Genomic DNA, 232808 nt, shown 5'->3' with positions numbered 1-232808 from the left:
CTGTGATCTTCTTCCCACAAATCCACATCCCTAGTCTAACCATGGGAAAAATATCAGACAAATTCCAACAGAAGGACATCCTATATCTCCCAAATTCCTCAAAAATGCCACTGTCATAAATAAAAAATCAAATCTGAGAAATAGCACAGCCAAGAAGAACCAAGTTTCCTTGACATAGCAATTAAGTGTAATATAGTATCCTGGTAGAATCTTGGAAAGAAAAGGACATTATGTAAAAACTAAGGAAATTTGAATACACTATATACTTTAGTCAATAATAATGTATCAATACTAGTTTATTAATTGTAATAAACATACCATACTTACATAAGATGTTAATGATAGGGAGAATTGTTTGCAGGGAACATTTGGGAACTCTGTACTATCTGCTTACTTTTCGAATAAATGTAAACTGCTCTAAAAATTAAAATCTATAAAAAATACTATTTATAACGGCATCAGAAATAGAAATAATTAGGGTTAAATTTGACAAAACGTGTGAAAGACCTATACACTGATAACTACAATATACTATTTATTAACATTTCATAATTTTGAAATTAAAAAAAATCTTTAAAAATAAGAAATGGAGAGATACACTGAGAAAAACAAAACAATGTTTCATGTTTATTTCAGGCAGTTTTCAAGTAATCAAATTTTATCTAAGACATAAGAATTGTTTTTCAAGTATCAAAAAGAATTGTTTTTCAAAAAAAAAAAAAGAATTGTTTTTCAAGTATCGAAATGAAAGGGTGGGAGGTAAAGAGAATATTGATCTACATATAATTACTTTGTGGATTTATTCAATAAAAGTCTCTAAAAAGTTATTAAAAATAGAAACAACAGATTGTGATTATTTTATTTTCCCAAGATACTGGTATTAATACTTTTTTGGGACCTACCAAAAAAAGTAATGCCAATGGAGTGTTTGTCAAAAATATTTACTGGTAATATTTTAATGCTATGACTGCCAGAGGTGACATGTGCAATGTAATAGTTGAGGCAAACAATAGACTATCAGAAAAGCTTGACAGGAAAAGATGAAAAATGAAATATCCATTCAGACTTTGAAAAGCTCTGATATCTTTTTGGAACCTAAGAGGTCAGACAAATGTGTGAAACTTTGCACTTGGTCAGGAAAGACCTGAGTTTTCACCTCTGGCTAATCTTGAGGTTCCTCATAAGCAGAGAGTGAAGGCTAAGGCAGAGTAGTAAACTTTGCAGCTTAGTGTTGAACTGTGTGCCAATAAACACTGTCTCCTTAGGAAAGACTGTAAATACATTGGTTCCAGGCATTGAAGAGCATCTCTGTGCAATCACTAGTTGACCACTAGGCTAACAAAGCAGAGAGGTTAGCATGGACATGCAACAAAGTATAGCATTTTATACTTTGATTTTATAGCATTCATTCAGGAACCTCATTAACAACTAAAATAAGTAGCAGCATCCAAAGCTGGGGACAGATCCAGTTTTCAGAGTTGCCACACTATGCTATTTAAAATGTCCAGTTTTGGGGGCTCTTGGGTGGCTCAGTCAGTTAACATGTTCAAAAAATGTTCAAAAAGCCTAAGGATATGTCTAAAAAACTAAAGGAAAGTATAAGAATGATGTCTCACCACGTAGTAAATAAAAAAAGATGGAAATTATAAGAAGGAACAAAATAGAAAGTCTAGAGCTGAAGGTACAATAACAGAAATTAAAATTTTACTAGTGGTTCAGTGTTAGATAGGAGCTGGCAGAAAAAGAATCCATGAACTTGCAGATAAGTCACTTGAGATTATCCAGTCTAAGAAACAGAAAGGAAAAAATAAACAGAAAGAAAATTAAACAGAGCCTAAGAAACCTGCGAGACATCATCAAGCATAGTGACGTGTGCATAGTGGGAGTTCCAGAAAAAGAGGAATATAAAACTGTTCAGAAAGAATATTTAAAGAAAGAATGACCAAATTTGCTTAAAAACATAAATACAAGAAAATCAATGAACTACAATTAAGAGAAACTCAAATAAGGCTGGTCAGAGTATAATGAATTATTTCAATTGATTATTCAAAGTTATACACGAAATAGCCCCTTTCCTAGATATAATTGCACAGAGTCTTGAAATTATAAATGAATCACATGGTAACCACAAACCCAAACAAAACCTATAATAGAGAAAGGAAGTCAAACATAATACTAGAGAAACTCATCACAAAGAAAGAGAGCAAGAGAAAAAGGAACAGAGAAGAAATTAAAAGAAAAACAACCAGAAGATAATGAACAAAATGGCAATGAGTACATAACTATCAATAATGACTTTAAAGTTAAATGGCCTAAATGCTCCAATCAAGACATAGATTGCCTGAATGGATTTAAAAAACAAGACCGGGGATGCCTGGATGGCTCAGCGGTTGGGCGTCTGCCTTAGGCTCAGGGCGTGATCCCAGGATCCAGGATTGAGTCCCACATCAGGCTCCTTGTGGGAAGCCTGCTTCTCCCTCTGCCTGTGTCTCTGCCTCTCTCCCTGTGTCTCTCATGAATAAATAAATAAAATCTTAAAAAAAAACAAGACCCATCTAAATGCTGCTTATAAGAGCTCTCACCTCTAGCCATCCAAGATGCTAAAAGAAAGAAGGATAAAGGGAAGAAGGTGGCCCCAACCCTGCTGTTGTAAAGAAGCAGGAGGCCAAGAAGGTGGTCAATCCCGTTTGTGAAAAGACCCAAGAATTTTGGCATTGGACAAGCCATCCAACCCAAACGGGAACTCACCCACCTTGTCAAATGGCCCCACTACATCCAGCTGCAAAATAAAAGGGCTATTTTCTATAAATGTCTAAAAGTGCTTCCCAAAATTAGCCAGTTCACCCGGGCCTTGGACTGCCAAACAGCTACTCAACTGCTTAAGCTGGCCTAAAAATACAGACCAGAGACAAAGCAAGAGAAGATGCAGATTGATGGTCTGGGCTGAGAAGAAGGGAATGTCCCCACTAAGAGGCCAACTCTCCTTCAAGCTGGGGTTAATACTGTCATCACCTTAGTAGATGAGAAGGCTCAGCTGGTAATGATTGCACATGATGTGGATCCATTGAGCTGGTTGCCCTGCGTTGTAGGATGGGGGTTCCTTACTCATTATCAAGGAGAAGGCAAGGCTTGATCCACAGGAAGACCTTCACCATTGTGCCTTCACACAGCTTGACTTGGAAGACAAAGGAGCTCTGGCTAAACTGGTGGAATCTATCAAGACCATTTACAATGACAGATATGAAGAGATCTGCTGTCACTCAGGAAGCAACACTCTGGATTCAAATCAGTGGATCACATTGCCAAGTCGGAAAAGGTAAAGGCTAAAGAACTGGCCACCATACTGAACTAAGTATATGCTGTTAAATTTTCTGTATATAAAAGTAATAAAAAATTCTCTTTCAGCCAATGTCAGATGCATACATACATATGTACATACATACTGCCTACAAGAGACTCTCCTCAGACCTAATGATACATGCAGACTGAAAGTGAAAGGATGAAAAAAAAAAACATTACCATGCAATGGAAGCAAAGAAATATCCAGGGTAGCAATACTTATATCAGACAAAATAGATTTCAAAGCAAAGACTGTAACAATAGACAAACAAGGACATTACATAATGATATAGGAATCAATCTAATAAGAAGAGATAGCAATTGGAAATATCTACATTGGGTGCACCCAACATCTTTGTTTAGATGTATTTAGAACCTAAATACACAAAGCAAGTATTAACAAAAATAAAAAGAGAAATTGATGGTAATACAATAATTGTAGGATTTTAATACCCCACTTACATCAATAGATAGATCATTCAGGCAGTAAATCAATAAGAAAACAATGTCTGAATGACATATTTGACTGGATGGGTATAAGAGACCAGATGGACATATATACAACATTCCATCCAAAATCAACAGAATCAGCACATTCTTTTTAAGTGCACATGAACATTTTCTAGAATAAGTTACATGTTAGGCCACAAAACAAGTCTCAATAAATTTAAGGGGACTTCAGTCATACCATGCATCTTTTCCAACACAGCTATATGAAACTAGAAATCACAAGAAAAAAAAAGGAGAAAACACAAACAAACATGTAGAGGCCAAACAACATTATACCAAGTAACCAATAGGTCAATGAAGAAAAAAAAAATTAAGAAATAAAAAAATACATGGAGACAAATGAAAATGAAACCACAATGTCCAAAATCTTTGGGATGCAGTGAAAGTAGTTCTAAGAGGGAAATATACAGTGATACAGGTCTATCTCAACAAACAAGAAAAAGCTCAAAGAAGAAATCTAATATTACACTAAAAAGAAAAAGAGAATGAAAAACAAAGCCCAGGGTGATGAGAAGGAAGGAAGTAAAGATCAGAGCAGAAATAAATGACATAGAGGTGAAGACGGAAGGAGATGGAGATGGAGATGGAGAAGGAGAAGGAAAAAAGAAAGAAAAGGAAAGAAGAAAGAAAGAAAGAAAGAAAGAAAGAAAGAAAGAAAGAAAGAAAGAAAGAAAGAAAGAAAGAAAGAAAGAAAAAAGAAAAAAGAAAAGAAAGAAGGAAGGAAGGAAGGAAGGAAAGAAAGAAAGAAAGAAAGAAAGAAAGAAAGAAAGAAAGAAACCAAGAACTATTCCTTAGAAAAAATAAACAAAATTGATAAACCCTTAGCCTTAACTGGACTCATGAAATAAAAAGGAAGGATCCAAATAACCAGAAATGAGCAAGGAAAAGTCACAACTGACACTACAGGAATACAAAGGATTATGAGATTGCTATGAAAAATTATACACCAAGAAATTGGACAGCCTAGAAGAAATGGATAGATTCCTGGAAACACAAAATCTTCCAAAACTGAATCAGGAATAAATAGAATATCAAAACAGACCAATTACCAGGAACAAAACTGAGTCAATAATCAATTATTGGCATGCCTAGCTGGCTCAGTCAGAAAAGTAGGCTTCTCCACAATCTCAGAGTTGTGAGTTTAAGCCCCATGTTGGGTGTAGAGATTAATTAAATAAATAAATCTAAAAGCAATCAATTAACTACCAATAAAATAAAATCCAGGACCAGATGGATTCACAGGCAAATTCTACCAAACATGTCAATGAGAGTTAATACTTATTCTCTTCAAACTATTCCGAAAAATAGAAGAAGGAAATCATCCAAATATATTCTACAAGGCCAGCAATCCTTCATACCAAAACCAGATGAAGACACTACACAAAAAAGAAAACTATAGACCAATATCCCTGATGGACAGAGATGCAAAAGTCCTTAACAAAATATTAGCAAACTGCATTCAACAACACATTTAAAGAATCATTCGCCATGATCAACTGGGAATTATACCAGGGATGTAAGAACAGTTCAATATTCACAAATAAGTCAACATGATACAGCACAACAACAAAACAAAGGATAAAAATCAAATTATTAAAAAAAATCAAATTATTATCTCAATAGATGCAGAAAAGACATGATAAAATTCAGGGTTAATTCATTATAAAAATTCTCAACAGAGTGAATTTAGAAGGAATATACCTCAACAAAATAAAGGCCATATATGAAAAATCCACAGTTAACATCATACTTAAAGGTGAAAAACACAGCTTTCCCTCTGAGATCAGGAACAAGACAAACATATCTATTCTCACCACTTTTATTCATCATAGTATTGGCAGTCTTAGCCACAGCAATCAGACAAGAAAGAGTCATATATATTGGTGAGGAAAAAGTTGTAATGTTACTATTTGCAGATGAGATGATACTATACATTTAAAAAACTAATCACAAAAATTTTTTTTAAAAATTAAAAAGAATAATCACTCCACCAAAAAAAAAAGAAGTAACAAATGAATTCAGTAAAGCTCCAGGATACAAAATTAATACCCAGAAATTAGTAGTGTTCCCAAACACTAATTTGAAGTAATGGGGAAATTAAGAAAACAATGCTATTTACAATTGCACCAAAAGAATAAAATACCTAGGAATAAACTTAACCAAGGGGGTGAAAGACCTATACTCTGAAAACTATAAAATATTGATAAAAAAATTAAAGATGACACAAACAAATGGAAAGATATTCCACGTTCATGGATTGGAAGAATTGTTAAAATGCCCACACTACCCAGAGCAATCTACAGTTTCAACGCAATCCTTATTGAAATATCAACAGCATTTTTCACAGAACTAGAACAAATAATATTAAAATTTGCATGGGATCACAAAAGACCCTGAATAGTCAAAGCAATCATGAGAAAGAAGAACAAAGCTGGAGGTATCACAATTCCATATTTCAAGATATACTACAAAGCTATAATATTCAAAATAGTACAGTATTAATACAAGAAAATAGATACATAGATCAATAGAACTGAACAGATCCCAGAAATAAACCCATATTTAATGGTCAATTAATCTATGAAAAAGGAGGGATCCCTGGGTGGCGCAGCGGTTTGGCGCCTGCCTTTGGCCCAAGGGCGCGATCCTGGAGACCCGGGATCGAATCCCACATCAGGCTCCCGGTGCATGGAGCCTGCTTCTCCTTCTGCCTGTGTCTCTGCCTCTCTCTCTCTCTCTGTGACTATCATAAATAAATAAAAATTTAAAAAAATTTTAAAAAATCTATGAAAAAGGAGGCAAGACTATACAATGGGGAAAAGGCAGTCTCTTCAATAAATTGTGCAGGGAAAACTGGACAGCTACAAACAAAAAAATAAAACTGGATGACTTTCTCACACCAAAATACACAGAATACCCCCCCCAAAAAAAAAACCCTCAAAATAAATTAAAGACCTAACTGTGAGACCTGAAATCATAAAATTCCTAGAAAACAGTTTAGGCAGTAATTTCTTTGACATCAGCTGTAGAGACAGTTTTCTAGACATATGTCCTAAGGCAAGGGAAACAAAAGCAAAATTAAACTATTGGAACTACCTCAAAATAAAAAATTTTTGTACACTGAAGAAAACTATCAACAAAACAAAAAAGCAACCTAGTGAACTGGGAGAATGCATTTGCAAATGGCATATTCAAAAAGAGGTTAATATCCTAAATATATAAAGACTAAGCAACAAAAGTCAAATAATCCAATTAAAGTTAGGCAGAGGACCTGAATAGCCATTTTCCCAGAGAAGACACACAGATGGCCAACAGACATATGAAAAGATGCTCAACATCACTCATCATCAGGAAAATGCAAATTAAAACCACAAGAGGAATAAATACCTGCATGACTCAGTCAGTAAAGCATCTGCCTTTGGCTCAGGGCATGATCAAACCCTGCACTGGGCTCCCTCTCCTCCCTGCTCATGTTCTCTCACTCTCTCTCTCTCTCTCCCTCTCTCTCTCTCTCTCTCACTATCATTGTGGACAAAGATTGTCTCTCTCTCTCAAATAAATAAAATCTTTTTTAAAAACCCACAATGAGTGACCAGCTCCGGCCTCGGCTCCCCCTCCCAGAGCCCCCTCCCCGGAATGGAGCCCACTTGAGCCCAGCCACCCGGCCAGAACATCAGCCCCGGGGGGCAAACCAGCCCAGCCTACCTTCCACCAGCCCAGCCCTGCCAGACCCCCCCAAAGCATGAATCTCTTCTGATTCCTGGGAGACCTCTCCCACCTCCTAGCCATCATCTTGCTACTGCTTAAAATCTGGAAGTCCCGCTCTTGTGCCGGGATTTCAGGGAAGAGCCAGGTCCTGTTTGCTGTGGTGTTCACTGCCCGGTACCTGGACCTCCTCACCAACTACATCTCACTGTACAACACGTACATGAAGGTGGTCTACATTGCCTGTTCCTTCACCACAGTCTGGATGATTTACAGCAAGTTCAAAGCCACTTATGATGGGAACCATGACACATTCCGAGTGGAGTTCCTCGTTGTTCCCACGGCCATCCTGGCATTCCTGGTCAACCATGACTTTACCCTCTAGAGATCCTCTGGACCTTCTCCATCTACCTGGAGTCGGTAGCCATCCTGCCACAGCTGTTCACGGTGAGCAAGACGGGGAAGGCAGAGACCATCACCAGCCACTACCTGTTTGCTCTGGGCGTCTACCGCACGCTTTATCTCTGCAACTGGATCTGGAGCTACCACTTCGAGGGCTTCTTCGACCTCATTGCCATCGTAGCAGGCCTAGTCCAGACTGTCCTCTACTGCGATTTCTTCTACCTCTACATCACCAAAGTCCTGAAGGGGAAGAAGCTGAGTTTGCCGGCATAGCCCTGGGCTCGGCCATCCCTCTCCTCAGCAGCCCGAGAGACGCAGAGGAAGACAGCGAAAGACAAGAGCCTTCCCTTCCTGTCCAGGGGTGACTTTTTAAAGACCCAACCTCTCCGCACTCCCCAGCCCCCCTCCTGCCAGGCTTCAGGGGGGTGGTGGAGGACCCAAGTCTTGGGGAGCTCAGGACCTGGGGTGTTTGTAGTTTTTTGCCTTTTAGAAAAGAAAAATCTTTCCACTGTTTAGTTTTCAATTCTGATGACTCTGTTCTCTTCTACTCTCTGGCCCCCAATTTTTATAAACTGTTTTTGAGTGTCCCATGGGGCAGGGTCACATATCTTTGCCCTCCTCCAAGCGGCTCACCCAGATCCTACCCTCCAGCCTCCCAGCCTCGCCAGTTGCCAAACACTAAATCTGCAGACACTCACCTGTCTGACCTCCCACCATAGCCATGAACACAGCCTCCCCCACCAAACCCCCCTCAAAGTTCAGGAATGGGGAGACTGCAGATGGAGAGCTCTGTAGTTACTGCGGGAGCTGAATCCAGGGCTCCAGAGCTGGCCCCGCCACTGTGGTTGTTCTTCCAGGGGGCCTCACGGGGTAAACAACCCCCACTGAGCATCATGGTGGCCCTCACAGGATAAACAGGATAAACATTACTCACTGAGCCCTGCACCAGGCAGGGGGCTGAGCAGCTCCCACAAGTGCTAACACCTGAAAATGAGCACAACAGGCCCCTCCGCCAGAAGACCAGCTAGACAGACAAGTTCCAGGGGAAGTCAAGGGACTTTTATATATATATATATTTATTAATTAATTCAGAGAGAGCAAAAGAGAGGCAGAGACACAGGCAGAGAAAGAAGCAGGCTCCATGCAGGGAGCCTGAAGCGGGACTCAAACCGGGGTCTCCAGAATCACACCCCCGGGCTGAAGGTGGCGCTAACCGCTGCGCCACCCGGGCTGCCCGGAATCAAGGGACTTAAAGTATACAGAATCAGAAGATACTCCCCGGTGTTTTGTTTGTTTGTTTGTTTGTTTTTTGCTTTTTGTTTGCTTCCCCCACCCTTTTCCCCGCTTTCTTTCCTTTTCTTTATCTTTTTCTTCTTTTTTCTTCCTTTTCTCTTTTTTCTTTTTCTCTTTTCTTTCCTTCTTTCTCTCCTCTCTTTTTCTCCTTTTCCCAATACAACTTGTTTTTGGCCACTCTGCACTGAGCAAAATGACTAGAAGGAAAACCTCACCTCAAAAGAAAGAATCAGAAACAGTCCTCTCTCCCACAGAATTACAAAATTTGGATTACAATTCAATGTCAGAAAGCCAATTCAGAAGCACTATTTTTTTTTTCAGAAGCACTATTATAAAGCTACTGGTGGCTCTACAAAAAAGCATAAAGGACTCAAGAGACTTCATGACTGCAGAATTTAGATCTAATCAGGCAGAAATTAAAAATCAATTAAATGAGATGCAATCTAAACTAGAAGTCCTAACGAGGAGGGTTAACGAGGTGGAAGAACCAGGGAGTGACATAGAAGACAAGTTGATGGCAAAGAGGGAAACTGAGGAAAAAAGAGACAAACAAAAGACCATGAGATTAGAATAAGGGAAATAAATGACAGCCTGAGGAAGAAAAACCTACATTTAATTGGGGTTCCCAAGGGCGCCAAAAGGGACAGAGGGCCAGAATATGTATTTGAACAAATCATAGCTGAAAATTTTCCTAATCTGGGAAGGGAAACAGGCATTCAGATCCAGGAAATAGAGAGATCCCCCCTAAAATTAATAAAAAACGTTGAACACCTCAACATTTAATAGTTAAACTTGCAAATTCCAAAGATAAAGAGAAGATCCTTAAAGCAGCAAGAGACAAGAAATCCCTGACTTTTAAGGGGGAGTATTAGGGTAACAGCAGACCTCTCCACAGAGACCTGGCAGGCCAGAAAGGGCTGGCAGGATATATCCAGGGTCCTAAATGAGAAAAACATGCAACCAAGAATACTTTATCCACCAAGGCTCTCATTCAAAATGGAAGGAGAGATGAAGACCTTCCAAGACAGGCAGGAACTGAAAGAATATGTGACGTCCAAACCAGCTCTGCAAGAAATTTTAAGGGGGACTCTTAAAATTCCCCTTTAAGAAGAAGTCCAGTGGAACAATCCACAAAAACAAGGACTGAATAGTTATCATGATGACACTAAGCTCATATCTTTCAATAGTAACTCTGAACGTGAATGGGCTTAATGACCCCATCAAAAGGCACAGGGTGTCAGACTGGATAAAAAAGCAGGACCCACCTATTTGCTGTCTACAAGAGACTCATTTTAGACAGAAGGACACCTACAGCCTAAAAATAAAAGGTTGGAAAACCATTTACCATTCAAATGGTCCTCAAAAGAAAGCAGGGGAGGCCATATCAGATAAACAAAAATTTACCCTGAAGACTGTAGTGAGAGATGAAGAGGGACACTATATCATACTTAAAGGATCTATCCAACAAGAGGACTTACCAATCTTCAATATATATGCCCCAAATGTGGGAGCTGCCAAATATATCAATCAATTAATAACCAAAGTTAAGACATACTTAGATAATAATACACTTATACTTGGTGACTTCAATCTAGCACTTTCTACACTCGATAGGTATTCTAAGCACAACATCTCCAAAGAAACGAGAGCTTTAAATGATACACTGGACCAGATGGATTTCACAGATATCTACAGAACTTTACATCCAAACTCAACTGAATACACATTCTTCTCAAGTGCACATGGAACTTTCTCCAGAATAGACCACATACTGGGTCACAAATCAGGTCTGAACTGATACCAAAAGATTGGTATCATCCCCTGCGTATTCTCATACCATAATGCCTTGAAATTAGAACTAAATCACAACAAGAAGTTTGGAAGGATTTCAAACACGTGGCGGTTAAGGAACATCCTGCTAAAAGATGAAGGGGTCAACCAGGAAATTAAGGAAGAATTAAAAAGATTCATGGAAACTAATGAGAATGAAGATACAACCATTCAAAATCTTTGGGATGCAGCAAAAGCAGTTCTGAGGGGGAAATACATCGGAATACAAGCATCCCTCCGAAAACTGGAAAGAACTCAAATACAAAAGCTAACCTTACACCTAAAGGAGCTAGAGAAAAAACAGCAAATAGATCCTACACCCAGCAGAAGAAGAGAGTTAATAAAGATTCGAGCAGAACTCAATGAAATCGAGACCAGAAGAACTGTGGAACAGATCAACAAAACCAGGAGTTGGTTCTTTGAAAGAATTAATAAGATAGATAAACCATTAGCCAGCCTTATTAAAAAGAAGAGAGAGAAGACTCAAATTAATAAAATCATGAATGAGAAAGGAGAGATCACTACCAACACCAAGGAAATACAAACGATTTTAAAAACATATTATGAACAGCTATACGCCAATAAATTAGGCAATCTAGAAGAAATGGACACATTTCTGGAAAGCCACAAACTACCAAAACTAGAACTGGAAGAAATAGAAAACCTGAACAGGCCAATAACCAGGGAGGAAATTGAAGCAGTCATCAAAAACCTCCTAAGACACAAAAGTCCAGGGCCAGATGGCTTCCCAGGGGAATTCTATCAAACGTTTAAAGAAGAAACCATACCTATTCTACTAAAGCTGTTTGGAAAGATAGAAAGAGATGGAGTACTTCCAAATTTGTTCTATGAGGCCAGCGTCACCTTAATTCCCAAACCAGACAAAGACCTCACCAAAAAGGAGAATTATAGACCAATATCCCTGATGAACATGGATGCAAAAATTCTCAACAAGATACTAGCCAGTAGGATCTAACAGTACATTAAGAAAATTATTCACCATGACCAAGTAGGATTTCATCCCAGGAAACAAGGCAGGTTCAACACTCGTAAAACAATCAGTGTGATTCATCATATCAGCAAGAGAAAAACCAAGAACCATATGATCCTCTCATTAGATGCAGAGAAAGCATTTGACAAAATACAGCATCCATTCCTGATCAAAACTCGTCAGAGTGTAGGGATAGAGGGAACATTCCTCAACATCCTAAAAGCCATCTATGAAAAGCCCACAGCAAATATCATTCTCAATGGGGAAGCACTGGGAGCCTTTCCCCTAAGATCAGGAACAAGACAGGGAGGTCCACTCTCACCACTGCTATTCAACATAGTACTGGAAGTCCTAGCCTCAGCAATCAGACAACAAAAAGACATTAAAGGCATTCGAATTGGCAAAGAAGTCAAACTCTCCCTCTTTGCCGATGGCATGATACTCGACATAGAAAACCCAAAAGACTCCACCCCAAGATTGCTAGAACTCATACAGCAATTTGGCAGTGTGGCAGGATACAAAATCAATGCCCAGAAGTCAGTGGCATTTCTATACACTAACTATGAGACTGAAGAAAGAGAAAATAAGGAGTCAATCCCATTCACAATTGCACCCAAAAGCATAAGATACCTAGGAATAAACCTAACCAAAGAGGTCAAGGATCTATACCCTAAAAACTATAGAACACTTCTGAAAGAAATTGAGGAAGACACAAAGAGATGGAAAAATATTCCCTGCTCATGGATTGGAAGAATTAATACTGTGAAATGTCAATGTTACCAGGGCAATTTACACGTTTATGCAATACCTATCAAAATACCATGGACTTTCTTCAGAGAGTTAGAACAAATTATTTTAAGATTTGTGTGGAATCAGAAAAGACCCCGAATAGCCAGGGGAATTTTAAAAAAGAAAACCATAGCTGGGGGCATCACAATGCCAGATTTCAGGTTGTACTACAAAGCTGTGGTCATCAAGACAGCTGGTACTGGCACAAAAACAGACACATAGATCAATGGAACAGAATAGAGAATCCAGAAGTGGACCCTCAACTTTATGGTCAACTAATATTCGACAAAGGAGGAAAGACTATCCATTGGAAGAAAGACAGTCTCTTCAATAAATGGTGCTGGGAAAATTGGACATCCACATGCAGAAGAATGAAACTAGACCACTCTCTTGCACCATACACAAAGATAAACTCAAAATGGATGAAAGATCTAAATGTGAGACAAGATTCCATCAAAATCCTAGAGAAGAACACAGGCAACACCCTTTTTGAACTCGGCCACTGTAACTTCTTGCAAGATACATCCACGAATGCAAAATAAACAAAAGCAAAAATGAACTATTGGGACTTCCTCAAGATAAGAAGCTTTTGCACAGCAAAGGATACAGTCAACAAAACGAAAAGACAACCTACAGAATGGGAGAAGATATTTGCAAATGATGTATCAGATAAAGGGCTAGTTTCCAAGATCCATAAAGAACTTATTAAACTCAACAGCAAACAAACAATTCAATCATGAAATGGGCAAAAGACATGAACAGAAATCTCACAGAGGAAGACATAGACATGACCAACACGCACACAAGAAAATGCTCCGCATCACTTGCCATCAGGGAAATACAAATCAAAACCACAATGAGATACCACCTCACACTAGTGAGAATGGGGAAAATTAACAAGGCAGGAAACCACAAATGGAGAGGATGCGGAGAAAAGGGAAGCCTCTTACACTGTTGGTGGGAATGTGAACTGGTGCAGCCACTCTGGAAAACTATTTGGAGGTTCCTCAAAGAGTTAAAAATAGACCTGCCCTACGACCCAGCAATTGCACTGTTGGGGATTTACCCCAAAGATACAGATGCAGTGAAACACTGGGACACCTGCACCCCGATGTTTCTAGCAGCAATGTCCACAATAGCCAAACTGTGGAAGGAGCCTCGGTGTCCAACGAAAGATGAATGGATAAAGAAGATGTGGTTTATGTATACAATGGAATATTACTCAGCCATTAGAAATGACAAATAGTCACCATTTGCTTCAACGTGGATGGAACTGGAGGGTATTATGCTGAGTGAAATGAGTTAATCGGAGAAGGACAAACATATGTTCTCATTCATTTGGGGAATATAAATAATAGTGAAAGAGAGTAGAAGGGAAGGGAGAAGAAATGGGTAGGAAATATCAAAAAGGGAGACAGAACATAAAGACTCTTAACTCTGGGAAATGAACTAGGGGTAGTAGAAGGGGAGAAGGGTGGGGGTGGGGGTGAATGGGTGACAGGCACTGAGGGGGGCACTTGATGGGATGAGCACTGGGTGTTATTCTGTATGTTGGCAAATTGAACACCAATAAAAAATAAATTTATTATTAAAAAAAACCATCCAGTAATTTTGTTACTGGTTATATATCCAAAGAAAACAAAAACACTAATTTGAGAAGATAAATGCCTCCCTATGTTTATTGCAAAATTGTTTACAATAGACAAGATATAAAAGCAATCCAAATGTTCATCAATAAATGAATGAACAGGGATGCCTGGGTGGCTCAGCAGTTGAACATCTGCTTTTGAGTCAGGTCACAATCCCAGAGTTCCAGGATTGAGTCCCACATCGGGCTCCTTGTATGGAGCCTGCTTCTCACTCTGCCTATGTCTCTGCCTCTCTCTGTGTGTCTCTCATGAATAAATAAATAAAATATTAAAAAAATAAATGAACAAGGAAATTGTGGTATGTTATGTAAAATGGAATATTACTCAGCCATCATAAGAATGAAATTTTGCCATTTGCAACAAATAGGTAGATGAAGAGGGTATAATGCTTAGTGAAATAAGTCAGAGAAAGACAATACTATGATTTCCCTCACACGTGGAATTTAAGAAACAAAGCAAGAGACAAAAAAACAGACTCTTAAATACAAGAACGAGCTGGTGGTTGCCAGAAAAGAGGTGGGTGGGGTGATGAGTGAAATAGGTAAAAGGGAGGGGATCCCTGGGTGGCTCAGCGGTTCAGCACCTGCCTTTGGCCCAGGGCGTGACCCTGGAGTCCTGGGATCGAGTCCCGCATCAGGCTCCGGGCATGGAGCCTGCTTCTCCCTCTGCCTCTCTCTCTCTCTCTCTATCATGAATAAATAAATAACATTTAGAAGAAAAAAAAAAAAAGAAATAGGTAAAAGGGATTAAGAGTACAGTTATTGTGATGAGCATTGTAATGTATAAAATCGCTGAATCACTGTATTGTACATCTGAAACTAATATACACTGTATGTTATTTATACTTCAGTTAAAAATTATAGAAGAGAACACAGGCAGTAATTTTGCTGACTTCAGTCACAGAAACATTTTTCTAGATATTTCTCCTAAGGCAAGGGAAACAACAGCAAAAATAAAAAATTGGGACTACATCAAAATAAAAAGCTTTAATACAGTGAAAGAAACCATCAGCAAAACAAAAAGGCAACCTATTGAATGGAAGAATATATTTGCAAATGATATATTTGATAAGGGGTTAATATCCAAAATATATAAAGAATTTATACAACTCAATACTAAGAAACTCCCAAACAATCCAATTTGAAAAATAGGTAGACGATCTGATAGACATTTTTCCAAAGACATATAGATAGCCAAAAGACACATCAGTAGCCATCAGGGAAATGCAAATCAAAACCACAATGAGATAACACCTCACACTGTCAGAATGGCTAAAATAAAAACAAGAAATAACAAATGTTGGCAAAGATGTGGAGAAAAAGGAACCCTTGTGCACTGTTGGTGGGAATGTAAATTGGTACAGCCACTGTGGAGACAATATGGAGATCCCTCAAAAAATTAAGTAGAGAAATACCCTATGATCCAATAATTTCTCTACTGGGTATTTCCTCAAAGAAAATGAAAACACTAATTTGGAAAGACATATACACCCCTATGTTTATTGCAGAATTATTTCCAATAGCCAAGATATAGAAACAACTTAAGTGTCCATCAGTACATGAATGGATAAAAAAGATTGCTATACATGTACAATGGAATATTACACATCCATAAAAAATGAGAGCTTGCCATTTAGGACAGCATGGATAGACATAGAGAGTATTATGCTAAGCAAAATAAATCAGACTGAGAAGACAAATACCATATAATTTCAGTCATATTTGGAATATAAAAAGCACAAAACAAATGACTAAACAAACAAACAGTAGAATTAGTCTTATGAATACAGAGAACAAACTAATGGTTGCCAGAGAGAAGGTGGTTGGGCAAAGTGGATGAAGTGAAGAGGAGTGGGAAATGGAAGTTCCCAGTTATGGAATGAATGAGTCACAGGAATAAAGAGCACATCATAGGGAGTATGCACAGTGACATTTTAATAGTATTGTGTAAGAGGTGGTAGCTGTACTTGTGGTGAGCACAGCAGAATGTATAGAGAAGTTGAATCACTGTGTTGTACATTGTCAACTATATTCAAAGTTAAAAAATTTTTAAATAAAATTGTCCAAAACTGAAAAAAAAAGAATCTTGAAAATAGTGAGAGAAGCAAATCATGTACACATGATCCTCACTAATATCAATGGCTGACTTCTCATCAGGGGCCATAGAAACCAGAAGGCAGTGGGATGACATATTCTTAGGAGTAAGATTTTTTTTAAGATTTTTTATTTATTCATTTATGATAGAGAGAGTGTGAGAGAGAGGCAGAGACACAGGCAGAGGAATAAGCAGGCTCCATGCCGGGAGCCCGACGCGGGACTCGATCCCGGGACTCCAGGATCGCGCCCTGGGCCAAAGGCTGGCGCCAAACCGCTGAGCCACCCAGGGATCCCCAGGAGTAAGATTTTTAAAAATTGTCCACTGCCAAACAGTTTTCCAATGTAGTTATTTAATTTTACATTCTCTCACCATCGGTTTATTAGAGTTGTCATTTCTTCATGATCTTGCCATCCTGGCATATAGTCAGTCCTTTTCGTTTTGCCAGCCATTTCACTGCACATATAATGGTATATCCTGTTGTGATTTTAATTTGTATTTTCTTAATGATTAATGATGTTAAGCATCTTTTTATGTGCTTGTTTGATCCATAGATCTCCTTTCGTGAAATGTCTTCACATATTTTGTTTAATTTGTCGTTAGTTTTCTTATTATTTAGTTTTGAGTGTTCTTTATGTATACTGTATACAAGTCAGCTATCAGATGTGTGATTTGTAATATATTCTTCCCATCTCTTTTTTTTAATTGAGATATAACTCACATATAACATTATATTAGTTTCAGGTATACAATATAATGATTCAATATTTCTATATATTGCAAAATGATCACCCTCAATAAGTCTATTATCTGTCACCATACATAGTTACATCCCCAATAGTTACAACAAGATGAAGTCAACCAAAGACTTCCTGCCATTTCCCCCAACTTCAATCAGTAACATCCCACCACACAGCCAACCACTGAGCCCCAAATACTCCCCAAATTCACCTTGAAGTCTGGCTGCAATCTTGTTCACAAATCCCTCTGACTCCAGACATCATGGGCTGATCTGAGCTCATCCACATCATCACACCCTTCCTTTCTTGTGCCTTTTGTTCATCATACACTTCTATTCCATTTTCTCTGAAACTTTGTGTGTTGGTTCTTTCTATGCTCACTTCCCCTTTCCACTTCCCTCCATTCTTTTACTTCTGTACTGTTGTTGCTGGTATCACAGCTTCCATGAGATTTGATCTTCAAAAGTCACCAAGGATTTCCCATCAGCAAAACCCAATTTTTAAATTCTTTTAAATTCAGTTCCTATGTTCATCCTCAGACAAAACCTTTGTTGTCAGTTTAGTAATCTCTTTCCAGACTCCTTAAAATGCACTTAAAAACATGTGCACATAAAAATGCACAGTACATTTTATGGCTTTTCTTAAAAACCTCACTGAGTTTAAGCTGTTTCTACTGCTTTGTAATTTGCTTTTTCACTTAGAAAAGTATATCCTAGAGATTTCTCCATGTCACACATTCAGCTTATCTTTTTTATTCACTGCATAGTATTCCATGGTATGTATTGATAGTGTAGTTTGACAATATTATTCCATATTACTCTTCTACTGATGGACATTTAGATTGTTTAATTTTTTCTAATATTTTAAACAATAATGCAATAAACATAATTAGTTATGTCATCTTATGTACGGGGGAAAATGTTGCTGTATTGAATAATTGAATAATTACTAAGTTAAAAGCTATAGAAATTTTTAACGGATAGATATAGTCAAATTCCCCTTCAAAATGCTGTGACAATTTACATTTCTCCCAAGAGCATAAAAGAGTACACATTTCCTTGCATGCATTTTAATACTAAACATGATGAATACTTTTATTGTTGCCAAACTGTTCAAATCTTTTGTGTGTTTTTCCATTGAGTTATCTTTTTTCAATAATTTTATAAGTATGTGCACATTCTATATTTTTATATACTATCAGTAATATATATGTTGTAAATATTTTCTTCTGATCTCTTACTTCTTTCACTTGTTTACTTGTCTTTCACTTGGTTGTTCAGAAGTTTTTAGTTTACATATAATTAAATGTGCCAGTCTTTTCCTTTATAGTTTCTGGGTTCTGTGATTTGCTTAAAGCCTTTCCAGCCCCAACACCATAAAAAAAATATTTTTGTAATACTTTCATAGTTGAGTTTGGTGTTAGCTCATTTTTAAGGTGTTAGCTTATTAATCTATCTTTTTCTTAAAAGATTATTTATTTATTTACTCATAAGAGACACAGAGAGAAAGAGGCAGAGATAGGCAGAGGAAGAAGCAGACTCCCTGTGGGGAGCCTGATGTGGGACTCGATCCCAGGACCCCAGGATCACCCCTGAGCCAGAGGCAGATGCTCAACCACTGAGCCACCTAGGTGCACCTTATTAATCTATCTTAAATTTGTTATTATGGGTATGATATGAAGTATAAATGTAGCTTATTTTTAAAATCCAAATGGAGAACTATGGAAGAATATGCTGGATGCTCAAACCATTTCTTCTTCTTCCTGGGCATACATTTTTTTTAAAGATTTTATTTTTTACTCATGAGAGACAGAGGCAGAGGGAGAAGCAGGCTCCATGCAGGGAGCCCCACGTGGGACTCGATCTCAGGACCCCGGGATCAGGCCCCAGGCCGAAGGCAGACACTCAACCGCTGAGCCACCCAGGCATCCCCTTCCTGAACATACATTAATCTACCTTTCTTTTTTCTTTCTTTCTTTCTTTCTTTCTTTCTTTCTTTCTTTCTTTCTTTCTTTCTTTCTTCTTTTCTTTTCTTTTCTTTTCTTTTCTTTTCTTTTCTTTTCTTTTCTTTTCTTTTCTTTTTTGTAATCTACCTTTCTAAGCCTTTGCAGTTAAGTGTGGCCATGTGACTCAGCTCTAGGGAACAAATGTGGACAGAGATTGTGGACTCCATTTAGGCCTGGCCTATGCAAACTTCCCACACACATCCTTGACCTTCTTCCCCCTCCTGGCTGAGGCAGCCAAGTATGCACCCTTGGAAACTATGTTTTGAAGTTAGAAGTATCCTAAAATGGGAAAAGTCTTAATCCCTGAATCACTGCTTGGAGGAAGGCCACCACCTATCAGGATCACCTATTGTAGACCTTAAGGGAGAAATAGTCTTTTATGTTGTTAAATGACTAAAGATACAGCAGCAAATATCACCTTTGCTAATCTTAGAGCCAATTTTTCCAGTACTATTTACTGAAAAATGTGTTCCTTCACTATTGAATTGAGATGCTTTTACCTTTATTGTAGAACAATATTGCAGTTAAGAACACAGCCATGCCATTGTTTTGTGCACATGGGCCTTGTACCTAATCTAAGTTTTCCCATAAGTAAAATGGGGTCAGTGAGAGTATGGTTGTGGGCGACCACGGACTAGCTGGAGTAACTGAACCAAACCAGGCCCCGACTTGCGTCCCTCATTCACTCAAAAGGCTCGGGAGCCTAAAGGGTGAATAGTTAGTAGACGCTTGAGAAAGAGCTTGAGGAATGGTTCTCAGGGCTCATTTGTATGTGATCGCCCACATAACACAATAGATACAACTTATTCTGACCTGGTCGTAAATGTAAATAAGGGTCTGTGCTGTCCTTGTTGGTCTGTTTACCATACCTAATATTCCTTTGAAGTATGCACATCTGGAGCAACAAGCTTATCTATTTACCAAGGTCTTCTGGCACCCATGAGTCTGTCTTGCATGCTGAGAAAGGGGAACTTTGGAGGGTTTCACAAACCTGCTAAAAATAAACACCTTCTTAGCTTTGTTTTGCTTATGCTATAAAATGTTGTAAAACCTTGAATAAAGCTGGCACTGCTTGGACATCATCCACTGTGTCCCTCCTGTCCCCATCTCTTTACTTTTCTTTTATTTTCCTCATCCCCTTATCCTCGAGACCCTGATCGTATTGCTGCAGCGCACGCAACATATGGTATGTAGTGAGCTCTCAATAAATGCTAGTTGTTTTTGATGTTATGTTATATGCTAAATCCTATTAAGCATGTGTCTGCTCTATCCCATGATATATTTGGCTATTGTTTGACGTATGGTGCCCTACGTCTTTCCTTGGGATTAAACTTTCATTTTGCTGGACTTAGTACTACTCCTTGACCTGGACAGTGTCTCTGCCACAGGCCCCAAGGCTTACAAGGCCCCACTGGCCTTCCTCCAGCCAAGCCCCTTGGCTGGTGAAGAGTGAGTGAAGTGTGTAAAGAGTCCATAAGGACTACCCAGACCTCATGCCCATACCCTCAAGATCATGTTCTGAGTACCTAGGAATTCAGAATTTCCTGTCCACATGGCCTCAAGCCCACTTCTAGGACCTGTGCAGTCCTCTTCTTTGGACCTTACCTCCTGTGTGTAGATCACACTTCTAGCTAGACCTGCAGCCTTGCAAGGGGGAGGCTGCGTTAGGCAGGGTAAGATGGAACTTGGACTTGCAGGTTAGGGTTCTACATGTATGATGTGGTTTCCCTCGCAGAAAAAGATGGAGCTAGTGGTAGGAAGAAAGAGAGGGAAATGTCACAATTTGGAAATCTTCATCTGTACTCCTATCTAAACTCTGCAAAGGTTAAGGAAGCACTTGGCTGGATTATATCCTTTGGAATTTTTTTTTCCAGTGAGCAACTGTGGGAAGAAAATTTATGAGTCCTCACATTAAACGAAGCTTATTCCTGTCATTCCACTGGACTGCTAATTTAGCTGGGGCTAGATATTCATCTATCTATATTTTTTTAAAATCAAACTTTGAAAATATTGCTCTAATATTTTTCAGCATGTAATTTCATTGATGAAAGGTACAATGCAAACTGATTCTTACCCTTCCCCACTCACCCACTCCCCAGAAGGTTTGTTTTGTTTTGTTTTGATTTTCTCTTTATCCTTCATATTCTGAAATTTCACCTTGATATATCCAGGTATGCATCTTTTTTTATATACCTTGCTTTTCACTTGTGGACATTTTAGATCTGCAGATTCTTGCCTTTCTTTAGTACCAGAAAATTTTAAATTTACTCTGGATATTGCCATTCTCATTTTCATAAATGTCAACTATAAGATTTTGACCTCCCAGATTGATTCAATTTTTCTCTCTCCCTGTTGCCAATGAGGGACATGAAGAACAAGGCATGTGCTTGGCTAATGTATACCACAAATCTTTCTATATCTTTGCAACTAAATTGATATGTGTACAGGTTAGCTATAGCTTCATAACAAATAACTACAAACTTCAAGGGCATTCAACAAAGGCATTCCTCGTGCAACTGCAGGTTGATTGGGAGCTGTGCCCTTGACTGGGGCAGTTCAGTTCTGCAGGTTAGTCATCTTCCTGAGGCTAGAGGGCTAGCCCTGGTTTATCTTCCTGGGGATGCTAGAAGCACAAGAGTATATAGGCCTAATGATGTATTCACGGAAAGTTGCTTCACTTCTGCTAACATCCCACTGGTCAAAGCAAGACACTTACACCCTGGCACTGTGTGAGGGCACTGCAAAGTTACATGGCTGAATGTGTGGGTGTAGGGAAGGGTGAAGAATCAGGCCTTAGCACCATCATAGTCTGGGTGCGTTATTACCCTCCCAGAGTACTCAGGTGGCCAGCTCTGGTACCACAAGTTGAAAAAGCCTGACAGAAATGTTCTCCAGTGCACACTTGCAACTTTGTATCTACAAAGGCCCTGATATGTGACTTGAGCTAACAAAAGACCTTTTGTAACAAGAGGGCTACAATTCCATATAAATACAATTTTGTCTTGTAAATTTGCTCATGTAAACCGCATGGAAAAGATAGTGTTGGGGGACCTGGGTGGCTCAGTCAGCTGGGTGTCTGCCTTCAGCTCAGGTCATGGTCCTGGAGTCCTGAGATGAAGCCCTACATAGGGTTCCTTGCTCAGTGACGAGTCTGCTTCTCTATCTGCCTTTCTCCTCCAGCTTGTGCTTACTTTCTCTCTCTCACTCTGTCTCTCCCAAATAAATAAATAAATAAATAAATAAATAAATAAATAAATAAATAAATAAATAAATAAATTTTTTTAAAAGGTAGTCTTGGGACACCTGGGTGGCTCAGTCAGCTGGGTGTCTGCCTTCAGCTTGGGTCATGATCTAGGTCCAGGGATTGAGCCCCGCATTGGGCTCCCTGCTCAGTGGGGAGCCTGCTTCTCCTTCACTCTGTGCACACACTCACTCTATCTCTCTCTCTCTCAGATAAATAAGTAAAATCTTAAAAAAATAAAAATAAAAATAGTCTTATATTCATGGGAGCACAGTAAAATTCTTCTTGGGCTGACTGTAACTTGAATAGCCAGGTATTAATCATTGCCCACAGCCTAATTATACTGGAAATAACCTGATAAACCTCTTTTTTTTTCTGTTTAAAGATTTTATTTATTTATTCATGAGAGACACACACAGAGAGAGGCAGAGACACAAGCAGAGGGAGAAGCAGGCTCCCCGTGGGAAACTCGATCTCTACACTCTGGGATCACAACCTAAGCCAAAGGCAGACACTCAACCACTGAGCTCCCTAGGCATCCCTGATAAACCTCTTCAACTCATGATTGCCATGTCCATAGTAATATAGAGAGAAAAGGGATCCAGAATTCTCACACCAGAGGGTTGGGAGAAGCAGTCCTTTCGGAAGGCAGTGCCAAGAGACTTGCTTTGATACTATCTCTCTTTTTTTTTTTTTTTTTGATACTATCTCTCATAGCAAGCATGATGCTTTTATGTAAAAGAGTATATGTTACATATCAATACAAAATAGCAAACACTTTAACAAAATTTGCACAAAATTGAGGAAGTTTCAATTATGCATGCAAATGGATTTTGCTATTATTACTCTCCTCTGGAATTGTTTTTGTTGACATAGGTGGTGATTTGGGAGAGCTAAACCATCTTCTAAGCACTCCTTAAGACCCCCACCATCAGCAAGCATAGAACACTGGGCAGTGTTTCCTTTCTGCATAGTATTAAAAGTGACTGAGTTACTGAGATACTCATACTGACTCTCTTATGTACAACAAAAGACATAAGTTTCATTATTTTAGGCCCACAATGATTAATTATCAGCTTGATTTGGAATCAAGTTTAAAATGGGATATATAATAATATATTATTACAAAAAATACATGATTTGGCAGGGTGCCTGGCTGGAGCATTAGACTCTTGATCTCGGGGTCATGAGTTCGAGTCCCACATTAGGATAGATATTACATAGAAAAATAAAATCTTTAAAAAATTATATAATTTGGATTGTTTGAATAAAATCCAAAATAGACTAAAATGAAGCAGTTTAATTAAACAATTGATTGATAATACCTTCAACAAGCACTTAAATCTTATAAAAGGTCATTGAGCTGTCTCTTGGAATGGCTTCCTTCTTTTTTTTAATTTTTATTTATTTATGATAGTCACAGAGAGAGAGAGGCACAGAGGCAGAGGGAGAAGCAGGCTCCATGCACCGGGAGCCCGATGTGGGACTCGATCCCGGGTCTCCAGGATCGCGCGCTGGGCCAAAGGCAGGCGCCAAATCGCTGCGCTACCCAGGGATCCCAATGGCTTCCTTCTTTATCACACTTAAGATCTGTAGGTATGTTGAGGGCCCCAACTATAAGCTTCTGCCAAAGGTCGTCAATACGTTTTGTATCTACAGAAACTTTCTGCTATGGCATTTTATCTTAATTATTGTCAAAGTAAGGTAAGTAAGGACAAATACATCTTTAGTTCAAGTTCTATTCCTCCTTCTGGTGTCAGAGATTAATTCTGAAGAACAGTGTCAGTACAGTTATTGTTGATATTATTTTTCATGCTTTTTATCCAGAACTGACTTTGGATTTATAGGAAGGTTGCAAAAACAGCACAGAGAGTTTTCATATATCCCTCACTCATCTCCCTCTAATGTATAACCACAGAAAATGATCAAAACCAGAATCAACAGTAGTACAATGTTAATTTAGTACAATGTTACTACAACTATAGTAAACTACAGTTCTTTTTTTCTAGGATTTTATTTATTTATTCATGAGAGACACAGAGAGAGAGGCAGAGACATAGGCAGAGGGCGAAGCAGGCTCCCTACAGGGAGCCGGATGCGAGACTCCATCCTGGACCCCGGGATCATGCCCTTTGCCATAGGCAGATACTCAACCACTGAGCCATCCAGATGCTCCTAAACTACAGTTCTTATTCAAATTTCACCAATTTGTGGTGCCTGGCTGGCTTGGTCTATAGGGCATGTGGCTCTTGATCTCAGGGTCAGGAGCTTGAGCCCCACATTGGGGGTAGAATTACTTACATAAATAAACAACATTTTTTTCCACAAATTTTTTTCAGTAATACCTTTTTTTTTCTTCTAAAATCATATCTGGGATCTCACAGAACATTACGTTGTCACTCATGATTTATCCATACTTCCTTCTAGTCAATAATAGTTCCTCAGTGTTCCCTTGTCTTTCATGATCTTGACAGTTTGAAGAAAAATAATTATTTTTTTGGACATCCCTCAACTTGGATTTGCAACCAGCTTCTTTCACTTCACATGGTTTTTTTTTTTTAAGACTTTATTTATTTATTCATGAGAGACATAGAGAGAGAGAGGCAGAGACACAGGCAGAGAGAGAAGCAGACTCCATGCGGGAAGCCCGATGCAGGACTCCATCTGGGGACTCTAGGATCATGCCCTGGGCCAAAGGCAGGCACTAAACCTAATTGCTGAGCCACCCAGGGATCCCCACACTTCACATGTTTTAAATGCTTATCCACGTTACAGCGTAAATCAATATTTTGTTCCTTTTTATGACTAAATAATATTCTATTCCATGGATATATATGATGTGTGTAAACCACATTTTGTTTATCCATTCATCAGTTCATAGACATTTGGGTTGTTTCCATTTTGTGGCTATTATTAAGAGTGGTGCTATGAGCATCCATGTACAAGTTTTTATGTGGGTGTATGTTTTCATTTCTTTTGGATAATACCTAGGAATGGAATTGCTGGGTCATATAGCAACTATATGTTTAACTTTTTGAATACTGCTAAATTGTTTTCTAAAGCTACCACACCATTTTACATTCCCACCAGCAATATATGAGGATTCTAATTTTTTCAGGAACACTTGCTTTTATCTGTCTTTTTCATTATGGGTATCATGTCCCATAGTTTTTAAGAGTTCTGTATATTGTAAAATATTTGGCCTCTTGTTTATGTATATTTTCTGAATATTTTCTCCCCAGTTGTCAATTGTTTTTTGACTTGATTCATGGAGTTTTTGTCAAACAAATTTATTAGAAATTTTATCTTCACCTTAGTGATTTAAGATGTCACCTTTGTCACACACTGTTTCCATATATATTTGGGTCTGATTCTAACTTTTATTGTATTCCAGTGGCCCACTTGCCTATTCTTGCACCAATACCATACTGGTTTGATTATAATGACTTTTATTTATTTATTAATACCTAGTAAAGTTAGTCCCAAACCATTTTTCTTTTTCAGTGTTTTCTTGGCCATTGCTACATGTTTGTTTTTCTATATGAACTTTAGTATCAACTTGTCTGACTGTATAAAACGGTTTGCTGATAGTTTTCTTGGAACTGCATTAACTTTACAAATTAACATAGGGAGAACTTAACATCTTTGGGATGTTCAGTCACTCTATCCGGGAACAGGGAATGTCTTTCTATTTGTTCAAACCTATTTTATTGTCCTTAAGTAGTGCTTTAAGATTTTCCTCATATAGGGACACCTGGGTGGCTCAGCGGTTGAGCATCTGCTTAGGGCATGATCCCAGAGTCCCAGGATCGAGTCCCACATCAGGCTCCCTGCGTGGAGCCTGCTTCTTCCTCTGCCTGTGTCTCTGCCTCTCTCTGTGTGTCTCTCATGAATAAATTAATAAAATTGTAAAAAAAAAAGTTTTCCTCATATAGTGTTTATACATCTGTTGTTAAAATTAATTGTAACTACTTAATCCTGTTTGTTTTTATAGTAAAGAGGGTTGTCTCTAACATTGTTTTCTGTTTATTGTTTGTGGATATAAAGGCTATTGATTTTTATATGTTAATGTCATATACTTCACTGAATTATTTTATTGTGTAAATTAAATTTATCATTGATTTTTTTCTGGGTTTCCAGGTATAGTATCATATCATCTGCAAATATAAATAGTTTTACTTCTTCTTTATCCATTCCAATGCCTCTAATTGATTTCTCTTGTCTAATTGCATTGGCTAATACCTCTAGTACAATGTTGGATAATAGTGGATAGTGTGCATTCATGTCTTATTTCCAGTCCTAAAAGCATTGCTGGTGGCATTCAATCATTAAATAAGGAATTAGCTTTAGGAGCATGAGTGTGTGTGTGTGTGTGTGTGTGTGTTAAAGGGATACATGCCCCCTAATGTTTTTATAGCAGCATTACTATAATAGCCAAATGCAAATAGCCCAAGTGTCTATCAATTGATGAATGGCTAAAGAAAATATGGTATATATTAAAACGGCATTTTAGTATTACTCAGCCATCAAAATGGAATGAAATATTGCATTTTCAATGACATGAATGGAGCTAGAGAGTTTTTGCTGAAAGAAATAGATCAGAGAAAGACAAATGCCATATGATTTTACTCATATGTGGAATTTAAGACACAAAACAAATGAGCAAAGGGGAAAAAAGAGAGAGGCAAGATAAATAAACTCTTTTAAAAATTATTTTATTTATTTATTCATGAAAGACAGACAGACAGAGAGAGAGAGAGAGAGAGAGAGGCAGAGACACAGGCAGAGGGAGAAGCAGACTCCGTGAAGGAAGCCCGATGTGGAACTGCATCCCGAAACTCCGGGATCATGCCCTAAGTCAAAGGCAGACTCTCAACCACTGAGCCACCCAGGCATCCCCCAAGAAGTAAATTCTTTAAGTATAGAGAATGAACTGATGGTTGCCAGAAAGGAGATGGGTGGGAGGATGGGTTAAATGGATGATGGGGATTAAGGAGAGCACTTGTGATGTGCACTGGAGATTGTATGGAAATGTTGAATCACTATATTATACATCTGAAATTAATATCACACTGTATGTTAACTAACTGGAATTTACATAAAAACTTTTTTAAAAAGTATTCTTTAATTCCTATATTTCTGAGTGTTTTCATGATAAATGGGTATTGATTCATTCAAAGGCTTTCTCAGCTTCTATACAGACATAATATGATCTTTTCCTTTGATTTATTATTATGGTATGAATTAACTAATTTCCAAATATTAAACCAGGTTTGCATTTCTGGAATAAATCCCACTTGGTTTTGATGTTTTATTTTCTTAATGTGGCATTGTATTCTTTTTGCTAATATTTTATTTAAAAATTTTATATCAATGAACATTATGTTGGTCAATAGTTTTCTTTCTGTGCAGTGTATCTAGTTTAGATATCAGTATTATGTTTGCTTCATAAAAGAGATTAGAGGGGCACCTGGGTGGCTCAGTCAGTTCAGTGACTGCCTTTGGCTCAGGTCATTATCCCAGAGTCCTGGAATAAAGCCCTGCATGCAGCTCCCTGCTCAGGTGGGAATCTGCTTCTCTTTCTGCTCCTCACCTCATTTGTGCCTCTCTCTCTAGCTCTCTTTCTCTCTCTCAAATAAATAGAATCTTAAAAAAAAAAAAGAAATTAGAAAGTTTTCCTTCCTTTTAAGTGTCCTATATTAATGTTTTGGTAGAATTTTTCTGTGAAATTGTCTGGGTCTGGTGCTTTTCTGTGGGGGGTAGTTACTTAATAATTTTCTGTATCTTCTATGGAAATTGATCTTTAAAATTTTTCTAATTCTAATGAGTTCAATTTTGCCAATATGAATTTCCCTGGGAAATTACCAATGTCTCTACTATATATATATTTTTTAAGATTTTATTTATTCATAGCGAGAGAGAGAGAGGCAGAGTCACAGGCTCCATGCAGGGAGCCCGACCTGGGACTCCATCCTGGGTCTCCAGGATCACACCCCAGGCTGCAGGTGGTACTAAACTGCTGTGCCACCGGGGCTGCCCTACTATTTGTTTATAAGTCATGTATGATTTCAAGTTTTTTCTTGTCTCAATGGTTATTTCCTCTTATTGAGATTCATTTAAAGTGCATTTTAAAAGAAACCAAATATGGGGTGCCTGGGTGGCTCAGTCAGTTAAGTGACTCTTGATTTTGGCTCTTTTCATGATTTCAGGGTCATGGGACCAAGCTCACATTGAGCTCTGTGCTCAGCACAGAGTCTGCTTCAGTTCTGCTTCTCCCTCTGCCCCTCCCCCTACTTGAGCTCCCCCTCTCTGAAATAAATAAGTAAATAAAATATTTTTATAAATAAATAAACAAATAAACCCCAATATGATGGGCAAAGGAACGAAAGACTTTTTCCTTTTTGGTGCACTTCTATATTACATTTCTCCCCAGTAGAAATATTCATGTAGTACTTATATAATTTTTAAAATATTTTATTTATTTATTTCAAAGAAAGAGAAGCATGAGGGAAGGGCAAGGAAGAGCAGAGGGAGAGGGAGAGAGAGGGAGAAAGCAAACTCATACTGATCATGGAACCCGATGAGGGGCTTGATCCCAGGACCCTGAGACTATGACCTGAACCAAAATAAAGTCAGCCACTCAACCAAATAAGCCACTTTTATAATTATTTATTACCCTATTTTTATATAATTTTAATATTTATAAATTTAAATTTAAATATATAATTTATTAATTTTATAAATTTATAAAGTTTTATAAATTTTAATATTTATAAATTTTGACCATTAAATAAGATATTAGTTTTAGGAGCATGAGTGTGTGTGTGTGTGTGTGTGTGTGTGTTTGTGTGTTAAAGGGATACATGCCCCTAAATAAAATAAATTTAAATATAATTTATTTATAAAATTTTACCCTATATAATTTTAATATTACCCTATTACTTACATAATTTTTAAAAAGCAATATGAACAGAAGAATAAAGTCCAAAGGACACAGACACATGCATACACTGAGGGGTGGCCTCTAACTAATAAGAGGTCTATGGCTCATTAGCCCCCTTTGATATAAATTAACATGTCAAGATACAATTTGAATCAGTTGATTCTTTTAAAAATTACATTGTATCTGAAACATATTCTGGAGATGATTGCATTATTAGTTAGATGAGCAAATTTTTAAGGGGCACCCATCCCTCCAACAAAAAGGAAAGCCTCTCTGTCAGCTTAAATATAGACTCCTCCTGCAGCTTTAGCATGGTCCCCCAGTTATACCAGGTGCTTAAAAGTTGATGACTGAGGGTCATCAATCCCTCAATCAGTTAAGCATCTGACTCTTGATTTCAACTCCGGTCTTGATCTCAGGTTCGTGAGTTCAAGCTCTGTATTGGACTTCATGCTAGCTGTGGAGCCTACTTTAAAAAAAAAGTTGATGATTGATTATTACTGTGGCATAATTATACCACCTTATGTTTTCATGATGCTTTTCAGGTGTTCAAAGCACTTCTACATATTTTCTTATTTGACCCTCACAATACCAAATTAGGTAGACTTGGTAGGGTATCTTCATTTTACAGGTGAAGGAAAAAATCTCAAAGAGCTTAAGTGGCTTTACCAAGGCCATCTGGCTGACATGGGGTGGGTTAGAACTGTCACTAAGTCCACTTCTCTTCCCTTTTATGCTATGGTGCTATTGCAGCTTGATTTCTTCTAGGACGTGTTTAAAAAAAATCACAATGTTTGCTAAATGATAATGTCAATAGCAGAGATGTTATATAGGCAAAACAATTTAGAAATTGCACTTTTAAATGCTCACTCAGCCTTAAGAGGTAATTATGTAATGACTTAGGAAACCCAGCCACTTTAGAAAACTTACTATAATGGCAAAATTATCTGTGATGCTAAGCAAAAGAATCAAGTATACTTTATTGCTTAGCATTTCTATTTAGCTGCAAGTAGAGTTTTGAGACATTCCACCCCCATCCATTCAACAAATATTTATTGAGTGCCAAGTACATGCCAATCACTTTTTTCACCACTGAGGATACAGCAGTGGACAAAGTCTGTGTTTTTAGAGCTCACACTCTAGTGGAGGGAGACAGATAACAAACAAAAATAAATATACACTATGGAAAATGCTATGGAGGAAGAAATGGCTCTCTTGCTCTCTCTTGCTCACTCAAACAAAATCTTTTTTTAAAAAAAGAAATACTGAATGTTTTATTTATTCATTTATTTTTACCTTCATATCTTCACCACATAGACCCTGTCTTTTGTCTTTATTTTTATAATAAATTGAATTTTTCCCTAAAGGACTAAAGCTACATAGCATGGGACTCTTGGAAACTTTAGTTAATAGGGAAAACAATCAGGAGAGATGCACTATTAGCCGGGCATTTGATGAGATGAACTGCCCTTTGTGTTTCAGAAATCATACTTCTTGCTTAGAATGTTTCTTTATCTTCTTCCTTTATGCAAAGGAAATATCCAGGATGCTTAATGTTTTGTGTTACTGTTATCCTCACAGTCTAATGACCTCCAAACCCAATACTCAGTGACTTAAAACAGCAGCCATATCATTACCTTACAATTCTATGGGTTGACCTAACTCAACGGGGCAATTCTGCTGGCCCTCTTGGTGTTTCCCAGCCAGGTGCATCACATGGTAGGGGAGGTTATTGTCATGTGGAAGTTTGCCAGTGATGCAGGAATGGCTGAGTCTTCCTCCTTCCCCCAAGTAGTGTTGGGCTTCTCCTCTCTATTTGGGTTAGAAAAATATGGCAGCTTGGGCTTCCTCACAGCATGGCAGCTAAGTTCTAGAAGGTAATGGAAGCTGCGTTTCCTTCTAAAGGCTGGGCCCAGAATTGGCACAGCATCATCTCCACTTCATTCTATTAACAGAATCATAGCCAGTCCAGAGTCAATGAGGGAGAGGACTGCACAAGTACATGAGTAGCAGAGAATTGCAGTGCACTGAGATCCATCTTTGGAGACCAGTTATAGCCTTTTCTCATCCTGCATCATTGTAGGTGTGTTTACTTTTGTTTAGAACCAAATAGAAAGTCTACAACACATGCTGATAAAAAATATTATGCAAACACAGAGAAAGGAATGAACAACACTTTCTGACAGGGAAAAGAAATGTCTTTGAAGGAAAGGAGATTTCAAGCCAAATTTTGAATGATGGATTGTCTCCCTGGGCAGCTCAAGTAGGGTAGATGAGGCAGAGAAAATAGCGTGTATGAGCTTGCTGAAGCATAAAGGAGCCAGTAATATTTGGGGAACAGAGGACTTAGGAACATGTGAAGGGGAGGGGGAGATGGTGGGAAAAAATAAAGAAGAAAGCTAGGGTTTGATCAAGGCAGGATATTCCAGGGGCTTAGAGAGTACTTCCACTAGCTGAGAGAAAAGCCAGAACCCCCTTTGGGTAAAGTTAATTCCTCAATACACACCATCTACCTGTATTTTGGAATACACATTGAGAGTGTAGGCTTTTGTTTGCCTGGGCTGGCCTGGCCCAGGTGGTTGCCATGACACTAATTTATAAATATCCTCATTCTCCTCTCCTGAGTACAGGGGATTGTGCTCCCTTAATCCCTTTGAAGATAGGCATAGCCTTAAGACTTGCTTAGTTGAAGACATGTAAGTAGAAGTGCTGAGCATGCAGAAGATTTAGAAGTCTATGAAAGAGTGTGCTCTCTTCAGCAGCAGATATATGAAAATTGGAACAATACAGAAAAAATTAACATGGCTCCTGCACAAAAATGTCATGCAAGTTTGTAAAGCATTCTATATTTTTAAGAACTTATAAAACTCAACATCCAAAAAACAAATAATCCAATTTAAAAATGGACAGAATATACAAACTGATATTTCTCCAAAGAAGACGTCCAGATGGCCAATAAACACAAGAGAAGATGCTCAACATTACTTACCATCAAGGAAATGCAAATCAAAACTACAATGAGATACCATCTCACATCTGCCAGAACGGCTAAAATCAAGAACACAAGAAACAACAGGTCAAGGAACACTTGTGCATTGTTGGTGGGAATGCAAACTGGTACAGCCACTGTGGAAAACATTATGGAGATTCCTCAAGAAGTTAAGAATAGAGCTACCTTACAATCCAGTAATCACACTACTGTGTATTTACCTAAAGAATACAAGAACACGAATTCAAAGGGATACATGTACACCTATGTTTAGAGCAACATTATTTGCAGTAGCTAAGGAATGGAAGCAGCCCAAGTGTCCATCCATTAATGAATGGATAAAGAAGATGTGGTGTGTATATATACATGTGTATATACTATTCAGCCATAAAAAAGAATAAAATCTTGCCATTTGCCATGACATGGATGGAGCCAGAGTGTATTATGCTAAGCAAAATAAGTCAGAGAAAGACAAGTACCATGTGATTTCACTCATGTGGAGTTTAACAAGAAAGAGAAAATGTAAGAGAGCAGGTGAAAGCAAGAAACAGACTCTTAATAGAACAATCTGATGGCTACCAGACGGGAAGAGGCTGGGGAGATAGGTTAAATAGGTAGTAGAGATTAAGAAGTGGACTTGAAATGATGAACACAGGGTGCTGTCTGCCATTGTTGAATCACCACATTGTTTTTGTTTTTGTTTTTTTAGTTTAATGTATTTTAATAGCAAACTTACAGGAACAGCACAGAAGACAGACAACATTAAAAACATGTACTTGCATGTAGGACAACTCAGAAAAGTATAGTGAATGGATGGAATCTACTGTATGATAAAAATGCTACAAACACCATTTAGTTGCCATCAATAAGAAATTTACTTGTTTAAAAAAAATTCAAATGCTGGTATTGTCCAGAAAAATTTAACAGGTTTATTTATAATTGTTATAAAGTTGAACTGCTGAAACGTGTTCACTGAAACATTTGGACTTGCATTAATGCTTTATATCCCTGCATTTATATTAAAAATTTACACACAAATGAAAATGGAAAAACTGCCAATACCTGATTTCTGTCCCCTATTTTTCCACTTGCAATCATATACTAGGTATATGACCCCATGGAAAAAAAAAATATCTAACGTTCAGAGAATTACCAATAACAGGAAGAAGAGAAAAAAAATTTTTTTAAAGAATGAAATGTTTTCCATCATAGTGGATTCTTAAGCACGTTCTCCACGTATGCAGCGTGCTAGCTGGATGTCTTTTGGCATAATTGTGACACGTTTGGCATGGATAGCACACAGGTTGGTGTCTTCAAAGAGGCCCACCGGATAGGCCTCACTTGCCTCCTGCAAAGCACCAATAGCTGCACTCTGGAAGCGCAGATCTGTTTTGAAGTCCTGAGCAGTTTCTCGCACCAGACGCTGGAAAGAAAGTGTGCGGATCAGAAGTTCAGTGGACTTCTGATAACGTCTAATTTCTTTTTTTTTTTTTAATTTATTTATGATAGTCACAGAGAGAGAGAGAGAGAGGCAGAGACACAGGCAGAGGGAGAAGCAGGCTCCATGCACCGGGAGCCCGACGTGGGATTCGATCCCGAGTCTCCAGGATCGCGCCCTGGGCGAAAGGCAGGCGCTAAACCGCTGCGCCACCCAGGGATCCCAACGTCTAATTTCACGGAGCGCCACAGTAGCAGGCCTGTAGCGATGAGGTTTCCTCACCCCTCCAGTAGAGGGCGCACTCCTGCGAGCGGCTTTTGTAGCCAGTTGCTTCCTCGGTGCTTCACCACCGGTCGACTTGCGGGCAGTCTGCGTTGTCCGAGCCGGGGTGCGGAGACCTCCTTACTTACCCCCTCTCCTTCGGCTGGAGCTCGGCGAGCTAGAGGCGGCGCTGGCGTTGGCGAGCGACCGCGGGGCGGCGGGGGCGAACACCCAATCACCACACTGTACTCCTGAAACTGATATAACACTGTATGTTAACTAAGTGGAATTAAAATTAAATTATTTTTAATTTAAAAAAGAAGTCAATAAGAGATTCATCACATATTCTTTCCCCACCTGAGGCACCAAAGAACATGGACTGAGATGGAGGCTCCATGAGCCTGGGCCCATGAGTAGTCATGAAGAGCTTGTGCTCTGCCCTAGTCCTCAATGAACTTGCAGTGTGAATTACATGGGGATTGTTACTGCATATATCTTAGTCTATGTTGGCATTATACTGTAGGTGGTCTTAAACAAGTTATTTGGTTTCCCTGTGTCTTAGTTTCTTTCTTTTTAAAAAATATTTTATTTATGATATATATATATAGAGAGAGAGAGGGGCAGACACACAGGCAGAGGGAGAAGCAGGCTCCATGCACCGGGAGCCCGACGCGGGACTTGATCCCAGGACTCCAGGATCACGCCCTGGGCCAAAGGCAGGTGCTAAACCGCTGAGCCACCCAGGGATCCCCTTACTTTCTTTGCCTATAGAAAAGGAATAATAGTACATCCCTCTTAGGGTTATGCTGAGAATAAGTGAGTTACACATTATACTACTTTGCTAGGGCTTCCGTAACAAAGTACCACAGACAAACTCAGCAGACATTTTTTTTCCACAGTTCTGGAAGCTGAAAGCCAAAATCCAAGTGTGAGCAGGATTGGTTTCCTCATGGCCTTTTTCCTTGGCTTTTGTACATGGCTGTCTTCTCTGTTCCTTCATCCGATCTTCCCTTTGTGCACATCTGTGTCCTAATCTCTTCTTCTAGGACACCAGCCACATCGGACTAGGGTCCACCCTAGTGACCTCATTTTAATTATCTCTTTAAAGACCTTCTCTCCAAATACAGTTACATTCTGATGTACTGAAGAAGAGGACTTCAACATGTGAACTGGGGGTATGGGATACATTTCAGCCCATAACAGACATGAAAAGCATTTATAGAAGAATAGTATGTGATACATAGTAAATAGTCAATGAATTTAGCTATTATATTACTACCATTATCTTTTAAATATACTGATAAGGGATGCCTGGGTGGCTCAGTTGGTTGGGTGTCTGCCTCCAGCTCAGGTCATGATCTCAGGGTCCTGGGATGGATCTCCATGTCCCTGCTTGGTGGGGAGTCTGCTTCCCCCACTCTCTCCTTTGCCTCCCCCCCACACTCATGCTCTTTCTCTCTCAAATACATAAAATCTTTAAAAATAATAAATAAATAAATACACTGGTAAGAAAATATATTCAAGATACAGTATTACCTAAAGAAATAACATATTGTATATTATCCCTATTTATTTAATTAATTAATAAGCAATAATATTGTGCACTTGAAGAAAACAATCTAAACAATATACCATCTGAAAAGGCTGTACACTGTACAATTCCAAGTATATGACATTCTGGAAAAGGCAAAACTATGGAGACATTAAAAAGATCAGTAGTTGTCAAAGATTGTGGGAAGGAAGGAATAGATGGAGTACAAAGGATTTTTAGGATTTTAGAGCAGTAAAACCTGTATGAACCTGTATGATGCTATAATGGTGGATACATGTCATTAAACATTTGTCAAAAACCATAAAATGTGCAACACCAAGAACCTTAATGTAAACAATGGAGTTTGGGTGATAATGACACATCAATGTGGATTCACTAATTTGTAGACTATATTTTGCACACTACATTTGCAGTGTAACAAGCATATCACTCTGGTGGAAGTTGCTGACAGTGGGAGGGGTTTTGTTTACTGAGGGGCAGGGAGGAATATGGGAAATCTTGGTACTTTTTGCTCAATTTTGCTATGAATCTAAAGTTGTTTAAAAATAAAATTTTAAAAATTTAAAATACACAAAAAAGCCAAAATGTAATTATTTGGGGTGGGGAGGGATTAAGGGACAAATTATGAGGATTTTTCCATTACATATTTTTGTGATTGAGTTTCTTAATTTTTTTTGTGTTGTAAATGTATAATCAGAAACAAATATATAAGAAAACAAAAGTAAAGGATGGCCGACCCCCCATGGGATGAATAATAAAAAAACAAGGATGGCAGAATCCACACTCCATATTTCTGTCTCATGAGGCCTAATACACAGCTGATGCTCAATAGAAGTTGACATGATCTTCAAGTGCTTGTTAATGGTCTCAGCCAGCATACCACCTCCAAGAGATGCCCAGGGCCCAAGGCTCCATCCCCTCCAAACCAACCATTGCCCATTTGCCAACGACCCCTGATTGGGACTAATTACTTTAAAGGACATAATGGGGACTTGCAGGTCTTTGTTCCGGAGAGAGGAGAGAGGTATTCAGATATCTACCGGAATGGTCCTCAAAGGGGGGCCAGCAGGCCTGGAACTGGCAGGGCAGGAACCTCTGTCGGGGCCCTGAGAGACCACTGGGCATGATGAGGATTTTGAGCCAATACAGGAGACAGCAAGCCTATTGGGGCTTTTCTCTTGTTAATTGTATTCTTTCTGAAATGTGATAGCAGCTTGGACTTGGACTTGGGGTCTGGTTTCTAATTCCAGTTTTATTACTCACTGCTTCTGTGACTTGGAAAAACCATTCAGGCTTTTTCAATATCATTTCCTAAGGGGTCCCTGGCATAATGTGCATACTCTGCTGATTAAGGGATAGAGGTCTGTCTGCAAGAAACGAACAGCACTAGGGTGAATTTGAGGGATTTCCAGGTAGGAACTGAGAGGTATAAAAAGCAGAAGAAAGGCAGGACAAAGCAAGGCTTCCATGCAATAGACAGGACCTCTGGGGCCTTTTGTTCTGTTTTCCAATATCCATAAATGTGGAATCTAATATAAAATACAAATTTTAAAATATTCCCAAGGAGAATAAGAGAATCTCTCAAGGGGATAAAAATAGACTCCTGAGGTGTCAAGTAAAGAAGAAGCTGGAAAAGCCCTAGTGGTCCTGGAGGTGTCAGGGCAGAGGTCTGTTACACTGGGACAGGACTGAATGGCTGAGGGCTTGGTTTTTTTTTTTGTTTTGTTTTGTTTTTGTTTTTTTTTATTCATGACAGACAGAGAGAGGCAGAGACACAGGCAGAGAGAGAAGCAGACTCCATGAAGGGAGCCCGACGTGGGACTCGATCCCGGGTCTCCAGGATCATGCTCTGGGCCGGTGGCGCCAAGCTGCTGGGCCACCCAGGCTGCCCGAGGGCTTGGGTTTTGATGACCGTTCAGAGGTGGGAGATGAGGCCTAGGTGTAGGAAAATTTCTTAAATAGAAGTTATCTCTGGTAGTTATAGTGATTCTTAGAAAAGCAGCTGTGGCCAACAGTAAAGAAAACTTTTAGCCACCTCTGAGTGATCCAGGCAGCTGCTGACTTCCATAGCATTTCCCCAAGCCAACTGTAGCTTTGACTGATTAATCCAGGAATGGATGTAAATCTCATGTCCACCTCCTCATTTTAACACCTTCTTCTACTAATCACTCAAGTGTTCAAATCTATATCTAGAGTCATGCATACCAGCATTATTTGGGATGGCAAGACATGGTAAATACAAAACATTCATTAGTAGAAAGCTGGTCAAGTATGTGATAGTGGGCAGGTATTGACTTAATGCCACATGGCCCAGGTACACCCTTTATTGCCTTCTCTTCAATAATGGAACTGGGCCCGTAAATAGCTTTTCTTTGCCAACATAAAATGTTAGGCTCCATTAACAGAGAGTGCTGGAAGGACATTGAAAGAAAAAGAGCTTTTCTCTTCCTAGGTCTCAGGTAGATTATCACCAGACTCAGGCAGAGTGTGCTTTTTCTCCAGTGCCAAACTCCAAGTGGTGTTTTCTCTACTATATGCTAGGCCTCTGTTTTTTTCCAGCTCTCCAGGGGCAATGGCAGGATAGCTAGAAGCCCAGAATGCATGCATCTGTGTCCACCCAGGTGCCTGCTTTTGGTATCCTCTTCTCTGCCCCTTCTGTGCACACACCAGGGCCTGTGCAACTGGCCATATAATGTGCCAGCCAAGCCAATTTTGTTGCAGGCAGTGTCCTGGAGACTCCCGTCACCCCACCTCCCAGAGCTGCACGTAGAAGTATGCTCCATTCCTGCAAAGCAACTCAACAATGGCACCTGACTTGCCTGGTACACTCCTTCCCGTGTCAGCCTGGACTTTTCTGAGGCCTGGAGTGCTGCTCCTGCCTTCCCAGTAAATGTAGACCATCCCAGCCTGACAACTCAGCGAACTTCTCCACCATTCAGTTCACTCTGACCACACCTTCCTCAAGGAAGTCTGAATACCTTTCCAACTTTGTCCTTTCTTAGGTACCCACCCCTAGCCCTAAAGTATCTTTTTTTTTTTTTTTTGAAGATTTTATTTAGGGGCTCCTGGGTGACTCAGTCAGTTAAGTGTCTGACTTCAGATTAGGTCATGATCCTGGGGTCCTGAGATGGAGCCCCACGTCAGGCTCTGTGCTTTAGCAGGGAGCCTGCTTCTCCTGCTGCTTGTGCTCTCTCTCTTACTCTCAAATAAATAAAGATTTTATTTATTTACAAGGGAAAGGCACGGGGAGGAGGACAAGCAGACTCCCCACTGAGCAGGGAGCCCATTACAGGGCTCAATTCCACAACCCCGGGATCATGACCTAAGCTGAAGGCAGATGCTTAACTGGCTGAGCCACCCAGGTGCCCCCTAAAGTACCCTTTTTAGAATTTCTTTTCTTTCTTCTATTTTTATCAAAGTATAGTTGAGAATATTAGTTTCTTGTGTATGACATAGTGATTCAACAAGTTTATACATTGTGTAGGCTCCCCATGAGTGTAGCTGCTGTCTGTCACCACACAGCACTGCTACAGTACCACTGACTACGTTCCCTATGCTGTACCTTTTATTCCTCTGACATTTCCTGACAGGAAGTCTGTACCTTCCAGTCTCCTTTACCCATTTTCCCCATCCCTCCCCTCTGGCAACCATCAGTTTATTCTCTGTATTACAGGTCTGTTTCTTATTCATTTGTTTTTTTTTTTTTAGATTCCACATATAAGTCAAATCATATGGTATTTGTCTTTCTCTGACTTATTTCATTTAGCATAATGCCCTTTAGGTCCATCCATGTTTTTACAAATGGCAAAGTCTCATTCTCTGTATTTTCCTATCTTTATAGTTACTCTCCTATCACAGCTTAATAATTCTCTATATTAAGTCTCCCATTTATATTACTGTGTATTTCTGTTTTCTGATTGGACTCAGACATATGTAAAGCATTAACACACAACATAATATATTGTGGCCATTAAAATAATGATGTAGATATATATTTTTTTAAGATGTTATTTGTTTATTCATGAGAGACATAGAGAGAGAGGCAGAGAGAGAAGCAGGCTCCATGCAGGGAGCCTAAGGTGGGACTCAATCCCAGGACCCTGGTATCACACTCTGAGCCAAAGGCAGACGCCCAACTGCTGATCCACCCAGGTGTCCTTGTAGATATATTTATTGATACAGAACTGTGTCTATGACATTGCTGAGTAAGAAAAGTAGAGACATAAAATTATGTGTGTATACGTGCATGAAGTCTAGAAGGGTGTCAGAAACTGTCAGTGGATATTTCCAGGTAATGAGATTTTATGAATTTTACTGTCTTTGTACTGTTCTTAGTTTTACTTTCGTCCCATGAGTGTGTATAATTTCACTAAAAGCAATAAAGTTAATTCCTTCTAACCCTCAAAAAACTCAGAATACATGCCCTGGCTCTTTTGGTTCTGGCACCGATTCCAATGCGTGTAGGAGTCCCACACAGCACCTAGCTTTTCTCCAGATGCCAACAGAGTGTCTGAGAATTCAACTGAATTCTGTCACTATCTACCCAGGAACAGCTTCTGATTCCCCAGAAATAGCATATATTCCACAGGTTAAGGGTTCAGTCCTACAAGACTGTTTTCTGCTCCAGATGCCAGTCACAAGTGCTAGTTGTCATCTATGCTTCTGGCTATAAATCAGAACCTTCCTCAGGTTCAATTAATTTGCTAGAGAAGCACAGGACTCAGAGAAATACATTACTTACTAGATTTCTGGTTTATTATAAAAGGATACAATTCAGGAACAGCCAGGTATTAGAGATGGATAGGCCAAGGTACAGGCAAAGGAGAGCTTCCATGCCCTGTCTAGGCACACCAGTCTCCCCAAATCTCCACATGTTCATCAATTCGGAGGCTCTCTCAATTTCATCCTTTTGGGTGTTTGTGGAGGCTTTATTACATAGGCATGATTGATTAAATCATTGGCCACTGGTGATTGATTCAACTTCCAGCTCCCCTGCTCTCCCAGAGGTCAGGGGTGGGAATCCAAGTTCCAACTCTTAAATCACATGGATGGCTCCATTGCCAACCAACCTTGCTACCAAATTCTGAGGATCTGGGAGCTGTGAGCCAGGAGTTGTGAACAAGGACCAAATATACATGAGAAATGTATTTTGGTCATCTAAGTGGCCAAATATTTTTTTATACATCACAATATTACACTGGTGACACCTTTGGTTTTAAAAAGGTAAAGTCCAAAAAAAAAAAAAAAAAAAGGTAAAGTCCAAAATCCCTACCACAGTTTATGAAGTAATTCAAGGTCTCACCCCTCTTTATTGGTATAGCCCCATATTCTATCATTCTACACGGAAATTCAAATTAATCTGGAGGTCAATCATTCATCAAACCTGGCCTAAAACTCCCTCCTCTTTGGGATCTTTTCCAATTCATTCCCCTTATCCTTGTGTTAGGGTGTTAAATTCATCAAGGGTTATATGGCTAAGGACCTTTCAGTGGGAGAGGTGGTCTGAGACTCTGCAGGTGCAGAATCTCTGTCCTTCCTTGGGGGGGGGTCGGCTCTTTTTCATCATAAGCTTCTGAGCACCCTGAATGTACCAGCTTCTAAATAAGACTGAACTGTCTCAGCAACAAAGGACAAGCAGGTTTCCAGCAGATGATACTGACAGATCCAATTGCTGGCTTTGTATTTGTACTTCAGCTCAGTGCTTCTCAAATTTTACTGTGCACAGACATCCTTCAGGGTTGTTGTAAAGTGCAGGTTCTGATTCAGTAGCTCGGAGGTAGGCCCAAGATCATGCATTTCTAACAAGTTCCTGAGGGATGTGCATCCTTAGACAATAAAGTATTAGCTTATTTTTAAATACATTTTTGAAATATAATCTAAGTAGAAAAGCAGCCCTATTTCAACATCTTAGTCAACTCCACCTTAGCATGGACACAATACAGCTTTCACTCCACAAACTGATATGAGGGGAGACGGTCTTAGTAAGGCATTTATTTTTCTATTGGTGATAAAATTATGGACCTCCACTCAACTCCTCTTTAGGGCCTCACCTGCACATAATGTCTGCCCTCTGCTCATATTGTTTTGTTTGTTTGTTTAGAGAGAGAGAGAGAGAGAGAGAACACATGCACACACAAGTGGTGGAGAGGGAGAAGCAGCTACCCACTGAGCAGGAAGCTCGATGTACGGCTTGATCCCAGGACCCTGGGACCATGACCTGAGCCGAAGGCAGACAGTTAACCAACTGAGCCACCCAGGTGCCCCTAATATAGCTTTTTAAGAAGAGAAGCCATGTCCTGTTCATATCTCAGCTTTTAGTTCACCACTTAGAGGGAAGCATAATGGTTCGAAGTGCCAGTCTGCCTGTGTTCGTGTCCCAACTCATGCCCACTTACTGAGGTACTTCTCTTACTATAAGATGGGGGTAGTAGAAGCATCTACCCCTTCAGGTTGTTTTAAGGATTAAATGAAGAGAATTAGAATGATGGCTGGTGCCTAGCAAGCATTATGAAACAATTTGGCTGTGATTATTAGTGAATGTGTAGAATAATGAATCTTTCAGAAATAGTATTACATCCATTTGCTCATGTAGAATGTATCAGTTAATTTTCACACATTAATTAATGTGTTGCATTTTTATTTTTAACACGTGCAAAATTATTTGTCAGGAGCACATGGATGCAAACAAGAAACTCATTCATTCACACAACAAATATTTCCTGAATGAAGGGCACCTCTGCAGGCACTGAAGATGAGGCCAGGAAGAGGAAAGAAGGGATACAGAAATGAGCTAAATACAACTTCTGGCCTGAAGGGAGAGAAATAAGAAGAAAAATTTACAATGCAGGGTACAAGAGTCCAATGCTACAAGAGGCATAGCAATAATATGTTCTTGCTAGTCATCACTGGGGAGGATTCTGTGTGTTTCCTGCCCAGCATCTATTCCTATATGCAAGAATTAGAAACCATATTTTCCTCGGGGAACCACCCCCCTTTCAGTCTGTCCCAGCATTCAGGGAGCTGACTACAATTAGACCCCAGCACAGCCTTGTGACCCAGGCCTGGCCGATCAGAGAATTAAATGCCCTTCACTATAGCAACTGGTTCAAAGGTGTACACATGACCAAAGATAGGCCAGCGATTCAATTCTGGTATTCCTGAATAAATGTGGAGCTAAAAAGGTCTAAATTCCAAATTATTTTATTTAGCTTTGGCTAAAGTTTCAACCAAGAATGAGCTTTTAAAGGTAAGAACTTAGAATAAAATTCTGTTCTATTAGCACAGTGAGGATATAAACAACTCTGCTAGCCAGTCCCATCCTGCCATAAGAAAAAAAGCTAGAGAGAACCTCAGTGATACCAAGGCTACAAATATTAGTAGGTTGGGTACAGGTCCTTTCTGGATTTAAATATTCTGTATCTGGTCATCATGAGTGGATTTTGGCTTGCACAATGTTCTGTTGCATCCTTATTGTTAATGCTTTATAGTTCTACAACCACTAATTTTGAGACTATATATTCACTTTATTCATTTCCTGTGGGAAACTGAATTTAAATTCACTAATCAGTCTTTTAACAACTAGATCAGGAACTTTATTGATCTTATTACAATTGACTCAACTACATAAAAATATGAGATCCTCTTAGAATTAAGAAAAATATTATTTTATAGAAGTAGAAACAACTGTAAGATAACATAATTTTTTTTATCCTTTTCAATTTACTTCTTTGCTTTTATCTTCCCATCAATCATATGAGGAACACAGTGCTGATTAGAATCATCCTAATTTTATTGAGGAGAAAGCAGACAAAGCAGTAGTGGTAATCCATTGGCAAAACAAAGTATATAGAAGGCAACTCATTGGTGATTCACAAAAACTCAAACTCTTTACAGCTTGACTGGCCCCTGTGCCCTGGTCCTCACCTAAGCATCGTTCCCTGCATGTAACTCTGAAAGTAATACAGCTAGGCATTTTTAAACTCTAGACTGGACTTTCTGTGAATTTCAAGTCAATCTGGGAGATTTTAGTGTATTTTATTTTGCTGTTCCTAGTGCAATTTGTATATTAAGTAACTCAAAGTAATTAGCATTTTGTAAGTAATGCTACAAAATGAATGAATAACTGCATTTCCACTAGTGCCAATAGATAACTGCTACGGAAGGGCTGGTAGTATTATTCATTTTCCACACCCCATTGCTTTTTTGGTATGCTTTGTTTTCTAAGTTATATGGGGGTGTGTGATTTCTGTTATTATAATTACTAAAGACGGTTTTTAAATCTTGAATTATTAAAAATATCAGTCTACTAAATTGACCACATTAAATGCAATGTTACAAATAACTCAGGCTAATATGGTAGCCTAAATTTCAGGAGTGCATTTAAGTATGCAATCTCCCCGCAGAAAAATAGATAAAATTGTGAGGTTGCTTAATAAGTTACCATCAGTAAACTCTATGGGAATCAATAGTCCCAAAGGAAGCCCATGGCCAGCTAAGGTCAGCCAGAGGCTACTTATGTCTATTTCAGCGGTTCTAAACCTAAAGCAACTAGGATTGGTTGACTTACATGTTTTAGGCAGCTATGATTTGGAAATTAGGATGCAGTGCTCACAGGGCATGCCTTAAGAACTTGCTGTAGTTGGCTATAGCAGAAATAGGAGGGAAATGGGGGAGTGGGCTGTTTCCAGAAGTCCAGTAGAAAGATGACAGGTCCTCTCTCAAGTGGTAACAGTTCTTTGGTATTGTTCTTATGATGGGCAGCTTAAAGATGCCAAAGACAACTTTGGCTTGAAGCAGGGCTTCTCATAGTATGATCTCTGGCACATGTGGTGATTCTGTTGCGTGAAGAATCTTTGGAAATTTCATCCACCTCATAATAATGAGGTCTCAAAGGACTCTACCTGGTCTTAAGTCTGATTCAAAATGATGACAATATACTAATAATGATGATAATGACTTTTATTGAGGACTTAGTTTGTGCCAAGCATGGTGCCAAATGCTTCTATGCATTATCTGACCCAGTCTTCACAATAACCCCCTGAAGTAAGTATCACTATTTTTTCTCCAATTTACAGATGAGAAAACTGAGGCACAGAAATAAGAACATGTCCAAAATCACAAAGTTAGTTAGTGGTAGAGCCAAGATTCACATCATGATCTAACTCCAAAATATATGCTTTAAAAATTGTGGTAAGAGGGGATCCCTGGGTGGTGCAGTGGTTTAGCGCCTGCCTTTGGTCAGGGCGCGATCCTGGAGACCTGGGATCGAATCCCACATCGGGCTCCCCATGCATGGAGCCTGTTTTCTCTCTGCCTCTCTCTCTCTCTCTCTGTGACTATCATAAATAAATAATTAATTAAAAATTGTGGTAAGATACATATAACATTTACCATTGTAGCCTTTTTTTTTACATTCATTCATTCCACAAAGGAAAGAACACATCTCCATGTGTACAGGCATGCTCATGTTCCCATGTAACAGAGCTTGCTGAAATTTACAGCCAGACCAACATTCTATCTGATGTGTACTCCCAAGTAAAGCTGGTTTATGAGGACTATGAGCAGGTGCAGGACTTGCTTTCAAAGCTTTCCTTCCTTTATCAGCACTCCTGATTTTATAAACTCATCAACCTCATTCTTACTCAAATATCCTGATGAATCTGGGTATAGTAGGGCTTCATGGGGACCAAAACATTTTTAACAAAGCTTTGAAGCATCTCAGCAGAGGATCCATGGCTCAGGCAGCCCCACCCACAGGGCCAATGACTCCCAAAGTCCACCGAGAGCACTAGTATGGCCATTTTAAAGTGACATTTAGTACATTCACATTTTGTACAACCATCACCACTACAAATTCCAGAAAATTTTCATCACTCCAAAAGGCAACCTCATGCCCATTACATGGTCACTTCCTGTCCCTTCTCCCCTGAACTCCTGGGAACCACTAATGTGCTTTCTATCTCTATGGATTTGCCTATGCTGGACATTTTATATAAATGGATTCATATTATATGTGGCTTTTTGTGTTTGGCTTCTTTCAGTTAGCATAATATTTTCAAGGTTCATTCATGTTGTAAGAGGTAATAGTACCTCATTCCCTTTTATAGCCAAATATCAATCCACTGAACCACATTTTGTTTACCCATAAATTGATGTACATTTGGGTGGTTTCCACCTTTTGGCTATTGTGAGTAGTGCTGCTATGAACATCCATGTGTAAGTTTTCATTTGAACACCTGGTCTCAATTCTTTTGGGTAAAAAGAATAGGCTTTTGATTATAAACCTCTGCTGATTCCAAAAAGGAGATGACCAAATAGCTTAAAATTTTCAGTCATTCAACAAAAACTTACTGAGAATCTACCACATCACTACCTAGAATGCTAATACTGGGAATATAAATTGCAATGAATAAAAATGAGGTGAATGACAGGTATCATGCCTGTCCTCCTTGGGAATGACAGAAAATTGAGTAAAACATGAATCTGGCAGCAGTCAGGCTTACGGGTTCCTTTCTCCTTTGCTATTAAAGGAAAACAAAAGCTGGTGATAACACAGAAGCAAGGTGCTCTAATGGGATGCTTCTGAATCAACAAATATAACTAAGAGTAGATTAAGCTATGTTATTTATCATCGTATATAATAAGTCTGAGGTAGGGAGTTTCCCCAGTGGGACAGGTCAGCAGCTCAACAACACCAAGGAGTTAGATTTTCTCCATCCTTCTGTTCTGCCAGGCTCATAGTCACAATAAGAGAGAGCAGCTCTAGGCATTATGTCCTTTTCACATATAACAAAGAGTAAAGAACAGAGGTGGGAAATGGCAGATCCCTTCTCAATCCCTTTTTAGATATAAGAAAAAATGTTCCCAGGAGTCCTCCAGAATACTTCCCTCAGGGAAGATCTGCACCAAGAGCCTATTGCTACACTAATCATTGGCAGGAGAATGGAATTACAGTGCATGATTTAAGATTAATCAAGTTTGAGGCTAGAAGGGGGCCCAGCTTCCCCTGGCCCATACAGGCACCTGATACCATAACAAAACACAGGTTCTGGGGGAAAATGTAAGAGGAAAAGGAAGGGCTATGAGACAAGCAGCTGGGTGCCAGGCAAAACTTCCTGGAGGATTGTCCAGTTCAGAGTTCTCTGAGCTCCAGGCCTTAAATGAAAACAAACAAATGAAACAAAACCTCAACATGTCCAGAACTGATTTCATGATTCTCATCAAAATGGTCTCTTACAGTGCTCCATTTCCTTGGAATGCACCACCATGGCAGCTGCACAAGCCAGAAATATAGGAGTCATCATACCCTCTTCTTTTTCCTCAACACCCGTACCTACTGCGTCACCAAGTCCTGTTGATACAACCTCCAGAATAGCTCTTGAATCTACTGATCCCTTCCCCTCCACTGCCACCATTCTAATTCAAGTCACATGCATCAACTCTTCCCTGGAGCTCTGCGACAATCTTTTGCTTGGTCTCCTTGCATTTACTCCGACCTGCCTCCTATCTAGTCCTTCACATTGCAGCTGTGGCATTTTAAAATACATGGCTTAAGCTTAAAATTTGCTTCCCGCTACTCTTAGAATAAAGACCAAGGTAAGGGTCTCCGCCAGCTCTTTGCAATTCAGTTACAACGGTTTCCTTTGAGCGTTAATGGCTTGTGCTCCATCCCACCTCAAGACCTCTGTACTTGAGGTTGCCCCTGCCCCCGCCATTCCTCGTGTCTCAGTTTAACCGTCACTTCGAGGGAAAGCCTTTCCAGGCCTCCTAATTAGGTCAGGTCCCTCTGCTTCGGGCGCGTAAAAAAGTCCGTGCCTTCTGTTTAGGGCGCTTTTCTGTCTGCAGACTAAGATTGATGAGAACACGGAGCTCGCATCCCTTACAGCACAACCCCTTACAACCCCACTGCGTAGTTGAACGGCTGGAGGAATATACACACTTCCAAGAGTGGCCCGCAAGGACTGCATCCCGTGTCCCGGAAAGAGGACGGGTAACAGCCGGAGCCCGCCCGCACAGCCCGGCAGCCCGCACGACCGGCAGCCCGCACCCCCAGCCCCGCGGCTCCTCCCGGTAGCCCCGCCCCTGCGCCCCGCCCCTGCGCCCCGCCCCTCTCTGCTGAGCCTGGGGGAGGGGCATAGAGGTCGCGTGACGTGACAGCAGCCCGCCGTTGATTGGGCTTCCAGGGACGCCGGCTAGGGGAGGGGGCGTGTCCTCCTGTGCTGATTGGCTGCCGAGGGGCGCCGGGGTGGGCGGTGGCGGCGGCGGCGCGGCGGCGGCGGCGGCGGCGCGGGGGCAGGTGCCGAGGGGGACGGGACCCCGCAGGGCAGGGCAGGGCAGGGAGGGCGGCAGCGGCGGGCGGGATGGGTCCTCGCCGCCGGCTTTGCTGAGACTCGCTCGCGTGGGCTGCCGGCCGCAGGCCCGCAGTGGCCGCGGGGCATGAAGGGCGTTCTGGGAAGTCCCGTGGCCGCGGCCGCCGCCGGCGCCGCGATGCAGGAGAGTTTCGGCTGCGTCGTGGCCAACCGCTTCCACCAGCTGCTGGACGACGAGTCGGACCCGTTCGACATCCTGCGTGAGGCCGAGCACAGGCGCCAGCAACAGCTGCAGCGCAAGAGGCGCGACGAGGCGGCGGCGGCTGCCGGGGCCGGCAACCGCGGCGGCAGGAGCCCGGCCGGGGCCTCGGGCCACAGACCTGGCGCGGGTGGCGGCCGGAGGGAGTCCCAGAAGGAGCGCAAGAGCCTCCCGGGCCCCGGCGCGCCGCAGCCGGACAGCCCCGGGGTCGGCCCGCCGCCCCCTGGTACGCGCGCCCCGCCCGGCACCTGGGCGCCCCCGGATAGGCGCGGGGGTCGGGGGGCAGGACAAGGGGGTCACGGAGGTCATCGCTCTTGGCCGCCTCCCGACCTCCGCTGCGAGACCGGGGCCTGGGGGTCCTGGTCCAGAGGGAAGGGGCCTTGTGGCGTTGGAAGGTAGGAGAAGAGGACGGGAGGGGGCGTCACGCCCCTCGCGGGGGTGGAGGGGAGCGGGCGTGGAGCGAGGGTCTCAGCGTTCTGGAGCTGAGCCCTTACAAGTTGGGCAAAGTTGAGTCACACGGCTCGGGCGGTGCGTGTGGCGGAGGTGACCCCGGCGAGCTCAGAGGTAGAGCGTGCGGAGTCCGACTCCGTCCCCCAGCCGGACCTCTGTCTGCAGGATGCCGGTCGGGAGGCCGCAAGGGAAGCGTGGTGGGGAGGGGAAGGCAGGAGGGCGCACCCGGCCGCGGGGTGCTGGAGCCGAGGCCTAGGTGACCGCGGGGAAGGGCTGTGACGTCAGGGCCAGGAGCGGAGTGCGGCGGGGACGGCCGCGGGGTCCCCGGCTGCGTGCGGGCCGCGCCTTCACCCCACCCCGGCACCCTCCCGCAACCGGCCGGTCGTTGTCCAGTGCAGCATGTAGTGTCCTTGGGATATGTAACCTGTCCTTAACTCGGGCTGCTTCAAGAAAAGCGTTTGTAACCTTTCACCTTTTCAACAAGCACAAAGTTCCCCACACCGCGTGTACCAGAGACCCCGGTCCGCATCTATCAGGGAGGGTGCTCAGGACTCGCTTGTCACCTGAACTGCATCAGCCCGTAGTCTGCAGGACTCCACCTGTGTTCCATCTGTATTCCTAAAATAAGGCGGTGATGCTGAGTGAGGCTTGCTTAATGAAAGTATTAAGGTTAAGATGTGTCGTCCGACCGCTCAGCCGTTGTTGGGCAGCGTATTCAACTCGCTTCTCTGGCTCGTTCCTTGCTCATGACAGCTGTGCTCCCAGCTGAGGTTACAACTCCTGACTTAAGGGTTGGGTCTTTGACTCGGGCAGGCTAGGTAGTATTTACCTGTAAAACTTCAGTCCAACAGTATCGCTTGTGAATCAGAAAATTCACTACAATAAAGATGTTGGAAACTATTTTAAATGCTTCTGGATATCTCAAGACCCCCATGCTGGTAGGGCCAGTACGTTTATGGGCCTATTTAAGGTGAATGAAGCTTGAGATACATTGTACATTTTGTGTTCTCATTTTTCTCATAAATCTATTTAGATAAACATAGTAATGAAAAAACTGAGGAAGGCTCAGCTTTTCCTCTCCCTTTTTAACAACTGAAAACAATGTGTTTTATCCTTTAGAATAGTGTGAAACTCCATTTAGTGCTATCTGTTAATACATTGCTTTTTAACCTTTTTAATGTTGAAAATCATGCATTATTATAAGAATTTTGAACGGTTCCCTAAATGTATGAAGTAAAGTAAAATTATCCTGTTTTTCTTACTTGTTAACACTTTGCATTTATGTACATACAGAACTATTTCTTTTTTTCTAATTTAAATGATATATGAGCTGAGTTGCAATCTGCTTTCCCTTAGCATTGTAATCTGGGTTTACTAACTTTTCTGTCAGTTGTTCATGATCCAGATGATCTGGCTTTTGAGATCCATATTAAAAATCTTTAGTTAATTTTGTAGTTAAAATGGAAATTTTGTCATTTGTCAATTCTTTTTCAGGCCTGTGTTCAGTTCATTAATTTACATTCATGTAGTTACTGTACTAAATTTTTAGAGAGCTACTCTCTCAAGGTTTTGTAGCCCTAATTGATATGGATTGTGCTTTTCTAACATTCAGAATTTTTAATTTAGAGTCTTATAAGTGAATGCTCAGTATGGACAGGAATCAAAGTCAAAACATATTTGACATATATTGGAAACATTTTTGGATACGGATGTGGAAAGCGTAAGATTTTCCCATAGAAACAGGTTTTTAACGTCCTTCACTATTGAACAACATATATAGACTGTACCCAAGCCTTGTTCGATAAATTCATTCTTGAAATTCATAGAGGCTATTTAAGCTTTGCTCTTCCTAACCTTTCAGAACTACTGTCCTTGAGTCAGAGCTCAACTTTATTTTGTAGAACATCTCACTGTAAATTTTATTATACTCTGTCCCTTCATATGGGCTTGGGTATAGGTCAGTGCTTAGACAACATGTGCCAGCCTTTTATTGGAAAGAGCTAGAGAAATTCAGTGTTTGCATTATCCACTTGGTGCTGCTGACCCAGCACAGAAACAGTCGGTTCAGCTGCAGTCTTGATCTCTTAGCACTAGATTGTGGGGGAAAAAACTGGACCCCTTTTAATCTTTGGGTGGTGGGGAGAGAATGAAATGTTCACAGTGTACTTATAATTCTAATAAGTAGAATAATACTTAATACAGTTATACTTAATGGTTTTTAATTTATGTACCAAAACTTGGGAAGAAGTTTTAGTACAAAGTATGCACTAAATGTCATTTTAAATTTTGAATGGTGAATTCCAAATTTAATTTAATTAAAAAAAATAACCTTGAGGAAGCAAATAGGGTGGGATAAGCTCTTAAGTAATTCTGTAGTTGAGTGGAAATATTAAGATTTTAAAAAATAAGTTATAATGAAGAACTTTGAAGCAGCATTAAAAAAACTTTTTACATTGAGGGAAAAGTATTGAAAAGTAGAGTTTAGACTATTGTCATAGTCTGTTTTCAACTTGTTAGATAATTAACTTTCATAATAACATTTTCTACCTAACATTTCAAATTTGATCTCTTTTGGTAATGTACGTGCCCTCAGATTTGGCATTGCAGACTCCTGGGATAAGTGTCAATCTCTTTTTTGCTTCTGTGAGAGGGGCAGGATCTATTTATGACAGCATCTTTCCCATATCCTCAACATGTCATTAGCTCAAATTGTGACATCAGTACAGGATCCAAATTGGACTTAAGCATTTCTAGGTTGTGGGACAATGACTTAAGATTGAACTTAGATTTATTGTATAACTTTTCACATTTGAAAAAAATAGTTTGTTAACTAACAGGTAATAAGTTGCACAATTTTATGTTAGTGGTGTCACAGACTTGATTTTTGCTTTAAAATGGGACCGGTAAGGTATTGGAACTATGTTAATACTTACCTGTGCCCAGTAAAAAGTTCAGATAGGAAATATTTGGTAGGAAAAACAGAAAAATATGTATAAACATATATTCCTTAAGAGTCATGTGTTATCTAAGTAAGAAAGGAATCCGGGAATTTAAAAAATACCCATTAATTCAAATACATTTAATATTTTTATAGCCATACAACGAATGTGAAGGGTAAGTTATACCAAGGAAAATTGAAGCTACTATAATAAAAATAATGTGTCCTGTTTGAGATGGAGACCTTTCAAATGTATATAGAGAAAAATAAACACATTTTTGGAAGATGATTTAAGAAGTGACAAAGTTCTTCATTACTGAATTTATCGAGTATTGGCTGCCCTCAGAAATAGAATCTACTTAAAAATTTTAAAGCACCAAAAGCAGAGAGGAGTAAAGAGAGAAAAAGAGACTGAAGCCTGTAGTGGACCCAGCTGAGTGCTGGCTTCTGCGAAGGAGAGATGCCCCTTCGAGTGCTGACTGGCCCTCGTATGAGTTGGCAAATAGCAGTTTGGCCTCCTATTGAGAAGTATGATCATAAATGTATGAAACCAAAAAAAAAAAAGTAAATAAATAAATGTATAAAACCCATCAAAGAGAAGGAGAGCAGGAAAATCTGTTTTCAAACAAAAAAGATGATAGTAGTATAGACTATTTAGAAACTAAAACCTTAATAGCCAATGATGAATCCTAGTTCATTTAAAGAACAATCTGCAATATAGTGTCTGTCCTTTAACTTTTCTGTATGGTGCTTAACTACGACATTTTAATAAAGTAGTTTCTGTCAAAAACAATTTAGCAAACATGAACTGTCACACTTATTGTGAGATACCTGTATGTTAGTTGGTATAATTTATATTGCCTAGGACAGAAGAGAAAGAGAACATAAGTATCTTAAAAGTTTTTTTAGGAAGTACAGTTGACCCTTGAGCAATGTGGGAATTAGGGACACCACCCTCCTGTGCAGGCAAAAATCCACATAACTTTTGACTTCCTCAGAATTTACCTAATACCCTACTGTTGAGTGAAAGCCTATGGATAACAGTCAATTAACATGTATTTTGTGAATGTGTTGTGTATTGTATTCTTACAGCAGATAAGCTAGAGAAGACAAAACACATTTACACTACTGTATCTCAAAAAATCCATGTACACATGGCCTGCACACCTCAATCATAGTGTTGTTCAAGGCTCAACTGTAGTTGCTTTGGGCCGTGACAGCATCTACAACTTCTTTGAATGTTTTCAAACTTCCCAGATTTTCCTATGACTTTAACTTCTAGAAAAGTAGAATTTAAAACTCTCTCTGGACAGTAAATGTACTGTCATGGACCCGGTGTCCCAGCTCTCCCTTCTGATTTGTCGCCAGCAGGCCAGAAGCGAGCTCCCAGAAGAGGGGAGCAACAGGGATGGAATGACAGCCGGGGGACAGAGGTGACGCTTGACAGAGCAGAGCGGAGATCCTACAGGGAATATCGACCCTATGAGACTGAGAGACAGGCCGACTTGACACCTGAGAAGTTCACAGATGAAAAGTACGTACTGCAGGGAATGGGGAGCCAGAGGGTTTTCAGAGAACTGCTAGCATTTGCAACCTCTTCATGATGCCAGTCCTGGGAATATTTTGCCAATTTTAGTTGGGAGTTTATGTGACATGGAAGGAAATGGTCGTATGGTGAAAAATAAATTATTTATTGGTAACTGAGCAAAGACTCCCTAAAAAACTGCACAGGAGTCTGGGAAACTGGTTACATTTTGTTTTGCAGTGTAGGCTAGGGATATAATTATGGTTTTGATTTAACATTACTGATTTAGACTACTAAAAATGTAAACAAGTTTCTGGGCCTATGGTTGGTTAGGTCAGTTGGCTCTCATGATGACAGACATTTTAAGAAAAACTGATACAGTGTGTGACACCAATTCCTGGCTCCCATACCTTCCTCTAGAAAGTGCTGTAACCTGGCAGGTGGTGCCGGCATGTGGAGCTGGACTCCTGAGTGATGGGGCTGCATGCAGGCTGTGTGTGCCTACCTGTACTCGCAGAGCAGTCCTCGGGGTCTTATGCTTGGTACTACCATGGCAGGGGCTTGCTGCCTGAAGTTTTTAATTATTCAACCTGCACAACACTGAATTTAGATTAAGCAAGCAACTTGTGAATCTCGTTTAAAGCAAAGTAGGTAAAAAAAAGTCTAGGGAGACTAGAACCGTGTATGTGGACTCTATCAGCTGTCAACAGTTTCATGTCAAGGGAGCCATTATTCCCAAAGTCTTTCAACTTCTTGACTATTCATTCCATTTCTGATCCTGGCTACAAGTTTTATTCAAAGGATAAGGCTTTGTAAAACCATGTTCATTAAACTGCCCTACCACAAAAAAGTACAAAAATCCAGCAGAGAATAAGTAGCTCAGTCTGGGAGGGCTGAGGCAGGTGATGACTTTCACAGATCCAGACCCTAGAAGTCACATATTCAGAACATGAAGATGGTGTATCTGCCACCATGTCAGAGGGTAAGGGAAAAGAAAGGCTTAATTCTGCAATTTTTGGTGATTTCTTCAATTTTGCTGTGTAATGGCCATCGTCTGCTTGCTTACAAAAAAAGTTTTTGGATCAGAGCTATTTATTTGGGGAAACCTATGTGTATTTTTTTTTCTCACTTCAGGGATTTATTCTGTGGAAATAAGGAAATTATAGCTCAAAAGCACAAATTCATGTTTCCAGCTTTTTTTAGTAGCAAAACTGTGAATCTTTAAAAAGGATGAATATATATGAACACAAAATGATACCTATTAAGTGAAATCATACATGTATGCAGAGGTAGGGTGGGATATGGGATTATGGAGGGGTTTTTCTTTTTTCTTTAAAAATAATTTCAGATTTATAGAAAGTTGCAAGAATTATACAAAGAATTCCCATATACCCTCATCCAAATTCCCTAAATGTTAACATTTGCTTTATCCTACTCTCCCTTTCTCTTTCTGTCTCTTTCCCTTCCCTTACACACACACACACACACACACACACACACACACACACACCCTTTTTGACATTTAGGAGTAAGGTGCAGAAATATCTCTTTATCTCTAAATACTTTAAATGTATTTCCTAAAAACATGGTACAGTTATCAAACTCATTAACAGTGATACAATACTGTTACCTAATTATCTAAATCATGTAATCTACAGAGTACTCCACATTTCACCAATTGTCCCATCCCTTTTAGCAAAAGAAAAAAAAAAAGCGTGGTTCAGAATGAAGTCCGAGAATGTGCACTGCATTTAGTCGTCTTCAGCGTAGACCAGCTCTTTAGTCTTCCTTTATCTTTTATGACTTTGACATTTTGGAAGAGTGTGAGCCAGTTATTTTGTAGAACAGCCCAGAATTTGAGTTTGTCTGGTGTTTCTTCATGGAATGATACTCACTTTGGCAGGAATACCACAGAAGTGATGTCTTGTGTCCTCAGTGTATTACGTTAGGTATATGTAGGGAATTATTACCTTCAAGGAAATTATTATTATTTTTAAATATTTATTTATGTATTCAGAGAGAGAGAGGCAGAGACACAGGCAGAGGGAGAAGCAGGCTCCATGCAGGGAGCCCGACGTGGGACCCAATCCTGGGTCCCCAGGATCACACCCCGGGCTGCAGGCGACGCTAAACTGCTGCGCCATCGGGGCTGCCCGGAAATTATTATTTTTAAAAAAGATTTTACTTATTCACGAGAGAGAGACAGAGAGAGGCAGAGACACAGGCAGAGAGAGAAACAGGGTTCTGGGATAGAGTCCCACATCGGGCTCCGCACAGGGAGCTTGCTTCTCTCTCTGCTTGTGTCTCTGCCTCTCTCTCTGTGTCTCTCTCATGAATAAATAAAATCTTAAAAAAGGAAAAGATATTTTCCTTAATTTCTTAAAAAGTACTCTTCTATTAATAAAGATCAATAAAACAATTTGGGCAGTTTAGAAAATAATACAATTATAAAGAAAATTAAAACTACTTAACTTCCCATCTAAGATAATTACTCTTGACACTTGGCCTAATTTTTTCCTTTTTTTCTTATACACAGATATACTAAATATTAAGATGATAATACACATGTACTGAGTCCTTCATATTCTTTCAATTCTTCTTGCCAGGGCAGAGTGTTTTCCATGTTCTTAACAATGTTTTGTAAACATTTTTTATGGTTCTATTATGTTGTGTTGTTGATGCAGTACAGTGTAATCATTCCCTTAGTATTGGACCTTTACTAGATGTGAGTTCTAGAAGTGGGAACTTCAGTTAGGGCCATGAACCAGTGGTTCTCAGCTGGGCATCCTGTATCCTAGGATCCAGTTTGGGCATCATGTATCCTAGGATGCAGTTGTTACAGTGAAAGTTTCGATGGATACTTGTAATGTGAAAACAAATTGGAGTAAGGGGGGGGATCTTTTGATACATAATAACCAATCCCTGTCCTAGTAACCTGTCCGTTTACTCTGTCAGTAATAATCTATAGGAGCATTTCTTTTTTTATATTTCTTTATTTTTTTTAAGATTTTATTTATTTATTTGAGACAGATACTGAGAGAAAACATGAGCAAGGGGAAGGGCAGAAAGAGAGAGAGAAGGAGACTCCCCCCACTGAGCAGGGAGCCCGATGCGGGCTTGATCCTAGGACCCTGAGCCATCGGCAGATGCTTAACTGAGCCACCCAGGCACCCCTATGAAAGCATTTCTCATAACTCTTTCTTCAGATTTGAATATGATAGATTGAACTTTCATCTTTGCTTATTTAATAGTGAGAAATTGTGTCACCTTGCATTTTCTATGATACGTATACATGTTAGAATTATAGCATCTTGAAAATCTTTTTTTTTTTTTTTTTTTTTAAGAGAGCATGCATGCATGCCTGGGAGGGACAAAGGGAGAGAATCTTTTTTTTAAATTTTTTTTATTTATTCATAAGAGATAGAGAGGCAGAGACACAAGCAGAGGGAGAAACAGGCTCACCGAAGGGAGCCCAATGTGGGACTTGACCCCAGAACCCCGGGATTACGCCCTAAGCTGGAGGCAGACACCCAACTTCTGAGCACATCACACATCCAGCACAGAGCCGGTCACAGGGCTCAGTCTCACAACCCTGAGATCATGACCTGAGCTGAAATCAAGAGTTGGATGCTTAAATGGCTGAGCCACCCAGGTGCCCCTAGAATCTTGATAATCTTAACAGAGTATCTAATTCAGTCCTCTCCATGTTTATGAATAAGGGAACAAAGACCCAGAGTTGCCGTGATGAGTACTCTGGTCACAGCCAGCTCACATGGATTTTTTTATTCCACTAAGGCAGAACATGTGTGTTCACATAGAAGCAGTGTCATAAATGGTGCCGAGAGTAGCTTCCATGTGGTTCAGGTGCAGAGCTTAGCCACATCACTTGCGCATAGTCTGGGAGTGCAATTACTGTTTTTAATGCAGTAGGAGTTTTTCTTTAGGCTCCAAATAATGAGTTTAAGTGAATCTTTGAACATGGGCTATTAGGAAATTAGTCTATCTGGGTATCTTTTGACTCTCTGGCTTTTCCTGAAAGTTTACTGCTGGTCATTCAAAGTCAGTTCAAGTTCTGAGAGAATCACTTACTCAGATGTTTAATTTTTTTTCCTCCTCATAAGGGAAACATTTTTAAAAATTGGGGTAAGATATACATAACATAAAATTTACCATTTTAACCACTTATAAATGCACGATAGTGCAGTGGCATTAAGTACATTCACATTGTTGTGCAACCATTACCACAATCCATCTCAGAACATTTTTATCTTCCCAAAGTGAAACTGTACCCATTAAATGCTAACCCTCCTTCTCTCTTCCATGAACTTCGGTCCCTTTACCTGTAAAACAGGTACTCATGTCTACTTGCTAGGGTTGCCACCAGAGAGTGGCTTACAGGGATGTACAACAGGATTCTTCACTGAAATGTTATTTTCCTTACTTTTACTTGTGAGTACATCACAAAGCTTCCTTAAGCAGAGTACAGGATTTCTCCACGCTCACTAACCTGTTAAAAAAAAAAAAAAATGTTTTAATGTTCCAATTTTTAGTATATATGCTGCCAACATGAGCACAAAGAAGATATATTTTATAACCAAAAGAATATAAAGAAGCAACTGAGAATATATTTAATTGAGGGTGGGGGTGTGTGTAACCTGTAGAATAAAGAAAAAAGTAGTTTAAGGGATTAAAATATCACACAAGGGCTATTTCAGGGTCAATCACTGTTATATTTCAAATGACTTTGTATTTTGCTGGTATCTGATCTAGATTACATGTAAATTCAGACCTATTCTGACTGTTGGCATTCTTTTCACGTGTTATGGTATTTCACTTCCCCTCAATATTTAGATTTTTTTTCATTTATGGCCCTGTTCAACTTCCTTGTTAAAGAATGTATTGTTACTTGAATTGTGTCATTGTTTTAGAACTCTCCTTCAGATATTTATCATATGTGTAATAGATTTTACAACAATCTCTATTTAAAATTTTTGTTTTGGAGTGCCTGGGTGGCTCAGTTGGTTAAGTGTCTTGACTCTTGATTTCATATCAGGTCATGATTTCAGGATGATGAGATCAAGCTCTGAGTGGGCTCCACAGTCAGTGGGAAGTCTGCTTGAGATTCTCTGCCTCTCCCTCTGCCCTTCCCTGCTAAGTGCACATGTGTTCACGCACACATATTCTCTCTCTCTCAAATACATAAACCTTAAAAAAAAAAAAAAAGAATAGAAATTTTGTTTTGCTCAGGGGTGGAGGGAGGTTGGAGACAGAAAAGCCAACTTGGAGAATGTATTTAGGATGATGTTTCTAGTAAGAGACTTGCATAAAGTTAATAAGTGGTGCTTCTGTATTTTTTTTTCTTTTCCAATAGGAGAATGAGTTTTGTATCTTTTTCCCCACATCATATAGTAGCTTTTTAATGTAACATTTTCAGCCATAGCAGTAGACAGGAACATACCTCTGGTTTTGGTGTTTGAACCACTAATGCCACTAGAGTTCAATGAGTAATTCTTCATGATTTTAAATATTTTTAAAGCCTTGACAAATTAAAAAATACAATTTTTAAAAAAGATTTTATTTATTTATTCATGAGACACACGGAGAAAGAGAGGCAGAGACATAGGCAGAGGGAGAAGCAGACTCCCTGCAGGGAGTCCGATGTGGGACTTGATCCTGGGCCCCAGGATCACTCCCTGAGCCATAGGCAGACACTCAACCACTGAGCTACCCAGGCGTCCCTAAAAAATAAATTTTATCTTATTAAAGTAATATTGTAATGATGAAAAGATGGAATCCTTCCTGCAGTAGCTTCAAGCCTAATGGAGGAAAGGCTGGCCCTCATAAAAATTAACAGTGGCCAGAGACAGAGCCAAGAAGAGGTGTGAGAAGAGGGTAGGCAGTCAGGCCATGGCACCAGTGGCAGAGGAAGAAGGGAAGATTGTAGAAGACACTTGGTTCTTGGCTTAGGTACTTTTTCATGCTGTAAGTTAGGGACCATAAGAGGAGCAGGGGGTCAGCATTGGTCATGTATCTGCAGGGCCAGGGCATAGACAGAGGGTATGTCCAGGAAGAACTGGCTTTGTGGCCTAGGATCAGAGACTACGATGAAAGATGTAAGATCACGTAGCAATAGCATAGAGATGAGGACAATGTGTGCCTAGAATGGGAGTCAGGCATGCAGGGTCACGTAAGGACAATCCGATATCCAGAAGAACGAGGGAGGCAGCTGTGTGTGAAGCACGGAGACTAGTTAAATGAAAGAGGCAAGATACGGAACTGGTCCTTTCTTGTGACTCTGGAGGTGCCTACCTCTGGGAAGTGGAATTGGGTAGCTAGGGAGCAAGGGAAGTAGCTTGTGAATGTGTACTCTGTTTCAGTATGACCTGTTACAAAAATACTTTTTAAGGACAGGCAGGGAAGGAGAAGCCAGAGAGGTCAGAGGAAGATGAATGGTCACTGGTTTCAAATGATGAATGGGGTCAAATGACGTAAAGACAAAAGTTGTTGTTGGCCTTAACAACAAAGCGCTTCAGCTGTCCTTGGAAGGTCCTGTAGGGCAGCGGGGGTAGAGTTGAGGTGGTTACAGGTTCATGTTTTCAGCCCCTGTGTCACTGATGGGTTGTTTGGGAGAGGGAGATTTGGGAGGGTGCGTAACTTGAAGTTTAATTATTTCTGTTGTACAAAACATTCCAAATTTAACTTAAATACTGAATATTAGGGCTGGAATGAATCTTAGAGTTTATCTAACCTCCTCATTTTATAAGTGAGGAAACCAGATCCAGAGGGGAAAAAGGGATGTCTTTCCACAGGTTAGTGTGAGACCTGCCCAGGACTTGGTTCTCTGATCTGGCTCCCTCACCTCACAGCTATACAACTGTGGGCAAATTATCTACCTCCTTTGTGCCTCAGTTTCCTTATCTGTGGACAGTAGTTGTATACTATAGTTCTGTTTGTGAGAATTAATTCCTGTATGTGGACTACTCAGAACAGTGCCTCAGGTGAAATTTAACAGTTACTTTATTACTCCAGCCACCATTCTTTCCAATGTATTACAGCCATCATGTCTTTCTAGAATTTTTTTTCTGAAAAAAAGCCTTAGCCCTTAATCCAGTTCACCGCTTTTGATTATGCCCCTCTCTTCCTAGACCCATTGACAGGTTTGATCGGGACAGACCACTGAGAGGCCGTGGAGGCCCCAGAGGGGCCATGCGAAGCCGAGGCAGAGGTGGCCCCGGGAACAGAGCTTTTGACGGTTTTGACCAGAGAGGAAAACGAGATTTCGAGAGGTATGGTGGGAATGAGAAAATGTCAGTTCCTCTGTAACTGCCATTTTTGCTTCGTGATCTTGATAATACATGGTATGAATCTGTTTGCTATGTGTTAATATTCATTGTACTCTTATTCCTGAGGGAGCTGATTCTGGGACAGCTTTTTTGACCAACTTCTCTGATTTGGAACTACCTTCCAGTTTAAGGGAATATTCTTTCTTTCTCTAGAGCAATCAGAACTGAAGACAACATGGGTGGATGTGGAGTTCGAACCTGGGGATCAGGTAAAGATACCAGGTATGGTGCAAATGTGTGCCTTCTGTGAACCTATAGCTAAGTGGAAATCTCCGGATCTTTATTTTCCTTTTCTTTTTTTCTTTTTTTTTTTTATTTTTATTTATTTATGATAGTCACAGAGAGAGAGAGAGAGAGGCAGAGACACAGGCAGAGAGAGAAGCAGGCTCCATGCACCGGGAGCCCGACGTGGGATTCAATCCCGGGTCTCCAGGATCGCGCCCTGGGCCAAAGGCAGGCGCCAAACTGCTGCGCCACCCAGGGATCCCCTATTTTCCTTTTCTTGAAAAGTATATCCTCTGTTGTGCTTGCAGCATCTTTGTGCTTGCGAGCCATTAAATAGAGATTCACTTTAGGCTTTTGTTTAGTGAGATGACTTGTTTATTTTATTTTATTTATTTATTTATTTTTTATTTTATGATAGTCACAGAGAGAGAGAGAGAGAGAGAGAGAGAGGCAGAGACACAGGCAGAGGGAGAAGCAGGCTCCATGCACCGGGAGCCCGACGTGGGATTCGATCCTGGGTCTCCAGGATCGCGCCCTGGGCCAAAGGCAGGCGCTATACCGCTGCGCCACCCAGGGATCCCGAGATGACTTGTTTAAAGCATGGTTGTTATGTTGCAATTAGATTTGAAAACTACTTTTTAAAGTTCTTTTATCATATTTTAGCCAGACAAATTTGTATTTGCTCACGCCCCAGTACATGGCACTGTACATTTGCATAGGCCTCAATGCTTTCTAAATTACTGAATATTCTATATTTTCCTGTGACCTTCCCAAGTTCTTATATACATTGCATCTTGATTTTATGAAATCATTTGCAGGCCCAAGCTCAATGACAAGTTTCGCCAAAGGTTCAAATTTGACATTTTTCTGAGGCTTCTTGGTGTCTCAGATCTGTGCCAGTTTTGCTACTTAGAGGAGGTACTTGGTTCTGTTGCTTCTGTCATTTCCTAGCCACAGGGACAATGCCTTCCTGCATAGAATAGTCAGCAAGTACTTCAGGGCCCTGCCTATGTTGTAGGGCAGGCTTTCTACAAGTTTGAAGGCTTGAGAGAATCCAGGCTTCTGCTTTTCTTCTTCTGAAGAACATAAGCTTTTTACATAAACTGGTTTTCCTGAAACTTGTCCTTAAAGACAATAGTATACAAAACAATACCAAATGTAATATTGCATGTGCTACCACTGCGTATCTGTGTTGTTCTTGAAAGGAAGAAGAAACTTGCTTAATGTTTCTCAGTATAGGGCTTCATAGGATCTTGATTATGAATCTTTTGATTTTGTTTTATTTTACTTTGAAAGTATATATCTTATAAAGTAATACCTCTGAGTCACCTGATTTACTACCTTATTTGATACAGCCACTCCAGGGGCACCTGGGTGGGTCAGCCAGTTAAGTGCCTGACTCTTGGTTTCAGGTCAGGTTGTGATCTCAGGTTCCTGGCATGGAGTCCTGTGTCTGGCTCTGTGCTCAGCAGAGTCTGCTTGTGGGTTCTCTCCTTCTTCCTCTGACCCTCCCTACCCCCCACCCCCACCCCTCCCGCTTGTGCTTTCCCTCAATCTCTGTCAAAAAAAAAATTTAATTAAAATACTACCACTCCATTTCAGTTTGCATTGGAACTTAAAAATAATTTTGGCTGAAAGTGATTATGTTCCCTAAGGGGTCAGCATTGGTCTTATCACATGAAGAGGTAACCAGGTGCCAGGGGTGCCTCTGGTGGACTGGCATGTCCCAATGCTAAAATGACACACATCACATGTTATTTTGAGTTGTCTGTGAGTTATTAAGTCAAACCTCTGAGGCGGCAATAATTTGTAATTTAAAGATTTTTGGAGAGTAAGACTTGGATTTCTTTTTTTTTTAATTTTAAGATTTTATTTATTATTTGAGAGAGAGAATGAGCTGTGGGGAGGGGTGGAAGGAGAGAGAGAGAAGCAGATTCCGTGCTGAGTGGGAAGCCCAACAGGGGCTAGATCCCAGGACCTGGAGATCATGACCTGAGCAGATGGCAGGTACTTGACCGACTGAGCCACCCAACTGCCCCAAGACTTGGATTTCTTATTTAACAAATGCAGATATGGATTTTGATCATGAAAACAGTATAGTACACTGGGGTTATATGCTGCCTTTGATTAATGAGAAAAGAGCAGAGGTGAGCCTAATGTAATAAGGCTGTTCATGGCTGGCAAGGCCAAACACTGTGTTGAAAGTTTGGGGGTTTTGGGGCACCTGGGTGGCTTAGTTGTTGAGTGTCCAACTTTTGGATTCAGCTCAGGTAGTGGGGAGCCTGCTTGAGGTTCTGTCCCTCTGCCCCTCTGCCCCTCTGTCTCTGTCTCTAAAATAAATAAATTCTTAAAAAAACTAAAGGTTTAAGGATTTTGCTGTGGTTAGTATTCCTCGTTGAAGGCATTGGCAGTGCTAACTAAAGTTATGGATAAGATGTTTTCAAAATCATACAGAGCCATTTCCAACGTTATTGGTTTTCTTCAACAGTTTGACAGTGGGTGCTTATGCTGAAAGTAGAATTTTCTCCATCTGTGGTAATTAAAAAGATATAATATCAGATCTCAGATATTTTCTTGTTACCGGTTGAAACACACCCATAAAAACACTTTTCAGTAATGGTGCCTTCCAAATTTTATTTCAAAGGGCAAGATGGTCTTATGTAATAATCAAGTAACATTCAGTTAAAATCTGTTCACTGTCATAGATTTGGGTAAGTGTGAATTCTGATTGAATTTGAACTAGATAACAAAGCCTTGAGGTATTTAACATCACTTGATGGAATGTACCTGTGCAAACAGGCATTTTCTGCATTCATATAAGTGAAATCAAAATATACACATGGCCCCTGATGCTTATCTTTCTTCTGTAAATCCAACATTGGTTTTCTACTTTCAACAAAATAACAGAATCTACTAATGTAAATTGTCGCTAATTTTGAAGCCCCATTGTTCTATAGTTTTGGTCACGTGGTTTTATAAGAGCTATAAGCACATTAGTTTTTTGTTTTTTCATTAAATAATTTAGGTTAACAGGAGGGAGATCTGTGATTTTTTTCTCTTTGTTTAAATCAGCTGCTCAAGTTTTAGAAATGCTGGTGTTCATATAGTCAGCCCTTTTATGATTTGTAATTTTTGAAAGCTACAAACTATCAATAAACCTATGGTTTTTATCCCCTTGGTTTATTATGTTGCAAAGGGAATAAAGAGAAAGTTGGAGTAATTGCTGCTGCTTCTGCTGCTAGACTTGAGGGCTCCTGGGTGCCCAGACTCCGTGACCCTGCTGGGGTCAGGCTGATGTGCAGAGGCAGCCTTTATTGAAGGGCCTCTGCCAGCCAGAGCAGCAGCTTCATCCTTCCAAACTCAGAGTACATTTGATTTAGGACGTTTTTTAAAGTAAAAATCAATTATTTGGGGTGCCTGGATGGCTCAGTCAGATGAGCATGCAACTCTTGATCATGGGGTCATGAGTTCGAGCCCCATGTTGGGTGTAGAGATTACTAAAAAAAATAAAATTAAATATTCAAATTCTGTATTGAAAAATTCATTTTAAAGTTCAATACAATAGCTTTGCATTGTGAATAAGAAGTTTAAATGTAAAAAAGTCAATTCTGTTATTACAGTTTATCTTTCTTTTAAAGAATAGCTTATGTTGTGATATTTTTTCATAACGGAAGATGGAAAAGTGCTGGATTCTGCATGTAGAGTATGAAATGTTTCTAATGAATACACTTATATTGACTAATTTTTAGCATTTTCCTGAAAATGAAATTTCTTTTGCTGAGACTGCTTTTTTCTAAAGTAATATTCAGATAGGATTAACATTAACATAAAAAGGGAAAATTAAGATCATGTGTATTAGAATTCAAATTGTGTCTCACTGTTCTGTAATTTCCAATTTATAGATTGTATTTAGATGTGACAGTATATAAATTGATGTTTCAGAGACTGACTTTTCTGGCACAGCTATCACCAGCCTGTGTGTATTCTGTACACTCATTTTTGTGGAATGTATTCATCATTTTTTAAAAGTTTGATATGGCGTATTCTTGTGTATTGTGAGTCATTTAACACTTGTAGGTTGAGAATTTTTTTTAAAATTTATTGTTGACATACAACATTGTATTAACTTGAGGTACATAACAGTGATTTACCAATTAGATACATTATGAAATGCAAACCATGCTAAGTGGAGTTCTCATCTGTCACCACCATAAAAGGTATTACGGTATTATTTATATTCCCTATGCTGTACTTTTCATCTCCATGACCTTGTTATTTTAAAACTGGATTTTATACCTCTTAATCCCCTTCATTTATTTCACCCATCCTCCTCCACCCCTTTGCCCCTGTAGGAACCACCAGTTCTCTGTTTTTATGAGTCTTCATTTGTTTTGTGTTTTAGATGACACACATGAGTGACATCATATGTATTTGTCTTTCTCTGACTTATTTCACTTAGCATAATACTTTCAGGTCACAAATGGCAAGATTTTATTCTTTATGGCTGAGTAATATCCCACTGTGTGTATACAGTACATCTTCTTTATCCAATCATCTATCAGTGGGCACTTAGGTTTCTTCCATATTTTGACTATTGTAGACAATGTTGCAATAAACATAGGGGTGCATATATCTTTTAAATTTAATCTTTTGGGGCACCTGAGTGGCTCAGTTAGTTAAGTGTCTGATTTGTGATTTTGACTCAGGTTATGGTCTTATCAGTCATGGGATAAAGCCCTGCATCAAGCTCCACACTTGGCAGGGAGTCTGCTTGGGATCCTATCTCTCTCCCTTGCCCCTCCCTCTACTTGCACTCATGCATGCGTGTGCACTCTCTCAAATCTTTAAAATAAATAAATTTATCTTTCCATTTACTGGTGGTAAATATCCAAAGTGGCGTTGCTAGATCATATTGTAATTCTATTTTCATTGTTTGAGGAACCTCTATATTATTTGCCATAGTGGCTGCACAAATTTACATTCTCACCAGCAATGCACAAGGATTCCCTTTCTCCACATCCTCAGCAACAACTGTTGTTGCATGTCTTTTTGATACTACCTATTCCAACTGTGTGAGATTATATCTCATTGTGGTTTTAATTTCTGCATTTCCCTAATGATGAGTGGTGTTGAGCATCTTTTCATGTGTCTGTTGGTCATCTGAATGTCTTCTTTGGAGAACGTCTAGTCAACTCCTCTGCCTGTTTTTAAATTGACTGTTGGTTTTTTTGGTGTTGAGTTGTATAAGTTCTTTCTATATTTTGGATATTGACCCACTTTTGGGTATATCATTTTCAAAGATCTTCTCCCATTCAGTAGGTTGCCTTTACATTTTCTTAATGTTTTCTTTCACTGTGCAAAAGCTTTTTATTTAGTTCAATGTAGACCCAATGGTCTATTTTTGCTTTTGTTTCCCTTGGCTGAGGAGAGAGATACAGGAAAATATTGCTAAACAGATGTCTCAGAGTTTACTGCATATGGTTTCTCTCTCTCTCTCTCTCTCTCTCTCTCTCTTTTTGAAATTTTATGGTTTGAGTTTTTACATTCAGGTCTTTAATCCATTTTGATTTTATTTTTCTGTGTGATGTAAGAAAGTGGTCCAGTTTCATCCTTTTGCATGTAGCTGTCCAGTTTTCCCAACACAGTTTGTTGAAGAGGCTGTCTTTTCCCCATTGTATATTCTTGCCTCCTTTGTCATAGACTAATTGACTGTATATGCATGGGTTTAGTTTTGGGCTCTCTTCTGTTACATTGATCTGTATCTTTATTTGTGTGCCAATGCTATATACTGTTTTGTTATTATAGCTTTGTAGTATAGTTTGAAATCTGAGATTGTAGCTTTGTGTTTCTTTCTCAAAAGTGCTTTGTCAGGGGCACCTGGGTGGCTTGGTTGGTTAAGCATCTGCCTTCAACTCAGGTCATGATCTCCAAGTGTTGGGATCCAGCCCTGTATCAGACTCCCTGCTCACTGGGGGTCTGCTTCTCACTCTCCCTCTGCCCCTCCCCGCTCTATCTCCTGCGCTCTTTCTCTCTCAAATAAATAAAATCTTAAAAAAAAAAAAAAAAAAAAAGGAGGGCTTTGCTATTCGGGGTCTTTCATTGTTCCATACTTGTTTAGGGTTATTTTAGTTTTGTGAAAAATACCATTGCCATTTTGATAGGGATTGCATTGAATCTGTAGATTGCTTTGGATAGAGTTGACATTCTAACTATTCTTCCAATCCATGAGAATAGAGTATTTCATTTATTTGTGTTGTCTTCAGTTTCTTTTGTCGGTGTCTTATAATTTTCAGAGTACAGGTTTTTCACCTTCTTGGTTCAGTTTATTCATAGGCATTTTATTCCTTTTAATGCAATTGTAAATGGGATTGTTTTTTAATGTCTCTGCTAATTCATTATAATATATAGGAATTCAGGGGTACCTAAGTGGCTTAGTGGTTGAGCATCTGCCTTTGGCTCAGATTGTGATCCCAGGGTCCGGGGAATAAGTCCCACATCGGGCTCCCTGCAAGGAGACTGCTTCTCCCTCTGCCTATGTCTCTGCCTCTCTCTCTGTGTCTCTCATGAATAAATAAAATCTTAAAAAAATATATGTATATTATATATTCTTTAAAGTATATATATTATACATATATGTATAATATATCATATGTATAATATATGTATATATATGAATGCAACAGATTTCTGTATGTTCATTTTGTATCCTGCAACTTTACTGATATCATTTATTCTAATATTTTTTTCGTGGGTAACGTAGGGTTTCCTATATGCAGTATCATGTCATCTGCAAATAGTGACAGTTTTATTTCTTACCTGTTTGGATGCCTTTTATTTCCTTTTCTTGTCTGATTGGTATAGCTAGGACTTTCCATACTATGTTGAATAAAAGTGGTGAGAATGGACATCCTTATCTTGTTTCTGAAGTTAGAGGAAATGTTTTTAGTTTTTCACTGTTGAGTATGATGTTAGCTGTGAGTTTTTCATATATGGCCTTTATTATGTTAAGGTATGTTCCTTCTCTACCCATTTTGTTAAGAGTTTTAATCATAAATGGATGTTGAATTCCATGAAATACTTTTGAGATCTTTGCATCTTCATGTTGTTAATGTATCATGTTGATTCATCTGTAGGTATTAAATCATCCTTGTGCACTTGGAATAAATCCAGTGTGATGGTGGTAAATGATCCTTTTAATGTATTGTTGAATGCTGTTTGTTTACATTTTGTTAAGGATTTTTACATCTATGCTCATCAGGGATATTGGCCTGTAATTCTTTCTGTAGTGTCTTTGTTTTGATTTTAGTATAAGGGTAGTATTGGCCTCATAGAATGAATTTTTTTTTAGTTTTTTTTTTATTTCTTTTTATTGGAATTCAATTTGCCAACATATAGAATAACACCTAGTGCTCATCCCAGCAAGTGCCCCCCTCAGTGCCCATCACCCAGTCACCCCAACCCCCCGCCCATTTCCCTTTCCACCACCCCTCGTTCGTTTCCCAGAGTTAGGAGTCTCTCATGTTCTGTCTCCCTCTCCGATATTTCCCACTCATTTTCTCTCCTTTCCCCTTTATTCCCTTTCACTGTTTTTTATATTCCCCAAATGAATGAGACCATATAATGTTTGTCCTTCTCTGATTGACTTATTTCACTCAGCATAATACCCTCCCGTTCCATCCATGTTGAAGCAAATGGTGGGTATTTGTCATTTCTAATGGCTGAGTAATATTCCATTGTATACATAAACCACATCTTCTTTATCCATTCATCATTCGATGGACCCCGAGGCTCCTTCCACAGTTTGGCTATTGTGGACATTGCTGCTATAAACATCGGAGTGCAGGTGTCCCAGCATTTCACTGCATCTGTATCTTTGGGATAAAGACCCAGACCTTTTCTGGGTCATAGGGAAGATCTATTTTTAACTCTTTGAGGAACCTCCACAGTTTTCCAGAGTGGCTGCACCAGTTCACATTCCCACCAACAGTGCAAGAGGGTTCCCGTTTCTCCACATCCTCTCCAACATTTGTTGTTTCCTGCCTTGTTAATTTTCCCCATTCTTACTGGTGTGAGGTGGTATCTCATTGTGGTTTTGATTTGTATTTCCCTGATGGCAAGTGATGCGGAGCATTTTCTCATGTGCTTGTTGGCCATGTCTTCATAGAATGAATTTGAAGCATTTCTTCCTCTTCTATTTTTTGGAATAGTTTGAGAAGGATAGATATTATCTCTTCTTTAAATATTTGACAGAGGGGCACCTAGGTCGCTCAGTTGGTTAAGTGTCTGCCTTGGGCTCAGGTCATGGTCCTGTGGTCCTGAGATCAATCCTCAGGTAGGGGCTCTCTGCTCAGCCAGCAATCTGCTTCTTCCTTTGCACCTGCCCCTGTTCATGCTCTCTCTCCCTCTCTCAAATAAATAAATAAATAAATAAATAAAATATTTTGAAAAATAAATATTTAATAGAATTTACCTGTGAAGCCTCTACTCCTAGAGTTTTTTTGATTACTAACTCAATTTCATTACCAATAATTGTCCAGTTACAGATTTTTTATTTCTTCCTGATTCAGCTTGGATGATTATATGTTTCTAGGAATTTATCCCTTTCTTCTAGTTGTCCAATTTGTTGGTGTTTAATTTTTTTGTAGTACTCTCTTATGACTCTTTATATTTCTGTGGTATCAGTTGTAACTTCTCTTACATTTGTGATTTATTTATTTGGGTCCTCTCCCCCTCCCTTGATGAATCTGGCTAAAGGTTTATCAATTTTATTTATCTTTTCAAAGAACCAGCTCTTGGTTTCATGGATCTTTCCATTGTGCTTTTTGTCTCTATTTCATTTATTTCTGTTCTCATCTTTATTATTTCTTTTCTTTTACTCCTTTGAGCTTTGTTCCTCTTTTTCTAGTTCCTTTAGGTGTAGAGTTAAATTGAGATTTTTCTTGTTTTTTTTTTTGAGGTGGGCCTGTATCATCATAAACTTCCCTCTTAGAACCGCTTTTGGTGTGTCCCAAAGATTTTGGACAGTTGTGAGGTTTTTTTGTTGTTGTTGCTGTTTTTAAAGATTTTATTTATTAGAGAAAGGGAGAGAGTGAGCATGGGAGCATGCACATGTGTGTGGGGAGGGGCAGAGGGAGATGAAGAAGCAGGCTCCCCAAGAGTGGGGAGCCCAACTCAGGATCTCAGTGCCAGGACCCTAGGATTATGACCTGAGCCCAGGACAGGCACTTAACCGACTGAGTCCCCCAGGTGCCCCTGGACCATTGTGTTTTCATTTCATTAGTCTCAAGGTATTTTTTATTTCCTCTTTGATTTCTTCGTTGACCCATTGATTTTTTAGTAGCTTGTTGCTTAGCATCCACGTTTGTGTTTTTTCCAGTCTTATTATGGTCATTGATTTTTGGTTTTATGTTGTTGTCATGAGAAAAAGATGCTTGATATGATTTCAGTCTTTTAAATTCATGACCTGTTTTGTGCCTAATGTGATTTATCCTGGAGAATGTTTCATGTATACTTGAAAATAATGTATAGTCTGCTGTTTGGGATGGTTTGTTCTATATCTGTTAAATCCATCTGGTCTAATGTGTCTTTCAAAGCCACTGATTGATTTTCTGTCTGGATGATCTATCCATTAATGTAAGTCAGGGGTTGAAGTCTTGTACTATTATTGTATCACTGTTGAGTTCTCCTTTTATATCTGTTAACGTTTACTTTATATGTTTAGGTGCTCCTGTGTTGAGTGCATACATATTTATAATCATTCTTTTCTTAGATCTCTTTATCATTCTGTAATACCCTTTCCCTCTTGTTACAGTTTTTGTTTTAAAGTCTGTTTTATCTGATGTATTTTATTTTTTGCTTCTATTTACATGGCAAATGTTTTTTCCATCTCTTCACTTTCAGCCTGTGTATGTCTTTAGGTCTGAGTGAGTCTCTTATAGGCAGCATATAGATAGGTCTTGTTTTTTATCCATTCAGTCACCTTATATCCTTTATTAGAGCATTTAGTCCACTTACATTTAAAGTAATTATTGATAGGTATGCATTACTGCCATTTTATTAATCATTTTCTGTTTTTTTTTTAATTTCTTTTGCTTTCTTCCCTTGTGATTTGATGACTTTCTTAATATTATGTTTGGGTTCTTTTCTCTTTATTTTTTGTGTATCTATTACAAGTTTTTGGTTTGTGGTAACTGTCAGGTTCATATATAATATCCTATGTATTTAGCAATGTCTATGTTATCGATGGTTGCTTATATTTGAACATATTCTAAAAGCACATGTTGAGAAATTTTATGGCTCCTGTTGATACTTGGAATTTTCTAGGACAGTAAGTTTTAAATAATTATTCTGGTCATTTATAATCTGTTTTTAATTTTAGGCCATTCATAGAAACTTCTATTTCTAAAAGTACTTATCACATTTTTCAAATAATTTCAAAGGATTAGCAGTTTTCTCATTTTCATTTTGATGTGGATTACCTGTATGTGTATATAATTCCTTGAATGATATTTACTTAAGCAAAAGGATATTGAAATGTATTTTTTCTATCTCAAATATGTAAGAGCACTGATGTGAACATATTTGTGTGACCAGAACGATTCTCACTGCTTTTCAGTGACATGGAGCAGACTGCACCAATGGAAGAGATCACAGCGGTAGAAGAGTCCCCAGGCCCTCTGGAGGAGGAATCTCCAGACAAGTGGGTACTTTATTAATTTCTCCATGGGTTGTTGGTGGCCTTCTTCTTAATAATTTCAGAGAGTCCTTCATGGAGCAGGAAACTCAACCTTTAATTATGTCACAGAAGGTTGACCTTAATGTGTTAATGGATAACTGAACTCATTAAGAATTCAAATAATCTAATGAATGATCATTAATGATAATTAATGAGTTAAATTTAGGTATTCCACCAATGCCCACATCTTTTCTGTCAGCAGTTTGTGCTATAATTAGCCTTCCTCTTATCAGTGCCCTTATCTCTTTTCTTTTTATTCTGAGTCCATCCTCCCTCTTTTCTTCACAGAGCTTAGGTCCCTGGTCCACCTCTAGCATCCTCTCCCAGTCCTTTAACTCCCTTGCCCTTGGGTCTTTTGTCGTGCCTTGCTAGTAAAACCCACCTCCTGGATGACTGCTAACGTCGGCTTTCTCTCTGCCTGCATTCACAGGCCAAGCACTGCGCCTCACTCAGTATAGCCCACAGGAACCCCTATAAATTCTTGATTCCCTGCATTCTGAAACGAGCCTTCAGCACTGCCCAGCATTCCTCTATTCTTAGGTTCACTCAGTCTCCCAGCATCTACAATAATCAGTTCCGTCCTTTGTGTTTCCTCAAAGCGCCAACACTGCCTCACTTTCCCCTTCCCCCGTCCTTCCCATACCACATCTCCTCTTTCATTTTCTGGATACAGCTTTGCCTCCCATGTCACACAGAAATTGAGAGCCATCAGATGGGAACTTTATCACCCTCCCAGTCTTAAAGGTACAAACCGGCCTGCACCTGCATGCCTCTGAACCTTCCTCCCCTGTGGTAATATAGAGGCACCGTCTCTCCTGCCACTTGGTCAGGCTTTGTATCCTGTTCCTGTGCAGAAAGCTCACCCTGGCAGCTCCTTCCTTTTGAGATATATTCACCTTCCTTCCACCTTTGGTCTTCATCACCAGTTTAAACATGTTCAGCGTCTCCTAGTTTAAATCTGCTGCTCTTGCCCCACATTCTCACTCTGCTACCTTTTTCAGAGTTGTATATACTCTTTCTTCATTTCCTGTCCCCTCACTTAAGCCTTACTTCACTCCAGGTCTGGCCCTGTCCCCACTGCCCTTTGGAAACAGTCACCACATGTCTCCAGATCTAATAGATGTTTCCCTCAGCATCTTGCTTGACCTGTCGGAGCATTTGGCTTTATTTTCTTAAGCTCGCCATCCTTGGTTTCGGTGATATCTGTACTCTTCTTGTTTTCCTTCTGCCTCTCAGTTGGCAGCCCTGGTGGCGCAGTGGTTTAGCGCCGCCTGCAGCACGGGGTGTGATCATGGAGGCTTGGGATCGAGTCCCATGTCGGGCTCCTTCTGCCTCTCAGTTCCTCCTTTGCAGACTCATCCTTGTCTTTCTGGTCTTTTAAAATATCAAGCCCTCAGGGCTCTGCCATAGGCCCTCTTTTTTAGTGTCTTTTATACGATTTCATGCACCTCTGCAGGTTGAATCATCATTTATATGAGGACTCCAGACTGTACACCTCTGGCTCCCACCTTCAGTGTGGGCTTTGGGTGTGTATATCTAGCTGCCTACTGTGGGCAGCTCCCCGTGGATATCGCAAATGCTGCTCCTGCTTCACATGTCCAGGAGAAGTCCAGAAACTTCAGTCCTTATTAGGTGTTTCCATTTTGTGGAACAACCCATTCTCATCCATCGAGTTGCACAAATCAGAAACCTAGGAGTCATCCCTGAGACTTCCTTCTGGAAACTTCCTTCTTCCCCCAAATCCAGTCTGTCACTCTGCCCTGATGATAGGTACCTTCTCATCTCCTCTCATCTCCACTCATAATTGTCCTTTTAACCAATCTGTCACTGTAGCTCCTGACGTGGTTTCCTGCTTTCTCACCTTCAGCCAGCCTTTTCCATACCACAGTGGCTTTCACACTAGCATTCTTGTTGTCATGTCCTCGTCCCTGGTGCAAGACCCCAGTGGCTTGCTGTTCTTTTCCTGTCCCTTGATCAGACCTGCACGGTCCTACATGGCCTGTCCCCCTCAGAACCCTCAAGTGCAGCCGCTCGTTGCCTTCTGTGGGTTCAGCACGTGGCCCTATCTGGTGTTCTCAAGCACTTTTCTCAAACCCTCTCCAACACATGTCTGAGTGCTTCTGCAAGTGCTGTTGCCATTTCTTTTTTCCATACCTTTCTTCCAAACCCCCTTCTCCCATTTAACTCTTACTCATTTACCTGCAATGAGGCAAGGTGTCTAGTGGTTAAGAGCATGGACCCCTGGCCAGCATGTGGGTTCACATCCCCAGCTCTGCCACTTGCTAGTTTGGGCAAATGGAAATAAGAATAGTACCTACATCTTAGTGTTGCTATAAGGATTGTGTGTGTGTGTGTGTGTGTGTGTGTGTGTGTGTGTGTGTGTCACATGGGGTACCTGGCATGTAGTTAATGCTAAATAAATATCTGCTATTATTATTTTCCTTATTGCAAGAGTAAAATGCTGCATTGATTGATTATGAAAGGTGTTCATCTACTATTCAGAACAACAAAGAAATAGAATTAAAGAAATAAACAATATGAGTATTTAGATAGTTACCTAAGGAAGTAGATTCATAGTTTATATGAATGTTGAGAAAATGAATTAACTAGATACCTTCAGGAAAAATTGTATCTTTTTTGAGCCAATAAAACATTTATGCAAATTCAGACTATGTAAGGCAGAATAATAAGGAGTAAATTATAGCATAACTCTTATCTGTGGAATTGATTAAGGTACTCTAACTTTCATAATATTAGACAAAATAATTCAGTTGGTAACTCTGAAAGACAGAATACTATTTAATGATTTTGTGGCAGTCTCATTGTCTACAGTATCCTAGCAGAGCTAGCTGACAAACCCCCTCTCTCCTCTCTGCTGACTGCAGTGGACAGTGAGCATCCAGTAGGAGTTGCAGGACCTGCGCACCCTTGAGCAGCTGCATGGCAGTCTGGTGGCTGACTGTGCTATGAAATTCTTGCTTCTGCACTGCCCTGTCAAACTGTAAAGTTATCACTAAAATTCCTAATAAAACAGGTACAATTTTTTGATAATTTCAAAATTAGGTTTGTATTTGAGATGTACATCCGATGATGGTGATGCTCTCTGATCTGAGCTTTATCTGAATGCTGATCTAACACTCAAGCTTTCAGCACCCAGCCAAAATGTATATTCAGTGTACCTCTCGGTTAGAACTTCCTTCTAACCTCTCGGGTTAGAACTTCCTGATAGATTGATTTAATGTCCCCTCACTTATGTTCAAACATACACTGCAAAGAACATATATTTTCCTTAAATTGGACACATTTTTGGGATCTCGGGTGGCTCAGCAGTTGAGCCGCCTGCCTTTGGCCCAGGGCATGATCCTGGGGTTCCAGGATCAAGTCCCACATTGGGCTCCCTGCATGGAGCCTGCTTCTTCCTCTGCCGGTGTCTCTGCACCTCTCTCTCTCTCTCTCTCTCTTTCCCTCTCTTTCTCTCTCTCTTGTTTCTCATGAATAAATAAAATATTTTTTAAAAATTGGACACATTTTCTTGACAACTAAATGTGCTATGCCCATCCTGTCTTCCCTCCTTCCCCCTTTCACTACAGAAGTATTATGTGGTCCTCATCACATGGTGTTTTCATCTCTCAGGATGCTTGTGACAGTTTCTTGGGAGTATTTTGCTACAAGACTATAAGAATAAATCTAACATTTATAGAGCATTTGTTATGTGCCAGGAACTGTTCTAAATGCTTCCATGTCTTAACTCCTGGACCCTTTGCTGCCCTTTGGTGAAGGAGCAGTTACCTCATCTGGAGACATAGAGGTTAAAGGGCTTGCTGAGAGGTGCAGAGCTGGAATTTAAACCAGATGTCGTTGGACAGACATTTGTAGTCCTCCCTGTAGTGGATGGCAGGAATGGTTGAAAGGGCCATTTGCACCAGTTTGCTACGAAGAACCGAAAGGGAAGAAGTTGGTTCTGTGAGCAGAGAAGGGGCTGCTGGGGTGGCTAAGGGCTTCCCTGGTCAGGGATATGGAACAAATGCTTCCTCCCTCCCTTAAAAATCAAAAAGTCCTCATGAAGAGAGAGAGTTGAGGAAGCATCATTACAAAATATCTGCAATGAAATATTTTTCATTGTAATGTGTTTCCAAGTATTTTTTGCTTAGTGAAGATTGTTATGTACTGAATTTTCTTAAAACCAGAAAACACCTCCTTATTTTTATTTATTTAATTAATTAATTAATTTAGAAAACACCTCTTTAGAATGTATATGGCAAATTTCTGAGGAGCTCACAAGTTTAGCATCAAATTCACTTCCCTTTCAGTATTTGGGAAGGAAGGAAGGAAGAGGTATCATTTACATGGTAGGTTAAATCCACTTGCCCTGGTTAAGTAGGCCGTAATAAAATTTTATTTCTAGAACTCTTTTTTTGGTTCCCTGCACTCTTTCATATATTGAGGTGAAAAGGTATTGCCTGAATGGATATTTGGACATCTGGCATTGTGTATGTTTTCTCTGTCCACATCTTAACTATATTCTGAGTGTATTTCTTTGCCCTCTTATACCCTAAAGGGGTTGAGTCTGGGCTTTGGAGTTAGAATGAATGGATATGAAACATGGCTCTTTCATTTATTAATGATATGACCTCTGCCTCAGTTTTCTTACTTGTAAAATGTAGCTATTGATTGGATCTAATTCATGGGATAATTAACATGACCAAATTAATGTAAAGCACTTTGAATAGCATTGGCACCTAGTAAGCAAACAGTAAATGTTAGCATTATTGCCCCATTTATTTTTAAATTAACAGTTGTTAAAATCGTTTTCTTCTATAATTCCACCCATTTCAAAACAAATCTATAACTATCAAATTTGTATATAGTATTATTTATAATACAAATCATAAATTAGACCACCTATTATCTCTAGGCAGCTCTGATATAAAGTCCTCTTCCAAGATGTTTGATAATATACCAAGAACCGTGAAGGTCTTTGAATTAGTCAAATGGTGGAGGGGTTGTTAAATTAGAGTGATAGCAATTACAGTGCTTTTATAACTGCTAGAAATATAACCACTTTCGTCCCTTCTGGAAATGAGGGATTAATTATACATCTCTTCCTGTTGAAAATCCAGTCTGCTGAAACTGCCAGTAAAAACTGCATTTGGTGCCATTTCAAATAGGAAATGGGATCTGCCTCACAGAACTTGCATAGAATGTGTTTTTTGTAAGAATTTGTAGTCAGTAGAGATTAAGGTGAAGGAGCCTTGCTTGGTGGTTTTACACTGCTCCCAACATGGCTTGTTGCAGTGACAGATGGTAAAGGATGCATCGGGAACATCTACACATACACTCATGAATGGTATGCCCCAGTGTGCATGGGGTCAGGGCGATCACTTTCAAGGAGGGAATCACTTGCAGCAAATGCTCTCCTTTGAGAACTCTGTTTTCTTCACTTTGGGTATTTGTGTGTGTGTCACTTAAAGACTGCACTTTAAAAAAAAAAAAAAAAGACTGCACTTTTTATCTGCCTTACACTTCTTGGTATTACCTTCATGTTTGGATATGATGTTCTTTAAGACAAGCAAACAGAAAAAGTACTTCTTTTGTGGTTTTAATACAAGATCTGTTCTTACTAAACTTTTTGGAAATCATTAACTTCTATTAAGTAATCTGAGTTATGAAAGAGTCCTCAAATTCACAGCATAAGTTCTAGAAATCAGAACTAGATTATAGTCTATAATCAGAATAGCAACTGATTTCTATAAGAAATCACTGATTTCCTGATTCTGTCACAAGTAGCCTAAGAACCTTTATAAATCCTTAATATTTCTTTTATTTTTAGTGGTGTATTAGAAGATTGTTATAGAAAGATATATATGAAAAATAGTACAGTGAACCTCCACCTAAGGTATTCAGCTTAAACTTTTATCCAGTCTTCGCCATTCCTGTTTCATATGTTTCATATGTATCTACCCATTTCCTCTTGCCCTTAGGATATCCTATATCGTTCATAAATGTTTCAGGATGCTATACCTAAAAGTCTACTTAAAAAAATGTTTTAAGTCTACTTAAAAAAAGATTCATTTATTTGAGAGAGAAAGAGAATGAGTGTGGGGGCAGGGGCAGACAGAGAGAGGGTAAGAGAGAGTCTCAAGCAGACTCCCTGCTGAGCAGGGAGCCCAATGCAAGGGCTCCATCTACGACTCTGAAATGACTACCTGAGCCAAAACCAAGAGTCAGATGCTTAACTGACTCTGCCCCACCCAGGTGCCCCTACAAGTCTACTCTTTTTAACTAGAATAGTGTTATCCCCTCTAAAGTTTTTAACAATTCCTTAAATATCTGGGCAGTTTGTCAGTTTCCCTGACTGTCTCAAAATCTCTTTTTAAAACAACTTATTTATTTGAATTAATATTGAAATATACATCTTAATTGGTGTGTCTCTTATCTCTTTTTAAAACAGTACTATTGAAATACAGTTCATATCCAGTGAGTGGCATATATTTAGAATGTACAGTCTCACAAGCTTTGACATCTGTATATGCTTGTAAAAACCATTACCACAATGAAAACAATGAGTATATCCATCAACCCATAAAGTTTCCCTTTATCCTTTTGTCATCCCTCCCTCCTGCCCCTTCTCCCCAGGTAACCAGTGATCTACTTTTTGCACTAAAGATTAGTTTGCAGTTACTATAGTTTTCTATTAATGAAATCATCCATCATGTATTCTTTTTTTTTTTTTGGCCTGTATTCTTTCACTGAGTATACTTTTGAGATTCATCCATGTTGCTGTATGTACCAATAGTTCATTCCTTTTTATTCTCAAGCAGTATTCCACTGTACAGATAGACTGCAGTTTCTTTGCCCGTCTACCTGGTGGTCATTTGGGTTGTTTCCAGTTCTTGTTATTACAAATGAAGCTGCTATGAACATTTTTGTGTACAACTCTTTCTGGGATATACATTTTAATTTCTCCTATGTAAACACCTAAGAATGGAATGGTTGTACTATATGGCAGGTGTATAGATAACTTTTTAAGAAACTTAAACTCTTTTCTAAAGTGGTTGTTCCAGTTTTTATAATTTCTGGCCATTATAATAGGTTTATATCTCATTGTGGTTTTAATTTGCATTTCCCTATTGACTGATGATATTAAAGCAACTTTTTAATGGGTTATTTGCCGTTTATATAGCTTCTTTAATAAAGAGTGTTGAAATTGCTCATTTTATAACTGCTTTCTTATTACTGTGTTTTGAGAGTTCTTCATATATTCTGGATTTAAGTCCTCTGTCAGATAAATGATTTGCAGATACTTTCTTCATTGGATAATTATCTGTCTTTTCAATTTCTCATGTCTTTTGAACAGCAGCAGTTTTTAATTTTGATGAAGTCTGCTTTATTATTTTTTTCTTTTATTGATCTGGCTTTTGGTCTCAAAACTAAGAAGACTTTGCCCAATTTAATATCACAAAAGTTTTCTTATAAGTTTAACAGTTTGGGTTTTTATATTTAGGTCTGTGATCCATTTTGAGTTGATTTTTATATACAGTGTGAGGTGGGGATCAAAGTTCCCCTTTTTCTCTTTTTTTAGCATATGTGTATTCAGTTATTACAGCAGATGAAACATAAAAATCAGTTTTCCATTTATGTGAAGGCCTCTTTCTATGCTCTGTGTTCCATTGGTTTATTTTATACTAATATTATACTGTTTTGATAATTCTTTTGTTTTTTGTTTTATTTTTTATTCATGAGAGACACAGAGAGAGAGAGGCAGAGACACAGGCAGAGGGAGAAGGAGGCTCCATACAGGGAGCCTGATGCAGGACTCGATCCAGGGACTCCAGGATCACGCCCTGGGCTTAAGGCAGGTACTAAACTGCTGAGCCACCCAGGTGTCCCTGTTTTGATTATTTTTAAGTCACTCTAACTCTGCATGTTTTTTATTTCCCTTGTAATATACTTGTCAAAAAAACTGGGTCATATGTCCAGAGTCAGAATTTTATTGAGTGCCTCCCTGTGAGCAATGGTATGCTGGTAGATAATCAACATCTGGCTCTCTAGGATGAAAAAGCCTGGGTCCATTGGCACTTGCTGGTTTCTGTGGTGTAAACATTCCCATCATGGCTGATTTAAAACTACCAATGTGTCATCTGAACACAGAGCTAGGAAGAGGTGGGCAGTAGCACACTATTATGTAGCATTTCCAGTATACACATACATTAGATATAATTCACCTCAAGAGCATAGATAAAGGTAAAATAGAGTGAATTAGGGAATAGTGAATTGTAATTTTTAAATTATCTTTGTTATAGTTACTTATAAGTTTATATAATTTAATTTTTAATAGTCATTAATAGCCAGCTCACAAAACTCATGAAAAGGTAACAATTGAACTGGCTTATAGCCAGTTGAATACAACTGTTATGTTACAACTGGTGCAAGCCAGTTGTAACATAACATTGTTCGTAGAGTAGTCGAACGTGTTCTTTGTCTCCTGTATTTTCTGTATTCCCTGAAAATTAATACTGAACGTCAGAGGTTTGGTCAAATTCAGGTTCAGCTTTTTGCAGGATTATTTCATAGGTTTTAAAAGGCCATCATTGCCTGTATGCATTATTTTATTAAGGCTGCATATTGATGATAGTGTAATCTCATTCTTTCTCCCCTTATTATCTGGCATGATCTGTAAGGAAAAGCTTGCCTAGAACTAGTTGATTATGTTGAGGTAGAAGTTTAAGAAATGTAGGATGAATAAAAGGGTAAGAAGTACTTTTTATCTATTTCTAGAATAGTGAGTTGATTTGGTTCCCTATCATACTTCAGAGGTGCAAGTGACTTTTAAGTGTCATTATGAATTTAGAGATTTAAACATTATTTCAATCCACTGACTTTTTTCTTCTTATGCGTTTTAAACTGACCCAGTTTTTAGCTAGAGGGAATTTCTTCAAGTTGATCTTGGTCCTTTACACACACACTAGTCATCTTTGATGGCTTTCTTGCATTTTGGTAGGATGTGTTCTGAGCTCATCATCTATACTTCCTACCCAATACAAAATACCTCATATCGAGCCATTTTTCCAAAGAGAGCAATTTTCTTTTAATAGAATATGGTAGTTAGAGACCACAGTCTGAGCAGTAGGGGTGCTCACTGCTACTAAGTTCTTAGTTGTCTCTAGGACATTTTAAGTAGACACAACTGAGAAATATACATATACACTTTTTAGGTAAAATATGAGTTTATTATTTCCATTTGAAATTTAAGACTATGAATTTTTAGCAAAACTACATTTGTTTGTTCTTACATTTGTTTCTCTTTTACTTCCATGCTGAAAATCCCAGTTGTCAGTAACATCACTCATTGGGTACACACACAGATAACAAACATTACCAACATTGTGTCCAATAATATGATTACTAAAAAGTTATAGTGAGAGAAATGAGTAATCAAAGTTGTCTTAAAGATACTTTAGTTTCTCCTGATGGTTGTGTCACCAACTCGATAAACATTAGGTTAATTTTATTAATTTTGCTTTCAAATTTTAGGGATTGAATTTGAATTTAGATCTGTTTTATAATTATATAAAACATTTGTGTTTCCAAAGTTCCATCTGATTAAACAGTATACTTTCCTTTTTTTTTTTAATTTTTATTTATTTATGATAGTCACAGAGAGAGAGAGAGGCAGAGACATAGGCAGAGGGAGAAGCAGGCTCTATGCACCGGGAGCCCGACATGGGATTTGATCCCGGGTCTCCAGGATCACGCCCTGGGCCAAAGGCAGGCGCTAAACCACTGCGCCACCCAGGGATCCCAAACAGTATACTTTCCAACCAGCTTCTATCTGTGTTATTTCTCTGGCCTATTATAATTTTTTAAAACCTATATGTATACAGGTTTCCCCTGCTATCTGAAAGTAGGGTGTTTCTTTGAAACATAGGCTAACTCTAGGAAATTAATGGTAAATTTATTACCATTAATTTATATTAAAGATTTTTTGAGCATTCCTAGAGTCAAAAATTAACTGCTTAGGCTTTTCTGATACTTTAGGACACATCTTGCTACCAGATGCACAAAATAAATTGAGATAAAGCACAGATGCTCACAGACATTTCAAAGCTATCAGCTTGATGCTGAGATGTACTGAGTGTAGTTCCTGGGAAAGAAGCTTGGTGAGGCTGCTCTTGCTGCTCATGATACACTCTGCCTCACTGCAAAATCAAAGCTGAACACTGTTTTCACTTTTTTTCCTTTTTCCATAAAAGCAAAAGTCCTCTTCTGATTTCTTTAGTTTGCAGAAACTGGTACTGATGTAGGCTTTTTATAAAAGCTTCATGTGAACTTCTAGAAAGTGGGAATTAGTGATATATTTGTATGTCTCACTACTTCTTCGGTGAATGGTAATGTACATTCCACTTTGCTTTTCCATGAACAAATCAGCAGATGCTCCATAGCAATATATAGAGATAGTACTCATTCCTTTTTTAAGCTGTTTAAAATTCATGTTTAATATCCATAATTTTTCTACCAAATTTCTCCCTAGATGAGTTCAGGTTATTTCCAGTATTTTGCTACTACGTATTTTTAATGTCTTTTCATATTTTTGCCAATATATATATATATATATATATCATTTGGGATGTTTTAATATTAGCATTTTTTTAACTTTGTATTATGAAAATTTTCAAACACAGCAAAGTTTAAAGAATCTTATAGTAAACACCTAATCCATCACCTAAACTGATGTAAAATTAGTTCATTGTAAAGTTAAAAAATAAGTGTACATTCATTTTTTAACAAATGCATATGCTTGTGGAACCCAAACTCCTCCATCAAGATGTAGAATATTACCATCATGCCAGAAAGTTCCCTTATGCTCCTTCCTTCAGAGACAACCACTGCTTTGATTTTTTTTTTCTACCATTTGCTTGATATTTTAAAGGCGCTTTATAAATATGCCTGTTTTGGATGCTCTATGATTAGGTTTCTCTTCTGATTTCACTAATAGTTTTCATATCATGAACCTGTAACTTCGTGTGCAGCCATTACCACCATTCATCTCCAGAACATTTTCATCATCACAAAGAGAAATGCTGTATCCATGAAATAATAAATCCCCATTCCTCCATCCCCTTTACCCTTTAATAACCTCTATTCTTCTATATCTCTATGAATTTGCCAATTCTAGGTACCTCATATAAGTGGAATATAATATTTGTCCTTTTGGGTCAGGCTTATTTCGCTTAGCATTATGTTTTGGGGTTCATCCATGCCATAGGATGTATGTATACTTTCTTTTTGGTGGTAAATACATATAAATAAAATTTACAGGCTTAACCATTTTAAAGTGTACAACTGACATTTACTACATTCACAGTGTTATGCAGCCATCACTGTTACTGGTTCCAGAACATTTTTTTAAAGATTTTATTTATTCATGAGAGAGACAGGCAGAGACACAGGCAGAGGGAGAAGCAGGCTCCCCACAGGAGACTGATGTGGGACTCGATCCCAGAACTCCAGGATCACACCCTGAGCCAAAGGCAGATGTTCAACTGCTGAGTCACCCAGGCATCCCAGATAACCCATATTTTGTTTATCTTTGCATCAGTTGATGGACATTCATGCTGTTTCTACTTTTTGGCTATTAGGAATAATGCTGCATTATGAATAAACAGCATTATTGAATTTCCATTTGTGGTGCTGTGTGTTTTCACATGGACATATGTTGTCATTTCTCATAGGTGTATATGTAAGAGTGATATTGCTAGGTCAGATGGTAACTCTGTTTAAATTTTTGAGGGTTTGCTGGACTGTAATTCAAAGTGGCCACACAATTTCATATTCCCATCAGCAATGTATGAGAGTCCAATTTCTCCACATCCTCACCAGCACTTGTTAAATGTCTTTTTTATTCTAATCATCCTACTGAGTGTGGAGTGTCATTGCAGTTCTGATTTGCATTTCCCTGATGGCTAATGATATTGAGCATCTTATTGGTTATTTGAGATCATCTTTGGAAAAAATGTCTATTCAGAATCTAGCCTATTTTCCATTTGGGTTATTTCTTTTCATTGAGTTGTAAGAGTCAAGATGTAAGATGTAAGTCCTTTATCAGATACATGATTTGCAATATTTTCTACCATTTCATGAGTTGTTTTTTTTACTTCTTAACGGTGTCCTTTGCAGCACAAAAGTTTTAGTGATGTCCAGTTTGTCTACTTTATCTTTTGTTACTTACACTTTTGGTGTCACCACTGCTTAATGTTAAATCATGGAGATTGGTGCCTGTATCATCTTTTAAGGGGTTTGTATTTCTTTTTTTTTTTTTTTTTTTTTATTGGTGTTCAATTTACTAACATACAGAATAACACCCAGTGCCCGTCACGCATTCACTCCCACCCCCCGCCCTCCTCCCCTTCTACCACCCCTAGTTCGTTTCCCAGAGTTAGCAGTCTTTACGTTCTGTCTCCCTTTCTGATATTTCCCACACATTTCTTCTCCCTTCCACTATTATTTATATTCCCCAAATGAATGAGAACATATAATGTTTGTCCTTCTCCGGGGGTTTGTATTTCTAACTCATATTTCTGGTGTGAGGTAGGGATCCAGCTTCCTTCTTTTGCATGTGGGTATCCTGTTTTCCCAGCACCATTTGTTGAAAAGACTATTTTTTCTCCTTTAAATTGTCATTGGCACCTGCTTGAAAAAAAATATTGTAAATACAAGGATTTATTTTTGTGCTCTGAATTCTAGTCCATTGAATCTGCAGGATCACTCATGGTGTCCTTTCCATTTGTGAGGGCCTTATTTCTCATATATCTGTCTTCTCTTTTCTTTTAAAATCTCATGAATTCAAAGAGGATATTTACAAAAGTATGTATGTGTAACCCACCATTTTATGATTCTGTTCATGATTGCCTATATTTGTTTTGACTCAATAGCTTCTCCCTTTTCTTTTGCAGTTATCTCATTTTGTGTGTAATGCCATCTGGGAAGGGAATGCCTGGAGGTGAAGTGTAATGTCAATGGGATGGTGATATTCCCATATTTCAAAGACAGCTTTGAAACAAACAGATGGGAAGTGGGGTGTCTAGCTGGCTCAGTCGGGGAAGCATGTGCCCGCCTCCCGATCTTGGGCTTGTGAGTGTGAGCCCCACAGTGAGCACAGAGATTACTTTAAAAAAAGGAAAGACAGACAAGAAGTATCTTTAGTTAGCAGTGATACCATAAAATGATTAAAGTAGGGAAGCTTGTGGTTCAGAGATTTTACCTTATGTAAATTAGATGTGGGACCATGAAAGTGGCTAAACTAAGAGTAATGACTTTGCGTATGAGAACACAGGCATTTTAGAACCATCAAAAACGGGATCCCTGGGTGGCGCAGAGGTTTAGCGCCTGCCTTTGGCCCAGGGCGCGATCCTGGAGACCCGAGATCGAATCCCACGTCGGGCTCCCGGTGCATGGAGCCTGCTTCTCCCTCTGCCTATGTCTCTGCTTCTCTCTCTCTGTGACTATCATAAATGAAAATAAAAATTAAAAAAAAAAGAACCATCAAAAACTTCTGCTTCTTTATAGAGTTCCTGAGTTGGAGTTAGAAGAAGAAACTCAAGTTCAAGAGATGACCCTCGATGAGTGGAAAAATCTTCAAGAACAGACCAGACCAAAGCCTGAGTTTAACATCCGAAAACCTGAGTCCACTGTCCCTTCCAAAGCAGTGGTGATACACAAATCCAAGTATAGAGATGATGTAAGCATGACATTTTCTTCTCTAGAGGTGATTTTCTGGATTAACTGACTAGGAACTGGATGGACCCTCTCCACTTCTGAGGTGCAAATGGGACATTAATAGTTGGCGTTCTGCTTTCTACCTAGGAGTAATCAGATGTGATGTGTGCCTAATTTTATCAGTATTGTTCATAAAACGAGTTGGAACTTGACCTATTGACACTTCATACAAAGCAGTTATGGTGACAGTGCATCTTCTGCTCAACCCAGAGCTGTGCTTTGTGCAAATACTGAATGTTAATGGCATTTCATTTTTATCTCAAAAGAGAGGTACAGTGTTTCCTGAGCAATGCCATTTCACAGGATAACTGCTCTGCATTTCATGATTAGATTAGGTTCAGCTCAAGCTCTTTAGAAGCACATTTAATTGGGAGTACTTGATCATTTTAAACAACCTGGAGTTCTGTACTCTGTTAATTGCAGCAGCTCTGCTTCCTCTGCCTAACTGCGGAGACTCCAAAGACAGGCCCCCAAGAGGAGGAGCCCCTGAGAGCCAGTCAGCCGTATGATCATTCACAGTGTCCTTCTCACTTGTGAGGGCCTTATTCTCATAGTTTGGGTTCAGTCCTTTTTTGGAGGCCTCTGCTTTGGAAAGATCTCCCAGCCTATATTGTGTGGGATGGTCAGCGTGTCATTTAATCACATTCTATTTGTGTTCCTGAACTTAAAGGTATCCTGAAGCATTCTCATTTTAAAATTTTAAAATTTAGAATTCACATCATTCAGTCATAGCCATTTATCTTGATACATATCTCTATGTTGATGATGGGGGTGAACAAACCCTTTCTTCTGGGTATCATTAATTGGTTTTCCATTTGAAACTCAGGAATTTTGTACTGTAGATTTGTCTGTGTTTCCATTTATACTTTGATTAGTGCTAGTCTTTGAATGGATACTTTAATTAGAGGGTCACTTATGATACAGGATCCCCTCCCACCTCCTGTTCTGGTGAGTCCAGTCTCTTAGAGGCCTTACTAGTGAGTTTTGAGCTGTTCGACTAGAAGTGGCTTTTTTTTTTTTTTTTTTTCCCAGCAGCATGGAGGCAAGAGCCTTATTTTCTTGGAAATCTCTGTGAGGTATTTCTACAAGTCCATCAGCTGGCTGGGTTGGCTCTTTTCCTATTCATTTTGTTCTTTTTTGTTCTGGGGCATTGTAAATAAAGCTTTGCCTAAAACAAATGTGCTGTCAGGATGTGAAATATGCAGCTGACATGTTAGGTAAAAATAGAAGCTATTTTTCCTGCATCCACACCAGATTCATCCTCCCTGAAGAGAGGCTCCAGAAAGAGGTCTGCTGCAATATCTGAAGCAAGTGGGTTAGCTGACTCATCCAGCTTGTCTCAGTAAGGCACACGGGTCCTTGTTAATCTGATGGCATTGGAGGTTTCAGCCAGGAAACCTGAATCGTTCTGAAAGCAACAGAAGCCAAATCTTGGGTGACTAATGTGCTTTGTCCTGGGCACCCTAAGAGACCAATCACTGTGGTGGGATCTTGTGTTTGCAAAGTCCAGAGCAACAGGAGCCTCCAAAGTGAGCTGGGCCCTGGAAAGCACACTCAGCTCTGCGCTAGGAGCCCGCTGTCCACTAGGACGCAGTGGGCTGTTTCTAGGTCTACCTTTTTACCACGGTGCTGGTGCGCCCGAATTGTCCTTTCTTCCATTTACCTAAGGTCTCTGCTTTATTTTCATGTGCAGCTTGGAAGGCAGCTGTACCATGTTAAACATGTTAAACATGTTAAACATGAACTCTGTACCAAACACATGGCCAGAAGGGACTAATATGTTTGGGGAAACCTGATTCCATTTCCTAGACAAGTTGTAGGAATGTTCAGCATTAAAGCACTTTGGAGATTCTCCTTGAAGACCATTGGCATATTTCCTGTATATTTATATTTTACTCATAAGTGAGAGGTTTGTTTTATCTGTTCTTAGGAATCGAAGCCAAATCAAATTTGGAGCAAGATATATTTAATACAGTTTTCCTTTAACAAGACACAGAACTTATTTGACCTCTTAAAATGTAATTTCTCAAAGTATTTTGACCAAAATAGTTCATAAAAAGCAGCTTGAGTTCTTTCTGCAGCATTGGGAACAATCCTTAGATAACCATACTCTGTTATTTTACTATTTCCCTATATTTGAGTCAGAATTGTTTATTGTAAATCATGCAGTTTTTAACATATGGTATTTGTACAGTCAGCACCCACATTGAGAGGAGTTTTTTCCATCAAGTTCTATCCTAGGAAGGTAATATTTCCTTATTTATCAAACTAGCATTTGTGAACAAATAAAAAAGGCAGAAATTAAAACTTTTTCATCTGAGCAGAATGCATTTCGACATTAAACATTTATATCAATTACTGTTAGGCATGTCAAATCTTAACAGCTTAACCTGCCAAGCTCATAGCAACTTGGTCTCATTAATTCAAATTAATATAATAATAAGTTCACAGATGTTTGGATGAAGACCATGAGTATGAGAACGTGTGGCTGGGAAATGGCAGATCCCCCGTGTGCTGAGCCCAGAGCAACAGGGGCGCCACCTCTGTCTTGCCGTGGGGCAGCAGGGGTGGAGGGCACTGTCCTGCCAGATGTCACAGTGGCTCCCGGGCAGCGTAGCTCCGGGACGTTTAATGGAGCAAGTGTCCATGGAGACGGCTGTGTGTGTGATGCTGAGATGCTGTAACTGTGTTCCAGATGGTAAAGGATGACTATGAAGACGATGCCCATGTTTTCCGGAAAGCAGCCAATGACATCACATCCCAGCTGGAGATTAATTTCGGTAACCTCCCTCGTCCTGGGCGTGGAGCCAGAGGTGGCCCACGGGGAGGCCGGGGAAGGATCAGAAGGGCAGAAAACTATGGACCCAGAGTGGAAGTGGTGGTGAGTGCTGGTGTTCTGTGTCCTGGATGGTTCTTCTGCAGGAAGTGAGAGGATGAGGAGGATACCCTGGGCTGTGCAGTTGGGAGGGCCACCAGGGTCTGCTGTCCATTCCTCTGCTAGTTTGGAACAGTTACATCAGCAGCATGGTCGTAGTTGGGCACAGACCATCCGGTGGCCCATGGTCACCAGGGGGGTCCACAGTCTGCTGTGAGTGCACACTCAGAACCAGAGACAAGCTCATTCATCTGCATCACACAGGATTCCCAGCTCGGGATGCAGTCAGACCACCTGGTGGTCGTATGCCCTGCCCTTCCGGTGCTTTCCAGGCAGATAGAATCTTTCCTAAGGCTTCAGGGCCTCCTTGGGACCTCCCCAGGCTCACCTTCTCACCTCACACCATCCTTTCTCTCCTCAGCCACCTCCCCAGGCTCACCTTCTCACCTCACACCATCCTTTCTCTCCTCAGCCAACACTGCTCTAGCTCTAGTTCTTTAGACAAGCATGTTCCTGACCCCACAGGGGCTTTGCACCTGATGGTCCTTCTACCCCCTTTGCTTGCTCACCTAGAATAATATCCTCTGACCTTGCTTCTTCACAGGAATCTTCTTTGGTCACATTTCCTTCCAGACCAGGTCAGAGTCCTTGAGCAAAGAATTTTATTTTTCTTTGAAGTGTCATCTTCATTTGTAGTTGTATTCTCACAACTACAATGGTGTGATTATTGATCAGCACCTGCCGTCTCTACCATAGGTGACAGAAACATGTCTGCTTTTGCTCGTTTTTAGTTCCCCCAGCACAATGGATGGGTATAGTAGGCGATTCATAAGTGTTTTGTGAACAAATCTCTGCATTTTCCAGCTCAGAACTGCCCTTGGGCCCCCATCCCTTCAACTGTCCAGTTGCTCCATTTCGGGGTCTGTATTCTCTTTGCTCCTTCGCTGAGGCTTATCTCTGGAACAACCTTCTCTGGTAGAAAACCCTACCTGACCGTGACGTGCCTTTCGCCACCAGACTGCTGTGGGCACCCCTTCTGTGGGCTGTTCACGGGCCAGCTGTTGGCTGAAACTACCACACTGTGACTTCTTCAGGACTTACCCCCTCAGCCCAGGGGCCCCCAGGGCAGGCAAGAACTATCTCTAATCAACCTTGTGTCTGCACGTAGTAAACATTCTGTATGATGTTTACTGAATGAGGGAAGTGCCAGATACAAGAAAGAGGCACTCGGTAAGGTTTTGTGGGAGGCAGGGAGGCAGGCAGGCACTGCTGGCCGTCTTGCAGGGGCCAGGAGCAAGTCTGAGTGGGAGAGGCACCCTTCCTCATCCCCCTTTCTGCATGTCCTATTTGCAGTGGGGCCTCCTCTCCCGGGGTGTTTGAGCCACAGCCACCGTTTGCGCCCCCCGCCCCTTGAAAGCGCAGGCGCATGTTTCTCAGAGGGCTCTGCCCAAGTGGGAGTGCTTCAGGTGACTGGGTTTCAAGACTCTTCTTTTCTTCTTTAGACACAAGATGTTGCTCCCAACCCAGATGACCCTGAGGATTTTCCTGCTCTGGCTTGAGAGAGCCCTGTTTCCCTAGCAACCTGACACCGTGTCCGCGTACCTATGAAGAGACTTTTCTTGCCGTGAGGAAGAGTCAGACTCTAAGAACAATAGATGTTGCTTTTTCCCGTGTAGTGTGAATTTGTTGCACTTTTTTGGCCTGGGAGCTATGGGATCGGGATTTCTCCAGACACAAGAGCAGCAGTTCCAGCCAGGGGGTTAGTCTGGCACTTTCCCAAGAGGGTGGAGAATGGTGATTATTTTTTTATTGAAGGAATCCCAAATGAAGTTCAGAAATAATATTTAAAATGTATATATAGAGATTGTATTGAATCCTCCACGGAAACCAGGAGAGTAAAGATGTAAAATAGAATCTACTGAGCCGGCTCTGTAAACTGTATAGGCCAGAGGGCCGTGTTCTTTAATGCCAGAGGAAACACACATAGCGAGGTCACAGCCTACTTTTCAGAGACAGGGGAATTAAACTATAAATGTACTGACTGTTTACTTGTAAATGTTATACTCTCCTGGAAATTTTTTGAGTTCTGGTTTTCACGTAACCAATAATTTTAAGCAGCTAGTGCGCGGCTACTGGCTTCCACTCTATGACAGAGAACTAGGAAAAGTATTAATTTTTTTAATGGTGATTTAAACTACCTCGTGGTTTCTGTGTGTGTATGTACACACACATACACACATGCTTAGTATAAATGTGCATATTTAGGGTTTGGGTGGTTTTTAGGATGAGTATCAAGCATACGATTTTTAAAATCATGTTATTTAACCCATCAATGAAGTGAGAGGGGGGTCCAGGCAAGAGTATTGTAACTTACCACCGTATCCTTTTCTCCCTCAAAACTAGTATTTGAACTCGACGCCCATGTACAGATGTCCTCTGTCCTTGTCCTGGCAAGATTTGTAAATAGTATTTATTGAACGCCGTGTGCGGTTTTTCTCACTCAGCCCTTATACCAGTTTGAGTTCCTCTTTCTTGCCTTTGGCGAGCGTTTGGGGTTAGGGGACACCTTGGAGGTTCAGTAAGTCACTTAGTAAGTCACTGAGTCCTGCCCTGCCCAACAGAGCAACCCCTGAAGAGCCCGCTTGAAGAGCCCACGCCAGCGGGCTGAGCGCTCCAGGGCAGGGCCTAGGGCCAAGGCAGCTGGAGCAGCTGTGGGCAGCTCCGGTGAGGCTCTCCCCACTTTGCTGCAGAAACTCAAGATAACATTTGCCTGTTGTTACACAGTTACTCTGCTTGTGCTGGACCTGAACCCGGTCCCAAGATCTGTGCTTTTTCCCCCACTTTGCTATGCTGTTTAAGATGGCTCTGACCTTGAACCCAAGTGTAAATAAAGGTTGGTATTCCCTCCTAACTGTGTATAGAAAGCTGAATCCTTTTGGTCACTCCCAGGTCAAGAGAAAACGTGGAAAGAGACCCAGCAGGAGGAATCAGCTGTACCCCCCCGCACCACGTGATAACCAGTTAAGGACCTTTGCTGTGGGGGACTGCCTACCCTTGGGCTCATTATTAAATTAATATCTAAGCACTAAGATCTATTAAGTGATTGCTGTATTCCCTCTCCCTGGAAAGAACACGATGAGTGGGAGTGCCCTGACCCAAGTCAAGTCTCAGGAGAATGAATGTCAGGTTCAGCCACAATGATCAGCTAGTACAGCATGAGGCTGTCACATGAAGTCACTCTGCCTGCCTTTGCTTTGAAGGTTGGCGAAACCGAGATCCCTTTCAAGAAAGTTCCCTAGTATTGTAGATAATGCTTGGAAAGCCCATAGAGCTGGATTTAATACTGTATTTACAAACACCACATCCTTCCCAACATACTGGAGATCTCTGTACCACGGAGCAGTCTTGGGTCCTGTGGTCAGAAACAGTTTTAGGGTATGGCATACACTTCCTGAGCCTGTATAAGACTTGGTTGCTCACCAGGATTACCTCTTACCAACTGGTAGGGCAGATGGATGGCAGGTTTTGGTCATGTGGTTGTCTACAGTCCAGTGCCCCAGAGAAGATCAGGCGGAAGCACAGAGCAGAGGAAATCCCTAACAGCATGTTAGGGAAAAATCCGAGTTGACAGGAAGCTTATGTTCAGACCCATACACAAGAGAAGGCCTTCCTGATCAAAGTTCCCCTACCACACTCAGATGTGTGGGTGTAGACGGGCCATGAGGCAAGGCATGTTTCTAGCTGGCAACTTAACACTGAGCAAATCAACCCCACAAAAGAAAACTAGTCAGGCCCAAGACTCTCGGAAGGCGGAGGCCAAGTACGTTTGAGTTGCAAAGTCAGGTGTGCCAGCCCCAAGGCCAGCCGGAGGAGCTCACAGTTGGATGAAGGTGGGAAGAGTAGTCTGGAGCTGGGAGAGCTTCACAGAGCCATCACCCTCGAAGGGAGGGGGCTGCTCCCAGCCCTGACCAGATGAAAACCCAGGATGCTTCTCTGACAAGGTCTGGGAAGAGGCAGGCTCACTGGAAGCTGCTGCCTGGGAATTGCCTCAGGAAGGTTGACATCCTGCACTGGATGATTTTAAGATGTGGCCAGGCTGCTTTCAGAAGTAGCATATCTTTCGCCTAATGTGGCTGCTAAGTGTGTAATGTTTTCGTCCCATGCAAGGCAGGCCCCTCCAGAGCCCGAAGGGCCGTAAGGGCCACGCCCCTGCTACTGGGTCCCTGGGTCAGGGCTTTTCCTCTGTTAACTGGCCTCTCCAGGCCATCCTGCACACAGCTACTTTAGAGGTGAAGGCATTGTTTTCTTTTGAAACCACACATTGTGGTGTAGGAAAGACCTGTGGAGCTATGGGACCTGGGTCTCAGAAGCTGGGAAAGATCAGCCGTCAGAAACAGGAACTGACCTCTTCTGGGCTATTCAGGAAAGAGCCACACTGCCAAGAGCAGGTGGGGCTGCCCTGCCCAACACGGCATCACCCCGCTGGATAGTTTCCCCGAGAGAGGAGGTCTGCCCGTTTCCTTCACTGCTGCTGTCTCTCCCTCAGCCTCTACGAGGATCATGCTCTGTAGAAGCAGCCACCAGGGGTCTGCCCTCCTCTCTTGATCCTCCAACACCAACCTGAAGGCCCTGGGGCAGCTGGCACCACTGCCCGCGACATGCCCCACATATGTGAGGCTTTGCCTGGCACATCCTAGATGGGTCTGTGTTTACATGGTAAAGGGAACGAGGAAGGAAAAAAGCAGGTATTTTAAAAAACCTTTACTGTAGGGGCATCTGGCGAGCTCAGTCGGTACAGCATGTGACTATCTTGGGGTTGTGAGTTTGAGCCCCACGGTCAGTGTGGAGATTACTTAAAAATAAAATATTAGAGAAAAAAAACAATTGCAAAACAATATGGATAAATGCACAAAACTTCCTTGTAAGCACCACCTAAGCCAAGAACCTCATTTCCCCAGGAGCCTGTCCATGTGCCTGTGCCAGTTGCCACCTCCCCTCCCTCTGAACTGAGTCACCAGCCCAACTGAGTCCTGAGGGTCACCCTGAGCATTAAGGCCCTGTGCTTCACTTGGGTGTCTTAGCAGTCTGCAGGGGCCCCTTCCCGCGCTGCCCGGGGAACCTATGACGTGGGGAGACAGGGTGCAGGAGGGCGGCTCCGTGCTGTCCTGTGGGTGGCACACTCCGAGGCAGGGAGTAGGGCAAGAACGTCTCTCGGCCCCTGACCAGTCCCCTGGGCAGACAGAGGCAGGACGTGAGGAAGACACGGGACTTGGTCCTCGAGCCCGGCATTCCTTCCACACGCCTCAGACTCCCACGTGTGTAACCAGGCTCCAGGGCACAGCTGCCGGGGAGGGAAAGGGGAGGCCAGGGGCCGGGTAGCGCGGCCTCGGCCAGGCCCTGCCGGGGCAGCAATGCAGCGACCACACTTGGCACAAGGGAGTCCCTTGACACGGTCCTGAAAACATGATGGGGTGAGGAGTGCTCTTGGCTTTTTCAGGCCTCCGGGGCATCAGAGGTAGCGACGCCCGAGAGGCTGCGGGTCCAGATGAACCAGAGCACGGCTCCCGGGAGCCAGCCCTGGGCCCGGCCCTGTGGCTGAGAGGACTCCTGCACTCCAACCACCTCGCCCTGTGAGCACCACGACCGTGCAGGACTCTGGCCCCATGGCAGGGGCCGGCCTGGGTGCCCATCCTACAGGGTCAGAGCAGCGTCCAGGCGCATAGCCGTCTCCCCGGAGCTTGCAGGGCTCCCCAGTGTTCTTGGACAGCAAGGTGGGAGCAGCCACCCCGCTAGGGGGCTCACCCGCACGACCCCGCCACACCCAAGCACCACAGAGGACGAGATACCTGATGTGGGTCCTGCGATCCCTGCAACACCTGGCAGTCAACACCCGGTCGCTGTCAGCCCTCAGTGGGTGTCTCGTGGTGAGGGCGGTGGGGAGAGAGGGAGCAGGGTGGTTGGAGCAGTTCTCAGCAAGATGGAAGGTGGGAAAAATGTGGGGGCCGCCTGGCCTGGCGAGTGAAGTGGTGACCCCGACCCTGGTTCCCCTGCCCTGGAACCCAGGGAGCTAACCCTAGGGTAGGAAAACAGCCCACAGGGATTTTCACCAACCTTGCAGGTGCCCAGAGTGGGGCCCTGGGAAGCCTGGTGAATAGGGTCCCTGAAGGTACCCGAGGGGCTGCCCTTCACACTGCATCTGAGCAACACCCCTGGGGGTGGATGGTGCACAGCCAGGGAGGCCACACACGGCCTATGAACTCACCAAAAAATTCTGCCCGAACCGTTCTGGGGAGAGAGAGAGACCAGCTTCCATCGGAGAAGTCATAGGGGCCCCTGATATCAGAAAGTTCCAAGAAACACTTTACTGGGGGCTTGGGAGTGAATGGCCCCCCAAGAGGGTGCCAGCTGGGACCCTGTGCATCCCAGTCATCCCAGCAGGTCGCCCACGGGTAAGCCCAGCTCTCGCCTCGGCTGAAACTTCAATGCCCAGAGGAAGACGACGACACACGGTCTTGCTGAGGCTGAGGCACAGGCTTGGACGTGCCCTGGACAGCATCTGTGCTGCTGGGTGCCGCCGACCGGCAGGTCCTCCTGGGAGCACTGGTCCTTGTGGGTCCCAAGCCAGATTAAAAGCCGGTCTAGAAAGGTTACGGCTCGAGACAGCCAATTATCGCTGCAAAAGGGAGGAGGACAGCATTGTATTTGTGATGCCAGAAGCTGTCTGAGGGGTTGCTGGGCAGGGCCAGGCCTAGCTTCAAGCGTCCCTAGACAAGCCAGGAGCTGGAGCAGAGGCGCTTCCAACAGCGGGAGCGGCCCGGGGCGGCAAGCTAGACCCCCTCTGCCCGTCCTGCCCTGAGAGCTGCCGGCCACCGCTGGCAACCACACAGCCCTCGCTCGGGGAGGGGACCGTCTCTGCGTGGCGGCCTGCGGGGGCAGATAAGCCCGGGCCAGGCAGGAAGGCGGCTCACTGCGTCAGGACCCCCTAGTCCCACAAACAGGAGCCCCATTCCTGAGGCCCGAGTCCCCCACTGCTTCCTTGGCCCATGAAGCCTTCCTTGCAGCCCCTCTGCCTGCTGGGCCTCGGGCCAGAGCAGAACAGGCCGCAGGATTCACTTGCGGGAGGTCCTCAGAGCAGCCGAGCCTGCTCCCATGACTCTGCCCCACAACACTGCTCCCCAGTCCCCAGCGGGGCGGGGGGGGGGGCAGGGTTGCCTCCTGAGGTGGCCCAAAGTGTGCACGAGGGTGTCTGCATTACCCCATGGCTGGAGCTGTGACTGGAATGTGGTGGGTGGGGATGCCATTCTCTGCAGAGTCCTACACAAGGAAGAACCGTCATCTGCTTTTATATGAAGAAACAACCCAGAGAAGAAACCATTGTTTTCTCCGATGAAAAGAATGCACAAATCACGCTACCTCCTCCTCTCTTTCTTTCCCTCCCAAAGTTAAACACATGACATTCAGCCAGTCGTACAGGCATCCAAGGGGCCATAGCCAGGCCCTGGTGATGGCCGGCCCACGTGGGATCCGCCCGGCGAGAGGCCTCCTTACCTGGGCATGTCAGTGGGGATGGAGCACCTGTGATCCAGAAGCATGTCAAAGCCATGCACACTTGCTAGCAAAGAGATGAGACACAGTTAGAGACCAAGGCCAGGCAGCGGGGGAGGGCAGCCATTCCTATAGGGGCTGGGCCAGCACCTCCAGGGCAGAAGGCAGGGGTGTCTTGGGGGGGGGTGGCGCTCAGAAGGCTGTGCCCGGAGTGCATTTGTTCTCCCAGTAAGCTCAGAAATTAAGCCTGTGATAGGGACATACTGTGTCCGTGGTGGCAGGGCCCTGCCACTGTTCTGAGGGGGGCACACAGGGGTCTGTAGGAGAGCAAGAGGGCAGTGAGGCTCTTAGTATGGCCAGCTGCTTGTTCTAATGAATGGATTAAGTCACTTAATCCTCATACAACCATCATCCTGGCCCAGGTGACATAGCTAATCAGAGCAGCAGTTCGCACCCAGCCTGCTTCCAGAATCCCTGCTCCAGTTACACCGAGCTGCTCCCGGCAGAGCACACCTGCACCGAGGCTTTACGTTTCTGCACCTTTCGGCATGTTCCTGTGCAGCACAAACGCCTTTTGTAAGACTTTCCCCTAATAACCAGCCCTGCCCAGGAAGAACCCCACGGAGCGCTGCTCTAGTGCATGGCTGGCGGGGACCCCGACCCCCTGGGCCTCTACGGTCCAAGTCCTGGTCCCCATCCCGCCTCCGCACCCCGTCCCTGGGGACGAGTCCCCTCCCCGCCCCACAGTACTCCAACCCCGGGAGGTGGGCAGGACCCCGGTGCTGGCACCAGCACCCCAGATAAGACCCCACAGGTACCAGAAATGGAGGGATTGGGATCCATCATAATCTTTTGTTTCCTAATTATCTACAGAAAAATTATCTTAAATGTATGAAAAAATTAATGGAAAGCTCCGTGCCAGCACTGTTTTAAGCACTTTGCATGGATTATCTCCTTTAACTCTGATACTAATCGTTAAGATGGGAATTCCTCTTCTCATTTTACTTAAACGAAAAGCAGAAGCGTCTCCAGCAAGTGTGTGCGGTGGCAGCGCGAGCTGGGCTGGTCACCACGGGGGACGGCGACAATCTCCGGGGCTGGGCTCCCGGCTCGCTGCCCACACTCCGCAGCCCTGCGCGCTGGGCCCCCCGGGGCCTTCCGGGCGCCGTGCTGCCCCCTACCCAGCACTCACCCTCGGGGTGGGGGCCCCCCTGGCCGCCTGCGGGCCACACTCCGTGAGTGGCAGTGCCCTAGGGGTGTGGATGCAGGGAGAAGGCGGGTCCCCGTGCTTTGTACTTTGAAACCCTGTATCCTGGCATGAATCAGAGTGGAGTTTTTTCAGGAACAGCACGGCACTCCTCACAGAACAAGCTCCTCCATCACAGACGCCACCTCTGTGTTAGTTTGTGGGGCACAGGCCGCAGGAGAGGGGCAGAGGGGCGGTGGAGAGGCGGCACGGGGGTGGCATCCTGGGTTGGACATCAGACTGCGGGTGCCTTAGCGCTGGTCCTGCCCCTCGCCCAGCTCTTGAGCCCTGATCTTGGCAGGCACCATGAGGGGGTACAGTCTACAACCCCCAAGACTCCGAGGGCCTGATACACCCAGGTGGCTCTGCGGTTGAGCGTCCGCCTTTGGCTCAGGGTGTGACTCCAGGGTCCTGGGATTGAGTCCCACATCGGGCTCCTTATAGGGAGCCTGTGTCTCCCTCTGCCTGTGTCTCTGCCTGTCTCTCATGAATAAATAATATCTTAAAAAAAAGAAATGACTTGGAGGGCCTGATTCTGTGTCATATACTCAGTAATTTCTCCAAAGTCAAACCCTGGCATAAGTTGAGCTAGTGGTGGTATTTACAGAATGACTTCCTAACGGCCCCTAGCTCACTATCTTAAGGGAGGTGTTGTGGACAGAACTATATCCCCAACATTCTCAAGCTGAAGCCCTAAACCCCCATGCCTCAGAGGGTGACTATGTTTGGAAACAGGCTTTTTAAGAGGGAATTAGTTACAGTGAGGCCATTAGGATGGACCCTTCTCCTCATGACATGATAGTGTCAGGAGAGGAGGACAGACTGGACCCAGGGACTGGGGTGCATGACGAAGCCCAAGAGCAGAGGCATCAGAAGACACCCACCCTACCGACAGCGTGAGCCTGGATTTCCAGCCTCAGGACTGGGAGAAAATGAATCGTTGCAAGCTACCCAGTCTAGTAGCAAACTAATACAGAAGCTTATATCCAGTTTGTATTTTGACCACTGCCTACCATGATTGAGGATGGTAAGTGAATACAATAAACTGAAAGGCTGTTTGGTTAATACTTTTAATTATATGATTATAATTATACAACTTTCACTATTCAATATTTTGTATAAAACCAGTACAATACACAAGATTTTCAAACTCAACAATATATATCAAACTACATAGATATGCAAAGTTTACAGGCCATTATGAAGCTTTATCTTAAAAATACCTTCAGGAAAATAAACATTCAACCAGTTCTCTAGGCTTTATAAAATATGATTAGAAATATACATTTTAATAAAAAAATCAAGACAGTGATTGATCAAATACTGATTCATCAGTTACATTTTAAAACTTTTAATAATCTGTACACGAGTGCAGGTTAGATAAAACTGCAAATTATTAATATAAAACTGCAATACTATAATCAGATGGACACATCTGCTGACAGTTAATTCTACTGGGCAATTAAGGAGGTAATGTCCTACACAGTATACGTGAATTGTCCAGTTTTTTAAAGTCATCTGTAGTATTTCCACTTGGCGACATGAGTACTCAGATTTAGAGAAATGGAAGAGCAGGAGCCAGCCTTACCAGAACAGCTTTAGCAGGAGGTAACTAGTAAAGAATTAAAATGTTTTTAAAGTTGTCTTTGATGAGCACTGCCTTCCAAGCTGCAATAATTACTTTTAAAAATGTACGAAGAGAAACAAGCTACTTTTAGAACCAACATCAAAAGACAGCATTGCTCATTTGCCATGAATGGTGGTGATTCAAGCAAAGGAAAGCCTCCAGGAGCTCTTGGCACCACACACCCCAAGGCCTGGAGGCCCGCATGGTGCGCACAACCAGCCATTAGGCTCCAAATGCAGTTGCCTCATGAGAACACTGGGGAACTCCTCTAATAATTGTCTGGGCCCAAGAAAAGAGTAGAAATCACCCCTGGGAAAGGAGAGAAGAGGATGAAGTAGGTGGGTGACAGGCTAATGGGGCCAAGTTTGGAACAGAAGAATGCTGGAGACTAGGAGAGCAGCGTGCCACCCAGAAGTGGCAAAGTGGACAAGGAAGGCTACTTGCTTTGGTGAGACACTGCTCAGGATTTACCCCTCTTCGTGGACAACTAAGAGATTTCTAGCTTTTTTTTAGCATTACAAAATAGAAGTCTGTCTATACTTCTAGATACCCAGTTTTGCAGACACCCTTCCTTTGGACTGTCTCTGACTTTGGACACAAGTTCCCAAAAAGCTTCAAGGACACCTAAAAATATTCATTTCTAATTTTAATTCCAATGGAAACTGTCTTGGTGTACTTTCAAAGTTATTTAAGGCTCTTAAGTTTAAAGGATTCTCTCTGACTCTCCCTATTTCATATTCCATAGCAACAGTCTTTCCATGACAAGGACTTGAAGTTAGAATTTCAGAAGATTCAGGGTGTGTTTAAGTTTCTGTTGGGGAAAAAAGAGTCCGCTCTTATTCATAGCAGGAAGAACGTTCCATCAGTGAGACCCAGAGGCTTCCTGGTTTCCAGATCCGCTCTCAGTAAGTTGAACAGTGAGCTATGAAATCCCCTGAAGCACACCCTAGTCTTGGTGTGATCCAGGGAACACTTCTTGATCAAATCACTAGTTTCCTAGGACTCATTTCAGTGAGACAGTTAAATACAAAGATTTTTTAGAAAGAGCCACAGTGATAGCAATTTTAGCTGGTAACTTGAGCAGCCAACACAAAAAGGCAATTTGTAAAATAAGAAGTACTGTGGTTAACACTGAAGCCCAGATTTTTCACTCTTGGCCAGGCCACAAAATGGCTTATTCCCTGTGAGGGAGACAGCACACTGAGCTTGTTCTGATGGAATAAAAAGCCAAACCAAGGGCAGTTCAGAGGGAAGTTTGATTTTCAGAACTACCTGGATTATTTAAACAGGAGATGGCCTTTAAAACTGTCAAAGTAAGAAGAATTGCCCTGAGAAGCCAATGTTTTATGCAAGGGCACACAGTCTGAATACTGAGTATTGTCTCCTAGCACACGACAGCAAGTGGAATGTTTCTCTTCCCATCCAAAGCTTACCCAAGAGGGGTCTTCCTGTCTCCCATTTGGTACATGGGTCTTTGTACCTCGTTCACTTCCAGGGATAGGAAACCACCTTTCCTCTGAGATCTAGTCTCCGGGGTTTAAAAACTGGCATTACACCCATTACACCTGGCGGGGAAGAGCCCCTTGTCTGACCAAGATGATGGCATGTGCCATCTCCCCTCGAAGCCAGTCAACCTTATCATTTACTCCACAAGAGAGGAAATATCAAAATGGAGCCATGCCTTCTTGTAACTTTTTGCATTAACAGACTTTGATCTGTTTATTCCAACTGCTTCTTACTGTTCTTAGTTTTGTTAAAAAGGCAGCTTTTAAAAATGGAATTGCCTGCTCACCTGGTTCATTCATCTTGCAATGTGAAGACATGTGCCTTCTATAGCCTTTCCATATTGTATCCCCTGTTCTTCAAACCAGGACAGGCAAAAAATTCTATTTGGGGCTCCACTGTTTTGTTTTAGCAGCAAATAAATTGTTTTTGTGATTGCTTTATATCACAGACTCTGCTGTGTTTCTGTGGTGGGGGTGGGGGTGGGGGGGTGAAGGCACTCTGCAAAGAGTTAGTTGTAGTCCCTAACCAAAGGCAACGGTGAGTCTCTTATTTACAAACAACTGAAATCCGGATGCAAATAACTCTCACTGAAATCAAAGGGGGCGTGAAAGGCCTTTGGCTGATCACATAAAAACAGAAATCCACAATGCTACAGAGACAGACCCTAATAAAGCAGTACCTTTTTTTCCCCCCTTTTTAAAGCCACCATTATTTGGGATGGCTATTTCCAAGGAGAAACACCAAAAGTTTGTTGTGTTTTTTTTATCATGCATGGAAGGAACTAGGGCTTTGATTTCTATGACCCGGCAGCTGCTCAGCGGGCAGCTGTGGCGTCCATCCTGCAGTCCCTCGCCCACACACAGGAATGACTTCGCCATCACCTTCCAGCTCTGTGACTGGTTGCCCTCCCAATTCCTCTAATACTACCCTCATAGTCTCTTCCAGTTTAGGTTGCCAAAGTCCCACTTTGTATCAGAACATCCAACAGTTTACAAACACGGTTTTCACAGGTTCTTGTTAATAAAGCACTCTTCGGTGGAAGACAAACAGCTTGGGTACTTAATGGAGTTACCAGTACAACAACAGTACAAATACTAAAGTGAGGATGGTTAAACCAAATAGTATCAAATTACAGAAAGTACCACTTCAGTAATGCCTGTTTTCTCTTTATAAATTTTGACACAGGGTGAACAGAAAATAAATACGTAAAAAACCTCCATCAGATCGTCACTTCTGAAGGCCAGCAGCTAAAATGATTGCCATCACAGGGACACACGGGCAGCACACAGACTGGTCAGCTTTCCTGACAGCAGAGGGCTTTGATATTTACACCTGAGACGGAATTTATAACAGCTTTGTCGTTCAACTTGAGACGTTTCTACCAAAAGAGAGCTGGGTCTTCTTCAAGTCACTGCTTGTGCCCAGACTCAAGTAGTTATTTAAACTCCCGTGGACATTGTCTTCATTGAATAAACTTCTTAGGTGGAAAGCAGCTAAGGCCTTTGCAATTTTGCTTTGTTTCCAAAGAAATTGTGCTAAGTCTTGCTGTAGTTCTCTGTTCCTAGAGTCTTCCTTCAGTTCTGGTCACAGGTTTTTATTTAACGCAAGACTGTTTTAGTCCTTGAAATGGAGGGACTACAGGGGGAGAAAAAAAAGGATTTTACCATGAAGGTTTCAAAGTGTCCCGTACAGAGTTACCCAAGACAAGGAAGGCAACATAATAAAAGTGGTGACATGCTAAGAGGTATACACTTTTTATAATTCTTTAATGACAAATATTTTGAAAGAGATAGTACAGTATCAACCATAAAGTAAAGACAAACGGGAGAGAAAGGCAGAACAGAAAGAGGTTCGGTTCTGCAAAAAATAATGATAAAAACAAAACGAGAAGGGTGGGCAGAAGCAGCAGAGCAATGCGAGTACCATAATGCCATTAAAGGCATTTGTTGCAAAGCATTCCTTTTCCTTCCTTCCCTCTGAGGAACCAGGCTGTGGGAAAGGTGGAAAGAATGAAAAGATAAAGAAGTGTTACTTGGTTATTTCCAAAGCCAGAATTTGGTCACAGAAAAAGCTCTGGCACCTCAAGCAGTTTCCAGGGGGGCAGCTGCACAGGGAAGGCACCCACTGCCCACTATCCTTGGGCTGCGCCGCGGACCCAGCTCTGTACAAAATTAGCCCACACTGATTCTTACCCTATCTCCCTTCTGTCCTTCCCCAATTTATTATGTCAACTTTCATCCAGACAGCAACTAGCAGAGGAGAAAAGTAAGCAAAGACAAGAGCCAGAGAAGCCAGTATCATCTAGAGACATCCCTCACTGCCTGACACTGGCACTCCCTCAGAGGAGCACATCTAAATCGCTCACTCAGTTGTTGGGAGACCCAACAGAATACGGAGTACAGAGGTCCAGGTCAGCCAGTGCAGCCGAGTGGGAAAATGTCTGGAATTACAAAGGGAAATCAGTAATTTAGAGGATTAGAGGAAATCAGCATTGTTTTCAAAAAGGATATTTAGCAACCACATTCTGGAGCTTCTAGACTGATGTTTTTTCAGAGATAATGGTAGTAACTAGAAGTTGGGAGCCCAGAGGTGGTAGAATGGACACTGAGATCTGAGCCTGGAAGGGACGAGAAGCAGTGGGCAGACATGATGATGACAAAAGTCATAAATGAGAAGGCTTAAAAAGTCAAAGAAGTCCTAAATATAGTACTCCCAACAGAAGGGCTCATGAAGACACATTTTCAGAGGCCAAGGAAGGCACCCTGAGTATTTCTCTTTCCTCATAGTATCAATAATTGGGTATAAAACACCCCCAAAAGTCACAAACATTAGGTTGGTTTGACAGGTGGAACAGAAAGTGATGGTTCCTGGATGGTAACTTGGAATAAAAAAAAAAAAAAAAAAAATCGCTTGTCCACGACCACTTTCTAGAAAATGAAGTTATAATTAAAAAAAAAAAAAAAAGAAAGAAAGAAAGAGAAAAGGAAACTATTCCAGAGAAATCACACAAGCTTACAGAAACATGCACGCAATGGTAAGTTGTATCAACACATAAACTGAACTGCATGGTATCACATGAGGTGGCTGCAGGTCTTCGGTCAGAGGCATAATGGTGGAATTTTCAAGACTTTAAGACAGTTCGTCAGAGAGTTAAGAGAGAATACTGAGAACAGGCCAATTCTCCACTGAATTTAGCAATTCTTACGAAAGAAACAATAGAATGATGTACAGCTTTCACAGGAATCGGGAGGGGTGGAAGTCTACTGATTTACTTCTTCAGACTTGACAAAGGGGATGAGGAAGGTGCTACACAGAACCCTGTCAGCCACCACCAAACCAAACCCTCCAGCGCTCTGGGCCTGAACTACACAACTGTGCCAGAGCAGAGCCTGGCACCCAGGAGTTAAGGTTAGATGTGGCTTGTGTTCAATGGTTACAAGAGGGAATGATCATCTGCCATGAGAGAACATGGTGGCATTTCTTCCCAGCAACAAAGATTTATGACAACACATAGTTTTGCAGCCTCCAAATAATTGCTCTTTTAATGTTTGTGGAAAAGCTGTCCCAGATTGTAGAGTGTCTCAGTAAACTGTCAAAAATCAAGAGCCAAATCAGTGGAAAGTGAGCTTAGGTGAGGTCTTCATCCTGGAAGCCTCTAAGAAGAGAATAGAAAACGGGAATAAATGGTCAAGTTCCTATGGCAGGACAGGTATGACAATGACGATGATGAGTGAACATCAACCTGCAAAGAGAAGGCCTCATGGCAGGGGGAGGGGGTAACAGCGGACTGGCAACCCTGGCACCTTGGAGGCATTTATTTTATACTGAAAGGTATACTACTTCATTTCCTCGTATTGCTGTCTAAAGCAAAGTTTTCTATTCAATACTTTACAATTACTCAACAATTTTATATTCTTTTCTCTTGAAACAGATTATGCAAAAATGTGTTAATTCCCTCATTACCCTCCAGCCAAAAATGAATGCTTTCTGCATTCATAAAGGATAAAAGTCTGAGGCTATACAGCTGGGCTACATCAGCTCCCACTATTTCCCTAGAAGCAGGAAGTGGGACCTGGACCTAATGTATTTGCCTCCGTTTCCTGAGCTCATGGTTAAGGTGATGTGAACACAGGCCAAAAACCCAAAAGAGGCCAAGACGACCCTGCGTGAAGGGAGGTGGGTAAACACACTTGAAACCCAATTCTCTCTCACTGATTTATTTCTTCACCTCTCCCAATCTCTGAAAATCCATTCCAAGAATTTAAAAAGAAGCCTTTTGGTTATCAACACTATCCCAAATGCCTGGAAACTGCTTTGGGCCATTTCAAAATTCAGTCAAGTGTATTCAGTCTGAACTCTACTTTCAACCCCTCAAAGCATCCAGTCCAGGGACCTCAGGCAGATGCTCTCTGCAATCAGAAACCACTTCTGCTGAGAAGCACATGTTTAGATCACTAGACAAGACCTAGATGGAAAAACTGCCGCAGGGCCACGGCCCCCAGGGGCACATGGTGTGACTGGGCATGCGTGGTCCTGGCTCCTGGACTCTATTCCCCTGTAGCCTGAAGAGCACAATCCAGAAAAGCAGAAAGCAGAATTAAATGTGCAAGACATATTCAACTGTAATGGAAGCCTGAGTAATTAACCTAAAAGGAATATGTTCATTCAAAATATCTATCTCTAACAGCAGGCTTTTTATTTGAATTTTTAATAGTTTAATTCACCTAAATATGTCAAAGTTAAACTGCTCCCATTTCCCTCTACTTCTTGTAAAAAAGTTGGGAGAGAAACAAAATGATACAATCTGTAACTGTCCTACCAACTAGAAGAACTGTTAACATTATGGCATATTTTTCTGTTACATTATTTCCATACATGCGTAGAAATGTATGTATATATATTTAAATATAGGTGTGATACATACAAACTTACATATTATACATAAATATATCTATAAACATGTAGTTGTATGCATTTCTATACATAAAGTATATTGTACATTTATAAAATTATAGTTAATACTTTATAATTTTTATGTGTAGCTCTTTTCACTTATTGGTTCATGAGCATTTATCGAGGCCATTAAATTTTCTTTAAAAACATGACTCTTGATTCACTTGGTATAATTCAACAATCTTTAGGCCATTTCCTCTTCCTCAGGGTTATACATACCCTTCTGATAGGTTATAAAGTACCTGAATCCTTGACTTTTTGTCAGTATTTCTCTAATATTCTTCAAGTTGAACTAGAGAGTAAACAAAATTATAAATATTTGATAGCTTTCTATGAAAAATCCAAAATCCCCAAATTATGAGTTGGTGCCCTCAAAGCCTTGTACTAAGGCATGATCACATTCTCATGTAAGTAAATGTATGTAGTGAAATTATATGAATCAGCAAAGAGGGGGAAATGGCAGAACTGAACAATCCCTTAAAACAACAACACCTCCCCCCCTCCCCCGCCCCACACACACACACAGCTCTCCGGTTTGTACCAAGTCCCTCAGGACACAGGCTGCTGGGACCTGTCCCAGAAATTAACTCAGCTGTCCCATAGCCTCAAAGATATGAGGACAGGAAGTTAAAAAGAAGCAAAGAAAATTGTGAAAGATGCTTTGGAGTCTGGTTCAGACTTTCTTCAGGCCGCTTGTGGTCTAAGAGAGGTGCTGGGCCATGAGCACAGGACTGCACATGTTGTCAACACCAGGCAAAGATACACAAACACAAAAAGGGTGCCTGCCTTCCACTCCTGAGATAACAGTATGTAGGTTATCTGTTCTTCTCTCAAAGGGGGACTGCTTCTAGGATATGTTAGATTCTAGAAATATCTGCCTTCAGTTCATGATAAACATCCAAAAACAATAGTGAATAATGGATTTGGTCATGGAATGAGTGCATTTTCTTGTCATAGCCTGTAATAATGAAGGAAAGGAAGATGCTGCGCTCTGTGGGGGAAAGCATGAGGCTCCTGGGTGTGGACTGTGGCCAAGAGACCAGGCCCTATGTAAAGAAGGATCCCAGACTCACTGGAGTTCTCATTTCCACCATCGCACTTACTTGCAGCTAATTCTCCAACAATTATGCTGTATCTCATATATAGAAAAATTTCCTCCGAGTCCAGACAGAGAGCTTTGGAAATTCAAAAACCTGTAAGTACAACCCTCTCAACTTCCCCATAACCTGACCCCGACCACACTTTCAGTGTTGAGAACCACCTCTGAAAAACAAAACAAAATAAATCCTATATTAACAGTGACCCAGAGTTTCTGAGATGGTGAATAAGTCGAACACATTTGATTAATTTCCCATCACAGGGACTCTGCTTTCTCCTCTCTTCCTCTCATTTCTATCTCCAGAAGATTAAATTGGAAAACCAATGTTTGGAACTTTTCAGAAGAGTAGGATTCTTTTCTCACCTTTTAAAACTGCTTTTTCTTGAAGCAGATCTGGTGGTTCTTTTAGTAATGCCTGCACTGCCAGAAATGTTAGGTTCAGATGTTTTACAGCTCTGAACACTGGACTGAAGAATTACTCTGAAAACAGTTGGAAAAAAATAAGATTATATTCACTGAAACAATTTTCAAATACTTGACAGAGGAAGGCATCTTTGCACTTTAGTGCAATTTAGTTTATTGAGAATTGATAGGATTTTCCATTAATACATTTGCCAGAAAAATCTGAAACACATTTTCACATCAGTCTTTCGAAAAGAAGCATCTCATTTCCCCATGAAGCTTATACAAATATTAACCAGAATATACTTTGCTTTTAGAAAACAAATGACCTGGCATTTTAAAGCAATTCCCGCACCAAAAAAAAAAAAAAAAAATCAATCAGTAAAACAAATTTTTGTGCCCCAAAGTAAAAGTAGATTCTCAGAATTCTAATCATAAAAACAAGAAATCATTTAAAAGCTCTGAATTCTAAGGAATATGAATATGAAAATCTATAAAATAGACTCTTCAGAAATGAAAGTATGGGTATTAAGCCCCAAATCAATACTAATTTTATATAACATTTCAAATTTTAAAAATATGTTCAAGCAAAATTTGAATTTTGTTTTTTTTATTTGAATTTTGTCTGGATTGCAACCACTTACTAAATCACTAAGTACCATTAACATGAGAGCAAAACTTGAAATTTTGTGAAATTTGATTTAATTAAACTCTAAAATAATCTCAAGGAACCAATGCCAATGGGTGAAGGTTTCCCAGGAGGCAAATTCATGAGTCAGAAGAACAACCCTCAGATGAAGCCCAGATAGAGTACCTTGCTCAAAGTAGAGGGTGTTTTATAATTCCTCACTGAATGGTGGTCATGGGGAAAACAGCAGAAAACATCAAAAGATTTTATATGTAAATCTTTTCTTCAACAGATAACCAAAATGCTGAACCGCATACACACACATTTATATATACTCAACTTCTATGTATCTGTAATTGAAAACACTGCCTTAAAAATAAGCTTCCTCCTCTCATGTCCAAATAGAGGTGAGAGCCGCTAACAACTTAGGAGGACCCAGCTCATGAGAGTAGAAGGAACCCTTACAACTCATGGTCCTCCCTCCTTCGTCTGTATTGCTGCCATGTTAATCAGTAACTGAAGCCGGGTCCTTGAAATACAGCAGTAAATTCCTGGTATTAGCCAAACCACAGCATATTCAGCATTTAGTAAAATGCTTAACTTCTCATCACTAAAAAAATAGCAGGTGTCACTGTCCCAGGGCAGAAGCCAAGAGGCCAGTGGTTTTCAAGCTGTTTGGGGAAGGGGGTGAGGGCGGAGTATTGCTCTCTCAGCCGTTTTGCCTTATCCCCATAGTATTTCTCAAAGCCTATAAAACAGGCATTCAAAGGGAAACTGATCCTGAGTAAATGAGCCAATGCTTGACTCAGGATTTTTCACAAAGTTTTATCATTCTAACAAAACAGAAAAGGTATATGCAGACATAGTTGTTTAATCAAAGAAGCATCTATTTAAATATCTTTCTGATCATATCAAATGCAGGGGAGGGACAGTAGAATATTTAATGGTCTCTGTTAACAGGATTTGAATATAGGATTTTTCATAAAGAAAAAGAAAACAACATGGGACGCCTGGGTGGCTCAGCGGTTTAGCACCTGTCTTCAGCCCAGGGCGTAATCCCGGAGTCACAGGATCGAGTACCGCATCAGGCTCCCCGCGTGGCGCCTGCTTCTCCCTCTACCTATGTCTCTATGTCTCTCTCTCTCTCTGTGTCTCTCATGAATAAATAAATAGAAATATTTAAAAAAAACAACAACAGAACTTCCACTGCTATTTCTGAAGCCAAGGCCCAGGGTGTGGTGCTGCCGCTGCCACTGTGGTCCTGAAGCCTTGCACCTGCTCCAAGCTCCTGGGTTTTACCACCATTTATACAAGTAGAGAAAATAAGACTCCTGTTGGCTTTTTGGAAATACCACACCAACTTGTTGAAGAATTTGAGGCCACTTACGGCCAGAAGAATGGACAATCATCACACTGTAAAATCATTAATGTGAAAACAAAACCAAGAGCCAATGTATTACTTGCTTAGGACATTTAAATCTTGATTTCTTAAATTAGCTACTAACTTGATTTCTTAAATTAACTATTTCAAAAATTTTTTGAAACGTTTACTATTTCAAAAAAGAAATCGCTGTTAAATCAAAATTTAGGTTGACAGGTCACATCTTTTAAAAAGTACTTATTTCTCTATAAAATTACTGTAAATAATTTATGTGGATTTTTTAAAGTAAGAGCATGACAGAAATTTGGAATGCATTAATGACACCAGAAGAGATTCAGGTCACTAGTTATTTGCATTAACAACAGAGCAGTCACTTTATCTGTAGGTTATGTGTCAATAAACTGGAAACCCCGCAGCAAACACACTTAGAGAGGACCTGTGATAAATTCACAATACCACAAGGTGGGATAAAGCTGGCACGCGTGGCGCCTTCACTCTGCCATAGGGTATGGGGGAGCCCAGCACCTCTCACCTTGTGCAATCCAGGCAGTCACAGGGCTTTGTGGAGCAAAAGCCTCCTGGTGTATTTTCTCCTGTCAGCCCTTCCCGGACAGAACCCACAGTCCTGCTCTATGTCTTGCCCTCCTGGGAGTTCATCCTCTCTGCGGCCTCTGCTGAGGCCCGCTCTTCCCAGACTGACACTTGCACCTTAAGGCACACAGCAAAGCTAGTAACTGACAAGCCAGCTCTCTTACCTCTCCAATTATAAAACACTTTGAACATAAATGCTCGATTCCAGAAAAAGGAATCCACTGGTGCGACTATGCATGGTGTACACTTGGTTATCACCCACACAAAATGAGCTTCCAAAATGGTGGGCCTGCACCCTCAGAGATACCAGCCCCCGCCTCAGGGTCTGACACAGCCGTGAGGTGTCGGGACAGCCTGACCTCCCAGGCACGCCGGGTGACAATGTATCAGGCCACACCACGTCACTAGCCCACCGAGGTGAATACCAACCCCGGTGCCTATAAGGAGTCCCCTCAAAAGATAACTCCGAGGATTCTACCTCTTTACATCATTGTTACTACTGGAAGTTTTTGTGTCTGTAAATTCCAAATTAATCAGGGAAGCTAAACTGAATACTCCGATTTCAGTCTACAAATGCAATGGCAATATTAGTAATGGCAATAAAAAAAATTCTATCTTAAATAGGGTATTGAAAAGAAAGGTGTCTAAGAGAAACCATTTTTAAACTTACCCTGGGAAAAGTAATACAACCACAAAGTGCCTAACTATTATTAGCAATGACTCCACCTGCTTAGAACTCATCTATTCAAAATACCTTTCCCACAGAATAGTTTGAGAATAAATCTATGTAGTGCATTATGCTCCTGAGTCAGAATATGCAGAAATCTAACCTTACTAAGAGAAATTAGTATTTCTTACTAATAGAAATAAAGGAAAAAAAAAACAAAAAAACAAAAACAAAAAAGATCATCTATATCAGAAATACAACGTATCTGTCTATGCAATAATAAACCTGTATTGATATACAAGAAAATGTCATAAATAGGAACATGTTAAGCAGCCTTTCCTTAATTTTGAAAAGAATGGTCTCTGCTGGATTTTGAAATCCTAGCCATCTGAAGACACTCCATTAAGCCACAAAGTATGAGAGTTGTTGCAACGGAACTCCACTTTGGAGATCCCAGAAGGAACTTCCATATTCCTTTACAACTCCCAAGTCCAAGTTGGAGCAACAGAATAAATTCTTAAAATATGAGCTAAAGGAAGAGTTTTAGCGAAAAAAGAATGCAGCATAGATATACATAACGGGGGAGTGGTAAACCACATCTTATAGCACACACCCTCCTTCCTGTTCTCTTGGTCTCAACTGCATGGTGTTCCCTGGGGAAGCTTCCTGCCACATTCTACTGCAGAACAGAAGTCTCTTCACTGCGAAGATACTCACTTAAGGGTGAAAGATATCAAGAGAATACAAATTCTGCAGTATTAACCTAATAAGGGCGTTTTGATTACTTCTGGGAAAGGAAAGTATGAGGATGGAAGCGCAGTGACCATCATGCAGAAACACGAAACTGAACAAGGGACTCCAGTCTTCTCTGCTGTCCTATTCCCATTTAACATCATTTTTGAAAACTGTACTAACTATATTCCCTAAAGGGGAGGATGTGAAATGCAGCAGAGGAGAAGAGTCTGCTTACTCAAGACAGAGATTTAGCAGGAAGTAGCTGCAAGCTAAGAGAACTGTGTACAATGGCAGTTGGAGATGAAACATGATGTGACACTCACTATCTGCAAAATCAAATCTTTCTGAGCAGCAGAAAAACAGTGGGTAAGTTCTTTTTTGTTAGATTGAAGGGGATATGCTGAAGATATTTACTCTGGAAAATGAGAGGAAATTGAAAGAAAACCACCCCATTATCCCAAACTCACTAAATATTTTTGACAGGGAAAATAAACTATTTCAGTGACTATAAAAATTGCTATTTCAAAAAATGTGTTAAGAGTAAGCACAATTTAAAAACAAAATCTGTTATTTTTAATATCCCTATATGAAAGGATCAGGAAAGGGCTTCCCCCTACCACCATCCCATTAAATGACAAGTTTCAGAAGACAAAACCTTTGAAAAGGAACAAACCAACAAAGCTAGGAGAGCTGAGAGTGAGAAAAACATGCACCATGAGAAACACACTGGCCACCAGAGGTAACCACATAGAGAAATGGAATGGGACACTTACACAGCAGCTATTTGCCAAAGGGTCCCGACGGCTACTGTGTTCTGAAACCATCAAGACAGAATAGCAGGATGGGAAGAATGTAGTCACAAACAATCCACCAGATGACAACACTACACAGTGCAGAGGTCAGCACAGCTAGGGAACATCTGGAAGGGGGTGAAGGGGAAAGAACAGATGTTCAAATTGGGAAGCCAAAATAAATAAAATAATAAATAAAGCCACATGTGAATTTTAGACACCCTGTGATAGATACAAAGGGGTGGGAAACAAGGATGGATTTTTGCCATTTTACGCTGGGGAGAAAATGCTATCTTCAGTTTTAAATTGATTTGATATTTGGTAACAAAAGATGAGACCCAATCTCTAGCTGATTAACTGCCCCATGTTAATTTAACTGTATGATACAGAAATCAGAGTTGTAGTTCCATGATTGAAATTCTTCAAAAAGCAAAAGATATGCACGCACAGAAAACTATACCAAACCAGAGAAAAAGGAGACAAAACCAACCAAATCACCAACAGCAGCCCTGGACTGATAGTTAACAATGATTCACGGGAGGCACAATAGTAAATGAACACAGCACAGCAGAACTAATGTAATTTCCATGCTGTCATGCACTGGTCACCCAGGAGTTTAGGCAAACTGCATATTCTGACAATAAGTACTAAGGAAGCATGCCCAACACTGGGCAACACAAAATGAGGAAAATTTAGCCTATATAGGAACATTGTATATATGTCCTTAGTTGTTTTCCTCATTCATTTTCCTCTTGTGGCCAAACTTGGCTTTCAGCTCAGTATTTCTTAATCTTGTAGTCCTAGTCCTCTAGGATGATGACAAAGGGAACCTCACAGTTTGAAGAGTGGTGACTCCTTCCAGCTACTTCCAACTGGTCACTACACCTGTGATTAAATAGAAAAGGCTCCACTGAGCATTTGCTTTGTGGGACTACTGGGCTGGATGAAGTCATAAATCACTGGTCTGGCTTACTGTGTGCTCTTTCTCGGCATCCTTGTCATCTTAATCACTAAATAGGTACCCTCTGCTATCTAGCGACAAGGGATTACATTAAGTATGGACCTGAAATCAAATCTAACCTCACCCTGCAAATGACACCTGGCACCACCTTATTTACTCCTTCCACAAAAACACAAACCTACTAATTACAATATTTAGACAGGATGGAATAAAATGGCCTAGGAACACTGAAGAACTGTCTATCCACCCCAAATTTCATTTGCAATTACTGATTTAACAGTGATCTTAAAGGCAAAACAGTCTATATCCAAGCGTCTACACCACAGATTTTTCATCGGTCCTCTATGAAAGCTCATGGCCTCAGAGTTATTTTCCAATGATGAAAGCATACTCATCCATAGTGTGCTGTTAAGGGAGATTTAAAGCAAATTAGGTCTATATTCTCACCTTATTCCCAGGTAGGGTACACCTGACTCTTCACGCACCATTTCGTTTAACCCTAACAGACCTAGCAGAATGATGAGTATGCACAAAGGCAGCATGGATGACGTTATAAATCTACCAAATCTATTTTAGTGCAGACAGTAATATACTTGCCTTCGCGTCCTGCAGATCACATCAAGGTCATGGTACTATGTGATTTACTGTCTTCGTGATAGTCGGGATCAGACTGATTCTTTGAGGTAAGGACCACTTGACAATATCTAACAACTTTAACTCTCCCCCAAATACTGTTTGTAAAATAGAAAACAGTAATTGGAATGCTGTTTTGTGTATTACAAGCTTCCTCTTAAGAATCACCAGTACTTCTATATTTTTCCCTAACTCCTTCTTAGAAGTATTTTTATTCCACTGAATATCCGTAGCAAAGCGACTGAGGTTACCTGCGGAGACAGAGGTGTCCCAATCTGGAGACAGGGGCTGAAGTTAGATTTCTCACCTCAAGCTGCTGTTGAAAACTCTCTCTTTTGTTTCTAAGACAACAACACAACTTTGGAGGGAAAGGAAATCCCCAACTGACCTCTTCTTCTAGGGCCAGAAGAATTACATGTAAGAGCAAAAGAGAGAGGATTCCAACAGCAAGGAGGGTCTGAAAAAGCAGAGGAAGGATAAGTGAAACGTACAAGAGGAGGAAGGGAAATCCTCCCAGAGTAATCTAGACTTCCCCAGGGTTTTTATACTTATGAACTTAAAAGGATCTTAGTATTTTTGTTTTTTCCTTTAAAAGTAGAGAGGGGGGAAAAAAAAAGTAGAGAGGGAGATGGCTTGGGGACTTTTCTACTGTTTTTAGGATTACAATGATAATTAAAGAAATCCTGAACTAGCGGCCTTTTTGCCTTTTTTTTTTTTTAACTTTTACCATTTTCCTTGGTTTATAACTTACGCCAAATGTCTCAGAGAAAAAGGCCAGTGTCCTTCAGGGGGTAGGGTGGGGTGTAAGTCCAGAACAAGTGATCTCAGAGGCTGGTCTCTTCTTCAGCCCTCACGGACTCCTCCACCCCAGGATACCTCACACACTCACCCATATCTAGCGTCGTCTCTGGGTTCCAACAGTATTTAGAATTTTAGGCTTCATTCAGTGTTTTCTCTTATATTATCACAAATCTATCAGCTATGAAAGAGACTTTTATTGTCTCATCTGTAGGAAACAGCAGCAAGTCCTGTGAATCTCTGGAACACATACTCACAGGGCAGCAGGCTCAGTTACTGAAGGAAATTTCTTATAAGTCCTATTTAACAGGAACTTTTGACTAAGCAGAATTCCCATCCCGACTCCCAACCTGACTTTTCATCAGAAGCTTTTGAGAAATGAACTGATGCTGCAGATTCATAAAAACAAAACAAAAAACCAGGGCATGATTAAAAGCAACCCACAAACCACCCATTTTCTAGGGCTTGTGAGTCAAATGGGTCCCCACGCCAGCATCGTGGGCAACACCTGGAAGCTTGCTAGATGTGCAGTCACAGCTCACAGCCTAGGCCCCACACCATAATGTGCATTCTGCAAAGCTCCCAGGAGACTCGAATGCATGGTGAAGTTTGAGTACCGCTCCAGGGAACTGCCTATGCCTATCACGTCCCCTCCAGCCTCAGAAGGGTTATCTGGAGGGACTACAATATTTCCAAATAAAAAGAACATTAGAGCCTCAGATGAAGACTTACTGAATTAACATCAACATGGCATTTGGATTAAATAAATGATATAAAATGCACCCTTGTCAAAGCTTTCTCAGTTATGTGCCACACCCCCACACCGCAGAGAGGGCTGTGACTGTCTACAATCTATTCCAACGCCCTTATAACTTTGTTCTTCCCTGTGGGTCTTTTAAGAACGTCCCAAGGCAGTTGCCCCTGAGCATACATGCTTTCTGCGTAATTCTACTTTAGAACTTTAGATAATGAGGAAGTGCCAGTGAAGAACCACTGTTCTTTTAATTAAAAAAGAAGGCCTGAAAAAAATAAAAAAATAAAAAATAAAAAGAAGGCCTGAAAAAAATTTAAATTAAAAATAAAATTGAAAATAAAAAGGCTTGTTCTTCTCTGCATGAACATTTATGTCATTAGGTCCTCACCTAATGACATAAGATGATGATTATAAGATGATTATAAGATGATTACCAAACAAAATGACCAGTCTCCAACACCAAAAAAAACAAAAACAAAAACAAAAACAGCCAACCTCAAAAAACGTAACTGGAGGGGTACCTGTGTGGCTCAGTCGGCTAGGCATCAGACACTTGATTTTGGCTCAGGTCATGATCTCAGGGTTGTGAGATTGAGGCCTGCACTGGGCTCTACCTGGGCATGGAGCCTGCTTAAGATTTTCTCTCCTGGGCAGCCCAGGTGGCTCAGCAATTCAGTGCCTGCCTTCAGGCCAGGGACCTGGGATTGAGTTCCATGTCGGGCTCCCTGCATGGAGCCTGCTTCTCTCTCTGCCTGTGTCTGGCCCCCCCCTCCGCCTCATGAATAAATAAATAAAATCTTAAAAAAAAAAAAGATTCTCTCTCCCTCCTTCTGCCCCACCCCCCCAAAAATAAATAACTGGAAATGTGGTACCCCATAATGAAAAGGAAGGTTACTACAAGGAAGAAATCCTAACAGGTAAATGAAAGCATATACTAAAGAATATCCTAGAAAAAAGTGTAATGGCCAAGTTTTTAAATTCTACATATTTTTTCTAACAATCCTGGATGTGCCATGAGATCGAATCCCAACTAGCACACAACCAAGTACAGATGGGCATACACACACACTAACTGTAAAATTTCCTAACACCATATTAAACCTTCTTTTGGAACTTGAAATAGCTCCTCAAACAAAAAATTCATACAAAATTATTATTTAATCTAGTTCATTATTGCCCTAAAATTATAGGGCATTAAGCCACAGTGTCATCACTGATTAAAGTCTACCTTATCCACACAAACTGTCTATAACATGGTAGTGAATTTAAGGAAATTCAGTTTCAGTAACTGGACAAGTCTGTTATTCTGCGATTTACATCTGCTGCCACTCTCCTGAGAACATCTCATCCAGAAGAAAGAGCATTCCCAATACTGCTGTCCCGTGTACACAGGCTAGATAGACAATGGACATAAAGTACAGATAAGAACTTCTTGGGTGACACCCTGAATTTTAAATAATGCATATAACCATTTCAAAGTGGCATAATGGACATGCAACTATGGAGAAAAACACAGAGGAAAAAATGCTCAGGAAGGACCTTATATACATATTAAATCATATCAACCACACAAAGGAAACCAGACTCACGTGAGGGGAATAGCATTTGTTTTTGACTGTCTTCTGCTTTTCAGGGCCCGAAGTCTATCCCCTTGTGTCACTCCATGGATTTCATCATCATCACTGTACTGTATAAGTAAAGAAACACTGAGCTAGTGACTTAAGTTGCACTTACAAAGGCAGTAAAGCATAGCAGTTACGTTTATCCATATAGACACATACAAAAAAACAAATCAACTCTAAAATATTCTGCTTTCAAAATAAAGCTATGGCTCATATTTCAAGATAATCAAAAGTTGACTTTCACAGACAAAGATCTCAACAGTACTCTTGTTATAAAACATACTGTGAAGAGGCATAATGGGTTTTCAAGAATAACATTCTTTTTGAAATTTCACAATCCACTTAATATAGTACCACCACTTAATATAGTATCATTAGCCCCCAAACTCTTGATTCTTTAAAGCTTTCCACTTGAGAAAAATTAGTTCCGTAAATCAATTGTAACGAAATGGGAAAAAGGCAGGGACAGGGGGCAGGGGGAACATAAGGAGAAGCGTCACTAGGTCCCTCTAAAGAGCTCACTTCATGTAGCAATTTTTTACAGTGTCTAGTGAGTAAACAAACAATTTTAGTTTTATGGACATATGATTTTATTTTAACTATTTTGAGTAAAAAGTTCCCAGAGGGGGCTGTAAGTATAAAAAAATTGTGTGACGATAATCCCTCAAAATGTGCTTTATTATTTTTATCTACAATTTTCCCCATGCCCTGTAAGGTTCTCAACAGCACTGAAAACAATGACAACAGCGTGATGGGGATGGTTCGATTACCAGTTCAGGTTCTTGCTTGTCTTGATTCTCGACTCCATTGATTGAAATGTCGTCAACAGCCAAGAGGAGTTTTGAGACAGCTGCTCTGTGTTTTCCATTCTCCTGACCCCTTAACTTTTGACGAAAATAGTCACCTTCCAACCAGAGGCTTGCCTGTTTCCTAGAGCATTTAAATAACATCATCAAAATACAGCTTTCCAGAAAGACACCTGCAAACGATGCTCTCCTACAGATGATCTATTGTTTGTTTGTTTGGTTTTTTTTTTAGATTTTATTTATTTATTGATGAGAGACACACACAGAGAGAGGCAGAGACGCAGGCAGAGGGAGAAGCAGGCTCCATGCAGGGAGCCCGATGTGGACTCAATCCCAGGACTTCAGGATCATGCCCTAGGCCCAAAGGCAGGCGCTAAACCGCTGAGCCACCCAGGGATCCCCGAGATGATCTATTGTTACTGGAGACTAAGAAAAATCCTACTTGCCATCATTTTCCAGACCCATGGTTCCCTGAGGAATTACAAAAGTTCTCCGTTACTTACATCACCAAAAATTGCTGCTGCGGTCCAATTACTGAGCCAGGTCTGCAGATTCTGACCCAAGCAATGGTCTCGGCTGCTGTCATCCTGTAATGCTTCATGAGGTAACAGGCTATCAGAGTGCCTGTTCGTCCAAGGCCAGCTAGAAAAGAAACAAATCAAAGGGTCCTAGTCTCACATACTTCAGAATTTTGTTGGGCAGGTAGAATTTTTTAGGCTTCCCATGAATCTGCTTCCCTCAACGGCGCCTCTCAAGTTTGGATATGCACAGCAATCACCTGAAGAGTGTCAGAAATACTGGGTCTCATCTCCAGAATTCCAAGTTAACTGGTATGTGATGCAGCCTGGACACGGAGATTGCTAACATCCCCCAGATGGTTCTATGAAGTCAACAGTGAAAATCACTTTCTAAAGTGATGATTCTAAGTTGTTTAAGTGCATTGTTTTCCACTATGGGTTTTCTGTTAATGGTACTATCGTCTCTCCAAACACATGGGCTTAAACTCTCACATTTTTTTCCCCTCATCCAATAGTTTTTTCTACTATACTTTTATTCCTATTTTCACATGGGTTTCTTTTATAAATTGTATTTCTGCTGTCCCCCTTTACTCTCATCTAGACTACCATCATTACCTCTTAGAGTGATTAATTTTGTATGTCAGCCTAATAGGTGTATTTGGAGGAATTGACATTTAGATTGGTGGACTGTCAATAGCAGATTACCTGCCCCTCCATAATGTGGGTGGGCCTCATCCAATCAGTTGATGATCTGGACAGAAGAAAAAGACTGGCATCCCAGAGGTTGAGAGAATTTTCCAACAGCCTGCCTTCAGACTGAAGCTGCACTATTGGCTCTCCTGGGTCTCCAGCCTGCCTATTCACATGACAGATTTTGTACTTATCTGCCTCTGTATTTACACGAGCCAATTCTTTATATCTTCCTCTCTACATACGTTCCATTGGTTCTATTCCACTGGAAACCCCTCACTTATACAGATTTTGGTACTGTGATATGGTGTGCTACTGTAACATATGTAAAAACGGAAAGGAGCTCTGGAGTCAGAATTGTAAAAGCCTGGGAGTTTTAAGGCACAATGTTAGAAAAAAAAACTTAGACCACCCTAAAGGGTCTCTGTTGGTAGGAATATGGGTGTTGGTAATTCTGGTTCTGACTCAGATGGGAATGAGGAACAGGTTACTGGGAACCAGAAGAAAGGCAATCCTTGTTAGAAAGTGGGAGAAAAACACCAGCCTGGCTAAATTGTTTTAGTGATTTTTGGAAGGTAGAACTTATTTAGCAAAAGATTTATAAGCAAAGTATAGAAAGTACAGCCTCGTTTCTCCTCATTAAAGTAAAACATTAGAGAAGACAGATGAACTGAAGAAGGGACTGTTAAAGCAAAACAAACATTTAGAAAATTCTAGGCCTGTCTATACTGCAAACAGAGAGAACGTTTTTTCTGGAGAGAACCCCAAGGGTGTGGTCAATGATCCACTGGTATAAAGAGATTACCTAGGGATCTAATCAGCCATCTCAGCAGAAGCCAAAAACAGGGATGGGATTGATTATACCAAGCAGACACAGTGCCAGTCTGAACTAAAAGGGACATACACAAGATGAAATGAAGGCAGGCTTCCAGATTTCTGGGGTTTTAATAGGACTAACAGAATTATCTAAATGAAAACACTCCTTGTCCTTCAAGAAGAGAGAAGTATAACCCCAAAGGACCAACAAGGCTGCCACTGCCCCGATAAGCCCAGGGGCAAGGCTACCTACTCCTGGGTTTTAGGGGGTAGGGCCAGCTCTGTGGTCAGGGGGCCAGGCTGTCCCTGCCCACCACCTCAGGGGCAGAGCTGCTGCCCAAGTGGGTCTGTGGAACAGGGAATGGACCAGAGCATTACTTCTGGGCCAGAGGATCTCACAGCATTTGCCTTGCTAGGTTTTAGACTTGCTAGGACCCCGTAAACCTTTTTTTCTTTTTTCTTTTTCTTTTTCTTTTCTTTTCTTTTTTCTCTTTTCTTCTTTCCTTCCTTCCTTCCTTCCTTCCTTCCTTCCTTCCTTCCTTCCTTCCTTCCTTTCTTTCTTTTTTTCTTTCTTTCTTTCTTTCTTTCTCTCATTCATGAGAAACACAGAGAGAGAGGCAGAGACATAGGCAGAGGGAGAAGCAGGTTCCATGCAGGGAGCCGGATCCCGGGACTCCAGGATCACGCCCTGGGCCAAAGGCAGGTGCCAAACTGCTGAGCCACCCAGGTATCCCTTGAACCCTTTCTTCCTCCTGATTTCATTTGGAATGGGAATGCCTACCCTAGGCATGTCCCCTAGTGTATTTTAGACACACTTAACATGTGTCAGGATCCACAGGTTCACAGCTGGGGAAGAGTTCTGCATCAGGATGAACTGTACCTGGTGTCACCCATTATCTGTCTTAGAGGATATTTAGAAGACACTTTGAACCTGAACTGATTTTGGAATGGATTATGTCTTTGGAGACTGTTGGGATAAGCTGCCCTGAGAGGACAAGAATACTGATCAACCGGAGAACACGATGTTATGGACTGAATTGTATCCCCCACTCCCTGCCTCCCCAAAAATCCACGTTCAACTTGTATTCCCAATGTGTCTATCTCTGGGAAAAAGCCCTATATGGAGGTAAATAAGGTTAAGTAAGGTCATGTGGGGAAGGCCCCACAAATCTCATAGGAGTGGTGTCCTTAGAAGAAGAGGAAGGGACACCAGGAGTTGAGTGTACACAGAGGACAAAAAGAAAACAACTATCAGGCTCCCCACAGAGAGCCTGCTTCTCCCTCTGCCTATGTCTGCCTCTCTCTGTGTCTCTCATGAATAAAAAAATAAAACCTTAAAGAAAAAAGAAAAGAAAAGAGCTGTCTGCGAGCCAGGAAGACACCTCATCAGAAATCAACCTTAGGTTTCTAGCTTCTGAAACTGTGAAAAAATACTTTTTGTGTAATCCACACAGTCTGTGGTACTCTACTGTGGTCCCCCAAGCAACTTAATACCCTCCCTAATGGATCTCACTTTCCAATTAATAATCCAAACTTTCCATGGTCATCAATTTTCTTGCCAAAACAAAGATCCAATCCTATCAAATCCTCTTCAAGTTTTTAAATGGTCACCAGCTGACTTCAGGGTCTCTCACCTCAGCACTAATGGCATGTGGGGCCGGTGTGGATGCTGTCCTGCACACTGAGGGCTATTTACGAGCATCACTGGTCTAAAGAGTTGTAGCATCCTCCCACCACTTTGTGAAAACAGCCGTTTTAAATTCTTTGTCCAGTAACTCAGAGATCTAGGTTTCTTTAGGGCTGGTGTCTGGAGATGGTTTTAATCATTTCATTTTTAAGTGTACATTTCAGTGGCATTAACCAACACACTGCTGTGCAACCATTACTACTATGTCCTCTGTGTACCTGAGACAAATGTGTATTCCTTTTTCGGGGAGCAGTGTTCTCAGTGTGTCTGTTATTTCTGTTGGTTTACTGTGTTGTTCAATTTCCTTACTGATCCTCTATCTGGTTGTTTTTTTCCATTATTAAAAGTGGGAGAAGTTGAATAAACCTTAGTATATCATACAGTGTATTATTACACAGGCATTCATTCAATAAATACTTATTAAGTGCCAAGGCACTGCTTTAGTTGCTGAAAACATAGCAACTTAATAGAATATAAGCTCCACAAAGACAAGCCCTTGGAGTCTGCTCTGTTCACTGACATATTCTAGAACATATCAAACAGAAGACACTGAATAGGTATTTGAGGAATAAATGAATGTATTTCTTCTTTTAAGATTTTATTTTTTGAGAAATAGAGATAGCGGATATGTGCATGTGTGAGAGCAGGGGGAAGGGCAAAGGGAGAAGGAGAGAGAATCTCAAGCAGACTCCCTGCTGAGTGTGAGCGGAATTCGATCTCACGACCCTGATATCAGGACCTGTGCCAAAACCAAGAGTTGGGTTCTTAACCAACTGAGCCACCCTAGCACCCCTATATGAATGCATTTCAATGTGCTAAGGTTTTGTAGGGTTACTTATGAATATAATTTAATTTAATACTGTTCGAATGAAATTAGGGCTTTAAAAGCCTTCTGTATATGCACAGCTTTATAATGTCAATCATCACTCAATAAAGTGGTTTTAAGAAAAAAGCAACTTACAAACAACAACAACAAAGTCAGTTCATGTGTCCTTGCATATAATCTAAATGGGCATGGTGTGCTTCTAAAGCATACATACACGCATGTCCACCATTCTTTACCCAACCCTGGAAACATACCTTTACAATGTACTGCAATGGCACCCTCTGCATTTTCACAAATATCCAGAAATTCTTTGACAATGGCATCAGTAGGGGTGCTGCCATCCGCAAAGAAAAGATCATAGTGATCGAAACCAGCATTCGTAAAGCGTTTGGCATCATACATCCTTTTATTCAGACGAATGATGGTAGAAACGTTGTGATTCTTAAAATATGGAATATAAGCCTCAGGAGAGTGTTGGTGGTAACCTACATAAAGAAATTCACCAGATGTTGTCAAATGCAGAAAGAAAATGGATAACACCTTTACCTATAATTGGGTAGAAAGAGTATCTTGACTAGGGACTGAATACCAATTTGATTATAACTGTAAAAGCACTAATTTAAGAAGTTAAAAGCCCGGCAAAATGATGTACTATCATGACCTAGTATATTTAAATAATTTAGACAAATGTGGTTTAACTGTTTGGCCTCTTTCAAAGGAAAACACAGGATAGATACTTCTTTTAATAACAAAACAATATTCTAGGTCCCCTATTTTCACATACCGCTTTCAAGTCTGGTTCTTGAATGAGGTCCACAGAAGGCAATAAATCGGTCTGGTATTATCCAGTTTAAATCTCCATTTTCCGCTTTCTGCAAAGGGAAGACCAGTACAATTCATTTTTAGACTTGATTTCCTGTCTACATCCTTTTTCAATACCGAGTGTCTAAAGGACTTCAAATCCATTTGTTTCAGCACAAAAACTATTTACAAGTGACCAGGAGACAGGAAACTAAAATTTAGCCTGCTACGAGTATTCCCAGGGAATAGTCAGTTAACTTTTGCTGGTCCTAATCACTTTTCTTAAAACAGTGTTTCTTTCCTAGGATAGTCAGCCTTTGGAAAATAGAGTTGATTGCCATCCAATTTATACCAAAATATATATATATTTTTTTTATCCAGAATTTATTCTCATGTAGTTGCTGCTACTCAGTAAAAAAAAGCATTTTTTTTCTTTATACTATGAGGGACTAGAAACTTCCCTATTTTCCTAAATGACAAATTGGCTTCTAATATGAGCAATCTTGACTCCTTTAACAAAGGGAAAAAACCAAAATTTTTGACTTCTTGATATTTACACCTGTATGATAGATACACTTCCATCATTTTGTTAGCTATTTTGTAAGGAGATCAATGAGAATCTGCACTAAACCCAGCAGAAAATTTGAAATTACAAGTACACTAAGATCACAGTGTATCTCTAGAAAGAAAACATGAATATGAACTGAAATTTAAAACACTTTACTTTTAGTTATTAAGTCCTTTCAACTAAGCTACCATAACAATTGTCATAATATAGCTCAACTTTAACAATAGAAATGGATACAAAAAGACTTAAGCAGGAATTAGAAGACACTTAATAGTGGAGGAATAAAGAACTAGTGATAAAAACAAGATCAATTAGCTTTGCAATTGCAGTATACATATGTGCACCTAAGAACAAGTAAGAAGTAAACTGGGAATTGCTTGAATATTTCTACAAGACAGGCAACCCACATCCAATTTACTTAATTATGAGTGAGGGGAATTAGTGAGCCCATGTTCCATACTAAAAGGCCTAAGCAGGAATGAGAATGTGTCCAGACACTACAATTTTGAAATGAAACCAGAAATCTGGAGTTTTGTTTTCTCAGAAATCTGTAATTCTTAATGAGAAACCTATGATTAGATTTCATTGAATTGCAGAAATTACAGATTATACGATGCATTCTGACTTCAGAGAAGTTAAAATGGGAAAAAAATGGTCATCATGGAATCAATGAAAGACACTAATCCAAAATTTCTAAATACACTGTACAAAGCAAAACTACCCATGGTCTGTAGCTACCTCAACAATTCCTCTTATTTCAATGCAGTTTCATTGAAAGTAAATAGCATTTGTGCACAACCCTGCTACTCCCCCAACACTACAATGTCTGCATTAGTGAGAGGGGAACTAATTAGCACCTATATTCCTTCTTAGTAACACACAAAGACATCACTCTGCTCCACTGAAGAACCCCAAATGGCATTCATAGTAGTTTTACATGCCTAAAAAGAGAAAGTATACTTTATTTTAAATGTTTAATTTTATGAGGACAAGCATGAAAATAATGGTAAGTCACATTTACTAGTTTAAGATGCAAATTAAATATATATTGTACTTCAGAAAGGTACCACTGTTACAGAGAAGGAAAGACAAGATTGGCCTGAACGAATCAATAACGAAATATATTTTAGATCTTTGTACAACGCAGTATGACTAATTGTAACTATTAAAACAGTTCAGTTACATTGAACAGATTAAAATAATAGTTACTCTAGAATATGATTGTGAAAGGACAGTTATCCGAGGATTCCATATACTGTTGCATGAAGTACTGCCTGTGGAATCACTCCATTATGAGTGAGAATGTCCGCTCAAGATAACCACATAGGGATAAAAAGACAAGATTCCACAAGTATTCTTGGTGAAAGAAACCTTTAGCACGGCATCTTACTACCTATTTAAAAGGTTAGAATGGTAGAATTAAATTACTTATTCTTAAAAAAATAATAACACTACATTAAAAAATGTAGAGGACTCATATTGCTTTGCCTTTCTGGACTTCCTTCTGTCCTTCTGTCTGTGCTGTTTGATGGAGCCAATCCCAGCACTCTACTACAACTACTGAGATGGCCCATCCAACAACCACCCTCACCAAGAACACAGTCTGGTTCAGGCCCAGGGACATGATCTAAGGCCAATGAAGAACTTGTGGGTCTTTTCTGATGATTTGCCCAGTGAGTAAATCAAAGCTGCTGGCCTCCATCTTCATCACTACTGGGGAGGGCTGGCCTAAGAACAAAACTAGCTCTAGCCCAATTTCTGGTAAGTACTGGAGTACATTAATCTCGTCATGCATGAAGTCACACCAGTTCCTGGACTCTTTATTTATATAAGTCAATTAATTTTCCTTTTTTATTTAAGCCACTTGTATTTACTTTTTGTAACTTGCAACCAATAGTGTCTTGAGTTCATACAAACAGTTATGATAAAAACATATTTTCTAGAGGTAATCAGATACACAATGACTTTTATTCATCTCATCAGATCCTATGCTAAGGGTTTTATGATCTCATTTACTCACTATATGAAAATCATCAATACTAAAAAAAAGATTAAATACTAATTTAAAATGCCCATAAGCACATTCATGCACTCTGGAAAGATGTATTAAATGCAGAAATCACCACTAAGAAACTGGACTGTAGAACGGGGGATGAGAAGATAAATACTTGAATTTCTTTTTTTACTCTATACACATCTAAATTGTTCACTTCTTTAAAAACCAAGAATATTACCTCTGTAAGTAAAACATGAATAAGGGAGTTAGTTAAAGCAATATCCTTGAAAACTTACTTCATAGTGTTCATATTCATCAAGGTTAAATGAGTTGAAATTAAGGAGGTCATACTGCATTGCCTAAAATCCAAAGGAAAGCTTTTAAGAATAAAGATGTAAGTAAGAAAACAATTTCTAATCCAATTTCCTAATTAAAAATATCAAGAGGTACCCCAAAAGAACATTATTATATTTAGATTTTGTTCCACTCAATAGTTTTCAAAGAAGGTAGACTACGTGTTTTCAATGCTTCCATTATATGGAAAATCAGTTATAACAGTATTTATTTTAATGAGATTTGTTTTTTTTTTTTAATTTTCCTTCATCAATCAACCTATCCATGCAGAGCTGAAAAACCATGTCTTCAAAGTAATCCTACCAACTTATTAGATCAACCCTAAATAAGAAAGAAAAAAGAAAAAAACCTAGGTTAACTTATCCTAAGTAAATCCCACCACGTCATAAATATCTTCACTTTCACATTCTTCTGAATTTGAATTAAAAGATTAATGTCCCTGAAACGAAAAATTCAAAAATTTGAGAAAATTCTTTCAATAAAAAAAGTTCTGCTCTGTGGCCTCACTCTGAGTTGCAGTGGGCAGGCAGATCATGGTAAGCAAAATAAGCAGTTTTCTCATTTCTGAGACAAAGACAAGCTGGTGGCCTCTGAGAAGTGTTGTCCCTGCTCACTAATCCATGAGCAAAGCAGTATGTAAGCAGGAATTTTTTTAAATTAAAGTACAGTTGACACACAATGTTTTACTAGTTTCAGGTGTCTAACATAATGATTTGACAATTTTATACATTACTCAGCGCTCACCACAATAAGTGCAGTCACCAGACAATGTTATGATACTATTACTGACTACATTCTCTATGCTATACTTTTCATCTCTGTAAGCAAGAATTCTTTTTTTTTTTTTTTTAAGATTTTATTTATTCATGAGAGACACAGGGAAGCAGAGACACAGGCAGAGGGAGAAGCAGGCTCCCTGCAGGAAGCCAGAGGCAGGACTCGATTCCAGAACCCTGGGATTACACCCTGAGCCAAAGGCAGATGTTCAACCACTGAGCCACCCAGGCATCCCATAAGCAAGTTTCTTGATCAGCAAGATATTCTTGCTTTAAAAGGGGTGACTCTGTAAACTCAGCTTTCAAAATGTAAACTACTGAAATACAAATGAAAAACAAGGCTATAATATCAAACAAAAAGCCCCTGTTTTAAAAAATATAGCCATTTAATTCTAATTCCAACACCATATATTTCTTTGAATTCAAGATACTCAATATATATCATACTATTTGAACTAGACATTTCTAACAGAAACATACAGTAAAATGTAGATTATAGGCAATTTCTATTCATAAGGAGAGCCTATTAGAAGCTGCATTAAAATTAAGTCACAATTATATTTATAAATGTTTTATACATGCAGTAATATTCCAAATCAGATACCAATAAAAATAAATTGAAAATCAGAAAAAAAATAAATAAAGAGTGAGAAAAGCAATCTTAGCCTATAGTTCCTGCTAATTAATGAGACTTTGGATGTAATAGCTGATTAAAAAAAAAAACTAAGCTGAGAAATAACAACAGAAACTGCTATAAAAATGTTGCAGTAGACCATTTCCAGGGCTCTCTAAGTTTCTTCTCCTTTTAAAGGAGAGAAGGGAGCTCTAGGATCAAGACAAGTTTGCCTGCCTACATCAGAAGTTCCCAGGGGTCCATCTGGCAGGAACTGTAAATGCAGTTGGAAGGGGTCATTTATACCTGCTGTCTCTACATCTCTTGATCACTCCCTCTGCCTATGGACCTACCTAATCAGAGACCTGATGGAGCTACCTCAAAGCCTACAGCAACAAACTCAACCAGTTCCATCATAGTCCACAGACTCAAACCCAAAAAAACCATTAAGTTCCATACTTTGTTGCCTAATACCGGAAAAAAAGTATACTAATTAATCTCTGAATTTGTATACTAATTAGTCCTCACAATTCTCAGAAAGCCACCATGTTTCATTACATAAGAAAGTAAACCCGGTTCCTTTTGCCTCTGAAAATAAAAGTCATACAAAAATTGAGATGTTGTTGAAGACTTATTTGACGCATGGACAGCTGATTTATAGTCTTTGTTTCTTGTGCTGCCCTGACATTCAAGACACATACCTGAGGGAGGGAATGTTATAACCAGAGTCTGCTGCGTCACATAACTCCAGGGAACCCCATTCATTTAGAATGTGATATGAAAAATATCCCTGGGAGTCAAAGACAGCAGGCAGCCCTGGTTATAAAACACAAGAGTTATTTTTAAATAGCTTTGACAAAGCAGTGGTGACCTACTTAGTCTTACATAAAACCTAGTAACAAACTAATGGGCTATACAAATTCTTCTGTTGAACTAAAAACTGAGTACTTTAAGATACAAAAATGAAGTGTTTCTATCAGTTACTGTGTTCTAGAAATGTCCGTTGTAAATAGGATTGGTGGATATTAGACCTATAAAATACATAAATCAAAGAGAATTTGGAAACCAGTAATCTATTTACTTTTTATTTTTCTTTGAAATCACAACATACTCAAAGCAAGTCTGGATTTAGCACCTAAGTATATAACTATCCTCTTATCATCCCCTGTTGTTCAAGTAGCTTTTCTATCAACTCATTCAGAGAAACACTCAGCTTCAGAAAAACTTTTCTGGTTTGACATCATTCTAACATTAGTGGAGAAAATGGGGTATCTCTGACATCATACACATCTTGGAAAATCTTTGTGGAAGAAGGACCAGGTTTCCTTGGACTGTAACTTTCCAATTTAACACTGGGCTCATCCTATGAATCACTTACCTTCTTTACTGCATGAAAACAGTCGAGAAGTGTAATGTAGAAATTGCAACTTCCATAGGCAGCATCTCTGAAATCCCAAAAGTATTGAAATACATAGCTTAGTTAATTTAATTTTCTGTAGTACACTTGCCTCAAGACAAAGTTGCCTAGAATTTAAAATCAAACCACAAACTCAGGACAAGGATTAAAAAAAAAATCTTGCCTTTTGGGTTTTAATCAGGGATAAGTCACTGTTATAAATTTCACTGCAGTTTCTACCTATTCTGGTAGATACTGTTTTATAGGTGTAAATCAATGACCACTATCTGAATTTCAAATGATCTCCCAAGATCATTTCTGGCCGTGATGGCTAGACTTCGAAAGTATCTTCTTGAGCTCTAATCTAATATGTACCCCTCCCCACAAAAAGGCAAAGCATTGCATTTTTTCTTCAAACTGGAAGATACCACATTAAATTGTTACCAGGAAAGACTTACTTTTGACTCCATATATACATACATATATGTGTGCAATATAAGTATGTATCCATCCACACAGAAAAAAGATAATGGGAAATCACAGTAATATGTAATACTACATGTGAGCTAAAAAGCAGTCTGCTCTTCTCATTATGCTTTCACAATCTTTAACAAATGAACTAAGTAACTTCTTTCTGATTTTTAGAAGATTAGAGTACCTCGAAAACCACAGTGCTCTTGGGGAAGTGTTTAAATTAGTTTACAGACAACTCCGCCCAACACCACAGCAACATCTATCACTAATCTTACCACAGATCTCTTAATGTCAGTTAAGAGTTTGTCCAGAAAAATAAGGCCACCCTCTACTCCCACTGGCTTCTCCTTTCCAGCTACCCTGAGCCATTACGAAATGAAAACATTCAGAATTAGGCAACATTAAGTTTGATCATTCTAGAAACGCTGAACAGCTAGGATTCTCAAATGGTCCTTATCTGGACTTTCGGTGGAACCAGACTGCTGCCGAAGCCATCATTACCTGCCTGCCTTGGTTGGGTTTTCACACTGTAATGTCACTTAGCTGAAAACTCAAACTGCACATTGAAAAATTTCAACTTACACAAACCTTATAGCAACATGAATAAGGTGGAAAAGGACATCCTTTTCACTGAGAATAGTTTGACATTACTGTCTGAACTAGCTAGGATTCCTGAGGTAAATTCTATGTCAGCCATCAGAGGATTGCACACAGTCTTACAACAGGCCATTTTTGTCCTGTAGGCCTCTTAATTTAAAAAGCTGCTCTTCTAAAACCTAGAAAAGTTCTCTACAAAGCCTAGGAAACGATTTTACCAACAGTTTATTGGCAATCTTCAGGAAGTAGAAAAATAATACGGCCCACAGCAGTTCGCAGTGTGGTCCCTGGTCAAGCAGCATCACTCAACCCTGTTGGAAATGTCAATTCCCAGGCTCCATCCAAACCTACTGAGTCAGAAGTTCTATGGGTGGGCCAGGGAATTTTTGCTCTTACAGGTCCTCTGGGTGATTGTGATGTATGTTCAAGTTTAAGAACCAGTGACCTAAAGAATCAACACAAAAACATATGTTTTGTAGGAATAATTTTTTTCATGGAATAAAGAATATTTTAGATAGAGAACCTAGGATAGGGAAATGAAGTAATTTAATCTAAACCCAAATAAAAATTATCAGTGGAAGGGCGGGCGCCTGGTTGGCTCAGTTGGTTAAGTGGCTGACTCTTCATTTCAGCTCAGGTCATTATCTCAGGGTCCTAGGGAGACAGCTTAAGGATTTTCTCTCTCCCTCTACCTCTCCCCCTGCTTACATGCTCTCTCTCTCTCAAACAAATCCTTTTTAAAAATTATGACTGGATATATGGTGTTGCATCCTCATATTTTTAACCCTGTCTCCTCAGTTACTTTTATTATCTTCTTTATCTACTGAGAATTCTTCCCAAGTCAAAGGCATGTTGATTCAGTCTTTGTGATAACTTGATGCATTTATTCAATGTATATTTTTGAGAACCTACTACAAGCCAAGCCCTGCTCTAGTCAATGAGGATTCCACAAACTTTAATCTGGGCTTACCTGAAGTTCTGCCTCACACATCACTCTACCTGATTAGACAATAAAAATCTTTCTTTACTCATTCATGTTTATTTCTTAATACCTCCAACTTTAAATACACCTATACATTCTTCCTTCTACCCAAGCAATCAGGCTTCTTCCAAACAGTAGAAAAGTAGCTATGAATCTGTATATAAGGCTGGGGCAGGGGATGTGTCACTAAGATCGTTTGACAAACTTAGAAAAGCAATGAGGGGGCACCTGGCTGGCTCAGTTGGTGGAGTGTGTGACTCTCGGTCTCAGGATTCAAGCCCCAAGTTGAGTGTGGAGATTACTTAAAAATAAAATCTTTTAGATAAATAAGGCAGATGAGAATCAGTGAAAGCGTACTGCTGAGAAACTGCAAAACAATGTCAAATACTAGTTTTAAAATAACAGCTTTTGCAGCAGCTTGGTAACCAAAAACTGCAAATAACCCAAGAATTCATCAAAAGGACAAAGAACAAATAAGCTGTGATGTGTACACTGAGTGGAATGCTACAAAAGCAGTAAAAAGATAAAGCATGATACCTACTGATACCTGCCACAACATGGATAAATCTCACAGGCATTATGTATTTAAAAAGCTCGGTCCCAACTCTCTAAAATGCCTACTATATGACTTCGTTCATATCAAGTTCAAAGGCAAGAAAAACATGTGGTGGAAGTCACAGAGATATTAGGTGGGGGGTGAAGGGAATCTTCAGGAGTGCTGGCAGTGTTCTGTGCCTTGAACTGGATGGTAGTTACATATACGCGAGAAACTAGTGGGGGTTTTAACTGCAGTAAGATATACATCATGGTGTTTAATCCTCATACCCCATTAGAGCAATCCTACTGTCATTCCCATTTATGAACTAGGAGACCAAGGCTCACATTTGTAAAGAACCAAAGTGGCAGAAGTTAAGAGTCAAACTCTCCTTGGTCTGATGTCAATAGTAAACTATACAACACTATCTCCCAAGAAAACAGAAAGCAGAGCCCCCCCTTCCGCAATCAATTAAGAAGCAAAGGTGTATTAAGGGTAATACCAAAGAACAGCAGTATATGCTATTGCTGACAATAATCCTAAAGTATCAAGAAAACACTGAACTACATTTTATACTATATTTTCATTTAAATGGCAGAAAAATCGTGATATGATCCATTAAGAAATCATATATATGTATATATAAACATATGTAAATTCAGTGGTTAAAGAATTATATCTAAGTTGAATTAAATCTAATTAAATATTGCTATGGAGCATAAAAAGTTTAACTGCAAATGAATGCTATTCTTGTTAACAGCTATATTTATACTATGCACTTAAAGTGCATATATTTTTTTAAAAAGTACATATATTTATTCTACATACTTAAAGTGGCAAGGATGAAAGACTATAATGCAATTTCTTTCAAAATATTCAAGCTTAAAAAATATATCAAGCTTTATTAATTCTGATTGACCTACTCTCTAATTAAGTTAAACAGAACACTAAAATGTGAAGTACAAGTTTTTTGATTCTGCTCTGCTGATACTTTCATAAAATTCAGTAAGTGTGAAATACAATAGTATTGTATTATTACATAACCAAAATAACATAATTTCTACATATAAAAAATACTTTCTAAAAAAAAACTTTCTATCTAAAAAATACATATGTATTTTATGTTTTACTTATAAATAAAAATGAATTACTAGAAAAGCAAAAGAAAAAAAACACATTAAATACAAGCCCAAATTCTTAATATTTTATTCCACAGGCATTAAAATACTCTACTGAATTATTATAAAAGTCTCTAAAATCCTACTCGCAATTCTTTTTTTTTTAAGATTTTATTTATTTATTCATTAGAGACACAGAGGGGGAGGGGGAGAGAGGGGGAGAGAGAGGGAGAGAGAGAGAGACAGAGACAGAGACACAGGCAGAGGGAGAAGCAGGGTCCACGCAGGGAGCCTGATGGGACTCGATCCCGGGATTCCAGGATCACACCCTGGGCCAAAGGCAGGCACTAAACCGCTGAGCCACCCAGGGATCCCCTCTACTTGCAATTCTTATTCTCATCACAGCTGGTAACAAAAAGTTCGCAGATTGACACTAATTTACAGACCATATCTGGAGAAACAATACTTTATAGATATATCAAATATTTGGCATCTAGGACTACAAAGATTCAAATTTTACAAACTTGAGCTGCTTCTAGCCAAGTCCTATTTTTTAGAGAATTACTCACTTTCCTCCTGGGACCAGGAGTGCCAAACTTCATATCTCAGTGCCAAACTTCAGTAATTTTAAACACAGGTAATGGCAAAAAAAAGCAAAATTTATTCTATTTTTGGCATTTGCATTTAAATTAATGCAAATTCTCTTTTACATCAACAGTGTTCCATGGACCTTTACCTGGGTTATATGAAATGTGTGTGCTTATTCTATTTCAGGACCTTAAGTTATAAACTTTAAGAATGGCACTATTATAAAGGAATACTGATATAAAGAAGCTAACAAAATTATCACTGTATACCAATGTTCTTGTGACTCACAGACCACAGATACAAGCATTTCTTCTCAAGGAATTTATGGCTGCTGTTATATTTCAAGTTGAGAAATAGAGCACTCTCCAGTTTAGAAAATAATCTTCATCTCTTCCTACCCATCTCAAATAACAGAAGACTTAACACAATCCTTGCACTAGAAAGAAAGGTGATGGTACTGGGTTCAAAGCAATTCTCCTAATTTGCTAAATCACTTATTACAGTCTTAAGGTAATATAGAAATGAAACAACTATCTATTTCATGGAGTAAGTCCATGGTAGTAAGACCCATCTCATGGACAGTCCTACAGTTACTGAAGAAGAAGATTCTGCTAAGGTCAATGGGAGACCCAACCTGTCCACAATGAAGTCAAATTCACAACCTTACATTTTAAAAGCAAGGATATACCTTCAAAATCAGGCATCCAAGGCATATACAACAATACTAAAATAACTAACTTATGAGTGGAAGAAAAATGCAGTACTTGAAATTATCAACACAGTATGCAATCAGTTAAATTATTTCATGTTTATTACATCTTAAGTGCCATACAATATCTTGATTATGTACCCACGTCAAGGATTTTGAGAAACTTTTAGAACTTAAGAACACAAGTTTTTTCAAAATATCTTCAACACAATCACCTGGTAAGTTGTGAGATGAGGATGAGGCTGTTACCCGTTTACATAGACTTTACTTATATACCACTTCTATGACACAGCCATTTGGTTTTTCCAGTAGTGGAGCACACTGGCAACCTCACCCAGCCACCATCTCTGCGGGCATATCGCTAGGACAAAGAGATTCCTTTATGCCACTGAAATTAACTACTATTTATCGGAAAACTTATTTCTTAACTCTTCAGGACCCAAATTTCTCAGGGGTGGCTCTGAGTACCATAATTCCAGGACTGTCATCTGATTACAAGGCATAGTTTCCATAAGTGGCAGAGGTTCTCACATAGAAGTGATTCACTGCCACGAGGGACATCTGGCAATGTCTAGAGACATTTTGCTTTCCACAATTAATTTCATGGAGGTGGAGGTGTTACTGACAACGAGGAGGCAGAAGCTGGGGATGCTGCTAAACATCCTACAATATGTAGGACAGCCCCCATGACAAAATGTCAGTAGTTGAGCTGCCCAGATCTATGGTGTTATTTGTACCCACTCTAACAAGACTATTTACCAGGTCTTCTTTTTTTCAGAAACAACTATAGTAAGATATTTCTGGCAAGTACCTGATTGAATGAATCTACCATATCATTCTTATATTTACCTGAAAGGAATGTAGGATGTAGCTCCACACATTAATATTCTATATGCTTCTTCTGGAGCTCTCCCCAAATATATAACCTATATTTGAAAAGAGAAGAAAAAAGCAATTTATTTCTAAATGAAGATACAGTGCTGTCACTGCCAAAGTTTGTATAATTTCTCTCTGATTAACTGAGCCTGATTTTCCAGCCTTCCCAAGGACTCTGGGAGTCACCCAGGACCCTATCAGCCAATTCCTTTTTAGCTGGAATCTGCGGTAGCTAGTTTTTGTTGCTTGCACTAAGAGCACTGAACAACTCTCCAACAACCTTTTGTGGTAACAAGTAGAGCATTTTAAAAACAGATTTTCTAAATCAAGATATTAGACTGAGCACATGCTTTTAGCCTCATCCCTTTCCTGAAAATCCACTGAAATGACTATAAAGAAGTGTGTGGGGGATGGAGCTAGGAGGTGGACTGAGAATGGGGACGAGGACATAAGGCAGAGCAAGAGTTTGATTAATTCCATCCATTTAAATTTAACTACTTAAAAGTACTGAACAGGTTTCCTATAAAACTGCATTTGCTTCTTATTTTCATTGGCTTCTTTTATCCTCAGAACTATATTAGGCTTTCACCTTATCTGGCAGAATTACTTCAAGTAGATTCTTTAGCATTTCGGGTCCAATAGCTTCTTGTTTTCTGCCCTGACATTTACTATGCATATGATTTTTGGTGGACAGTTCCTTTCTCTCAATAATTCATACATGTTGTTCCACTGTCTTCTCAGTTCTAGTGTTGCAGAAATATTTTACTAGCCTCATTCTCTCTTCCTCTTATAAGAACCTGTTTCAGAAATTTGGAGTTTGAGAATTTCACTGGTCTCCCTCTAAGTGAGTCATCCTCAACCTCCAATTTAGTTTGCCTGAGACTTCCTGACCCCCCTTCAATCTGAAGGCACAAGTCTTTTTCCAACTCAGAATCTTCCCATAAGGCAGGAGATTTTCAGCTCATACATCGTGGAAGGAAAGGTGGCCACCAGCATCCGATTTGGCACATATATTTTTACATAAATTAGATTCCATGCTAAGGCTTATTTTGGGAAAATATACTTGAAATTTTGAGTAGTAGGGCACCTGGGTGGCTCAATGGTTGAGCATCTGCCTTCAACTCAGGGCTGATCCGGGATTGAGTCCCACATCAGGCTCCCCACAAGGAGGTTGCTTCTCCCTCTGCCTATGTCTGCCTCTCTTTTTGTCCCTCAGGAATAAATACATAAAACCTCTAAAGAAATTTTTTTTTACTAGTAAAAAGAAATCACTAAAGAAGTCCCTGCATGGCTCAGTTGGTTAAGTGTCTGACTCTTGATTTCAGCTTAGGTCGTCATGATCTCAGGGTTATGGGTTCGGGAACCATGCTGAGCTCCATGATCAACAGAGAGTCTGCTTGAGGATTCTCTCCCTCTGTCTCTCTCATGCACACTCTCTCTCTCTAAAATAAATACATTGAAAAAATAAATAAATAAAAATAAATTAAAAATAAATAAATATATTTTTAAATCACTAAAAAAAGTATAAACCTCTAATCTCCATCACTTACGTATATGAGCTGTTTCCTCAACCTAATTGTGAGCCCTATGAAGTGAGGACCTATCTCTTAGGCTTCATTTCAAACTCCTGGTTCATATACTATACATGGACTCTTACTGAATTTTTAATTCACTAACCTAAATCTACTTACAATAGTAAATTTTAAAAAATCATTGGATTAAGAGAAATCATACAATCACAGATCCAATAAGGATCTTTAAAATTCTGAGAAGGACATATCTCAAAACTAGTCATAACAGTTGAGTCACCTTCCAAAGGGCAGAATGCCTTTGGTAGAATTGGTAGAATACCAATTTTCTGTTTTAAGAATCATAAAAGGAATCTTTTCCCAGTGTCTAGGCTGTTTCTTTTCTTTTTTTTATTTATTTGAAAGAGAGAATGTGCACACACACAAGGAGGGAGTGGGGCAGAGGGAAAAGCAGACTCCCCAGGGAGCAGGAAGCCTGACGTAGGGCTTAATCTCAGGACCCTGGGATCATGACCTGAGCCAAGGCAGCTGCCTAACTGACTGAGCCACCCAGGTGCCCCTACACTGTTTCTCAATATGGTTTCATCCCATTTACTCTAAAAAAAAAATTACAAAACTTCAATTAACTATACAGAATCTTGTAATGTTTATCTAGGGCAGCATACAAATCCCCAAAAAAGGTACAAGAAAAAAACATCAATTCCAAGAATAGAGAAGTATTTTGTTACCTAGAACCTAGTACAAATTTTCAAGTATAATATTCATAACTCATGGGCAGCCCAGGAGGCTCACGGGTTTAGCACCGCCTTCAGCCCAGGCAGTGATCCTGGAGGCCCGGGATCGAGTCCCACGTCGGGCTCCCTGCATGGAGCCTGCTTCTCCCTGCCTGTGTCTCTGCCTCTCTCTCTCTCTCCCTGTGTCTCTCATGAATAAATAAAATCTTTAAAAAAAAGTATTCGTAACTCATATAAGATTGCAATTTATCATGAACTAAAGCACACATAATCATTTGTAATCTTACTCATCTTAGTTGTCTATACATTACTTCTCTTTTAGGCCTCAACTTATCACGTGACTTTCTATTTTATTATTATTCATTTGGAAAAACAGCATGACAATTCTTTTAGGAAACATTAAAAATAATTTTAAATCCAACCCCCTCCTTTGCAAATTTCCTCATTCTTTGTTAGGCTCCAACATCTTTCTTTTCTAAGGTTTACTGTACAGCATCAGAAAAGTCTTTTCTTGTCTTTCTTCTATTTTGGGACTTACTAGTAGATAGAGACTCCCTTTCAAAGACCACCCTGAAACCAAAACAAACCAAAACCAAATAAAAAAACACCTTGAAGCCAATGAGAGTGAGAACAAGATTTGATTCATTTGTATTTATGCATGTATGTGTATGTACACATAATTTAAATTAAATGAAATCGAGACCTCTTTCAGGTTTCCCTATTTCTAGCAAGACTGTCTCAAATTATATAAATTTTTCCTCAAGAAAAAGGTAATTCCTCTTTATACATTAAATGCCTCTTCATACATTAAATAATTGTTGGTCAGCCTTGGAACACAAGTTTAATTCAAAGAACACAAGGGCAATGTAACATTTTCTCCTTTGGGGGAATATTTATTTTTTATTATTGTTTTAAAGATTTATTTATTTATTCATGAGAGACACAGAGAGAGGCAGAGACACAGGCAGAGGGAGTAGCAGGCTCCCTGTGGAGAGCCTGATGTGGGACTCGATCCCAGATCCCCTATCATGCCCTGAGCCAAAGGCAGAGGCTCAACTGCTGAGCCACCTAGGCATCCTTTTTAATTTTTATTTATTTTTTATAATTTTTTAAAATATTTATTTATTTATTTATTCATGAGAGACACAGAGACAGGCAGAGACACAGGCAGAAGGAGAAGCAGGCTTCCTATAGGGAGCCCAATCCTTTAGGGGAATAAAAACTGAATCCCTAGTAGTAAACTTTTCAAAAACATTATTTTTAAACCCAGTTGTGGATTGACTGTACATAATGTACATAAATAGATACTGGGTATAATGAGATAAGTTAAAGGAAATTTATAGACTCAGAATGAGTCTATTTATATAATGCTATAGTCTGAATGTGTGTCCCGCCTTGCAAATTCCTATGTTGAAATCCTAAGCCCCAAGAGGTGATGGTATTAGTAGATGGGAGCTCTGAGATGGTTAGCCATAAGGGTGGAACCATCATGGATGGGAGGGGTGCCTTATTAAAGAGGCTCCAGAGATCCTTAGCTCCCTTCTGCCATGTGACAGCCCTCACCAGGTTGCTGACACACCCTGATCTTGGAACTCCCAGCCTCCATAAGAGAAATAAATTTCTGTGTGTTTATAAGCCTCCCAGGCTCTGGTAGTTTGTTACACCTACCCAAAAGGACCAAGACACACAACTATTAAGTAAATATTTGCAGCTAGTATCATTTTTAATTGTACACCCACGCATCTTCCCTAGTCAAAAGGCCTTGCCATATGAAATTATTCTAAATATAAGAAAAACCCTATAAATGGCTCCTATATTAACACAAATCCTCAAATTAGTAAACTCTAAATCAGTGTAATTTTACGAACCGTCAGTGTTCCTAGCAATTTGGAAGCTAGGTCCTTTTCAAATTCCTTTGGTATATTTTCATGAGAAGCTATGTACAAATATAGAATGGTCATTCTAATTCCACATTGCTGTCCAAAAATAGGAAGCAACAAATGAGGAACAAGAGAGAGATTAAACAGCTGTGGTAGCTAGCTTCCAAAACAGCCCTCATGATGCTCACCTCCTGGCATTCCCACCTTGCGGAGCCCCCTCCCACAATGAATAGGGCACCCATGTGTAAACAATGCACAAATGGCAGTGTGTGGCTTCTGAGGCTAACTCATAAATGACACTGTGGCTTCTGTCTGGGATTTCTCACTCTGGGTACCTCAAGGTGTCATTAAGTGAGGGTACTCCGGCAGCCCGTGTGGCAAGAAGAGAAGCCCCATGCCAATAACCAGTGTTAACTGACAGTAACAGTTGTCACTTTTAACTGACAACTTCAGATGACTGCAGCCCAGTGGGGTAATTTGTCAGGCAGCAATAGGTAATAGAGTAGCATGATAAACAGTGAGTAAGGAAATAGTCACTTCAGTTAAGAGAGGATAAATAAGCAAATAGGTGACAAGTGCGGAGGTAAACGCAAGCAATCCCCATGGCTTTGAAAGCATCAGAAGAGGGAGCATGCTGTCATCTCTCTCTCTGAGGTAGGTAATCTCTCTGAAGAAGCAAATGGCAATCTCACAAGATGAATAAAATATTGTGGGACAAATATCTGATAAGTCAGTAGTGCTTTTTGAAGTCACAGTGCAAAGATCTTTGCTGAGTAGTACTATAGTCATTTCTAGGACTTCCATGTCCGTATTTTTAAATTATCATCTGCATGCCCCAGTCCCTGTAAAGACTCTGAACCTTAGACTACAGACCTATGTTTTGAAACCTGGGAAGGGCTCAACCAGTGATGAATGAAATCAGTGGATTGAAAGAAAAGAATCACAGCCTGATCATTTGGTTTCAATCCTGACAATTCAGGCCCCAAATAATAAAGCCCAATCATTTAAGCACATGCTTCTTATTCTTACATAAAACATTTTGGGTTTTTTAAAGATTTTATTTATTTATTCACAAGAGACACACAAGAGAGGCAGAGACACAGGCAGAGGGAGAAGTAGGCTCCATGCAGAGAGCCTGATGTAGGACTCATCCCGGAACTCCAGGATCATGCCCTGGGCAGAAGGCAGACGCTAAACCGCTTAACCACCCAGGGATCCCTACATACAACATTTTGAAGCTTAAGCTATGTACTCAGAGAACCTTTGGTACAGTTTTAAAAACTAAAACATTACACAATCATCATGAGAATGAAGAATAACAAAGGGTGTTTAAATTCTACAACAAATGTGGCAGCCTGATAAACCCATAGCCATTTTCAAATATTTTTCATGGAGAAATGTCACAATGTTTCCAGTATTAACTATTTTCACTTCAACCAAATGACATAGTCTTTCCTATGCCAACACTTGAATGATCTTTAAAAAAAAAAAAATCACTCTCCAGATTAACACAGAATGTTCATGAACCAACACACGTTGGAAATAAGCTTCAAGATCCAACTGCTGAATAAAAATGATGAGCAGGGACAAGACTATATACAATACACAATTTTATATGATAAAATAAGTAAACAAGGTAAAATCACTTTCACAGCTCCTGCACTAATATAAAAAAAAATTCTATCACTTAAAAAAAATCAGATGACCTTATATTTCAATAGTTTTAATTTTTCAGTTATTTATAAATATAGTAGGTTGGTATAATGATCCTCAATTTAGATAAAGGGAAACTGCAAGTTTGGCATAGCAATCATATATCTACCAAGACCAGATATCTAATAAACGTGAGGAAATTGGGCTCTGGGTCTTAGTGCACATGGCTATACTATGTGGGCAGTAGGGATATTTTTTCAAAACAAAGCAAAAATCTTAATTTTTCTTTTTGCATGAAACCTAATTTTTAAACATTAGCAAAAACAAACTACTATTTATAAATACTCAGTTACATAAAACTAGTAGGTCACTACTTTCCAACCTGTGATATTTGCTGGTCACCCAAAATCACACTGCTTGTTACTGGATGGAGAGAGCCTACTGCTCAGACCTTATTTATAGACAAGAAACCATACTATCTAAAACAAGTACTGCAACAGGGACAGGATTCCAACATTCCAGAAAGCTTAAAAGATCTACAGTCAGGGATCCCTGGGTGGCGCAGCGGTTTGGCGCCTGCCTTTGGCCCAGGGCGCGATCCTGGAGACCCGGGATCGAATCCCACATCGGGCTCCCGGTGCATGGAGCCCGCTTCTCCCTCTGCCTATGTCTCTGCCTCTGTCTCTCACTGTGTGCCTATCATAAAAAAAAAAAAAAAAAAATCTACAATCAAAGCTTATAACAGAGAGAGCCATTTATCTTCACTCTTTCCCCAAATTGTGTCCCAGGTGGCTCTAACAGCTGCGGTCAGGCTCACTAGGGCGAGAAAGGAAGCAAGGCTGACATCAGCAGGGATGCCCACAGCTACCTCCACCACATGGCCTTGTCCCCTTCTGGGCACACCTCATACTAACCTGCCTTCTGGTTGCTATTCACAGCAGCCTGTTGCTGTTGCCCTGCCTGTCACCGACACCACGGTATCTGCTCAAGGATGAGTACTTATAAAAACTTGAGCTGTCCCTCCTACCCCCTTGGTCCTGTAGTCTTTGCTGCCCCAGCTAGACTATTTCCTGAACTGGATTCTTACCTGTGGCTTTCAGATCCTTTCTGCTCCCTTTGTCTTAGTTTCTTACCTGATCCCTTCAACAGGTAGCCACCTTCACCTAGCACTGACTACTCTGGGTTCAAAATCATTAAATCCTTAAGAAGTAGACCAGAGATTCAAAAGACCATCATTAACTAACAAATTAAGTCTCTGAGCTCTTATCATGACTGTTGAAATAATCTCAAATCTGACACAATTAGGATTCTATTCAGACTGTGAATTAATAAATTCTTAGGATTTAATGAGTACAATTTTCAGTGCAAATGTTTACAAGGTAAGCCATTCTAAAGGTTACAAAAATTGCTTAGAAATAAAAAATACTACTTACAGAGTGATAAATTTTGAACAAGCAATCTACATGTTAGCACAATTAGCTCTCCCAAAGTAATCTATTAAAACATTAAGGAAAACAAATTTGCAAGCTATGTACCAAGAGTTTGCTTGCATCATTTATTTTATACTCAGAACACAGCCACAAATATGTTAGAAAAAAGGGTTAATTTCCCAGATTAGCCCTCAAAAGTACATTTAACTTGTGGAAGAGCTGAATACTATATATCTGCAGAAAAATATAACTGCTGGTCAATAAGATATAACCAAAGTTGATGACCAGTAAGATAATATGGCAACTTTCTTGTTTTTTAATATAAAAAGAATATTTAAGGTATGATAATAGTTGAAAGAAACAGGAAATAGAAAGACATTTAATGAATGCTTATTAATTGGTGCCAGATACTCTACATAAATTGAAATTAAAAGCCAGCTCAGTGGCCTCTTCCAAAAAACTGTTTTGTGGGCAGCCCGGGTGGCTCAGTGGTTTAGCGCCACCTTCGGCCCGGGGTGTGATCCTGGAGACCCAGGATCAAGTCCCGCGTTGGGGTCCCTGCATGGAGCCTATTTCTCCCTCTGCCTGTGTCTCTGCCTCTCTGCCTGTGTCTCTCATGAATAAATAAATAAAACCTTTAAAAAAATAAAAATTAACGTTTATACCTACTAGTATAATAACACACCACTTCTATTACAAAGTATACACATAAAAAAATAAATAGTAACAGAAAGTGACTATCATTTCTTAAATGATTAGTGATCATACTTTAAAATAAAATAAAATATTAATATATTTAACAGTTAATGCTTCATTTTTTAAGTATCTTGATTTATTTTTTTTTTAATTTTTATTTATTTATGATAGTCACACAGAGAGAGAGAGAGAGGCAGAGACACAGGCAGAGGGAGAAGCAGGCTCCATGCACCGGGAGCCCGACGTGGGACTCGATCCCGGGTCTCCAGGATCGCGCCCTGGGCCAAAGGCAGGCGCCAAACCGCTGCGCCACCCAGGGATCCCAAGTATCTTGATTTAAAAGCCTGGTTGTAAGTTCAGCTCCCTTGCTTGCTTTCTTTTTAGTTGTTTGGAAAAAAAAAAAAAAAACAACTTATGGAAGTGTAACTTACAATCAACGAAAACATACATTTTAAATGTATATAGGTCAATAGATTTCAACTGTCCACAGCTATATGACCACAACAACAACAACAATCCAAGTAGGAAATGTCCATCACCTCAAAAGTTCTCCTGTGGATCTTCTCAGTTAATCCCAAATGTTTCCCCCTTCCCCACAAGTCTGAGGCAACCACTGATATGCTTACTGTCACTATGGAACAGAGACATCTTCCAAGAGCTTCATATAAACAAAATCATGTACAGCTGTTTCAATTCTTGATTTAAATGGGTGCTGTGACTAAAAAAGAAACTTTACTATGATAAGTAAATGCACATACGGGAATGATTACACTCATTTTCTTTCATTCCATCTAGCAATGATGGACATTTGGTTAGTAAATTCCCAATTTCCTAAATGCTAATCAGATGTTGTTAAAAACTAATGGGGAAAGTGCTGTACATTTTTTAAATGTTTAGCAAATAAGTATAAGATCCACTGAAACTTCATTTAGATGATTTTAAGGCAGGTTATAACATTTTCTTTTGTGGCTATTAATATAACCCTTGACTGAAAACTGTACTTAAAGGAAAAAGACCATTCATTCTGCCTTTTTAGTAGGAAATTGGTTTCAGGATAACCAGAGCCTCGGCTGGAAGAGGGGAAGTTCAATTCCCATAAAAGAAAGTCAGCTAATAAATGAAGGATGAATAAAATAATTAGAAATTATGGTTTTACTGAAACTCAAATATAATTAATGATTGAGGCAAGTACTATAAACTGTTGTTTAAAACACTAAATATTGGGCTGCCTAGGTGGCTCAGCAGTTAAGCACCTGCCTTCAGCTCAGGGTGTGATCCTGGAGTCCCGGAAGCCTGCTTCTCTCTTTGCCTATGTCTCTGCCTCTCTCTCTCTCTGTGTCTCTCATGAATAAATAAATAAAACCTTTAAAAAAAATAAAACACTAGATTCATGATTGACAGGGTATTGAACATACAAATTGTTCCAAAATGATACCATACAGAACCCACTAAGTTATAAAGGAGAAAACCATACATTAAAGGAATTTGAAAGCACCAAATCCAGTGGTCATTTTTAGCATCCATAACGGTAATTTAGGTATCTATCATTTGTTTTCAGATATGATGCAACATATACTATTAATGCATGAGGCTATAGATTTAACTTCCGGTTCACAAGACATACAGAGAATGGAGAAACAAGTTAAAAAATACCATAAGATAAAAAAACAGAGAAATTCAAAAGGTGGAACAGTCCATAAGAGGCCTGGTCTCATAAATCAGTGTTAGCAAAAAGGGACCATGCATGTGTGAGAGAGATTAAGGGCACAATAGTCACACACAAATACACGGTCCTGGATTAGATATTGCTCTGGACATTTTAGATCAATGGAGGAAATATGAATATAATCCAGGTACAGAGATGATGGAGTATGTACTAAAGTGGAAGGACAGACCACTGACTGAAAAAAACAGGTGATAAAACTATACTGGTGAACATAAAACATATGGTTATAGTACACACACATATACACATATCCTACTTATATAAATATAAAAGGTTTCTTTTTAAGGAAAATTTTCTAAATTTTCAAAGGTATAAATGTACATGACATTTTTCACAACAAAATGACAAAACAAAGTTTCAAACTTTTACTTTCAGAATACTCTCTTCACTATCATGAATTTGTTTTGAAGGGCACTTGCTTTTCCACTTAAAATTTCACCTTTACTTCAGGGGCACCTGGGTGGCTCAGTCTGTTAAACATCTATCTGCCTTCGGCTCAGATCATAATCCCAGGGTCCTGGGATCGAGCCTCACATTGAGCCCCACATTGGGCTCCCTGCTCAGCGGGGAGCCTGCTTCTCCCTCTCCCTCCCCCTCAAATAAATACATATAATCTTTTTTTAAAAATTCACCTTTCCTTCAAATGACAGCTTAAATGCCACCACCCCCAAAATCTGGCTAGATAATAACCACTGAATTATCACAACAGGGTAAACTGATGACTTCATAAAATGATGTGATATTTATCTTTCTGTAAGAAGAAAAATTCAGTTATCTTTTTTATTCTTCAACTATATAAAAGAATTTTACCTTCACCACAATTTGTTACCAAAGCTCCTACCATTCCAGATAGTTGGTAAAACCATTTACCAGGCCACATAACATGCAGTACTTGGAAATACACAAAGACAAATGAATAGTTAAGCTAATAATCTCACTTCTTCTGCCACAGGTGGCACGTGACCAACTGAAAAAAGGGACTAACAAAGCATGAGCGTATCAATCCTGTTTTAATAGTTGAGTATTTTGAGTATTTGCAAAACCTAACCTCCTCTTTTTTTTTTTTTAATTTTTATTTATTTACTTATGATAGTCACAGAGAGAGAGAGAGGCAAAGACACAGGCAGAGGGAGAAGCAGGCTCCATGCACTGGGAGCCTGATATGGGATTCGATCCCGGGTCTCCAGGATCGCGCCCTGGGCCAAAGGCAGGCGCCAAACCGCTGCGCCACCCAGGGATCCCCTCCTCTGCTTTTAAGACAAAACAAACAAACAAACAAACAAAAAAACAAGCCTGCTCCACACTCCGTATTAGGTCCTTTGGAATACATGAAGATGAAGAAGACATTCGTTTCAGAGGCCCAGAGTGTAAAAAGATGGATAGAGAGTCAGCTTACTGGGAATACTTTCTTACTGACAGTTCTTCCTCCAGATTTTTTGTTCTAACATTACCACACCATCTTCCACGTTAATCACTAAAAATCACTACTATCTCCAAATTCCTCAACAACCCCAAAACATGGTTATGAAGGCTGCAGATCAATTTTAGGGAACTCTCACTCTTTCTAAAAACTTTGATCAGAGGATTCAACAGACTTCAACCAGATCAAATTTTCACTTACTTACTTTGATATTTAATGTTTTGAGATATCTATATTGTATCTTGACACTCCTCTGCTACTGACCAGTTTCCTTTCTCAGGGCCTCTGGGTGGCTCAGTTAGCTAAGCCATCTTGCCTTTGGCTCAGGTCATGATCCCAGGGTCCTGGGATCCAGCCCAGAGTCGGGGGAGGGGGGGGGGGGTCCCTGCTCAGCAGGGAGCCTGCTTCTCCCTCTCCCCTACAATTCCCCGCTCGTGCTCTCTTTCACACACTATCTAATAAAGAAACAAAATCTTTAAAAATAAATAAATTTCCTTTTCTTGGAAGTTTTTCTCCTGTCTTCCCACCTACCATCATTTCAACTCCAAGCCCCTACTTTAGCCAGCCAGTCATGGCTGCAAAGACTTTTGCTACAGCCAAGAGCTGTAATCCTCCTGCCAAGCTGGTTTCTTAACTAAGCAGAGGAATGAACTCAAGTGAATGTCCAAATTACTTACCTGGCACTTTCTTAACCAATCAAATCAGTGCCAATCTGAGAGTGTAAAATCCCGAAAGGATTTCTAACTCTAAATATGTTAAATATAGAAAAATAAACTTTTACATGCCAAAATGCAAACATAAACAAAGTCAAAAGACCAACAGCAAACTTAGAACAAATATGACAACAAATTTTCAGTAAATATGCCAAAGGGTCATTGTTTTTTTCCAACAGCAACAAGATTTTTAAAAAGAGATTTCTTATTTATAAAATTATTAAGCACCGTTTTTAACAAAATCCTTGTTTCCCACCATGCTTGCAACAACCCTCTGAGGGTTCTTCACTGATGTCCCCATGTCTGGCTCCCTGTAGCCTTCTCCCCATGCCCCATCTTGGGAACAGGTCATGGACCAGGGATGAATGACTGAGCCAAGAGCAGTGCAAGCAGAGCTGTGTGTGTTCTACTCAGGAGCACGTTCTCTTAAACGGAGTGTCTTCCTCTATTTTCTCCTGGATGGGTAAATATTTTCACTGTCACACTAAGGGCCATTTCTCCAGGGTTCCCTTTAATATTTTACAAACCCCAAGAATTCTGGCTGCATCCCTTTTTCTGTAAAGCTGTCATGAGTCATGATTGATTCTAATCCATGAGGTCCTCTTCTCATTGATGGGCTAAGAAATGGGACCACATGCCCCAGTTATTCAAAGAGCCACCTCTCCATACTCTTTTTCTTAAGAACTAGTCTAGGCTTTTTTCCCCCTAAGAATTATTCCTAAGCACAATACAGAGCAGGAGAGATGGGAAAAACACAAACAAAAGCACCACATCTGGGTACGCTTAAGAAGTCAAATTTTAGTAGGCCTAATCTACAAACCTGTGTTTCACACATTCAGAGATGATAAGAAAACTTAGAAGTATCCCAGAAAGATTTCTTTTTTTTCTTTTTTTTTTTTAAAGATTTATTTATTCATTCATTCAGAGAGAGCGAAGAGAGAGGCAGAGACACAGGCGGAGGGAGAAGCAGGCTCCATGCAGGGAGCCCGATGTGGGACTCGATTCCGGGTCTCCAGGATCACACCCCAGGCTGCCAGCGGCGCTAAACCGCTGCGCCACCAGAGCTGCCCTTTTTTTTTTTTTAAAGACCAGAAATATTTCTATCAACTACTTCTGTAAGCACTCGAAGAGGAAAATAAAAGCAAAAAGGCCCTAATTACCTTTGTTAATGATTTACCTTAAACACAGAAAAGGAAATTAGTAAATGCTTAGGTGCAATTTCAGCTAGTACCAAAACCTCTGGTTTAATCACTATATATTCCAAATCATTAAACTATATACCAGAAAATAATTTTCAAAGGAAGGAAAGCATGACAGAGGCAAGTAGCAAGTTGGGGAAGAAAAATAACTTATCTAAAGAATTTCAAAAACAATCCCCTAATGGTGGGTGGGAGTAGAAGACACATCCACTAGCTATTCTTCTATCAATAGGGCAGCCAGGTTCCACACCAACAAACAGATAAGGGGCACTATTCTGGACGAGCTCTCAGCCTACTCTGGAAAAATTGTTGCTAAGGTATTCCCATAGATGAAAGTACTAGGCAGTAATAAAATGTGACTCTAAAGAAACAAAGATCTTTCGTGATGCTTAAAATAAATGAAGTTTATGACTCTTGTATAAATATTGGCTATTCCAAAGCATATTTTCCAATGATTCAACTAGACCTCTTGATGTCCTGTGTAGCCTATGTAGCATGTACCCTTTTTCCTGTAACACGGACTCGCCATATCTTCATGCTAGATGTTTTGATGAAAATGGAAAGAATCTGTAAGAATAGACCTAAGAGTCACATCTTAGTTAGGAAAAAAATCGCTTATATTCAAATTATAAAGCACTCTTACCTCATGTGCTGCACTTTGATGTTTCTCTAGAAAAAAAATTTACTGGTCCTGGTTCTACTTACACAACCTCACTAAATGATCATGGGTTTATAAAACAAAGCTTTGGGGGCTGTTTTTTCTAACCTTAAGTGCCATAACATATACAAAGGTCTTCCTGGGAGTTGGTCAATTTCTTAGAAAATAGACTTTTTAAAGAGCAGTTTTAGGTTCAGAACAGCAAATGGAGTAAAAAGTACAGAAATCTCCCATACACCTCATCCCCCCAAAATGCACAGGCTTCCCTGTTGGTCAAATCTTTAAAAGCAAAACACGTTCCTTCTGGAAAGAAATCAAGATACTATCTTAGAAAAAGTAATTTCAAAATTTCAATTGCTTTGAAGTAGCACCATTGGATGCATGTTCACTATGCAATATGTTAGGAAATCCATTAAATACTCACCATATAACATCCAATAAGGAAAGCAGCATTTGCTTGTTTTCTCTGATCAGAGCCAGTAAAATGAATAATTTTCTTCCTCATCATTGTGATGGACTATATAAAGATAAACAGCTGTTAGTATTCTCTCTTTTAATTTTGAGTCTTCTAAAACTTCATTTTGTGATGAAGATAAATTCCAAACCTTACAATGTGAAAGCATTCATCTTAGCAAGATCTTGAAAATGATTGACTTTGATACCCCAAAATACCATGTACCTTCCCAAAAAAGACATGTTCTTGGACTGGGATGAAAGTACAGTTAAGGGGTTAGGGAGGGGACATGAAGAGATATATGCTTGGAGCATAAGCTCTGAAAGAATACATAAGATGCTGGAAACAGCAGTGATAGGGGAGGCTTTTTCTGTTTTTGTTCTTAAGTACATTCCCCAAACCTTTATAATTAAAAGGGTATATTAAAACAGGCAAAAATAATTCATTCTGTTAGAAATCAAGATGATGAATGGGGTAGGAGGACAGGGTGAGGGTGGAGCAAAGACAACAGCATAAGTGGGCTCTTGTGTGGCATTGTTAATGTTCTGTTCTTGATTTGATGACCAGGATGGTAACCTATATTCACTTTGTGAAAATTCACTGAGTTGTGCACTCAAGATCTGTACCTATTGCTGTTACATACATTGTACTTCAATAAAAAGTTAAATAAAAAGGATATGGAATTAAAAAACCAAAAAAGCATATGATTAGTTAGCACCTCCTCACCTGTATTTCACTAACGTGAGCAGAAACAGATTCAGGTAGGCATAAGGAAAAGGATATATTCAGTTCAAAAAGCACGTATTTCTTGGCTTCTGTGATTTAATGATGAACGTGTACATATTTTCCTTTAGTTGTTTACACAGTGTAAGAAATCAAGTTGATTTTAACAAACAAAACCCAAACCCAACCAGCCAACAGAGTAACACAAGTACAAGACAACTTTAATTCAAACTCTCAGTACACTTTTGTCACTAATTAAACAGGCAGTAGTATTTCATCAGGCTGGGTGGTCAACACCCTGGAAGTTGTTTTGCTAAATTATAGAAAGTTTAAAAAAAAAAAAAAAAAAGACCAATATACCAATACATTCTTGTTTCAGTCAAAGGATAAAACGTGGAGTATAGGGGTGATAAAGTCTTTCAAATGGCACAGAAACACAAGTTGGGGGAGGGGGTATTTTTAGCTTCCCAGCCCTGTATGAACAAAAGATCTGCCATTAGCAACCAGAAAAGAGGAGGAGGGTGTGGAAATAAATATACAAGGCTATAAATGCTTATACTCTTATTCAAGAGAAAAATAAAGTCCGGAAAGAAGAGTCTCCATCTCTACACAAATCTGTAGGGCAAACATATGGAATACAAAAAAGAAAAGGCAATCCTACTACTTCCATTCTGCAGATCAGTAACTCCTTTGACAAGTGCTTCTAACGTTTATAATCGGGAATTTTAGGTTTGAGGCTCAAGGGGAAAAAATTTGCCTTACTCATAAATTTTTAATATGATTTAATTTTTAATTGAAAATAAATATTATTTCTTCTGTGTATTATTAGTATGGTAGGTAATCAATTGGGTAATGTTGTTTCCAGATTTTTCTATTTGAGAATTTACAGTGACAAGTTTGGAATTGCTAGGAACACATAAACACTTTTTATTGATGTCACCATAACTTACAAGTTTTTAAGATAGAAGAATGGTGTCTAAGTTCAAACTAATAGAAATACACTTTTGCAACTCTCATACATGGTCTTAAAAAAACAGTTTGCCCCTGCTTCCCTGGTGAGGGGAAGGTGAGGGGAAGATGGGGTGAAGAGTCACGAGTAGTACAATACCATGACAGATTAAAGATAGAATGGAAGTTGGGGCACCTGGATGGCTCAGTTGGTTAAGTGTTTGCCTTCGGCTGGGGTGAGGATTCTGGGATTGAGCCCCATGTTGTGCGTGCTCCCGCTGCCCCTTCTTTCCCCCTTCTTTCCCCCCCTCTCCCCCCCTTCCTCTGTCTTTGTCTCCTACTCGAGCGCGGGTTCATAATTCTCTCCCAAATAAATAAATAAAATCTTTAAAAAAAAGAATGGAAGTGAGATGAGCCAGTATCTTTTATTAATTTGCTAGCACTCTGTCCAAGTGAAGCAGAAAGAAGAACAATGACCAAAGCAAGGGTTCAGTCCCAATTAGATCAGGCAGCAAGAGGTTTTATTTCATTAACCAATTTCTACTTTGGCTTTTCAAGTATCTGAGCATCATCAATCCAAATCAGAACCAAATGACCCAATCAATCTTAAACCACTCAGTCAAAACTGTGGAAAACAAACATAAATACTATGACTATATATAACAAAAATCACATGTATGTCCCAAACACCACTGTAGTGAGAAATAAGGTGTTTTATGTGTTATTGGTTTTTTAATAAAAAAAAAAATAGAGGTATATTTTCCTTTATTTTCCCTCATCAGAATCAAGCTAACAATGATTACCTAAGTCAAATCTTAAGTAAAAAAGATTTTACCTTTAATTTCTTATTTATCTTGCAACAATATCTGTAAACCATTGCCAGATTGAGTGGTCCAAAATCTGCGTAGAAGCTTTAAAAATGAAAAACAAAAACATACATATACATTCTAGATCCTCTAAATATAAATGTCTTTTTGGAACTACAAGATCCAACTAAGACAAGAAAGCATACACCAAATTGTCATTGGTCATACAACTTAATGATACTGCCCTACTAGTGGCAAACTAGTGCTATTCTGGTAAATAACTCCTATTAAAAAATATGACAAAAAAAAATACGACAAGTGCTACAATGCTGAAGTCTAGCCTCAATAACATCTGAATGAAGAAGCTGTTTTTCCAATGGTAAAAACACCACATCTTACTTATTAATATACTAGTTTATATCTCATTATACTTTAAACTGTTAGGATTTCAAATACAAGTTGTCAAATTTAGGAAGTTCCTTCATTTTGATATTTTCCCTAAGGATGTACTTTATTACCAAGGGTTATACTACCAAGAAAAAAAGCATTCTGCAATTATCCATCAACAAATTTTCAATTTTCCAAGGCTATTCTATTTACAAACATACCTTTAGATTCTTCAAAATAAAAAAAGTTAGTAACAATCTTTTAAAAAGCAATACTTACTTCTCATATTCAAGTTCATTATCTATGCTGAAATAATGTACATTTGATGAACTCTTTGGTCTGCTGTAGAGAATGGCAAAACAAAGGCGATCTGCAATGGAAAAATTGCAATGTTCCTTCCTTCAGGTTATTAAAAAAACGTTTCACATATCATGATGCAACTCTTTTCAGATTAAGTCAATTTTTAAATTTTAAATTTTAAATTAAAGGGTGCCAATGGGTAATTTCAAAATGTTGTGCTATCTTGGTAGGTAACATAAGCAACATTTTTAAAGGAGAAATTGTTTTTAACCAGAAATGTCAATAACAATAAGTAATTTTTCACATAGCAACATGGCTAAACTTCTAGAGGAACCTCTCATTACAAAAGTCTAGTTCCCCTGGGCTAAGGAATTTCAGCAAAGGGCAGCATGCATTTGGTAGTTCGGCATCAACCTAGATTACTCGCGGTATGTTTTGCTAGGTTTTCAAGTCATCCTAAGAAGTCTTCAGTAAGAAATTCTGCTTTTTAAAACAGAAGCTAAAGAACGCTATCAAAATCGCTGTAAAATTAATGTTTATGGCTATAGAACACAAATGAAACAAACCATATGTTTATTCAACTGTTCTTAGGGATCCCCACTTCTTGATTCAGAATCACTATTTTTGTGTGTGTGATTTCTACAATTAGACAAATTACCATTAGGAACTGAGCAATGAGAGGTGTCTCCAAGAGGAGTGAGAGATGGACTTGTGTTGCGTAAACGCAGCTGGGCTCCGTGGAGTTTAGCAAGAGTGCTCTGAGGCTGCACCCTTCCCCCACCTCACCCCAAGGTGCTGCCTGGAGATCCTAGGTGGAGCAGTCACCCACCTGTAGTACCTACTGGCGGTCATACGTGTGTTAGTAGAGCACTCACACTCGGATTGTAGCAAAGTCAAGGGCAGCCTTCAACATAGTAAAGAACAAAGAATGCCAGCTGGCATCCTTCCCCCAAATGGTAATTTACACAATTTTTGTCTGCAATTCAACTCTCAGCGTCGCTGTCTTTATTTCCTTGCAAACTTCTCAACTGAAACGTCTTGCAACCAGACACTCCAGCAGCTGACGGAGCTTATTTCTTCCCCACCACGAATGACCCTTGGTCCCCGCGCACAGAGTGACCTGGGATCCGACCCCAGGGGAGCAGAGGCCAGTTCTGTGGCAGCCAGGGAGGAGCACAACCGGGTGCCCCCCGCCCGTCCGAGAGGGTTCCCCGGGGCGGGGTCCTGGGAGGGCGGCACCGGCGGCCCACGGCGGGTGGGTGGGTGGGTGGGGGGGCGGGGGGCCCAGGGCGGCAGCCGCAGCCTCCTCGCCCCGCCCCGCCCCGCCCCGCCCCCGCGCCGCGTCCCCGGCAGGGCCGAGACCCCGAAGCCGCCCCCCAAACGCGGGAGTGCGGGTGTCGCGCCCCCGCGCCCCAGCACTCACCTCTGATCACCTCCACCACCAGCGGGATCCCCGCGCCCTCCCGGCTCATGACTCTGCCTCGGCGGCATCGGGAAGGCGGGAAGGCGGGGCGGAGGTAAGGCCCGGGCGTCGACCCGGGACCGCCCGCCGGGAGGGGAGGCGCAGCCGCGACCGCACCCCCGGAGTGAAGCAAACAGAAAGTTGGAAGGGCGGCGCCCAGCCACAGCCCCGGCCCTCCTCGGGGCCTGCCCGCCCCGCGCCTCGGATCCTCTCGGACCGGACCGCACCGCACCACACGGAGGGCGGAGGGCACGGGGCGGGGGCGGGGCGGGGCGGGGCGGGGGCGGGGGCGGGGGCGCGGGGCCCGGCCGGGGCTGAGCCTTGGCCGCCGTGGGGCCCCGCCGCTCTGGTCTCGAGGTCCGGCTGCAGCCTCGTCAGCAAGTGGCTCCAGCCGCCATTAAGGGGACTCTCAGCGGAGAGGGACTGGGCGAGGGCCTGCCTGGGGCGCGGGGGGCGCGGGGGGCGCGGGGACCTCCCGCAGCCACGCGCTCAGCGGCCGCCAGGGGGCACCACGGCCCGGACGGGACAGGCGGGGGCGGGGCGGGGCGGGGGGAGGAGTCGGAGTCGGGCGCTAGGCCTGGACGCCGTCCGCAGCCCAGCAGCTCGGCTCAGCAGCTCGGGCCTCCGGGCGCAGACCCCCCGGGCGCAGGCTCGGGGAGCGCCGTCCCGTCTCAAATCGGCTCCCGAAAACCGTTCAGGACGCAAAGGTAAACCTACAAACAGGCCAGGCGTTCCTCTAAAGCCTTACATTTCGCCTCAGAAAAGCATTGGAATGGGTGAAAAACAAAAATTCGGACACAATACTAGGCATCTATTTAAAGTATTGTCTAAGTCTATGTTACTGTGTTAATCTCAAGTGAAAAAACTTAATGTCCCGATTTTGTTATATATACTGGTGCTGAGGCCGTGGGTGTTTTACATTTGCCCTACGGAAAAGTGTTGCTTTCTTTATCCATCAAAAAACTTGCAATGACTCTCCCTTACAGAGAAAGGCAATACAGTAACAACTCTTTCCCCCAAATCACTTATAGTCTCCATACAACATGCACATTATATCACAGTATATGCATCTTTTTATCAGAAGTAAGCCTGCATACCTCCTAACCTTATTCTAAAATTTCCTGATGGATCAAAGATTTTAAATGGGAAAGACAAAACAATGAATTATTTCTGTACTCTTCAACTTGGCCTTTCTCAATGAAACAAAATATAAAAGCCATAAGAAAATCGACTATTAATGCACATTTTTAAAATGGTCTTCATGGCAAATAAGAGACACAATGGGAAAAAAAAAATTTTTTAATAGTTCTTTCTTTGCAAGAGAGAAAGAGAACATGAGCTGAGAGGAGAGGCAAAGGCAGAAGAAGCAGGCTCTTGCTGATCAAGGGGACGGGACAGATTCGGGGCTCTATCCCAGGACCCTGAGACCATGACCTGGCAGATGCTTACCCCTTGAGCCACCCAGGGGCCCCTGGAAAAATATTTTAAAATTCATCTCAAGTTGATACTGAACTTCAAAAAAAAAAAAATACAAACTGAAACTACAAGATACTAGTTTACCTTCAGACTGGCAAAAATCAAAAGAATTTGATAAGACATTGTGTTGGTGAGTCTGTGGAGAAACAGGCACTTTCTCTCACGTTTCCTGTGGGTACGAATATAAACTGGGACAACTTCCCTGAAGGGTAAGGAAGGGCAACTTGGCAGAAATTTTCAAGACTGAAGACTGGCAAGGTAGGGCGCACTTGGGTGGCTCAGCGGAGCAAGAGGCTGTCTGATTCAGCTCAGGTCAGGAGCTCGCTCAGACCTCAGGGTCACATTACCAGCTTCCTGCTCAGTGGGGAGCCTGCGGATGCCTCTGTCCCGCCACCCCCCTCTGCCTTGTGCACCTGTGAGCAGGCTGGGCTCTCTCAAGTAAATAAATAAAATCCTTAAAAAAGAGTGCCAAGATAGACTACTATTTAAATACTACCATTTCTACTGTTTATCTGAGTGAATGTAAAGCATATATACACATTTGTGTGACTGTGTATGAAACCCTGCATAGCAAATCTCTGGAAGGATATACAAGAAACTGGTAGCAGTGGATGCCTTTTATAGGGGGAAACTGGGTGTCCAGAAACACAAAAGGGCAAGTGAGATTTATGCCTTTTAGAACTTAAGGTTTTGTACCAAAATTAAGAAGCTTTTGAAAAGTGAACGTGCAGGCTGACCATGTTTTTCCAAAGCCAACTCTTCATCATGATACAAAGCATATTGTGAGCATAGCACTTTGCGCACATTTAAAAAAGAGAAATAGTTTAGTAACTTCTTTTGATTTGTACCTATATGTATCTTGAAATCCAGTTTCTTTTAACAAACCCAAATAAAACTGGGAATACCTAGAAGGAAGTGGGGAAGAGGTTTTTATATATTACAGGGAAGAAAAAAAGAATCGCTGATTTTTGATATGCAATTGTCCTTGTAGAGTATATTCTCAATATTCTATTGTTAGAATAATATTGTAATTAACTGCTACAGAGACTAGAGTGCTACAATGAGAGCTATTTATTCAAAACCTGGAGCTAGAAACAGGGATCTTTACAAAGTTTTGCTTAAAGGTTCATGATTAAACTTATAAACCTACTGTAAACCCATGTATCTTCCATTTAATGTCTCTGTTGTCAAAAACAGAAAACTAAAGTTTTAAAGTAATAAACCTTCTTGTCTATACATTATACATATCTGTCACATAATGTTGCCTCTCTTGCTTCTCTGAGAAATGAAGGAAATGTTAACAGAAACATTCAATATCCTTGTGCCAAAGTTGTCGTTCTTGATTTGGCTTTTCAGCCTCCAGTTTGCTACTTCTTCCTTTAATAACTATGTTAAATAAATGAAAAAACGTTTTCCTGCATAACAGCTGTAGATATTTGGGGATGCCTGGGTGGCTCAGCAGTTGAGCATCTGCCTCTGGCTCAGGTCATGATCCCTGGGTTGTAGGTAGGATGAGTCCCACATCAGGCTCCCCACAGGGAGCCTGCTTCTCCCTCTCCCTATGTCTCTACCTCTCTCTGTGTGTCTCTCATGAATAAATAAATAAAATCTTTAAAAAAATTGTAGATATTTGGGAATAATTAATCAAACAGAGGGGTATGTTCTAAACCAAGTGAGAAGTATATGGAGGAGTCAGGTGGCATTGATAATATGGTATATACACCACTTTTTAACAGAAAAGATGACAATTTCTATTTGGACCTCATAGACACTATGGACTTCCTACTATTTCTCTTCCTACTATTTACCGCTGGTACTGACACTTCACAGATCCTGGCAGAGCAGCTAGAGACATGAACAGCTTTCCTACAGCATAAGGGAGATCACCTACAAGACAAGCAGAAAGGAGGATTCATATACCTACGCAACAAAAGAGAACAGGTAAAAAAAAAACAAAACAAAAAAAACAGCCTCCACCTAAACACTGATTGTCCCTGAGAGAGGACCAGCAGACATCAAACTCTCATCTGTATTATGATAGTTACACAACTTTAAGGGGAAGGAGTAACCAAGGGGAGCAGGGGAAGAAATGTTCATGAAAGTACTGATTTAAAAAAAGAAAACGGGCATCTGGGTGGCTCAGCCAGTGAACCATCAGCCTTTGGCTGGGGTCATGATCCCAGGGTCTTGGAATGGAGCCACACTGGGCTCCCTGTTCGCTTCTCCCCTTCCCCCTGCTCGTGCTCTCTCATTCTTTCCTGCTCATGCTCTCTAAAAATGAATATTTTAAAAAAATGTTTATAAAGAAAATAATGACAGCGAGCATAGAGAATTTAGTGTCACATACTGCATTAATAATAAGCTCTTTACAACCTATGTGGTAGATACACTACTGCTACCAACAGTGTATCTTCCAGGAAAGGAAACCTAACCCTAAAGAGGCCAAGTGCCTAACCTAAAAGCAAGGTCACAAAACCTGTAGTAAAGTAGCAGAATTAAGACAGACTATTAGACTGAAACCTAAGATTTTTAAAATCCCTGACTCAGAGCCCAGTCCTAATATCAAGCAAGAATAATTAAAACAATATGATTTTAGCACAGCAATCATTCCTATCATTACAATAACTGGAAGTTCTGGCTGATGCCAAGATAAGAAAAAGAAATGAGAGAGACGAATTGGAAAGGAACCAACTGTCCTTATATATAGACAATGATTATCTTCCCCCAAAATACAAGAGAATCTGTAGACAAACTACTAAATAATCTAATAAACTTTTGCAAAGTTTCTAGGTATACATGGTTAACATACAAAAACCAATTGTATATACCTGTAATAACCAATTATGAAATATAATTTAAAAAACCATGTGCATCTCCTATGGAAAGGTAAAGCAGGTTTATAATTGAAAAAACTCACTATCACAAAGATGGTGATTACCCTCAAACTAAAGGCAATTCTTACTAAAATAATAGAGCTGATCCTAAAATTAATCTAAAGACCACAGGGCCAAGAAGAACTGAAACCACTTTGTTTTTTTGTTTTTTTTTTGTTTTTTTAAATTTTTATTTATTTATGATAGAGAGAGAGAGAGAGAGAGGGAGAGAGAGAGGGAGAGAGAGGGGGCAGAGACACGGGCAGAGGGAGAAGCAGGCTCCATGCACTGGGAGCCCAACATGGGATTCAATCCTGGGTCTCCAGGATCGCGCCCTGGGCCAAAGGCAGGCGCTAAACCGCTGCGCCACCCAGGGATCCCTGAAACCACTTTGAAAATGAAAAGGAAGGAGGTCCTTGCCCTACCAAATAGTAAAACTGAATTTAGGTACTGCAGTATTGGCCCAGTAAGAGGCCACATATGCATGGAAACTTCACATATGGTGGAGATGGAATTACAGATCATTAGAAAAAGTAAGAATAGTCAATACACAGTATGGGGATAAATGGATGTGCATATTGCCAGGGATGGTAGGAGAAGATGGATCCTGATCTCGCATCATATGCCACCAGTCCCCCAAAAAGAAAAAAATCTCGGGTGGATTACAAGCCTAGATACAAAAAGAAAGCTTTAAAAGTTTTAGAATATAGAAAAGTATAACAGTGAAGGGATGGGTTTCTTTAAAAAACAAGACATAAAAGGTACCAACTATAAAGCAAAAATTTAAGAAATTTGGTCACATTAAGATTTAATGTGTCCCTTCAATACAAGACCCCATAAATAAAATTTAAAAAGATAATTCACACTAGGAGAAGGCAGGTACAATGCACAAAACCAAAAGGGATTAGTATTAAAATTTACAACCAAATATAAGTGAAAGAGAAAAAAGCTAACACCCAAATAAATAAATGGGCAGAAGATGAGAGTAAGAAATTCACAAAAGAAGAAACAAAACTGTCCTTTTCTGATCTTCTTTTTAGGACGTATGAGTATGAGGATGGTTTTAGTTTATGCTATGCCTTGTGATGAAGCGCGCTAATTGTTCAGGAAAAGCTATGGCAAAAACTAACCCTGAAATCTTAATGACTTAGTTCACTACGACAAAAGCTTATTTCTTCTCGGTGCTACATGTCCATCATCAGTAGGAGGGTGAAAGAGGCTGTATTCTACAGAGTCATGCAAGGATCCAGGATGATAACGGCTCCATCAGTCAGCAGATGCACCATCTGGAATTTACCCTGTGGTTGGTTGTCTGATGTGCCAGTGACTGCTTACATAAGTAACTCCAGTTGCCTGCAGACCTAAATGCAAACAGATATAAATCAACTCCCACAAATTTATCAGTAATAATGCCTACATTTTTTTATCTGTTTAACTCCTGTGTTCCTCTATCAGTTGGTCTGGAACTAAGGTAAGGAAAAGAGTAATCTTATCTAAAGAGATCCAAACATCCTCCCCCAAGGTTACGTTAATCTCCATACTCACCTATTATTTCTGAAATATTTTATAAGTGAATTTTTTTAAGGGAAGCCATTAGAAGAACTATAAAGGTTTTCACACCTTCCAAATCACTAGAGCCAGAGACAATGAAGCTAAGAAAATGTAATCAAGGCACCAAACAACTAGGAAAAACATGGCAAACAGAAAACAGAATGAGATGGTAGAAGTAAGTCCAAATGTACTACTACTAATAAAATGTAAACTACTTAAATTCATCTCTAAGATTTTCCAGTTGAGTTTAAAAATATATGTTTAATAAAGACTACTAAAAGCCTTACAGAGAAAATTTAAACGAAAGGATAGAATATAGTTCCTTATCTTATTACACTTTGTTTTACTGCACTTGACAGATACTATGATTTTTGCAAATTGAAGTTTTGTGGCAACGCTGCTTTAAGCAATCTCTTGGTGCCATTTTTTCTAACAGCATTTTCTCACTTTGTGTGTGAGTGTCACAACTTGGTATTCAATTATTTCAAACATTTTCATTATTATTTGATATGGTGATCTGTGATCTTTGATGTTACTACTGTAATTGTTTCGGGATGCCACAAACCACATCCATCTAAGACAGTGAACCTAGTCAATAAATGTGTGTATTGTCTACTCCACCAACTAGCCATCTCCTCACCTCTCTCAGGCCTCCTTATTGCCTGAGACACAACGATATTGAAATGAGGCCAATTAATAACCCTACAATGGCCTCTAAGTGTTCAAGTGGAAGGAAGAATAACACATCCCTTACTTTAAATCAAAAGGTAGAAATTACTAAGCTTAGTGAGGAAGGCATGTCAAAAGCTAAGGCAGGCTGAAATCTAGGCCTCTTGCACCAAACAACAGAGCTGTGAATGCAAAGAAAAAGTTCTTGAAGAAAATATAAAGCACTATTCCACCGAACACATTAATGACAATAAAAGTGAGACAGCCTTATTATGGATTTGGGGAAAGAATGTGTGGTACTCCGTAGAAGATCACACCAGTCATAACATTCCCTTAGACCAACACCTAAGCCATAGCAAGGCCCTATCTCTCCAATTCTGTGAAGGCTGAGAGAGATGAGGGGAGGTTGCAGCAGAAACTCCTGAAGCTAGCAAGAGGTTGTTTTATAAGGTTTACAGAAAGAAGCCATCTCCATGACATACAAGTCCAAGGTGAAGCAGCAAGTGATCCAGGAGATCTAACTAAGGTAATTCATGAAGATGGCTATACTCAACAACAGACTTTCAATGCAAATGAAATAGCCTTCAACTGGAGGATGTCATTTAGGACTTTCATAGCTGGTGAAAAAGCCAATGCCTGGCTTCAAAGGCCAGGCTGACTCTCTTCTTAGGGGCTAACATGGCTGGTAATTTTCAGTTGAAGCCACTGTTCCTTTACCTTTCTGAAAATCCAAGGGCCCTTAAGAAATATACTAAATCTACTCTGTCTGTGCTCTACAAATGGAACAATGGAGCCCGGATGGCAGCACATCTGTTTACAGTATGGTTTACTGAATATTTTAAGCCCACTCTTGAAACCTACTGCTCAGAAAAAAGATCCTTTCAAAATATTACTGCTCAAAAAAAAAAAAAAAAATATTACTGCTCATTGGGACACCTGGGAGTGTCTGTCTTTGGCTCAGGGCGTGATCCCGGTCACGGGATCGAGTCCCACATCAGGCTCCCTGCGAAGAGCCTGCTTCTCCCTCTGTCTGTGTCTCTGCCTCTCTCTCTGTATCTCATGAATAAATAAATAAAAATCTTTTAAAAAAATATTACTGTTCATTGACAATGTTCTGGGTCACTCAAGACCTCTGGTGGAGATGTACAAGGAGATAAACATGTTCACATCCGGTAACAAAACATCCATTAAGAAACACATTTTAGGGATCCCTGGGTGGCGCAGTGGTTTGGCGCCTGCCTTTGGCCCAGGGCGCGATCCTGGAGACCCGGGATCGAATCCCACATCAGACTCCTGGTGCATGGAGCCTGCTTCTCCCTCTGCCTGTGTCTCTGCCTCTCTCTCTCTCTGTGACTATCATAAATAAATAAATAAAAAAGGAGAATTATTAAAAAAAAAAAAAAAGAAAAGAAACACATTTTATAAGACTATAGCTGCCATAGATAGTGGTTCCTCTGATGGATTTGGACAAGGTAAGTCAAAAACCTTCTGGGAAGGATTCACTTTATAGATGCCATTAAGAACATTTATGACTCATGGAAAGAATCATTAACATTCATTAACATTCATTAACTTCATTGTTGTCCTATTTTAAGAAATTGCCCCAGCCACCCAACATTCACAACCACCACCCTCATCAGTCAGCAGCCATCCTCACTAAGGCAAGATTCTCCACAATCAAAAAGATTTTGGGTCACTTAAATCTCAGATGATGGTTAGTATTTTTTAGCAATAAAGTATTTTTTAATTAAGGTATGCACATCGAGGGATCCCTGGGTGGCGCAGCGGTTTGGTGCCTGCCTTTGGCCCAGGGCGCGATCCTGGAGACCCGGGATTGAATCCCATGTCGGGCTCCAGGTGCATGGAGCCTGCTTCTCCCTCTGCCTGTGTCTCTGCCTCTCTCTCTCTCCATCATAAATAAATAAATAAATAAATAAATAAATAAATAAATAAATAAATATTTTTTAAAAAAGGTATGCACATCGGGATTTTTAGACGTAATGATATTGTACATTTAAGAGACTAGACTATAGTGCTAACATAACATTTATATGCACAGGAAACCAAAAGGTTCATTTGATTTGCTTTATTGTGATATTCACTGGGTTGCAGTGGTCTGGAACTGAACCTAAACATACCTCCAAACATCTCTGTGGTATGCTTGTAGAATTCATAGCAAAAAGCAATAAAAAGATGAACATGTTTCATGATTAAAGATATAACCTACCAAGAGATTACAATGATCACATCTTATGAAAATAGATATAAAATCTATAAAGCAAAACTAGTGAAAATAGGAGAAATTAATAAATCCATAATCATAAAACACTAACATACCTCCAAAAAATAATCATAAAACACTAACATACCTCCAAAAAATAAAATAAAATAACATACCTCCAAAAAATCAGAAGTTTGATCAGTAAATATAGAATACTGTTTCAACAGAGAATATAAACTTTTCAAATAGGATATACACTGAAGTCATCATGTATTAAGCTCAAAAGGAAATCACAAGAAATTCTGGAAAGAAGAACCATATATGCAGACCATACAATGACCAGAATACAATAATATTTGAAACTTCTTGATGAAAGGATAACACAAAAAATCTATTTCTAAATAACTTGCAACATAGAGAAATTAATGCAGAATTCAACACAAGTACTTTAAAATTAATGTAAGAATTCATACTAAAATCTGTGGAATATGGTTAAATAAAATTCCAAGCATTCAAGATTATAGCCATAATACAAACCATTTTAGGGACCCTGGGTGGCTCAGCGTTTGGGTGTCTGCCTTCAGCTCAGGGCATGATCTCAGGGCCCAGGGATCAAGTCCCACGGGCTCCCTGCATGGAGCCTGCTTCTCCCTCTATGTCTCTGCCTCACTCTGTGTGTCTTTCATGAATAAATAAACAAAACCTTTTTAAAAAAATACAAACCATTTTAGAAAACTGGCAGCATCTAGGAGCACCTGGGTGGCTCAGTCAGTTGGGTGTCCACAACTCTTGGTTTCAGCTTGGTGGTGGTCATGGGGTCATAGGGGATAGAGTCCCATGTTCAGGCTCTGCACTTGGTAGGGAGTCTGCTTGGGATTCTTTCCCCTCCCTCTCCCTCTTACCAGCACTCTCTCTCTCTCTTTCTCTCAAATAAATAAATCTTACAAAAAAAGAAAAGAAGGATGGGGCACCTAGGTGGCTCAGTCATTAAGCAACTAAGTCTTTAGTTCCACTCAGGTCAGATCTCAGGGTTTTAAGATGGAGCCCCACATCAGGCTCTACACTCTGCAGGGAGTGTCCTTGAAATTCTTTCCCTCTGCCCTCCCCCGCACTCTCTCTCTAAAATGGATAAATTCTTTAAAAAAAAACCTGGCAGTATCCATAAAAAATGAACACCACACATTTTATGATTTAGTACTTCCACTTCTAGATATATATAACAGAAACATATACATTCACTAAGAAATATCCAAAAAGAGGGTCATAGAATCATTTGAAAATAATGATCAAAACCAAAAACTGAAAACAAACCAATGTTCAGAAATACTAAGACTGAAACACTGATACTTGCTCACAATGGCATATTAAATAGCAATAAGAATGAATGAACTATGACCATGTACAATTATCACAGATGACCCTCACAAACATACTGTTTACTGAAAGGAGTCAGACATCAAAGAGTACATATAGTATGATTCCATTTATATAGATTTTAAAACCAGACAAATCTTTGGCAATAAAAAATTAGGATGTTTATCCTTGGAAGGGTTAGTGATTAGGAAAGGGCACAAAGGGGTAGTCTCTAGGGTGTGGTGATGTTCTGTTTCTCAGTCCATGTTCAGTTATTTACCCATGATGTACACAAGCTATCAAGTTGTTCATTTTGTGCACATTTCTGTGTATTACTATATACGTATATATGTATACGTAACATGAATATGTATATATGATTAAAATAAATAAGTTTAGTTATGTTATACTCAATAAAAAGTTATAATGTAGTAACTGTGGTCCACCAGCCTGGGTCACAATAGCAAGGAGATTTAGAACAGGTTTTACCTCACCAGTGATGGCTATGTGTCATGAACACAAAATATACCTTTGCTTGTTACATTCCACTAAGATTTTTGGAGTTGTAATCACAACATAACCTAGCCTATCCTGATACTTATCTTCAGATGTGTAAGAAAAGTGTTTAACTAAAACACAAAATGCAAAAGCTATAAAGAGAAAGGACTTGATAAATTTAAAAAAGACACCTTAACAATATTTTTTAGAAATGGAGTAGAGGGACAGAAGAATACTACAGCCAACCTGAAAAAACTCTCAACAAAATAAGTATATAATATTGGATTATCACCCTGCATATAAAATATGCACAAATACTGACATAAGCGATTAAATAAACAAACGCAGAAGAGACAAACCTTCCCTACAGAAGAATTCCAAATAAAATATGTAGGGGGCGCCTGGGTGGCTCAGTCAGTTAAGCATCTGCCTTGGCTGTGGGGTCATGACCCCAGCATCCTGGACCCAAGCCCTGCGGCGGGTTCTGTGCCTGGCGGGGAGTCTGCTTCTCCCTCTCCCTGCTCTTGCTCTCTCTCTTCCCCCCCTCAAATAAATAAATCCTTTTAAATAAATATGTAGATACATCCCTCTGAGAGGTGGAGCTTAACCTCTCCCCTCTTTGACTGTGTGCTGAACTTGGTGACTTGCTTCTAAAGAATACAGTATGGCAACTTTATAGGGGAGAAACCCGGCCAACACTACTGCAACCCAAGTGGTCATGAATAACCAGTGATGTCATATGGATTTCATGTGCCCCCGATATGATAAGAAGGGCACTTCACTGTGGTATTCATTTCCAAAACCCAGTCTAGTCATGAGAAAATATCAAACACAACTTAAAAACATTCTACTAAATCCCTGGCCAGGATTCCCCAAAACGGTCAAGGAAATTGTCCACAACCTTAGATGACTAAGAGGATGACACCAAAAACAATGTATCCTAGAATGAATCCTGAAATAGAAAATGGAAAATCTGTGGATACCTGAATCAAGTCTAGAGTATACTTAATAGCAACATACCAGTGTTGGTGTCTTACTGCACCACAGTAATTCATTCAGGATGACATAGTGACTAAACCGTGTCCCCCTAAAAGATGTATCTTGAAGCCCTAACCCCCAACAGGTCTGACTATACTGGATAGAGTCTTTAAGGAGATGATCAATAAAACTCATGTCCTTATAAGAAGTAGAAGAGGAAAAAAAAAAAAAAGAAGTAGAAGAGGGGCACCTGGATGGCTCAATCAGTTAAGCATCAGACTCTTGGTTTCAGCTCAGGTCATGATCTCAGGGTAGTGAGACTGAGCCCAGAGTTGGGTTCTGTGCTCAGTGCAGAGTCTGCTTGTCCCTCTCACCCTCTCCTCTCCCAACTCTCTCTCTCAAATAAAAATCTAAAAAAAAAAAAAAAAAGAAAGAAAAGAAAAGAAAGAAAGAAAAGAAAGAAAAGAAAGAAAAGAGAAGTGGAAGAAATACCAGATCTTTTTTCTCCCTGTGCACATACAGAGTAAAACCCACCTGAGGTCATACCAAGCCAGGAGGAGAGGCTTCACCCAAAACAACCCTAGTGGCACCTTAATCTTGGATCTTCCAACATCCAAAACTGTAAGAAAATACATTCTTGTTTAAACCACCCAATCTGTGTATTTATTTTGGCAGCCTGAGGTGACAAATGCTGAGGGTAACACTAAAGGAAACAGAAACTACTAAAGAGTATAAAGGAACTCTCTGTTACTATCTTTGCAATGTTTCTGTAAATCTAAAAAGTTATTTAAAAAAAAAAGCAACTGGGGATCCCTGGGTGGCTCAGCGGTTTAGCGCCTGCCTTCGGCCCGGGGTATGATCCTGGGGTCCTGGGATCAAGTCCCACGTTGGGCTTCCTACAGAGCCATTTTCTCCCTCTGCCTGTGTCTCTGCCTCTCTCTCTCTATCATTCATAAATAAATAAATAAATAAATAAATAAATAAATAAATAAATAAATAAATAAATAAATAAATCTTTAAAAAAAATAGAAAATGTAGTCTTCTGGGGAGTATGGAAGGGATGGGGGAGGGACCTTTCATCATCTTTCCAGATCACCTTCCTCTCAACCGGTGTGGCCTAATTCCCCGGTAATAAGTGCCATGAAACAACAGCTATTTTCAGCTATGACAAGATCTGCTGTCCCAGAGCCGACATCAGTTTAAATAAAGCATTAGTAACTAGCACTCTTAACTAGAAGAAAGAGTTAATAACTCCTGCCAGCTGCCTTTCACCGTCCTCTTTTTATCTTAGTCTATCCTTTGTCCTTGGGCTAGAGATTCACAACTGTTTGACTCTCTGTGCACTTTATGGGGACCACTAAGGGGTGGCAAAGATAAGACAGCTCTCTCTCTGGTCTTGAAATTTAAATCACTGGGAGTGGGGACAGGGAGTAGGTGAAGGGGAATAGCTTTAGCCCTCTGTCTCATGTGTTCTCTGGCTATGCGACAAAAAGCAAAATAGTTCTAGACTAGTTTTGTCTTTGAATGTTGTGTAATTACTCTTATATGACACTTCTAATGTATTTACGAAATTTATCAGAAGGTGCATTACACAGATGAATTCTTTTCTTGTCTTCTATAATGGCACTGGAATAATGTTAAATTTGCTTTCAAACTGCACAGACAAGGTCAAAATGTACACAATTTGGTTTAAGCTACACTGTGGGACAATCAGTTAATCTGCGGGCAATTGCTCCAATCAGAAACTCACACTCCCAAAGATGGACACGTTTAAAGCAGGAAAATCACATTCCAGAGATGATACAGCTTTTCTATTATCCGTATATCTGGAGAATTTATAATTAAAATACTGAATGCCAAGTGGTTTTTATTGGTAAAATCAGTAGCTTGCTAATCAAAATCACAGCTGTTAGAAAGGGCTCTCATTGGTGAAATGAATGGCTGTCCATATATGTAGATTGCATAATCTGTCTATAAAATATTTTAGACAAACAGGGCACCTAGGTAGCTCCATAAGTGTCCAACTCTTTGTTTCAGCTCAGGACATGATCTTGAGGTTGTGGGATAGATCTCCATGGCTCTCTGTGCTCACCACAGGAGTCTGTAGGTCCCTCTTCCCTCTGCTCCTCCCCTTGCTAGCGCTATCTCTAAAATAAATAAATCAAATCTTTAAAAAAAATATTTTAGACAGTTTATAAGAATAAAATGTGACTCTTATTTAGGGGTAGTTCTTAAGACTAAGATCCACATGTCTAAAGTGGCCCATGTCCAGCTACTAGCTGTGAGAATTTCTGGTTGAGTGGTGCCAACTATAAGGTTAACAGAATCCTATACCCGGAATATTGTCCTATCTGACTCAAGTGAACCAGTCATAAAATCAGGGCTCAGAATACCTAAAAATTCAGGAGCTAAGCCCATAGGAAAAGGTATATCATGATTTATGCCTGCTTGCTAAGAATACTTAGTAAATGATTGTTGTATAGAATTATTGTTATCTGAAACTAGTTTTCATTATAACCCCATCTACCTCAAGTTTTCTTGCAGTTATTGTTCTATATGAAAAAGTCCTGGGATCCCTGGGTGGCGCAGCGGTTTAGCGCCTGCCTTTGGCCCAGGGCGCGATCCTGGAGACTCGGGATCGAATCCCACGTCAGGCTCCCGGTGCATGGAGCCTGCTTCTCCCTCTGCCTGTGTCTCTGCCTCTCTCTCTCAACTGTGTGCCTATCATAAATAAATAATTAAAAAAAAATAAAAAATAAAAAATAAGAAAAAGTCCTAAGAGCTGTGCATGACCAAACTGGCTCAGATCAGTTTTCATCAGTACAATAAAAAAGTTAGATTAGATCTGGCATCACTAATGTGTCCTAAAATATTTGGATCGTAGTTATGGAAGTAAGACACAAGCCAGAGAAAGGGAGTCACACTGAAATAAAGCAGTCAACTTCAGCAGACAGATATTTTTCTAGGATCCTCAGCTAAGAACTTTGATAGATAAATTCTAATTTATTTACCTAAATAACTATTTCAAAGGGGAGGGGGGAGACGGCCATAGCCCGTCTCATCTCAAATTTCTTGGCAGTGAATGTAAAAGACTTACTTTAATGAGTATTTTTAATATAATTGTCTTATCAGAAGCAAATTCTTATTCATAATACTCATTATCTACAACAGTATTTCAAGACCCTCCTAACAATATCTGGGACAAATCACAATTCTAGGCCACTAGTCCTACCAACAAGTAATTAAAACATCAAAGGGAGGTCTTTAAAACTTATGCCAATTTGGCTATGGTTTTTAAGAAAATGGTGTAGAGAGGATTCTGAGTACACATTAAATTTTTTTAAGGAAAATTTGAAGGCATTTTATGAAAGAAGTTACAGGAATGGCCTATAAGCTCATGAAAAAGGCATTCAAATATGGGAAATGCAAACTGAAACTATACTGAAATACCTACACCCACTAGAATGCCTACAATTAAAATAACACCACCAGGGGCACCTGGTTGGCTCAATTAGTAGAGCCTGCAAATCTTGATCTAAGGGTTGTGAGGGGGATCCCTGGGTGGCTCAGCAGTTTATTGCCTGTCTTTAGTCCAGGGCGTGGTCCTGGAGTCCCAGGATCAAATCCCACATCAGGCTCCCTGCAAAGGGCCTGCTTCTCCCTTTGCCTGTGTCTCTGCCTCTCCCTCTCTGTGTCTCTTATGAATAAATAAAATCTTAGAAAAAAAAAAAATGAGGGTTGTGAGTTCAAGCTCCCCAATGGGTGTAGAAATAAACTAAAATGTCAAAAAAAAAAAAAAAAAGATGACAACACCAATTGCTGTGGAAGATACAGAGCAATTAGAACTCTCCAACACTGCTAATGGGAATTTTAAATGGTGGTAAGACAAAGGACATATACTTACCCTATGACCCAGCCAACCTACTCCTAAGCATATACTCAAGAGAAGTACAGTGTGTCTACAAAAAGACTGTACAGGAATTATCTGTAGCAGCTTTACAAGAGGCCCAAACTGGAACAATGAGAAATGTCCACCAACAGGTGAGTGGATACACTCACATATACAGATTGCTGTATATTCATGCAACTGAACGCTACTCAGCAAAAACAAAAGAATGAAGTGTTGATACACAAAATAAAATGGATGTGTCTCTGAAGCACTATGCTGAGCAAAAGAAGACAGACACAACAGTTCACACTACAGGATTCCAGATATGTAAATTCCAAGAGCAGAGAGAAACTAATGTCACTGACAGAAACCAGAACAGTGGGTACTTGGGCTAAGAGGGAGTTGACTGGAATGGGGCCCAGAGAGAACAGTGGTGCACAGGGGTATATAGTTGTTAAACTTCAAATTGTACACATAAGTCTGTGCAGTCTACCGTATATAAGTTATACTGGGGAAGCAAAAAGAATCTTAACTGGTACACATTCATGAAAAGATTACAGAATAAGTATTTTGTATAGAATACAATTAAGAATTACCTTGACCTAATTAAGTATATAGCCTAGACCATGAATAACAAATTACAATGCAAAAAAAAAAAAAAAAAAAAAACCTACCAGAAAAGATAATGTGACCAGTAGAAAGATTGTTGACATGTAAATATTTTTATTCTTCCTCAATCTGTAAAAGACTTTATTAAAAAAAAAATTTTTAAGCAGTTCCTCAGGTCCCAAAATCTATAATTCCTATAAATCTATATTTCCTAATTCACAGATACAGGGCCTCTTTTTTTTTAAGATTTTATTTATTTATTCATGACAGACATATATAGAGAGGCAGAGACATAGGCAGAGAGAGAAGCAGGCTCCATGCAGGGAGCCTGACATGGGACTCGATCCCAGATCTCCAGGATCACACCCTGGGCTAAAGGTGGCACTAAACCGCTGGGCCACTGGGGCCGCCCAGGGCCTCTCTTTTAATAGAAAGAATATCTGCCATTCTTTACATTCCATCGAACACATTATTTACTAAAGTACTCTGGATTGAAAATACGGAGAACAGTAACGATCCAACACTGCTACACCACCTACAACATTGCTGCCCAACAGAACTTTCTGCAATGATGGAAACATGTGGCATTTACAAACATGGTTAGTGGTTACTATAACACAGACTTAGAGGAAATTAGTCCATCAGTTTCTAATCTATACATTCTGACAAGTGGATACTGAGAAACAAAAGGCCTCCACAAAAGCAAGGAAGGTATGGCTTTCCTTCTGCTTTTAGGACCTTTGCTTCCAAGAGTCCTCATCTGAACACCAATCCTCAGGGCACAACTGTGATTTTCTCAGGGGTTTGGAGAGAATATGAGCACCTGCAGTCAGAAACACATCCTACCTAGTAGGACAGTGCCTACCACTGTGCTTAGTCAATGCCTGTTTAAGAAACCAATTTAATAAATGGAAGAAGATCAGACAGGGCCAAAGGAAAGTCATTTATTGATTACATCCTGGCTACATACTTTATACATATTATCTCACTTTATTTTTCACCATAGTCCATGATACAGGTATTGTCATCCCCATTTTACAGATTGCCATCCCCATTTTACATTTTGCACTTCCTTCCAGTGCAAGGAAGAATAAGTAACTTGCAGAGCTCATGACAGTGGGGGTAAAATAAAGCTTTTAACAAATATAACCATTTAATTCATATATAAAGTAGCATACAGGGTTGCCTGGGTGGCTCAGTCAGTTAAGCGTCTGCCGTTGACTCAGGTCCTGGGATCAAGCCCTGCATCCGGTTCCCTGCTCCTTCTCCTTCAGCCATTCCCTTTGCTTGTGCTCTCTAGCTTTCTCTAGCTCTCTGTCAAATAATGAAACCTTTTTAAAAAATAAAATAAAATTAAGTAACATATATATCAGTAATTGCCATATAGCATTTTTTTAAACACCTCCTATTTCTCATTATTATTTTGCAGTCTGGCTTCCAGGAATGTCTATGGAAAAATAATTAAGTGGCTCAAGTAGATGACTTCCAAAACTGCTCATTTTATATGATATCTTTCAAATTTTAGTATTTTAATATTTTTTTCAAAAGGAAAGAAGGACCAAAAACCCTGAAATCTGCACCATAGAGATAAAGTAGAGATACTTTATTTGAGCTTTTCCAGGCTCAATTCCCTTCAAAGCTTGTTTCTTTCAGGGGAGCTATGACACCAGAACACACACACTGGGGGGTCCAGAAGGAGCTCTCGAAGCAGCACAGCTTTGTGGAAATCTAAGAAAGAGATGTGGGATGTTCACTGAAAGCCCTCTATTAACCCAGCCACAAAACGTTATTCAGCAAAGGAGCATTCTATCTTGCTTACAGGTCGTTTTATGACACAACAGATTTTCACAACAGTAACATTTAGCTCTCTGTAACAGCCCTACATGAAACAGTAAACCCAAAGATTTTAAGAGAAATTTATTTATACTTTGAATTTGAGGAGGAAATAGCTCTTGCTAAGTTTAACATAATTTTGAGGTGGTTTTCTCTATGTTCTTAAAGCTTTTTATTTTTTAAAGGAAGTTTTAGAAGTCATTAAATATCCAGGAATTTAATGTCAACACTGAATTATAATTATTATCTGCTTTACAACAATGTGATTTTTTTGTTTGTTTGTTTGTTTGTTAAGATTTATTTGAGAGATAAAGAGCAAGCAGGAGGTGGGGCAGAGGGAGAGAAACTCAAGCAGAATCCTCATGGAGCAGTAGCCATAATGCAGGCCACAACCCTGAGATCATGACCTAAGCCAAAAACAAGAGTTAGTGGCTTAACAACTAAGCCACCCATGTGCCTCCAAAATGTGACAGATTGTTAACTATGAAGCAGCTTTATGTTTTACAATATTACTTAAATACTTGTAATTGAAAAATACTGCCTGAAGGCAGAAGTGAAATCTTCCTGTTGAAAAAAAACCATAAAGTATAAAGTTGTTAATAAAATTTATACCTGGTAAGTATATTTTATTATCTTTTTTATTTAAGTTGAATAGATACGTGTAAGTATTCTGTTAATGCTTAATTACACATTCTCAATTTTCCTCAACAATTCTAATTTCAAATATTCTGTTCTATGCCTAAAAGTAATCCTTATATTTATCAGATGGACTTATTTGCTTAAGATACAAGTAAAACATTCTCTGAAATCTGTACTCTTGATCTGCAAGAGCCTAATATATTCCAGAGGACTACACACACAAATAATAATATTAAGTTCAGTCAACAAATAGAAAAAGATATGAACCGTGTGTGTGTGTGTGTGTGTGTGTGTGTGTGTGTGTGTGTGTTTGTGTCTGATCAAAAACAGCTTAACTTAGGGGCACTGGCCCGCTCAGTCAGAAGAGCATGCGTCTCTTGCCCTCAAGGTTGTGAGTTTGAGCCCCATACTGGGTGTAGAGATTACTAAAAATAAACAATTTTGAAAAAGACCTCATTAATATTTATAATCGATCAAATATATATATTTTAAAAAGCAACATAAAATTTACTATCTTAACCATTTTTAGGTGTGATGTTGCCTATATATACATTGTGGTGAAAACAGATCTGGAGAAGTTATTCATCTTGAAAACCTGAAACTCTGTGTCTACTGGAACAGCAACTGCCTTCTTCCACCTCCCCAGAGGGCAACCACCATTTACTTACTGTTTCCAAGAGTTTGACTGCTTTAGATACTATGTAGAATCATACAATATTTTTCATTTTGTGATTGCTTCATTTTACTTAGGCATAATGTTCTCAAGGTTCATCAATATTTTTGGATTGCCTTTAAGACTAAATAATATCCCACTTTATGTATACACCACATTTTCTTTATCCATTCACTTGTTACGGACATTTAGGTTGCTTTCACCTCATGGCTACTATGAAAAATGCAGTGAACGTAGGTATGTTAGCTCTTTGAGATCTTGTTTTCAGTTCTTTTAAATATATACTCAAAAGTGACATTGCTGAAACAATCACATAGTAGTTCTAATTTCACTTTTTAAAAGCCGTCATATAGTTTTTCATAGTGACTGCAGCATTTTACATTCCCACGAACAATGCACAAAGGTTCTAGGGATTCCTGGGTGGCTCAGTTGGTTAAACATCTGACTCTTGATTTCAGCTGATCTGAGAGTCATGAGTTCAAGCCCTTCATTGGGCTCCGTGCCTGTGTAGAGTCTACATTTAAAAAGCAAACAGGGATCCCTGGGTGGCGCAGCGGTTTGGCGCCTGTCTTTGGCCCAGGGCGCGATCCTGGAGAACCGGGATCGAATCCCACGTCGGGCTCCCGGTGCATGGAGCCTGCTTCTCCATCTGCCTGTGTCTCTACCTCTCTCTCTCTCTCTCTCTCTCTCTCTCTCTCTGTGACTATCATAAATAAATAAAAATTAATGAAAATTTTTAAAAAATGAAAAAAATAAAATAAAAAGCAAACAAATACCAAACATCTATGAGAAAAAATGGATGGTGGGGCATTACCAACACTTTCATCATTAAAAAATTTTGAGGACCTCAAAAAGCGCACTTAAAAAAAAAAAGGACACAGAAGATTCTAATTTCTGGGACACCTGGTGGCTCAGTGGTTGAGGGTCTGTCTTTGGTCCAGGTAATGATCCCAGGGTCCTGGGATGGAGTTCCACATGGTGCTCCCCAGGGCGGCAGTGGGGGTAGGGTGGGCGCTGCTTCTGGGGGTAGGGTGGGCGCTGCTTCTCCCCCTGACTGTGTCTCTCATGAATAAATATTTTTCTTTAAAAAAAGATTCTAATTTCTCCAAGTCTCACCAACACTTATTTTGTTTTTTTCTTTTTTTTTTTATAGTGCCCAACCTAACAGGTATAAAGTAGCAACTTATTGTGGTTTTGATTTACATTTCTCTAATATTAGTGATGTTAAGCATTTTTTCATATGCTTGTGTGAGATGACAGAAAATATATATATTGGTCTCTGCCCCCAGTTCCTGAATCCTAAAACCTTTGTAATTTCCTAAGTTCTAAGAACACTTGGAATATCTTTTTTCTAATATTTGGTCTGATTCTGAATTTCTAGAAATTTCCTGGGTGATAGGAGTGTCTTTTGTTCTATGAGATGACACTGGTGGGCCCCTGGATCAGGGCTGGTCACCAGAAAGAGCAAGCTATATTACAAGCTTAGAATTTTCAGCCCTGCCCTGAATTCTCTAGAGGAAAGGAGCTAGAAATGGGAGTTGATAAATTGATCATGCCTACGTGAGGAAGCCTGCATAAAAATCCCAGTAGTATGGGTTTTAGGGAGATTCTAGGTTGGTGAACAAATAGAGGTACTAGGAGAATAGTGGGTCCAGAGCAGGCATGGAAGCTCCATCCCATCCCACATACCTTGCTCTATCTTTTCCATCTGGATATTCATCTGTATCCTATCATATTATTTTTTACAATAAACTGGTAAACAGTAAGTAAGCTGTTTACCTAAATTCTATAAGCCTTTCTAGCAAGTAATCATACCTGAACAGGAGTCCTGAGAACCTGATTTACAGACAATCAATCAAAAGTACAGGTAACAACTTGGATTTGTGATTAGTATCTGAAGTCGGGGAGGGCAGTCATGTGGGGCTGAGCCCTTCATCTGTGAGATTTGATGCTATCTCCAGGTTGAGAGAGTCAGAATTAAGTTAAATTATGGGATCCCTGGGTGACTCAGGGGTTTAGCACCTGCCTTCGGCCCAGGGCATGATCCTGGAGTCCCGGGATCAAGTCCCAAATCGGGCTCCCTGCAAGGAGCCTGCTTCTCCCTCTGCCTGTGTCTCTGCCTCTCTCTCACTCTCTCTCGGTATCTCTCAGGAATGAATAAATAAAATCTTAAAAAAAAAAAGAAAGAATTAAATTATAGGACATTCAGCTAGTGTCACAGAATTGCTTGGTATGGGGGAAATCCCCGCATACTTGGTAACCAGAAGTATCAGAAGTAACATGTTCTGTGTAAGAATATAAAGAACACACAGGAGGGAAACCCGAAAGGCCTATTTCTAATATAGCTTATTGGCTCTTTGTCTTCTTTGGAGAAATGTCTGTGCAAGTCTTTTGCCCATATTTTAGTTGGATTTTTTTTTCTGGATTTTTTTGTTGTTATTGTTGAGTTGTAGTTCTTTACAGAAGTTCTTTATACACTGTGGATAAACAACTCCTTAATTTATCAGATACATGGCTTGCATACATTTTTCTCATTCCACAGGTTGCAGTGTCCTTTGATGTGCAAAATTTTTTATGTCTAATATACTCCCATTTGTCTACTCTTGCTTTTTTTTGGCTGTGCTTTTGGTGCCATATCCATGAAATCACTGCCAAATCTAGTATCTTGAAATTTTTCCCCTGTATTTTCCTCTAAGAGTTTTCTTTTCTGGTTTTACATTTAATCTTTAATCCATTTTGGGTTAATTTTTGTACATGATGTAAGGTAAGAATCCAACTTCATTCTTTTGCATGTGGATATAGTTTTCCCAACACCATTAATTGAAGAGCCTCTCCTTTCACCATAGTGTAGCCCTGGCAGTTTTGTCAAAGATCATTTGACTGTACACATAGGGTTTAGTCTGTTGAGCTCTAGTCTGTCCCATTGGTGTATGTCTTTCTTTATGACAGTACCATACTGTTTTGTAGCTTTGTAATATGCTTTGAAATCAGAAGTGTGAGGCCTCCAACCTACATCTTTCTCAAGATTGTTTTACGGAGATCCTTTGAGATTCCACAGGAATCTTAGAATTTTCTTCTATTTCTGCTAAATATACCATTGGGATTTTGATAGACATTGTATAAAATCTGTAGATCACTCTGGGTAGTATGGACATCTTAACAATATTAAGTCTTCCAATCCACAAGCACGGAATGTCTTTCCACTTATTTTGTGTCTTTAATTTCTTACAGCAGTGCAAAACTAAGTTTTTAAAAGGCCATTTTGCTTCTCAAGCAAATTCCTATTCATTTATCAAACAAAGAAATCTATGGTCATCATTAGTTATACTAACTTACTCAACAGAGTTCAAAAAAGGTAGTCAGTAAAGCTAATAATAGTCTCATTTACAAGAGCTGTAAGATAAAATACCAACATGATCAGAACAATCAATTCCTGGGGCACCTGGGTGGCTCAGTGGGTTAAGAGTCTGCCTTTGGCTCAGGTCATGATCCGGGAGTCCAGGGATTGAGCCCTGAGTCAGGCTCCCTGCTCAGCAGGAGGTCTGCTTCTCCCTCTCCCTCTGCTCCTTTCTCCCCCACCCGTTTGTGCTCATCCTCTCTCTCTCTCTCAAAAAATAAATAAAATCTTTAAATGAAAAAAAGAGGGATGCCTGGGTGGCTCAGTGGTTGAACATCTGCCTTTGACTCAGGTTGTGCTCCTGGGGTCCTGGAATTGAGTCCCACACTGGGCTCCCTGCAGGGAGCCTGCTTCTCCCTCTGCCCATGTCTCTGCAGTGGTTGAGCGTGTGCCTTTGGCTCAGGGCATGATCCCAGGATTTTGGGATCAAGTCCCACATCAGGCTCCCTACAGGGAGCCTGCTTCACCCTCTGCTTGTGTTTCTACCTTTCTCTGTGTCTCTCATGAATAAATAAAATCTTAAAAAAGAAAAAAAGGCCCAATTCAAGCTTTTCTGAAGACAAAGACTATAATCTATAAAATGAGGAACACACTGCATGGAATTAATGGGAAATAATAGAAGAAAACATTAGTGAACTGTAAGGCACATTAGTGAACCTATCCCAAAGAAACAGAGAAAAAAAAAATTCCTCCCAAACGAAAAGAGATCAGTGAGCTATGGACAGTGTAAATGGCCTAATATACAAGTAATTATATATTATGGAAGTGGGGCAGGCAGAAAAAAAATTTTTTTAAAGATTTTACTTATTTATTCATGAGAGACACAGAGAGAGAGGCAGAGACACAGGCAGAAGGAGAAGCAAGCTTCATGCAGGGAGCCTGATATGGGACTTGATCCCGGGTGTCCAGGATCACGCCCTGGGCTGAAGGCGGCGCTAAACTGCTGAGGCACCCAGACTGCCCAGGCAGAAAAAATATTTTAAAAAATAATGGCTGAAAACTTTTTAAATCAATGAACTCTATAAACCCACAGATCCAAATTCAATGAATCCTAAGCACAAGAAACAAAAAGCTACACTGTAAGCAAATTGCCCAAAAGCAGTGATAAGGAGAAAATCTTGAAGCAGCCAAAGAGAAAAGTACATAATACTCAGAGAAACAAAGAAAAGGATATCAGATTTCTTGTTGGAACCAATTTAAATGATAACACACACACACACACACACAAAATGATAACACAAGACAGCAACATCTTCAAAGTACTGAAATTAAAAAGAAAATGCCGACCTTGAAATCTATACTAAGCAAAAATCTATCAAAAATGAAGACATAGGGGATCCCTGGGTGGCGCAGCGGTTTGGCGCCTGCCTTTGGCCCAGGGCGCGATCCTGGAGGCCCGGGATCGAGTCCCACGTCGGGCTCCCGGTGCATGGAGCCTGCTTCTCCCTCTGCCTGTGTCTCTGCCTCATTCTCTCTCTCTCTGTGACTATAATAAATAAATAAATAATTAAAAAAAAAATGAAGACATAATGAAGATATTTTTAGATATTCAAAAGATGAAAGAGTTCATCACTAGCAGACCTGCACTAAATAATGTTACCAAAAAAAATAAAAAATAAAAAAATAAAATTCCTTCAGGCAGAATGCACGAGAACAATAGCTTAAGGGCCAAGACAGGAGAAATAGAAACACATAGGAAGCCTTAAGAGAAAAGATCATCAGGTTCACCTATAAACTTAGCATGGTAAGCACACATTACCACCACAACTGTAAGGAAATTAAAAAGTAAATGACAAATAGAAAATTCATTTGTAAATCCTAACACAAAATAACTTCCCTAATGTTTTTTTTTTCTCTAATGTTTAAAGAGCCTAAAGCAATGCATATAAATTGGAAATAGCAAACAGCCAATAAATAAATGGATGAAGAATATTTATGCCCAGTTTTTTGAAATTCAGCCTGTGCTCATTAATGAAAAACTACATTGAGACTATAATTTTCCACCTCTCAGAGTGGCAAAAATCCAAAAATTTGGTAACTCACTCTGTTGGTGAACTTTTAAACAAGTTCTCTTATACACTGAAGGTGGGATTATAAATGGGTATAGCTTCTACCAAAATTACAAATGGATATACCTCTAACTCAGCAATTCACTTTGAAAAGTCCTTTCTATACACATCTGTTCATATGACATATGTAACAGGTTATTCAAAACAGCATTATTTTTTATAGCTAAAGACTGAAAGCAATCCTAAGGAGTATGAATAAGGGCTTAAAGACCTTACGTGCATTATAAAGTGAAAATCTGTGCATCTATAAATATGAATGAGAAAGTCTCTACAAAATAAAATTGAAAGATCTCCAAGATATATCACATTCCATCAATTCTAAGATGTATATTTTTTCACATTTGAAAATCTCTGAAATTATTCTGTAGCTTAAGATCTGTGACTTAGGTTATAATTGGCAGCATGTCTCCTTTCTTTGAAGTACTTAATATATTCTCTTGTGTTTTAGAATCACGGACATGTGGTGTCAGTAGAGACCAGCAAGGTGCAGAACCATGTGTAGAATATGCTTTTAGTTCAAAAACAATCTATTAAATGCAATATAGTATTCTGGCTTGTAGCCTGGAACAGAAAAAAAAAAAAAAAAAAAAGATGTTTATGTGGGGAAATCCAAATAAAGTCTGGAGTTTAGTGAATAGTTCACATCAATGGTGATTTCTTGGTGTTGACAAATGTCCTGGGGTAATGAAAAGTAGCATCAGGGAAATGGGGAAGGCATATACAGGAGCCTTCTAAAATCTTAAATTATTCCACCATAAAAAAGTTTGTTGAAATAGTAATTTTTAAAATGATCTATTTTTTTGCATTTTTAAAAACTCAAGGCAAACCTAACAAACTAAAACCTCTGGGGAAAGGCAGTGTGAGGAGAAGTAGACAAATATAGACCGAGAGAGAGGAGCCACAGAGAGGGGCCAGTGGAAGACTGCTCACTTTATACTGTGTCAGAACCATGTAACTGTATTTACCTATCCAAGTATCAAGTTTAAAAATTATAAGGGGCACCTGGGTGGCTCAGTGGGTTAAGCATCTGCCTTCAGCTCAGGTCGTGATCCCAGGGTCCTGGAATCAGGTGGACATCAGGCTCCCGGCTCAGTGGGGAGTCTGCTTCTCCCTCCTTCTGCTCTTGTGCATGTGTGCACTCACTCTTTCTCTCTCCTTCCCTCTCTCTCTCCCCCTCTCTCAGATAAATAAGTAAAATCTAAAAAAAAAAAAAAAAAATTTTGAAAACAGAAGTACCACATTACTGGCTATCTACCTAAAGAATATAAAACACTAAGTCAAAGGGATATATGCACCCCTGTGTTTACTGCAGCAAAATCTACAACAGCCAAATGATGGAAGCAGCCTAAGTGTCCACTGACTGATGAACAGATAAAGAATATATGATATGTGAATGATGGAATAATATTACTCAGCCACAAAAAAGAATGAAATCTTGCCATTTGCAACAACATGGATGGATCTAGAGTATAAGGCTAAGCAAAATAAGTCAGAGAAAAACAAACACCATATTTTACTCATATGCGGAATTTAGGAAACGAAACAAACTAAGAGAAAAAAAGATACAAACCAAGAAACTGACTCTTAACTATAGAGAACAGGTGGTTACCAGAGGGGAGATGGCGGGGGTGCAGAGAAGGGGGCAAAATAGGTGAAGGAGGTTGAGAGTATACTTATGCTTTCAGGTTTTTTTAAACATTTTTTTCATTAGGCTACACACCCAACAATGGCCTTGAACTCACAACCACACAATCTAACGCTGCGTGTTCTACCCACTGAGCCAGCCGAGCACCCCAAGAGTACAGCCCTGAGTAATATATGAAACTGTTCAATCACTGTATTGTACACCTGAAACTAGTAGAACACTGCATGTTAACTCTACTGGAATTAAAATTTTTAAAAATACATATGTATTTACCTGATTTTAATAAAGTAACAGGGACAAGAAAAAAATAAAAATAAAAACTATAGAGTGCCTGGGTGGCTCAGTGGGTTAAGCATCTGCCTTTGGCTCAGGTCATGAGCCCAGGGTCCTGGGATCCAGTCCTGAGTCAGGCTCCTTACTCAGTGGGGAGTTCTCTCCATCCCCTGCCCCTCTGCCTGCTCGTGCATGGATGCTCACTCTCTCTCTCTCAATAATTAAAATCTGAAAAATAAAAAAATTAAAATAAAATAAAAACCATAAGAAGGTACTATATGAGGGGCAGAGAGGATAAAGAGGTTATTCTAAATAGAGCTTATATTTACAACCTAGAGGCCATGACAAGAATCCATGACTTGGCTGTGGAAGGTCTACAATCTAAAATTCTCCACCCATTGGGGGGATCCCTGGGTGGCGCAGCGGTTTGGCGCCTGCCTTTGGCCCAGGGCGCGATCCTGGAGACCCAGGATCGAATCCCACATCGGGCTTCCGGTGCATGGAGCCTGCTTCTCCCTCTGCCTGTGTCTCTGCCTCTCTCTCTCTGTAACTATCATAAATAAATAAAAATTAAAAAAAAAAATTCTCCACCCAATTTTATGTAAATGAATTCATGGACATTTTCCTCAGTAGAGGGACATATATCCATCCGTACACTAGAATAATATGCATCCATATATATCTCTAAATATACATTTAGACACATATTTATGACAATGAAAGATTCCAGTATACTATATCAAGTAGAAAAAAGTAACAAAAAGTATTTATAGTGTTTATTTTGTTAATGTAAAAACATCTCTTTATAGAGATGTCTATGTATATAAATATGCACTGAACAATCTAAAAGGCTAAATGTGGTAACCATTAATGCTGTTCCTCACCAAATATTTCTGGCTTGCTGCCTAACAGACACATTCCTGCTCCTCTGTGGTTGGGTGGGAACTTGTGATTAATTCTGGCCACAGAGTTATGAGTGGAAACAACCATTAATTATGGATTCAAGACCCTCCACAGGCACTTTTTCCTCTAACATAGGCACCAACAATATCAGAGATGATTGTTGCTCATAGGCCTAAGTCCCCAAGCAATTACAATAAGCAGAAGCCCCTGCTGACCCACAGTGGATTTGAAAGAGATTTAAATTTTTGTTTTAACCTGCTGTGATTAAGGAGGGAGAGGGAGGGTTGTCATTATAGTAAAACCAAGTCTAAACTAACTGATAAAGAGAAAACATCCTTGCAAGTAGGATCTCTGACGATTTCTGTGTCATCTTTTTAAAAAAAAAAAAAACAGCACCTCAGAACTCTAACACTGATTTCCCCTCAGGTCATGGTCTCAGGGTCCTGGGATAGAGCCCCAAGTAGGGCTCTGTGCTTAGTGGGTTATCCTGCTTAGGAGTCTCTCTCAACCTCTCCTTCTGCCCCTCCCCCTACTCACTCTCGGGCATGTGTGCTCTCTCCCTCTCTCTCTAAAATAAATACATAAATCTTTTTTAAAAAAATAAAAATAGGGCAGCCTGGGTGGCTCAGCAGTTTAGCGATGCCTTCAGCCCAGGGCGTGATTCTGGAGACCAAGGATTGAGTCCCACGTCGGGCTTCCTGCATGGAGCCTGCTTCTCCCTCTGCCTGTGTCTCTGCCTCTCTCTCTCTCTCTCTCTGTCTCTCATGAATAAATAAATAAAATCTTAAAAAAATAAAAAATAAATAAAAATAATAAAAATAATGAGCACTTGTATCTTAGAAACTTTATTTTGGGATAGAAGAGAGGCACAAGTCTTAGCATGGGCCATAGCATCAAGCAGACACTGACTACTCAGAGATTATTATCAGCAAATCTCAATCTAGAGCAAGCTGAAAGCATCCTCATTAGGATCCTTCAGCTTTCTTTGTTTCATTCCATGCTCACTGAGCAATCTAACAGTAGTGAAAAAAGAACAGAATCATGAGAATAAACTGCTGTATTTTGCATGAGAGGATACAAACATGCATACATCTGTACATACATATATATGTTTGTGAATACACAGAAAATCTCTGTAAGACATAGAAAAGGTTATGTCCATTCATTCTGAAAAGAGAAGATAAGTAGGTGACAAAGAAAAGTGAGAGCTTACTCTGTGCCATTTATTCTTTTATTTTTTTTTAAGATTTTATTTATTTATTCATGAGAGACACAGAGAGAGAGGCAGAGACGCAGGCAGAGGGAGAAGCATAAGCACATTCCCTGCAGGGAGCCCGTGGGACTCGATCCCAGGACCCCAGGATCACGACTTGAGCCAAAGGCAGATGCTCAACCACTAAGCCACCCCGGTATCCCTGTATCTTTATTTTTTTAAGGATTTTATTTTATTTTATTTTATTTTATTTTTTATTTATTTATGATAATCACACAGAGAGAGAGAGAGAGAGAGGCAGAGACACAGGCAGAGGGAGAAGCAGGCTCCATGCACCGGGAGCCCGATGTGGGACTCGATCCCGGGTCTCCAGGATCGCGCCCTGGGCCAAAGGCAGGCGCTAAACCGCTGCGCCACCCAGGGATCCCCTAAGGATTTTATTTTTAAGTAATCTCTATAGCCCATGTAGGGCTCAAACTCATGACCCTGCGATTGAGTCACATGTTCCACTGAGTCAGCCAGGTACCCCTGTTTTATAACTTTAAGTTCTGAATTAAGCACATGCACTATCTATTTAAAAAAGATAAAAGAAAAGCTTTAAGAAAAACACAAGCAACTCTAAGTGAAGAGATAGAGTGTTATTTAGTGGGTCATATTTCAAAAATATAGAAAGCCTACTAAAGCGGCTTGCATGGACCAATGATGAATGCATCATGAACCCAGAATCATAAAAGCACCTCAATAGCATGGAACATGATTAAAGGGCAAGAAAGATGACGAGTACTACTTTCTCAAATAAGTTCTAGGAACTGCCAACTGATATTCAAGAAAACGAAGAAAAATTATTTCCACTGCTTCAAGGCTTTTATTACTGAATCTCGATCCCATTTGAAAGCTTCAGCATTGTTAGCAATATGACTTATTTTTTCTCCTCCATTAAGAAAAACAGACTGGGGGATCCCTGGGTGGCCAGGAGTTTAGCGCCTGCCTTTGGCCCAGGGCACCGTCCTGGAGTCCCAGGATCGAGGTCCGCGTCAGGCTCCCGGCATAGAGCCTGCTTCTCCCTCTGCCTGTGTGTCTCTGCCTCCCCCACACCCCCTTGGTATGTCTATCATGAATAAATAAATAAAATCTTAAAAAAAAAAAGAACAACAGACTGAATTGTTGTTTCCAAAGAAAAATCAAAAGGTATTGAACAAGGCTTTAATAATATGGGAAAAGTGAGCACCTGGATGGCTCAGTCTGTTAAGCAACTTGATTTCTGCTCAGGTCACGACCTCAGGGTCTGTAGACAGCATCACCTGGGTGGCATGGAGCCTGCTTAATATTCTCGCTGTCCCTGCTTGTGTGCCCCTCTCTCAATTTCTCTCTTTCTCTCAAGGAAAAAAAAAGACCACAATAAACCTCCCATACATATATTACTTTAATTAATTAGTAAATAAATAAAAATGGGGAAAGAATCTCAAAAGGTAGGAAAAGAACACTTACACCATATATAGTAAACTGTGATTTCTCTAATTTATATCTGTGTAATATTTTGTATACATGATACACAAGTTACCAACTCTTGAACAATTAAATTAGTATATACTTATTCATCTTGAAATTCCCAAAAGAACCTAATACTTGTTATCTGGCCTTATTAGAAATAAATGACATAGGGGCACCTGCTGGCTCAGCTGGAAGAGCTTGTGACTCTTGATCTTGGTTGGGGTCATGAGTTCAAGCCCCAAGTTAGGTGTAGAAATTACTTAAATAAATGGAAACTTTAAAAATAAATAAATAAATAAATGACATAAGGTAGTTGACTCCACATTTTTACACAAACTTCATTTAGCTGGGGATGAGGAGTTTCTGGAAACGGAACTGCACAGAAACTGCAGAGTCTCCATGGAGATTCAGTCCTGGCATTCTACATTGGCAACGGCTCAGCTCTTCCAGCTACTTCACATTCACTGAAGTCAGAACTGTCTCTGGCCATAATTCTTCTAGGTGCTAATCACACAGTTGTTAGTCAAACATCCAAACTACAGTGTTTGTAAAGCCTTTCGTTAAAAAAAAAAAAAAAAAAATCACAACTTCCAATCATCCTTAATTGCGGGCTGATCTTTACCTAGTTTCCTTAAACAATTCCTTCCAAAGGTCTCTAAGCTTACATTTTAAACATCCAGCTCTCCCACTGCTTCTAACAAACCCACCCTGTCCCATGCATATGGTTTCTCAACATTTGATATCAAAAATATCCCATATCCCACCAGGACACAACAGAGTGACAATAATGTACTCAACTCAGGATAATAGGTGAGAACTAGCCAAGAACTTAAAAAATAGCACGAGGAGCACACAGAAAAATATTAACAACACCCTAACTGCCTCTGGAGGCACACTGTAAGAGTTCTTACCAGCAGCACTTTCCAATTGCACCAACATCTCTTTGAGGGCTTTCTCTAGACAACAGGCCCTATTTTGGCCATCCTCACAGCACTTCAAAACTATCACTCACTCAGCCTTAAGTTCCTGATTAAAAAATATCCCAAGCCCCCTCAACCCTCATTCGTTCTATACGTACTGCTGTCAGATTTCCCCTATGGGATCAAACTCCAGTTAGCACAGAAGTAACCTGCCTCATAATCAGCATCCTTTCTCACTCATAACCCTCTCACGTCCCCACTCCCCTTGGAGAGTTTTCTGGGATCCTATCCCAAAGAAAGGACTTAGTTGGAATCCTTGATTCAGTCTGTGCTGGGGAAGCCAAAACAAGACAATGGCCACAGTTTTATATATGCCTATATATTCTTAGTAAAATTATTCTGAAAACAATCTAATTACAAAAAAACAGCATTGCACAGGGTTATGTTAAATGAGGTGTGTAATAGGTACACAAAAAAATTGACATTATTTAAAAATTACTTTTGGGGCATAAAACAACAAAACTTAGTAATCCTATTCATAAATATAATAAGAATAACATTTGTTTTCTGACCACTTTAAAATAAAGCCCTTGGGATCCCTGGGTGGCTCAGCAGTTTGATGCCTGCCTTCGGCCTGGGGCATGATCCTGGAGTCCCACATCGGTCTCCCTGCATGGAGCCTGCTTCTCCCTTTGCCTGTGTCTCTGCCTCTGTCTCTCTCTGTCTCTCAAAAATAAATAGATAAAATCTTTAAAAGATAAAAATAAAAATAAATAAATAAAAATAAAGCCCTTAATCCAAAGCTTTTATTTGGGGAAAAAAAAATGCTTATTGCTTAGCCTTCAAAAAACCCCAACACTGTTATTTTGGAAATTCCTAAAAGTATCACATTACCAAAAGAAAAAAGACTCCTCCTCTTTTGGAGGAAATTCCCATTGCTGGTGGGAATGTAAATTGGTGTAGCCCCTGCAGAAAACAGTATGGACGTTCCTCAAAAAATTAAAAATAGGTGATCCCTGGGTGGCTCAGCGGTTTGGCGCCTGCTTTTGGCCCACGGCATGATTCTGAAGTCCCGGGATCAGGTCCCGCATCAGGCTCCCTGCACAGAGCCTGCTTCTCCCTCTGCCTGTGTCTCTGCCTCTAACTCTTTCTGCGTCTCTCATAAATAAATAAATAAAATCTTTTTTAAAAAAATAGAATATATGATCCAGCAATTCCAATACTGGATATGTACCCAAAGAAAATGAAAATATGAGTTTGAAAAGATATATGCACCTCTATGTTTATTGTAGCATTATTTACAATAGCAAAGATATGGAAGCAACCTGCACATCCATCATCCATAGACAAAGAAATAAGGAAGATGTGGTGTGGGTGTGTGTGTAAAAATATATGCATGTACATACAGTGGAATATTACACAGCCATAAAAAAGAGAGGGGATTCCTGGGTGGCTCAGCAGTTTAGTGCCTGCCCTCGACCCAGGGCGTGATCCTGGAATCCTGGGATTGAGTCCCGCATCAGGCTCCCTGCATGGAGCCTGCTTCTCCCTCTGCCCCCCCTCCAACCCCCATCTCTTATGAATAAATAAAATCTTTAAATAATAATAAAAAAAAAAAGAAATGAGAGTGCCATTTGGTACAATGTTGATGGACCTAGAGGGCACTATGCTAAGTGAAACAAGTCAGACTGAGAAAGACAAATACTATATGATTTCACTCATAAGTGGAATCTGAAAAACAAAATGAATAAACAAACACAAAGCAGAATTAGACCTGTAAATACTGAGAACAACTGTGATGGTTGCCAGAGGGGAAATGGGGAGGGAAGTAGGTGGATGGGCAAAATGTGTGAAGGTGAGTGTGAGATACAGGTTCCAGAACAATAAACAAGTCACAGGGATGAAAGGTACGTCACAGGGAATACAATCAATGGTACTGTACAGCCTCGTATGATGACAGATGGTGGCAACCCTTGTGGTGAATATAGCACAAGGCAGAGAACTGTTGAATCACTGCATGTGTCCTGCACATCAAACAGATGTAACATTGTGGGTCAACTATACTTCAAGTAAAAAAGAAAGAAAAAATTAAAAAGAAAAAGAAAAACATTCCTTTGCCGTTGTACTTAGAAATGGTTGTCTTCTGAATCTATACATTTAACCCCTAAACATTGATTTGACCAAAATAACCTGAATAGGTTCTAATAGATAAAGGATGCTTTCTTCAAGGTTTATGTTCCTTTTCCTGGAGATTACATTAAAGTATTTTTTCATTTTGGAGCAGAGTTATTATTCAATTTAGGTTAACTACCAAGTCTTGATTCTCGTTACTGGCAGAATGTAAGAGCGCTGGGAGACAAGTCCAGGGGATACAAAAAGGATATATACCCAAGATATCCAGGGAGTAGAGTCTATCCCCAAACCCAGCAATCACCAATCCCTGACAACTGCCACCACAGTAGGGACAATGGTGCTGTCAGCAGGAAAGAAAAAGCAAACTGGTGTCACCGTGATCAAGAATGGTTCCTGCTGGTTCTAGAGGGGGAGAAGGGAATCAAACAAACCTCAAGGCTCCTTTCACATTCATTCAGAGACATCCCTCTTTGAGCATCAGTAACATTCATTGATAAGCCCCTCTATGCGACAGATTTAAGAGATGTATTACCCTGTTCTACAGGCTCCTATCACTTCCCAGAGATCTGGGTCAAGTGTGAAATCTGTTACAGCTCTTGCAGCAGCCACTGCAAGGATGACACCATAAAATGCACTCACATATATCCTCAGTAAATTTGTGCTTCAAGCTCTTTCAGTCACATTTTAAAATTAGAATATATTAATAGTTGTTAAAATCCCAACCTCGATTGTATTTGCTAGCTAAATCCTAAGCTCTTATTTGACAGTTTATTGTCAAAAAGGAAATAAATCCATGTTAAGATGATTCAGTTTCATGTATAAAGTGCATCCAACAAGCTATCTAATGACAGTATTACAATAAAAAAATTCCAAGAGCAGACTGAGAACAGCTCCGAAAAATGTAAAACCGTAACATTAATTCTGTTATACATTCACGTCAAAGCAGTTCTTCCTCAGCACCTATAAAAGAATGTGAAAGTCAGAATGTTTTTCCAGTTCTTAGTTCAAGTCACACACACCAAATCTAGTTCTTAAAATACTTGGCAATTTTCGTCTTTAGTGCCTTCAATTCAAGAAACAATACTCAGCTTAAAAGGTGCTCTGTAATTACTTCTTACCAATAAATAATGTATTTTCAAAAATAAACAGGGTGGGATGTCTGGGTGGCTCAGCGGTTGAGAGTCTGCCTTCAGCTCAGGGCATGACTCTGAGGTCCTGGGATCAAGTCCTACATCGGGCTCCCCATGACGCACCTGTGTCTCCCTCTGCTTGTGTCTCTGCCTCTCCGTGTCTTTCATGAGTGAATAAGTAAAATCTTTAAAAAAATTTTTTTAAATAAATAATAAACAAACAGGGTATCTCATTTTAAATTCTATTGTCTGGGATGCTCCTGAGATTCAAATTAGAGATACAGAATTAACTGGAATGGAGACCTTTTACTTGAGCTGTGTTTTATTTTTTTTTTTTAAGATTTTATTTATTTATTCATGAGAAATACACAGAGAGAGAGAGGCAGAAACACAGGCAGAGAGAGAAGCAGGCTCCATGCAGGGAGCCTGATGTGGGACTTGATCCAGGGTCTTCAGGATCATGCCCTGGGCTGGAGGCGGCGCTAAACCGCTGAGCCACCCGGGCTGCCCTGAGCTGTGTTTTAATAGAAATAGGTATATTATTAACCATAGGCATTTATATATAGTATATATATAGTATTCATATATATAGTACATTCATATATAGATATGATTCATTATATATCACAATTAAGCTTTTTCCCCTCTTCTCTTTTAAGGCTTAAAACACAAACCTACACCCACATCCCCCAGTCCCATGAGAAAGACACCTTAAGACAGATCGTTTTCATCACACACTGGAAAAAATAATTCACTTTGTGTAGGAATTATGGAGTGACATTTCCATCAAAGAATTCTCTCAAACTGACATTGTGTAAATGAAGAGAGCAAAACTACATAATGACTGATTCCTTCATTACCTGTCTTCACTGAGATGATGATTTAATAGTCTCATTCTTTCAGGGATATTGCTATAAATCTTCACATCTCCTCCTCCCTTCCTCAATAATACCTGGCTCAATCCCTTGTTCAACATAGTTGCTCAATAAATATTTGTTACATGGATACACTAATTAATTCCATAACACAATTCATACAACTACAAATGAGCATAAATGAGCAAAATGCAGAGAATGACTCAGCTGAGATGGTCCTAAAATTAAGGGCTTTGCAGAATTCAGAATCTGTAATGATATTATAGCATTATGGATTGGGTATAAAAAGATCAATGTCATAAACTGCAGTGCCAAGAAAGTAATTTTACTTTCAAATTAGAACTTGAAGGAACAACAAATACCATCCACATTGGGAACAAGATGTTTTTCTTTTGTGAAAAGTACACTGCTGCCCAAATTTTAATAGTATAAAAGTGAACTACCTGAGAAATGAAGTAATGTATGATATTACACAATTAGAATGAATTTACCCAGCCTAGCTTCCATAGCTTTTCAGACTCAAAGACAATGGGACCAAATCTTTGAACTGACTGGTGAATTCTAAGAGAACTGCTCCTCTAGAATGTAAATGATACTAGGAATTAAAGGAGCTGAATAAAAGACCAAGAGGATAAAGGCAGAAATTTTTAAAATTAGAAATATTATACATATGGAGCCATTTGGATTTGTTCTTTTCATAACTGGCCTTATTTGAGGTACTTGAAAATGAAATGGAATCAGAATACTTTTAATTTTTAATAGAATATGAGAGAGCTTCCCCATTCCCAAAGTTTAAGTTGGCATTTCATGAGATTTGCCTCTTGCCAAAAATAATAAATAAGATATAAGTCTGTCCATTAAGCAAAGAAATGCCTAGAAAGAACTAAGTGCCCTCACAAAAGATAATTAAAAAGTCAAGAATAGTTGTTTTGTTATAACAACTCATTCTAAGCATCCTTTCAGCAAGAATCTACAAAAGTGAGATTCAATTATAACAGAAAAAGTTTCGTATTACCAAAAATATCTGCTATCGAAAACATAACATTAATAATTAACCAATAAAGTATCACAGAAACTACTGTCAGCATTATCTATACACAGAAACCAACAAAACTGTTCATATAAAGACAAATTTCAACTTAAGTCATAAACATACAAAGGATACTCTACAGTTATAGAAAACTGAATCTGCTACCCAAGACTAAGTTTAAGACAAGCAAACAGGAAGGGACGGAACCAAGAATGACAACTAACATTAAATCTACAGTTTTAAAATCATCAGAAAGCACTGCAAAGTAGAGTCAATGGTCTGAATACCTTTGTTGGAGCAGTATCCATGAAAAGCTATAGAAAAAAGAGAAAGAGAGAGAAGGGCGTAAAACTTTCATATAAACTAGAGAATCCAGATGAGACGCACACATTCCAGTTAAATACCCTTGTATTTAGGAAATTAAAATTAATTTTATTTTAGAAAATGTTTTCTAAAGTAATCCCTAATACAGTGGTCAGCACTTCTAGAAAGGGACTAACCTCAGAAGCTAAAACCCAAATAACGTAAAGAAATGATACTTGAAGGTCAGTTGGCTCCTACCCACACAGCCTCTGCATCTCTGTCTCCATCTGTGCGCTTTGCCCAGCACCCCCGCACCCACTTACCTCACTCAGAAAGGTGCCTGTCCTAAGCGAGGGACAGCTCTGAAGTGTTTGAAATCAGTCTATCCAGGCTTTTCATCCAACTTACAGATAATTATGTAAAAGTAACTCTAATGTGAAGGACCTTAAAGGATTTACTAAGATTAAAAATAATACTCTGTGGCTAGTATGGGAAGGAAAATAAAATACTGGCTACTAGAATTTTGTTTTCAGTTTAATTACAGGAAAAGATTTAAAGATATAATTTCTTATCAAATCTAATTACCACCCTTGCCAAATACATTGGGTCTCCATGCCCCCTGAAAGGCCCACTGAAGGGCAATTTTGTTTTATTCAAAATAACAACAGAAAAATGTCCTGTCTGCCTATAATATAGACACCGCTCTGTGAAATACTTTTAAAACGATGTTCTAGGGCACAGTCATGCTTTAAATTAACCATTCTGAAAAGTTTATATTCTCTCAGTAAAGAATTTAATGTATTTGTTTTATTTTCTATAACTCTCTACCTGAAGCTCTCCCATGAGGCCTCTTCATCTTTACAAAGACCCTCCCCCCAAAGGTTCGCTGCAATTTATAAGGCAATATACAATCTCTTCAGTGTAATAAAAATACATAACAGCCTCAAAAAGAAGAAATAGCTTTGCTTTATTCTTCCTCTTACAAGGAATCTCTAAAGAGAAATGGTAACATTTTTCCCAAGGCAGAAAAGATTGTCAAGGCAGTGCCAAATCTCTTCCACTGCTCTGACAAATACCAAGCCAGCCTCATCTGGAGCTCTTCTGCCCTGAAGATCACTCTTAGAAGCAGAGAAAGGAACACACTGCATTTTCACTGTGCTGATTCACTGGACCTTTGGAGTATTTACACGTATGGGGGAAATGTTTGCTTCTGAGCTTGAAGTCTTTCCAACCGTGATGACGGTCTCAGTCTGCCTTTGCAATCCAGGCCCAGTCCTGGCATACTTCTCATACTTAGAAACCGTTTATGGAGCCCTGGCTGTCAAGGAGGCACCAAGCCAGGCACTTCGCATGCATCTGCATCACTTCTTCCTCCCAACAACACTGTGCACTTTTTACTTTCAAACAGAGGAGAGAATAGAGGCTCCGAAAGGTTATTAATAATCCAGCTGTGTTCAATCCGCTTAAGGGCAGACACTAGCTGTGTCTCTGCTGTCCTCATACCTAACCACTAGAACTAACTCTCTGAATACCCTCTGAACAAAGTTTTTCTTCCCCAAAGATTTCAACCATGATGTAGCTTCTCTCTATGCTAGTTATTCCTCAGACCCTCCAAGTTTCATTTTCTCAACACAAGACAAACTCTAAGAGACCAGGGATTATCACCAGCAGTGACCTATTTTTACCACCTAAGGAAGGAAAAAACAAAACAAAACAAAACAAACCTGGCAGAGTAGTTATTCATTATACATGTGGTTGAATGAATGAAATATCCAGAAAACCTGGGCTGTGATGACAGCCAATTTGGAAAACAGCATGAGCACAGGAGGACGTGAATTGTGTATATAGTTTGCTCATATTTCCAAATTCACTAGGTAATTATCTAAATTTAACTTTGCAGATACCACTTATGGAGCATCTAGTAGGACATCACCTACAAGCCTATGTAAGCAAAAGACTAAATAGTACACGTCCAACAAATCATTTATCTATAACTCTGCTAAAATAGTATCTATAACTCTGCTAAAATAGCTTTATCTGTTGGAAAAAAAATAAAAGCCAGGTAATATGGTTTTCCCAAAAAGAAAGTGCATCAATTTGGCCAAAATTACTTCTCTCTAGCCTTAGCTTCTGAGGGAAAAGTGGATGGTTGTGGTATTTCAAGATGATCTCCTGAAATTCTGTTTAGTAATGACACAATTGTCCTGTCAATTCATAGGTGCCCAGAGACCATCGCAGAAACTTCCAAGAGATGTCATTGATATGTATCCAATGCCATCCTTCCATTCTAAAAATCTACAATGTGGTTCAATTCATTCCCATTCAAGGCACAGAGAAATTACAGTTTGCACTGACTGGTAACTCCCAGCATTAGTACCATCTCTGTCATCCAGTTATTCCACTTTCCCTTCATCTCCATGCCCAACCACTCTGTCCAATGAAACAGTAACAACGCCAACAATGTTAACTTTTTGTGTGTGGTGCCCCAGTGCCTAAGGAATTAGACCTAAAACAGGTAAATAACACGACACCATCGTAAGTAAAGACGTTGAAGAATTAAGCATATAAATCAAGCAAGTAAATTAGAAAGAGGTCATAAGCAAGAAGGGAAACGAACACTACATGCTTTGATGAGCTTCAATTTTTTTTTTTTTTTGAGCTTCAATTATTGAAACTCAATAATCTGCTACATGAAAGTCTTGAAGAAAAATGAATTTATTTCCTCCCTGAATCAGTGCCCAGGTAACCATATTCCTTTTTTATCAAAAAGAAAAAAAAATGCTTCTATCACTGCAAACAATGAATATGCAAGACTATTTTACATACTAAGCATTCAATAAATACTTTTTGAATTAATGAATAAATTTTCCATGTCTAGTGTGAATTTTTTAAATCCTAAAAAGTAAAGGAGGCTGGAGGCAGTGCTATATCTGTTTAATTTGATGAGTATCTGATATACCATTAATCGGTGCTTTTAAATGACAATCCTGACCTCAACTAGAGATTCTCCAAAAAGATTATTTACCATTATAATATAGACAGCCTTAAACTATCATAGCAGACACTGAAAAAAAAATTTAAGACAAATCACCAAGAATCTTTTTTCCCCAAGAATCTTTTTTAACCAATAATTACCAATTATTTTTACTAGTCAGAAGTTTAAAAAATAAAAAAGTAAAATAAATTGAAGTTCTGTACCAGCTATTAAATCCTATAAATTATCAAGCATAGGGATAATACAGTAATTTCATATTCCTTAATTTTTTTTCCTTTATTAATAAAGAGGAAAGGAGAATGTGCACTATCATTTATGGCCCTCTTTAAGGGATAGGAATATAGAGATCAAAAAAGTCAGACTTCTGACTGCAAGGAGGTTCATAGGAAAATCAAAAACCTGCGTCCAACATTTTTTCTTTGGTATTTCTCCCATCTGTAAATGATGATACTTAATTCCAAAGCCAATCAAAAACCCTCCTCTCTTCCTTTCTTCCCCAGCTTCTCTGACTGATAACAACTCATTCTGATTATGTCTTTACTCAGTATCTCTTTCACATTAATGTATACAGTTTATAGTTTTCATTATCTTTTTTTAACATGATGCACTGGAACTGCATGATGAATATAGCTTAGGTAAAAATTCATTTCATTGCACATGGCAAGAACTGAGTGAACAATCAAGGAGAGGGGATGGGGACCACGTGGGAATAAGACATGGGTCAGCTCCTGGTAAATGCCCAGTGCAGCCAGGGGGCTGGCTAGACACTAAGAAAATAGTGGCCACATAACAAAGGACTACAGGGAACAAAAATAGGCATTCGGCATCTTACATTAAATATATACACAGGGGCGCCCCAGTGGTTCTGTGAGTCAGGAGCTAGACTCCATTGTGGCTCAGGTCACATCTTGGGGCCCTGGGATGGAGCCCCAGTGGGCTGCCTGCTCAGTGGGGAGTCAGCTTGAGATTCTCTCTCCCACTCCCTCTGTCCTTCCCCACCCCTCGAAGGTACCAGCACTCTCTTATTCTCTAAAATAAATAAATCTTTTTTTAAAATGTGAACCATGAAATACCCTGCAATCTATGGGAATGGAATTTGACTTAACAGATTAAAATAGGTTGCAATAAAAATAACAAGGGACTAAAAAAAAATAAAAAATAAAAAATAACAAGGGACTAAAATTTTTAAAAAATCCGTGTATTTCAGGGCAGAGTGGGCAGAAGTGATAATGTGCATTAATCTTTACAAACCAACGCCACTGGTAAGTCTGCAATCCTGTTAGCAAGTGAGGAAATGGAATGAATTGCTGGAGGGAAATGCTGGTAGTACAGCAGCTTTGGAAAAAAGGCTGCAGGTTAAACATGGCCTTACCATGCAACTCTGCAATTCCCCTCCTAGGTGCATATATGCAGAACAGAAAACATCTCTACGCAAAAACCTGTACATGAATGCTCATAGCAGCATTATTCATTATCGCCAAAAAAGTCCACCAATGAATGGATAAACCTATATACATTTTGGCCAGGCCTCTTCACTTCTACTTTACAGATACAATCGTACATGTAGGTAGGTAGATATACTGATGCAGTAGCTGCCATCTGCAGGGACTGAAAACCCCCACATAACCATTTATTTATTACCATTATATAAATCATAATTCAGCCACATAATGCAATACCGTACAGCCATCAAAAGAGGACTCTTCGTGGGGCACCTGGTAGCTCAGTGGTTGAGCATCTGCCTTCGGCTCAGGGTGTGATCCTGGGGTCCTAGGAGCTAGTCCCCAATTGGGCTCTCTCTGTGTCTCTCATGAATAAATAAATTCTTTTTTTTTTTTTTTAAAGGACTCTTCTTGCTGATATGGCAAAATCTGTATAAACTTAACCATGCATAGAAAAAGGAAAGAAAATATTACTGGGGAGATTAACTACATTTATATATCTCCTTTGGTAATGCTCAACTTAGAAAACATTAAGGAAACAAACAGAGGAAAAAACAAGTTGGGAAGGATGAAACCAGGCTGTCACTTGCTGAGATTCAAGCCCAATAAAAAGTAATCTGCACTCTAAAACAGACTAATTCAGTACCATTTTTCTAGGAAACTAAGACTGTCACTAAGAGATACCTGGACAAATTCCAAGCAAAGTTGACTCCCTTAGATTTCCCACACACACACTGAGGCTGGACCTTTCCATAATCTGGGTTTTTTTTTTTTTTTTCCATAATCTGGGTTTGTAATCTAAATAACAGAATTTTGATTTTATTTTTAAGTTCATTTTTAATTAATTAACTAATTTAAAGATTTTATTTATTCATGAGAACCACAGAGAGAGGCAGAGATACAGGCAGAGGGAGAAGAAGATGGGGGACTCAATCCCAGGACCCCAGAATCACAACCTGAGCTAAAGGCAGATGCCCAACCACTGAGCCACCCAGGCGCCGCCCCCCCCCCCGAATTCTGATTTTATATAATGCACCAATTCTTTCCTCAATATTTTCTGAAGTTAAATCACTGTGTTCAGGAAGGCCAGCAATAAAGGACGAAGACCTCGCCCAATGACTTTACTGTCAAAAACTTTCTTTTTGATGGAGACAATCTAAATGTTCATCAATAGGAAGCTGTCTAAAGAAATTATAAAACATATATGTATTTAGGGGCACCTGGCTGGCTCAGCAGAGAGTACGTCAGACTCTTGATCTTGGGGGTGTGAATTCCAGCCCCACATTGAATGTAGAGATTACTTTAAAAAAAAATAATAAAATCTTAAAAAATACACATATTTAAATATACATGTCCTTTATAGTTTTATTTTCTAAAACCATATCTACTTTGGCCTATGCAGTAATTAAAGTCAAATAAAGCAGGTTCACATGTACTAATCCTTCTGCTAAGAGGGAACACTGTGAAGAAAAAACAATGTGCAAAACACCATGTATGCTACCATGCTTGAGTAAGACAGATAATATGTAGGTGTATGCACACACAGTCTCCTTCTGGAAGGGTTCACTGGAAACTAGGAACTTCAGTTGCCTCTGGGGAAGGACACTCGGTAGTGCCACCAACTTTTCACTACAAACTCCTGTGGACCTTCGGAACGAAGAGTGCCCTACTTGCCCTAAAAATTAAATGCTATGTAGCAAAGTTCCTTTGAAGAGCTATGAATAACAAAGACGTAAGGAATGTGTGGGGTCGTCCCGCACTCCGAGCCCTCCTCGGCCAGGCGGTCCCCTGGGCCAGGCGGGTGGGACCCGCTCTCAGCTTCGGCCAAGCGGGTCACGGGCACCAGTGCCACCCGCCGCGGTGGGGCCGCGCACGTGCCAGCGGGGACCCGCCCCTCAGGTGCCCCCTCCCTCCCTGAACGGTTCCCAGGGGCCCTCCACCCCGCGCCCAGAGACCTTCCCCTCCACTCGCAGCTTCGTTAAAGTCGACCTTAACTTTCCAACTGTCCGTCAACCTAGGAAACAATTCCTACTAGACGTGCGTTTGCCTGAACACTTTCTGAATTCAGATTCTGACCACTCCAGCTCACCCGGCTCATCACAGGCGACGGGTGGGAGACAGTTTACGAAAGTCCCACACGCCAAAGCGTACGCCGTTCCGCGCCACAGAAAACACCGCACGTTCCCTCAAAATCGTAGCCAGCTCTGCTGTTCACAAAGCGCTTCCACGTACATCATGACATTTAATACCTTCACACACTTTAGTGTCAATCCTGGCAAACCCAACGGCTGCCGCGCTGGATTTACTGGTCTTCAAGAACTGTAGAAGCGGCACTGAGTGAGAATCAACAGCTACCAAAGGGCCGCTCTTCCAGCAGCTCAGGCTGGCTGCGATGTCGCCCTCCAAAGGGGCCACTCCAGGCACCGGGCGCGCACCGCGGCTCAGGAGCCGTCAGTCACACGGGCCTGGTGGAAGCCCGGGAGCGGCGCTGGCCCCAGGAGAGGAGTGGCCCGGTCGGGGCGCGATCCGGCCCCGGGGGCGGGGGGGGGCAGGCCCCGGGGGGCAGCTCAGCGAGCCTGGAGGGGGAGGGGCTGGCCCCGGGTCGGGGAGGGCGGGGAGGTGGCCCGGGGGCCCGCACGTGCCGCGCGCTGGGGGGCGGGCCGGGGGCGGTGCGGCCCGGAGCGGGGACGCGGGGACGCGGGGACGCCGCCGAGGCTGGACTCCGGGTCCTCCCGAGCGGCCGCGGCTGGGCGGGCGGACGCCGGGTGAAGCCGGCCGCTGCTCCCTCCGGTGCCTGCGCATTCCGCGGGCTCGGGAACCCTCTGGGGTGATTCAGGGCTTCCGACTCCTCCGTGGGCCCACTGAGCCTGCAGCCCCGGAGGCGCGATTCACCCCGACTTAGGAAGAGCCCGAGGCGCCGAGCTGACGCCAGCAATTTGGAAAGGTGACCCTCGGTTCTTTGGCTGGGGTAGAAGCGTGCAAAACGGATAAAGTTACAGCTTGCGGCACACCCGGAGGGAGAGTCGGGGGAGGCACCGGGGAGCCCGGCCGCGGAAGGGGCGTGGCGGGGGGCTCGGAGGGGGCGGGGGTGAGGCGTGCGGGTCGGCCCCGAGGGGCGCCTGCCCTGCGGAGGGGGGGCTCGGGCCCCGCGCGGGGAGCCGCGTGTCTGGGCGCCCCGGCCCGCGCCCGCGCGCCGGCTCACCGGTGATGTCCAGGTACAGGTCATCCTGCAGGTCCAGGCGATGCCGCTCCTGCGACGTGGAGCTGCGACTCTTCTTCACTCCGGGCGAGGACGCCGAGCAGCGCCGCGAGCAGGGGGGCGCGGCGGCCCAGTTCGGCCGCCGCTCGCTCTTCCGCTTCATGGAGGCGGCCGCGGCCCTTCAGGGGGCCACGACCATGGCCCAGCGCGCCCGCTCGCCCGCCGGTGGGTGCCCGGGGACGGCGGGCGGCGGTGCAGCCGGAGGAGGGGCCGGGCCCAGCGCGCCTGCCCCGCGCCCTCCCGCCGCCGCCAGCGCCCCCAGCCCGGCCCCAGGTGTCTGCAGCCCGCCGGCGCGGCCGAGGCGACGCTGCTGCCTGCGGCGGGAGGGCTGCCCGGGGTCACCGCGCGCGCCCACGGCGGCCGCGGACGCTGCTGCCGAGGCGCCGCAGCACAGCGGGCCGCGGCTCCCGGCGACCCCAGGAGGGCTGCTCCGTGCAGCTTCATTCACAAAAAAGGGCCCACAACCCTCCTCGGGGCCCTCAGACCTGGGCTTTTCATTGGCCGGTGCGACGTGACGCCACGCCGACGGGGCCTTTCTACAGGCAGGTGCCCGGTGACGCCATAAAGAAAAGTCTGAGCGGTTCCACCAATCAGATATAAACGTGTGCTCGGGCCCCCTCCCCCATCCGCCTGCCCCCAACTTTTGTCCGCCGGGTGCTCCTGCGGCGCCCAGACCCCGGTCGCGCTGCCTTCGGGGCGTCAGCGGAGCTCCCTCCAGCCCACCTGGGACTGACCTCCAGGGCTTCGGCGTGTACGTTTGTAAGGATATTTCTGGGCTTTCCTGGTGATCGCGCCCAGTGAAAGGGGTCGTGCCACGGCTGCTGGCTTGGGAAAGAGTAGTGACCGATTAAACTGTTCGCTGCTCCGTAGACTTCAGGTGAAGGTGATTTCACAACTGACCCCCACGCCTTCCCGACCTGGGTGTGCCCGGCACTCACGGGGACCAAACGGGGACTAAGAGGTCGGTCAGCCCGCCGGGCAAACACGAGCCACCGTCCTTCCCCTTGGAAGCCAGGGCCCGCATTTCACTCCGTAATTGTGTACACCAGTTGCCGAATTTTTCTTAAAAGTATCGACCAAAAAAAAAAAAAAAGTGTCGACAGATCCAATTATTTAAGTATGGAAGCAAATAGCGAATTTAATCCTTGAACTTTAGTCTTGCAATCTGGCTTCCTATCTTATTTCTTCTGGGTATCTGTGGAACATACCCAAAACCGTCATTTTGGAGACACTTTAAACAAATGTTCATGGTGGCACCTAAGAAGGTGAATAGATTGGAGTGTAATCTTTAGGCCTCAGAGCCCCGAATTTGACATCTTGCAGTCTATTCCTAATTTTTCACCAGCATTTTAACGTCTTATCCTGCAGTTCCTCAATGACTGCCAGCCTCTAGAAGAGAAAGGTAAATTCGAGTCAGTCCCCATAGAAGCGTCTCAGAAATGCAAATTTTGATGGAGTACCTGGGGCGGGGGACTATTTGACTTATATTGTTGAAGGCCTTTATCCATTAGCACTGCTAATTAAGGAAGGAAAGGGGGTTGGGGAAAGAAGATTCTGACTCAGCTGAACAGCCTGGAACTACGATCAGCCACTTAGACCAGAAGCTTAGTAATCATGTCCTTTCATCCCGTTTTCCCCTAAGGAAATCAGTGAAGGCCTTAAATATAAAAATGGCCTTACCTGTTTGTCTGCAGGGGCAGCAAGGAAGGGAAAGAATTCGGAGCTTGAGTAATGCTATGCAAACTCTGCAGAAACCTATCCTCCCACGTCCTCCGCTTTAACCGGAAGTAGGAGGCCTTGCTGGCCTTAGGGGCTCAGCAGGGGAAAGGCCACCTTTGCCCAGACTATCTGGGATTTTGCAAAAGCAAGTCTTTTGTTTTGTTTATTGAGGTATAATTGACATGAAACGTTATATTAAGTTCGGGTGTACAACATATTGCAAAATAATCACCACAGCCAGTCTAGTTAACATCCAAGTAGGTCTTGTTTTGAGTAGGTATTACAAGGAATTGTCGACTTGGATCTCTAGAATGAAAGAAATTCAAATACCCCAATATACTGTTTATTTAAGGATCCCTTATGTAAGTGTCAAACTAAGATTGAAGTGCCAGAAATTGCACTTACATACTTAACATTTTCTCCTTCAAACTTATTATTGAGGCTGGAAATTCTAACAAAACACCTATGATTCCAATAAAAGAAAAAAAATGTAATAAAAATAAGCACAGATAATTATATTGTTTGAGCATTTTCACATTTTAAAAACATAGAATTAAGGTTTTGTTAGTATAACATCATTAAGAGAGAAAATACATAATTATACTTGTAATTTTGCAGAAATGTCTCACATTCTTGAGAGTAGGAAGTCCATATGCTAAGTACACATATCGAAATTTGAAACTCCATTTATATTGTTTTTAGGTCATATTTAGGTAATGGTAGGAAAGTACTATTTCTTAGTGATATTTGTTTTTTGTGTGTTGCACTTGAGTAATTTGGCTTTTCCTGATGTTCAGTAAGCTGATCCCTAGGCTATGAGAAATTGGCCATAGGAAATGTAGTTTAGTTTGCTTGGTTGATTGGTTAGTTTCCTGTCTACTGTTTGACCATTGATCATAAAATTTTAGAGCTTGAAAACACTACACGATATTTAATCCAAGGCTGCCCTTAAACAGTGAGGACAAGGGGATCCACAGAAGTGACAGGCGCAGGGCTGGAGTAAGAACCTAAATACTCCAGGACTCTGGCTTTCCCTGGCCTGTCTGAGCTTAGAGAACAGATGCGCCTGGTTGTGATCCTCAATATTATGAGCAGCACAGTGAAAAGCAAGAAAGGAGGGAAGGAGTTCTCTAAAATATTCCTCTCTCCTAGGTAAATTCACCCAGAAAAGAATATGATTATGCAACCTTTACTTTTATTTTGGGGGGGAACATTTTCTGATATGTGTATTTCAGACAAGTTGTACTCTGAAAATTTGAAATCTTACCCTAAAATTAGTATAAACTGATCCGTAGATACATTGTTAAAATTTCAAAGGCTGGGGAACTAGCCTAGCTCAGTGTGTAGAGCATGCAACTCTTGATCTCACAGTTTTAAGTTTGAGCCCCATGTTGGGTGTAGAGATTACTTAAAACTAAAATCTTGGGCAGCCTAGGTGGCTCAGCGATTTAGCGCTGCCTTCAGCCCAGGGTGGATTCTGGAGACACGGGATTGTATCCCGCGTTGGGCTCCTTGCAGGGAGCCTGCTTCTCCCTCTGCCTGTGTCTCTGCCTCTGTGTGTGTGTGTGTGTGTTTCATAAATAAATAAATAAAATCTAAAATAAATAAATATCTTAAAAACAAAACAAAACTATGCAGTCTATGATACTTTGTTATAGCAGCCCAAGACAAGTGATAATATCTATAAAAATTCATACTAAAGAATTTATGGATAAAGTATTAGAGTATAACACTTTAAAATGGCTCAATAAACACATTCTCTATCTCGTTCTATCTACCTATTTACCTATCTATCTACCTATGAAACAACGATAGCAGAGTATTAAGAATTGTTGAATTCAGGGAAAAAAATTGTTGAATACAGCTAATGGTTATTATTTTTCCATTCTTCCTACTTTTTTATGTTTGAAAATTTTCATAAAGTCAATTTTTCTCTATATTCTTACATATTTTAAAGACTTTATTTTTTTCTTTTTTTTTTTTTTAATTTTTATTTATTTATTTATGATAGTCACAGAGAGAGAGGCAGAGACACAGGCAGAGGGAGAAACAGGCTCCATGCACCGGGAGCCCGATGTGGGATTCGATCCCGGGTCTCCAGGATCGCGCCCTGGGCCAAAGGCAGGCGCTAAACCGCTGCGCCACCCAGGGATCCCTAAAGACTTTATTTTTAAGTAATCTCTGCACATGCAGGTTTGAACCCCATGATCAAACCTACAACTCTAAGATCAAGAGTCACATGCTCCACTGACTGAGCCAGGCAGGTGCCTCTATATTCTTACATATTTTTAAATTCTTGGGCAGCCCAGGTGGCTCAGCAGTTTAGTGCCACCTTCAGCCTAGGGCATGATCCTGGAGACCCGGGATCGAGTCCCACGTCAGGCTCCCTGCATGGAGCCTGCTTCTCCCTCTGTCTCTGCCTCTCTCTCTCTGTGTCTCTCATGAATAGATAAATAAAATCTTTTAAAAATAAATAAATAAATAAATAAATAAATAAATAAATAAATAAATAAATAAATAAATTCTTTCCTTGATTTTGCCTAGGGTAGTATTCAATTTCTAGATTAACTTGAAGAAAATTGACATATTTACAATATTGAATTTCTTTCATAGGAATTTCTTAAAATATTGATTTTCTTTAATTAACTGAAAAGGTTCACCTTTAAATTTCAGTCCTTTCTGACTTCAGTAAGTAAACTACCATAGGTTTATTATAAGCATGATTTTGTGTATTGTTCTTCGATCCTACCACTGTTAATAGAAGGTACAGCCTTCTTAGAAACATTTTTCATTAAACATAGGCTTCTCAGCTTTTTTTGTTCACAAGGGAGATAGTATTTTACTGTCCAGATTAATTTCAGTTCCTCCTCCTGGCTTCCTACAAGGCCCAGAGGCCTACTGGGGCAAAAGAAATTACACCTATTACTATATAACCAAAGCAGAATCCACTACATCTGGGACACTTAAATTTACACCAAGGCCCAACAGAACTTTGAACTTAAATTCTTTTCTTTATTTTATTATGGAGTTTTGGGCAGCATGGTCTCTTATCACCTCATTTTTTGTAAGTAACAAGGAGGCTTTTGCGAGGATTTGTTAACCTCATATTCACAGTAAGATCTGGGGGCACCATAAGAGTGTGATTTCAGCTACAGTAATTTCCTGCTGTTTTTACTTTCAATGAACTTTTTAAAAGTTGAGATATACTTAACATGCAATAAAAGCAAAGATCTGGATGTTAATTCAGTGACTTGTAAAGTTATATACACCTGTGTAACCACCACCCAAAAATAAAAAATACAGAATCAGTGGTCCTTACAGAAATACCATCCATGTAGACATGAGCATGATTCCCTGTGCCAAGCCTATGTCCAGACCTTCCTCCTTGCTATTCCAGTCTATCTGACACCCTTACATTGTCCCTGCTTGCTGCTCTCCATCTCACTTTAAAAAAAAAAAAAAAAAGATTGTATTTATTTATTCATGAGAGACACAGAGAGAGATAGGCAGGCTCCATACAGGGAGCCCGATGTGGGACTCAATCCCTGGTCTTAAGGATCATGCCCTGGGCTAAAGGCAGACACTCAACCGCTGAGCCACCCAGGTATCCCATCTCCTTCTCACTTCTGACACCCCTTTGGCACTGCACCTCAGCTTCTAAACCTTCCCTCCCACTCACCCTTGACTGAATAGGCCAGGCTCTCCTGGCTGGGATCTTGGTCCTCTTCCTCAGATAGCACTGAGCTACAAAATTGCTGCAGACCCAAGTTCCTGCATTTGGCCCTACCTGCCACCAGACCTCCCCCATCAGTGCTAGGTAGTAGTAGAACTGAGCATGCTACAAGTGGTAATCAGCAGAGATAATCAGGTAATGTGATGTAGCTAATAGCCTCCTTCACCTTCACTACACACATTTGTCTTTCCAATTGTTGCAGGACAAGAAAGACATCCCTTGTCTGACTCTGCCCTTATCCACACCGAAGTAAACTAAAGGCATCAATTTCAAGTCACTTCTGTAGCTATAGAAGTGTAAAAGCAATTTATTCTTTATCTCCTGTTGTGGCTGGGAGACTATTCCCTGCAAAGACTTTGGAAGAGAACTAGGCACCGATTCCAATATATTGAATGATTTTTCTGTCTTTTTGTTACAAATTTTCTTGTCTATGAGGAGATCCTAGCCCAGTGTTGGTTCTCCCTCTCACCTGCTGTTCTCCATAGGAATGGGGAGGACAGGAAAAAGTAAAATACACATTCTTACTTGGTGGGGGGGTTCCACTACCTTTTTTTTCCCTCTTCAATGATACCAGAGCACAAATGGACAGATTAAGTTGGGTTCTCTATTTCACTTTTTTCAGATCTATTTATTTATTTGAGAGAGAGTGGAGGGGAGAGGGGCATTGGGAGAGGAAGAGAGAGCCTCAAGCCAACTCTGAGCAACACAACCCTGAGATCAGGACCCTGAGATCAGACCTGAGCTGAAACAAGGAGTCTACCACCTAGATGCCCTAATTTCATTTTTAATTGCAGATTCGAGTGAGCAGAGAATTGTTTTATCCAAAGTTAGGGGCTGTGCAAAAGACAAAAACAGAAAACTAAAAAGACCCATAATATAGGCAGTCAGCTTCTAGATATTGTCCATAATAGTGAATTATCATTTAATAACACTTGTGGAAAGAAAAGCAATTCTGTTTCCACATTTAATATATTAACTTAATTCTTTTAGTTTATGCACTACTAAACATTGTATAAAAAAGAATATGGGGGCACCTGGGTGGCTCAGCAGTTGGGCGTCTGCCTTTGGCTCAGGGTGTGATCCCGGGGTCCTGGGATTGAATCCCACATAGGGCTCCCTGCAGGGAGCCTGCTTCTCCCTCTGCCTGTGTCTCTCCCTCTCTCTATGTGTCTCTCATGAATATATAAATAAAATCTTTAAAAAATTAGATATGTAGGATGGTCTGGAAGATAAATTTAAGACTCTTTAGATGGGGCAGGGTGCTGTTAGCACATTTTAGTTGATAAAAGTATATGATTAGATTTGCTATTTTGAAAGTTTACTATGGAGTGGGTGGGACATGGTCCAGGAAATGGACATGCTGCCCAAAGGACAAGTTTGATCACAAATTCTTCACTTCTAAATACGTTGTAACATTATTTTGGGAGCTAGATTTAAGTCAGAAACATGTTATTTATTTATTTTCTCCAAAGATTTTATTTATTCATGTGTGAGAGAGAGACAGTGTGCACCAGCAGGGGGAGGGGCAGGGGGACAAGCAGACTCCCCACTAAGCAGGAAGCCTGACACAGGGCTGGATCCTAGGACCCCAATAACGACCCAAGCTGAAGGCAGACACTAACCCACTGAGCCACCCAGGCGCCCCTGGACTATCCTACATATTTCTGAGAGTCATGTTTATTATTAGTTTAGTTAAAAAATTTCAAACCTATGCTAATTTAGGGGGGAAAAGTTTAATATTTGAACCATTTGAGAGAATTTTACAGACATCATGACCTCTATCTCCTCAGGGCAGTGATGTTTTCCTACATAACCATAATGTCATTGTCAAATTCAGGAAGCTTAACATTCCTACATTTATAAAATATTTAGTCCATCTTCACAATTCGCCAATTGTCCTAACAATATTCTTTATAGACTTTTTTTTCCCCTGACCCAGGAAGCAGTCCTTAACAGCCTGAGGATGAACATTTTTGAGGAGTTCTCTGCCCTGATGGTGCATTCTCGATGTATCAGGTTAGGAGGTCCAGGATGACAGTTTGCCGTATTCTGGGTAAATATGAACTTTGATCACTGGCTTCATTAAGGTGCTACCTGCCAGTTTTTTCCACTATGAAGGTCTAACTTTTCCCTTTATAGTTAATAATTTGTGGGGAGATACTTTAAGATCACGAACTTCTACCCAGTGACTTAGTACACATTGGTGATTCTGAATCAGGTGTTACTATAATGGTATAGACTGGTGATTTTCAAATTATGTTCTACATTTATTAATTGGCATTCTTTAGAAAGAGGGGCTTTCTTTTCTCTTCTTTGTATCTATGTATGCAAATGGATGGATGGATGGATGGATGGTGGATTATGGATTATTCATTTCTTGTTTTGTATATTGGGTTATAATCCCAGAGTGTCACTATATATTTTGATGCTCAAAGTGTCCCAGATCTGATTAGTGGGTGTCACTTCATATTAGCTTCCATGTCCTTTCGATGTGTCCCCATCAATGTTTTAGTGCTTTCTTACTTTCTGGCAAAAGATGTTCCATGTTTACCTTGTGCTCTCCCTGCCCCTGCCCGGGAACCAGTTATTCCTTCAGGAAGGTCCACTTCTCTTCACTAGGTCATGGTGTTTAAAAAGTATTCAAGGCTCTTGAGACCTGACCCTGGCCTCATCTACTTCTCCTGATGTGATTCCTTTGCTGCCTCCTGTGCTCACTCACATATCCTCTCATGTCCCCCAAGTGCCATGCTCCTCTAGACTCCTGCACTTGTCCATGCTGGGGCCTCTTTCTAGAGGCTCTTACCGCCACTTTTCTGTGTGGCCAATTCTTTTTTTTTTTTTTAATATTTTATTTATTTATTTGACAGAGAGAGAAAGAGCACGCAGGGGAGTGCAGACAGAGGGGGAGGGAGAAGCAGGCTCCCCACGGGGCACAGAGCCAGATGCGAGCCTTGATCCCAGGACCCTGGGATCATGACCTGAGCCCAAGGCAGACGTTTAACCGACTGAGCCACCCGGGCACTCTTTGTGTGGCTAATTCTTACTCTTTGTCACCACATTCAGGTATTAACTGATGCCTAGTTTTCTCTGACCACCTTAGAATCCCACCTGTGACCTGTGCTCCTGGCAGCACTAACTCTGTAATCCTCTCTCCATAGGAAAATAGCATCTCATTGTTGTTTTCTGTTTTGTTGTTATTATTTATTTATTTATTTTTAAAGATTTTATTTATTTATTCATGAGAGACACAGAGAGAGAGGCAGAGGCAGAGGCAGAGGAAGAAGCAGGCTCCCTGTGTGGAGCCCGATGTGGGACTTGATCCAGTGATGCTGGGATCACGCCCTGAGCTGAAGGCAGACGCTGGACCCTGAGCCACCCAGGCATCCCTGTTTTGTTTTTAAATAGCTTTTTTTTTTTTTTTTTTAAGTAATCTCTACACCCAATGTGAGAGTTCAAACTCACAACCCTGAGATCAAGAGTCACACACTCCACCCATCTCATTGTTTTAATTTACATTTGGCCGGTTACCAAGGTAAGCATATTGCTTTCTGTGTGGGAAATAGAAAATAATACTGTTCAAGAGAACACAAGAACTGGCATTATGAAGCAATGAGGCTAAGGAAATTCCGTGTTGTACTGCATTTTTAGTTGAGTCTTCTGTAACTAAACATGGATCATTGTTCCAGTATGGTTTTTTTATTGAGTTATAATTGACATAACATTATATATATATACAGACACACACACATACCTCTTTATTCATTCATCAGTCAATGGACATCTGGGCTCTTTCCAGTTTGGCTATTGTGGACAATGCTGCTATAAACATAGAATTGTAGGTGCCCCTTCAAATCACCATTTTTGTATCCTTTAGATAAATTAGTGCAATTGCTCGTTGTAGGGTAGTTCTATTTTTAATGTTTTGAGTAACTCTACACTGTTTTCAAGAGTGGCTGCATCAGTTTGCATTCCCAACAGTGTGAGAGGGCTCCCCTTTCTCTGCATCCTTGCCAACATCTATTGTTTCCTGAATTGTTAATCCTCCCAAAACATTTTTTAAAGCATTAATTCACAGGAGGCCCTAATACTTGCCAAAACGGACATGAGCAACAAAATACCAAAATGTGAGCTTTCAGTCTAGAAAAACAGGAAGTGTACTGGTTTAAGAAGAAAGAATGATGAATGTTGTGTTTATGAAAGATGTATGCATGTTCTTAGAATTATGAAGCTATTCTTTATTTACACCAAGTTAGTAAATACATTCACGTATGGTATTTTAAATCCTTAGGAGTGGAAGTCTGGAAATGTTAGTGATTACAGGCTGCTGTCAGAGTAAAGTTAAAATAACAGAGCTGAAATGATTTTTAAAGAAACCTTAAAAATACTTTGAGTGCTTACCTATTTTTTAAAATGGCATGTAAGAAGATTGGTGTAATAGACACATTTTCCGTTTTACTGAGTATTACTAAATTGCTCTGCAAATTATTTTCCAGTTTACATTGTGTGAGAATACCCATGGCTCAATCCTCAACACTTATCATACTTTATATTTCTTGCTAAATTCCTGAATATAAAATAGTATATCATTGTGGACTTAATTTGCAAGTCCTTAAATTACTACTGAAGTAGGATATTTTTTCTTTTCTTTTTTCTTTTTTTTAAGATTTTATTTACTTATTCATGAGAAACACTGAGAGGAGAGAGCTAGAGGCAGAGACACAGGCAGAGGGAGACGCAGGCTCCATGCAGGGAGCCTGATGTGGGACTCCATCCCTGGCATCCAGGACCACACCCTGGGCCGAAGGCAGTACTAAACCGCTGAGCCACCCGGGCTGCCCTGAAGTTGGATATTTTTTTCATGTTTATTAGCCATTTATGAGATTTTTCCCGATGAATTTGTAGTTGTGTACTAACAAATGTGGTGTACCCTCAAAAGAGGTCTGTTTGGCCTTTGCCCTTAGCTGCTTAGAGATAATCTCTAAACCCTTGGAATGTCTTTCCCAATAAGAGTGGCTTTGCCTGAGGTCATGCCAGATGATACTGTGATTTGAAAAATAGTGGTTTACAAATATTGCACTGATGTATTTATCTTTTCCTGTAGATAATATCCCAGCACCACTTATTAATACTCTATCCTTTCTCCAGTTATCTGCAGCATGTCAAGTGTCTATAGATGTGTTTGTCTGTTTCTGAGCTTTGTATTCTATTCCATTTGTCTCCCTCTCTATACATATGTCCTGACAGTTTCACACCATCTTAATTGCTATGACTTTATTCTGCAATTTTTTAAAGATTTCTTTTTATTTATTTATTTGAGAGGGAGATGGAGAAGCAGGCTCCCTGCTGAGCCAGGAGCCTGATGTGGGGCCCCATCCCAGGATCCTGGGATCATGACCCGAGCTGAAGGCATATGCTTAGCTGACTGAGCCACCCAGGTGCCCCTATTCTGCATTTTGATTTCTCACAGAACCATCTACCTCTTGCCTCTTCAGGAATGTCTTAGTTTTTGCTCTTCTACATAAATTTTAGAAAGAAGTACAAGTTCCATGAAAAACTCGGTAAGGATTATTAGGAATCTGTAGACCAATTTGGGAACAGCTAACATTTTTAGGATAATGAGTAATCTTCTCCATAAATATGTTATCTCTGCGTTTATCAAATCTTTTAAACATTTCTTTAATAAAGATATGTAATTTTCTTATAAAGGCTTAATATGTTGGATTTATTTGTGGGTCCCTTATCAGCTTTATTGCTCTTATAAATGATTTTAAGATCAAATTTCCTGTTTACCAAGGGTTTGTGGCAATGCAAACTAATTTTGAATATTGATATATCCAGCTACTTATTTTATTAATTCTAAGAATTTGTCTTTAGATTCTTTTTGGTTTTCTATGTAGACAGTCATGGCATATATTATTATTTTTTAAAGATTTGTTTATTTATTCATAAGAGACACACAGAGAGAGAGAGAGAGAGAGAGAGAGAGAGGTAGAGACACAGGCAGAGGCAGAAGCAGGCTCCATGCAAGGAGCCTGACATGGGACTCGATTCTGGGTCTCCAGGATTACTCCCTGAGCCAAAGGCGGGCATTAAACTACTGAGCCACCCAGGGATTCCCCCCATGGCATATATTATATATCATTTATCAATGAGGGTTTTAGTTCTTCTTCCTTCTAAATCTTATACCTTTTATTTGTTTTGTTGTGGTTTTGTGCTGGCTAGGACTCCTAATGTCAAAAACTAGCAGTATTAATGGGCACTTATCATTTTCCTTTTTTCAAAGAAATAAATGTAACATTTTTCGATTAAATATGATAAATGTTGAAGGTTTTTGGCAGACAGGTTTTATCAGATAAAGGAAATAATTTCCTTTAGTTTCTAGATTGCCTAAGGTGGTTTTTTTTTTTTTTAAGATTTTATTTATTTATTCATGACAGACACAGAGAGAGAGAGGCAGAGACACAGGCAGAGGGAGAAGCAGGCCCCATGCAGGGAGCTCGACATGGGACTCGATCGTGGGTCTCCAGGATCACACTCTGGGCCGAAGGCGGCACTAAACCAATGGGCCACCGGGGCTGCCCCACAAGGTGTTTTTTTTTTTTAAAGTATAAACAGATGCTAAATTTTATGGTTTTTTTCTGCTTCTTTGAAGTAACTATAGACATATTTTTTCTTCCTTAAATGTGTTAATGTGAATTATTTTAATTTATTGTAAAACCAAATTTGCATTTCTGGGATAAACCCTACTTATTGTGGTAAATTAAATATTTTATATATTGTTAGATTCTGTTTGCCAATATACACTTTAGGAATTTCTCATTTATTTATGTGAGAGTCCAACCTATAATTTTCCATTCTTTTATTAGTCTACTCTGATTGAAATAAAAAAAAGGTAAAATTAGCCTCATTTTCTCTTCTCAGAAAGTTTGGATAAGATTAGAAATATCTTTACTTCCTTAAAAATTTGGTTAAAAAAATTGGTAGAATTCAAATTCTTGTAAAAGCTCTTTGATCTCGTGTTTTCTTTGTGAGATGGAACTACTGATTTTCTTTTTTTTTTTTCTTTCCATAATGATTTTAAGGTAATCTCTATACCCAACATGGTGCTCAAACTGACAACCCCCAGATCAAGGGTCGCATGTTCTACTGTCTGAGCCAGCCAGGCACCCCTGGAACTAATGATTTTCAACTGCTGAATTGATTTTTAAAAGGTTATAAGGTGTATAGGTATTGTATTTCTTAAGACTATTGAAAAGTTATTTAAATAAAACATTTTGTCTAAATTTAAAATTTATCAGCATAAAATAGAATTTTTTTTTTTTTTTTTAAGATTTTATTTATGGGATCCCTGGGTGGCGCAGCGGTTTAGCACCTGCCTTTGGCCCAGGGTGCGATACTGGAGACCCGGGATCGAATCCCACGTCAGGCTCCCGGTGCATGGAGCCTGCTTCTCCCTCTGCCTGTATCTCTGCCTCTCTCTCTCTCTCTCTCTCTACCATAAATAAATAAAAATTTTAAAAAATGATTTTATTTATTTATTCATGAGAGACAGAGGCACAGACACAGGCAGAGAGAGAAGCAGGCTCCATGCAGGGAGCCCGACATGGGACTCGATCCCAGGTCTCCAGGATCATGCCCCAGGCTGAAGGCTGTGCTAAACCGCTGAGCCACCCAGGCTGCCCAAAATAGAATGTTCTTACATTTTAGTCTTTGCTATGCGTATGGTTCTGTCCCTTTTTTGTTTCTAATATTTGTGCCTGATTTTTCCTTCCATCAGTTTTGCAACAGGTTTGTCTACTTAATTGCCAAATTTACCCTGTGGAATCACCCTATTATTTCTGTCTTCTGTTTTATCAATTGACCTCTTTTCCTAGCTCCTTTCATTTTTTCATATAGGTTTCGTTGGCTGGTTCTTAATGTTGAACATTCAGTCCATTAATTTCCAGGGCTATTTTCTTCTCTAATATGAGAATTTAAGGTATGAATTTACATTAAAATACCATTCTTGAAGAATTCCACAAATTATTGTTATTATTCAGTTCTAGTTCTTTACATCCCTGGCATTTTCTTTGTCCCATGAAATTTTTTTTTAAAGATTTTATTTATTCATGAGAGACACAGAGAGAGAGGCGGAGATACAGCAGAAGGAGAAACAGGCCCATTGCAGAGAGCCTGATGTGGGACTTGATCCTGAGATTCTGGGATCACACCCTGAGTGGAAGGCGGACACTCAACCACTGAACCACCCAGGAGCACCATCCCATGAATTTTTAGTGCTTTTTTTTTTTTTTTTAATTAAAAATGTCTACAGAGGTTTTGGTTTTGATATTGATTTCTTATTGTTGCATTGGAATACAAAACATGGTCTGTATAAACGTGAGTTTTTGAAATTGAGCTATACTTCAAGGATAATACATGATTAATGTTTCATGTATTGTTGAGAAAGGATAGGTTTTTTAACTTATATTTTACATTTGTTCATTAAATCAGATTTATTATTTGTACTGTTCAACTCCTTTTTTTTTTTTTTAAGATTTTATTTATTTATTCATGAGAGACAGAGAGAGAGAGAGAGAGGTAGAGACACAGGCAGAGGGAGAAGCAGGCTCCATGCAGAGAGCCCGACTTGGGACTATCCCAGGTCTCCAGGATCATGCCCCATGCTGAAGGCAGTGCTAAACCTGCTGAGCCACCTGGGCTGCCCAGTTCAACTCTTCTTTATTCTTAATTACTATTTCTTTGCTGTATCCATCAATGAAGATGATCAATATAATTTATATAGTATTTATATATAATAAATATAATTTATGGTCTAAGCAGAATATCTGAGAGTGAAAACGGTGTGAAAATAATTCTGATTATTTTTTAAGGTTTTTTTTTTTTTAATTGGCAAAATACACTGATATACAGTGAGCATTTTGTTTAATATGGGTAACTACTTAGTAAAGGTGGGGAAGGAAAGGAAAATGGAGGTAGTATTTGCAGTTTACCAATGAATGAGTATTGGAAACCAGGATCTTACCCAAAGGGCAAAACTAAGGCAATCCAGAGATGCACAGTGAACAGAATGATAGGGCTATCATTTCACCGGCTATCATGCCATTTTAGAATTTTTTCTGTGAACCATTTCAGACCCTTCCTGGCCCAGAAGCGGGAAGCCTGAGAGGAGTGACCTTACCTGCTTGAGGAAGACAACATGGAACCCCCAAGATGTCTCAGAATATTTCCCAAATGGATTTACAGTCATTCTCCAAATCCAGCCACCTCTAAGGTCCCGCTGAACAGTCCCTTGTCTCCTCACTGCTGCCCCCTGCAGACAGCTGCCTCCTGGTTCAGGCCCGCGCCATCCAGCCCCACAGCTCGCACACCCGCGAGGTCCTGCGTCATTCCATTCTGAAAGGCCACTGATTTCCTTCTGACCATCACATCACATCCAGACTTCTGTGGGGTGTGCAAGGCCTATCATTCCTTTCTGCCTCTCCACTCAGTCTTCATCCGCCAGCCACAGCCTCACATTCAGAGGGTGCTTCTCCCTCAGGGGAGTCTCCTGACTCCCCTGAAAGATACCTGGCCTGCACAGCAAGACACCATCATAATCTTTTTTTTTTTTTAATATTTTATTTATTTATTCATGAGAGACAGAGAGAGAGAGAGAGAGAGAGGCAGAGACACAGGCGGAGGGAGAAGCAGGCTCCATGCAGGGAGCCGGACGTGGGACTCAATCCTTGGTCTCCAGGATCGCGCCCCAGGCGGAAGGTGGAGCTAAACCGCTGAGCCACCGGGGCTGCCCGACACCATCATAATCTCTTCTGGATTCCCTGCAGTTTCTTTGGCTTTCCCCAACTAGATAGACTATAAGCTCCTGAAAGACAGGAACCATTTTTATATTATATACTGTATCTTCCAAACACCCAGCATAGTGCTGAGTGCAGAAAGCAATCTCACTTACTGATTAATTGATAATGAGAAGCGTGATCTTATGAAAAGAAATTTGCCTTCTACATGGCAGGTCAGTGAAGGTGTTCTCTGCACCTTCCATCTTCATAGACCTCACCCATGGTGCTATTTCCAAACAAATGTAATGTGCTCCTTTGATTTTTGATGCAAGAGTAAAACAAGCCATGGCAACAATCCAGGAACAATGAATTCATGCACAGTGGACCTGTGATGGGTAAAAGTTGGTTCTTGGTATTCAGCCACCGGAGAGATGCCCAGATCGGAGGTCGTAGCCATGAGCCAGGATCATTATTAATAAGAATAGGGACATCTGGGTGGCTCAGTGGTTTAGCGGCTGCCTTCAGCCCAGGGTATGATCCTGGAGTCCCAGATCGAGTCCCACATCAGGCTCCCTGCATGAAGTCTGCCTCTCCCTCTGCCCGTGTATTTGCCTTTCTCTCTCTGTGTCTCTCATGAGTAAATATGTAAAATCTTAAAAAATTAATAAAAATAAAATGTACATAAAAATAAATAAAATAATTTCTTGAAATAGTTATTGACTGATAATTATTTCAATGTTAGGAGATTTCTTAAACTATTTTCAAAATAAAATTTTGGGCATCTGAGTCTTGGTTTCAGCTCAGGTAATTATCTCAGGGTTGTGGGATCGAGCCCCCAGCGTTCAGCATGGCATCTGCTGAAGGTTCTCTCTCTTCCTCTGCCCCTTGTCCACATCTCTCTCTCAAATCTTTTAAAAGTAATAAAATAAAATTATTTCTGAGGGACCTCAGTGGCTCAGTCAGTAGAGTGACTCGATTTCAGCTCTGGTCATGAGATCAACCCCTGCACTGGGCGTGGAGCCTACATAAAAAATAATAAAAAGGGATCCCTGGGTGGCGCAGCAGTTTGGCGCCTGCCTTGGGCCCAGGGCGCGATCCTGGAGACCCAGGATCGAATCCCACGTCGGGCTCCCGGTGCATGGAGCCTGCTTCTCTCTCTGCCTATGTCTCTGCCTCTCTTTCTCTCTCTCTCTCTCTGTGTGACTATCATAAATAAATAAAAATTTTTTAAAAAATTAAAAAAAATAATAAAAAGAAAATTCTTTCTAAAAAATTTTAAACTTTTATATTGATTAGCTGAATTTTAGGAAAATTTAGGATAATTGTGCTTAATTATTCATATTTATATGCTTTAGTCCATTTCTAAGCTGAATCTGTCTCTAATGCCATGTCATTGGTATTTTTCTGAAAACTTTTTTCAATATGGTTTTATTTTTTAAGATTTACTTATTTTATAGCAAGAAAGAGAGTATGCAGGAGTGGAGGGTAGGGACTGAAGGAGATAGAATCTGAAACTGACTCCTCCTGAGCACAGAGCAGGAGGCAGGGCTCTATCCCACAACTCTGAGATCATGACTTGAGCCAAAACCAAGAGTCAGATGCTCAACCAACTGAGCCATCTAGGTGCCCCATGTTGTTTTGTTTTGTTTCATTTTCTTTTCAGATTTACTCTTTACTCATTTATTAGAGAGGAGGCAGGGGGGCAAGTACAAGCAGGGGGAAGGGGCAGAGGGAGAGGGAAAAGCAGACTTTGCTGAGCAGGGAGCCTGACATGGGGCTCAATTGCAGGACCCCAGGATCATGACCTGAGCCAAAAGCAGATGCTTAACTGATGGAGCCACCCAGGTGCCCTGTTTTATTATTTTTAATTCAAATTAATTTAAATAAAATTCCCTCTAATGTTGCATTTTGTAGTTAATTGACTTAGAATTGTAGACCTCTTCATTTGATTTTTCTCTGTAGTCCACATTTCAAATGGAGACTATTCCGTGTCTTCAGGTACTGAAGTACCTGGTAAGTTCAGGGAAAGTTTTGTTGAATGGAGGATACTTTCTCAGGGTGCCTAAGTGGCTCACTCACTTAAGTGGCTGACTCTTGGTTTTGGCTCAGGTCATGATCTTAGAGTTGAGGGATTAAGCGCTGTGTCAGGCTGCATGCTCAGCAAGGAGTCTGCTGGAGATTCTTTCTGCTCCTCCTCCCTCCTCTTCTGCTCCTCCTCTGGCTCATTCTCTCTCTAATAAATAAAATCTTTTTTAAAAATGGAGGACATTTTCAAGTCCATTTTTTTATATTAAAAAACATTCAGCCCTAACATTTTTAAAAAGATTTTATTTATTTATTCATGAGAGGCAGAGAGATAGAGAGAGAGAGAGGCAGAGACACAGAAGCAGGCTCCTATGGGGAGCCCCATGCGGAACTTGATCCCAGGACCCCAGGATCAGGACCTGAGCCAAAGGCAGACGCTCAACTGCTCAACCGCTGAGCCACAGGTGTCCTAGCCCTAACATTTTCAAATACTGTCTTTTGCCTCCACTTTCTTGCTTCAACTTTCTTTCTTCAATACATAATTTTTACAAGATAAAATTCATTATATAAATTCTCCACTTATAATTCTCTTCAATATTTCACCAAATTTTGATGCTACATAATCACAGGCCATTTTGTTCCCCTTTTTCCCATTTCTTTTTTTTTTATGATGAAAAAGTTTATATTTAGATTTATAGCCGGCTAGACTCAGTTTAGATGATCCCAATTTTGTCGGCAACATCCAGAGCATCATAGTCAGGAGCCAGTCGAACATATGCTTTCTTCTCTCCATCAGTCCTGATCAAGGTGTTGGCCTTGGCCACATCAATGTCATACAGCTTCTTCACAGCCTGTTTGGTCTGGTGCGTATTGGCCTTGACATCCACAGTGAACAGGAGTGTGTTGTTGTCTTCTATTTTCTTCATGGCTGACTCAGTAGTCAGGGGAACTTGATGATGACATAGTGATCAAGCTTTTTTCTTCTGGGGGCGTTCTTTCGAAGATATTTGGGCTGCCTTCGGAGACGCAGGGGTCTTGGGTCATCGGAACGTAGGTGACATGCGGATCTTCTTTTTTTTTTTTTTTTTTTTTTTTTGTGACTGTGCACGCCTTTCAGCACTGCTTTCTTAGCTTTCAAAGCCTTTGCTTTGGCTTCAGCTTTGGGAGGGGCAGGGGCTTCCTTCTCCGCCTTCATGAAAGGCTCTTTTATTTTTTTTAATTTTTATTTATTTATGATAGAGAGAGAGAGAGGCAGAGACATAGGCAGAGGGAGAAGCAGGCTCCATGCACCGGGAGCCCGACGTGGGATTCGATCCCGGGTCTCCAGGATCGCGCCCTGGGCCAAAGGCAGGCACTAAACCACTGTGCCACCCAGGGATCCCTCATTTTTTTTTTTTAAAGTAATTTCTACCCCCAATGTGGGGCTTAAACCCACAATCCTGAGATCAAGAGTGGTGTGCTCTACCAAGTGAGCCAGCCAGGTGCCCTTCCATTTCATTTTTTTTTTTAAGGAATTATTTATTTATTTTAGAGAAAGCTCACATGCAAGTCAGGGGAGAAAGAAAGAGAGAAGCAGACTCCCCATGAGCATGGGGTGCAGAGCTCTATTTCATGACCCTGAGATCATGACATGAGGTGAAATCACAAGTCAGACTCGCAACTACTGAGCCACCCAGGTACCCCCATTTCATTATTTTCTGATACAGAATTCACATTTATTTACCCAATTAAAAATAGGAGCTCCATCATAAACTGTAAAGCAAAATTACAGAATTTCAAAATTAAATATTTTATCCTATTTGAGCTTTCAATTATTTATCCTGTTTAGCTTCCTTCTTATTTAAAAGTCAGATTTCCATGTTTTCCTGTTTGTAAGGCTTGTTATTTGCTAAAAGTTTCAAAATGAGAGTTTTTTGGCACACCATTCATTAAAATCATTAAAGATTCCAACTTAAAGAAATCAAAACATATAGGACCCATTTAAAAAACATGTTCACTACCAGTGGGGACAACGCAGGTTGATTTACAAAAGCTGCTCTTTAATACTTCAGACATTTTTAATGTCTGCCTAACACTGGGCAACAAAGTTCAGGGTACCATGTTTCTTTAAAAAAAAAAAAAAAAAATTATTGGGCAGCCTGGGTGGCTCAGTGGTTTAGCGCCACCTTCAGCCCAGGGCATGATCCTGGAGACCTGGGATCAAGTCCCACGCTGGGCTCCCTGAATGGAGCCTGCTTCTCCCTCTGCCTGTGTCTCTGCCTCTCCCTCTGTGTGTGTGTGTGTGTGTGTGTGTCTTTTATGAATAAATGAATAAAATCTTTTAAAAAATTATTTGAGGACGCCTGTGTGGCTAGTCAGTTAAACATCAGAGTCTTGATCTCGGTTCAGGTCTCAATCTCAGTATTCTGTGATGGGGCTCCACGCCAGACATGGGGCTTAAAAATAAAAAATAATTATTCAACATCACCTGCTCATAGATAATGTTTTGGGGGGTTATTGTGTATACATGTTTATAAATCGGTAAATTTTGTCAAAACTGCAATATCACTTCAGACCTATTAGAATGGCTGCTATGAAAAAAAAAGGGGCACCTGCTGGCTCAGTAGAGCATGTGACTCTTGATTTCAGGGTTGTGAGTGCAAGCCTCACCCTGGATATAGAGATTACAATCAATCAATCAATATCTAAAAAAATAGAAACAAGTGTTGGTGAGGATATAGAGAAATTGGAACCCTTGTACACTGCTGGGAAGAACATAAAATGTATGTCTGGCTGCTGCTGTGGAAAACAAATAGTATGGTGGTTCCTTAAACACAAAATGCCTATATTATCCAGCAATTCCACTCCTGGGCAGGGAATCAAACAGATACTTGTTTATCAGGGTGTACATTCAATATTGAGGGATGGATGGATGAATAAAATGTGTACATACATACAATGAAATATAATTTAGCCTTAAAAAGGAATGAAGTGCATGCTCTACACCACTGATGAAACTTGAGGACTTTATGCTAAGTGAAATCAACACAGACATAAAAGGATAAATATTGTAGGACTCCACTTATATGAGGTTTCTGGGGTCATCAAATTTATAAAGGCAGAAATTTAGAATTGTCATTAGCAGGGGCTAGGGGGAGGGAGCAATGAGAGGTATTATTTAATGGGTACAGAGTTTCAGTAAGATATGACAAAATTCTGGAGATGGGTAGTGGTGATGGTTGCATGATACTGTGAATATACCTAATGTCACTGAACTGGGGACACTTAAAAATGGTAATTTTTATCTTATGTATATTTTACCACTATAAAAAGTTTTAAAAATGTGTTAAATTTTAACAACTATAATATCTATTTTGACTGACAGCTTAGACACAATTACAAATTATATGTATATCAAAACAAATACCAAGTATATTCTGCTCTGTAGGTTTCTTAATTTAGTATAACATTATTTTTATCACAATAGATAATCATTCAAATTTATGTAATGCTAATATAAAACTGACATCTTGTAACTATTTTCAAAGTTTTCTGCTAATAGAGCCAGTATATGAATAGCTGCCACTCTACTTTTTATTGGGTACAAGAAAATGAGCGAAATTAATTTAAAAGAACTCTGTTCTAAATGAAAACTAGGAGCACCTGGCTGGCTCAGTCAGTAGAGCATGTCTCTGGATCTCAGGGTCATGAGTTCAAGCCCTATGTTGGGCATGAGCCTATTTAAATAAATAAATGAAAACCAATTTTTCACATAATGATGTGTAAATGTACCTTCTGCAACTACACATCTTTAATTAATTTTCTGGAACACTCTTCTTAAAATAACTAGGAACTTTGGAGTAGATGATGTTGCTTCTTTACAAAGTCTGTCTCTCAGTTTCACATGGTCCATGTTATCACTCTGGCCCCAGTGGTAGATGGTAACATAAATAAGCATTTTATGCAGGTTACTAGCTTATTATCAATCTTCTTGAAAAATATTTGCTTTTTAAATTAAACATGCACTTTCATCTTATTAAAATTTTTGCCTCAGTGATTCATTGTAGAAGTCTTACAACACTTCCTCACTGGCCTCTTTGTCTATGGAGTTGTAGCCCTTAGAAGCCCCAGGTCTCAGGCATAGGTCTCAGGCCACAGTTTATGCACTAGTCTTGGTTTTAACTCTGTACTGCACAAGGCCTTTGAGTTGGCGAAGAAACATTCCTGGGATGAGCACAAACTCCAGAGCAGGCCACGGCTTCAGGGCATGGTCATCAGCCTTATTTCTGCTTCTGCTTTTGGCCCTGGTGATTTCCTCACTTTCTTATTAAAAGCACAGTTTAAAAAAAAAAAAAAAAAAAAGATGTTTCTTCTCTGTGAAACGGGCATGATGATGATGCCAATTCTATAGAGCTAATGTATGTAGAACACTTGGCATACTACTTGATAAATAATTAGCATAAAGTGCTAGATCATATTCTTCTACTAGTATTTCTTTGTATTTACTTTAGGAAGGTTTTTCAAAATTTTGAGTCTAGTACATTATTGGGTACAGCGCATGTTTATAGATTTCACAGTACCTATGAGAAATTTTTGTTTTGGAATGCCTGGGTGGCTCAGCTGGTTAGGTGTCCAACTTTGGTCTCTGCTCAGGTCATGATCCCTGGGTTGTGGGACTGAACCCTGCTTTGGGCTCTGTGCTCAGCACAGAATTTGCTCTTGTACCTCTCCCTCTGCTCCTCCTCACCCTCAAAAAAATAAAATCTTTAAAAAAATATTTTGGTTCTAAATATGTTTGTTTGGGTCAGCAAACCACTGCACTGTGTTTGTATAACTGTATCTCCCTGAAGCCACACAAAGAACATTTGTATCTTAGGGAAATGTGCTATACATTTACAAACATATGAAGTTTTGTGTAAGCTATGATTCAGCAGTGTTAAGACTAAAATCAGCAGAGGGATCTGGGTCACCAGTGCTTCCTCAGTATAAAAAATAGCACAAAACTGCTTAATTTTAAATTTCATGAGAAATTTCATTTTTATTGATTAAAAACATGATTGTCTATGTGTATATACACAAACATACATTAAAATATTTGGAAACTTAAAATATATTTTTTGCATGTGACCTCATACGCTTGATATAAAAGCTTATAAAAATTCAAAGCAGTATATACTTGCTAATAATTACCAAGAGTTTGATCTTACTGTATTTTCGTCAGAATTTCTCAGAAGAAAATGCTCCGCATCACTTGCCATCAGGGAAATACAAATCAAAACCACAATGAGATACCACCTCACACCAGTGAGAATGGGGAACATTAACAAGGCAGGAAACAACAAATGTTGGAGAGCATGTGGAGAAAAGGGAACCCTCTTGCACTGTTGGTGGGAATGTGAACTGGTGCAGCCACTCTGGAAAACTGGTGGAGGTTCCTCAAAGAGTTAAAAATAGATCTGCCCTACGAACCAGCAATTGCACTGCTGGGGATTTACCCCAAAGATTCAGATGCAGTGAAACACCGGGACACCTGCACCCCGATGTTTACTTTTTATTTATTTTTTAAAGATTTTATTTTTTTATTTTTTAAGATTTTATTTATTTATTCCTGAGACACACACACACACTCACACACACACAGAGAGAGAGAGAGAGAGGCAGAGACACAGGCAGAAGGAGAAACCGGTTCCATGCAGGGAGCCTGATGTGGGACTTGATCCCTGGTCTCCAGGATCATGCCCTGGGCCAAAGGCATGCTCTAAACCACTAAGCCACCCAGGGATCCCCCTACCCCGATGTTTCTAGCAGCAATGTCCACAATAGCCAAACTGTGGAAGGAGCCTCGGTGTCCATCGAAAGATGAATGGATAAAGAAGATGTGGTCTATGTATACAATGGAATATTACTCAGCCATTAGAAATGACAAATACCCACCATTTGCTTCAACATGGATGGAACTGGAGGGTGTTATGCTGGGTGAAGTAAGTCAATCGGAGAAGGACAAACATTATATGGTCTCATTCATTTGGGGAATATAAAAAAATAGTGAAAGGGAATAAAGGGGAAAGGAAAAAAAATGAGTGGGAAATATCAGAAAGGGAGACAGAACATGAGAGACTCCTAACTCTGGGAAACGAACTAGGGGTGGTAGAAAGGGAGGTGGTGGGGGTGGGGGTGACTGGGTGATGGGCACTGAGGGGGGGCACTTGATGGGATGAGCACTGGGTGTTATTTTATATGTTGGCAAATTGAACACCAATAAAAAATAAATTAAAAAAAAAGAATTTCTCAGAAACTTCCCAACTAAACCTACTAGAGAAATAAAAGAGGACAACAATACACTAAATAAAAGCCATCTGGCAATCAAAGCAGTATACATTTAAATTATAATTTTTTTTAGTTTAAACAATTCTTAAAATCCTTTCAGAAAATATACTGAACCATATTTTAAAATATATGAGACTTTTTTTCTCCTTTTACTGCTCCTTGCAAAAATCCTAGAGAAATGGATAGTGAGTGTGTTGGTACAAGGTGCTTTGAACACAGGCTATGCAGAAGGTCTGGTTTGCTGTATTTCCTCTGAGTAAAGCAATGAAGATAGAAACATGTGGACAGCAACCTACATAAATGCAACTTTGTGGAGCTTGCTATGTAGTAATATATTCTTCATATAATTTTTAAAGAACTTTTCCTAGCCAAATAAATGAATCATGCTCATTATAGGACAGTTCAGAGATTAAAGTATGGAAAAGAAAATAAAGACACCTCTACCACATAGAGGCACCTACTGACAATATTCTGGTGTGTTTATTTCCCATATTTTTTTCCCTAAGCAAACAAAAAATATAAACATTGTATTATTTACAGAATTAAATATCCTGCTTTTTCCACTGGGTAAAATGGTAGTGAGTTGCTTACCTTTCCCTTTATATGTTCTTTGAAAGAATTTATTTTTTTAATGGCCAATAGAAACTTTCATTGAATGGATATACCATAATATAAAATAAAGAATGGTATTTCTAATTTTATAGCTTTTATTTTATATAAATAAAATTTTTATGTAAAATTTTAAAAGCTATAGAATTATAAATATATGTCACATTTTTGACAACTAATGCCTCCCAGAATGCAATAAATAGTACATGGTCTCTTCATGTTTTCATAACTCCTTAAACTGGCAAAAGCCAACAAGTTAGACACTGCACAAGGATACCACACTCTGAACATTTCAGGTCATATCTCAAGGGTCCATTTGAAAGTGACACGTGTCTATACCATCACACATGGATAATTGAAGGTCTGCTTGTGAAGTCCACGTGCTGAACTCCTACAAGCTGTAAAACAGAGTTGATGGGTTTGTGATCCAATCTATTTCTATCACGGTGTATAAAATGGATGTTGTTACCTAAAAGAGAATAGAATAAAAGGCAGAAGTTGACATATAGTATTATTCTTTTTTTTTAGATTTTACTTATTTACTCATGAGAGACACAGAGAGAGAGGCAGAGGCATAAGCAGAGGGAAAAGCAGGCTCCCTGTGGGGAGACAGATGTGCCACTCAATCCCAGGACCCCAAGATCACAACCTGAGCCAAAGGCAGACGCTCAACCACTGAGCCACCCAGGCGTCCCAGTATATAGTATTATTCATTAGATTTATTGCTTATTAGAATCAAGGAAGCCTTTCAACTTTTAATTAGTCTAAAGGGAAAAATTAATTGCCTGGAGTTCATAATATTCTCTATATAATGCCCTAATAATTTTTAATTAAGGTAATAAAGCATAACAAGGATTATGGTTTAAATGAGTGATACTTAATGTTTTATGAGATCCAAGGGGAAAGATTCTTAAATTATAACCTCTGTTAGGTTTTATTAGATGTAATTAAATAAAATGTCCTGTCAAACAGGCAGAATATGGAACTAATATAGATATCAAGCTGGAAAATCACATCTGTTTCTCAAATGTAATAATGGAATAAATCACTCACTTCAAAAAAAAATTCACTCCCAAACACTGATTTAATAGGCTATCTGCATTACAACCATAGACCAAAAGAGGCTGAAAAATCAGGACATTGACAAAGTCAGTTATAATACACTTAGATGTCCACAATCCTTTTATCTGTTTAAATAACAAATTCATAATTTATAGGTCTAGGGTCTTTTTTACTTTAATTTTTGGACTCAAGACTACAATTTTAATGTAAAACATACAATTAAGTAAATGTCATAAGAAGTATATTTTCTGCATTGTACTTACCTGTGGTACTTATAATAATCACTATAAATTTAATATCATAAATTGGCTGATTATCAAATAAGGCAAAATGAAATATAGGTTTAACCAGGAAAAGTTTGTATAAATATGTATACCCAGCTCTTTACTTAGAGGAACTACATTTCTTCCAGCAGGCAGTATCAAGATATTCTCCTTATTATGTTCCCAACTTGGCACACAAATGATGGTCTCTGTGTGCTCGTCACTTACACACCTGAACATGTGGTTAATTGATGCTGAGACATGGAGATTAGGGACTCAAAATAGGTCTGAAGATGGAAACAAGCCATCCAAAAATATGGCTCAATGTCATTCAGGGCTAATCTAGAGGACTTATTCTCATAAAACAGGGCCTCTTTTTTTTTTTTTTTTTTTTCTAGTCTAACTGGTATAAATCCACAAGAGAAGGATAGATAAAATTAAAGGTTTTAGCTAGCCACAGTGCTCCAGCTGCAGAAAGCCCAAAAGCCATAATGTGTGGTCAAAAGCCTCCTTCTAAAGACTTCAGACATGTGGAGTTTATTAAAGTAAATGTTAATTTTATAACTTCTAGAAGCTACATTCACTAATGTGGACAATTTTAAAGAGGAAGAACAACAGAAAAATGTATTCACAATTTAGTGATTCACACTGTTATATGTGAGTGCCTGTCCCTGACTACAATACTTGATCATGGTAGAGATCCAACACTCAACCATGTAGCCAAAGAAATTCCAGGTGGTCCAAAGTGATCAATAAAGCTATTAAAACTATGTGGCTTATAGTAATTGTTACCAAATGAGCTGTCCCTGGAGCAGAGTTCCCTGACACTGAGCAAGTTTTGGAATCTTGTTAGATAGAAGTAACTGGAGTGATTTCTGCTATTGAACAAAAAAAAAGAAAAGAAGAAGAAGGAGAAGGAGAAGGAGAAGAAGGAGGAAGAAGGAGGAAGAAGAAAGAAGAAGAAGAAGAAGAAGAAGAAGAAGAAGAAAGGCTTGATGGTTTACTCTCTGTGAAAATGTTCACTTCCATGAACTTTTTTTAAGATTAGTTTTTTTAAAGATTTTATTTATTCATGAGAGATAGCGAGAGAGAGAGAGAGAGAGAGAGAGAGAGAGGCAGAGACACAGGCAGAGGGAGAAGCAAGCTCCCTGTGCAGAGCCTGATATGGAACTCGATCCCAGGACCCCAGGATCATGACCTGAGCCAAAGGCAGATGCTCAACCCCTGAGCCATCCAAGCATCTGAAGATTTATTTATTTTAGAGACAAAGCATGCGAGTGTAGAGAAGTGGGGGAGGTAGAGAAAGAGAAAATCTCGAGCACGCTCCCCGCTGATTACAGCTCATGCAGGGCTTGATCCCACAACCTTGAAATCATGACCTGAGCTGAAATCAATTATCTGACGCCTAACCTACTGAGCCCCCAGGCGCCCCACTTCCATGAACTGTTTGGTTTTTTAAAAGATTTTATTTATTTATTCATAGAGACACACATAGAGTGAGAGACAGAGAGGCAGAGACAAAGACAGAGGAGAAGCAGGCTCCATGCAGGGAGCCGGACGTGGGACTCGATTCCGGGTCTCCAGGATCACACCTCGGGCTGCAGGTGGCGCTAAACCGCTGAGCCACCAGGGCTGCCCCCATCCATGAACTGTTTAAATAGTTTTATAGACATATATAATTCACCAAACCACTACGGATTTTTCTATCCCAAATACCTGAGATCATTCAGGCACATTACAACCAGTAAAAATACACAGATGCCTTTGAAAACAGAGGTGACCCCTACAAGCACAGAATCATGACTGTTACAATGTCAAATTGCTATTTTTACATAGTATCTATTTTATGAAGAAATGCACAAAAAGAGTGCTGGCTTTGGACTTTGCTGCTTACCTGGACCTAGGATGAGGGTTCCACCTTGCTGAGCAGGGTCTCCTTGAAAATCAAACAGAGGGCCAGTCACTGCCCTGCACAGGCTCCGAATGCTTCCTGAGAGTATATTTGATTTTATGTGAGGGCTCTTTCCTGAAATATTGGGAAGTGTCTTTAGATATTATCATTTTATATTCAATCAGATATCAGAAGATAATGGTAGTGCTCCTGTAAAACATTCTTGTTTTGAAGCATAGTTGACACAGAATGGACATCAGTTTTGAGCATACGATGTAGTGATTACACAGCTCTATGGTTGGGTGAGGCTCCCCACAAGTGTAGCTGCCATATGTCACCACACAACACTGGTACAATACCACTGACTACGTTCCCTATGCTGTACCTTTCATCCCCATGATTTCTTCATTCCATCACTGGAAGCCTGTACCTCCCCCTCCTTCACCCATTTTTGCCCATCCCCCTTGAAATGTTCTCTTTCTTGTGTTATCTTACTTTCAACTTGTCTTCTTCCTTCAAAGAAAGGTTTCTCAGCCTTTCACTGTTGACATTCTTGACCATGTCTTTGTCCAGTGCCATGTAGGCTGCTGAGCAGCATCACTGCCTGTGTATCCACTAGACGTCACAGTACCATTCACTGAAGTTCTGACAAACCACAAATGTCTGCAGATAACACCAAATGTCCCCTTGGTTGAGAACTACTATGTTGAAGGAAGAAGTGATGAGATATCCCAGTCATCTGCCACAGAAAAATGTCAGCTGTAGGCACCTCAAACTGGCAGTGCTTCCCCCTACTTTTTCTTTCATACAAATTTTTTTAAATTTATTTATGATAGTCACAGAGAGAGAGAGAGAGAGAGAGAGGCAGAGACACAGGCAGAGGGAGAAGCGGGCTCCATGCACCGGGAGCCCGACGTGGGATTCAATCCCGGGTCTCCAGGATCGCGCCCTGGGCCAAAGGCAGGCGCCAAACCACTGCGCCACCCAGGGATCCCTCTTTTATACAAATTTTAAGTAATCTCCACACCTACCATGGGGCTCAAACTCTCAACCCCAAGATCAAGAGTCCCATGCTCTACTGACTGAAGCAGCCAGGTGCCCTTAATGCTTTCCCTTTTCATACCCCATTTCTTATCTGTTTAATCTCTCACCTACTACTATGTGTCTACACTCCTTTTCAAGAGACACTGTGGCACAGACTGGTATAGGCTCATCAAAACCCACTTCCTCTTTCTGGGCCCACAGCTAAACTGCATTTCCAGTCTTCCTGGCAGTTTGGTGCAGCCAGGTGACTATGTTCTAACTCATGGGTAAAATGATGTGGGTCTTTTCCTGGTCAGCTCCTCAAAACTTTCATGTTCCTTCTACAGTCTTGGAGGCCTTGGGTTGAAAATGCCAGAGCCACGAGATGAGAGAGGCCCGGGTCCTTCCCCCTGTGTCCCTGCTGCTTGGAGGAAAGGCATCTCAATAGATACATACACCCGTCTTGAAATGAACAGAGAAGGAAATGGCCTCTCCCAGGCTCGGCTACCAAGACCTCGGGAGTGGTCTGTAACGACAGATAGTCCAGCTGCCTCTCCATCTTCCCATGGCTGTCAGCTTTTCTAACTCCTTTCCCACAGTGACTAATACTGCACTTTCTCTTCCTCTGAGCAAAGGGAACCAGTCTCTTTACCTTTCTTATAATTTATCTTTCTCCTATCCCTGCCTTTTATGTCATGCTTTTTTTTTTTTTTTTGGCTTTTTGTTTTGATGGTTATGCTGCCTTTGACCTGCCTGAATCCTTAAGTATTTCCAGATATCTATCTTTTTCTTTCCTCTCTCTGAGTCTTCTATTTCCATGATGATGCACAGTCATCTTACCAAGAAACAAACACGGCCCAATAGCTTAGAGACCTGAGTAAAAAACTAAATTCTCCTGTTCCCTAGGATTTTATATCTAAAATATTTAAAAATCCAAATACCTAAGAAGGGGTCATTTAATATTTCCAAAATATTAGAAATTCAATTGAAGGAGATTCCATGACCTAAAATTTAACAATCTTTGCTTCAAACACAATCTAATTTTGCCCAGTTAAATTTAGTCCTTATGTACAAAACTCCTGTTTTTCAGTCTTCTACAAAACCATTACTCCCTGGTATTTAAGGGCTTTATTTTCTTATTCTTTGTCTTTATAAAATTTCTATTAATTTAAAGTTATTATATATTTTAGTTCCTTAATCTTCAAGTAGGACTATTCTCAGATTGATTCTGAGATTTCTGCTTATTCAGAGAGAAACTTTTAAGAGATTATTTTTTAAAAGATTTTATTTATTTATTCATGATAGACACACTTAGAGAGAGGCAGAGACACGGCAGAGGGAGAAGCAGGCTCCATGCAAGGGGACTGATGCGGGACTCAATCCTGGGCCAAAGGCAGGCACCAAACTGCTAAGCCACCCAGGGATCCCTAAAAGATGATTTTATGAGAGAATACTATTTCCTGGTTGGAAATATAGCACTTTAACACAGGTCACAGGACTTTAAAAGATGTGAATATAACTTCTCTAATAATTATAAGCATATATTTTGTTCAGAATCCATTTTTACAATTCTGTATTTTTATTGTGTCAATGAACAGTGAGGTGTTACTAAGGTGAAACTCACAGTTTAGATCTGGAGTGCTAAATGATAACTTACGCTGGGACTGTTAGAACACAGAAAACAGTCTGCCAGTAAGTAAGGCTCTCAATCTATACATTGCCATTTCCTATACTGAGGAGAAACACTCTTGGTACACTCTACGTGTATGCTAGTTCATCATTAGTTTTAATAAAGTTTAGGTTGCTTTTCTCAAAAACAGCAGTAAAGGCATCATGTCAACTCTATGACTTGACAGTTCCCAACCCACCCCTCCTCTCCATCTCTACTTCCTGCCGTTATTTCTTTCCAGCCTATTACTACCCCCCACTACTCGCTCTGATCTGGCAAGTTCCAACTACTCATCCACAGTGGACACAGAACTATAACTTCTCCACCTCAAATGCCTGATGGTGCCCCCACTGCCTCCAGAACAAATCCAAGCTCCTTGACAGGTCACCCCAGACTCGGCCTGAATTAGCCACAACCTGTCCCTTGGCTCACACCAATTCCCAAACTGGCTCCTAAATTCTGGCCTGACGTAGGGACCCCCACTTCTCCAAGAGTCACAGTTTTTCATCCCTATCTGCCTTTGCATGTGCTACTTTCCGCCAGCAACACCCTTCCCCAGTCTCACTTCACCCAGCTAACTCCTTTAAGAGAGGGCTTAGATGACACCTCCTCTGAGAAGCCTTCCCAGATTCTTCTCTCCCCTCATATTTCTGGCATCGGTATTCCCAGTACATGTTCTCTATTACAAGCCCTTAAATTGTAATCAGCTGTTTGCCTCTGTCTCCCAGAAGAGAGTATGAGTTTCAGGATGGTAGGGTCTGTTTATCACTGTCCTCCTGGGAGCATCCACAAGGTGGAGATTAAGGACAAAAGCTCAACAATATTTGCTGAGGAAGAATTTGAGTCTGAGTTCTCTCAACTGGCATTTCAGAAGCCATTCTTTCTACCTAATACACACAGAAATAGTTCACCTAAGACTGATGAAGCTCTCTTAATTACAAAGAACTGCGTTAAAGGCAGGGAATGTGGACCTTGTGAAGACAAAATCTCATACTTCGACTAACTCTACTATCTGGCCACCTTAAGTGCATTAATAGGGCATATGACACAGTACAAGTTGCTATTCAAGTTCAACGAGGGAAACAGCTTCGGCTTGGAGGTGGGCTTCAAATGAAAACTAAGATTTCATCAGTTACAAAACATGCAGCTTTAAAAGCCATGGTGTTAAGAAAATATAACAACTCAAGCAACATTACTTTTCATTTAATGGCAGAAGTAAAATGTAGTCGTTGTTAAAAATACAAAAGCCAGTTTTCTAACTTCCATATTTTGGGGTAAGCATGGCAGTATCTTTTAAAACCTTTCTCATGACACATACACACATATGTACTCTCCATATTTATGAAAATGTTTTTTATTTCCACAAAAATTGAATCATACTGAAAACACTGTTCTCCAACTTGCTTTCTTCACTCATTTAGTACTTCACAAACAGCTGTCTATGTCATTATACCCAGGAAACGAATCTTTGAGACTCCGGTGTATCGGGCCCACTTACTAGAATCATAAAAAGCAGCCTGATTTGTGAATTTACCATTTGTTTTCCTATGCACAAGTGTGAAAATGCACCATCAATGTTTTCTGATGAGATGTTTCATGTCTTACCTGAAGAGGCAATTCCTTCACCTCTTTTCATTCCCAATTTTTTATAGATTTCTCTCTCAGGATCAACATAGATTTCATGAGAATACCCAGTCAGTTTGCAGAAAGGCTAAAAAAAGATGTTTGGAATTTGTATAAATAAAAGTGAGAGAAAAGTAATGATAACCTATCTTTATTTTAGCAATGCAATCTACAGTTAGCGGTTCAAAAAAAATAATTTTTATGTCTGAAACAGATTTGTTAGTTTCTCAATTTCTGATATATTTACCTCAATATGATGGTAGGATGACTGTCCAATTACTATAAGGGTGATATCTGCTTCCTTTAGGAGAAAAAAGGGGCAGGTACATATTACCAGAAATTATATATATTTTATAAAACCTCCCCTTATCCAACTCTTCTGTTCCATTCGAATGCCACCTATAGGCTTCTAGAAGAATGGAATAAACAGCAAAATTGTATGAGTCAAAGCAAAGCAATGTCTGCCAAAATGTTCATTCAGTCGATCTCTTGTTAAGAACTTCAAGATATTATAGTCAACATCTCCAAAAAAAATCTCAATGCTCCACCCAAAGGCATACACTAAAAAAGAATAAAAATTATTGACGTAGGCTTAATCAGACAGGTTTTATTTTTTCACATCCCAATTAGTAAGGCCTGATGACAACAGATCTTAGTTTTACCAAGGTTGTCCAATTCTTTCACTCAAAAGCTCATCTGGGGCTCATCTGTGCCTGAGAAATAACATATATATGTGGTTGTCACAGGAATGTGGAAGGCACATCCTAACAAATACAAATGTTAACCTTTAAGATATTTTAGTATTTTCCTAAACAACTATTCCGAGTGGGTTTTTTTTTTTTTTTTAAGGTTTTATTTATTTGAGAGAGTGAGCTAGAGAGAGAGAGAGACCCAGAGCGAACTAGCTGGGAAACAGGCTCCCCCACTGAGCAAGGAGCCCGATTTGCCTGGACCCCAGGACCCTGGGATCATGACCTGGGCGGAGGGTGGACTCAACCCACTGGGCCACCCAGGCGCCCCTATTTGGAGTGCTCTTATTTAAAAATAAATAAAGGGAATAAAATATCAATAATTTCTAGCATTTGCGCTTTTGGTCATCATTCAACATTGCAAATAGGTTACTAACATCAAAATTATTATGGTTGGTATGTTAAGAAGCAGGTAGTAGCGAATAAAGGAGGAGAGAAAAGACCTCGAAGGCCTCCCTCTCTTTCCTGAAGGTGTTGGAGAGATGTGTGGGAAGGCTGAGGGCCCGCGGCGGGGAGGGGTCGTACCCTGCACCTCACCCCACCGCGCTTCTTGTAAGATGACTTTGAAGCAGGGCGCGCTGCGGCTCTCAGGAAACTTACCTGTAAGACACTCTTGGGGATTTTGGCCAGATCTTCTACGTATTCCTTGCAAATGTAACACAGGAAATGCTGAAATCCCAACACGGCACAAAGGACAAGTTAGCGACCGATGCCCTCGGGCTCCAGAAAAGCCCGAGCCCTCAATTCGGCGTGACGCTAACGAACGCCCCTCCCGGCTGGCAGAAACGGTGTGGAGGGCGCCCGGAGGGCCTTAGACCCGGGGCGCACCCCCCCCGCCCCCGGGCTCCTCTGCGGCGCGAGGCCTCGGCTGCGCTCGGCTTGCAGGCCTCCGGGAGCCCGCGAGCGCAGCCGCAGATCGCCTGGGAGCCCCAGGACTCCGCAGGGGTGGCCCGGCCCCGGCTCCCGCAGGCCCCGACGGCCCCCGCCCCCGCCCCCGCCCCGGCTGGAGGCAGCCTCGGCCCGGCCCTGCGCTCACCCGCACGAACACCACCACGGCCCGACGCTCCCGGAACAGCGCGCCGAACGGCACCCGCCTCCCGGAGGCGTCCAGCACCGGTAGCTCGGCCACCGCGGCGGACAGGGGCTGCCCGCGCTCGGGGCCGCTCGGGGCCGCGGCTGGGACGGCGCGGCCGCTGACCTGCTGCGTGACCGGGCCGGGGGCGGGGGCGGGGGCGGGGGCGGGCTCGGCCATGGCGCCCTGCACCTGACCCGCCGGGTTCGCGCCACCGGGCCCGGGCGGATACGGCCGCGAGGAGAGTCGGGCGGCGGCCGAGCTGGGCGCACCGGGCGTGGCGGGAGGACCGGGAAGGCGCACGGCCAGGGGCGGGGCGGGGCGGGACGCCGAGGGCGGAGCTGGGGTCCAGGCAGGCGCGGGGCAAACTTCGGGGCGGTGCCGGCCGTGCAGGCAGTGCGGGGGCTGCGCGGGGGCCCCCGCCGCCCGAAGGTTAGGCTCCGGGGGTCGAGATGCGCAGGCAAGAGCGGTTTTTTTTTTTTTTTGAGATTTTATTTATTTATTCATAGGGACACAGAGAGAGGCAGAGACACAGGCAGAGGGAGAAGCAGGCTCCATACAAGGAGCCCGACGTGGGACTCGATCCAGGGTCTCCAGGATCACGCCCCGGGCTGCAGGCGGCGCTAAACCGCTGCGCCACCGAGCTGCCCGGCAAGTGAGGTTTAAACCTCCTGCGCGTTTTCTGACTCCGTCTCCGAGGCGAGAAAATGTTGTTGAGGAAGGAAGCAGGCTCCTCCTTCCGTAACTGCCTGGCTGGAGTGTTCTTAGCTCTCCTGCAGAAGCACTTACCAACTTAAAGAATTTTCTACTCAGAACAGCCAAATCAATGAACCAACAGATTTGTTCTATTTTACTCCTATTCCGTTTTTAACCCATCCCCTACTTAGTTCTTCTAGTGTTTTGTTTTTGTTTTAAGGTATCATTAATATATCATGTAGTGAACACATCTTAGGTGTAGAATTAAATTTTATTTCTTTTTATTTTATTTTTAAAGGATTTTTGCGGGAGAGCTTCTGGGTGGCATAATGGGTTAAACACAGTGGGACTCTTCGTTTTCGCTCATGTCTTGATCTCAGGGTCCTGAGATTGAGCCCCACCTCAGCTCCCCCTGAGCCCAGCGTCTGCTTAGGCCTGTCTCTCTGCCCCTGCCCCCCGGGAGCGTGTGCGCTTTCTCGCTCTTTCAAATAAATAAAAATTTAAGTAAAGAAACACTTATTTAGGGCAGCCCTGATGGCTCAGCGGTTGAGCGCCTGCCTTCGGCCCAGGGCGTGATCCTGGAGATCCGGGATCGAGTCCCACGTCGGGCTCCCTGCATGGAGCTTGCTTCTCCCTCTACCTGTGTCTCTGCCTCTGTGTGTGTGTGTGTGTGTGTGTGTGTGTGTGTCTCATGAATAAATAAATAAAATCTTTTTTAAAAAAGAAACACTTATTTGGGGGCGCCTGGATGGCTCAGAGGGTTAAGTGTGTGCCTTCTGTTAAGGTCATGATCTCAGGGTCCTGGGACGGAGCCCCATTTAGGGCTCTCTGCTCACTGCAGACTGCTTCTTCCTCTCACTCTCCCTCAGTGCTCTCCCTCTCTCTCTCTCTCAAATAAATAAAATCTTAAAAAAAAAAAAAAACACTTTTTGTTTAGAAGTAGACTTCACTCCCAAGCAGGGCTTGAACTCACCAACTACAGAGGAAGACCTGAGATGAGATCAAGAGTCAGAGGCTCTGGCAGCCCTGGTGGCTCAGTGGTTTAGTGCCGCCTTTGGCCCAGGGCCTGACGTCCGGCTCCCTGCATGGACCCTGCATGTGTCTCTGCCTCTCTCTCTGTAGCTCTCATGAATAAATAAATAAAATTAAAAAAAAAAATCAGAGGCTTAATTGGTTGAACCACCCAGGTGCTCCAAGTTAAATTTATTTTTAAAATAAATCTTTAGAGACGCCTGAGTGGTTCAGTGGTTGAGTATCTGCCTTCGCTTCAGGGCATGATCTCAGAGTCCCACATCAGGCTTGCTGCGTTGTGCCTGCTTCTCCCTCTGCCTGTGTCTCTGCCTCTCTCTCCCTGTGTCTCTCATGAATAAATAAGTAAAATCTTTTTTTAATGATAAATTTATTATTTTCTTTATTGGTGTTCAATTTGCCAACATACAGAATAACACCCAGTGCTCATCCCATCAAGGGCCCCCCTCATGCCCGTCACCCAGTCACCCCCACGCCCCCGCCCTCCTCCCTTTCAGCCACCTCTAGTTCGATTCCCAGAGTTAGGAGTCTTCATCTTCTGTCTCCCTTTCTGATATTTCCTACCCATTTCTCCTCCCTTTCCTTCTATTCCCTTTCACTATTATTTATATTCCCCAAATGAATGAGACCATATA

At 40.4% G+C, this 232808-nt stretch overlaps 3 protein-coding genes, 4 long non-coding RNA genes, 1 other non-coding gene and 1 pseudogene across 34 annotated transcripts; 5 read left to right on the top strand and 4 right to left on the bottom strand.

The window, feature by feature from the left end:
• Positions 1–7576: 7576 nt before the first annotated feature.
• LOC144317336 (ER lumen protein-retaining receptor 1 pseudogene) lies at positions 7577–8456 on the top strand (annotated as a pseudogene).
• Positions 8457–32277: 23821 nt separating this feature from the next.
• LOC144289248 (U6 spliceosomal RNA) lies at positions 32278–32384 on the top strand. The gene has a single exon (XR_013357231.1). It is a non-coding gene; the product is annotated as a U6 spliceosomal RNA (small nuclear RNA).
• A 15730-nt stretch (positions 32385–48114) lies between these two features.
• HABP4 (hyaluronan binding protein 4) lies at positions 48115–91116 on the top strand. Of its 2 annotated transcripts, none has more exons than XM_077903518.1 (8): positions 48115–48564; positions 53098–53260; positions 60397–60537; positions 60748–60816; positions 71435–71518; positions 85121–85292; positions 88026–88211; positions 89708–91116. In XM_077903518.1, exons 1-8 carry the CDS (start codon positions 48207–48209, stop codon positions 89762–89764), a joined length of 1230 nt encoding a protein of 409 aa, XP_077759644.1. In that variant the 5' UTR covers positions 48115–48206; the 3' UTR covers positions 89765–91116. The 2 variants fall into 2 exon arrangements, with proteins under 2 accessions (XP_077759644.1, XP_077759641.1); XM_077903515.1 differs by having other exon boundaries at positions 53095–53260.
• A 3428-nt stretch (positions 91117–94544) lies between these two features.
• Positions 94545–197135, bottom strand: CDC14B (cell division cycle 14B). 21 transcript variants are annotated; one of them, XM_077903345.1, is made up of 16 exons: positions 196872–197130; positions 189217–189243; positions 151106–151196; positions 150469–150544; positions 147933–148025; positions 133844–133920; positions 127974–128040; positions 125149–125211; positions 122272–122359; positions 121742–121972; positions 117454–117592; positions 116915–117074; positions 116112–116209; positions 106545–106661; positions 95754–95813; positions 94545–94878 (listed from the first exon to the last, which is right to left on the bottom strand). In XM_077903345.1, the coding sequence occupies exons 1-16, from the start codon at positions 197029–197031 to the stop codon at positions 94632–94634; spliced, it is 1794 nt and encodes a 597-aa protein (XP_077759471.1). In that variant the 5' UTR covers positions 197032–197130; the 3' UTR covers positions 94545–94631. The 21 variants fall into 21 exon arrangements, with proteins under 21 accessions (XP_077759471.1, XP_077759499.1, XP_077759509.1 ...); XM_077903402.1 differs by having other exon boundaries at positions 94742–94878; positions 95754–95817; positions 196872–197123; XM_077903373.1 differs by lacking the exon at positions 125149–125211 and having other exon boundaries at positions 196872–197135.
• On the top strand, positions 153145–160050 carry LOC144317325 (uncharacterized). The gene is made up of 3 exons (XR_013383294.1): positions 153145–153295; positions 155895–156005; positions 157978–160050. It is a non-coding gene; the product is annotated as an uncharacterized LOC144317325 (long non-coding RNA).
• LOC144317327 (uncharacterized) lies at positions 169628–184209 on the bottom strand. Its single transcript, XR_013383295.1, has 2 exons — positions 183018–184209; positions 169628–170036 (listed from the first exon to the last, which is right to left on the bottom strand). It is a non-coding gene; the product is annotated as an uncharacterized LOC144317327 (long non-coding RNA).
• Positions 197136–197250: 115 nt separating the features above from the next.
• LOC144317320 (uncharacterized) lies at positions 197251–212868 on the top strand. Of its 6 annotated transcripts, XR_013383289.1 has the most exons (5): positions 197337–198330; positions 204320–204433; positions 208818–208967; positions 209463–209607; positions 211513–212868. It is a non-coding gene; the product is annotated as an uncharacterized LOC144317320 (long non-coding RNA). The 6 variants fall into 6 exon arrangements; XR_013383288.1 differs by lacking the exon at positions 209463–209607 and having other exon boundaries at positions 197341–198330; XR_013383293.1 differs by lacking the exons at positions 208818–208967; positions 209463–209607 and having other exon boundaries at positions 197341–198330; positions 204320–204396.
• On the bottom strand, positions 198038–199055 carry LOC144317332 (uncharacterized). The gene is made up of 2 exons (XR_013383303.1): positions 198609–199055; positions 198038–198317 (listed from the first exon to the last, which is right to left on the bottom strand). It is a non-coding gene; the product is annotated as an uncharacterized LOC144317332 (long non-coding RNA).
• A 6303-nt stretch (positions 212869–219171) lies between the features above and the next one.
• On the bottom strand, positions 219172–230927 carry PRXL2C (peroxiredoxin like 2C). The gene is made up of 6 exons (XM_077903526.1): positions 230413–230927; positions 229977–230045; positions 228875–228928; positions 228610–228715; positions 224316–224447; positions 219172–221565 (listed from the first exon to the last, which is right to left on the bottom strand). Exons 1-6 carry the CDS (start codon positions 230626–230628, stop codon positions 221438–221440), a joined length of 705 nt encoding a protein of 234 aa, XP_077759652.1. The 5' UTR covers positions 230629–230927; the 3' UTR covers positions 219172–221437.
• Between the last annotated feature and the right edge of the window lie 1881 nt (positions 230928–232808).

The sequence above is a fragment of the Canis aureus genome, chromosome 1, assembly GCF_053574225.1.
Source record: "Canis aureus isolate CA01 chromosome 1, VMU_Caureus_v.1.0, whole genome shotgun sequence".
In the NCBI taxonomy this organism is placed as follows: domain Eukaryota; kingdom Metazoa; phylum Chordata; class Mammalia; order Carnivora; family Canidae; genus Canis; species Canis aureus.
This window is presented reverse-complemented; position numbering and strand designations above follow the sequence as displayed.

Excerpts from the sequence above, each read along its gene's own strand:
- HABP4 (XM_077903515.1), top strand. The coding sequence starts at position 48,207 with ATGAAGGGCGTTCTGGGAAGTCCCGTGGCCGCGGCCGCCGCCGGCGCC. Across the intron at positions 53,261-60,396 it reads GAGAAGTTCACAGATGAAAA|ACCCATTGACAGGTTTGATC; the intron begins GTACGTACTGCA and ends CTCTCTTCCTAG. Across the intron at positions 60,538-60,747 it reads GGAAAACGAGATTTCGAGAG|AGCAATCAGAACTGAAGACA; the intron begins GTATGGTGGGAA and ends TTCTTTCTCTAG.
- CDC14B (XM_077903345.1), bottom strand. The coding sequence starts at position 197,031 with ATGAAGCGGAAGAGCGAGCGGCGGCCGAACTGGGCCGCCGCGCCCCCC. Across the intron at positions 117,593-121,741 it reads CATTGCAGTACATTGTAAAG|CTGGCCTTGGACGAACAGGC; the intron begins GTATGTTTCCAG and ends TTTCTTTTCTAG. Across the intron at positions 95,814-106,544 it reads AGAAAAAGCAGTTTTAAAAG|TGTGCATGGCTTTGACATGC; the intron begins GTGAGAAAAGAA and ends TTTGCTAGCAAG.
- PRXL2C (XM_077903526.1), bottom strand. The coding sequence starts at position 230,628 with ATGGCCGAGCCCGCCCCCGCCCCCGCCCCCGCCCCCGGCCCGGTCACG. Across the intron at positions 228,929-229,976 it reads TCCCCAAGAGTGTCTTACAG|GAAGCAGATATCACCCTTAT; the intron begins GTAAGTTTCCTG and ends TTTCTCCTAAAG. Across the intron at positions 221,566-224,315 it reads AACCCTCATCCTAGGTCCAG|GTAACAACATCCATTTTATA; the intron begins GTAAGCAGCAAA and ends ATTCTCTTTTAG.